At 41.5% G+C, this 284836-nt stretch overlaps 18 protein-coding genes across 38 annotated transcripts in view; 8 read left to right on the top strand and 10 right to left on the bottom strand.

Moving 5' to 3' along the window:
* col2a1b (collagen, type II, alpha 1b) overlaps positions 1 to 4941 on the top strand; it is a 34862-nt gene extending 29921 nt beyond the window's left edge. For both annotated transcript variants that reach the window (XM_028406184.1, XM_028406183.1), the window contains 11 exons: positions 983 to 1090; positions 1340 to 1393; positions 1637 to 1744; positions 2239 to 2292; positions 2415 to 2522; positions 2628 to 2681; positions 2761 to 2868; positions 3191 to 3479; positions 3717 to 3904; positions 3999 to 4241; positions 4739 to 4941. In XM_028406184.1, coding sequence (XP_028261985.1) covers positions 983 to 1090; positions 1340 to 1393; positions 1637 to 1744; positions 2239 to 2292; positions 2415 to 2522; positions 2628 to 2681; positions 2761 to 2868; positions 3191 to 3479; positions 3717 to 3904; positions 3999 to 4241; positions 4739 to 4885 — 1461 coding nt within the window. In that variant the 3' untranslated portion in view covers positions 4886 to 4941. The remainder of the gene's footprint in view (positions 1 to 982; positions 1091 to 1339; positions 1394 to 1636; positions 1745 to 2238; positions 2293 to 2414; positions 2523 to 2627; positions 2682 to 2760; positions 2869 to 3190; positions 3480 to 3716; positions 3905 to 3998; positions 4242 to 4738) is intronic.
* A 4356-nt stretch (positions 4942 to 9297) lies between these two features.
* Positions 9298 to 12100, bottom strand: LOC114436484 (leucine-rich repeat-containing protein 3-like). Its single transcript, XM_028406761.1, has 2 exons — positions 11990 to 12100; positions 9298 to 10228 (listed from the first exon to the last, which is right to left on the bottom strand). The coding sequence occupies exon 2, from the start codon at positions 10156 to 10158 to the stop codon at positions 9298 to 9300; it is 861 nt and encodes a 286-aa protein (XP_028262562.1). The 5' UTR covers positions 10159 to 10228; positions 11990 to 12100.
* Positions 12101 to 15865: 3765 nt separating this feature from the next.
* On the bottom strand, positions 15866 to 36053 carry myg1 (myg1 exonuclease). The gene is made up of 7 exons (XM_028406202.1): positions 35726 to 36053; positions 34930 to 35042; positions 30204 to 30363; positions 29235 to 29384; positions 26011 to 26133; positions 24908 to 25089; positions 15866 to 16464 (listed from the first exon to the last, which is right to left on the bottom strand). The coding sequence occupies exons 1-7, from the start codon at positions 36002 to 36004 to the stop codon at positions 16275 to 16277; spliced, it is 1197 nt and encodes a 398-aa protein (XP_028262003.1). The 5' UTR covers positions 36005 to 36053; the 3' UTR covers positions 15866 to 16274.
* Positions 36054 to 37359: 1306 nt separating this feature from the next.
* LOC114436254 (mitogen-activated protein kinase kinase kinase 12-like) lies at positions 37360 to 57841 on the top strand. 2 transcript variants are annotated; one of them, XM_028406435.1, is made up of 14 exons: positions 37360 to 37481; positions 46937 to 47477; positions 50024 to 50207; positions 50301 to 50492; positions 50577 to 50735; positions 52661 to 52819; positions 52976 to 53084; positions 55100 to 55209; positions 55347 to 55463; positions 55668 to 55805; positions 55903 to 56605; positions 56776 to 56843; positions 57108 to 57408; positions 57484 to 57841. In XM_028406435.1, exons 2-14 carry the CDS (start codon positions 46979 to 46981, stop codon positions 57568 to 57570), a joined length of 2826 nt encoding a protein of 941 aa, XP_028262236.1. In that variant the 5' UTR covers positions 37360 to 37481; positions 46937 to 46978; the 3' UTR covers positions 57571 to 57841. The 2 variants fall into 2 exon arrangements, with proteins under 2 accessions (XP_028262236.1, XP_028262235.1); XM_028406434.1 differs by lacking the exon at positions 37360 to 37481 and adding an exon at positions 45151 to 45376.
* A 1619-nt stretch (positions 57842 to 59460) lies between these two features.
* On the bottom strand, positions 59461 to 70957 carry LOC114435552 (poly(rC)-binding protein 2). Of its 8 annotated transcripts, XM_028405293.1 has the most exons (14): positions 70840 to 70957; positions 70615 to 70759; positions 69302 to 69431; positions 68501 to 68524; positions 68359 to 68391; positions 68114 to 68230; positions 67904 to 68035; positions 67668 to 67796; positions 67223 to 67297; positions 66499 to 66540; positions 65285 to 65384; positions 64774 to 64826; positions 64466 to 64635; positions 62958 to 63891 (listed from the first exon to the last, which is right to left on the bottom strand). In XM_028405293.1, the coding sequence occupies exons 3-14, from the start codon at positions 69368 to 69370 to the stop codon at positions 63441 to 63443; spliced, it is 1395 nt and encodes a 464-aa protein (XP_028261094.1). In that variant the 5' UTR covers positions 69371 to 69431; positions 70615 to 70759; positions 70840 to 70957; the 3' UTR covers positions 62958 to 63440. The 8 variants fall into 8 exon arrangements, with proteins under 8 accessions (XP_028261098.1, XP_028261099.1, XP_028261094.1 ...); XM_028405297.1 differs by lacking the exon at positions 62958 to 63891 and adding an exon at positions 59461 to 60771 and having other exon boundaries at positions 70615 to 70927; XM_028405298.1 differs by lacking the exon at positions 62958 to 63891 and adding an exon at positions 59461 to 60771 and having other exon boundaries at positions 65285 to 65357; positions 70615 to 70927.
* A 252-nt stretch (positions 70958 to 71209) lies between these two features.
* prr13 (proline rich 13) lies at positions 71210 to 73464 on the bottom strand. The gene is made up of 4 exons (XM_028406389.1): positions 73370 to 73464; positions 72534 to 72597; positions 71863 to 72335; positions 71210 to 71755 (listed from the first exon to the last, which is right to left on the bottom strand). The coding sequence occupies exons 2-4, from the start codon at positions 72547 to 72549 to the stop codon at positions 71714 to 71716; spliced, it is 531 nt and encodes a 176-aa protein (XP_028262190.1). The 5' UTR covers positions 72550 to 72597; positions 73370 to 73464; the 3' UTR covers positions 71210 to 71713.
* Positions 73465 to 75115: 1651 nt separating this feature from the next.
* Positions 75116 to 77702, top strand: LOC114436503 (cell division cycle-associated protein 7-like). 2 transcript variants are annotated; one of them, XM_028406792.1, is made up of 9 exons: positions 75116 to 75216; positions 75315 to 75416; positions 75581 to 75967; positions 76203 to 76298; positions 76373 to 76516; positions 76615 to 76758; positions 76878 to 77027; positions 77314 to 77450; positions 77624 to 77702. In XM_028406792.1, the coding sequence occupies exons 1-9, from the start codon at positions 75214 to 75216 to the stop codon at positions 77664 to 77666; spliced, it is 1206 nt and encodes a 401-aa protein (XP_028262593.1). In that variant the 5' UTR covers positions 75116 to 75213; the 3' UTR covers positions 77667 to 77702. The 2 variants fall into 2 exon arrangements, with proteins under 2 accessions (XP_028262593.1, XP_028262594.1); XM_028406793.1 differs by lacking the exon at positions 75315 to 75416 and having other exon boundaries at positions 75131 to 75216.
* Positions 77703 to 77795: 93 nt separating this feature from the next.
* sp1 (sp1 transcription factor) lies at positions 77796 to 85621 on the bottom strand. 2 transcript variants are annotated; one of them, XM_028404973.1, is made up of 6 exons: positions 85529 to 85621; positions 84802 to 84875; positions 82282 to 83683; positions 80184 to 80325; positions 79875 to 80065; positions 77796 to 79705 (listed from the first exon to the last, which is right to left on the bottom strand). In XM_028404973.1, exons 1-6 carry the CDS (start codon positions 85533 to 85535, stop codon positions 79401 to 79403), a joined length of 2121 nt encoding a protein of 706 aa, XP_028260774.1. In that variant the 5' UTR covers positions 85536 to 85621; the 3' UTR covers positions 77796 to 79400. The 2 variants fall into 2 exon arrangements, with proteins under 2 accessions (XP_028260774.1, XP_028260775.1); XM_028404974.1 differs by having other exon boundaries at positions 85456 to 85530.
* Positions 85622 to 87677: 2056 nt separating this feature from the next.
* Positions 87678 to 94048, top strand: tespa1 (thymocyte expressed, positive selection associated 1). The gene is made up of 12 exons (XM_028404975.1): positions 87678 to 87934; positions 88753 to 88934; positions 89020 to 89062; positions 89817 to 89857; positions 90210 to 90263; positions 91001 to 91040; positions 91183 to 91233; positions 91309 to 91404; positions 91512 to 91720; positions 91792 to 92900; positions 93168 to 93246; positions 93747 to 94048. The coding sequence occupies exons 2-12, from the start codon at positions 88796 to 88798 to the stop codon at positions 93836 to 93838; spliced, it is 1953 nt and encodes a 650-aa protein (XP_028260776.1). The 5' UTR covers positions 87678 to 87934; positions 88753 to 88795; the 3' UTR covers positions 93839 to 94048.
* Positions 94049 to 94093: 45 nt separating this feature from the next.
* Positions 94094 to 97924, bottom strand: tarbp2 (TAR (HIV) RNA binding protein 2). 2 transcript variants are annotated; one of them, XM_028404977.1, is made up of 7 exons: positions 97710 to 97924; positions 96940 to 97254; positions 96668 to 96737; positions 96460 to 96577; positions 95989 to 96116; positions 95645 to 95840; positions 94094 to 95395 (listed from the first exon to the last, which is right to left on the bottom strand). In XM_028404977.1, exons 1-7 carry the CDS (start codon positions 97760 to 97762, stop codon positions 95238 to 95240), a joined length of 1038 nt encoding a protein of 345 aa, XP_028260778.1. In that variant the 5' UTR covers positions 97763 to 97924; the 3' UTR covers positions 94094 to 95237. The 2 variants fall into 2 exon arrangements, with proteins under 2 accessions (XP_028260778.1, XP_028260779.1); XM_028404978.1 differs by having other exon boundaries at positions 94094 to 95392.
* Positions 97925 to 104773: 6849 nt separating this feature from the next.
* Positions 104774 to 108533, bottom strand: sp7 (Sp7 transcription factor). The gene is made up of 2 exons (XM_028404976.1): positions 108427 to 108533; positions 104774 to 107245 (listed from the first exon to the last, which is right to left on the bottom strand). The coding sequence occupies exons 1-2, from the start codon at positions 108460 to 108462 to the stop codon at positions 105893 to 105895; spliced, it is 1389 nt and encodes a 462-aa protein (XP_028260777.1). The 5' UTR covers positions 108463 to 108533; the 3' UTR covers positions 104774 to 105892.
* Positions 108534 to 131795: 23262 nt separating this feature from the next.
* Positions 131796 to 142216, top strand: igsf8 (immunoglobulin superfamily, member 8). Its single transcript, XM_028406533.1, has 8 exons — positions 131796 to 131934; positions 132072 to 132228; positions 134554 to 134934; positions 136239 to 136703; positions 138277 to 138455; positions 138539 to 138791; positions 138890 to 139336; positions 140172 to 142216. Exons 2-8 carry the CDS (start codon positions 132171 to 132173, stop codon positions 140297 to 140299), a joined length of 1911 nt encoding a protein of 636 aa, XP_028262334.1. The 5' UTR covers positions 131796 to 131934; positions 132072 to 132170; the 3' UTR covers positions 140300 to 142216.
* A 798-nt stretch (positions 142217 to 143014) lies between these two features.
* On the bottom strand, positions 143015 to 154150 carry soat2 (sterol O-acyltransferase 2). Of its 2 annotated transcripts, XM_028406534.1 has the most exons (17): positions 154008 to 154150; positions 153463 to 153545; positions 152307 to 152440; positions 152127 to 152185; positions 151887 to 152020; positions 151719 to 151772; positions 151405 to 151512; positions 150559 to 150841; positions 148877 to 148952; positions 148116 to 148200; positions 147438 to 147483; positions 147193 to 147325; positions 146758 to 146855; positions 145079 to 145177; positions 144778 to 144913; positions 144186 to 144331; positions 143015 to 143333 (listed from the first exon to the last, which is right to left on the bottom strand). In XM_028406534.1, exons 3-17 carry the CDS (start codon positions 152383 to 152385, stop codon positions 143280 to 143282), a joined length of 1590 nt encoding a protein of 529 aa, XP_028262335.1. In that variant the 5' UTR covers positions 152386 to 152440; positions 153463 to 153545; positions 154008 to 154150; the 3' UTR covers positions 143015 to 143279. The 2 variants fall into 2 exon arrangements, with proteins under 2 accessions (XP_028262335.1, XP_028262336.1); XM_028406535.1 differs by lacking the exon at positions 153463 to 153545.
* Positions 154151 to 157874: 3724 nt separating this feature from the next.
* kif5ab (kinesin family member 5A, b) lies at positions 157875 to 210911 on the bottom strand. 4 transcript variants are annotated; one of them, XM_028405914.1, is made up of 29 exons: positions 210714 to 210911; positions 194124 to 194211; positions 192604 to 192677; positions 192140 to 192244; positions 191800 to 191848; positions 190725 to 190780; positions 188728 to 188815; positions 188445 to 188569; positions 187086 to 187190; positions 185444 to 185592; positions 183621 to 183769; positions 180070 to 180281; positions 179037 to 179105; positions 177646 to 177852; positions 174751 to 174897; positions 173908 to 174096; positions 173349 to 173466; positions 171437 to 171501; positions 169574 to 169683; positions 168278 to 168379; positions 167666 to 167726; positions 167283 to 167354; positions 167087 to 167191; positions 165081 to 165294; positions 163484 to 163733; positions 163104 to 163168; positions 160668 to 160695; positions 160279 to 160391; positions 157875 to 159096 (listed from the first exon to the last, which is right to left on the bottom strand). In XM_028405914.1, exons 1-28 carry the CDS (start codon positions 210840 to 210842, stop codon positions 160292 to 160294), a joined length of 3231 nt encoding a protein of 1076 aa, XP_028261715.1. In that variant the 5' UTR covers positions 210843 to 210911; the 3' UTR covers positions 157875 to 159096; positions 160279 to 160291. The 4 variants fall into 4 exon arrangements, with proteins under 4 accessions (XP_028261715.1, XP_028261717.1, XP_028261719.1 ...); XM_028405916.1 differs by having other exon boundaries at positions 157875 to 159092; XM_028405918.1 differs by having other exon boundaries at positions 160279 to 160361.
* A 1297-nt stretch (positions 210912 to 212208) lies between these two features.
* dctn2 (dynactin 2 (p50)) lies at positions 212209 to 221944 on the top strand. Of its 2 annotated transcripts, XM_028406537.1 has the most exons (15): positions 212209 to 212433; positions 212752 to 212820; positions 214837 to 214842; positions 215524 to 215620; positions 215749 to 215810; positions 216034 to 216132; positions 216809 to 216969; positions 217415 to 217568; positions 217822 to 217887; positions 218094 to 218132; positions 218336 to 218413; positions 218855 to 218926; positions 219223 to 219325; positions 220251 to 220342; positions 221110 to 221944. In XM_028406537.1, the coding sequence occupies exons 1-15, from the start codon at positions 212398 to 212400 to the stop codon at positions 221194 to 221196; spliced, it is 1221 nt and encodes a 406-aa protein (XP_028262338.1). In that variant the 5' UTR covers positions 212209 to 212397; the 3' UTR covers positions 221197 to 221944. The 2 variants fall into 2 exon arrangements, with proteins under 2 accessions (XP_028262338.1, XP_028262339.1); XM_028406538.1 differs by lacking the exon at positions 214837 to 214842.
* A 5562-nt stretch (positions 221945 to 227506) lies between these two features.
* On the top strand, positions 227507 to 231664 carry ddit3 (DNA-damage-inducible transcript 3). The gene is made up of 4 exons (XM_028405947.1): positions 227507 to 227657; positions 229044 to 229105; positions 229546 to 229754; positions 229905 to 231664. Exons 3-4 carry the CDS (start codon positions 229599 to 229601, stop codon positions 230679 to 230681), a joined length of 933 nt encoding a protein of 310 aa, XP_028261748.1. The 5' UTR covers positions 227507 to 227657; positions 229044 to 229105; positions 229546 to 229598; the 3' UTR covers positions 230682 to 231664.
* Positions 231665 to 231757: 93 nt separating this feature from the next.
* Positions 231758 to 244872, bottom strand: mars1 (methionyl-tRNA synthetase 1). Of its 2 annotated transcripts, XM_028405945.1 has the most exons (22): positions 244657 to 244872; positions 243687 to 243777; positions 243303 to 243381; positions 243016 to 243147; positions 242533 to 242608; positions 241462 to 241646; positions 240855 to 240961; positions 240549 to 240665; positions 240086 to 240289; positions 238838 to 239039; positions 238064 to 238138; positions 237638 to 237808; positions 237441 to 237536; positions 236697 to 236814; positions 236330 to 236543; positions 234861 to 234992; positions 234528 to 234632; positions 234086 to 234281; positions 233531 to 233602; positions 233219 to 233245; positions 232793 to 232924; positions 231758 to 232359 (listed from the first exon to the last, which is right to left on the bottom strand). In XM_028405945.1, the coding sequence occupies exons 1-22, from the start codon at positions 244757 to 244759 to the stop codon at positions 232210 to 232212; spliced, it is 2784 nt and encodes a 927-aa protein (XP_028261746.1). In that variant the 5' UTR covers positions 244760 to 244872; the 3' UTR covers positions 231758 to 232209. The 2 variants fall into 2 exon arrangements, with proteins under 2 accessions (XP_028261746.1, XP_028261747.1); XM_028405946.1 differs by lacking the exon at positions 233219 to 233245.
* A 358-nt stretch (positions 244873 to 245230) lies between these two features.
* Positions 245231 to 281474, top strand: arhgap9 (Rho GTPase activating protein 9). Of its 3 annotated transcripts, XM_028405988.1 has the most exons (22): positions 245231 to 245433; positions 253653 to 253700; positions 256641 to 256954; positions 257330 to 257528; positions 257614 to 258005; positions 260988 to 261239; positions 261588 to 261677; positions 266158 to 266223; positions 268199 to 268339; positions 268522 to 268620; positions 269940 to 270001; positions 270090 to 270177; positions 270497 to 270592; positions 270828 to 270926; positions 271112 to 271217; positions 271604 to 271723; positions 272702 to 272800; positions 274493 to 274570; positions 274880 to 274933; positions 275628 to 275762; positions 278040 to 278145; positions 280370 to 281474. In XM_028405988.1, exons 3-22 carry the CDS (start codon positions 256733 to 256735, stop codon positions 280554 to 280556), a joined length of 2691 nt encoding a protein of 896 aa, XP_028261789.1. In that variant the 5' UTR covers positions 245231 to 245433; positions 253653 to 253700; positions 256641 to 256732; the 3' UTR covers positions 280557 to 281474. The 3 variants fall into 3 exon arrangements, with proteins under 3 accessions (XP_028261789.1, XP_028261790.1, XP_028261791.1); XM_028405989.1 differs by lacking the exon at positions 253653 to 253700; XM_028405990.1 differs by lacking the exon at positions 274880 to 274933.
* Positions 281475 to 284836: the final 3362 nt, after the last annotated feature.

Genomic DNA, 284836 nt, shown 5'->3' with positions numbered 1-284836 from the left:
AAAACCCACAGATCAGCTGTGGACTGTCAGTCTGCTGTGTCCTAATTGGATCACAGTCAAATCACATCTCACACATGAGCCAGCCAGCTTTCCTGCTTGTGATTTCATTTGATGTACAGTATGACATGTGACACGAGCCATCGCCTGCTCACACCCCTCCCCCCCACCCCACCCAGTATTTTTTGATTCAGGACACAACTCATGTCCCGTACTTACAACATCTCAGTGGGCACATCCTAATCATTAATTATTCATCAGTACACATGAGAGGAATGCCAAGAAATCAGCAGAGATGCCAAAAACCACCAAGGAACGTATCAAACAGAGAATCTGCTTTTAAGTAAGGTCGAACTGCAGATACACTCTCTGTCACGATCTGTGATTTACTTCTGTTATGTTCCCCAGCTTGTTATTCAAACACATTATAAAAGGTACTGAATGAAAATAAATCCTGTTCAACAGACACTTTTTAGGTCACTCATTGACATCTGGCCTAGTGAAAGAGAAATTACTACTGTAACCCTCACTACAAGGCCGGCAGGGATGTTTTAGCAGCCTGTTATATATAGGGGTATGTGATATGAGCACAGTGATCATTAAAATGATATTATAAGATCTGACTGACAAGATTATACATATTAATAAGTTATTTATTTACAAAAAAAATAAATATACATTTTTAATCTACAAAACAGCATCTGCTTCTTAGAGCTGTCACAGTGACGCGGCTTTCCTGACTGACTGACTGCAATGACAGGTAAATGTTTGGACAGTTGTTTTCCATGTGGAACAAACTGCTATAATAGATCCAGTGTCTATATCCTGTCTGGTCTCTTCGGTTACTGCTAGGAGGAAGAAAATCTGCTTATCTTCACATGAAGATTTACTGACCTGCATATAATTTCTGTTTTTTAACAGACCCTTACATGGTATTTATAATGTATTACATTTAAATTCTAATAATAATTTTTGCTTCTCTTAGGGTGAGCCCGGAAAGCAGGGAGCTCCTGGTGGAGGTGGAGACCGTGGACCCCCTGGACCTGTTGGACCACCTGGACTCACTGGACCCGCAGGAGAGCCTGGCAGAGAGGTCAGAGAATAGCTGACACCCACAGCATGTGTGTGTGTCTCAACTGTTTCATATGTGAAATGGCGGGGCAAGTCCATTAAAATGCACCGCTATTTGCATCATGTTTACATTTGCATTGAGTTTACACCGTGTTATTGATGCATTTTGTTGGAGCAGGGTTCATTATGCAGCTGATCTGTATTCAGCAGGACATGTGGCTCACTGGAGGTGTGCACTATTAATGCTTTCTGCTGTTCTGTCACCTGACAGGGAAACCCTGGATCCGATGGACCTCCTGGTAGAGACGGTGCCGCTGGAATCAAGGTGAGAAACATAAGTCACACTTGGTCAAATTCTGGATGTTGTAGGATGCTGTTTTCTATCAACAGACAGTTTGTGTTATAATATTGCAGTGAATGTATATTATTGATCCCTGATTATCTAACACCACCACCTGTGGTTCATGAAAAGTTAAAAAAAACACTACAGCATGTTATCTATTATAACAACAATAATAATAATGTATCTTACCTTCCCGGGGGTGACTGTGTGCTCTCTTTCCTGCAGGGTGATCGTGGTAACACCGGTCCTGCTGGTGCTCCTGGTGCTCCAGGCGCCCCTGGTGCTCCCGGTCCAGTTGGTCCCACCGGCAAACAGGGTGACAGAGGAGAGCCTGTGAGTATGGACTCCAACACAAGCAAACATGTCAGGATGTTTCTGTGTAGGAGTAAAGTTTGTTTGGCAATGTGAGAGTTATATAAGGTGGTGTTTTTGTCTGCTTTAAAATTAGCATTTTGTCTGATAACAAGTGCAGAAGAGGAGGTCTCAAGTGCTTCATCCCCGACTGACCTGTGGTCCAAGAGAAAAAATGAATTCTGTGTTTGCTTATCTCATTTACATAACATTATTCTAATAATGGTGGTCCAGGATTTTAGCATAATTTGTTCCTCAAATGCAGTTTAAAATACACCAAAGGACGTATTTGACCTTATGGGTTACCAGGATTGACAATAATAGCATTAAATAACTACACAGGGCAGGTATGATAACAACTCCTAATTGTAAAATAGGAACACAGGCTGCACACGTGGTATAGACATAGACATACAGGTGGTTTAGTAAGGACAGAATGCTGACCTACTGTAAAACGCCATGTTTTTGTATTTCAGGGTGCACAAGGACCTGCTGGACCTTCAGGACCTGCTGGAGCCAGAGGAATGCCTGTATGTGTCTTTATTTTTGTACATTTACAAACCTGCACCTGATGTGCAAAATGATATCCAGCCTGCACAAACAAACAAAGAAATGTAAATCAACACACTTCACCATGTTGTTGTTTTCTCAGGGACCCCAAGGACCCCGTGGTGACAAGGGTGAGGCTGGAGAATCTGGTGAGAGAGGACAGAAGGGACACAGAGGATTCACTGGTCTGCAGGGGCTTCCAGGACCTCCAGTAAGCATCTAGGCTGATTATATGTCTCCATCCAGTGAGATGAGCCGACATTCGTTTCACCTTGAGTGTTGATTTCTGATATTTATTGTGCTTTCTCTGATTTAGGGTCAAGCTGGAGACCAGGGTGCCACTGGACCTGCTGGACCTTCTGGACAACGAGTGAGTACATCAAAACTTAGAATTCAAAGAAAAAGAAAAATCAACATGCTGAGTTTAACATTGCTTCCTGTGTACATAGGGACCACCTGGACCTGTTGGCCCTGGTGGAAAAGACGGTGCAAATGGTCTGCCAGGACCTATTGGACCCCCAGGACCTCGTGGTCGCTCTGGAGAGACTGGTCCAGCTGTGAGTACTTGCAAAAACCTTGTTACATCGATGTTCCTTGAAAAGTTTGATATGTGTCAATGTGTCATTCCTGCTCTTCATTTTGTAAAGGTAGGAATGAACACATTTTAAAGCATGGAAAATAAACTGGAGACTAAGACAAGGAGACTGAAATGAGATGTGGACAGATTGCACATTGCCTGCACTCATGGGAGATTAGGAGAGACTTGTCTAGTCTGACAGAAGGAGGAAAAATAATCCACCATTTGTTAACAATAGGACTACAGGAGTGAGTGTAGTGCAGCAAGTGAACAATTTTGTAAATATTTTGTTTTTCTCTCAGGGTCCTCCTGGAAACACTGGACCCCCTGGTCCTCCCGGTCCCCCTGGCCCTGGCATTGATATGTCTGCCTTCGCTGGTCTGGGTCAGACTGAGAAGTCCCCCGATCCTCTCAGGTACATGAGGGCTGACCAGGCATCCGGAAACCTTCGTCAGCATGACGCAGAGGTCGACGCCACACTAAAATCTCTCAACAACCAGATTGAGAACATCCGCAGCCCTGAGGGATCCAAGAAGAACCCTGCTCGCACCTGCAGAGACCTGAAGCTCTGCCATCCTGACTGGAAGAGCGGTGAGTGACACCAAGAGGAATTGGTTAGATTGGGGTGAGGATGATAAAGCAGACAAGAGTTATGTTGGCAGCTCAAGTTTGGTAAAAGTCAAGATTTGTGTTAAATGCAGTTCATGAGTGTTTGGGTAGAGTGGATTCAGTTTTTGTGTTGGTAGACACAATCATACAATAATTCATGCAGTGCAGTGCAGTGTTTCATCCCTGAGGCTGACAGATGTGTTTTTCTTCCCTCTGTAGGAGAGTACTGGATTGACCCCAATCAGGGATGCACCGTTGATGCAATCAAGGTCTACTGCAACATGGAAACAGGCGAGTCCTGCGTCTCTCCCAAGCCTTCCAACATCCCTCGCAAGAACTGGTGGTCCAGCAAGAGCAAGGACCGCAAACATGTCTGGTTTGGAGAGACAATGAACGGAGGATTCCATGTAAGTCCTATTTCAGTTGTGTAATAAGGATTGCACTGCTAATGCATGATGCCATAGTCTGAATGTCTTTTCCTGACCTCCCCACCCACTGCAGTTCAGCTATGGTGATGACAGCCTGGCGCCCAACACTGCCGCCATTCAGATGACTTTCCTCAGACTGCTGTCCACCGAGGCCTCTCAGAACCTCACCTACCACTGTAAGAACAGCGTGGCCTACATGGAAGCCTCAACAGGCAACCTGAAGAAGGCCTTGCTGCTGCAGGGCTCCAACGACGTGGAGATCAGAGCCGAGGGCAACAGCCGCTTCACCTACAGCGTGATGGAAGACGGCTGCACGGTAAGATCAATAATCCAGCTGATGCACATACATCTCTACACTTAAAGGTAGGGTAGGAGATTTTGAAAACTCAGTGAGAGTCAGCCAGATTTTGAAAGCTAACACACGCCCCTTTTCTCTCGGCGCTCACCCCGAACCACGCCTCCCAACCAGTCTGTGACTTCGGCCATCATGCACGTACCTCTCTGGTGTGCGCAGAGCAGGAAGAGAGCAGCCAACTCTACGCGCAGGGGCGCCTCGCAGGATTGGCTGATGTTTTTAGTGTTTTATAGCTTCCACAGATGATTAATATTCTTCGTTTTAAAGCGAAACTGCCGAACTAATCGGTTGCTATCGTATTGTAAAGAGAAGTTACACTAATTTAACAAAGTAAATAAGTAAGATGACATTAAAAGTAGGCTCAGAACACTGACCGCCATAAGCACCGTCTGGTGTTCTCTCACCAAACCAGTCTCACTCTCTGCAGGTCATTTAACAGCTTTTTTATCCCCACACAGAAACACACGGGACACTGGGGCAAGACAGTGATCGAGTACAGATCGCAGAAGACGTCTCGTCTGCCTATCGTGGACATTGCCCCCATGGATATCGGCGGAGCAGACCAGGAGTTCGGAGTCGACGTCGGGCCAGTCTGCTTCTTGTAAAGAATAGAGGGGCGTGGAAAAAAAAAAAGAAGAGAAAGAAGAAGTGGAAAAAAAAAGAAATAAAATGAAAGAGGAGCACGCTTCAGATAGAGGAGAAAGAAAAATCAAGACACTTTTTTTAAAATGGGACTTTTTTTCTAAGTAAAAAGTGCTTTTTTCCAAGCCCGAACTCCGTAGGATATCTGCACTGAATGGCACCGGCAACTGTCATTTGTGATACATCCAGCATTGCTTCCACTCAGCTCAGCCCCCCCCCCCCCCCCCCCCCCCGCCTCTCCCTGCCCTCCCTGCTCTCAACTCCCCACATGGACACCCCCAAAAACAAAACAAAACAACCTAACCCCACTTATTCATGAACAGCAAAGAGGAAGTATGAGGACACCGGGGAACGAGAGGGAGAACAATGTGTTGGTGTTATTTATTTATTGTTTAGGTTTGGGTCCCAGGTGTGGTAGGATGTAATAAAGAAGAAAGAAAAGCCTGCTTACACATGTTAAAAAAAAAATCCACCAACTTCCTCTATTGCTTCCTCCCCCTACGAGTCCTGTACCAGATCCACTAAAGATTACATATCTCTCTGAAACCAAAAAACCTAAATCGTGCAGGAGTTCCTGTTTCTACCGCTACAGTGTGTATCAGAATTACTGTGTATTATAATAAAGTCAATGGTGCTATTGTTGTAAAACAGTTTTTTTTTGACAGTCAGATACTCACATGTAGTGATTTGTACATATGTATATATATGTATATGTGTGTATACATATATATACAGAGAACATTTCACCCTGGATTTCAGGGTGTCCCTGCTTCGCCCTTCTCCCGCTTCAGCCCCTCCACCCCAAAAAAAGCCCCAAACATGACCAATTTCGAACAAATTTATTATTTTTTTTTTAAATAACATTTGTTGTAATATTTGAAAAACTACCTCACACCAAAAACACACACACACATCAAACTTGAGCCCCCACAACAAAACTTTGTTTACATATCCCAGTGTTTTAGACAAATATAAATAACCAAATTATTTTTTGAGGTTTGGTTCTGAAAAGCCCAGTCTGCTGTCCCCCCCTTGCTGTGACCTTTGACCCCCGTCCCTCTTTACTTCCTCCCCTTCAGTCCCCTCACACAGTTCCCTCCCTCTGCGTTGGCGCGCGGAGCAAAAGAGTTCCGAGGTGTGTTTGACTTTGTTGCTGCAGTCACACGGCCAGCGCAGAGGGTCCATTTGTGTGAGGCTGTGTATATTTTTTCTTATTATTAATAATAATATTATTATTAATAATAATAGCATTATTATTATATTATTATTATTATTATTATGATCATGACTTGTTTTTTTTGTTACGTTTTAATTAATGTAAATTGGAAATAAAAGACAAAACCAAGTAACAGGCTGATTTTGTTGATTTTTATTTATGCTCCATTTTGTCCCACCCAAACCCCACCTCACCCCCCCCTACACCACACCCCCATGCTTCTCCGAAACGTCGAAACCTTTTTTTACATCCAGATGTATTTCTGGGGGAGAAGCAGCCCAGAATTCAAGTGGAGAGATGGATAGTATATGTGGGGCCATGTAATTTTTTTAAAAAAAATGTTTGAAGAAGGAGGAGGTGAAAGTTCACATCGTGTGTATGTAAAATAGATTTCCAATCACTTCCTTCACTTTGAATGCACGGTAGAGTAGAAACAGGAAACACTGCCGAGCGTGATCAGCTCATTCTGTCAATTGATAATGTCTTCCTGTACTTTTTGCCTCTATTCATCCTCTTGCCTTTTTCAACCTACAGTAGCAATAAAACGTAGAAGCATTTCTATGAACAAAGTAGAGCAACGCTTCTTTTATTTTTTTTACATATTTACTGATGTTTTGTCTTTCCTTTCCTTCATTATTTAATGTACTGGGTTCTGATCTTCTGAATATCTTTTGTTTGAACAAACAGGAAAGAAAACAAATCACTGGGACAAAAATACATCACCAATAAAAAAAAAAATAACCACAGGGAAAAAAAAAAACAATTCCACACAGAGGACAGTTTTTGTGTTGTCGTCATTGTTGTACTTTTACAGGCCAAAAGGGGGTTAAAGATTAGAGATGGTGGAAACTTAAGTCAGCAACATGAGATGAAGGATTGATGACAAACAGTTAACATTCAGAAGATATTACACCAACAGTGCTTCACATGTTTATCCACAGTCACAGAACAAGTGTCCGCCTTTCTTCTTCTTCTTTTTTTTTTAACTCATGGTTTGACTTTACATGACAATAACGACATATTTAAAGTTCAACTGACCCTATAGTTCTAGTGTATAACATGTGAACAACACAGAATCTTTCCTTGTTACGAAACACACACACACACACACACACACCACATGTAGCACGTTACAGTTACACACACACACAAATGGCCGAGCCTCTGCCTCAGCTTTTACCACTTTACCCCCTATTGTTCCATAAACTGGGGTCCGGTTTTATTCCTATTTCATCGTATATGATGAACACTTAGATGTTTGCACACATCACATGTCAAAGGTGAATAACACGCAGTCATGCTAGCAGAGCGTCCAGCTGAGTGCTAATGTGTTGAGCGGCTAAGTTTAGCCTGCTAACATGCTAACATTTAGTACTGAAATGATCAATGAAAATATATATATATATATATATTTTTACAGGCTAAAGCAATTGTGGGTATTTCTTCCAAAAGGGAATAGTATGACTATGCTAATGATGCTAGCATGGCTAATTAAAAAAAAAATCATTATGGCTGGACAAAAGAAGACATTTCCCTCTCACCTTTTGTAACTGGCTGCACTGTTACTTCAAAATCAAACATTTTCTTTTAATTCCAAAAATTAAAAATGCTAATTATGTCTACTAATCTGTAAAGGGGCAATCAGACAACAGATGATAATCTTAATAAATTTAATTTAAGAGGCCAACATTTACCCTAGAGACAAAAAAAAAAGTGTCATAATGGCAAAGCATGGAGACCAATACATTTTTAACTCAGTAGGTATAAACCTTAAAAATCAGATTCTATTTGGAATATTCTACCCACTGACTTACTCTTCAGATAGCAGTACCTCTTAATGTGGCCTGGTTGGTTGTGGTTTTCATGTGTTTTTTCCTGGAGTCTGAGGTCAAATGTGTCAAGGTACCGGCCATGTTGTTATAGTGACGAAGCCTGTATGGTGCAAGGTTGAGATGTAATTAATAGTTGTAACTTTCATACAAGGTTGCCTTTTGTGTCTATAAATATTGCACATTTCCAACCAAATCTAAAAAGAGCATTTGTCTTACATCATTTTTTTTCTTCTAAAATAAGGTTCGATGCAATCCACCAGCAGGGCAGGACATTGCCTTTGTATTGATTCATTTGTATTGATTAATTTTGAAAATGCCTGTCACCCCTATAGTAATTTGCAGGGGAAATGGAGGGAGAGGAGAAAACCACAGTTTTCCCACAGCTGATGTGGAAAGCTCTGTCCTAAACACTCGTTAACAGTGTTGTCAATTGAATTGAAGCTAATAGGAAACAATGACCACTATATTTAAACCCATCATAAAAACCCTCCCCTGAGAGAATGCTCCACGGTAAACATGATCACAATGTAGGCTCCAGTAAAATTCACAAAAACATCTGTAAATCCAATCTTAGCTGCACATTTACTGATTTTTTTTCTCCATTTAGTGGCTTGAAAAACGAAGCTTATGTAGACAATGGGTGGAAAAAAACCTTCAGGATAAACAGCTGAGCCACCACTTCTATATTTAGTTGAAATGTCTCTGTGCCGATCGATGACAGCTGTATGTAAACTGTCAGGATATTTCAGAGGCGTTTGCTGCATAACGGTTAACCTTCAGCACTAATGGCTCCAGGAGAGTGAAATTTAAATCAGTACTGGGCACTAAAATATGAGTCTGAAGTGATGGTTTATTGGAAAAAGCTTAAACTGCATGTGTGCGTGTGTGGGAGGGTGTAACAATCAATATGATCAAAGTAAAAAAAAAAAAAAAAGACTGTGCACACCTGTACATGCACACATGAAACAAGCAATTAGCAGAGGACCCACATTAGAATCTGCACACTGACCTCATAAACACACTCCAGCTGATTAGTGCCTTTGGAGTGTTCATTAAGGGTCAGGTGGTCAAAGACTGCTAATTAGAGCTTAATGAGAGATAAGACAGCACAATATGAGGCACGGCAGAAAAGGAGGAGAAAGGAGGGACTACAAAAGGAGATAAAAGGTTATTAGGTTCAAAGAATGTCCTTCTATTAGCATTTTTTTTTCTCCCAGTGCTGATGGTCTCGTGAGTAAACAAATGTTTTTCACTAAGAAACATGTAAAAGAAATATATTCAGAAGTATAAATGCATGTTGTAATCAGACAGCAGTAAAAGCAGGTGTTCAGAATCCAGTGCTCAGAGTGTCTGTCTCAGTGGGGGTCTTGCGTGGGCTGGGTAAACTCTTCAGGTACTCCAAATGCCTGCGTGCCTCGGCTTGGTTCTGCCTCACGTAGTACACCACGTACACGATGACCATAAAGAACCACACGAACATGGTGACCAGCATGGCCACGTCAGTGGTCTTCCTCTGCAGGCTGCAGAAATTCACCCCAGAATCCAAAAGTTTGACCAGCGGTTGGCCCGCGTGCTCGCCCTGTGACCCTGGGTCCTCCCACCTGCTCCCCTCGCCCACCCCCCTCACAGAGCTCTCACAGATGATCCCGTTCACCGTCTCGGGCTCCAGGTTCAGACTCTCCATCAGCTCCTGGAGGGCGCAGTCGCAGTGCCAGGGGTTGTGGTAGAGACGGGTCTTTGCACGAGTTGAGCCAAACTCCTCCCTGCTTGCCTGCCTCAGCTGGTTATGTGAGAGGTCCAGCAGGCGCAGCTCGGGCCCCAGATGTCGCAGGGCACCGGAGGCGAGCGAGTCGATCCGGTTGTGGGACAGGTACAGGTCCCGCAGGTGGATGAGGTTGCTGAAGGCACTCTCTGGGATGTTCCGGATGTAGTTGCGTTCCAGGTGGAGGGATACAGTTTCTGGTGGGATCCCTTCTGGGATCTCTCGCAGCCCGGCGTCTGAACACAGCACCGTGGCTGTGTCCCAGGCACAGTGGCAGCTGTCTGGGCACTCCGGGGACACCTGTCCCCACAGGGTGGAAAACAGGAGCAGCATGCACAGCCATGAATGAAGATCCACTCCTTTAGCAGCACTCCGTCTTTCTCCAGTGATGCTGGCACATCTCTCCTCACACCAGCCTGTGCACATCGCCTCACCATAGCCCCCTGACACACACCAGGTCCCGATCAGATGCACACATCAGTCGCACCAGGACAATCTGACAGATTGAGAGAAAAAAGGTCAATCTGAAACATGATTCGCTCTTTCTCTCTCTCTCACTCTCTCTCTTTTTAGTGAACACATGCAATCAAAATAAACGCTTGCATGGGGGATTATGATGTTTAGGAGGAGGAGGAGAATAAAGGTCAGTGGGTAAAGAGGTTCGTCCATTAAAAACACTTCTGTGTGGAGCGACAGTCAAACCAAGAGGACATTTCAGTGCCAGAAAAACTCCACATACACACTAAGTAATTTAGAGGCGGATGTGTTGCTTGTTAATACATTTAAGAGGAGGCATCAGCATATTTTATTGCACTAACTCCCTCATGAATCAGAGTCTCAGCAGCAGTAATGATAGTTTAAGTGATTTAATAAGCCTGAAAAACCCCCTCTTGTATTTCTGCATTTAAGGAGCATAAATCATTAGACATGATTATCTGTGCTCCTCCCTGCCCCTTCACTGTACTGCAGCTCCTGAAGTAAGAAAATACAACACCGGAGGAAGAGCATCATATTACACTCATCAATACATGTTCATCTCATTTATCCCTGTATTTATTTTCCCATGATGCCATCGCCCCCTCCCCCTTTAATCATATTTCAAGGGTGAGGCAGCAGAGCTTTGCGTTGTGAGGATGGAGGTTAAAAAAAAAGGGAGGATATAGGATCGATCGGCCAAGCATTGCCTGCTACACTATTAATGGCTGAAACATCAATCCTGCCCGAGTCCCACTGTATCAATAAGTGAGAGAGCTGTGGAGTAGGGGGGTTAGCATCTGCTCACTACTCCTGCAGTGAAGAGGTAAAAGTTTAAAAAAAAAACACAACAAAGACAACAATGGCCAAGACTCTGAGAAGCCACTGGAGAGTACATTACATGTGTTAAGCTATTTTAGTCTCTCATCTGCCATCTGACTGACTTTTTTTAAGCTGTGTGGGTCTGTAAATGGTGTCACTGCAGTTTGTTCAGACAATCCAATCAGGTGTGTGTTTTTGGAACAGTTCTGCTGAGACAAGATGTAAACCATGCTGTTGTTCCAAGACAGACATCACTCCACAATTTGATTAAAAGACTGTCCTCTTAAATGTCAAGCACTCTCTGCTTTCTGCAAGTCTTCATAATAGAATCAAAACTGGCATGTGTCTCTATTATCCTCCTCACACACACAGCGCACACTGAAGCCGCAGCCCAAAAGTGGCCTAGATTCAGTTGAAGGTGAGTGACCGGTGACGTCCATCCAGTGGCCTCCCCTGTGTGTGTGTGTGTGTGTGTGTGTGTCTAGGATTCAGCTTGGCACTCATTAACATACTGAATGTAGACATATGCAAATCCCCAATTAACAAAAATACTCATCAGGCTGCATGAATGCTTGAGATTCAGTGCAAAGAGGCTCCTAAAGCAAATAGAGCTGACAGTGTGGTCACATGCTTCAGATTATTATTAATTTTCCAATATCCCTCTCCATTTTTTTAAAGCAGATAAGGTTAATTATAAAATAAAACAGACATTTACTGCTCCTTTAATTTCCTGTACCTTGATTTTATACGATCAGCCAGTAATTAATGACTAATCTGTGTGAAACAGCTTTAACGGGACAATGTTGAGCAGCACGCTGTGTTTTCAACTTTTAATATTAATAATAATAAGGTAATACAAAGAAAAAAATGTCATATTAAAGTTTATGCAAATTAAATACATCTGCAATGCCTTTGCAACTTTACAGACTTATTATATTTGGAATACATTTTAAGAACTCACCTGTAAAACGGGTTCTTGCGGAGTTTGAGTACATACGGCGCGGCGCGACGAGGACGTTTGTTTAGACTCCGTTTGTAGTTTTTTATCGGCTTTTTCCTAAAGGCAGACTACACATCACCATCATCATCATCATCATCTTCAGCACCTCCGATAAATGTTTAGAAGAGGATTAACAGGCAGAGAGTCCGCGGTTTGTCCGCCTGCAGACGGCTGCATCACTGACCGTCTCACCGGCGGAGGGTAGTTATAGGAATAAAGATGTGGGGCAAAGTCTCTCTCTCTAACTGACAGAGGGAGAGGGAGGGAGAGAGAGAGAGAGAGAGAGAGGAGGTGTGTGCCATAATCACTTCTTCTACCTGCAAATCAATCTCATATTTCTGAGAAGACACTGCCATACTCACCTTATGGGATATTAACTTAATTACCTGCAGCTAATTAGATCAGTCATGTGATTGAATCCTGGTACACAGGTACAGAGAGATATTCCAGAGGACAGATGCAACATACAGCCTTTAACCATGAAAACCCACTGGGAGATTATTAATAATATGATGAACAGGAGACCTCATGGACGCCTGTTTGTGTTAAGGCGATGAAAGAATATAAGTGATTATTTAAGGCTTCCTCAAAACGCTAAAAATGGTTGTGAAAATAAATTTGTCACAATAAGGAGTTAGGAGACAATATTTTAAAATTTTAAAATGATGCCTTAGTGTCTCACAATAATGAGAATCTTTCTCAAGATAATAATCAGATCAAAATATTAACAAAAAAACCTTTGTCATAAATGAGATTTACCTTATTGTCACCAAAAATAAAGATGTGTAGCCAAAATTAACACGATTTCTCATCATCTTGAAATAATGAGAAAGCTTTCATAATACAACAACTTAATTTTGAACTTAAATGAGAAACCTTTTCAAAAATAATTTGGTGCAGGGTCTTCCTTCTTAATTGCTTCAGTCAGTTTGAAATATAAATTAATGAGGGTTTTCTTGTGGTGACTGAAATGCTCTTCTTCCGTCTGTCAAATGACAAGAAACTGGCTTCCATAAGTCATGGAGCTCACAGACAACATTACAGGGAATACTTGCCGCCTCTAATCAGACCGTACATCAGGCATAAATTGAGGATTGACTTGGACGGGCATGAATCCACAAACACAGGAGAAGCAGGGCAATAAAGGCAACCCCGAGACACAAAACAGCACATACAGTGTATGCAGGGAAATGTTATTCATGGGGGGTTTACTCTTAGCACAAGTGTCTCTGCTTCCTCTTTGATTTTAAACCACTGACTGCAAGAATATCTTCCCCATCTACAGTAAAGCCCTCGAGGGGTGAGGGTGTGGGGTTGGATGGTCTGACAGCTTATGATGGCTCCTTATAACCCCCTCTTCACCTCCCCCCATGCCTGTCCTGCTCCCATCAGTCTGCTAAAACCTATGACATTTCCACTCCTGACAAGTGTAACACTGAGTGCTGCAAATATAATGCTTTTTTCCCCCCTTCTTGTGTACAAATTTTTCTCTCGACAGGCGGTTGCTGTCCAGAGATAGAGCTGCTGATGAGTTTTTTTTTATTTGACTTCTCAGAGAGAAAACAAGGGACAAAAAGGTGTGTAATAAAAAAAGCTTATGATGGCAGAGATAATCCCCTCATACTCTCAAGACAAAAAGAAAGAAAAAAAGTCTTGCACATTGTGTATTTTGGTGAACTGAGAGAACAGCATGACGATGGGTGAGAAGTTCAATTTGCAGAAAGAGGAAACAGAAACGATGGAGCTGAGCTGTGTAGTGTAGTGTCTGTCTGCGATTTTCTCCAAGGAAACAAAGGATGTACTACATGTCGAGAAGCAGTTTTGCTGATGACAATTGTTGACAATGTGAACTCTACTGGAAAAAACCTGATGGCAGTGAAGTGAAGCAGTTTGGCATCATCTGTTTGGTTTGGCTGTAGTCCTCCGAGGGGAAAACTGAATGAGCCCTACACAAACAGGAGTGCTGGTGGTGGTGGAAAAGGTCTGACAGCCAGTGGCAGAAATATACTCCTATAAGACATGGCATGTTGATGATTTTGTCCATTATCCGTCTCAGGAAAAAAAAAAGTGAGAAGGGAAGACAAAACCCCTACAAAATCCATGTCCTGCCGGGTATGTCTGACGGAGCGAGAGAGAGAGAGAGAGAGAGACAGAGATAAAAAAGCAGTGGAGCATTTCTTAGAATGACTAGCCTGCCATTCTCTTGGGATTGAATCCACTAACAACAGGTCAGGCTGGGGGCAGGTGTTCTGCTGAGGCTCTCAGTAGCCACTTTTACACAGTGTGGCCCCGCTGGGACTCAACTAGGGCTGGAGTCACCTTAAAAATGCTTACGACCATACACCACAACACAAAAGGTTTGGTGTGTGTGTGTGTTGCTGCGTCGATAGAAACCACAGCACAGATGGAAAAAGAAAAAAAATGAGCCATGCTGACAAAACAAAGTATTAACAAATGTTGCTCTGTGGGTAAATTTGGGCGACAAGGAAGGAAAAACCAGAGCATAGGCAAAAAAATAAATAAGAACGCAAGAAAAGGGCTTTTGAGGACACCTTATTTCAGTCAGAACATCCTGTGATTTTCTTCTCATGCACAGCAATCAGGCAAGAAGCACTTGATCCTGAATAAGCCTGAAATTGTGCATGCAAGGGTAAAGTGGCGGCTGAAAGCTCAAATCAATACATATTAACCCACAAGTCCCTCCTTTCCTCCTTTCAAGTCCGACATTTCTCTCCAATTACGCCCTTGTGTCACGCACCTTTAACCCTTACAGTAAGCTAAAAAAGAAACAACACGTCTTCTAGCTCTCCTTTAAACAATACATCATTTGGCATGGATTATAATATGAGACTTGTGACTGTAAAAGGCTGTCACAAGTGTGCATAGATTAGATTGAGACCTTGGACAATCTCCAGCACAATAGAGGAGAGTAATAACACTAAAATGTGTGTGTGTGTGTGTGTGTGTTTGCACTCTAGACAAAGGTAGTGGGGGGGGAAGGAAGAAAATCCAAAACAAAAATAGAGAGTGCTCACTCAGCTGAATGAGAGGCAATAACTCAGCAGCTGAAACTTGAGACTAAATATAGATTAGATGATGCTTTATAGTAACGACTTTTTAGTGTAAATTCCCCGACTTTTGTGTTTCGTAATCACTCAAGAGCCAAAAAGCCCTTTCTGTTTCAGTAAAAGGAGTTTAAGAATTAACCGTCCGGACCGCTGAATTCAAATGAGGAGGGGGGACAAATATGAATCTGCACTTAACAATGCATGAATTATTATTTTTCTCCTTCATGCTGTGACATTTGCACAACACCAGTACTGATGGAAATAAAATGCGCAGCAATGAAATTAGGGGCAATATGTTATGTAGAGCAAGAGCAGCAGAAGGTCAGCGTCATGGAGAATGAGGAGTAACAGGTACAGAGCTGCAGGGGTGGAGAGAGAGAGAGAGAGAGAGAGATCTGGCGTAATAATGAGAAAATTCAAGGCACATCCCCGCCTGACTTTATTACAGGGAAATTGACTGTACGACTCGTCCCACTGCCGGTAACCTTGTCACGACATTGGCGGCCACAAGGAGCACCTCTTTGTGGTCTGTTTGGAAATTTAATTTCTCAGAATTAATCAGACCTCATTATTGACGCTTTGATCTTGGAGCCAGCGGAAGTAGCCTGTGCATCTCTTTGTAGTGCATCGGTTAATGTCAGCATGCTGGAAAATGAAAGGAGGAACCAGCGTCCAGGTGTCTATATAAATCAACCCTTGAAAGGTAAGGCCATGGTATTCACAGGCTTTGAAGCATGTTACATCAAAATCCAAAGAGATGGTGGCAGAATAGGAAAAACACTCAATTTATTGCAGGATTTAAAGCACAGGAGACCAGAATACAAACAGTCTTTCATTGCAAATGAAAACAGGTACACATCTAAAGGAACAGACAGGAGTCAACATTATATCTAGATGGTAAACCCGACCAGTATCAAAGAGAACTGACCAAAATGTGATGTGTTATTAATGGATACCATGTATAAATGTAACTTTACAAATATCCCACGGCTGTATAGCCTTTATAGAGGGCATGGTAACTTTTGAAATGGTCCACTGTCATTTAATTTTTTTTAACACCGTCCTTATTCTTAGACCAAAACAACATGGTGTAATGGCCAGCTAACATTTTAATCCTTGCTATTCACTCTAAATCGTGCCAGAGAACAGAACGTGCTGTTTGTGTCCCCTCTAACCGGTCAGCTGCTTCCGTTTGCGGGGCACTGGGCGGCGGCCTGCAAGGTTCTGCGGGCCATCTCCAGGACTCCTTCCTGGGTCTTGTTCCCACCAATAAATCCTCCAGCATGGACGAAGATGCAGCCCTTAATCCCACTGAGCTCCGACAGCTCTTCATCTCGAACGCCGCGCCACTCTTCTGGCAGGGACAGCCTGGGACAGACGAACAGAAGGGCAAGTTGGCTTACAGAAGGGCAGTATGTGGTCTGCTGCTCACTTCCTGTTGACACATTGCTGCTTTTTTCACAGTGTGCTTTGACACAAGCAGGAAAATCAGCACTTAAACTGAACTCTAACTGAAATGAAATATCAATAAACAGATAAAACTGCAAGAATAAGGCAATCAATGGAAAATGAATGATTAGGCATAGAGGCTCCAGCTTGTCAGAGAATATTTGCTTCAATTATACTGAACCACAAAACCAGCAATATGAATATGCCATAGCTTCTAGAAATTGTGAACAAAATATTAATAAGTATAACTAGTTTTGCAGCAACAAACAAAACATTTAAAAGTCTTCATTAATCTCTTCTTCTTCTTCTATAATTTTGTGTGTTTCATTCTCTTCTTTCTAGATTTCATGACCGCAGGGACATGAGATACAACGCTGCTATCAAAGACAAACCGCAGTAAACGTCGCATATAGCACCACTACAATCAGCGCCAGCAAATAGGCCAATACAAATCAGCTTTATTCTTCTCTAGCAATGTGGAAAATCACACACCGCCACAGTGGCTGGAGAGCTGAGCGGTGGCAGCGGAGTCAACAGGCAATCTAACAAAGTGGGGAAAAGATTGACTCGGCAAGGGTTTACGAGGTGACCTTGACAAAGTGTCTCAGGATGAAGCACGCAGAAGCTGAAAATTCATAAAAATGTAGAGCAGCTCATTTACCACCTGCCGCATGTGGCATACACGCCTGGCACATCGTTCAAAACACATTACCAGTTTTCTGGGTGTGTGCATGTGTGTTGCATTTTTTTGCCTTGAAGGGGTTATTATCTCTATTATCTCAGACCCCAATTACCCTCAAAGAATTGTTATATTTAGTGATGTTTCATTCTGAGATAAATCTGATTCAGCACTTCATTGCTCACCTCCTGCCCTTTGATTGACTCTGAAAGACTTCAGATGACTTGAACACTGCCTAAATCTGCTAAAAAAAAACTCTGCTTTCCTTTTAAATGGCTGTACTGTACCTCTGGCTCATCATTCTCTTTGTCACTTGCTTGATGAATTATGGAACTGCAGTCAAACTTGTCACAAAATACAGCTGCAGTTGTCAAACACAGCTGCGGTTTGAAGAGTGTTTTCTCTTGCTCCGAGTTATAAAGAATCTATTCAGAGCTCTGCATTGAACACCAACTGCCATAATATCAAAGTATTTACATGAACAGAGTTCCTGAAACTCCTGATTACTCTGACTGACATATGACATTGAACAAGCTTCTTCAGTATGAAGCCAGACTGAGCTGGTGAAGTCACTGCGGCTGCTTTCTGGATGACAAATCCTACAAGGTGGGACTAACTGTGACAACCAAGACTCACACCATGATCCTTTCCTTAACTACACAAGTAAACTGTAAATTTACAGTATTTTAAAAACAGTTTACAGTACTATTACTGTTCTTTTTTATAACATTGTTGTAATGTATGTTGCTGTATTTTAACACATAAAAACTGTGTTGCACTTTTAGCATGTTTTTACGGTATTACCATGTTTTAACTAGGCAGAGGACATAGATTTACAGTAGAAACTGTCAGTAGTGACATACTGTTGCTACTGTAGACTGTCTTCTCCTAACCAAACAGCAACTAAAAGCAGCGCAACACATTTGTGGTCATTTTGTTTTTCCACTGTATGCTCTGCTGGTTCATACCAACACAATATGTGTGCACGGTCGTCCATTCAGAAGCTTGTGTCCTCCTATCTGATCACCATATTTACATCACATGGACCACCTAACACTGCCCAGCTGACATCGAAGAAGACGCCCTGAGAGGTACACACACTTTTTCTATCTAAGCCATCACATCAGGGATACATAGAGGCTGAGCAGGTGGTTACTCTCAGAGGCGACCAGTGGACGCTCATGAACAAGTAATTGGGCTCACTTAACAGATAATCAATAGTTTGCATTAACTGTGAGCATTTGTTGAAAAATGTTAAGTAAAAGATGCTATTAGGCGGCCTTACGTCACCAGAAGTCGACATAATCTTATCTCTATTAGGTCTGTCACAGGACAACCTGGAGAGGAAAGCATGGCAAACATCTAATCCCTGTTAAAGAATCAACCGATCGATCGCTCCACAGCATGTCTGGAAAACGAGCTCCAAGGAAAGGTCAGCAGGGCTGATAATGAGGGAAGGAGTAGGAGGGGGATGACTGTTGTTGTTATGACAGAGAGGAAGCTCTCATTCTCAGGATGACCAGTCTAAGAATAAGACCACAATTAGCAAATTAACTTCTCATGGGAGAAGACCCTCCTCCCCGGTGCTGACACAGAGACAGAGAATTAATGCACCATTGGGGGGAGGGGGGGTTGTCACTTACTTTAGAGTACTGCAGACTGGAGATCCTTAAAATTTAAAAAAAACTGCATAATTTTGCTGGAAATGACATTCAACGATTTTCAAGAAACAAGACAGCATTATATCCTCCCTCAATCTATGATGACATTTTAGACTCAAAACTTCGATGCACAATATTATCAGAAAGATGTCGGCAGATAGTGAAATATCATCCTTAAACTGATAAGTTGACACTGATTAATACTGAAAAACGAACATTAGTGAGACTATAAAAGGGCCAACATGTCTGCTGTGCCCCAGCACAGCATGTCACAGGACAGGCATTCCTAACACACAGCTCAATGTCACTACAGGAAAACTTAATGTTTTCTGCAATTAGGTGGAAATAATATATGAATATATGTCAGCATCAACAACTGGCCATAAGGAGTTAAAATTTATCAGCATATTGGATATCTGCAAAAATTCATGCAACCTTCTTGACATCAATATCAAATCAAGGTTAAATTGATTAACAAGTGAAAAAGTTGTGAAGTTTTGCTGCTTTTGAGACAGTAGATGCAAAGCTCTCTCAAAATTAGACTAGAATCGTTAGAATAGGTTATCATAGCAGGGATTTAAAGGAATCACTGGTCTTTGAACTGTCTTATGTACCTCGAATGCATCCACGATGTCAACAACGTGGTATTTAATCATAACTAAATTACATGCTGAGTGAGTCAGAGCCAGACTTGGTGTCACCAGAGCTTTTGTAGTTAATCATGACCAAAGCAATTCCCCACAGTGAAACCTTGGGAAAATAACCAATTTATTCTAAATGTATTACTTAAATATTCACAGACAGGTACCGTTGAAAAGAATGTAGAGGCTGTAAACATGTAAATATCTATATCTTCCAGGATTGGAAACACTGCGGACATGATAACACCGAACTATAACCTCTTTTGTAATGCATAAAAACACATGTCTGACCTCTCTCTATTCTTCTTGCCATAATTGTGCTGTTTCTACTGAGGTGCAGCAGTTTATACTGCAGTGAAGAATGAGCCCACAGTGACAATAATATCAGCGAAGCAAAGAAACACAGAAAAGAAAAAACCTCACCTGGCGACAGGTGATAATAATGGCATTAATTACTATTTCTTTATCTTTATTAATAAAAAATGAACCAGGCAGAGAAGAAAAATAATCAGAAAACAATAATCTCTTGCAGACAAGATAACTGTGACAGGAGTCGGCTGAAATAGGGGTATAGGTTTCCGTTTTAGCTCATGCTGCTGTCAGCCTACAGCATTATACTATGCAGCACATCTCCAAGGAGAGAAGGACTGCTTGCACTCCTCTCTTCCTTCTCCTGGCTCACATTTACTTAGCAATGTGATGCTGATAAAAATAGACCTTTCCCCCCCAGGTGCAGTAGCAGGGACATAGGCGATAACAACACCCCTTTTCGCAGAGTCGGCACAAGCCCACTGGGAGGAAGCTGGCCACCAAGAGAAAGAGCCATCTGGAGCTATGTTTTTTTTTTTTTTGATCCACCTCACAAGCCATTGTTCTCCTGAAGCCCCTCACAGACCAGCATGTTTGCATTAAATTAAATCTTTGAAGTATTCAGTGAACACAAACAGGTGCCTGTCTTTTTAGTTGAAAGCGCTGCCGCTTGATGAGATTCTGCAGCCGAGCGGGAAAAAAAAGTCTGGATGAGGCGAGGGAGGGGCGGAAAGTGTGAAAGGTGAGACGATGAGATAGAGCAGAGGGAGACAAACAGAGAAGAAGAGAGATAAAGGGGGGGGGTAGATTAATGGAAAGAGAGTAAGACAGGAAAAGTGGTGAAATGCAAGAGCATGATTATATGACAGACAGAGAGAGAATGGGAATGGGAGAATGGGGAGAAAAGGGATCTCATGGAAAAAGGTGAAAATGGAAGGCATCTAACAGAGCACCCACTGGTCAGACCAGCGAGTGGATTAAAAGACTGTTCCACCCTCTTCCTGTGCCTGTGTGCACAATGTGCTCAAGAGGTCCCCATCTAACCTGAAGCAACCCACAGTGTATCCATAATGAGACCTGTCAAACGCAGAATAAAAGTACAAGGGTGCGTGATGTCAGCAGGAAAGGAGAAGGGAAGAGACATGGAGCTTAGAGACCATCAGCTGTGACAGTAATGTCTCAATTTAAGCATGAGACGTATCACGACGTATGTAACAGAAGCCGCATGTAAAACCCAACCACAGTGATCAGGTGAGAATGACAATCAGTTTTTACTTCTCATTTTGAGACGATAGATGCCTGAGATGCCTTCAAAATTAGACAGAAACTTAACCCTGTGAGCTGGTCTGTGTTCAAAGTGGTCTGAGGCACATTTCTCTTGGTTGCTCTCTTGAATCCGATCTAGGTTTGCTGAGCTTATTGTGTGAACCCCTAGTGGTGAGGTTACCTGTGGGCAAACACATGTGCTGACAGTGTTTCGGGGTAATTAATCTCACTGCCAGCAGCAAATTCTGTCAAATTCTTGTCAGCAGCAGCCTTACAGTGTTTTTATCCATTTCCTTCTCACAGTGTTTGTAATATTTAATCAAATCATAATCTCATCAGGCTGAAGCTGTTCTGGCACACAGAGGCACAAAAAGAGATTCAGTGACATTTCATAATAGATTATACCTGCATTCAAACAGGGGAATTTCTAGAAAACACCTTCAGTGCTGGGAGCGGAAATTATATAGAAAATGTCATACCTGCTCACAGGTGTAAGCTTACTTATCTTTTCTATTAAATTTTTCCTCAGGATGAAAACACCTCATGAGAATTCTCCACAGGGAGGTGGGATAAATAATAATTACTCTCCCATAAAAAAGGGATATTTGCTGCAGGGAAAAAAAATAATAAGAATGAAGATGTCAGAAAAATCTCATTTTAGTTCATCAAGGCAAACTTAAATGGACAAATAACAGAAAATCTACAGCAGTAATGTGGATGAGTAAGCAGAGTGAGAGCGCCACGTGACATCAACATGATGGAAATAGAGTGTATTTCAATACGATATGATTCATATTACTGAGAAACGGACACAGATGGAAAAACAAATGCAGCAATGAGCGTCACAGACATCATTAATTGATGCACAGTCGAAGCTAATTTATTTTTTCCTCCCTCCTCCCTACAGTATCATCTGCAGTCAAAGCTGCTTATTGAATGTGAGAATCTTGTCAACTGTGTCGAGTCTTATTTGATTTACATTTAAAAGCAAAAATTAACTGCAACTCAAAAATGTCAAAGCATTTTTTTGGGGCTTAGTAATGCTGTTTGTAGTTGCAGCCTCAAACTTCTTAACAACCTAAAAATACGATGAGCAGCATAATCTAGTTTTTAATTAAAACACACGGTCCACGTTTTTTTTCCACTCTGCCAGTCTTTGACAGCCGAGAGAGCATTAACCTGAGAACAAGATAAACTTTTCATTTTTGCTTTAAGGGAATTCATGTTAATTAATTATTCAGCTGATAAAAAAATGGCCACTGGTGAAGTCTGTAGAGCTTCACCTTGGATCTCTGCAGAGCCTGGAACCGTCAGCTCGTGCTTTGACAATAATATCTGCTACATTCTGGGATTCAGGGCAGCAGTCAAACAACACACAGAACTCCTGTGGGTATACAATGATGACATTATTAAAGCAGTATTGTGAGTCGGACCGCAAGAGGCTCTTCAGGTAAACAAATCCCCTCCGGAGGTAAAGAAGAAAGACGATAGGTGTTAATCATCTGACGTATTTACACAGAAGCCCTTTGTGTTGTCATTATGTACAGTGACAAGGCCCGAATACTAATATGGTTTAATGAGCAGGAATGAGGCACCTTCCATTTGAGTGTGAGGCTTGAAGGGTTCAAAAATAGCAGCAGCAGCACAAGGCACAGAAAGGTAAGACATTTATGCATACCGTGTTTTAAACGTCAATAACAACAGGCCAAAATATATATAAAATCTTAGACTAATAAAAAGGGTAGGGTAGGAGATTTTGAAAACTCAGTGAGAGTCAGCCAGATTTCGAAAGTAAACACGCCCCTTTCTCTCAGAGCTCACACCGAAGCCACGCCTCCCAATCACATGGACGCTTATTACCTGAAGATGTCTGTGACTTCGGCCATCATGCACGTACTTCTCTGGTGCACGCAGAGCAGGAAGAGAGTAACAACCAGCCAATACTTCGCGCAGGGTCCCCCCGGAGGATTGGCTGATGTTTTTAGCGCTTTATAGCTTCCACAGATGATTCATATTCTTTGTTTTAATGCGAAACAGCCGAACTAATTAGTCGCTATCGGACTGTAAAGATAAGTTACACTAATTTAACAAAAAGTGCATCAGAATGGAATCTCCTACCCTACCTTTAAAATATCAGCTTGTAGTTTTTGCTGTTTCAGTGTAAGACCACGCCGATCTAAGATGGTTAAAAAGGTGCATCAGCACCTGATCAGGCACATGAGACTTTACAGGAAACCTTTGCCAATTTTAATTTTGTTACTAAAATGTGAACTCTAACCTTATTTTGTTTCCACTCTTTAGCAAATGTGCACATGAACTCTGGACAGATGTGTAGTTGTTCTTATCACTTTACAGTTCTCTCAAGGAGTTTCATACATGCCGTCTACTGAATAATCAAACCATTCATCACATCCTGAGTCTGAATACAGTTAGAATCATCAACATCACCATCTGCACAAACAATGTTTGAGCTCTCTCTTCTCTTAGCTATGATTGTGTTATCTCCACAGATGTGCGAGATTTTAAAATGCCCCGAAAATACAATCTCTTGTGGCTAAAAATGTGAAAGACCCTAACAGTTTTGGGGTTCAGAGGCTTAAACTCGCATAAAGATGACAGATCGCTTTGCCACAGCCTTTCTTAAGACCTACTTTGGTCTTCCAGCACATGCTCGCTTGGTGTCCTTGTAGCGTTTGACTGTGTGGACACAACAAATTAATGAAACGTCCATGCAGAACGTCACGTACACCCTCTGATGACAAAATCTAAGGACCAGGCTGCAGATTGGTATTAAACAGTATAATCTAATCACTTATCATTTTGCATAGAGTTAATTAGTGGGTGCAAGGAAAGTGCTGATAATTGACATTTCTTCTTCTTTGGCAAAAAGAACATTTTTTTAAGGTAAGTACATTAGCACATCAAACCTTTAATTTGTTCAGTGCTGTTATTTAAAGGCTGTAGCCCCACTCATTTGTGAGTAGCCTAACTCATAGTCATATTATAAGAAGCATATGAGCAGACAAAAGTGTACTTTGTATATTTAATCAAAGTGACAGTTCAACAGAGCATGAAATCTCACTTTCATTAATATTCATAAAAATCCTGGAGTATGCAAGTTAGTGTCTGAAAATAAAAGCATGTCTAAATTGGCACAGCAGCACGTATTTTATGTCTGTCAGCTTGCTGTATTTGAAGCCCTGGGTATAATTAACATTAAAGAAGACAAAAAACAAAAAAAGCCACCGGAGTGAAAGGGGCGTGCATAGAAAGAAAGGCCTCAGGTGATTTTGTTGAAGTGTTGGGTGTGTTTACATCTTTTCATCTCCTTAGAGGGCAATGTGAGAACAACACTTCTGCAACTTCTGTAACTAAGGTACCATCTACATCCTGCAAACAAGTATTTCTATCCTTGCAGGAGTTACACCTGCTGGATAACACCCTCAGTGAGTACTTGTCAAATGGTCCGGTGAGCATGAAAGTCAAATCATACACCGTGGATTGTTTCCGTCACAAGAGCTCAACTCAATTCAGCACACGTGGAAATCTCTCAAGCTGTACCTGTCACTCTGTTTTCCACCAATATTTAAAAAAAAAAAAATACTCTCACTGAGTCTTGACTCAGTGAAACAACACCCGACTCCTAATTTCTGCCATGGTACCACCTACACCAGCTGCTCCCTCCATACATACAGAACACAGGCTGCAGCTCATCAAGCAGAAATGGCATTTAAAATACCTTTAAATGAATATAGCTGAGAAAAAAAGGATCATTTTGCATATTAAATTTCTGTAAGAAAAATTACCTGTTCTGGAAGGTGTTGAGCCCAGCAGGGACACACTGGACCCTCCACTGTCCATTCTGGTCTGGGTAAAGGACAAATTTAATGGGCGTCTCCACCTGGAGCTCATTTTCTAGGGCAAATAAATGTTCCTTCCAGGGACACCCACCCTGGGAGAACAACACCACCTCCCCACTGGGATCAATCTGGAAATGAGAAGAGAACCAGGCAAGTGTGCATTACTGATGTGTACATGAAAGCAAACACACACACACACACAGCAGACACAGAAGAGCAGAAACAAGCTAACTGTTCCTTTGTAACTCTGTAAAAAAAAATTATCAAACAGTTTAAGACAGAATTTTATTGTTCCATCAGGGGCTAAAACATCATGTTCACAGAATATTGATTAAGCCAATCAGCACCAGGTAAATCTCTCTGTAATTCACAGTACAGCTTAGTTCTAAATATGCAGTCTGTGGCAACATTCCCGACTTGGTGCCTGGAAGCAAATGTGTTTTACATTAATTAGCACTGACTTCTTTGCCAGTGCTTTGGAGATGAGGAACACTAGCAAAGGAGATGAAGAAAGTAATGCTGAGAGGAAGTTTGGTGGAGGCTCTGGTGGAAAATGTTTATGCATTTAAAGTAGAGATTACAGTCTAAAAAAAGAAAGCCACTCCTCTCAAGCCAGACACACACACAATTAGTGTGGCTGATTACAATTAGTATTTTGCCTCAGTATTTATTGTCTGAAAAACAGAATATTCTCTTGCAAATGTGGATATGTTTGTGTATTTGTGAACAAGAAACTGGGACTTTCCAGTCCGGTGCTCTTCTGCAATAGCAAGGTATAGGTGCCAGTCCAAAACACACTGTAGACTGATGCATAAAGTGGACTTATGATGCTTTCTTTCTTTTAGAACCAGGCTGGGTTAGTTTAGCTTCAATTCCACCTTACTTGGCGAGCCACCTGCAGTTCCTGTGTCACCATATCCTGTGAGGCACAAGTGCCATACATACACTGCTTGTGTAGTCACTCTCTCCCTTCAGATGAATTATAATCACTGCTGTATACAGATGCCAGAAAAGAGAGAAAAAAAATGTTTCACACTGCAGTCTTGTACCTGATGCCTTCCCTTAACAGCTTCCTCAACAACAACACGTGCTGGCAGCCAGGCAGATTTGTAGTATTCCAGACGGTCTAGGAACTCATCCCCAACCAGCTTCAGAGCCTTCCTGAAGCCATCCTAGACACAAAAACACACAAGCACATTGAGAAGAGGTTGACTGCTTCATATTCTCAAGGACAAAATACAAATCCTGTCAAATGAATAGACTTTAGATGTCACTGAAAAAGGAATAAGAACTTAAATAACCTGCCTGTGGTTCAGAATCGTTTTGATTATTCACAGCTTTCGTCACAACTAGACCATTCTGAATACCAACACTGTTTGATGTCAAACACTTTGAGACTGTGTGCCAGAAAATATAGAGGTGATAAAGTCTTTTCAAACCATCTTGTCCTCAGTGATCCTTACAGACGTGCTTCATCTAACTTCCTGTCACACTGCAAAAAACCCCAGGCCCAACTTCTCTCTCATCGTTTCACGGGCAGAAACCCCAAGAGAGCATAAGAGAGAGAAGCCCAACTCATACACACAGTTTGTCATGCCCGGGTCTAATCTGTATGCATCTGACTGAGGGGAGCTGCAGTAGCCCTGAGTTTTTACAGTCATGGAGGAGATGAAAATCCATTAGGTTTTTCAATTATTACAAAACAGCCACTGTCGAGAGTTCACCAGGTCACTCTACCATAAAGTAGTCTAGCAAACATTTTTCAATTCAAATCTTTCTCAGTTTCCTATCTCTTAGAGATGGCTTGCCTGCAGTGCCATTTAGTGGGGGAAATTGGAGGAAAGTACTGGGACGAGACTCCTAATCATGTGAGCTGGAGTGTGAAAAAAACAAATAGGCCAGAGAGTCCCTTGAGAGAGCCTCTACGATGGAAAAAAAAATGTTGGCATAGCCAACATCTATGCCGAGCTGGGGTGCAGGTATCTCATGAGAGTATGCAGAAAACAGCTGATGTCTCCATGCAGGCACCCTGTGCTAATCAAGACTGAGTCTCTGTTGTTCCTGACCTGAGGACACTGATTGCATCTGTAATGTTTACCACAACAGTTTTAACCTAGTTTGTAGTCCTGTTTCACGACAGGTTGTTCATTGTGTGTATTGTAAAGTCTCTTTTCAACACTAGAGCCCCGCTGTGATCAGCTTGTGGAAATCTAGGATTCAGGCACATTAAGTAGGAGCCACTGGCTGAAGAACAGTCTTGAAGCACAGTATGGAGGCACCATCCATCAGCATAGTGACAGTGGTTCACTTAAAATGCCAGTAGGAAGTAACAGTTGGAGAGAGGAACTGCAGATCTTTGCATATTTCATTTTTTTAGCCTAAAGAGGATTTTGCATTTGTTGTATTTCCTTAATTTAATTCATCTACATTATTTTATATTGGTATTCTCACATTTGCCCTCCTTAGTGTGTATAATCTGGTCTGAGACAGGCAAAAAGAAAAACAACAAGATGCTGCTTGTGTTTACATCCTGGGAATAGTTTGTTTGCCAGGACAGATTTTGGGCATCACTGATGACTATGGGGATCGTCTGTGTGTCTCTGTTACACAGTGTTTCCTGTGTTTATTTTTACCTCTGCAAATACAGCTTTTGACATACTTCATGAGTCATACTGTAGTAATCCAGGCATTGATAAAAACACATATTTATCCACAGACTGTGCTGGCGCACTTAAATGCAACCAATAATTTAGAGTTTAAAATGGCATAAAACCAACAGCTGTAAATTAGTTGCAATTTGTAAATATGAGTCAAGAGGGATCCACTTTGTCACATTGATTTTTATTCTGCTGCTTACTGTGTTCAGATGAGCGTGAATGCTGCGTGTGCTTGTTTCACCAGAAATACACCTCACGCCTCATTCTAATGTTGTTAGTTGCACCTTCAGATGCTGCTTAACTGCAAATTACCACTTCTGATTAAAATGGACACTTCACCCTAAAAACAAATGGTTTCAGTATCAAAGTGATCATTTCTGGTGAAATACATTGAGTTTTTCCAGCTGTATTTTGTGGCACGTTGAGCACCACAAGCTGAATCCCTTGAAATTTAATTACCGTATTTTCACGACTATAAGGCGCACCTAAAAGTCTAAAATTTTCTCAAAAGTCGGCCCTGCGCCTTATAATACGGTGCGCCTTGTGTATGGGTTGAGTACCAGACACGGGGACGTGGTACGTAAACTACGTACGCTGGCAGCAATTCACCAATCAGCTGAACAGTACGTCATACGTACACTACGTACACTAGCAGCGATGAACCAATCAGATGGATACTACATAACACACCGGTTCAGCTGATTGTTGAATTGCTGCCAGTGTACACTACGTACGCTGGCAGCAATTCACCAATCAGCTGAATGCTACGGTACTGGCGCAGCAACTTCCAGTGGATTACAGCTTCCGCGTTATGCAGTGACAACATTGCCAGCAAAAACATCCAGCCCAGCCACATCACCAACATGGATGAAGTCCACCTCACTTTCGAAATCCCCGTGAACCAAACTGTGGAGAGAATGGGGACCAGCACGGTATCAATACGGACTGTAGTGGTGGACTGGATGGTAATGGACAGAAACTTCCGCCTATGGAAGAGAAAGACTCTGCCTAAAGAAATGTTTCCAGCAGGAGTCTTTGTTAAGGAGAAATGAGGAGACGAGGAGTGGCTCAGGGAAGTTTATGTAAAGAGTAAAGAGTAAAGTAATATAAAGTTTCTCTGTCGCTGCCACCGTTGAGAGAGAGGCTGCACCGGCTCCTCGCTGATATCCAGCCGGTTTTTACTGAATTTACGTACTGGTATGTTTTAGCGTAACCTGCGCCTTGTAGTACGGTGCGCCTTGTGTATGCGCTGAGGACAGAAATAGACCGTGTAACTGACACTGCGCCTTATAATGCGGTGCGCCTTATGGTCGCGAAAATACGGTATACTGAACTCATCAAAACAAAGTTTTTAAAATATGAGACCGAGGGTCTTAAAGATTTTATATGTGTTATAATTTTAGGGTAGACTATCCCTTTAATCTCTATCTTAACACCATGTGTCAAGCTTTATGCCTTATTAAAGCCACAGATGTTCCTTTCTTTCATTCCTACAATATATAAAAAGTTACATTTCATTAAACGTCTTCTGAAAACACAGACACACACACACCACATAGTGTGTGCACACATAGTGTAAGTGTGTCCATGTTTACAGTACACTCACATGCACTCACCTCAGTGTCCTGACTCTTGCTGTTCCAGCATGGATTCAGGTGGCCGACACGTGCGCTCAGCGTGGTGGAGAGAGAGTAGCGGGCCTCCCCGTCATACTGTGAGATGCCATTGTCTACAGCATCCACCTCCTCCACAAAGTTCTCGTAGAGCTGCAAGCAATTCAAAGAGACACGTGACAGAAGCAGCAGAAGTTATGAACTTGTACAGACAGACAGCACTGGGATTACAGTATCCTAAATAACAGCCATTTAGTGACAGAGGATGCTGCATTACTGTGAGATGAAGTGCACTCACAGAACTCCAACATACAAGAAGCAGAAAAGGCAGTAGTGTAATACTGAAAAGTCAACTCCTCTCTACATCCAAAGGTCGACCACCAAAGTGTTGACATTTTACTCGTGGCTTACAAGTGGAACTAAGCTTTGGAGCAAAAATAAAGGCTTCAGTCTGTCTGAACTGGCCGGCGTGCAACATCCTAAAATAAATAATATCACAACCATGAATAAAAGGATTACCCGGGGCTTAAAACATACTGACACATAAAAAGCCAAATGACGATTTGTGTTAACAGCACTAATATTTATGGTGACCTCAGATCTGGCTGGCTTAATGCGCCTTGCCATCACAACACACTGGGGGTGCCAAAACCTCCTGCTGGCTGAACTGTCTAAAACGCATTAAATTTAACTTGGTTTGAATCCAGCAGAGAAACTTTGTCACATTCCTGTGTCGCCTTTTTATATCAAGTCTCCACTGCCAACTGTCTTATGAGGGCAAAATGCCAGAGACAGTAATCACTCTATACATACAGAGAGTAACTGCATGTATTCTTAAAACATATATGTTTGATCTAGTATTCTGTTTCCTGAGATTTGCTTAAGTCACTTATAAAAAAAACACCTCTTTACAATGTGATGTCGGTGGTAAATCACCTGGATGCCATAAATGTGTCATCTTTCTCCTCTCACCTTGTTGTAGAGCACCTCCAGCTGCCGGTCATCCTCCTTCAGCTGCGTCAGCTGGGCCAACAGACGTCGGCCAAAGTGCAGGTAGACGAGGCCGGCAGAGCTGAGCTTGGTCACCCATGGCTTTTCTGGACACAGACTGTTGAAAGTCTCTGAGAAGGTCCTGAACACAATGAAGACAATCCCTCTATCAGCATGACCTGCTTTATCATATACATAATCAGCCAATGTCATAAATGTTGTTGTCTTTATTAGTGTTGAGACTTTCCGTGTTTCAGAACAGACAACCCAAACACAGAGGATATTAGCCTGTAACTTTGACCTTTATGTTGGAAAGAGACAGCAGAGAGAGAAGTATTTAGTGAGTTGCAATCTGTGAAGTGACCACTAGTTGCCACTAAATCCTACACACTGGCTCTGTAAGTGTACTTGATGTGGGACATCAGGAATTATTATTAACACAAAGAAAGAGGCTGGTCTGATCCTTCACAAGAACTGCCATGTAATCAGTCCATGCCCCACCAAATCAAAGTGACACAACAAATCATTAAATATGTCTTAGCCATGCTGTTGTGTTACGTTTACCTCTGCAGATAAGAACCTCATTGCTTAGTCTAAACATTCAGTGCCCAGAGCTCAAAAGTACCACACAAGGACAAGAACAACACCTGTGGTTAAAACTGTCATAAACTATCCAACATTCCTAATGATGTAAAGACCTTCAAAAAGATAAAGGGTCTGATACAGTTTATATCAAATAAAAATGAGAGAAAGAATTAGGGATTCTACTATCTCAGGAGGATGGCATTCGATGTGGGAAACGCAACACTCCTCCCCTAGCTCTAGGAAATGGTGAGAATTTGGTTGAGAAAAAACTATAGCTGGAGACAGTGTAGACAACTCACATATATTCTGGATGTGTGTGAAAATACAAACATTCTGGGGAAAAATTCTGACAAATCCTAAAAAATATGTAAGGATATGATGCACCTCTTGATGTCAAACTTCAGCAGTTGGGTGAATTAACAGAGGGTAGAATAGATAGAGCTGGCTTTTATCTGTATATAATACTGTTTATTGCATGCGAAAGGTGGTCCAAACCTGATCCTCCAAGCCTGGATCAATGGATGAATATGGTGAAGGACACAAACTCTCAGAGGTCAGAGGAACAGCTCCTCCTCAGAAGATAGAGAAAATAGACTGTATTTACTTCACATAATATGGACGCACTTTCATTGTGACTGTCCCTGGACTTAAAGGCATGGTATTTATGGATTGATTTAGGACTGACCCCACTCTCTGTCTGTTGTAATGTTTGCTTATTTTTTTATTTGTTGTTGTTTTTTCAATATATGGCTAAATATAAAAATAAACCACCCAACAACAAAAGTATACAAATACAGAACATAGTATATCATCCCTTGAGCTGAAAAACACTATACAGTCTGTAGATCAGTATATCCATTAATCATTCTTTAAAGCCAAGACCTTGATGACCCTGCACGTATTTCTTTCAGTCACTGAGCCTTTCAATAAAGTGATGAGTGTTGGCGCATGCTAAACATTACTGGCTGTGCATCAGCTATCAATAGCAATGCAGCCATAAACATCCTGTGTGTCAGTTGTGTTTCTGAGTGCGAGCGCACATACAGTAGCTATTGGAGGTCTCTCCTCAGACACGTGCTGAGATGGGTGGGTTCCAGCACTGAGACACTGCTGGTCATTTAATTCAGGCTTAATTAGGTTGCTTGGGCTGCAGCACAGTGGAAAACAGGTCGTCAAATGAATGAGTGACATGCAAGGGAAGTGGGGGGTAATCGCAGCCATTAAAGGGCTAATTGGCCAAGCTGAGGCATTTCTATGCTGATAATCAGGAGATGGCAGTGAATGCAGGAGAGGAAATGCCTGAAAGAGAGAGTGGCTAAAAAGAGAAGTCATCAAACTTGTTTGTGTGAAATCAAAGATAGTTCCATTTTCCGGCATTCACCACGCCGAATCAAAGTGCGACTGTTAAAACAAAGATGTTTAGTCATAATAAGCATAAAATATGCTGCGATTCCCACACTGCACCAGCTGCGCCAATTAATGATGCTGATCACCATAAATCATTAGAGGGAATGGCCTTGATGCTATTTGCTGTGTGAGCAAATTTAAGCTTCAGCCAAGCCAAGTATGAAAAAAAAAACAAGCGACTGTATAAATGAGGGCACGTTTTGAATACTACAGGCCAGTAGTCTTCCATCATGCGGATCCCAGGGTCTCTCAGAATGACGGCAAATCATGGCTCCATTTTTTTTAAATAGTGAGACAAAAACGCAGATGTTACTGCAGCTATTTAAATTTAATGAATGAGCTCCAGTTAAACTGATCGACTCGAAGGATTTAAATTTGATTTTTACTCTGTATTTACTGGGTTTTTCATGCACTCAGAAAATCCTCTGAGAAAGGTTTTAGAAAACTAACAAGAAGGTATGCCCTGCTGGCATAGTTGGGGGGTGTTCTTGCTGTCTGTTATGTCAATAGATTAGTGAACTGTCCAAGGTGATTCAAAAACTGCAACTAAAGGGTCATTCAACAGAATGAGTCCAGTAAAACGTATCGACAGTTAAACACGGCTGCAGAAATGATGACAATAATGCAATCATAATCAGATCAATAAACACGTATCATATTTTTAGAAAAGAGCATCAAAGTCTCTGTTAGATACTAGGTCCACATCATAATGCATTTTAGATTGAACACAAGCCAACAGGAGGCCTGCTGTGTCCACAAATCATTTTTTTCCCGTCATAAATGTTACAATAAGCTGCATGAAAGTGATTTCATTTCCCTGGTGATGAGGAGCTGCAGAACGCAGACCACATTTGTCTGTTAAAAAAATGTTTACTTTCCTTTTATTTGCTAAGAAGGAGCAGTGAGAACATTTCGAAATGTGAGCGACCACATGTTCTAATCCCCGCCAGATCGTATCTTGGTGTACTTTTATTACCTTCAGTCAGTGTCTGGAGAGCATCCTGCCTTCACTTCTTGTAGGACAGTCATTTTCCACTCCACTAAGAAACTTTTTTCATATTAGACTTCAATTTGACAGGACACAATACGTTTTCTCTATTCTACCGTTTACAATAAACAAGCATAGAAAAATGACAATTTCCTTGGCTGTTTGTCTATAAAGAAACAATTATACATTTGAATATACTTGTTTGTTTTCTTAAAAAGATAAGGAAGATTTTTCATTAAATATTTAAAGGTACAATTTGTTATCCTCATGTCTGGTCTGCCGTTACCCACATGAAAGAAAGAAGAAGTGGTGCTGCAAAGGCAGATATTTTTCTTTTATACAGTCCATATTTCCAATTTTCTGTCAATCACGTTAACAGACAGGTAGTGTATGAATGAAACATGGGTTGAATCTCCTTGTAAGTGACCATGGAAGAGCAGAGTTAAAAGAAAAGCCCACAGAGGGAGTGTGCTTCTTCATACATTCTTTGCAATGAACCCTCCACATCAGTGGCATCAGCTAAGGGATACAGGCCTGGACCTCATCAGACAGAACGACTGATCCCATATTAAGGGAAAGGCACAACTGCTTACTTTAAAGCAGCAGCCAGCACCTTGTTACAAGTGTATACTAGAGTCTGCCTCACCTCATATCCATCTCCTTTAAAGTATAAGCAAAGAATTTGTTTAACTGCAATGCATTTCTGTCAACTACATCTGTACTCTGTCTGTGTGCTGCTGAATTTCCTTTTGATGAGGACTCTCACTGTTCTTTCCAGCTCCTTCTCCAGCCCACTTACATCCATCCATGCCTTTCACAACCATATTGCCCCCATCTGTGCGTGTGAGTGACAGTCGCATTCTCCTGCGACCTCTGACAGTGTGGTGGCAGCCTCTGTGCCTCGTGAACCAACAGCAGGGGGGCGTTCAATGGAAGGCGCACTAATTATCACTAACCGCCTGCCAGGAAGAGAGCCCTGGCATATCTTTATCACCGTGGTCATAAAAGCTATCTTTGATTATCATCAGGACATTAAGCTGACAGGACACCTGGAATGGGCTGATTACTCAACGTGATGAGACCTTGAGTGAACGCAATCATTCAGAAGAAACTTTACCCAGAAATGTAACATTAAACGTAGAGCCTGTTCATGATTCATGCAATCAGGGTGCTTTAAGGTTGTGAGAAGCCACAGGGAAATCTACTGTCTCATTCTTGAAGGCCAGATGATGAATACATCACTAAAGATAGCATCAAGAATAAAATGACACTGAGCCGATTCAAAGTACATGTTATGATAGTATTATAGGAAAAGCCCTGGTGTAATACATTCAATATCTAAATGACCTGAGCGAGGTATATTATGCTATTTTTTTCAACATTTGGTTAGTTTTAACCATCAATAAAAATACATACATTTCTATTAATACTGAATGACTCCAGTTAAAAAACAAATATTCCCAAATTACACCATTGAAAGTGAAACTTGAGGCGTCACAGTATGCAGGTGTTCTTGGAGATTCACACTGTGACGATTCCAGCTGAGAAGCTGTTTTGTTGTATCAGTTTAGCATTGATGGCAAAACACTGCACCATGAGTAAAATAAATCCATAGTAATGATTCCTTTTGGAAAATGACTCAAAGATTCCTTTTATATTGTTCAAAACCTTTGACACCATCAGTCTGTTGAAAGGAGACAGTTATTGCTCTCTTTGCAGCAGCTTTACCTCTGATGGTGGTCATAGCGATGCCTCTTGGGGTCAAACTCTCCACCTACGTCAACGACGATGTCGCATCCTGCCAGCTGTGCTGCGTCTCTCGTCCGAACGATCTCAGCATCCTGTGAAAAGAACAGACAAAAAGGTAATTTCATGTACCACAGAGATTCAAATGCAGGGTGTTTATGAAATGTAGTCTGTCATGGTGTCATCGAATCATTTGTCCAGTAGAGGGTGCTCCAACTCTGACTGTGCTAAAGAGTCAAAAAAGTCTCTTCATGGCTAACTAGTTTATGAACTTCATTGCCTGAAAGATGATTAAAATATGACCATAAAATTTGATGTTTTTTTATGTTAAGCTCTGGGTAAAAATAATATAAAGTGACCACTAACATACATTTATCAATATCTTTGAGATTTTGCCAGACAGTTAGTCTTTGAAATAAACTTAATCTGTTTCAACAGATTAGGATTTTAAATGGAGAATGAAAGAACATGTTAATGGGCTGTTAGCTGTCTGAGTAAATGTATCATCTTACTGTGATTACTATACGTAGAATTCATCTCATCTACTTATACTCGAGCACCCCCACTTGGTGGCTTACAGTATAACAGAAGAAAGAAATAAAACCAAATCTTTCCACAAAATTTGCGGTTACAAAGTGAAGAATAACTGAATTGTTTGGATTTGCTCTATAAAACAATCATGCTAACAAGACTATAAAGACTGTTAGCATGTAGCAGGGGTGATATAAATACACTCTGCAGTGTGCGGCCACCTGCTTCAGCGGTGTATCGTACTTACCTTGTACTCTGGTAACTGACGAAGGAAGAAGCAGGCTAGCACCTCGTCGCAGTGGAAGGTGCCGTTGTGAGTTCCGATCTTTTTAGCAGTCATGTTTTCAGTGCAGAATCTTTTGGGTTGACTTGACATGTATCGTAGTTTTGTGCGAGTTACGTCTACGAAGAGTAAACGGCAGTTAGACTGAGGGTGTAGCCGGTGTAATATACTTTTAAGTATGGTCGTAGTTACAGAGGATGTGATGTTTGTTAAGTTAAATGCTATCAGACGTAAATGCCACATTCAAATAGCACTCCACACGAGACGCGCCACTGACGGACGGATTTCACAGCCGGACCGGAAATGGAGCACCAGTTTTGAGGTCCGGGTAAGTCCAGTATAGGGTAAACCGCTACATTCTCTTGTTTTATTTATGCACTCGCTTTTGTACATTTATGAGTAAACAACCATGGTTGTGATAATAAGAAAACAGTTAACTGGAGTGAGCGGACGCGGTATAACGTTCCTTACTTTTGTCAGAAGGACGTGTACGCCTGCTTGGTATAGCTGCACACATATTTGTGACAGCAGAGGGCGCTGTAGACAAACCATGGCTCAATGGTGGCATACACCTCACTGCTTTTAGACCTAGACTTCAGGACTCATCTATTAATTATTGTTCATATAGAAATTCTCTAAATGTACTTATTGTGAACATAACATGTTTAATAAAAGAAGATCTTGCTGTGTAATCGTGACAGACATGTTGTGGTTTATCAGTACAGGTGGAGCTTCAGGAGATGACCCCACCACAAACTACCAGTATGGATCCCTCCAACAACAGTATGTAAGTGTGTGACAGGGACGTATTAAAGCTGTGACTGAGGTGACACTTCAATCAATACTGTCGTTCTCTCACCTTTCTGATATTCGTCTCTTTTCACTCCTACCATTATAAACTGTCTCTCAGTTTGGTGTTAAAGAACATGCTCAAAACTCATTAGTGGATACTTTCTGTAGCATTGAAGGATCTTAATGATTACCTCGGAATTATCTTTTATATTGTTGATATTGTTGATATTGCTTTTTTGATTCTGCATTACATGTGTTTTTTAAAGTGCAACAATGCAATTTGTCAGAATATGGCAGTGTGTCACGTCTGACCAGAGCCACCCGGTCGATCTGAGTCACCTGTATCAAACTTATTTAATTTTATTGTAGAGAACATACACAGTTCATTAAGCTGAGATTCTGTACAACAGTGAACCACACCAGTGTTTCTTATAGTCAAAAAAACATATTATCCTTTGCAGTAAGCAGTGTGCGTGTGTGCATTTTATAGGACAAGACAGCCTAGAGAATAAAAATAGAATATAAGTATAAACATGAAAAAGAAAACAGAATAAAGTTTGTATTTACTTCCACTAAATAAAATAGCCTACATGTACATGAGGTAGGAGAGAGAGGGTGGTTGATCTGTGTTATTTGGTGATATTTCTTTCCCTCTTACCTCCCTTCAATAAACTATAAGTGCAGGTGTGAGTTGTAGCCACGGAGGGTTGGCCAGACTCAGCTCTCACTCTCGCGATATTTTCCTTTAAGATTTATTGACAAGGTAATTAGCCAGATGGGACCTCTGTAGTAGCAGCAGCAGCAGCCAGGCTGAACAGAGGTGCATCGGTTTCAGGGTTTTCCCCTTGTGATTAAAAACAGCAACAACAGCAACAAAAACAACCGATCTACCAGCGGGAACCGATCAGCTGCTGCGAGCCTGAAAAAGGTAAAATATATATGTATTCATATCAGGATTGTGTTTCTATCGTTTTCCGCAGCGCACGGTTCATTCGCTGTTAGTGTCATCCCGTCCAGTGTCAGGGTGAAAATGCGCTTGGTTGATGTGTAACATGGTAGAGAGACACAGCGCTGTGTTTTGTTGCGCAGATATATTTCGTTGTCTGCATTTGCAGCATTTGATGGTGGAGTCATTCACGCCTGTCACATTTGAAGCAAAAACAAAGTGGTGCCAGTCTTCAACACCAGGTGGCGCTGCGCCCCTCAGACGTTAAACGAATAGCGTCAGTTCACAGAGCTCAAGTCTTTATTTCAGCGTAATGAAATCGATAAAGATTGATTCTGGGTGGAGGAGTCCATTTGCCCTGAGAGGACAGGGTGTAGGCTTTCCTCTTGTAAAAAAAAGGACCACAAGGAGGTGACGCTTGTAAACTATCCACTACATGAATTAACCCCTAAAATCTTTGGCTTATTAGCTCTGACACTGTGCTGTGGAAAGTTTTTGGATAGATAACTGTGTAGGTGTACAAAGTTTCTCAGACCTGAGACTTAAATCTTGGAGGATGTTTCAGTCATCGAATAAACAAAACACAGAGCGAATGTGTGTTCAACTGCTGAACAGAGTTAAAGGTTTATTTAGGTCAGAAATACATGCTGTGCAACTGAAGGCATGCTGCTGGCTATCCTCCCACAGTGACAGGCCTGTGCTTCTGACAGTGTAACTGGATCTACACATCAATGCCGGTCTGAGTCATGAATAGATGCACACTCCTCTGCACAGTGCTCTGTTTTTGCCAGGTGTGTTTTGGTAGAAAGCAGCTCATACCATAAGCTGCTTATAACAATGTCTGTGTAAGCAGAGCAGCTGAGAGCCATTTCATTCCTTTTTAATGGCTGATAGCCACACACACCTAAATAAACTATATGGGGAAAAGGTGCTCTGCAGATCTGGTTTTCTTACCTCCCACTATTTTATTTGCATTCATGTCAAACACACTTGCAGAGGCCGCCGAGTCCTTGTAGCTTTAATCAGCACCATGGACAGCTCTGAAACAACAGGCTGAACCCGTATAGAGACTCTTCAGACAGTTGTCAGCAGATGTTTCATATTTTTTCCTTTCAGTGTGTCATCGCCTACTTCAGTTTTATAGCAAATAATAATTGGCCTCTTTACTTCTTCTGAATTAATGAATCTTAACACAGATAATATGTGATCCGGTCAAGTATGTCATTAGCATAATTCTGTATAATTGGTATAACTGGTGTTCTTCCAGAATGCAAATTTGGGAAAAACAGTACAGCCCCACCTCCTGTTACGCTTGGATATATTAGGCAAATGTAAGGCCAATCTTTAACGAATCATGTGATCAGAGAAAAGAGTCAGAGACAACTCGGGTACAAGGTGTCATAGGTGACAAGGTGACAGAGATAAAAGTAATTTCTTAGATTGACATGTATTGGCTTTATATGGAGTGCAAACAAAAGAACAATGGCACCAGGTGATAATGAAGAAACAATGTTTAAAAAGGCTGTAGTTTGCATATTACGTTTATATGATCTATATGTGAAAAAACACATTGCTTGTTTTAATTGAATATGAATATGAAAATGTAGTGATGGAAATGAGATCTTCCTCATCTTCAGTCACATATAACAGCCTGTGGAGTGACTTCTATGAATGGCATGTTGAAGAGAAGATAGTGATTATCTAATAACATCCAAACTCCCGGTGATAATCTGGCCTCTGAACAGGCTTTCTCCCCATTTTAGGCTAATGTTATGCTTGTCACTAGTGGCTAGTGACAGATGTATGTAATGTAGCAGGTTACAGCTAGATTGCGAAGCTTGTTGGCTAATGATAGCCGTAGCAAAACACTATCTGAGAGGATATAATAGTTGGGCATCTACTTATCATTTTTCGACAGTGTGGATTCTATCCAAAAGCAAAGAATGTATCTCTACAGAAATGTGTATAACTCAGGTCGACCGGACAACTGGTGGTGTCAGAAGACTCGAACCTCAAACTCCTGACTAAAAGTCAGTTAGGCATAGGACACATGTTTCCGTTCCCGCAGTATCATAACCATGTGTCATATCTGATGGGTGTGTTATCAAACGCAGTGTTTTTTGTGGACATGTTGGTATAACTAACATTTAATGTCTATTGGATAAGGAGTGATATATGCAGTTTGATTGTGAAGAGAATCAAAAGTCGAAACCGCCTCAGAGGGCAGAAAATGATCTGATAATATGAAACAGAAAGCTCTGCTATAAGAGGGACTGTTCAGTTTTTGGATTTGCTGTAGGTGGTACAGCAGCTACTACCCAGAAATTCCCAAAAATGAAATGAGTCATGATCACAATCAAACAAGAAATAAACAAGCCTGAAGATCATCATCCAGCCTCTTACAGCTCTAACCAGCCAGTGCTGTGGTATCAGACAGCACAGCCGGGTCCCTATTGGCCTGCTCTAAAAGCATGAGATCCAGTTGTGGGTGGTGACCGAGAAAACGTCACATCGCCTGTGATTTTTGCTGCTGCTTCCAGCTCTGCACGCAGCATTTATGGGAAATGAAGCTGCCCTGGTTTTCCTTAAAAGGAAGAGCAGTGCAGCATTCAATCAAACAGTCAATTTATTTGCTGTAGGGGCAAGTGTACGATACACTGACAGCAGAAATAGTACAATGTTATCTTTTTTGTTTCCAAATAGCCTTTACACTATAATATAAAAAATTCATAACCATAAAATTGTCTTTTTATTAAAGCTAAATTAATTCCATATTACCATCAGACGGACTCTCATATTGACTATGGATTAAATTCCCATATTATTAGCAGCCACCCCTTGGAAACCATGTGAATAATTACAGATAGAAATTTTTAGGCTTCTTGAGAGTGTTGGCTGTGAGAATGAATTGTGTTTATCAACCTTGAGGCATTATACATCTCATTTCTTTCCACTTCCTGTAACTTCCTGCTTGTATTTTATCCGGCTCCTAGAAAGAAAACAATTCATTAACATGAAGTATTTATATCTAACGATGTACAAACTGACGCCCCCGCAGCCAAAAACACCCCAAAAACAGCATAAAAATCATCAACATAATTATTCACACTTCCCCTCGAACAGCTGGTGGGCTGCCACACTCAAGGGTATTTGGGAAGTGTAGTTAATCCAATGATAATCTTGAGCATGGTTTACACATATTATCTCTTTAATTGCTATGCGTGCTGTGCAATTATACCATCACCAATTACATGGCTATAGTTTACTAGCCTGTCTTTAGCATTTGGTTCGCCCTAATAGATGCCCTCATCAACGCATGCATGCAAAAGCCACCAAAACGTGCGCTAATGGATTTTTCCATTGACATAATGAATTAATGATCTGCTCAGAACTGCAGCAAGGTAAGATAGTGCTCATCTGTGCGATATAGCAGCAAAGTAAGTGGAGAGATGCTGCGATGAGAAGGGACCGAAGAGAATAGGGTGATGTAGCTGATGAAGGTGTGTGTCCCCGCATGTGTGTGTTCCATTAGAATGCAAAGTGTGTCCTGCAGTGTGAGTCACCCACGCTCCCCTTCTACCCCTCCCCTCTCCTCCACGTCCACCCACCTCGCACCACCGCCAGCATCTAACTGCAGTCACCGCCTGAAATTACGCCTCTGACTTCACACCGGCCAACTGAGGATTCTGTTTCTACGGCAACATGCTCCAGACTCCTCCTCCTCCTGCTCCTCATCTCCCACACCCTCCCTTCTCCTAGTTCTACTGCCCTCCCCTCCTTTTCCCAGCACCGATCATGTGACTTTTAGGAAGGCTTCTCCTACCTCCCCCTTTATTGTTATTAACCCTCTCCTGACTGGGGCCCCTGCCAGAGGCTCTTAACAGCAGGCTGCCTGGCTGCATCCTCGCTTCTCAAAGATTTCAAAGGGAAATCAATCTAATCTCCACACTAGATCAAAGTGATGCTTGATCTAAATTGTTGGATTAGCATATTTTAGCACACTATAGAATGAGTCAATACCTTTCCTCAGTTGTCTGGGACACTTCCTGTAAGAGAGTGGTCTGTTGTTTAAAGAGGACATAATGCTCTCTCAGTACATTTACCTTTACAATGAATCATGTGACTATTTCTGTGCAAAAAGTTTGTTTTTGTCAGTAAACTCAACACATAATGGTACTGTACATAAACAACAGATAGGTCACATGACAAAATTACAGATTAGATCCATCACAGATTGGTTGTTACTGTTTTGATTTACTGTCACATTCTTTGCATCTCCATCAAGACTAAAATGACAAAGTTAGTGACTAGAATGTGGACATAATAGAGCTTTTAGCAGTGCCACAGATTTAACTCAGAAGTTGGTAAATAAATCAGACCTTTGACGTCTTCGGTCTCCAGTGGGGTGCTGTAATGCAGGGAAGGTCAAATCATAAAAGGGCCTCAGACAGTTGTCCTTTTATAGAGTTTTGATACGGAAACCGGCACCATGGCATCCGGCAGTGATCTCACCTGCATATTGCCTCATTGGCACAACTGTCTCCTCAGCATCCCGCTGGGATGTGTTGTTGGTTGTGTATGTGTGGACACGTCTGAGCACGCGCGTGTGTGAATGGATGAACTTTATGAATGAAAACTCCTCTTCCTGAGCTACAGACAGGAGGTGAGATCATCTTATTGAAATTGAGAATCCTCCCACCCACCCCCACCCCCCACTGCACTTGTCCACCAATACCCGTTGGCGCCAATCTTAATGAATCCCCATCAGGCAATATGGATGAAGCGGCAACCTGACTGACTGATGACAGACCAGTCCAGTATCAGCTTCCTCAGAGGCAGAGAGGAAGGGATCACTCTCACTATATAAACACAGACACATGTAAATCTGAAAACATGTCTGCCATTCTGCTGTTTTTTTCAAGTCAAATTGATGGAGAAGCAGAGTGACAATTATCTTTGCTTCTTTTGTTCTCGCTCCTTTTTGGATTAGAGTTGAGTGGATTGGATGATTGGCGACCAATTCAGCTGTGTGTGAGTGAAAGTGACAATGAGCCACACAAGGGGCTCTCGATGAGGATCCATAAATAGGCGCTCCAAAGAGCCAGAAGCTGCCCTACCCCCATTTTCTATAGTCTGCGTCCAACGAAACACACACACAAACCTCTACACAAGCACCACCATGCCCCGCCAACTGGACAGTATGTGTCTGCTCGCCCACTACATACTGTACACTCACACATGCACACGCCTCTTGACATTCTTCACTGCAGGCTTCTGTTAATCCCCTTCTTCAGATTATGATACATGTTGCCAAACAATGCAGCATTTTGCATCAGCTATTTGGACGGATGCCACAGTGTTTTTATTTTTATTAAGCTGTTATTCCTTTGAAACTGGAAGTCAGGTTTTTAATTAATTTTATCCCCCTTATGCTGGATGTGTAATGTGACAGCTTGTTCAAAAATCTGTGGCTTTTTTTAAAGTAAAGTATAAGCACTAAAAAATATCTGTTGAAGGTTGGTACCTGATCAGCAGTGGTACCCCGCAGCGTTCCTTCTGTTGTGTTTCTGCTGGAGTAACCACAACAGAAGCAGAGGGTGTGTTGGTGGACATCAGAGGCAGCGGTGCTGATCCTCAGAGGCCTGAACGTCCCTGCAGAGGAGCCGTCCTGCAAGTACAGTACAGGCTCTGATAAATAAATCATGAAGAAAGTTTTTTTTAGGAAAAGCTAGAAACAGAAACGAGCGTGTGCTTCGCCTTCTTCTCTAGTCAGACTGCCTTAAGACAGAGTACAGAGATAAATTGTGGATGGGGATGGCATGAAACTCTGAAGCAAGAGTGATTAAAGGTTTTTTTGGGGGGGAGTATGAGGGGTTTTTCTTCTGCTTTATGTGATATTAAAGCCAACATAAAACATTTATAAACCACATTTTTGGCTAAAATATTCATTTAGGGACTGAAGGCGTGAAGATAATTAAAATACAAACATCAAAAGTGCTGTCAAAAAAACTGCAATTAAATATTAACACATTCAGTGAAAGATACCGTATTCCATGACAGCGCCCTTCTGTGATATTTATTAAAATATGGAGACAAACATTTAGTCATGTGCTTAAAAATAGGTCATTTTGCCATTATTCCAAAATGTTTTAATATAAATTGCTTTTTTTTCATTTTGGTGAAGACAGATGTGACTCAAAATATGAATAAATAAAAACAGAAGCTGTTCTTCCTAATTGTAATATCACTAGAGGTATGAAACTCTGCCAACACTGATCTTTTTTTCATTATGACTTCATAAAGTAAAAGGAGAAAGTGGGGGGGGGGGGCTTTCCCTGCTCATGTGCTTGTGCAGGTTTCTCAGTCTGTTGGTTTGTGCACTGCAGCTAGGGTTTCCCCCCCTCCCCGCTGTCTACAAGCAGCGCGATGAGGTCATCGTTATGGGGTTTAAGCCCAACACGAGCTTAATCTGGGAGATAAGGGCTGGATTTGGATTTAGCACTCGAAAAGGGTCATGTAGCTACAACCGTTTATATTCAAAAGCTCAGACATGGGATCCCCAGCTGTTTCACACCGTCTGTGTCAGCCAAAATAGCTTGACTCTGGTGGAAGATTGTCCTCTGTTTGCACTGCTTTCGTGATCTCCCTGCAGATTGGCCCTGACACCTGCTCATCATGGAGCCCTGACTTGGATGTTATTCAGCTTGACAAGGCCTTGAAACAGCATAGAAATCATCCAACAACCAACAATGCAGTCTCTTGCTGCAGGAACCAGGCCACCGGGGCCTCTATGTCACCTGATGCTAACTGTGTGTGGCTACATTGCACTGGCTATCTTCACATGTTCTTGTACTGACTACATGCCTGTAAACATGACGTACTGTAGGCTGTATAACTCTCTGAACAGGGCCTTGTTGGCTTGGAGGCAGTCAAGATGCTACATTGACTCACTGGATGATACTGTTTGGCCCTTAGACGTTACCATGAGCAACAAATTGTCTGTGAGTAAACAGAAAGCAGTTGAGGCTGTGACTGTTGCTACTGGAATCCTTCTCCTGATATTTGAGTCCATTCAGGTTAATTAGAGCCGCAGAGGGAAACAAATCACATCTGGGGAAAGTCCTATTTAGGCCCTTCACTCTTCCTGTCTCAGTGAAATGGGCCAATAAAGATTGAAGATGAAGATGATGATGATAATAATAAAACAAGCTGCCGTCCTTCCTTCATGTCCTCTCATGTCCTCTCTGTGGTGACAGACGGTGTTAGCAGATTATGTACCAACTCGGTATAGGGCGTTAATAGGGTTTGAAAGGATTTTCCAGTCAAATTACTGCATGCTTGGACAATGACATCATTTTGATCACCTCACATACCGGCTGACCCCCCTCCTCCTCCTCCTCTTCCTCCTCCCTTGCCTGAAGCACAGCCTCTCTCACATATACCTGCGGACGTCCCGTGTCTCACCGGACTCCACTCGTCACAGCGCATTCCTCCTCTGATAGGAGGACTTCCACGCTGCCTCCCCTCCCTCCCTCCATCCCTCCCTCCCCTCGGCCTCTCTCTCTCTCTCTCCTCAGCAGCCCTGTTTACTATATGGCCGTATAAAGTCTTGAGAGTGCGCACACTGCATCCTCAGAGGGGACTGCAAAAGGAGGAGGAGGAGGAGAAGTAGGAAAACAAGCGAATCAAGGGAGCGTAGCTGTGTTTACCGCTGAGTGGAATCCACGCAGGAGGAGACGCACGGACTCCGCTGCTGTGAATCGGACGCAAAGGAGGAGGAAGAGCGTCTATAACCAAATCTAAAGGAAGATTAATTTGCTTTAAGTGGAATAAGCGTTTGCAAACAGCCGCGATGGACTCACGCTGTCAGCACTGAGGTAGGAACACGCATGGCAGCATTTCGCGCAGGTAAACAAGAGAGGAAGACGAGGTGTTTGGTGTTTGCGCAAAATATAGCACACCCACCCTCCTGTGTTATTCTAATGTAAGCGGGCATCATGTAACTTCACTAATGCTCCACTGGCGCACCGGATCTGAACCACAGGAGGTGCGCGGCGATGCGATGGTGCGCCTCCGGTACATCCACAGCGGCGCGTTGGCCTGTAACAGAGCGTAACCTGCTCATGCGGCTCCCGCAGCTGATACCTCCAAACGAATAAAGTGAGAACCAGAGCAGGACCATTAGAAGACAGGGCCAGTCGGATGTGAATGATGCGTATGCCAGATGTGCACAAAATTATCATGAGAATGATTTTTTTTCCTCCAGACTTTATGGTTGTGTCTCGGTTAATGAAATCTCCAGACTGCCTGTCCTGTCTTGGTCTCTCTGCATGATTAATTTGAAAATTACAGATGCAGCTAGTGGGGTTGATGGCTCATACATCAGATGGCATATTAGTGGGAGTATAGCAGTCACACTTGGATTGGTATAATAAGATGCAGATACATTAGAACTTGGTCATTTTACTCAAATTGACCTTCAGTGTCAGATATGTGAAAATATGTGATGCACCCTGGGCTTGTCAAACCGAGATGCTCTCCATTTCTGTAATGTACTGGACAGGTATCTGAAACCTGTCATCTCTTGTTGCCAATCTGAGGCAGCAGAGGAGGAGTGGATCACTCCAGAAGGAAGAAATAATGCATTTTCATTCTCCACTGAGCGTGCAGGCGATGCTGTCCTTGGAGAGATGTGAAGCTTTGAAGAATTCTCTCATTATTCTGCAGCTATCATGCATTTTATATTTATATTTATATTTTAATGTTGCATGAGTGGGATGTAAATAACCATCTGTGACACGGTTCACTCTAGAGAGCACCAGTTGTGTTGTGTGTCACAGGCATGCCAAAAGCATACAATGTTACTGTATGTAGTATTCTTCAGCATTACTCTGATGCTGTGGAGGTTTTGTGGGGGTGGGGGGTGGGGTTATTTTATGGGTCGTGCACTTAATTAAAGCCGTGCACGTTCTCAGATTTACGGTCCAGACGGGACACTCTTTTGTCCTTTATCCACACATCCAATCACCCTTGTGTTGGACATCATCAGACATACATTATTGGTCAGTGTCCGTGCAGTGAGCATGATTATGGTGCATGATGATAAAAAAGTGCTGGAAAGTGCTGAAAAAAGTAATCTTCTTCCTTGATCTTGTTCATAAAATCAAAACACACAAACAGAAATAACAACAACTTAGCATACATGGGTTGAATGTGCATTTATGTGATAATCACAACTCAGGGTTTGGGTAAGATTTGGAGTTTCTGCCATTTATGCTAACTTGATTAGCAAAGGAACACATCTTTCTGCCTTTTACAGTGGCTAGCTTGTTGTGGTTAATGATGATCCTAAATGAATAACACTCACCAATGACCATAAACTAGCCACAAGCTAATTGTAAGTTTCATTTCTAATCATTTTATTTCCTCTCTTTAAGGTCTCATTGGTTTACCTGTCATTCGGATGATCGCAGGCCCTCATGGCGCTCGTTCATGAACCCCGTGCCCCTTCACCCTCTCTGTCCGGCTTCAACACACCCCTCTCTGACCCCCCATCCTTCCGCCGCCTCGATGCCGAAACCCCCTGCACCCCAGAAATGGACTTGACCCCAACCCAATGTGTCCTCCGAAACGTCCTCTCCATAGACACCGGAGGTGCAATAGAGCCTGGAGGAGGAGGAGGAGGAGGAGATGGACAGACTCCTGGACAGAACCAGACACCTGGCGAGGAACACCAGGAGCACTTCGCCAACAGTGTCCTGAAGCTCCACGAGCATGATGGGAGTCCTGGAAGGACAGAGGGAGAGGGGCAAGAGCTAGATAGCTCTGTGGTCAGGAGCCAGGCGGGTGACGCCAGGTTACAGTGCCAGTCTACCGGAGGGGGAGGAGGGTTTCTGGAAGGGTTGTTTGGGTGTCTGCGGCCTGTCTGGACTATGATTGGCAAGGCTTACTCCACAGAGCACAAACATGACCTGGATGGTATGTCCAAATATGTTTCACATATTTTCACAATCTACAGTCAATGGTTGCTTTCAATTTACTAAAAAAAAACAACTACAGGCCCCCCCATTTAATTTCAGTGTGAGGCTTTGATATGCTAATTAAATGATCTTATCCAGTGGTTTAATTACATTAAACAGTCGGTGGAAAAGATGACTCCCACAAAGGCCATGTTGTAAACAAACATAAACGAGCTGCAGCCAGAGAAGGAGACTCTATCAAGGCTGCAAAGGGTTATTTTCCCCCTGACACCCCCCCCCCCTTTCCCCAATTTTCAGCCTGCATGTGCCCACCTCCTGCTACCACCCCCGCCAGTGAAACTAGCTCCCTGTGACGCTGTGTTGTTTATGTCTGCAGCCACTACAATAGCGCAGGGCTCCCCTGAGACACCTCTGCCAAATCTGCTTCATGAATTATGCATGGATCATGCTCTGACCCTGCGCCTCTCATCTCTATTAACGCAAACCTGACACACACACACATATACACGCCCAAAGATGAATGTACGCACACATAAAACACATACACAAATAGACATTTTTAACATATAGTACTGAACACATGAAGTCAGATAAGATTTTTTTAACTTGATATCATAAATATCACACATGCACCATCAGGCATGAAGGTGGCAGGTTTACACCTCTCCTTGTCTTCAGATATTTTATCACTCATTTGACTTCCACATCTCCCCTCCTCCTCCTCCTCCTCCCTCCTCCTCCTCCCTCCATCACCCTTATTGCCTCCCTTCCTCTCCTTTTCATCCTGTGCTGTTATCACTCCCAGCCCATCTGCACCTCGCTGCTCGCCTCCTCTATGTCACCATTGCAGGGATACACACACACAGTTAAGAGCAAAGCGGATATTATAAAAGTGAAATAAATAGGCCCTTTTCAACTGAATGCCATATAACAAAGCTCTGTTCTTAAGCTTTGACTTGGTAGTGTCTGTATAGAAAAGGGAAATTGCTGGACCTTTATTGATTCTGACACTGTGTGTGTGTGTGTGTGGGGGGGGGGGGGTCCTAAATATCTTCTTTTTTGTTCAAATCAAACAAAGCAGACCTGAAGAAATTGTCAGATTTATGTCTTCATTGTGGGAAATTTGAGGGCCTCATTAGAGAGCGAAACCCTCAATCAAGCACAGCAGAGCATTAATCATTCATATCATCCTTATTAATATGATAAACGTGCCTGATGCGTTAGGAGCAGCAGCAGCAGAGCAGGCTGTAGATTTTCTCTGTATTAACAGTCTGTCTTCAGCCACAAGGACCCCTGCTGACCCACAGGGAATCCCTCCCATCTATTCTCTTTGCTTACGCACACACACACACACATACAGTATTCCCCCCTCCTCTTCCACCTCTCTATTCACCATACATTCACATTAGGCCCTCAAATATACTCCCCCCTTCCTCCCCCTCCCTGAGCATTTGGACCCCTGTTTTGCATCAACCCCACAATGGCACTAAGCAGGATTTAGAAGGCTGAGAGAGTATTACCCACAGGAGATTACAGCTCCCTGTCTGTCTGCCTGTACAACCCAGTCTTAGGTTAAGGTGAGGTTCAACTGCAGAACAAGATATCAAATGAGGTTTTTTTAGCAGGATTTACTGCAACAAATACAGCCTTTCATTGTAGTACAGCAACACCTGCGGCCGTGTTGCTCCTCTCCCAGCTACAAGCTTAAAATGCAGATATTTAGGTTTAACATAATGTGGCTACAAAACCAAAAAACAAAACAACGGCTTTTTCATTTATTAGACCTGAACACAATGTGACCTCCTGAAGGCAGCTAGGCCATGAGCTGCTGTCAGCCATCATCATGCTAGTGTTTAGCAGATATTATATTTACTATGAGGTCCGGTTTAGAAGGGAGAAGACAGTTTGCAGTTTACAGTTTGGAAAACCTACCACATTCAGTGATTGTTGGGGAAGCAGGTGAACAGCACAGCTGTTTGATGAGTTCACATCTGCATACCTTGATTGCAGCCATTAGCACCATGGAACCCTAAACTTCTATCAGAAATATCACAAAAAGGTCCGTTTGCATGCTAATGCCAATTAGCACTACACATTTGGAGACTGAGGCAAATGGAAATATAATTAGTTTTATTGGTATCAGGTCAAGTAATTTGGATTTATCACCCAGGGAGTCTGAATTATTGTGGCAAACGTCTCAGTAAGCAGTGAGATATGGATCTCTGAACACTAAAGGTCACCTTCAGGAGATAAATACCACATCACTTCAGGCATTAAATGATGCACTAGATAACAAGGGTTAGGGCTAGGTACACGTTGATCAACACTGCAGGACAATACCTCGACATGTGTAGTGATAACATGTGCCGTAGCTTTCTATGTAATAATGTCAGGCTGACAGAGGGGTGCTGTACTCACCTAGCAGTCACACATGTTTTTGCAGCGTAGTTTCATCATTTAGTTGTGCATTCTGTGCTGTGTATCCATACATGAAGTGTTACTGTGCAGATAAAGTCACCAAACCTCTCTCTTTTATCTCCGCAGAAGCGTGGGAAGTGCCATTCGAGGAAATATCAGACCTCCAGTGGGTGGGCAGCGGAGCCCAGGGCGCCGTCTTCCTCGGCAAACTGCACGGACAGGAAGTGGCCGTGAAGAAAGTGCGAAACATCAAAGAGACAGACATCAAGCACCTGCGAAAGCTCAAACACCCCAACATCATCACTTTCAAGTTAGTGGAGAAATTTTTTTGATCATAACATCAGAAGCAGAGTTTTCATTAGTTATGTGTAATGACACCTACATACTGTCCATACTGTCTCAGGGGCATCTGTACCCAGGCTCCATGTTATTGCATCATCATGGAGTACTGTGCCCAGGGACAGCTGTACGAGGTGCTGAGAGCGGGCAGGAAGATCGCTCCCTCTCTGCTCATGGACTGGGCCATGGGCATCGCAGGGGGCATGAATTACCTTCACCTACACAAGATCATCCACAGAGACCTCAAATCACCAAAGTGAGTCTTCTCATCCATGTTAAGAATCACTGTCTCTCTGATATAAAATAGGCTCTAACAGATAAATCCAACCTTTGATTCCAGCATTCTGATCACCTATGACGACGCGGTGAAGATCTCTGATTTCGGCACATCCAAAGAGCTCAGTGACAAGAGCACTAAGATGTCCTTTGCTGGGACTGTAGCCTGGATGGCTCCTGAGGTCATCCGCAACGAGCCCGTCTCAGAGAAGGTGGATATTTGGTAGGTGTCCCAGCTCTCCTTCTGCTCACATGATTTGTCTTATCTGTCACTGCATCAACAGAGAATCTCATTACCTGCAGTCTACTACAGTGCAGAATGAAGGATCTTGTTCCCAGAAAATCTATTCAGTATTATGTGTAATATCTCATTACATGAAATTCTATAGGGTCTGTGCCATATCTGATGGGTTGCCCTATGTTAAGCCCTCATCTCCCCTGCTGCATTCTCCCTCCCTCTCTCTCTCCCTCTCTACTGCATTACATCCCTCCATCAGTCTTCTTCTCCGTCCTGAAAGGAACGCTGGCTAATTTAATAATTGATTTGCCAGATGCTGCAGTGCTCAGGAGAGGCTGGAATAACCTTCCAAGCTTTCGGATGGTTTGGCTCAGAGCCAGCGGTGCATTAGCAGAATAGTGAAAACAGGATTAAAAAAGCTTTTGATGTAGAAAGGAAAGCACGGCGTGCTGTGTATGTGGACTGTACAGTTTTGTTTAAATTTATGTAAATCACTTGGTAGTAGCCCGAACCACAAAAAGAAAAAGACTGTGGCTGTTATCATTGTTGCATGTATTTAGTAGTTTATGTTGGCTGACATACGGTGGCAGCTGCTACAACTGCTGTTGATTTCTTTTGTAGGGACTGGACAAAAATAACTGGGATACATTTCTAAATACATCTAATTCATATAATAATAATCTAATTCATGACCCTAATTCACCACTTTTATACACATTTGAAATGAAACATTATGTCCTTGCTTTTTGATGGAATTTACCATACTTTGCCAGAAAAATGGTAGAAATAAAATGCAGAGCTGAAACATTGTGGCTAATTGCTAGCTCGTCACAGTACAAAGATGACTGTTCTTCTCACTGCTGTGTTTCTCACACAGATGACTGTAAACTCATAAGCCTCTGAATCATAAGTCATATTTTGCCTATTTTATTTTCAGCAGGTCACTGATTGTCACCATGGAAACGTGGCTCTCGGTTATAGCTAGCGGGTGTGTGTTTTTTTTTAGTTTTTGTTAGCGTAAACTGATTATTTATCACACCGCTTGTGATAAATAATCAGTAATAACCCGCTACAGTCCTGGAGACTGTTTTCAGTGGCTCTATAGTATAGATATTTGTATTATTAATATTTTACCACTGGGGGCTATTATTGTTTTTAAGAAAATAATTTATTATCACCAAAAAACTATGTAATTGTGCAAACAAATGCATTTCCAGATGACAAAGTAGAGTTTGATGTTCCATCTCAGCAAATAATGCAACAAAAATATGCTATAAACATTATTTCACATGGTCAATTTGTGTACAGTAAAGTGATCAAATTCTTTTTATTTTAGTAGTAGTGGAATATTTTAAGAATGTAGTTGCCCTTTAGTATTTTTAATTTAGCAGCTTTAAAATAAATTCCTTATTAGACTAGTAAATGGAAACCTGTATAGAAACACACTGTCTTTAATGTCTTAGACACGGTGTGGGGGAAGAAGACACATGAATCTTCTCTTCTCATGCATTAATATCATGAATCATAAACAGGGGACTCTAAAAATACACTCGTAAACACAGTATTACACACACACACACCCACTGCTACATGTGATGCTACTGGCGCCTTGGAGATGGTACATGGTCACCATGGCAACCCATGGGAGTCACCAGCAACAGACTTTCCTTCGTTACCTTCCCTCCCATGAGGGCTGCGCTTTACTTCTAAAGATAAAGCTCATCCATATAATATGTAGTGGAATACATTTATTTATTAGTTTACTATATCACAATTATGAGTAAAACAGTGAACATCAAAACGATGAGTTTAAAGACTCCCCACATGATAATATCCACGACGATTTTTCCATCACGTGAAACGGCTGCAGAACCTGTCTGACAGAAAATGTGCTCTACGTCTGTCTGCAGGTCGTTCGGCGTGGTGCTGTGGGAGATGCTGACAGGCGAGGTGCCCTACAAGGACGTGGACTCCTCTGCTATCATCTGGGGAGTGGGCAACAACAGCCTGCAGCTGCCTGTGCCTGACAGCTGTCCAGACAGCTTCAAACTGCTCATGAGACAATGCTGGTGAGCACACAAAGGAGAGGGGGCAAGATAAATGAGATTCTGTATGGAATATGATGAATTAAAGTGCCTTAAACAGAAAGGAGAAAAAAGGAGAGATTTTTTCTCCTCAGGATATCTTGAAGAAGGTGGAAGTAATAAAAGCTTGATTGTTTACAGGAACTGTAAGCCCAGGAATAGACCCTCGTTTCGACAGATCCTTCTGCATCTGGACATCGCCTCAGCAGATATTCTGTCCACCCCTCAAGAAACTTACTTTCAGTCTCAGGTAAGCATGTTTTTAATGCTTTTAAACTATCATTTGTGCTTTTTCCTGAGTCAATGTGCTGCAGTGAAGGAAATGTAACACAGAGAAGACCTATGGAAACAAAAAACAACTCGTCTGTTTTCTTTTACACGTGCATGTTTTTGCTAGTCACACTGTTTACTAGCCACAAAAGGCAAAAATCATCAGACTTTACAATAGTCCATGAATGCATCATGTGTATTAAGCTAGTGTAACTGAGCTAGATATTTCATTAAAAACACCTGATTTTTGCAAACAAAAATCTGCACTCATTACAAGCCATGATTGACAATCAGGAGTCACATGACAAAAATGTAGTGTCTGTCTGCTTTCTGTTGGTAATATTGATAACACATCTTTCCAATCAATTATCAAATAAATGAAAGGACATTTGATACATAATTTATTTATACTTTCATCATTTATAAATGAGAAAATGGAGATGAAATGAGTGTAGAACACACCACATTAAACCATTATATATTGTGTCATAGCAGGTAAATATAATGGACAATGATCATTCCTCTCTGTTGTCCAATAAATAAATTAAGCTTCTGTATGTGTGACTCTGAACAGAGAAGCTCCTGTCACCAGCATCCACCTTCCCTAATAGTCATTTTTCTGTCAAGCCGTGGTCGTTTGTTTCCAGTCTGCTGCAGAGCATGTGCAGCTGCACCGGGGGCCCCTGCAAGCCTCATGGGAGCCCGATAATAATACCTGTCCTTTCAGTCACAACAAATTATTGTTGGTTGCTTGCTCTTTGTTCCTTGTCACACGTGAGTGCTGATTTGTGGTCAAAGGTGGGAGGGGGGGAACCTTTTTGTTTCTACCTCCATCATATGGAAGAATGATGGAGGTGGAGTGTGTGTCTGTGTGTCCACTTCAGAGTAGGGAGGGGGGAGATGGATGGGTGAGACAAATGTGTCAGATGAAGGACATTCAAAAAAGTGTGTAACTGTGCGGAAGATATGTTCATATGTCTTATGAACCATAAATCCATTTATGACCGGAGCATGTAAAATCGGACGACCAGCTCTCACAGGCATACAGAATAAATAAGATTGCGTTTCCTCTTTGTAGTTTCTCCCTCTGCTTATGTCTCATGATGCAAATCATAACGCTCTTTCCCTCTCCTTGATCCTTTATCCTTTACTTCCCCCTCCTCCCCCGTTTGCCCCATAATGGATTTTTCTTGTGACGTTAGAAAGAAGTATTTGCTGCTGGAGTGTATTGATTGCTTTAATGGTAGTGAGCAGAGAGAGAGAGAGAGAAGAGAGGAGAAAGGACTGGAGAGGAGCAGAGGAGAGTCCATTAGCTTAATAAGAAGTGTGCACACACACACATATACACAAGAGTTATGCACACACTCATAAATCTGCCCTCTTCTGTCCTTTCATATGACAGGTATCAGATAACAGCTGTCATGCTCCACTGTGTACGAGAAAATGCACACACTGCGTTTTTCTGGGTGTATATGTGTGTGTGTGTTCCTGTCATATCAGCTCATGCTCTGTTTTGCTCCATGTCTCTGTGTGTATTGATTATCATCTGACAGCGTAATGGATTTGGTTTTAGCGATACAAAAAGAATCTTAGCCGCTTAACAAATGAAGAGCTCAGATCAAGGTGCAGTTTACAAACAGCGCTCGCTGATATCATTTGATGGTAATATTATCACTCAAACGAACGTGAGTCGTTCTTAATTATCACAGTTGTAAATAAGCAGAGAAAGCCTTAAACAGGGGTTTGATCTCCTCTGGATACAGAGAAACTGTCGTCTGCTGTGAGATTTCCAAACACAAAACAAAGGGTAGCAACAAAATCTAGACTTTTTCGTTAAAAACTGCGTCATAACCAGGTGTAAAATCAGGTATTATTGTGTAGTAGTTGTTGTTTAGGAGCACAATATTTGTACTAAAACGTTTTTATTAGTAAAAATGTGCAGTCACTGCTGCTTTGATTCTTTCTCTGATGGAAGTGTTTTATGTGTCCCTCCAGGCTGAGTGGAGAGACGAGGTGAGGCACCACTTTGAGAAGATCAAGTCTGAGGGGACGTGTCTTCACAGGCTGGATGAGGAGCTGATTAAACGACGCAGAGAGGAACTCAGGTTAGACAACTGATGGCAGACCCGTAAATTTATACAAAATCAGATCCATACAAAAAAAGGGGGCAACTGTGTATCTATACCCCTTCAGTTCTTTATTGTTTATGATAAATTGTCTTCTCTCTTTTATCTCCACACAGACATGCGCTGGATATCCGGGAACACTATGAGAGGAAACTGGAGAGAGCCAACAACCTTTACATGGAACTCAATGCTATCATGCTACAGCTGGAAATCAAAGAGAAAGAGCTGCTCAAGTATGAAAGTTGCTTGATAAAAAATCATGGCTTTGTTTAATAATATACTTTGTTCAAATAGCTTTTTATTCATTACCACTGGTTAAGTGGTGTATGAGCATGTAAAGTTCCCCTGAAATGTGAGGTGAAGTGCTCTCTTATGACATGTTCAGCCCCCATTGACATCCATTAAAATTGTATTGCTCTTGTTGCTTAATTCATCAGGAGGGAGCAGTCGCTGGACAAGAAGTACCCCGGCTGCTTCAAACACCACAGTTCCAGACAGTCAGCCTCCTCCAACTCCATGGAGAAACTTATGAAGAAACGCAACGTACCTCAGAAGCTGCCTACGCACAGCAAGAGGTGAGGGGGCCGCCATGTTTTTATGCAGCTGTCCTGTTCTAAGTGATATCATAAACAACCTCTCTCATGTAAAAAAATATGTCCCTGTCCATTCCAGGCCAGACTTATTAAAGTCTGAGGTCATCCTCCCTAAACTGGACTCCTCCATGACCCAGGTCACCATCCCCAACAAAGGCTCTACCTCGCCCAGCCGCTCACGCCGAGGAAAGCCCCGCTACAGAAAGGCCGGTAAAGGCAGCAGCGGGGACCTGGCCCAACTGAAAGCCACCCTGTCCGCGTCCTTAGCGATGGTCAACTCCAGTACGTCTGTTCCAAGCAGTAAGCATTTAGACCCCAGCGCAGCCCTCAGAGGCCTGCAGCATGACCTGCTGCTCAAAAAGATGTCCTCCTCCAGCCCCGACCTCATTTCAACCACGCTGGAGGCTGAGGGCCGGAGGAAGGGGCAGATGAAGCCGGGGCTGGACAGAGCAGGCAGCCAGAGTGCCTCAGCTGGGTTAGGAGAGAGAACTGGAGGGTCAGAGGAAGGGCCCGACATTGGTGTAGGTGCTGATGACCTGGCAGAAACACCTCCGCGCAGTGACACGCCCAGCGAAGATGCAGCGTCCATTCCGTTCTCCAGCAGCCCCGACTCGCCGTGTGGCAGAGGAGCGGCTGCAGGGAGGACGTCTGTACTCGGTAGCCCACGAGTCCCACACGACGGTGAAGACAAGGAGGACGGCACGGTGATCACACGCTCACCCAGAAGTCAGCGCCTCACACCTGCAGCTCTGCTCTACAGGGCAGCAGTCACACGCAGTCAGGTGAGCCCAAAAATTCATTTCAAATTCTGTGTGAGAACATCAGTCAGTGCAATGATCATTTCTGTGGTAGCTGCATCTAGTTCCTTAAGTTATGAGTAACAAAAATGCATTTGTTCATAAACATTATGATTTGACTTCTTATGAACTATTACATTTGATGTCCTTCACAGAGACGAGGAGTGTCATCAGAGGAAGAAGAAGGAGAGGTGGACAGTGAGGTGGAGCTGCCAAGGAGACGGTAAGAATTGCGTGTATATTGAATGATTCTCTCTGCAGATTTACAGATGTATTTTTCCAAAATAAGACACTATGATGGTACAAGTCAAAGTCACACTGCAGCAACATGCTGGGTTTCAGTGTGCCGCCTCTGTTTTCTTCCTCCCATTTCACACATTCTGATTTCAAGCCTTTTAGAAGTATAAAAATATTCTTATTTCACACATTTCTGCTGTGGTGCACTTCTTTTCTTCATGAATATATGTGATATTCCACTCCCACTCAGGCGGCCTGTGAGCATCACCAAATGCCAGTCCCTGTCCACCTTCAGCTCAGAGAACTTATCCGTCTCAGACGGCGAGGAGGGAAACACCACCGACCACTCCCACAGTGGCACTCCCGACGTGGTCAGCACCAACACCGACGAGCGCCTGGACGACAAGAGCGACGACCTGCTGTCTCAGGGCTCCGAGATTCCCGCCGACCCATCCGACCCGACCCAGCTGGGCTCTGATGGATTGTCTGAAAAAGAAGCAATTCTACAACAAGTCAAGACGCAGCTTGCGTCACATGACCACAATTATGAGGTAAGCAAAGGGATAAATATGTAGATATTGATATTGGAACAAGAATCTGTTCTGACCACTCTCCTTCCACACCAGGGCCTGTATGATGACTCGGACTGTGACAGCACAGAGCTGGACCATTCATGCAGTGCAGAGCCTGGTCAACCTCCGACCAACTGGTGAAAACCCGACGCCTCAACCCACTTAGACACCCGCAGATCTGGTCTCTCAATACCTCACACTCACAGACCTTAGAATATTCACAGCCATGATCAGAAACGTGATGGAAGGGGCACAAAACGAAGACCTGTGTCCTCTTAAAGAACCCGATATCTTACCTAAAGTAGGAATCACGCTTCCTGTTACATCACAGGATCGTCTGAACAAGTCAGGGCAACAGCCTCCTGTGTTCTCTCCATACCAACAGCTTGGCAAAAACACATCAAACAGCACCTCAGCAACAAAGGCCTCACTCAGAGAGGCCACTACCACGACTGTCTGTTAATGTTTCTCATGGTTTTGTGTTGATTTGTTTTTTTTTTTAATCATAAAAGTGTCATGTTCACATTGTGTCATATAAATACATAACAAATTCAGGGCTTCTAAAGTTTTAAATCACTGAGACGTCCACTGACGTCGCAGCTTGCACTGAATTCTCTGAATCATTGTGTCATTTCCTTGCAGATCATTATGCACTATTTTATTTATTAATATTTAACTGTGAAAAAAATAATGTTTACATCTCTTTTACTTTTATTTATTTATGCCGTATGATTCCATTCTTTGTGTGTTTTTTTAACATCAGTGTAAATATGTGATGTTGTAAAAATGAACAAAACATTTTTAAAATGTGAGATTGTATAATTTTAAGGTGCTGATGTTTCTAAGTTAGGTGGCACTATTCTTACTGGAACCTCAAGAAGCTTATGGTAGTAGAATGTATTGTAGCTGCTGTTCATGTCTGAGCATCGAAACACAGAAAAAACAGGAACGTGTGAACAAAGGGAGGAAAAAAAGCAATATGTCTGCTCACTCAGAGCAGACAGGCTTTTTTTCCACTTAAGTGTTGCAGTATTTACTGTATTAAAGAAAATGCAATACCACGTTGAAGATATGAGCAATTATGGGGGTGTAAATAGAAGCAGGAAATCACAGCATATTGGATGTTAATGAATATTTGATCTATTGAAACAAAGGCAAGGATGAGATTTCTAAGTAAACGCTCCAGTATCATGACTGAAGGCAAATGCATGACAGGGACACAAAAACACTACAAAAGATGTCAATATAACTGAAATATTCTCACATTTACGGCTCTAACTCACTCACCGAATGTGGCCAGTTTGCAGCCTACCAGCATTAGAGAAAGATGATTATTTATGGTGGATTGTATAATGCTGTTATATTACTGTAATGTTTCTGGATGATGTCATGGGTTTCATTTCATACCAAACCTTGAAGTCAGTGCTTCGATCCAGTTTAATTGCATTTATAAATAAATCTCTTAGTTTAATCCTTACATCCTAAAGTTCACAACTCACATTGTCCCTCACCAGCTAAAATGTAGGCCAGCTTGTGGTCATATCTTCTTCCTAATAACAAACATGTATGTATATGCGTCCCTTGAATAAGCCTTCTGAATGTCCACCTGCTTCGAGCTGACTGTACAACAGAACGTTACACCCTTTACCCCCATTATTCTGCGACCTGATCAGGTTGCCCTCTATAAGCTAGGAACGGCAGCTTTTTTTATTTATTTTTTAAAATCAGATGTTTTCTGTTTACATTTGTAGAAAAAAACTGTTTGTGTGTGCCCCTCAAGAACTAAAGCTAGAAATCCTCCAGCAGGATAATGAAAGTGTTGCCAAAAAAGCAAAAACTACTGCCCTCTGGTGTCTGGACTGTGGAGGTGATGAATTGAAACAACCCTGTATGAACCGAAATGCTTTTTATACTGCATTATTGTAACTGTACAATAAATATATTTAAGAAAACAGTTTAAAATAAAAAAAGAAATGTGTAAAATCTTAATTTGTGTTTTGTGTGTTTTAATGAAAATAAAAAACAAGAAGATTTGAAGTTTGAGCATTTCACATCTTTATTTCTGTATTTTTTTAACAATGTTGTGGCACCCAGGTCTACAGTCTCAAAAAACGTGCACAAAAGATTTTTTATTTTTTTAATCCTTTCCTGCAAATAAAAAATAAAATAAATTCTGACTTGAGCAAAGCAAAGAGCAGGAAACTAGTGTTAACTCACAACCCTTTCTTTGTCTAGTTCCAGAGCATCAATGATTTCAGTTCTCAGCCTCCATCACATTTCATCAGACAGATCGGTCAGTGTGTCCAGGAGTTAATCCCCCCCCCCCCCCCCAACCCCCTTTGGTAGTTAAAAAAAAATATTTCCTCCATTTAAAACAAATATTCCAACTTTTTTTAAAGTATATATCAGTCTTTACAAAAAAAGCGAGGACAGCCCTCTGCTTCTGATCCCTTGAGCCAAGCCCAAACCCCGAACCCCAAAAAAACCTCCCATCCCAGCAAAAAATATCAACACATGATCTCAGGAGTGAAGAGTGGGGGAGGAGGAAAAAAAACAGGAATGACATGTAGAGGAGATAAATGAGAAACATTGTAAATTATCTGGATAAATTCCTTTGTGAGTGTTAGAACATTTTTTCATCATAATCGAATATAATCAGTGACAGTGCATGTACAGCTACGTTTTTGCCAGTGACACCAAGTGTGATCAATGTTACAAGCACTTCATTAGAATAAGGTGACGAGTAAGGGGAGGATGCCGTGTTCAGTTAAAGGATGGACGTGGAGATGACAGACTGACTGGTAGAACTGGGAAAGGGGTGGGGGGGCGTATATAAACACAGAATAAAACAGTCACTCTATTCTTATTTTTGATACTTTTTATTTTTTTCCTTTTTTGTCTTTTCTGTTTTAAAGAAAAAAACCTGACTGTACAGAACTAAATCTATACGCCTATTCAAGAGTTTTTCAACTCTACTCCTCTGTGATGGCAAACAAAGAAAAGGTAAGAGAGCAAGAGATTCAATGGAGAAAAAAAAGCCTAATAACAAATCATTAAAACCTCCAACTCGACTCAAAAAGGGGGAATTAAAAACCTAATTATTTGCTTCTTTTGACTAAAAACCATAGAAACCAAAAAAGAAAATAAATAATTAACTCGGCGGATCAAATCGGTGGCGGGTGACATGATTTTGAGTGAGGAAGAGGCAGTAAAATATATAAACTCTTAAGTTGGATGGTTGCATTGACTGCTTAATGGTAGCCGATGATATAAAAGTGAGATTTAGTGCAGATGCAGTGTCTTTATCAGTTGGCTGCCAGTCCTGTGGCCTCAGACGAAAGCCTGGAGAAACAGACGAGAGAGAGAGAGAGAGAGAGAGAGAGAGAGAGAGAGAGAGAGAGAGAGAGAGAGAGAGAGAGAGACAGAGAGAGAGAGACAGAGAGAGAGAGACAGAGAGAGAGGGAGACACACCCGGAGATCAGGGAGGGAGGGAGAGAGAGAGAGAGAGAGAGAGAGAGAGAGAGTAAGGCATGCAATCAAATAGACAGGATAAACATCATATACTGTACATTACATCATTATTATAATTATTATATTAGATCATATGGAATTTTTTTTCACATCAAAACCTGGGTGTCGCGGGGATTTAAAAAAAAAAACAATTATACATTAAGTTTTGGTGCTCCAACTGCCAACCATTGATCAAAGTGATATTTAATGGAGCTGTATATGAAAACTAGCAAAGAGTTACATGAGAAGATTCATCCCATCTGAACTGTGTACAGTGCTTTGTTTTGGCATTTCTCCTATTTTTTTTTTTCTACCTACTTAAAAAGGTACCCAGAGCACTTGTGAACGACGAGAGTGTGTGTTGTGCAAACTGTGTCAAATCATCACACTATAGATACTGCTGTTCTGAAAACCAACCCAATGGGTACCACCAAGCAAGCAGCATCATAAAGACCAAGGAGCTCTCCAAACAGGTCAAGGACAAAGTTGTGGAGAAGTATAGATGAGAGTAAGGTCACCTCGCACAGAGCACAATTAAATCTCTTACTTCAAACAAAGGGGAAAAAAAGACATCACAACAAACCAGCCGAGAGCGGGCCACCCACAAAAACACACCGACCAGGCAAGAAGGCCATTAATCAGAGAGGCAACAAAGACACCAAAGATTGCCCTGAAGAAGCTAGAAAGCTCCACAGAAGAGGCCGGAGTGTCTGTTCAAAGGATGATATTAAGCTGTACAGTCCAAAGCTTTATGGAAAAGCAGACAGCACATTAGGAGTTTGCCAAAGAATTGCAAGAAGTTACTCTAGTCAGAGGAGTCTACTTTTTTGCCATCAAGGAAAACACTGTGTGGCACAAACCCAACACCTCATCTTGAGAACACATCCCTACAGTGAAGCATGGTGTTGGCAGCATCATGGGGTGGGGATGTTTTATATCAGTAAGGACTGGGACACTGGTCAGAACTGAATGATTTAATAGATGGTGCCAATGTCAGACAAATCCTTCAAGAAAAACCTGCTTTAGTCTTCCAGATATTTGAGATGGGACAGAGGTTCACCTTCCAGCAGGACAATGACCCTAAGACCCAACTGCAAGACACTAGCACAGCTTTGCATATAAACAGAAAAATAGTCTTTTTACTCCGACCCAAGTAACTCAATATCTGCCAAGTCCCAATCTGCTGCCTTTGTAAACTTCCTGTACACACACGTCTTTTTATAAACTGAATGGCTCTACAATGGATTAAGAAAAATAATGTCCAAGCATCAAAATGTGCCACAACATTGCATTTACACAGTCCGCTGGAAACTGGTAATAACATTATCATTCTGTTGACGGTGGCTCAACTACTGCTGCCCTAGTGCTCTCGCTCACAGCTGACATTAAATAAACCTCCTTACACTTTATTGTATAGATCTGCTTATTATTTTCTTGGTTAAATATTATGTCAAAATGAAACAACTGTAAACAATGTGCGCAAAAGCCTAATGAGATGCCTGTTAGTGTATTTTTGTCTGAGTAACAGTCTTACCATCATGTATAATGTAATATGCTCCAAATTCAACACATTTAAAATGATGGAACAGAGAATGAATTAGTTTAAACTTCTGCTGCTCTCCTGCAAGCGTAAGAAACCTAATTAACACTTTACATCTTGTCTGTTTTATCCACACAAAAAAAGTGTGAAAATGAATGGGTGCACTGATTATGCAAGATTACAAGGCAGACTATTTCTTGGCTTGGAAAAGTAACTTCCTGCAGTCTGCTGGTTGCCTGGCAACAGGGCAGGCAGAGTTTGTTATCTCTAATCAGAGTCAGGCTAGCTGTATCCCACAAGTTCCAATTTTTATGGTAAGCTAAGCTAAAGAGCTGCTGGCTGTAGCTTCACAATAAGACAGACATATGAAAGGGCGGTAAATTTTCTCATGTATCTGTTTTCCAAGAAGGTGAATACACCAAATACAGCATGTTAAGCAGATGGATGTTTTTGTATTTTTAACAAACCTAAAGGATGATGTGGTGGCTTTGATACCTGAGGGCAGATTTAATTTGATTTGAAATCACTTTTTTTTTTTTTTACATAAGCAGAAACGTCATCATGACACACTCCATTATGACAGCTAACAATAGTCACAAGAAATCTATTATCCCATAAATACAAGGTGACATCTTAAAGAGAGCCGCTACCTGAGCAGAGCTTACACAAAGAGAGAAATGCTTCAGTAAATCGGTGAAATAACTCCCTGTCCATGCCAAGTTCAAAGTCATTTAAAAATATAATGCACTTAACATGTCGTTTCTTTAAAGAGACAGGTGAAACCAAGCTACAGATATCTATTTTATAAATATGGCATCGACCATCTTTCTGGCTTTATAACAAGGGGCTGCTTTTCTGTAATAAGCGAGGCATGGCACAGCCAGGTACAAAAGCAAGTGCAGGTACAGACAACAAAGAGCATTGTCAGTACTTCAGCAGTAGATGACTTATGTTTCCTTCATTAGTAAGGGGAGAGCCTTCGCCTTTTAGACTTGGAGCCCAGCTCTGAAGCGATTTTGGGCTCAGTGGGGATTGGGTGTGTGGGGTTACTGGCCCCGCTGACAACATGGAGGGCCAGGAGAGGGAGGGGCTTGAGACTGAGGAGACTTGACACACAGGCAGGAGAGCTGGGGAGCAGGGAATCAGTGGAGGAGGAAGAGGAGGAGGAAGAGGAGGGAGGAGGCGGCCCTGGAGCCAACAAGGACAGAGGGATGGAGGCTGTGGGGGGCACCACACAGGAGGAAGAAGAAGAGGAGGAGGAGGAAGAAGAGAAGGAGGAGGTAGCAGCAGAGGAGGTGGTGGTAGTAGTAGTAGTAGCAGTAGTAGTAGTAGTAGAGGTGGAGGGAGGGCACAGGCTGGTCTGTTCAGGGTTCAAGGAGGAGGAGGAGGGAGGAGGTTTAGAGGACTCTACACTGTAGAAAGAGAGACAAGGAGAGAGGGACAACACAGTCGGGATGGATCACAGGGCAGGCTGGTGAGCAATGGTTGGGGGTGGAGTGTTAGGTGTGGGAGGAAGGGTGGTGTAGGGTGGGGTGTGGGGGAGGAAATTACTCAGGGATGGGACCAAAACACAGGACACTAAGCTTCTTTAGAAATGAATACATTAAATAAAATAATAGTGATGGATCAATGTGGAAGAAAAGAAAAGTGCAGACTAACAGAAAGCAAACACCACAGCCATGATTAGCACAAATTGAATAATGCAACTAATTTAAATCTGCCCAGAAATCTGAAGTACAATAGTTGATGCACCTGGTTGGTGAGTTATTTACATGATATTAGGCACATAAACTACTCTAGTGTCAAGGATCACTGTGGTCTTGTGACATTATAAGATTAGAAATAAGATGAAAAATATGTCATCATAAACTGCCTTAATGCAGACGAATACTTGAACAAATGCACAAAAAACACCCCGATCCTCTGTAGCACGTGGCTACAATCACCACCACTTTTAAACCATCGTACCGTTCTTGTTTTACTTACCTGGCATTGATGAGGTACTCCGCCAGACTGATGCTGGCAGGCGAACCGGTGATGGTAACCTGGCGGTCAGTCGATCCGTCCACTGGATTTGCAATCTTGATCTGGGCACCTGACATTTGCCTGATCTCGTTGATCTTGGCTCCCTGGCGGCCAATGATGCACCCAATCAGCTACAGTGAAGAAGAGCAGGGACATTAACCAACAGAAAGGCTTTTATATGCATTTTTACCTTCATAGCACCACTCAAATGTGCAAAACGCAACACTACTGTGTGACATAGCAAACCTAACAAATAATGCAAGACTTACATCATTTGGAATGGTCATCTCATGGGAACTGGTTTGAGCTGAAGCATCTATCCCTGACAAAGAAAACAAGTATAAAACACAACTATACTTCAAGAGAAGCTAGTAAAGACAGTATCCTGAAAACGCCAACAAGAACGTGACAGAAAGATGCTTAAACCACAGAAAGGAGATTGCATGCTTGTGGTTGTCAGTGCCTCTTTTGAGGTGTTTATGTGAAAACACTTGTCTTGTGATGCAGCTGGATTCCTGTGGGATTTGTGAGCTATGTGCCCATCACTAAACCACTAAGCAAATTAGCACCCTGTGAGGAACTACCAGCAGTTAATGGTGTGTTTTCTTGTCACAGTCTATGGTGCAGACCCTGAGAAACAATCTGATTAGTTGAAGACAGTATGTGATAAAAAAGAGGGCTCATCCAGTCGCATGACGTTTCCACGGACAACTTTAGGTTAGGATCTTTGACCAGTGCAAGCGTCGCATCTAAGCTACCAGGCCTTGTTGTGCTGCCTACCAGTGAATCCCTGGTTGCTTGGTGCGATGGGGAAGGGGCTCTGCTGCATAGCCAGCTGGTGAAGCTTGGTGAGCTGTGGAGAGATAGCAGCAGAGGAAGACTGTGAGAGTGAGAGAGGAGGCAGGGAGAGAAATGGAGGAAACGGAAAACACAGGAAGAGGGAAGAACAAAAAAAAACAAAATCACAGTCAGTACAGACAGTTACACAGAGACCCTGAAAAGAAGAGATGTCACACACTTCACTCGGTTCTGTGGTGTGTAGATCTATTATGCTTGCACAAAGCTCTACATAGATCGCTGGTGTCTGACATTCATTGTGTTTATGACTTGTCTATGTGGGGTACCCCATATGCTTTCCTCCACAGTGCAGGCTGCATCTCTCGGTAAAGTTTTCTTGCAGTCTTCAGAAGTCAGAATACACAGAGGAAGGGGGGGAGGACTCTGAATATGATTTCCTAACCAATACAAGACCTGAACATGAACTTAGTTAGTCTCAATATCACACTGTACTAGCAATACATATCACACAAGAACTAATTACATAATCACACTGCTTAGAGAATAATGAGCATACAGTGTATTTGCACTATATAAATGTTACCATGGAATTAGTATGTTTTTGTATCTGACTGATAATTCTCTGCCAGTGTAAGGTAGGGCTAATATAACATCCAGTGCGCCTTATGGAACTCATTAAAAAAGAGAAAAAAAGATTAATTGAATCAAGCGATGAGTGGCCAAAACACAGTAATAATGAAGAGGAGAGAACAGTGTTTATCTGGGACAGTCTAATGAATGAGAAATGTGAAACAAAGCAGCACAAAAGTGAGAAAAAAAATACTGAACAGAAAGTAGTGAGCAGCAGGATCGGATTATTATTCATGGAACAGTGGAGAGTCTGGACAAACACAAACAACAAATGTCGAGTTTACTTATCAACCGACTGCCAGTCAACCGACAAATACACAAACATGAACCGGCCTGCTCTCTAAAATGGTTAATGAAAAAACATAATTGCAGGTCAAAGGGAGGCAAAAAAAAATAAAAAAGAAAAATGGGCGAGTTCAGTTATACAGTTAGAGGCTGTAAAAAAAAAAAAAAAAAAAGTGGTGTGGGCGGCTGCACAATTTGGGAGAGGACAGTTATAATTATGGGAGGAAGTGGTAGGGGCGGAAGGGGTGGAGGGGCATGTAAAAATTGTCTACTGCACTTACATCCGGCTGTGGAATCGCATGCTGTCCTTGTACGGCATATGCCTGAAACAAATGAAAACAAAGCTTTCATAGCCTCACATATGATCTCTGCAGCTTAACTAAAACATCTCTCAAAGACTCATCTGAACTTGTATTGTCAATAAGTATGTCTTGTCCAAAGTCTCCACATTGCTGAAAAAAAGAGAGATCCTTCGAGACATCACAGAAGAATTAAAGAGACCAAAGGGAGAGGATTTTTTTTTTCCAAAGAATAAAAGGTATTTAGTAAGATAACAGAGCTTGTAACAACAGGCCAACAAGTACCAGACGGTGCTTTGGTTCAGAACAGCAGCAGCAGGAAATAGGCCACCTCACTTCTGAAACCTTACACTCCAAACAATGACAAGGCTCTGGGGAATCACACAAAGAGAGGCGACCCTGTAACAAATTGCCTGTAGCCTAAATCTACACGATCGAAGCGCTCAGGTTGCTCACATTATCTTCAATCATTTAGTCTAAGTCGTTCTTTTTGCAGCTGTTCTAACCTAAAATACATCTGCTACTCTCTTAAGGTTCTAAATGTCCAGTTATAAACACCAGTGTGAAAACTTGATTTTTATTATCTTGAGTTAAGCAATGCACATGTCATAACATTTGTATCTCATTAATTGAAAACCTAATGGCTAAATGGCAAAAAAGAAACATACACAACAAATCCTGTGACCCACTGACATGCCACACGTACCTGTCCGCCTGCAAAGATGACAGGTGATCCAGAAGGCTTGGGTCGGTAGGGGATAGTGACCCCCTTAGGGGGAGACTGTAGAGGAGACAAAGTAAGTATCAAAAAATGTCATATAAGCAAGTGGTCTATTGTTAGGTTCAGTGTTATTGATGCCTGCAAAACAAGCAACTATTGATAAGTTTGCGACATAAGGTCAACACAGGTGCTAACAAAAAAAACATTTATTTTTCCTTCCGAAAAAAACTTTGTCCAGCAGTCATGACGTGTACCTGTTTCTCTTTACAACACTTATAAAGAGGTACACAGTAGTGATGATAGCAGTCAACATCACTGGTGACCATGGAGCTCCTCCTTCATCTTGGAAGACTGAGTTTTAAACTCTCCTTCTTACTTAAGCCAAAAGACAGCATCTCACATCTTTAAGATACCATGTGAGTCCACGTACCTCAAGCATGACCACGCAGATCTGCTTTACACACTCAATTATTGACTGGGGAGTCCCAGCAATGGTGATGGCACGCTCTGTCGAGTTGGGGAGCATGTCTCCTGCCACTTGTACCTGAGCACCGGTTGACTAGAACACACAAATACAAAACATGGTGTTTATCACTACTAGCTTTAGTAATGCAGTTCACATTTTCTAGCTCCAGTAGTCTACAATCTGCCTCTCACTATGCGCACCTCTCGAATTTCCTTGATCTTGCAGCCACCTTTCCCAATGAGTGAGCCACACTGGCTGGCAGGAACCACGATCCGTAGGGTCACTGGGGGCTTGCTGGTAGCTGTGCTGTTTGACATTGAGCTGCTTATATCCTGCCAAACAAAAAATGACAATGATTAATCATGTTTGTAAATGGGTGGAGACATTACTAAGCACAAATTGGTAGCTACCTCTTCCAACTTTTCAATGATCATGGAGAAGGCTTTAAAGATGGCAGTAGTTGGACCTGCCAGAGTGATGATCCTCTCAGGACAGTTACCCTCTGAGATGTTGATGCGAGCACCGCTCTACAGAGAGAAGAGCAAGGAACTAGAAAGAAAGCCGTCTGAAGTCTCCTGACAATAAAACTAAAAACTTCACCTAACATACTGTTGTATGGTACCATAAATACAGCAAAGCAGTGAAAAGGCCTCACCTCTTCTCTCATCTTCTTCACAGATTCACCTTTCTATTAGTCACAACAACATTGGAAATATAATTATCATATAAAACTTTCAATTTTTTGAAAGTTTCATTAATAACAATGCCAATTTCAATTATATTAAACAGAAGCTTACCTTTCCAATGATGCTTCCGACTTCCTAAAACAGGAAAACAATAATGTCCCGTTATGACTCGACTTTTGATCAAAATAAGTCAACCTTGACTACAAATGGCATTGATGAACATGCTACATCGCGTATACCCCACATTCTAGCACTGACTAGTTTTTCTTCTGACTCCCTCACAGACTCAAGATGGTGCTGTTGACCACAGTGAGGCCAAGGATGCAGTCAAGCATGCAGTACTGATATGCTGCTAAGGTAGGGTCTCTGTATTTAGATACTAAAAGTTAGCAGAGTTTTTGGAGGGCCTTTTGTCCCTGTCGACGTATACCAGATTGGCAAGTCTGCGGTGTAAGCTGACGTGTATTTTTAGCAGCCGTTTCTCAACACATGGCATCTCAGCATTTGACATCACCATGACAACCGGATACTGTGGGACCCAAGATGTAAAAAGTGTAAGGCTACGCTACGGCCACACAAAAAAAACAGATGGATTGGTGAGGGACTTCAATGTTGGTAGTGAGATTTAGAAGGAGATTTAATATCAAGCTATTCTGCAACCTTTCAATGGAAATAATTAGGAGGCATTTTCACAGAATACGAGAATATAACTGATAAGACATGATGCAAATATGCTCTCTTAGGCTGGAGCACCTTGCGTAAAAACATAGTTCCACTTTGCTTTGAGACACAAGATCCCGTCATCAAGCAATATTCCTACTCATTCCATCAGTCCATGCCTTTCACACATCCCAGGGGGGCCTTCACATCCATACATGTAATGTCATACACTAATAGAATAGGTGACCTCACCTTGCCATGCATGAGCAGCCTAATGGTAAGGGTGACATTGAGCCCGCCTTCAATCACACCGGAGTCCATAACTGCAACTGCAACTGAGCCGTCAGTACAGAACTGGGGGTCTCTGGATGCCGAGATGGATCTAAGGGGTATAAACAAACATATTAAGCGATAATAACAGGAAAAAAAACACTGTGTATAAATGTGACCAGTGATAACATGTCTGAGCTTGTCTTTCTGCATACATACTTAAAATCACTACAAAGCTACGGGATGTGTCAACAATTCATTAAGTATCTAAAGGACTCTGGATCCAAATTACCCAGTTAGCTGTTTAATTACCAAACTAATCATGTCATAAACACACACTAGGTTATAACAACAACAGATACCACGTCCAGTTGGAAAGAAGGGTTGAGGACAAATGTGCACACACATGTTTATGGTTAATCATAATTTCCCATAAGGATAGATTCCCGTCATGGGCAAAGAAGAGCCTAATTAAACGTTAAAGCTGGGGGTGATGCTAACGTTGGTGCTTATGCAAACTGATGCGCACCACCACGAAGCCATCAAATATTTAGGGTCCTTCTTTTACTGTGCACGCTACGTGCAGTTTGTGGGATGCCTTTCTTTTCAAGCATCACCGAAAGACATTACAGCCCAACTTATGCGTTTCCAAACAAGTGAAATAACGTTACATCTCAATGTGAACTAATAAACATATGGCTTGCTAACGATGTCATCATCATTAGCTATGAATCAAGTTTATCAACAAAGCCTTTCATTATCAGGCACACGTGAAACATATACACGGGTATATTCTGTGTGAAAAGATATTTTAATGCTCACTTCAGCATTGCTGTTTGGTTTGTTATAAGCCTATTACATTAACTACTAAAGCTAGTTGTAAGTCTGTTAGCCATTTAGCATTCTGGTTGCTCAGCTAGCTTGGAAAAATGAATGGAGCATGCGTGCGCTACTTAGCAATGCTAGCTAGTTAGCTTAATTCGTCAACGTATTTAACAGCTGACCAAATATCGATACTATTTACGACAATGTGGTATAGGATTCATTCAGGGAAATCCAAGCGCTACACAGAGGAAAGTAGTTTTTCCAGTTTTTTAAAGGCGACATTAAAATTAAACTTCCCTGTGATTAGCTAAGCTAGCTAAAGCATTCTGTACGTAGACTGCGTGCTCATCCTCACGCGGCCTGTTAGCACGCCGAAAGAGCTAGCTGGCGCTGCTGGGCGCGATTTCTTTCTGCTACTTCAGATCATAACAACAAATACAAAAACACCAAACAACGACATAAAAACTTACCTGATTCGTGCGCTGGTAGGTGATCGGGGGGAGGGTTGGGGTTGTAAGGGTAGAAGGGGAGAGGTTCGGGAGGGTAGAAACCCGGGGGAGAGTTTAGAAAGGACTCGGGGAAGAGGGAAGAGTGATGTGAGATCGAGCTCCACTCCTTTTACACAAAGACAACAAAATTATCACCTCTGAACTTTCCCCTTTCACCCATCACAAACCCCCCACCCCGAATCTGACCCGAAGGATCCCGAAAACCAGGTCCCTGCAGCAGCAGCACATTTTAGGGTGTTATCATAACAACATGGCAGGTCGCAGGAAAGGATATCTTTAAAAAAAAAGAAGACGTAGTACGCACAATACAAACATTGTTACATTAGTTTAAACGTCACAGCAGGAAGTCTCTGCTGCTGTCAATAACTGACGGCCCACATGCCTTATTTCTAAACTTTGATTGGGCTTTTTTAATATATATTTTTGGAGGATTTTGCATTTCTAATTTAAATAAAATACATACGTAAAAATCCACTAGTGGACTCGTTATGTTTATTGTCATTTAAATGTATTCACCACATTACCAATGATGTTCTGAATATAGAGAAGGATCCACTGAACATATTAGTTTAAGTTTATTATTTTAGGAATTACATTATATTTGTGATGCAATGCAACACAGCCTTGTACAGTAGTGAAAATAAAACGTTATGTATGAACACTCAGTGTTACCTTACTTTCCACCTCAAAGTTAATCAAAGAATAAAACCTTTCTCAACCCTCTCTCATGTCTGCAGACCAGTATATGGTTGTTTTATACTTTTACTATTAAATATAGTAAAAAAAATAACAAAAAGAGTCCCTAACTGCATAACACTATAAACCAAAAGAACAAAAACAAACAGAATTTCCATAGAGGGATTAATAAAGTAAATCTTAATCTTAACACATTAAAGACATGGTGAAATGCAGATTGATATGAAGATGTTCACAGCAACAGCCTGTGCATACATTTCTAGTGTCATGTAAGATATGATTAATACGGTAACTGCACAAATTCTGAACAAGAATCTCTTCATAAAGCAGCGTATCTGTGAAAGCTTGTGGTAGTGAAAGGGTCTCAGTCTGAGTCGCTGCTGCTGCTGCTGCTACTGCTGGAGGACTGTGGAGGAAAAGACAAATTTAGTATGCATGTAAAACAAAACTAAAACACAGAATAATTATCTATCTATCTATCAAATGCGTCACACATCAGATACCCAGTCTTACCTTGCCATGTTTGTGGTACCCATGTTTGTGTGCTTTCTTCATCTTCTTGTTCTTCTTCATCTTTTTATGAGCCTTGTGTCCAACTAAGCCCATCCCCATTGCTGCTGCTCCTCCAGCTAATGCTCCAGCCATGGGATTTAACCCCCCATGATGATGGTGACCTTTGTGGTGGCCTTTATGGTGACCTCCTTTTGGCGAGTGTGGGTATGGACCTGGAGGGAAACCTGCAGGAGGCACTGGATATCCACCTGGAGCCATAGGGTAGGGCTGAGGTCCAGGAGCTCCATAAGGCATTGCTCCTGGAGGCACAGGAGGTCCCATAGGTGGGTTCACACCAACTGGGTACTGGCCAGGTGTGTATGCTGGATGAGGAGGTGGGGGGAAGCCTCCTGCTGGAGGGGCAGTGGGATATCCAGGGTTGTAACCAGGAGGGTAGGCAGGGTTAAGGGGGCCCACAGGAGGAGGAGGAGGTCCTGAGAGACAGAAATGACATGCCACCATATAAATAAGATAAATAACATAAGGTTATTTAGTTTGTTTAATAAGAGAGCAAGGTGTGACCTGTTCTACAGGAAAGATAACCTTTAATGACTCCTGCCTGATCTGCCACTATATATACCCCTCTAATATAGGGGAATGAGTGTTATGCTGGTTGATGTTTGATATCTCACCTTGATTTGGCCACATGGTTACTTTTATGAGCTCATCAAAAGAAGTCAGGTTTCATACACAAATCTTGGGAAAAGCAGATGGAATTAAATGACACAATATAAAACAAGTATGCATATTCAAATCCAGACTTTCAGACTTTTAAATCCACAATTTTCCCCAACTGCTAATACAACAAGCATTACAGTAAAATATCTGCTGCATATGTCACCAGATCCTGATGTTGTCATGTTGTTTTGAAAGGGCAGAAAACCTCTCAATTAAAAGGACACTCATTTATACGATGGTGCATACAGAGAAAAGCACCTGCTGCAGTCTTTATATGTTGACCAAAAAGGATGTTGATAAAGAGACAATAAAAAACACACACAGGCTGCCTGCTATACACTCAGCTCTGAGGTCAATGTGTTCCTGTTTTTACAGTCATTTGGTATGAGTGTGCAAAAAGGCATAGTGGCCATTATATGAAGAACTCCTGGCTGAAATCCAGTGTAATATTGTCGCTCCTCTTGCAATAAACAGTACAACGTTCACACAGGTAGAGCTGGTGCAGTACTGTAGCTGTAACTTTGTGGGCTTGTTTTATTTTTAAAAATGATTAAAGTACTACTGATATAATTAAAACACAATATTTTACTCACAGAATTATTTATAAAAAAAACATAAATATTCACGGAAAAGAGTAATTTCCTAACGACAGCCAGTTTTTTAGATTTAACTTTACCTCACAGGTATAAACAGTCACCGCATAAAAAAGGTCTCAATAGTCCGTGTTTCAGTCGTTTTAACCCGCACTCGCTACTTATTCTAACTGTAAGGATAAATGTGTATTTATTACCTTATAACTTCTGCTCGCCGTGAAGTTTGTCAGGAATTCGCAGCTACGTAATTCACTTCCGCATCTGCGGAAGCTGCAACATTGGCACGAGGACGCCACGCCCGCTGTTAAAGATTACGCACAATGCTTACGTAATGGCACAACGCCAACAGCCCTGAATGAAAAGTGGATCTACGAGTTTCTATGGAACAAATGACTTGTTGTAATGTTGTTTACTCCCAACCAACCATGTTCAGAGACACTGTCAACAAACACACTGCACACATTACAGCACGGATCAGCTGTTAACAGGCAGGTATTTTGTTGTAAGATTTAAAGAGGTTTGATGACTAATGATTTTAAAAAGGCACTAATGATGGCCGCCTTGTATTTTACATCTATGTTTCCAGTAACACCCTGACATTAAAACATCCTTCCATCCATCATTCGAACCCGCTTTGTCCTGTAGTGCAGGGTCACAGGGTGTGGGGGGGGGCTATCCCAGCTATCTACGGGTGAGAGGCTGGGTACACCCTGGACAGGTCATCAGTCCATCACAGGGCAACATACAGACAAACAACCATTCACACTCACACCTACGGGCAAATTATAGAGTGTTTGCCCATACAAATTCTGAGTGGGATCTAACTAAAAACTAGTTAGACTCGGGGGCACCGTGGAAGCTGCGGAGAAACCCACTTGGGGCCCATAATGGCAGCCCATCTTTTACAGATAATATCCTGCAGTTATATAAATATAACAGACAGCATACTTCAGATTACAAGAGTTCTTTCTTTTTAAGCTTGAAACACCCCTTCAACACATTAGCAGCAGATGCTGTGAAACAACACTGCAGATGGAGACATTAGTATCTTGTAGATGAAGCACAGATAGAGGTGACTGCATTCATTGAACATCAAATGTGCACAAAAGAGTTTATTATCTCATTTAAATCAAGGTGGTCACATGTATAAATGAGAAATCTGTTTTACTGGCAGAAAGAACTGGACTCTCAACTAACCCTTGACCTTATTATTAGGATAACATATATAAAATAGACTGTAGTTAAAACAAGTATAAGGAAGAGAATCTAGATTTCAAGGCAAACACATCATCCAACATTTTTAGCTGAGCAACTTTATCAGTATCTTTGAAACTGGACAGCTTAAAACAGCCAATCAGTGGTACAAATCATTGTCAATTGTCAATTTTTCTTTAACTCACAGTGTACAGTGTGCTGACTGCTATAGACTGGTTTCTGTTCAGTGGACAGAAAGTGAACAGTCTCACTACACTTCACCAGTTATTGCTCATGAGCCTCCTTTGCTGTGGTCATTTGGTGTCTCCAGCCATAAGTGAACATTCACAGCCTCCTGCTGTCGCTCAGTGTCCCCGCTCTGAGAGTTCTGTGCAGTTTGGCAGGAACCGTGAATCTAATTTTAGTCTTTGAGAGTGATGGTTTGGAGCTTTATCTTTCCATGGATGAGCAATTAAATTAAAAAGCTGGTGATTCTGATTAAATCTGTGTTATCACAGACGTTTGTACTGCAAAAACACACACTGATAATGAGATTTTCTCTCTCATCCACCCGAAAATATGCATTCTACTGCACACATTGCTGTAATATTTACAATAATAATACACTTTCTCATTGGATGTGTTTCAATTCACCCTTTCATGGTGGACTTTAATTGAACCCTGACCCCGGCTCAATGTGTGCATCAGTGCTGCTCTGAGAGCCAAAACAAGCGCACCCCATTTTCAATCACATTAATTGGACGTGTACCTGTGTCTGGGAGATGCAAACAAAGGAAACTTCAGAAGCTAACACCTCCTCACAAGTCCACAGTTAGTCAGCATTACAATGGTAAGTGAACTTACAATCATTTACATGTTAAGCTAAATATACATCACACAGAAATATTGTGATTTAAAAGCTAATTTAGTCGATAAATGTGTCTTCAGACGTTTGTAGGCCTCACAAAGGAGCTAGCTGATGTTTTCATGGAGGATTCTGAAGATGATGCAACATTTTATGGATTTTCTGAGACTGAAATCAAAGATGTGGTGTGTTTTATTTTATTACATTAAAATAATCAACTATACATAGTTGTATTTTGCCTTTTAGTTTGCTTGTTTTATGACAAAAAGTAGTGAGTTTGGATTTAAATAAATTCATTACGCTGCAAACAAATGTGGGAATTGACATTATTCCTTCTCATACCCACCAGAATTCAAAATCTGAAGATGAAGACCAGCCTGATATTTCCCCCATGGAGCAGGAAGTCACACCATCTGCTGCTGCTCCACCCCCCTTCAGACTGAGGGTGGCTCTGCGCTCTGCTCCCTCTGCCCTGCAGTCCTGTGATGATGACAACGATGATGATGATGATGGTGAGGAGGAAAAGGTTTCAGACAAGGGACAGACCCGAGCAACAAGCAGAGGGAGGAAGACTGCAAGGAAGATCAGTAAGGCAAAGAGGGCGAGACATGTTAGGTTTGAGGACGAGGAGACGGCAGCGGCTCCACCTGAGAGGCCTGGGTCTGACCCAGCAGAGGATGTGTCCGATAGTTTCCTGATCAAGAGGGAGCAGAACATAAAGGCCAACAAAGCTATGGTAAGTCAAACACAAGCGTGCATTTAAAACAGATGTCTGAGAGTATACAAAGATCACACTCAGATCTACAAAGATCTCAGACCTCAATATGCCTTTAGATTGGACTTGATTTTTGACTTATGATTTGAACATGGACAGCAAATTCCTTGGTTTACCAAATTCAGTACTTCCTAATCTGCTCCCCTGAGTGTTCATCTACGATGTCTGTAATTATTTTTTATCCCTGTTTGAACAGTTGGCTCAGCTGATGGCAGACCTGCAGAAAATGCCAGGAGTAGAAGGAATTCTGAAGAAACATGCAGGCAAACAGAAGGCAAAAGAGAAAAGTTCTGTGAGTATCTGATATTCATATTTCCTCGTGGACCAGTGCACAGAGTTGATTTTTTTTTTTTTATTCACCCAAAGCGTCCACCGCGCTCTGGTGGGGAAACCAGGAGAAACCCAGAGCGGGCATCCCGCAGGCAGACCCGGTCTATGGGTGGAATCGAAGAGCCTCCAGCTCCTGAAGAGGCAGAAGTGGAGCTCAGCTTGGAGGAGGAGCTGCTAGAGGTCAGTGCTGATGATTATTTGTTTCATTGTGACTCAGGAATCAAGGTTTCATGTAGTTATGTTTTTTAAACAACTGCTTTTTGCCCATGTGTAAATAGGTTCGACGAGCTCCACAGCGGCGTTACACCCCACGACTCAATCGAAGCAAACCTCATATTATCCGTCCAGTGGAGGACATCACAGAGGATGAGATCGAGCTGGTTGCAGACAATATGACTGAGAAAGTGTACAACAGTGCCACAGTGAGTTCACAGTAGAAACAAATCAGAGCCTCTTTAATTACTCTGACCCAGCACTCACAGTTCAATACAGATATAAAACCCTGTAGAAAGTTTAGCCAATATTTCTCTTGTACATTCAGGGCTCCACGTGTCACCAGTGCCGTCAGAAAACTGTTGATACAAAGACATGCTGCCGCAGTGAGGACTGTCGTGGAATTAGTGGTCAGTTCTGTGGACCATGCCTCAGGAACAGATATGGAGAGGATGCCAGAAAGGCACTGCTTGATCCGGTCAGACCAGCACTCTCTACACCTGTATAGACTCTCTATGTAAAGGGAGATCAGTTGGAGTAGAGGTGATCTCTCCAAACTCTGAAACTCACACCAAAACAATCCAGACAGATAAAAGACCACAGGAAAGAACATGAATGTTGGATTTGGGGTGATATGACCCTTTTTAAAAATGAGTACACCCAACTCATCTTTTGTTATTTTGAGCTTCAGTTTAAAGAATCTGGTCTAAATTGCTGTGATGCTTGACAGTTCAATGTTTAAAACAAATCATTTTTCTCCCCAGGAATGGAAGTGTCCTCCCTGTCGAGGCATTTGCAACTGCAGCTTCTGCCGTCAGCGTGAGGGCCGCTGCCCGACCGGTATCCTGTTCCCACTGGCTCAGTACCACGGCTTCTCTGACGTCCACTCCTACCTCATCAGGTGAGAAATGACACCATGTTCCTGTAGTGACAACAGGCATGTTACAATGGGAGATTATTGTATGCTTGGCCAACCTTAGTAGAAGTATAAAATAACTTTCTTTAGTAGGCTACAGGTTGTTGTTAAATCAGTTTAATTAGTGTCCAAAACTAACAGATTTCCTCTTTCCTCAGCCTCCGTAACAAACTGAAAGCCGAGGACGATGTAGAGCTGTGACTTCAACACTAGGGGGAACAATTGTTCAAACTGTTGCTTTTGTGTCTTTTTAAACTAATAAATTTGTTTCTAGCTGACTGTTCTGTGTGTATTCTGAAGGCACACGTTTTGCAAACAAATGACACAAGGTGTATTTGTAATTTTAATCCAGCTGTTGGCATTTGCAGTAGTTGTGTACACAATAGAAAATCCCTTATTTAAAATGTCGATAAGAGCACTTGTTGTCCAACAAAAGTAATCTTTAACATTACAAAAGTTATAATTTATCTCAGTTTCAAAGAAAACATTCCAAAGGAGATGGGATCTAATCAGAAAAAAAAAATTGTGAAACATTTTGCCACTAATTTATTAGGACAACAACAAGAAAAGAGTGTATCAAAGATTTGCCCTTAAGCTGGATCTTTTCCAGTTACAACTTCACCATATATATATATATTACAAGAGTAAAAATTAATAGAAAGTGTATGGACCAATTTTTCCAAAAATGAGTATGAATCCTTTGGTTTGAGCTTAAATATTCATGCGGTTTTGGACATGATTACAAAATACTCTGACCAGATATGTTTAAACAAAACAAAAAGTTTTTTTTCACAGGAAGAAAAAACTGCTGTGACTTCAAGGCAAAGTCTCACACAAGTACAGTTATACCACAGAGAAAAAAAAGTACTGGGAAGCTCTGGACTGTTTAGAATACATTATTCTATGAAAGAAATGCTCTGAAGTTTACACATTTAGTCAACATACATATATATATAAAAGTAACAAGATTAAGATTGATTGTGCATGAGAGGTTCAGACGACTGAAAGGCAATCTCTTGCAATTATATAAGATGATCCTGGCTGCGCTAACAATTTCATAGTCTTTACATTACCAAAAAAATATATATACATAAAAAAAATCTAAATGTTTTGCAATGACATGGATATCAAAGCATGATGGCTTGAATGTATGTACTTACATGAGAGGTTAAATAGTTATTCTCAGGATTTCAGTGCCCCGACACACCTATATATCCTCCCACTGATTAGTGCTTCTGGCATTGACCAGTTCTGACTCCAAGTGTTCAGGCAACACTCCACATCCAATCATTATACATCATTAATCCTGTGATACTAGGTACTTTCGATTTCATGGACAGCACCCAGGTTTCCCCCAACACTGTGACGACAGCAATCTGAAAATTATATCTGCTGTATCGGAATATTTAACTTTTCAAATTTTCAGTGGAAAGAGCTTTTTCGGCTCCTTTGGGCTGGTTACACGCCTGGTACAGCAGCCCAGTCTGGGACATGAAATGCCTGATGAGAACAGGGACAAAGCTCATAGCCTCGGAAACAAAGGGAGTGAGCGCCTAACATAGTGTCATCTCAGCACCGAAGAAGTTTGTAGAAAAAAATATTACTACAAATTCAACATGAAGTGCGCTGACCTGTCTGTTTTATTGGAATCCCACTAGTACATAAGATCTTTGAGTGGGTCAAATGTTAGTGTAATGTCATTTCCTTACCTGGGCAATTAGGGTTTCGTGATAATTTCTAACATTTTAAACCAACTTAGTAGGTGTCTAAATACAAGACGCAAACCATATTCCTGCCTCAAATGTCTGTTGTGCTCTATTAGTGACCGCCTCTCCTGTCTGAAGCCTTAAGAGTGGTTCTGCAGTAACGTGCCCTTTATTTGAAACCCCAAATGTCCAAATACGTAATACTCTCAGGCCATCTTCTTTCACATTTTTAGTAGCTGTTGCCATTAATTTGGTGAAGGTCCACCTGCATCATGTTGATACCACTGCTGGCTAACCGAGCTATGCTCTCCGCAGATAAGGTTTCCATGGTGACAATGGTGTGCTGGTCAGTGGCCGACACAGCTCCGGTGCCGGCCTCTGTTGCAGCTGCAGGGGAGGCAGCATCACTCGAGACAGAGCTGTTGGTGGCGACGGCTGCTGCTTTCTTGTTCAGATGGGTCTTGATGTGCTTTGACAGGTGGTCACTGCGCATGAAGCGTTTGGGACACTCTGGGCAAGCAAACCTTTTCTCACCTGAAAAATATGTAAAAACAAAAAAACCCAATATTAAATATTTGAGATACTTCCCCCTGACTGTGACAGACTGCTAACTACACCACACCATGTCATGCTGACATACGCAACTTGTCACAATTATTCAAGAAAATGTGTAAAATGAACAATTTGAAATCATAATTCTAACCTGTGTGTGTCCTCTTGTGGCGCTGAAGCTCATCTGAGCGGGTGAATCGTTTGCCACAGAAAGACCAGCCGCAGACAAACGGCCGCTCTCCTGTGTGCCAGCGAAGGTGGGCTCTGAGGTGGGACGTCTTGCCGTAGATCTTCCCGCAGCCAGCAATGTGACAGATGTGCTGCTTCTTTTTTGTTGGGTCACTGATTGATACAAAAAAAACACACATCAGCATTTGAGAGTAAGTAATTTTTCCACATCATACTGAGTAGGTTTTCTGTGAGGTCAAGAATGTTGTCATAAGAGCTTTCAGTTACGTACCGTCCCTCCCCATCCTTGCAGAAGGGGCAAGTACAGGCTTCTCTTCGATTACGTCGCCCTTGAGGTTGTGGACTTATGTCCTCATCATCCATAGCTGTGCTGTCATCCAAACTTTCCCCGCCCGTCTGCAGTGTCTGATCTCCTGTAGTGACAGCGGAAAACACATTCAAATCTATAGAACTGTACACAACAGAGTATGAGACAACAGATATTGCGGTTTCAACAAGTTTCATTTTTCAGGTTCAGAACACACCTCAGCCATTGCATCACATCGAGCTATCTTAACATTAAGAAATCCTTTCCAGTAGTTCTCCTCAACTTCAGGCTTTGAGGAATCAAACAGTTGTTCCTATTAAAGTAAAACTACCATAGTTCAGGGTTTTCAGAAAGGCAAGATAAATAAGTATAAAAAAGACTTCAAGTTAAAGCATCATCACTGCTGCTGTAGTCCCAACAAAACACTTTACACATGATTTTATAAAAGGAATAAAACTAATTCCTGCCAAGTGTTACTATTTGACAAAATGTACACTAGCTAAAATACTAAAAGTAACTGCTGGTGACAAAACTAAAAACAAAAACTGCTCCAAGAGATGGGAGGGGTTTAGTTACACCCCTGCTACAACACAGAATTAGTGGCCAACCCACAGCTACAGTGTAATGTGACCAGCATCTGAAGGGATGCAGTGTCACCAAGAAAAGAAAGAACATGAACACAAAAACATACAGAGCTGTTAGGAAGTTAGAGAAACACTGTGGCAGCTGAACTGGTTGAACCAGTAAACTACTCTTCATACACAGCGGAGCACAAAGAGATCACATCCAGAGATACAAGATACTTTGCATTTCAGAGAAACAGCACGAGGAAGCAAACAGAGAGTAAACCTAATTTTTTCAGCTACTTGATATTTGCTAACCCAACTGCCAGAAAGTCTACTGCTTTACAAACATGGAGTGCTGCAATGGTGATATTTAGTAACATTTAGGGCTGAACGATCTATCGTTTTAGACCGAAAATCGCGATCTCAGATGACGCGATTTTGAGATCGTCAAAGCCGCGATTTTTTTGCACTGCTCCTAACTGAATCAGGTTTTGTTTTGTCAAATGCTACCGCTGAAAACGAAAAGAAAACGGAGGAACTGGTCCCTAAAATGTACTCCACCTTTATGTTCGGTGCTGTTTCTGCCGGCAGCAGCGGCGCGTCTTCTAAGCCTGTGTCTGTGTGTGCGCGACGTGAGTCGCAGTGGAAGGGCCGCGTGTAAATGCTACGAGCACGTACGCGCCCACCTCTCTGAACATTACCAGCTCCTTATATTCAGGTTCGCTGCTGTTGTGCCGTCAGCAGCTCTTCTACACCTGTGTGTGTGTGTGTGTCGCATGTGTGTGTGCGTCGCGTGTGTGTGTGTCGCGTGTGTGTGTGTCGCGCGTGTGTGTGTACATCAGATGCAGACAGAGGCAGCAGCTAATGACGTCACCAAACAATAACGCAGGCATTTGATGAAGAGGCTCCATATGAGGACTCTAGTAAACGGTGGACAGAGGTGACAGCAGCAGCTCCGTTTGTCCTTAGATATGATTCCCATTAAAGTTTGATCATTTGTTCTAAATCACATTGAACTTTAAGAGTTACTTAAGTCTCAATACTGTATTTACTGTTTAACCTTAGGAGGCACACTTCAGTCTGTTTAAATGACTCTTGAATAATACTTTACAGAACTACATTAGTCTTCTTTTAACCTATTTGAAATAAAACTTTATTTTGTTCTGTAATTGTTATTTAAATTTTCATGTTTATTAAAACTAATACTGAGTGCACGTTATCAGAGTTTACTTTTAGATCTACTGATAGTTTTTGAGAAGTGACAGAGTAGCTACCTGAAGTCATTTACACAGAAACATGTTTGACATGATTTGAAAAAAATCGTGGATGAAATCGAAATCGCAATATTTGCCAGAAAAAAAAATCGCAATTCAATTTATTCTTAAAATCGTTCAGCCCTAGTAACATTTATTAAAAATAAGGCCACTGGATTTTGACTAATGGCTGAAATATTTTAAAAACATAACACTCAAATACTATGACGACTACTGACTGACCTGCTGTGCTGGCGATGCTGATAGGAACCCCCTGCAGCTGGTGCATCTGCAGCCCAGAGCCTCCGAGTGTGTTAAGATTTATGGTCTGGATGCCTGGGATTTGCACTGTGTTGACAGATACTCCTCCAGATGCAGCAGCTCCCTGAGTCTGGCCAAGCTGGGGTAGAGACTGCACTGGAGCCAGTGTGATTTGTGCTCCTGCTGGACTCTGGATCTGAAGGGTCTGCCAGCTCACCTGGCCATTGGGGCCTACAGTACGCAAGAGGATGGGTCCTGTGTTTGGCATAATTTGAAGATTTTGAAGGCCCTCCTGGCTGAGCGTTGGAGCTGCAAATACTTGACCACCAGCTGTCGCAACAGGACCGGCCTGAATAGTTTGAATTGGTGTTCCACTTTGGATAACTTGTTGAGGCTGGATAAGAATTTGCTGGGGCTGCTGGGCATCTCTGTTGTCTGGCTGTATTGGGACACCCAGTGATGCTGCATTGTGCTGATATGTGCCTGTCACTGTTCCGTTGCTGTTCTGTGTTTGGGTCATTCCATAAGAAGAGGAAGTCTGCGTGGTAACGGTGGACACACTTGTCATGTAACCTGCCCCACTATTTGAAGACACTGGCTGTTGCAATTGCTGTTGCTGTATGACTTGGTTACCTCCTGTATCTACACCACTTACATCACCCCCTGAACCACTAGCATTAACGGGTAGCAAAGTAATGTTTCCATTGAGAGCCACAGGCATATTTGCCAAAAACTGGGGCTGGTTTTGTAAAACACCATTTCCTAAGCTTATATTTTGTATTGGGATGGCTCCCTGAAGGAGGCTGGGCATGGTTATAATGTTTCCTGCACCCCCAGCTCTGTTGGTTGCAGCTATGAGCTGCTGGCCAGTAGGGGAGGACACTATCTGCAACTGTTGACCTGCTCCAGGAGGTACAGTAGACTCCTGCGGGGTGGGTGCAAAGTGCACCGTCTGGCCATCCACTGTCTGAAACTGGGGAATAACCTGGTACTGAATGTTGGGTACCACACCTGATATGGTGGTAAGTACCTGCTGGCCCTGCACTGATGGAGCCTGAGCTACTATGTATTGCTGTTGTGGCTGCTGCTGACCCTGAGTGCTTATAGCAGCTGCTGATGGTGACAGCACCTGTCTGCTTTTGCTGCCATCTCCTACTGTCATGACCCCTGAAGAATCTGTGGTGACAGTATTAGAGCCTGAAGATGCCTGAATGCTGAGGGGGATAACCTGCCAGCCATTGGCACTGGATGTGAAAACACCCTGGTTTATATCCAGCTGCTGGTTTTGTTGTTGCTGGTCGACAGGGGAATCGTTTTCTCCTGGGTTGTCAATCTGACTGCATGTGGCTGCCAACAAGGCAAGAGGAGATGGCTGCTGGGAGTCCTAGTAAAAAATAAGCAGAAGGGAAAGAGGAGGCAATTTTACAATATAAAAATATAGCTTACCATCTAACACAAACTGCAATGTCTGCAAACAATGGGAAAACACTTTTATACACAAACATCTTGCAAGAAATGTAGAGTTGTTTTTTAAGTTTTACCCAGACCCACCCACTGAGATCTGCAACCACATATAAACCATGTTTCCCCACCAAACAGAACTGATGAAGCTGCTTGGATGAGCAGCGAAACGTCTTCAAGAAAACTCTACAAGTCCAGACGCCTTGCTTCAATCTTCTCTACGTATGATGACCTGGATGACTGAGAATCTTCATCAACATCTTGCAAGAAACTTGCTAAATAAGCAGGATCGGGGTGTGAATGATGAACGAAAGCATTTATAGCAGCAGCTAGAACAAATGTGCACATTAGCAAGCTAACAAAGAAAACAGGGAATAAAGGAAAACAAGTGGATGAAACACTGCTTTAAAATAAAGTGGAGGATCCAGCAGACATTTTAAATGAACTGACTTGATAAAACATGTGTGTGTGATAAGAGTTTAGATTTTTAACTTACATAAAAGTGTGCAACTTGTTCAGTAAATGAAAATTATATATTCTGGGGCAAACCAGCTAAAACACTACATTTCTGTCATGCATGTCATGAACATCATGGGGAGTGGGCTTTAGAGAGCAGGTTGGGAAAGTATGGGAGGGACCACATTTTTCCAGAGCAACGGCGGGCTCAGCTTCCCCTCCCCCCAAACCCACCCATCTCCCTCCCACACTTTATTTTTGCCCTATAAACTGACACACTCCTCAAGCCACCCCCTCCAAGTCCAGCCAAATGGGCCGAGCGAAATGCACATGTAGTGCCGGGGGATGACGGGAACACCCCGTGTGGGCGAAATTTACCTGCCCATTCCCCACCCCAATGACATGTGCTCTGGGGAGAAAATCAACAACCCGCACAGGTTCCGACATACCGAATTTAAAGGAAAAAAATCAGACAAATAGGAAACACATAACAGGTTCAGAGTGTGTGAGCGTAGAGCAAAGTTAATGTTTTCCGTCTGACAAGCATCTGATTTGGCAATAGCGCAAAGTGTCCGTTTCACCTACTTGTGAATTTGTGTTTCGCTTTTGACTGAAGCTTCCACCGCTCTTCACAGCGGCCATTTCACCCTGCTGCTGATCTGCGGAAGAAGAGTTTATAAGATCACTTCTCTTGAAGTATTTAACTTTTTAAAAATAACAACAACTATTAACGTGTGCTAACGTTACACTTAAAAACATACAATATACATACAACCGACGCTACATAATAAATACGTTAAGAGGATTCCTATAGCTGTGCGGCAACTAAGACAAGAAATGCAAGGAAATCCATGCACCAAGTGCTCACAGGGCCAGCTAGCTTGTTAGCTAAGCTAATATGAAGTCACCACAACAAGTAAGGTTAAGGACAATCGCTAAGTATTCGCTACTGTGACGGGCATGACTCGCACTTCTTTGGCGAATACAACTTGTTAGCTAGCTCACGGAAATCGATTAGACTTTATATTACTTGGTAAGACGGTAGCTTCCCATGAAAACAGAAGTAAAGTTGTTGTTGACCAGTTAGCTAGCTTTCCTGAGTTGGCTGTGTTGTTAGCCAAGTACCAACAATTAGCGGTCAAGTTACTAAGTTGGTTACTTTTAAACTGCTTGAGACAGTAGCTAGATAACAATACAGCATCATTTTTTACAACAGCGAACGCATTTAAAACAATCTACCTTGACGTTACTTCTTACTGTTTAGTTAAAGCTTCGTTCACAACATGCCACTTAGTTTTAAAAGTTAACTTACTGCTCATAATTTGAAGACGGGAGGAGTTTCTCTGGTCTTTTTTTCGGGTTGACAACTTTTCACAACTTCATACAAACTTGATGCCCCCTCCCCCTTTGAAGAAAACAGACGGGTGCGTTCAATTTATGACCCTCTGCAGCAACATGGCGGAGCTCAAACAAGCAACAGAATTAGTATTTACATGTTTTCAGCTTAGGTTTTTATTTAGAGAAAGTTATGTTATGGTAAATGCAACATATTTTCCTGTAGTATAGATGTTTTGATCTCTGATCTAAAAAGTTTCTCCACAAACAAAGTATTTTTCACGTTTACTGATGCACTGACTCTCAGACCTTTTCAACATTATTTGCTCGACAAATTTAACGGTGAATGTCATCTCTGCCAGACGGCGTATTACTTAGTATAGAGAATCACCAAAAACATCGTTTTAATATATAAAATTTGGCCAATTAGTGTCTGTCGCTTTATGCCTATATTAAAACAAGTGCACCCATCTGAGATGCTCTTGCGAGGGATTGTTGCTTTTAACCAATAGAATCGTTCTTTTCTGCCAACGAATAACAACCAGCCAATGTAATTGGACTAAAGGCGGAGAATAGGGCGGAACTAAGCATTCTAGGTTGCCCTTCTGAGTATGATTGACGTTGGGTTATCTGTTTTCCGCTTATAAGGCGCCATTTGTAAACGTTTGTACTTAAATATCGCTATTTCCCAAACATTTATCCGAAATATGGGGTTATCTTTCAGCGCAGTACTGTTTCGTTGTATTCGCTCTCGCCTTAGACACGGAGGTGGGGAGGGAGAAAGGCGGACTGTGTGTTTTAAGTCTTGCCTCCGTGGCCACTGGCCACTCCCTGGTGGCGCCCTGTGGGTAGGGAAACAGCAAGGAGGCGGGAGGAGCTAGCCAGGGTGGAGGAGAAGAACCCCATCACAGCCGCTCACACTGGCTGTTCCACGCTGGGAGGAGGAAAATGGCTCGGCCCGTGGGAGGGCTTTTATCACTGGGATTTGTGAGGGGGCTGTCAGTGAGGCAGCACATGTACCCATGTAAACAGGACAGAGGGTGGAGTCCATCCTCAGGCCAGGCCTGCACCCACCCAACACTGTCTGAAGTCACTGATGCTCATAGTTAGTCATAGGCTGCACCACCTATTTATTCATGACACAACCTCCGCGTAGTAGCGTCTGCCTCTAAACAAACCACCACCAAGAAAATAGTTCCTATTTAAGAGAAGGTATATGCTGATATAGAAATACAAATGATGATCATTTGAAATTGTACTTATATATATAAGTACAATTTCATACTTATATATATAAGTACAATTTCAAATTGTACTTTCAAATTCAATTTGAAAGTACAATTTGTACAATTTGTTCTCTGTACAAATTGTACATATATATATATATAAGTACAATTTCAAATGATCATCATTTATATATATATATATAAGTACAATTTCAAATCATTTTTATAACTTTACTTTACATTTGCACATAAGCCACAAATAAGAAGAACTGATGAAACTTCTGTGGTTCGCTGTATCAACAGGTAGCACAATGCTAGTTCAGATTTCCTGCAACATGAAAGGTCAGAGTGCACTGACCTAACAGAATACATGTCATTATTTACACAGTTACATAGATTATAGAAAAGGATTGTTTTTTTAACTCCTACTTACCCGCATTTTTCTTTTCAGCAAGGCTTTACATTGTTGTTGTAAACTTATCTTTATGGCACAAAACCAGAGATTACATGGTATGATAGGTGATCAGACAGGAAGGTGAATTTTTATCACTTTTTATTGTGCTATTGCAAAATAAAAAAAACAAGTTTTCATCCTTTTTGACAGAAAAATCATAGCCTATATATAGGCCTAATCAATAGTGAAATAGAAGTCAGCAGCCCCAGTACTTCCTGTTAATGAATAGGATGTTTAAGTTTATTTGGAAAGGGGAACTGCCTATATTGTGGTATTTAACATTCACATTATGGCTGCGATGATCTGTGTGTTTGCCTATTGTCAGCCTTCACCTCTGACATTTCCACAAACCTGTTTGATTCGACTTTTTGTTTCTGCAGGATGTGTGTGTGTCGACTGCGTCCCACGCTGATAAAAAGCGTTTCAGATGAGATGCAAAGTCACTTCCTACAGAAAGCTCATCGTGCTCGTCAGTGATCCTGCGCACATTTACAGCCTTCACGCAGGCGTTTCACAGTCAATCTCCACCTGAGTGAGTGAGTGACGCGTCGGTGAGCTGAGCAGCTCTGAGCGCGCTGGACGCAGCGGGGCCGAGTGCTGAAGGCTGCAGATGAAGAGTCACATATGTGAACCCATGCGACAACAGGAAACCAGAGAAGGAGAGCAGAACGGAGCTGAACTGAAACCTGGCGCGTTCATGAGGGTAAGGCTGCTTTGTGTTTGTCGTTATTTATATTTTATTTGAACACATCTGCCTAATTCATCCAAAAATACAGCTTGAATGCACATTTAAAAGAAGAAGGTTGTGTTATCTAAACTCTGAGTTGGTTCTACAATTATTAAATGATGATTTTAATTTTGAAATTTTTGGAAGAATAAATTAGTCTTATTTGTTTCCTCTGTTGTGTGTAGACGGCCTGTTTTATTGCTCCAGCAGGATTTTCCAGACAAACTTCAGTGTTTGTCATTTTATTAGTTTAAAGCTTGTTCCTCGAGAAGCATCTGAGGCTTTTATGGTCATTGTTTGCCCTTTGATCCACTTAACTTCTGTATTTTTACTTAACTTTTTCACTCTACCATGCAGTATATGTTTATGACAGGCTGTTGACACTGTGTACTTGTATTATAACTCTTTCCTCTGCTATAGGCACTTTACCGTACTGCCTGTTTTATTGCACCAGCAGGGGTTTCCATCTCTGGATTACATGTTAATGTTTGTCATTTAGATTTTATTGACTTGGATGAACACAATATATTTTTTTTTGTCTTTCAACCGCCATGTAGTCTTATCAATACACATGTCAGAACATGACAGAACATGGCATGGGTGTGGAGATATAGCTGCTGATTCATGGTTGTTCTAACCTAGAGAAAGAATTAGTTTTCTTTTTACAACCATGAGGAAGCATTCTGTTAATAAACACTGAGAAGTTTGATGACAGATACAGGAAGAAAGAAATACCTGTATAACTGTATACCTGTATAAGCGAACCTCAGATTCTCTGACTTCGTTTTCTATAGCTTGACTCCATCATGCACCCCGGCTGTCTGTGAACTGAGGCAAATGGAGAGCCCGTCCTCCACAGTGAGGCGGCGAGCCTGGATCAACAGCAGCCGGCAGTGGCCCACGCTGGAGGAGCACGACGGGGAGCCTTGCAGCCTCCCATCGGCCTCCATAGCAGACGATGATGTTTTTTCTGAAGGTAAGACGTGTGAAGGGTGACATAGTCAGCGGCAGATAAAAAGGTTGTTTAGTAAGGCTTACTCACAAGAGTGTGATTTCCACAGGATGCATCTCAGGAAAGATTGAGACTTGGCTTAATGGTTGTGGGTAAGTAAACCTGCTTTGCTGCTTGTTTTTGTTGTCAGATGATTTTTGAAGGTTGTCAGTCAGTCACTGGAAACAAGCAGCAGTAACCAGACAGTGGAAACTCTCTGAAGTCAGGTGTTCCAGGAAGACATAGCAACAAGATATAGCCACAGTGCTGCTTTTCACCATAACAGCCACAGATGATGAATTTTTATTGTTCCATCGGAAAAAAATGAACTTTGTTGAGTCTTCAAAACAATAAAATGATCACTGTGAGCTGATTTTCTTCTCAGGAGACCTGCTAGCTGTGTAAATGTCAGAAAATTGATGCTCAGTCCAAAAACTGTTAAATATCTGTTTTCAAAATATTATATCATTTAAAATAAGGAAATAACAGTTCCTCCTTTTATGACGACGGTTAGAGCATTATTCAATGTCAGTCATCATAAAGACGAGCTGCACCGCTGGAAGCCGGTGACGGACAGTTTACTGTATGTTCATCTATACACATGGGCGGAAGTATTTTCACAAGTCAGTTTGTCGGTGACCAGATCAGTTTGGAGTTGTCGACTTCATCTGCTAATATTTCTACAAGAGGAAGTCGGCAGACTTTTCAGCAGGCTGTTAAAGGCTGATTGAATAGCAGATCTCACCAGCTGGTCCTGTAGTTTAGCTGCTATTGTTCCTCAGACTGAGTCTATCTATGCAAACACATTCACTTATTGAAATAGAAGAATGAAAATGACTTATGAAATATTGGGCTAATCCTACACAGGTCAGAACCCTGCTCAAAGGGGAGTGGCCAGCTGAGTTTTGGTGAGTATGACCTGACACACGCTTTGTCATGAATGAGAGATGTAGATGTGTCGTCTTTACTGTAGCATGTGATGAATGAAAATCAGCTCAGATGTTAAAAAAAAGTGGAGTTACTATGTAAATATTCAGGAAGCTAAAATTCACACTTGAGTTGTCACGACTATTAATGTTGCTTGTGTTCTCAGAATAAAGTAAAAAGTTCTGTACATGATAAGATAATACAGACAGTCATGATGAAGACAGTAAAACCAAAAAGAAGGTGAAGTGAGAGTGATGGGGGGGGGTGTAATATAAACAAATGACACTTCGTTAACTCAATGTGCATCAGTCATTGAGTTTGTCCTTCCTGCAGAGTCTGTGCTGCAAGCTAACAACATTTCTGATGACCTGACTCTGGGAGCTGATGGTAAGAGCACACACACACACGCACGCACGCACACACACACACACACACATAAAAGAAACCAAAAGAGCAGAGAAGGAAATATCTATTGTATTAAAACTGGGTTTGCGGGTTAGCACTGTGATTTTTATTTCCTGCTTACATTTGTATGCTGCAGACCAACCAAGTTTGTGCAATACAAGTGTCTCATCACTGAAACATCCATTGTTGTGCAGTCTTACTATACCTCTGCCAAGGAGGGGGTTTATTAGGAAGGGGGCAGTGTGGAGGCTAGAGAGCTTTTTGTCGTTGTTAATAACATCACAAATTCACGCACATACAGGTTGTACAAGTCTGTACAGCTGAGATAATAACTAGACCACTATTGAAACTCAGCAAGTTAATCTCTTACAGTTCAGTTTTTTCAGTTCAGTTTTGAAGGAACGGTGAGTCCTGCCAGGTTACTCTGGTCAAAGAGTTTACCTCAGGTGAACAGGCTGAGGCTCCTCCCACAGGAAGTAGTTCATCAGGTTGAGGAAGGTTAAGTTGAAAGGATACACGGTGCTTCTGTAACATCACACCCTGTATGTCACCCTCACAACATACAAATTCCTTTACCTACTGGTCACGCAGTAAATACTAGTGTTGTCATAATAGTGGAAATTCACACACACACACACACACACACACACACACACACACACAGGCACAGGTTTGCAAATAAACTGTGATTCAGTCTCAACTGATTTCTCCTGTTTCAGCTTTTGTGCTTAGTGGTGGAGAAATCACACCTGAGCGTGGGTAAGTAGTGACTTTAGTTAGAGCATGCTGTACAAATGAAATGAATGAAGATTCTATATAAACTGACAGGGCAACCAAATCTGTACCAAAGAAACTTAAAGATGGCCTCTTAATGTAATTGTTCTTCTTCTCCTGATCATAGCTTGGCACGGCACCCTTCCCTCCATCAACAGTATCGTGGTTTCAGCAGCAGGTCAGTGGTCAACTTAACTCAAAATGAACAGAATAGAATTTGTGTATCCCAACTTTTTTCATGTCTTGTCCATAGTACTCCTCGTCAGGGACTATGTCCGCTTTTACTGGACTTAGGCCAAAGCATGGCCTCCAGCTGCTTCTCCTCCTCCACCTGGAAAACTACATCCAGGTTAGACTTCAGCTTTCTGGGTCTGAGCCCAGGTTGCACCTTTCATCATTTAATATTTCTCATTTCTTGAGGTTGTTTTCTATTTTCGTGTTTTTCTGCTTTAATAGTGTATCTGAGGTCCTGCAGATGTGTTCAGAGGATGCAGAAGAGACTTTGTATGAGTTGGGCTTTGGCTGTGAAGAGCCACAAGTCGCTATACGCATCCCTCCTCGCTTCCTCACCTTTCCCTCTCAGGCTAAGGGCATCAACTTCCGACGCTTCCTGGAATCGCAGCTGCGGCGGATACGGGAGGAGGACCCCAGCATCTCCCTTGCTAGTAAGACTAACTCATTTTACTTATTTGGGATGTACTAAATTCAATCTATTTACATTTGGTTCTTTCCGCAGGTCGTTTCAGACAGGTGCAGGTGCTCACAGCAATGGCCAACGTTTTCTATTCCCTCTACTCCCACGTGTCCCGCACTCCTCTGCCGAAACTGGACACACCAGAGTTCAACTTTCCCTCAAATTCTGTGGAGGGGATCGAGCGGTTCAGGAGCAGCATTCGCAGTGAGCCGCGGTCCCCGGTGGAGAGGCTGAAGGACACAGTCAACAAGATGTGTCTGTACACAGGTTCTCCCCGTGGTTCAGACTCCACCTCCCCACAGGCCTCACCCAGGAAAAGATCCAGCCTCCCTGAAGTTGTGGATATTGTCCTGAAAGTCAAGACTGAGGCCACCATGACGTTGGATTTAGAGGAGTCTAATCCAATGAACTCAGATGTGGATGTTTCAGAGCTGAACACGGAAGATATTCTTCACGGGGGGAATAAAATCAGTCACGAGGAGAAACAGGACAATAAACACAAGGATGATGTTGATAGTGATGTCAAACAAACAGCTGGTGATGGTATGACTCCCAGTTCAAGAACATCAGTAGCTTCATCATTATCTGGAGAAACTGTGATAGAAGCAGAACATCAGCTACTTTCATGTCAATCAGTGATGGACTCATGTTTGACTCAAAGTGATACAAGGACAGCTGAGATACAGCCTGTTGCCAAGGTTACATACGATCTAATCAGCTCACAGATAGTGGAGAGTGTACACCAGGCACCTTTCTGCTGTCAAAACACACATAGTCTGGACAGTTTTCCTCCTGTGTCCTCGTCCTCTGCAGCAGAAGATAAACCACACATCCAAACCACCGTCTCTGAGCCTGATGAGGACAGATCCACGCAAGGAGATGATGAATCCAAATCACTTCATGTCCTGGACTCCAAATGCAGCCTTGCTCCATGCCGGATCACCGTGACCGGCTGGGAAGGGGACAGCGCATCTTTGTGTCCCACGAACACACCAGATTCTGGTCAGCATGCGTCACCCGTGCCATTCATCCAGACATGTGAGGAATCATTCAGTAAGGGAGAATGGCAGTACCTGAATCCTCTGACACATCGGAGCCTGGGACCCCTCTCCAGTAACCTTCAGCAGGTCAACTCCTTTGAGCTGGAGGAGGTACAGTAATTTGACAAGAGTACTACACTATCTAAGGTCATTACATTGATGAGTGCACCAGCTTTCAACATGTGAAGTTTGGAGAAAATCATAATTTAATTTTGTGGATTTTAATGAAGCTTAACCGGTTAATAACCGGTTCTTCTGTTGATTATAATATAATCAACTTCTTCTGTTGATTATAATATAATGTTTCTACAGCTACACGAGGAGTTAACAGGGAGACAGTATAATATATCCAGTACTTAACACTTTTTGCCTCTGTAGGTGCACAGTGCCGGAGAGGAAGACTTTGGACAGCCAGAAACAGAAACCTCACCATCCTCCAAAAAGCATCAGTACAAAGGTATGTTTATATTTTATTTGGTGTAGTTTGATAGTATTTGCATGTAGAACATGACATTAGACAGTAGAACATGACTTCCAAAATAACATTCAGTTACAGTCAGTTCTTTCTGACTACTTTCTACTTTCACATCAATAGCTGAAGTCAAACTGTGCAGAAAAGGGTGTTGTCAGTTAACAATATAACACCCACATGTACATATGCTGTGCAGGCACAGACTTTCTTGTTATTTGTCTTCTTTCCTGTTATAGGCAGTATTATTTGGGAGTCTTAAGGTCAAACGAGACTCATGAGGAAGAACTCAGACTGATTTACATGTGTTAGCTGCCAATAAATTCATCACCAGAGGAAGAGTTTCAGACACACACACTGTGCATACTCGCCACCGAGCAGGTGGATTGCATGCTTTTCTGTGTCTATCCAGGTCAAACTGCAGCTGCATATGTGCAGAAGAGAACGCAGGGTAACTCTTAACTTGTGTTTGCATCCATTCTGTGTAGGTGAAGTAGTCCGTGGTGACAGCATGCAGTCAGACAGCAGCGGCTACGCAGATGAAGAAGTCAGCCCTTTACCAGGAAGGCACAGTAGATGACTCCATGAACAATCAATGAATTACATGGTGTAAAGAAAAGTGTTTCTCATCTGTGATTTGGAAAGTTCATCCAAGCAAGGACTTTTAGCCAAGCACTGGCAAAAGCTTCAAAGGTTTTGTTACTGAAAGACTTTACATTGAAGATTTTTTTTCTGTCAACAGGACTGTAAGTAAAAGCATTAGGTTTGAAATAAATACAATAAAACGGCAGTCAAACTTACAAAAAATGTTTTATTGACAAATTTCATATGGAGCTCTTAGATAATTATTTATTTTTGAAACTGGGCAGCATTTTCTAGAAGTCCCACAAATGTAATGTCTGCATTTACATCAGTTGGTGTCAGCACATTTAAAAATGGTTAAAAAAACCAGCAGCTACCTTCCTTATTTCAATAATGAGAAAAACAATCTGCACGTTCTTTCTTTCAGAGAATTAAAGATGATGAGTGTAGATAAACAGAAACGTGGTCAGCCTGTGTGCAAAGAGACGTTTCCTTAAGTAGTGCAAACTCCACTGTCTTTAATACTTAATTCAAGTGAGTGCATTCAAGGCGTTTAATCAACCAATATGCAACTAGTTATGTAAGTTGTAGCAAAAACCTGAAAACAAAACACAACTTTGTCAGAATATAATAAGAAAAAAGGGGAAATAATGATAAAAGAGACGATACTAGACATAAAAAGCACAAAAACATTATGGAGGTAATATTGAAAATCCACATACAATATAAGCCCCGTTTGTCTGGTCTGTGATTGGGGAATATAAAATTAAAGTTGTAGCATATTTAATTACAACAACTAGCCATAAAACTCATAAATGCGTCTTTGTTCTAAATGAACTAAAAACGTGTGAATTAAAAACTTTTTTTTACACCTACCTTGAAATCATGTTCTTAAACAAAGATTACATTAAAACATCAGTCATACAGTTTAACGTTCTGGGGTCACAGCCACATTTTTCAAGACTCACGTCCAGAAAATGATTATCCTCCTTATGCAGAAATTATTATTCCAGCAGTATTTTTCGTTGTTTTCCAACAGTGTGGCTGATTTTTTTTTTTAATTTCCATCCATCTAACAAAGCACCAATAACTCATGGTTCCTAAACTCAATTTCTACAAAACCCATTGACCAGTTAAGATTTTGTCTTTGAGTTATTTGGGAGATTGAACTCTCTTTCTGGGCTTTCTAAATTTGAGATTTAGGGGATGATATGAAGACAAACAATGGCAACAGTCATACATGAATAGATTTTTTTTTTTTAAAAAGCAGTCCAGGAGTTAATTTTGGGGCTGGAAAAACATCTCCATGTTCAAATATGAGGTAATTCATGTTATTTAAACTCATCACAAAAGTAGCTCCATCTGAGTCTTGAGTCTGTGAGGAAGAGAATCGTCGATCATTTCCCTCCTGCCATGATTTTGAGGTACTGCAGTGCATTGTGGGCCGCGTTGGCTCGGGCAGCATCTGTGTCAGGAGCGAAGCCATGGCACACTGTGATTGGCTGCGTAGACAGCTCCACTAGACATTGACACAAGCCGCTCAGACTGCGCTCTTCTGGAAGATAAAGGAGCAAAAAATGAAATAACAAATTACGGTAATCATTTTTACTACTTACTGTCGGAAGTAAAGAGAAGGTTATAAATTTGAAATGCTTTGATATTTATTCACTAAATACATTATGTTCATATGAATACTGGATACTGGTCCATTCACCATGGCAGTGGACATTATTTTCCTGTTGACCCTAAGTGTTGCTTTAATCTGCTGCTCTTAAGAATCCATTTTTGCTGTTTGTGAACTCACCTAGATCGAGGTAACTGACATCGAAGCGCTGCTCTAGTGACAGGTCACTCAGCAGAGAGCAGAAGTTGGAGTCAGAAGGCATACCCAGAGGGTGGCTGCGGAGCTGGAGGATCTTCTCCCCAGCAGAGTTCCGTAGAGAGTCCCACGTGCAGCTGAAGCCTTTACTTTTACCTGACTCAGCTCTGCTACCCATGTGCTAAGCATACAGGGGGAAAGGTGTTTAACAATTACAGGAAAACGATTATGAAGTTGTGCACTTTTTCCTCCTGTGGTTCAAATTAATTTCCAGAGATGCCCTTAACATTTCCCTATTAGTGTAAAAGCTTGCTTATTTTTGTCCTCACCATGGTAAAAGTGTCCTCCTCTGCGTCAGCGTCATTACTTGTTCGCAGGTCCACTGGGACGTCGTGTATACGGGATAACATCTTAGCTGCTGCGTTTCTCTTTGCTAGCTTCTTAGATGTACCACTTCCTGCAGAGATACAGCCGATAACGAATTGATTTAGTGATTGTGAATGACTCAAGCTTAAAACTAACCAAAGATATCTGCCCTAATTTAGCTAGGCTGATATGACTAGGCCAGTAAATTACACACACACTTGCTGTATTAAGAGTGCAGGTCAGTGAGGGTCAGTGCTTCAGTTTCAATAGGCTGATAAATGAATGTTATTTTCTTTGTAGCTAAAGTCCTTTAATGTTTGGTCTACTTGATACTGTATTTATGAGGTCGTACATGTTTAATAAAAAGTGTCATCTGACCTGCACTGTCGGCAAAAACCTGCAAACACAAAGAAAACAAGCTAGATCTGGTGTACCGATTTCTACAAATCTCTCTACTCTGCACGTCATGGTGAACTCTTTGCGATGTGCTGGACCAGACTCCTGGGTGACTGTGTACTCTGGCAAACGCCATCCTTTCTGCACCACCAGTTCCTGGCAGGGAAATAGACAAGAAAAAATATGTAAATCTACAATTCTAACTATTAATAAAACTTTAACCTCAGGGACCTTGTATACATTTACCTGCAGGGCCCCTACAGGGTTACATTCAGACTGCTGAGAACTACCCGAGGTCTTCATCTCTGACTGGGTGCTTCACCCACAAGGAGAGAAGAGAAATTAATGAAACATTTATCTTTCATTTGCTCAGTGTTGAAATATTTTACACACCAGCCACACATTGAGCCAGTTCATGTATAGAGTATAGTAAATTATTGAACAACGCAATGAAGGCTTGATTTCAATGCATATTGTGTAACTGCAAAGCTGTAGATATAATTAAACAAGACACTGACCTGTCTCCATCTGCTGACACATCAACCCCAATAAACCCGTCTACTCCGACACTGACTCCGGTAGGACCTCCAAAGCCTCCTTTGAGCATCTTCAGCGCAGCCTCAGCTGCTTTGTGCTTAGCTGCCTTCTTGCTGGGCCCTTGGCCGGTGCAGCTGATCTCTCCGACGGAGACACGGAATGTGAAGTTGGGCTGGTGGGCCTGTCCCTCGGCCTTCAGCAGGTCATACACAGGGGTCTTGCCTATCCGCGTTCCATACTCCTGCAGCAGACTGATGGGCGTCTTTCCGGGATTCACAGCCAGCATTTGCTCAATACTTTAAAAAAAGGAATAAGATAAATACTAACATAGATAATAACTTAGATAAAACTCTACATAATGTGGGTTGTCAAGCAACTTTTTGACCTTTTTATAATGTGCACCCCACAATACTTTAAAAAACTTTGTCCTGTATTATGCAGAGAAAAGCAAGATTTTAAAAGGGATCAGAGGGCGCAATGATGTGCAAATCTGTCTAGACTGTTGCTTAAGAAATTAGTAGTTATTCTGTCATTCAATTTAGTGTTTAGATGGAAACTAACAGGACTTAAAGACAGTAAACAGGGCCGCTAAATGTAGCATCGCATACTGTAGCTAGCTGTAACTATAACTACATTTCCGTTTGCTAATCAAAAATAAAATATTGTAAAAGCTGCATTTTAGAAAAACTTATTAGTAACAGCTAGAGTGACTAGAAGAGTCAGCCCCGGTGCTGGGCTAGCTTAGCCTCACCTGGAACACCCGGAGTTTCTCTTCCAGCTGTCCGATGCTGTCTCGTCGTTCATTCCCTATTTCACGCAGACAGAGCCCGTCGGTTTCGGATGGCAACTCCCCCCACCACAACAGACACTTGCTTTCATTAGACGGTATTTATTATTTTCCCAGACAGATGATGAGGCGACAACATGTGAAGAGCAGATGCTGCCCCCCTCCTCCGCTCTGACAGCCTACAGCGGAACGATTCAGGCGCATAGATATGACGTAAAGAGTCCCAGCCGGAAGTGGATTCTTGATAGGTCCGAAGATATTTTGGTGATACTGCACTCATGAATGGAGCAAAGCAGCAGGCGATGTAGGTATATCAGTGCACAGACAACAAAAACACAGAACAGATACACTGAATAGTCACGAAATAATTAGTGATTAAAAATGAGCAAATGTCACAGTTTACAAGCCGACGTACACCTTGCTATGCTATGCTATACTGTATAGTCTACACCTAGCTAGTAGTCTTATATTTTAACTCTTTTCAATTCTTCTATAAGCAGCTGTAGAGCGCTGCAGTGGATTCAGTAGTCCACAAACAGGAAACAATCAAGCAAAACCTGTAAAAAAAAAATACTTCACTACATGCTGTTTCTACCCAGTTTTGGAGGCCAGATTTGGTTTTGTTCAGCGTATAATAAAAGTAATTGTCCAGCAGTTTATACATGTTTCTACGTGAAGTAGCTGAGCTGTAAGTCCAATTTGTTTTTATTTGATTACAGGCTATGAAACAATGAAAGAGCTTTTATTTTGCCTGTCAACTTTTATTGCAGTAATTTGGTTTGTCTAAATGGAACCAGAAGAGGGCGACAATTAGTCACCCAGCTGTGGAGCTTCTCTGTTGGGGCTTTGGGTCTTTGAGTTGACTAGCACCTGCCATCTCTACTAAAGACCCATGTGTGGAAATGTGTGGAAAGTTTGATGGACTGCTGAATAAGTCAGGCATGCTGCTTGGTCTCCATTTGAAAATTTAACAAAGCTTTCTCTCTAATAATGCGTTAAAAAGTGTTTTCTGTCATTAAGTAATGACAGAATTAAGTAATTAAGTAATTTATAAAAATGGCAATGGCATCAAGCAATATGTGGAGAGTGCAGAGTAGTGTGTAAAGTAAAAACAGTGTCTTGTCTACTTGGTGTGTTGGAGGAGACAGAAAGAATTTCATTATTTATAATTTAGGCAGGCAAATGCTATATTCAAAATACTATAGAGAATAATATTACAGACTGACACCTCTGTTAATTTACTCCAAGTTTCTTGTTTAATTTGGATCTCTTTGCCTGAATACTCAGAAGAATCGTGCAGACCCTTAAAGTCTTTTGAACCCACAACCTCCTTTCCAGCTAATGTAGCAGCACTTCCATAAAATATTTCAGTACATTTTCCACCTTTCCATGAATTTATTTTATTTTGTGTGGTTGGACAATTAATCCCATGATAGCTTGCTTGTAAACCTCCGCTGGCCACCGCTGAAAAAGAGCTCGGATTCTGATGGCTTCATCTGCTGGCATCGGTGCACCAGTGTGGATAAGTGCATTTTGCCAAACGCAACACAAAGTGAACCGGCCATGACAATGAGTAAAGCTGCCTCTCATTTGAACTCCCAAACCTACCACTGAAGCGGCGTGATTTATCTGTGACCAGAGCGCGCCCCTCCTACTCATTGCTCATAATGTGCCATGTTTGCCTGGCTTTCATTTTGTCGGCTGAAGACCCTAATTTATTGACCTATAACGTGATAATGGAAGTGTTTTTTATGAAGCTTGTGGTTAAATTACTGACTGAATAAAATCAGAAATGAATGCCGGTCTTAGCAGTTGAAATATACTTCATCCAGATTGTATGCACATATCCACAAACGCACTTTCCTCCCCCCCTCGTCTTGGCCTGGTGCATTAGTATGTGTGGTTCTTTGGTTGCCAAAATCATCAGTGATATCTTCAAGCACAGAGCCGTATGAATGCTCTTTTTCCCCTCCTTCCACAATATGATGTGTTTCCTTTTTTGTGTGTGTTTTGATCCCTCTCTTGCGGCCAAGCTGTGCTGTGGTGAGGCGCGGGTTCGAGTGGCGCTCCTGTGTTATTTTTGGCAGCAGCAGTGGTTGGTGGCTGTTGAGGGAGAGAGGAGACAGAAGGAGGGGGGATAGTATGAAGACCAAAACCGAGGCTGTTTAAGGGATTTCTGTCTGAAGGAATTGCTTTGTAATGATCATAGGCTCATTATGGATGTGTGTGTGTGTGTGTGTGTGTACCATGCACACACTAAGAAAAAAGCCTGGCATCCACATTTGCTCATTTAACACTTCACAAACACCTCATATACATGTTCCCGTTCAAAGACCACACACTCTGAGTTGGTAAATTGCTAAACCTGTGGAAGTCTTATACTTCCACAACCTGGCAGTTAAAAATAGCAGCACAATTACATATTTGGCCTGTTTGCTGTTGCATGGGAACTTTTTCTTGTTTGTCATCCACTTTGTTAGTGCTCTCTCCCTCTCGCTTTCTCTCTCTCTCTCCTCTGTGGGAGTCACACTGAGACGTGCTGCCTGCTCAGGCAACATGCAGTGTCAGACATTCACGCTCCTCCCTCCACGCTTCCGAAAACACCATTTGAAAAAGATTTTCTCCAACTCTCTTCTTGGCTGCACATCAAGAGAGTGTTATTACTCTGCTTTATTTATTTATATATTGTGGTAGTAATGTGTGTGAACGTATGCATGTACTGTACAATATGTGTGTGTGTGTGTGCAAGCGCGCCAGCGATATGTAATTGCGTATGTATGTGCGTTAACCCGCAAAGATATTTCAATTTCTTCTGAATATTAAATAAACATGCAGCAGCAGCTTCAGTGTAGCGCTGCCTGCCAGTGGGTTTTGGGTTGGATGGGTGGCGGTGCTGGTGGTGAAGGGGGAGAAAGGGTTTGTGGCCGTGGCTCTGGGGGGGTGAGGCAGCTCATGGTCAGGGCCCCCGCCGGACACACTGGCGCCTCGCGCTGGAGGACTTCTGAACCACCACACTCCTCCACCAAAACCCTGCCAACCCTGGCTCCCTTCTCCCGCTTCCAACCCAAATCACTCACTGCTCTTTCTGCATTTTGACTCTCTCTCTCTCTTTCTTTTTCTGTCTGTCTCTCTCTCTCTTCCTCCTCCCTCCTTCATCACTTACTGTTTTTTTTTTCCTTCTTCAGTTTCCTCATTCAGTTGATCCAGATCCAGATTCATTTGCTATCTGGCTACATTCTTCTTCTCACTTAACCACTGATCTCACTGACTGTGTTCTCCCTACCTTGTCTCCTGAGGGTTTTGTGTTTTTTACACCTCCGCTGTCTCTCTTAAATCCCGTCTCTTTGAATGTTCCAAGGAAGTATTTAGTGGCTTGAAGTTAAAAAAAAAAAGCAAAACAAGAACTGGTTTGGACTGTATGTCAGTCAGAATACCATTGAGATAGTAAGCATTTTCAAAAGGAAAGAACACTTTAATGGTACTCTAGATATTTGTAAGAGTATTAGGTTATAATAGGCCATCAATTTTCTAAGTGGTTTTCCAACCATCTCCAAGAGATATAGGGCCACTCGGACTACTTTCCACTGTGGTAAAAACGAAGTACACCATGCCAGCTTCACTGTATGCCTACATGTATCTCTCACTGCAGGCTCTCTTAAAAGACCTTAACTCTATGATCTTTATGTAAAATGAATCTTTAATATAATCTTTTAAGAAATACATCATTATTGAAAAACAGCCAAAGTGTATACTTCATTTAAGGCCTTGTGAGCAAATGTGGTTTTTCAAAGAATCCTAACTGCACCTACTGCTGTGTATAATTGAATTATGGATGTCAAACATGCTAAGCTGAGTAGATATGTCTTTACGTGTCACACATGCAATTTTCTTAACCTAATTTTCCCCTGGAAGCAATTTGTCATCCGGAGGCCATTAAATGGGAAGCATATTATCTTTTTAAAGGGGCACAGAGTCACCCACAATCCTCCCACAGTTCCTATAAACAAAATGGCCTCATTTAGTGGTACATTTGGTGCATTGGGTAGCAAGGGAGGACTCCCTTTAAACTTTAAAGGCCGTTTCTAAGACAAGGAAATGCCACAACGTCACACCAGGGGTGATTGATAAGTATGTGGCCCGAGGATGACGGAGTCTTATTTTATAACATTGTCCTCTATTACAGTTACTGATTGTCCTTGGAGAGTAGGCAGGAGTGTGATTGTGCTAAAAGTATGTCTGCCATAGGTTTTCTGAAGTTTTGCAGCTTGGTGTAGGAGGCCTCTGTCTGCCTTTTTTCACCCTTTTAAGTCTTTTATTTGTCTTAATTATCTGCATAAAAATTAGCACTGAAAATTACACATATAAAACAATAAGTAGATATAAATGTGCCAAATAGGGATTACAATTTTTTTGCATCCTTTTTGACTATATCAACTTTTATTTTCAAACTCTAATTGACATGTGGCTTATCTAATTTCATTTAATCTAAAGTCCCTAATTTATCAATCACCAATCATATCATTTGAGCAGGAAAGGGATGTATCTCTTCATCATTGTTGCCACACTGTGAGGGAATTTGCTGCCTATGTTCAGATAAAATCATGAGGGGCTATTTAACCAATGAGGCGCATCTTTTGCTCTTCTTTTCTTACATGGTGCTGCTTCCTCTTCTGACATGTAAATGATGAATGATGGATGAAAATGATAAGCACAGTAGAACTAAAGTGCAGGATTGCGCGACCTTTTTACCTCTTGCCTCCTCTTATCTGTTATGTTTCCTCTTTAACCATTGTTTTTATCTAGCCTGACCTCTCTCTCTTTATGGGTCGTGTTGTGGTTCGCTCAGGTCATTTTACCTTTCCCCCTTTGCTTAAAAAAAAAAGATTATCTTGTTTTTACTTAATTACCTGACTGCCCTGCCTCTGGGCATGCTGACATTCTTTACCCTTCCTCCTCCCCCTCCTGTTCACCGCCACAGAACCCCAGTCACACCTGCAGACACCTGTGCTTTTGTGTTGCCTCATGCCTCCAACCGACCCCCCCCCCCCATCCTCCAACCCCGCCCTTTACTCCTCACACTAGCATTGAGCATAAGAAGCCCTGCCTGTGGCTATGTTAAAGCAGAACCCATTGTTTTTACTTGACTACTCAGTTAGGACCAGATAATAGCTGCAAAAGAGGTTAATGAGGATTTTGTTCTGTACACCATGATGAGGGATTTTATTTTGAAGAGCTGGGATCAGAGTCTTAAGTGATTCGTTAAGTTTGTGTAACTCATCAAGTCTGAGAGCTTAAGTAAACACAGCATGACGGAACGTTTTGAAATGATTTCTTTTGTGTTATTTCAGTCGGAAATGGGACGTGTGATGGCTTAAACAGGTGGATCCTCTGGAAGGACCTTTTTAGTCCTATTAAAGTCTGCAGTAATTTGATTTTGTAAATGGGCACTAGTGGACAAACCATATGGAACAGATTGTCCAGCTCCATGTGTCACTCGCAGGGTACATTTTCTTTTTTATAACCTTATTTGAAGTGACAATTAATGTTTCCTGGCTTTCTAAATGAAAAGAAGTAAAAATAAAGTTAAAGCTACCACCACTGCAGAGGGAGTGTATTTTAAAAAAGGCAAAAAAAAATACCAGTAGCAGCAGAGGTTTTAAAAGCCACTGACCATCTTCTTTAAACCCCCACCACCCCCCACCCCTCCACCCTCACTTGCTGGCCTGACACACCCTACCCCATACCCCATCCCCTATGTTTGCCTTTTATGTTGTGGACTCGACCGTGCGCCCACTTCAGACCACCATAAACATGTCGGTCCCTGATGACAGAGTCGGCCCCGGGACGTTTTATATAAATTGACCTCAACTACAGCTCATTAGAAGCACAAAATTGGAACCATGCAGCTTGGGAAGTGTAAATGTTACATCAGGAGAGTCAGTAGCTTCGAGGTGGATCCAACAGCTGTTCAGGTCTCCTCACTCCTCTGATGGAAAATCCTTACTTTATTGTTGCGTTTTTTTTTGTTTTTGTTTTCATTTGACTGGTTATGTAAAGAAAAGAGTCACCAGGGTCAGAAACAACTTAAATACACCTTTAAACTCATGCTTTTCTTGACATCACCTCTTACCATGGTTATCACATATCTTACATTATACTCCAAGTGTAAGTCTTTGTGCGCCTCTGCTGCCGTACTTGACACATCTGTTCGAGGCCTCATTTGCTCTATCCTGAGGCTATCTCTGTCTTTTAATGCAAAATGAGAAGTCCACCCTCCTAAAGTATTTTTATTAGTGTGGGAATGACCTGACAGAGGAGTGGACACTTGTCCTCACTGTTATAGAAACACGTGAACAGCAGAGAGAAAAAACAGAGATTCAGTTCTACTTTGAGCACAGGATCTGTATCTCCACATCACCTCCTGCATCCTGCTTTAATTGAGGTCCTTTGTTTGACCGCCTCCCTCCATAAACAATACAACCACAGCTCCCCTGCCCTAATCTCCTCTTTCTTTTTTCTTTTTTTTTTTGACTGACTCTGCTGGAGCATCGCTCTCAGTAATTACCCCTCTGGAGCTGGAGAGTGGAGTAATTGTCTTGAGTGTAACTACAGTGGCTTCTCTGAAAGGGGGTCATTGTGTGGAGTTAAGACTTCAATTCAGTGAACGGCTTTGTTTGTGCTGCAAAAGATAATGAAAGTATTTGCTTGGCCGCAGCAAAGTGGAAATATAGTAAGATATGAGGAGAGAAGGGGGGATGAAGTGTGTGCTCAAAGACATTTCATTTATTTTGTATGGAATAACGCCAGCAAAGAAAATACTTCTCTCTCTCTTTTTTTTTAACTTATTTACTCTTAAAAGCACCAAAATTGTCACCATATTTCTTACAACATGTCTACCTTTACGAGGTTTTATGCTTCATAGTATTTACAGTATCTTTTACACTCATTTCACAACATGTCACCAAACACCGGTACATCACTTCTACCACAATGAGGAAATTTACATTTAACAAATTAAGCTCTTATGTTACTTAGGCAACAAACCTTCATTGTGGAAAGTTACATAAAAATATACACAAAAAGGTAGAAAAATAGCACACCTAACAAAATCTATATATTGCTGTCAATATATAGTTTGTACAACCAAGAAAGGACGCCACTATTAATCCTTGTTTTGCCAGGTGTGGAAGACTTCACAATTAAAAGATTATATAGAAACACATTTAAGATCTATAAATAAAATTTTAAAAAGCATAAACCCAAACTCCACCTTATAACTAATAAATAAGAAAAGAAAAAAAAAACATCTTAATTTAATGCATTTTATTTTCATTTTTTTGGCCAGCTTCAACCATTGTTTTTATTATTATTCTCAGTTATTATTTTTCCTGCAGGGTGCAAGATAATCTCCCATGTGTATAATTTAAGACATAAATTAGATTATTTATGTAAATATGAAATTAAATTAAGACATAGTAAAAGAAAGCAAAACAGCAAAACAAAAGTGAAATACAAAACATTGTACATTATAGTGTCTTTGGCAATAAAAAGCTGTAAGGAAGACTGTCTTATGACTAATGAAGAAGTATCAAAATACAGCTGTTAATCATATTTTTTTGTCTTAAGGCATGCAATGCTCCATCAACTCCGTCATCCTAACCATAAATCCTCCTTCTATAACTACTTTCCTTTTGCGGCTTCAGAGCTCTTTTCCTTCTGCTTTTGCAGATTAAATTTCCCAGTGGTTTGTCTCATTTGAAAGGCAGAAAATGTGTGTAGAATAAAAAAAAATGTGTGCATGTTTACTTGTATGTGTGTCTGGGCAGGCATACTGTGTGTGTGTTATATATGTGCTTGCATGTCTTCTCACAGATAATTCTCTATATCTGTGTGTCTGTGGGAATGTTACAAAATGAGATTAGGTAGCTTCAGGGGGTTCCAGCAGTTGTTGAGCGTGCCCTGAAGATGTGTGTGTGTGTGTGTGTGCATGGTCCAGACAAAATGAAGTGATTGCTACTTGCAACATGCATTCATCATATCAAGTCTTTTCAAAGAATGTCTGATATCCGTTGTCTCTCTTGAAACAAAATACTGTCTCTTCTCATGTGTTTCTCTCCATCATGTCACAAACAGAAGACTTAACCACGTCAGATCTCCAACAGTCCGCTGCTGTTCTCCACTCCATTAGGTGTGCCAGTCTTCTCATCTCCGTTAGTGATTTGGTCAGCAACAGGATTGGGGGGCACAGCGCTGGAGTTGAGCTCCGTGGTCTCTTCGCTCCGAGGATCGGTGTCTCCCTCCCCGGCTACAGCTTTGCCCTGCATTGCAGAATCTGTGTGGGTCTTCTGATGTTTGGAGAGGTGGTCGCTGCGTGTGAAACGCTTGTTGCACAGTAGACAGGTGAACTTCTTCTCCCGCGTGTGGGTGCGCACGTGCCTCTCCAGTTCATCTGAGCGGGTGAAACGCTTTCCACAGAACAGCCAGTTGCAAACAAAGGGCCGCTCGCCGGTGTGCCAGCGCAGGTGGGCTTTCAGGTGGGAGGCCTTTCCGTACACCTTCCCACAGCCGGGAATGTGGCAGCTGTGGACTGGTTTCTTCCTCAGGGACGCAGCTGAAGCTCCCAGCCTCTCTAGCTCCTGGCAGTTGGGGCAATCGCATGAAGACCTGGTGGGTGTAGCCCCTGCACTGTAACCCCCTGATCCCCTTGCAGGCTTGAGGCCCATGGGACTCTCAATTAGCCCTGCACTTGGCACAGGCTTGGGCTTATACATGTCCTGGGGCAGCATGTGCTGGGAAGGTTGCAGGAGATGTGAGGAAGAACCCAGCCCCACAGAGGGGTAGGGAGCTGGGTTGAGTGGTGTAAAGTCAGTGCTGTAGCTGGGCAGCTGGGGGCTAAGGGAGGCCTGTGGTGCAACAGGCTGCAGTGAGGCCTGGAGACCTCCATCTGTTTGGGGCTGTGTTGCCGACAGCCAGTTGGAGTTAGGGTGGACGTCCCACCAGGAGGATGTGGCATTAGCAGGAGCAGCAGTTATGCCAGGGTGGATGCCGGCCTTATACCAGGAGCCGTAGGGGTGTGTCATGTCCAGCGAGGTATAGACGCTGGTGAGACAGTCAGCCGTAGCGTGGGCCTTGGACACTAAAAGAGAAGGGTCCTGGGAGACGGAGGTCTGGAAGGAGTGGGAGAAAGGGTTATATTCTGTGGCGTAGCCTCCGGCTGAAGGAGGGGGGCTTCCAGTGGGAGTAAGCAGCCCGCCACCTCCTCCTCCTCCTCCAGCTGTGGTGAAGGAGCCAGTGTAGGAGTCCGCCAGGCCGCTTCCGTCCGTGTTCCGCCCGTTCTTAGCTGTCTGAAGGTCAGAGGTCATGGTGTAGGGCTTCTTTACTGGATTGGTGCTGCCGGTCTTACCAGGTGTAGCCGAATCCCTGACGGGGCTTGTATTGCCAAACTTGTTACAGGTAGCAGTTAACATAGCCAGAGGACTGGAGCCATAGCGTGCGTCTTCCTGTGTAGGAGGAGACAAGGGAGAAAATGAGACTGTCTGCAGGAAATGGCTGCTTGCTGCTGCTGCTTCTGTCAGTGTCAACTCTAATAAAAAACTTATGTCTGACTGCCACCGCTGGCTTTTCCGGCTCTCTCTCCATTTTCAAAGTGGTCAGGGCAATTTCAAGCAGCGAATGTTTATGCTTGTGAAAGTTCTGCTCAGCTCAGCAGTGGAGGAATTCCCTCGCTCTTTTGTTTCACTTAAACCTCTGACAAAAATCTTAATTTTACACTCATATTTTTGCAGTTTCCAAAGTACACAAACAAACACGGGTGTCTCTAAGCACCGCAGAAGTAACTATGTCTCATATAGAACACACAGAGACGCACAGAGATCCTGCCAAACACGTTTTCTTGACTCCACAGCGGTCGCCATGGCACTGAAGATGTTAGACGAGCTAATTGCACACTGTGTCCTGTTTACATTGTTACATATTTAGGTGTAGCAGCTGTGTCTGTCTATGATCATGTTAATAATAACATGTTATTTAGAGGTTTTTGTGATCTGGTTTATAAAAAAAAACATGTCCACTATCAGACTAGAAGACATGTTGCACTTTACATAAAAATAAGTTCATACAGGACGTCCCACGTGGCAGAGACTGTCCGTCTTTCTGCTGATACCACACACTGTACACATGGATTTAACTAGTGAAAAATCCCAGCGCTAATATTTTCATTACATTTCATATATTGTGCAGTGTTTATCACCTATATGTTTATACTATCTGCTGTGGTGACATTTGATGTTTTCAGTGTAGGGGTGTCATGTGGGTGAGTGAAGACATAAACTATGCTGCCTGTCTTCCCCCCATTCAGAGGTGAAAGGTAGGTTAATAAAGCCCTCCAGTCAGCCCCCTCTGAATCCTGATGTTTATGGCCTGTTTTCATGTTTCATTTATTGCACTCAACCCCACTGACAAATAAAACATAACTTTATGAATATCTATATCTAATTATCACAAGATCAACAGAGAAAGCTCTTCTTTCCCTTTGTTAATGCACATTATAGTTTCTATTTCCTTCTATCTAAAGGTTCAATAGCATGATTTTATTTTTATTTTTATTCTTTAAACTCTAGCTGGAAGAATGCTCACAACACATTTGTATAAAGAGAAAGAGAAAAAAAATGAGATTACTTACAATTACATTCCCTACCTCCAGAATAGATGCGGCCATCCCTGAGAAACAAAATCCTTAGGAAGCTGAGGGGAGTGAGGGGAGAAGCGCAGCTCGGAGTCCCGGGACAGTTTGGAAGAAGTTGGGCTCTAACGCGCGGGGAAGTGTTTTGAGGGACTTGGGGCCCGCCCCCTAATTACAGGCTCTGGGCTCTTTGAAGACTCGCTAAGCAGCAATAAAAACACAGAGATGGAGAAAAATGGACGAAGATTGGTGGCGAAGGAGAGAGAGAGAGAGAGAGAGGGGACATCCCACCTCCCCAGCACATGCACGAGAGGTGGGATGCATGAATGGGTTGCTCATCAATCACCATGCGGACATTATTTCAATTTCACTGGCGTTATTATTTTTTCCACTGGGATTTTATAGTCCCGTTGAGTCAGAAGGAAAAGATTTAACATCACTTCGGAGAGAATTATCAGGATTAAAGCGTTTTAAAGAGAGACTTAGAGAGGTGTGAATAAGACGTGAAAATCCGAGTTTTCAAAAAAAAAGAAAGAAAAGACTAACAACAATAGAAGATTCAGCCCGGCCTGCGCCACATTACTAAAGTAACGAAGCTGACCGAGTCTGTGGTTTCTATCCGAGATTTTATTATTCTGGTTTCAACCCTCTGTCTCTGTTTCCAATATTCTTAAATGCAGTTGACTTCCCTTTTCGACATTAACAGCGGAACTGCAGAGGAAAGCGAAGAAAAAGAAGGATTTAGTCATTAAATAAAATAAAGAAGAGATTATCACATCAAATCAAATGAATTCAAACGGCGCAGGGTGGAGAAACTCGTAACATTCAAGAAACAAAATGCGAATTATAATAGCTGTGTCCTCAGAGGACAATATACAAATATTTATTTGTGAAATTTTGTTTTTGTCCATCTAAAACACATAAATGACATCGATCCTCCTGTTTATAAGTTGACAGAGACTTATTTTTGATTAAAAACCTGCAAAGAATCAGAACTCCTCAAAATTTAATTATTACATTTAATTATAGTTTGACAAATACACTAACTTTTTTGATACTGTTTTTAAATGACTCAAGCTATGCTCAAGTGCATGCAAGCTAGATTATAAATGTAACACCTCAGTGAAATCTATATCTTTACAGACACCAAGCACAGCTTGCTTTTATTTTAAAAAGTAAAACAAAATTGTAAGATTTGTAGAGCTCTGTCTGAATATTGAGAAAAAAAAAGCTTTGTGTAAAAAAATTAAAGTTAGGACTCTAACATGAAGGGCCCTGTTCATTTTTTAAAATTTCACTCACTGGTCGCCGAAAAAACGTCAAAAACCCAACTTTCAGACTCGAATAAGACAGATTCTCAGCGCCTTTTTGTGGGCGTCTCATTTTCTGAAGGAGAGCTCAGAAGATTAAAATTGTTGTCAAAAATAAACATATAATTTCTGTCCTTATTTTCTCCTCAATTACAGGGCATGGTCAGAGCTGGGCTTGTCGTTCTGGAGAGTCTGGCCCTCACATGAACACAGCGGCTATATTTGGCAGTCTGCTCTCCAACTGACCTTCATCGCTTTATTTTCTTATTCCAGAAGGGGTGTGAGTAGAAGAACAAAGGCTGCAACATGCAGGAGTTTACACTGTCACACACTCCTAGAACCATACTCACAGTCATATAAACCCATAAACCTCACCTTGAACCGAGCGGTACAGGCAGAACATGACTACACCTGCTATCTATCTATCTATCTATCTATCTATCTATCTATCTATCTATCTATCTATCTATCTATCTATCTATCTATCTATCTATCTATCTATCTATCTATCTATCTATCTATCTATCTATCTATCTATCTATCTATCTATCTATCTATCTATCTATCTATCTATCTATCTATCTATCTATCTATCTATCTATCTATCTATCTATCTCCTGCCCTCTCTGATGTGTCATACGTGGCAACCTTTTCACACTTTCTGAGGCATTTCCTTCCCCTGTCATTTGACACATGGTGTGATCCTTTAAGTGAAATGTTCCTTTCCTTCTTAGAGTTCATTAATGCTTTATGTTTTACATTTAAGTGAAATGAGAGGGGAGGCACACAAAAAAAGCTGCAAAGTGGTCCTCCGATGGGGCGCTTTTCCTCATTTTTATAAGACTTGTCGTAATCTGAAACTTTGGCGTGTTCCCATTTACAGTTGTCTTCAAAAGGGAGTAAATGAGATCTATAATTAGAGAATGCGTTAAGCACTTAACAGCCTCTTCAAAAAGCTTTCTCTGCTCTTTTTTGCTATTTTCTGCCCTGTGTGGTTTAGGTTTTTTTTTGTGTACAGGCCCTGCGGGCTTGATGAACCTTGAGGCGCTGGGTGGGCATGGCTGCGTGTTCAGCTACGGCTTGATTATAAGTTTCATATGGATAGTAATTGTCCATGTGACAGCTATCAGATGTATTAGGTGGTTTTTGTAGCCCATTAGCACCAGGCAGTTTGAGTGCAACACATGATGTGTGATCACTGAGATTATTCAAATTATTTGTTGGACAGATCACCAGTCTATCCCAGGGTTAACATAGACATAGAGAGACAGACAAGCAGCCACTTCACACCCTGTGAACATGTCAACTTTAAGCTTTTGATTAATCTTTTTGTGTAATGCTGGCACAGTAAAGTTGACCTTTGACCCTTTGGATATGCAGTAAAATTTCATCACTTGTGTGTTACCCTGGCTAGCCGTACCGCTGACACAACAACAGAGGGTCAACCTAAAAAATTATGCCTCTGGGCCATGGCCAGATTAAAAACAAAATGTCTGCACTCATAGAAACAAAAAGCTGATCAGATATGAAACCAATGATGATAGATAGATAGATAGATAGATAGATAGATAGATAGATAGATAGATAGATAGATAGATAGATAGATAGATAGATAGATAGATAGATAGATAGATAGATAGATAGATAGATAGATAGATAGATCATACACCCAATAAATAAATGTATTATTTTATTGTTTCTAAAGAGCCCTTATTTGACTCACATATAACAGCAATAATCTATTACTATACGATTACATTTCATTGATTTGCCAACCGTTTGTTGGCTGCTCTAACATGATAAACATACATTTCTGAAGAACAGAAAGTACAATGTATTCCAAAACCTTGGCAATATTCTGTATTTTTCATGGTTACTGTCACTTGCCAGAATTTTTGTCCTTTTCTTTCAAAATATGTTTCCTTTCAGTAGAAAAACAGGAAGCAATAAGACTGTGTCCAGCCTTTCAACCATGTTCACCAGCGGTCAACTTTTTCCGTGCAGAAAACCCAGTTGAGCCATTTCACGTTGGCGAAGAGTCTCCTGGGTGCTCAGCTTCATAGAAAAAGAAACTCCTCCCAGTGATGAGTGGATGGAATTGATGGCACCGTGTGCACTGTGTTTGGTTGCATCCAGTATTTTTTGCATGGAGACATGGAGTCACAACATAGTTTACTGACAAACAACACTTGTGAGTTGGGTCCTAGTTGGTCTGCGGTTGTGCATTCATTTTAAATGGATGTACTCACATTATAGAAGGGGTATGAATAGTTAGAAGAAAAAAACCAGAAGCTGTTTTCTTAACCTAACCAAGTGCTTTTGATACAGACTGTAAGATGTGATCTAAAACATCTGCCACCACCCTCACATATTTGGCTAGCCTGCCTTAAAACAACCTGTTGATGTCCTACAGATGTCTAAATGGGTATGAGAAGACGTTGGGATCACTAAAGATAACGTCACTTCCAGGACCCTTTCAGTTTGCCACCTCTAATTTGTATTTTCACAGTTTCAGGAGCACCGTGACTTCTTTCTTTTAATGTATCAGTGGATGCTCTCATTCGTCCAGGTCATAGTCATTTCCAAGAGTTTAAATTGAGTCAACTGGACTCAAGGATTGTTTTTTGAAGACGTTTTGCCACTCCCCCAAGTGGCTTCTTCAGTTCTGCTACTTTTCTGGTTGGGAATCTGAGTTTTATGTGTTCAGGACCTCTGTGGGTGGATCTTGTAGGAGCTCACATGACTATGATCCCTCTAGTTGGTTAATGGTCAGTTAACAACCTGAAACTGTGTCTGGGCCATGTGCAGGACTAGTTGACGGCCCATTGTTAGAGTTTGAATGGGAGTGAAGTCTGCTAGGAAGGGATGAAAGGACAGAGTTGTGAACAGGTGAGAGCTGATGCCTCACTAGTTGACTAGTTTCTTTTAATGGCAAACATGTAACTCATAAAAGACGGTTCCTGGTTCGGATCTGACTGTGGCAGGCCTTTTGCATATTCTCCAAAGATCCAGGGTGTTTTTTCATCATGTTATTACCATATTATTTACATTTTTGTTTCTGAAAAAGTGTACTTAATAGCTGTTTAAACAATAAGACGCTATGCTAATACAGTTGGTCAGAAGCTGGATGACTACGAGGCAGTTTTGATCCAATGTTAGGCTGCAGAACAAAAAGTAATTGTGTGTGACTTTGTGTCAGATGTTGTAATATTCAGATTTTTCCCCCCTAGTTTAAACATACTCCTGCATTTTCAAACACACAATGCCTTCCTCTCAGTGAACCAGATTATGTTTAGAATATAGTAGAATAAATTCATTTTGGATTAAAAAAAAAAACAAAAACATTTTATGCTTGTCAAATAAGTAAAACATTGCTATATGTTATTTGGCTTGCAAGATTATAGTCGTCTTTCGAGCGCAGCATGCATCCAGTATTTCTTGTGTACACTTCAGAACTAGTAAGTTCATCCAGCAGGCATCTTTCTTGAAATAGCAGGGTCTGCCAGATAATTCGTCTTGGTGGTAACACACGAAAAGCTCAGCGGCAGTCGTACAAACATGCAAGAAACAAAGCAGTGGGGCTCTTCAGATGTTTAGCTCTGTGTCTCTGCACATTGACATCACATGCTAGTTTCTTAATGTGTCTCTTTTTTTGGTGGGGGGGTGACTAGCCTTCTGTTTTCTACATCGGTTTTTAAATTGGCCTCTTGGTATCATTAGGCACATTACAGCGACCAAGTAAAGTGTGTATAATGGTGGATCAATGGAATATCTCGCCATAATGCATTTCCCTTGACATTCCCCTCTGGGTTGCAACCCTCAGAAAATTAACAATGTTAATAATACTGCGACAGAGGGGGAAAATTGAAATGATTAGATGTGTTTTACTTTGCTGCTGATGGAAATGTGGTGAGAGGGAATCAGGGTCAGGGATAGACTTGCCTTGCAGCATGACTCCGTGCTATTTTTCCAGGCTGTGTGGTCAAAGATTCAGAGAGCTTGTCAACGGAAAATGGGAATGCAAGCAAAGTGGGGGAGAAGAGAGAAAGTGGGAGGAGGTGGGGGGTGAGACGTATAGACAGCGCGGCTGGGAGGAAGCGAGACAGGCTGGTGGGGTTATACAACGCTCCAGTGAATATCATGTTCATTTGCTGTTGATGCTGCCGCTGATTGTGGCATCAGAAGTGAGTCACGTGGCTTTCTGAGTCCGACATGAAAAGCAACAACATGCTTTTAATAAAAAAAAAAAAAAAATGACCTGCCTGGCTTGAGTGGTCTGTCTCAACTTTGGAGCATGTTGGTGGTTTTGAGTAATTCAACCACCAACAGGCTGCATTTCAACCAGTGGACAGAACATATTCAGTCACCAGACATGGTGGCAATCATATCTAAAGGACAAATCATTTCCCTTTAATTAAAACCTTTGTGAATACAAATGCTTATTTCTTTGAATATTGTTTCTAACATAACTCCAGCACGGTCTACACCATGACCACACATGTCAGGAATAATCCCACATGGCACATTAATAGTTTTCCTCCATGCAGAACTTTTTTTTTTGCAGAGTTATTATCCTGCTTTTGGAATCACGAATGTTGTGTAACATGCTGACTGCACTGTTTGTCATTCGGGATATTACATGCAAGTATCAGCTCTAAAAACACAGAAGTCCATCTACTTCCAAACAAATCCCCGTCCACCGCCTTCTTGTTGTATACAAGCCGACATCTGGCCTGTAATCTGCCCGTCTGTCTAGGAGACCTGTGGCCACCTAATGACCCCAACAGGCGTCATGCATGCAATTGCTCAGGATGGCGCAATGACAGTCTCTTTCAATATCTCTTTATACATACTTTGTAAAATTAAAGAGACTTTTAAGACACTACACTTCTCACTGGACATTGTCTGGTGACATGCCATAGTGATATTTAAATGTTTTCATTACATTTTCTTTACTGTTTGTTTCATTGACAACAACATTTTTGGTTATCTTGTGGCAGACTAACAGCTCTACTGAGATTCTAATCACCGATGTCCCCGTAACTCCTTTGACACAGTGGATTAAACTTCCCAGACGGAGAAGAGAAAGTTTTGCTGTAAAATTTGTATCTAGGCAAATGATGTCAACCCTCGTCACCAAGAAAACAGTGCGGACGTTTGCCTTTTAAAGCATTTGTTTAAACAATGAACCATAATCTTTGTCTAGATCCAATCAAACAGCAAAAAGACAAAATAACGATAGATTTATTTGCCATCATCCAAATGACCCTGTATGTCATATTGGGAAGCATTGGCAACCAACCTACTGCTATGTCAATGTTAAAAAATTGGACTTAAAGGACATATATATAGAATTTAGTGCCACCTACAGGTGGAAATACTCCTTCCATTACTGCCTACCTTAGCTTCACTGGTGCTCCACGTCTTTGTCTGTATTTGGAGTTTAGGTGGATTGTGACACTGCAAACATGGCGGCAGACAGAGCCTCCCACATGGAAGCCTTGTCCACAGCTTTTCTGTGTTTATGCCTTATATATACTCTCTATATGTAGATAATAATGGCTCAACAATCCATAGTTACAGGTTGTCAGCACTGTTCTCCATTTCTGCTAATGGATACAACTAAATTATAAACGTCCTCAATGCCCACAGAACAACGTTTGAGCGCTGCTTGAGTATTGACATGAATTGTAGGATCATGCTGAGAAGAAACAAAGCTTAACATGTCTACTCAGGGTCATGTGTCTTTAAAACTCACCTGGCATGGGTATGAATCTTACATTCATTCTTTTGTTCCTCCTTTGAATGGCCATTTGGAACAGCATTTGGAAATTGTAATGTGTTTTCAATTCATATCAACCGTCCAACAATGATCTGACAAGGCGTCCTCTGAAATTACTTCTGAAATGAAATTGTCTCTTCATTTAAGAACCAGTGTAGAAAGTTAAGACTAAAAAATCAGCACGACCCCCTGTAAAGATAATTCAGTGCGGTGAGCAAACCGAGATGCATGAGAAAACACCACCACATAAATACTCATTTAAGTTGATTAAGTCAAATGTGGTTAACTCTAGGGAGGCAGGAGTATGAGTGTGTGATCCCTCTGATCAATTATCTGCTTTTTGCCATCACATCTTAGTGCTTTGATTGATTTCTTTGAACACCGCCAGAAGTTATACTGACTCCACCATAGCAGCAGGCCACCTTTTTCTCCCCCCTTCCTCCTCCTTGCGGGTTTTTTTTACATATTTAGTCAGTGCCCCCAGACCCTGCCAGCTGCTGAGGTTTGGGTGGGAGCTCATTACTCCTTGGTGGAGCCCTGCCAAAAAGAAGGAAGGGATTTTTAAAGGGAGTAAAATTGAGGTTTTCTTTTTTGGGTTTCTTTATATTGTACGGGCAAATCCAGCTCCATGCGTCGTGTGATCTCTTCCATGTGTCGTGTGTGAGAGTGTGTGTGCCACCAGCAGCCGGTCCCCTCACCCTGGAAATAACTTCCGTTCTTCATTTAATGAACTCATCCTTGTATATTTATTGATTTTTTTTATTCTTCAGCTTACGATGACTGATTATCTCTATAATATGACATTTTCTCAACTTCTTTACTGACATTTGAAGATTGTCAGAACACTTAGTATTGTTACTATGATTGTCCCTGTCTGCATGCCTCATACTCCCTCATGAGCTCTGTGGTCTGCCACTCTCAAGACAAAGCCTCCGTCTCTCCCGCTTCTTTGCGCCTAACAGAGGATCGTTCAAAAGCTTTACATTTGATGTCTTAGTGCCATAACGATGTGGTTTGGAGGACTGGAACTATCGTTTATTTATGAGAGACACATTGCTCTGCAGGAGATGGATAATATCTTTAAGTGGGTCAAAAGAGGGCTTTTTTGTCTCTACGTTTGAGACGGGGTGACCAAGAGTATCAGATGTCGCAGTCTGTTGACTGATTGTGTGGAGCAGAAGTGAAGTGTTCTTGACTTATGTTTCCTCTTCTGGAGAAGGAGACTGCTAAAAGGGACTTCCTGCTGATACTTATCGACAATTGAAAGAGGATCAAGATAACTTAGAAAGAAGAGGGGTTGTGGATTAAATCAGGCTGTAAGACTGTCAAAACGAATGTTTGATGTGCTGATGCTTGAGGTCCAGGGTTTAATATGGAGCAAGCTGAAGGTGGAAAAAGGCTGCAAGTGGTCAGAAAAACGGTGAGAGCGGTGAGCAGGGTGTACGATGCAGAAATAGAATGACATTATAGGTAGGTAAAATAAGCAGGTCGTACCTAAAGGGGACTTACTTATAACCTAAAACCCCTAAAATCAAAACAAAAAGGCCAAGCCGCACCATATGTGTGGAAGAGGAAGCTCCTCTCTCCTTTAGACCACCCAATGCTTCACCCACACACTCTCCTGAAAAACACTGAGACTGTGCAGGGCTGTATAAACCAAACTTAACATATTTCAACTAAGTTTAATACTACTCACTTCGTCTATTCTTTTATGATTGCAGGAAACCGCACAAAGAAAACAGATGGATTAAGGTGCTAGGAGATTTTATTTCTTCCTAATCAGAAAGTCAGTGCAGTTTTTTTTTTCAGCGAAGAGATAAACAATTTCTCACTGGAGTCCACTGGAGTGCAAATTCTCCCAAAGCCCTATGGTGCTTTGACTGAAAATAAAGAAGAAACCTTCCTTCCCCCCACTTGCCTGAAGCCACAGCATGTGGTCTACTCTGTTGCTGCTCTAAAAATGGCAGGCGGGCGGCCTCGGGAGAAGCCCAGAACAGCCTCCACCGTAATGGCCGTGTGGGTGTGGCCCCTCGTAGATGGCTTTTGAGGGGGCCCCTCCCGGACGCCCGCACCCCTTGCCAGCGCCCAAGGGCTCCAGGCTGCCTGACCAGAGACACCGCGATGCGGCCCACGCTGAACCCAGGCCGAGTCGGGCTAGAGTGGGCTGGGCTAGGCCAGGACCAGGACAGGCTCCACAGCTGCTTCGTGACAGGTTCCTGCACTCCTGCCCTCTGCTGGGGTCAGAGGGGAACGGATGAAGAAATGCCCGAAAAAGAGACTCCATGAAGCAGAATTCAGAGAAAAAGCTCTCTGCGTATACTGTTTGTTGTTTGTAAGAAATAGAAGTTTCAAAAGACTTCTAGTGAAATGTAACAATATAAAAATCATAGTAAGCATGTCTTTTTACAATAACCTTCAATACATTATATTTAATTTTCATGATAATACTTTTTCACAAAATATAAGATTGAACATAGAATACATAGTAATTAATCACAAACGGTGTGCGTATAAAAAAACACAGACATGATTATGTAGTCAGTAGTAGGTGCCTCTCATACGCTGACGCCAACAAATGAGAGAATAAAACGAGCTGGTACGCTATGTGCTACCATTTCCACTGTTTTAATGTGGTGAAGTCAAGGCTTTAATCCTTAAAAGGGATGCATCTTTGGCCGGTCAAACAAACAGTACAATACCATATATGCATGCTGTTGAGGAGCAGCCTGTCATTGAAAGAAACAAACAGCAACAAACTTCTGAAGAACTTCGTCCATCTGAGCTCAGTTTTCACAGTTAAAGCTCTCTAATGCTGAAAAATGGAGTGTTGGGTGAAGCTTTGGCATGCAGGGATTTTTCAGTTCATGATCTTGTTGTTGATTTTTGGACCTCCCTGGCCCTGGTTGTCGATATATAACACAATGAGCACGTGTAACACATCACAGGGTTTAAGTTTTTGCATGTTAAAAAAGTGCACCATGTGACAGTGCTGCGGCCTGAACGCTGATAGTGAGTGATAGGGTGAAGCCAACCGGTCCCTCCTCTGGTTTGAATCAGTGGAAGGGGGCTTGCTCTCGGTAGGTTGGCTTTTATTGCTTCTCCCCTTTGGTTTTAAACAGATCTGCCTGTTTGTGGAAGTGTGGCTGGCGGTTGGCTCCTCAGCTGGCAAGGCAGCGGCGTTTAATTGCTCTTTGTTGTGGCGGGTTGGGGGAGAAGGAGGCCTTGCGGTTGCCGCTGCACAATGGTGCTATGGCCTGCCAGTACACACACACACACACACACACGTATATGCACTCACTGGGACACACATGGATGCACACGCACTTACAAACATATTTTTGCACATCTCAGCATGTGGAGAATATTGTTAAAATTCACTTTTCGCTGCTTAATATTCTGATTGTCTTGTCATTGAGATTTTCAGTGTATTAAAGCCAACTTATAATTATAGTAGGAAGCTGCTTAGTGGTGTAATAGTGTTGGTTTATAATGGATTAACTATGTGTTAGAGGAAATAAAGGAGGAATTACAGGGAGAATAAACAGAAGCAGCATGGTTTGTGTATTTGTGCTGTTCTATGAATGGGGAAGCATATAATTATCACATTTAGAGGGAAGAGCTGCTGAATAATGGGCGTAGTAGTGGGGGCAGTGTATCCTCTTTTATTGGCCACTCCCAGAGAGAGTGTGTGTGACAGAAACCTGAAAAAAAGATAATTACATGTTGGTCCATCCTGATACACCTTCCTCAGTTTAATACCGTTTTGCCTTGCTCTCTTATTCATGTCAGCCAAAAATGTATTTGCCTTGTTTACTTTTCCTGTAGCCCCTGCACGTGTGTTTACCCAAATCCAAAGTATTCTCTTTTTTTTTTCCTGCTCCTCCGTCACGGTGGCTTTTGTGCTCCACTGTGGTGAGTTTTGTGTATTTTTGTGTAATTTACTCCTACAATTGGAGGAATGATGTGCTCCTCTCCAACCCCTCCGCCCGCCTGTTCCCCTCCTCTTCCCTCCCAGAGAGGCTCTTTTCCATAGATGCACTTACTGTAAAGTGTTCTCTCTGCCTCCATCGCTGACCACATCAACTTGGCCAATCACTGATGACTCATTATACACACATAAACAGAACAAAGCGCAAACAGTCATCACACAGTCAGTCGCTTGCGTACGCTTACACATGCAGCACAGCAACAGAGTGTCTGTCAGTTTCCCCCAGATATGTATCTATCTGTCTCTATATATATATATATATATATATATATATATATATATATATATAGAGAGAGAGAGAGAGAGAGTCTATTTCATTCTGGGATGCACAATGAAGAAAACGCTGCTGTGATTTCTGGAAATGAAAATGGAAACTGGCACCAATTAGAGAAACCAAAAAAGTAACCTCAGTTCTATATGTCTGCCAAGTGGTGGTGGTGCTGGTGGGGGGGGGATTGAACTGGAGAGTATGGAGTTACATCCAGCCTCTTTAGGTTATCATCCAGATAACATCATTCTCATTCATTCTCTGCTGTTCATCCTCCTCTCCCTTTCTGGCTCTACAGAAGCACGACAGACGTCCTATCACTTGGGATTCGCTTTGTCTTACATCTCACAGTTTGTCTTTACAAGACAAACCCGATTCACAGTCTTTCATTAGGTAAATCAATGTTTACATCCACTGGCAGCACAACAGACAGTGGAGCAGTACCAAGGACATGTTTTGATTTAGCTAAACACTTACTAATTGCAGGCCTCATGGCTGCTGGTATTAATTGGTTCCTGCAGAATATAAGAAAGGAGAAGGTTAGTGCACAGATGGGGCGCTAAGTTTAATCCTGACTCTGGTGTAGAGACGCAGTAATGGGGTAATAGATCCTGCGGCCCTCTGGTGCTGATGTGGTGTTGAGAGAGAGAGAGAGAAAGAGAGAAGGGGAAAGGAAAGAGAGAGAGAGAGACCTGAGCTTCAGGATAACCACTAAATGCTGCCACATTCATCCACAGCAGTGACGCCACGGCGCGCGCACACACACACACACACACATTTGTCAGAGAAGTTCAGAAGCTCTGGCTACTGCCATCCTGTCAGGTTTTGGGACTTCCTGGTAATCAGTCTATTCTATCTATTTCTAGTAATATTCCTCCCATAAAATATGTCAGGTGTATGAATGTGTCAGAATTTGTTTTGCACGTGCACACACACATGCACAGGAAAAGACACGGGGATGTGCAAACATCCAGTTCACAGTAGTGCTGTTCTGGCAGATGCAAATATATGCACAGTCACAAACATCTCTCGCTGTGTTTCTTTTTTATGAATCCTCCCTCACAATGACTCACTTATTCAAATATTATAAAGATATTTTTGTATTAAAAAACACTTTTACTCTGGACAGCAGTTTATTTTTGAAGCAGTTCTCTGTGGCTGTTTGTGGACTTGACTTTTGCTTCCTTTATTGCTCTTTTTTTACTTCCCCCAGGGCTGTCACTCCTCCTCCGCTCCTCCTGTTCTATACCATCTACTGTTTCCTGTCTCTTTTCCTCTCTCTCGCTCTCTTCCCCCCTCCCATCCTTACCACCCCCTCTGTCTCGCCTCTTGCAGTCTTTCTGGCCTCTCCGTCTCCGTCTCCCTCTCAGTTGGACTCATGTGGGACTGATTGAGCTTGAGGATCCAGCCCTCATCAAAGGCGGCGTGTGGTTGAATGCGAGCAAGCCACTGAGGCTCCAATCTCGCACTGGTTAATGAGTCCCCCCCCTCCCATCGCCCTCTTCTTCCTCTTTCTCTTCTTCCCCACTCCACAGCCTCGGCATCCCTCCAGCAGCAAACTCACAGAACTACCTCCCTGTCCATCTCTTTTCCCCTCGTTTCCTTCCTTCCTTCCTTCCTCTTTCCCCCGGCCCCTCCACACATCAGTAGAATGTCCTCTGCCTGCTGCTGCGCTTTCAGCTCTTTCAGCTTCGTCCCATCCTCAGTCAGTCACCTCATTTCAGTCCACACAGTTTCTCCGTCTTTCCTCTTCTTCTTCGTTCTCTCCACTCTTTGTCAGCCACAGTCCCTCCTCAGGCTCAGCTCCAAACCGAGGCTGGCGTCTGTCTCTCTGTGTCTGACCCCCTCCTCCTCCTCCTCCTCCTCCTCTTCCTTTTCTAACCACCGCTACCATCACGGCATTGATGATCCTATACACATACATACGCTCTCTCTCTTCCTGCAGACCCTCACTTTAATCATTACAAGCACTCAAGCACACTTCGGCCACGCTTTGTGTGTGTGTGTGCATGTACACACACAGCTGGACACAGGTGGGCAGCTTTCAAGCTTCCACATTTATGCATGTATGTGCTTGTAAACACGTGCACACGTTGGCATAATTTAACTTAAAGTACACATGAATAATTTATTAACTTCTGCTTTTGGTTCTGATTTACTGTAGAAAAGCAAGAAAAATACCACAATAATTTACATGAGTGCTGCAAGTCAGATTCAAAGAAAACATTTTTGATCCTATTCCAGATGCTAAGTGCGTTCGTTCATTAAAATTCAACAATTACTTCACAGGAAACCAGAGAATACATATATATATATATATATATATATATATATATATATATATATATATGTGTATGTACTACTGTATGTATATATATATGTATATATATGAAGTTTGAAGTATTCTCTGTATCTCTCTCTCTCTCTCTATATATATATATATATATATATATATATATATATATATATATATATATATATATATATATATATATATATATATATATGAAGTTTATATTTATATATACTGTAGGCCACAAACTTATCAATCGCCACTTGTTAGGTCTAACTACAGTACATGCTCTTTGCTGCTTTTTGGTCGTCCAATTACAAAGCTTGTTTACCATATAGCGTCATGATTAATCAGAATGTGATGTGTTTATCACACTTGGCTGTGGTCAGATTATTGTTGCAAAGAAATAGCTTTGACTCATCGCTCTGTTGGCTGTTTTTTGTTTTTTTTTGGGCAGCAAAGCCACACCGTCCAGTCTGGTATGACTTTATAGTCCGCCATCTTTAGCAGAGCACGTTTAACAAACAGCAGCCAGGAGCTTCGATTCGTAATTGCTGCTCATCAAATTAATTGTGTTCAGATTTAAGAATCCACTGCTGTCATTAAAGGAAAATAAAAGAGAAGTCTTTTAGGGCTATAAAAGAGTCTTATGTGCCCCATACACAACTTATTAAGCTTGTTTTTATTCTGTCATGAACAAACATAAATATACACACAAACAAACACAGATACTGTCATGACTCATTGTGCCATGTGTATTTGTTTAGCCTTCAGCTTGTTGCCATCTTTCTTCTATAAAATGCTTCCAGTCACTGCCTATGTATCATCACCTTCGCACTCAGCCTCACACCATTTCTGGCCCATCCATACCCCGTCTTTGTTGTGTGTGGTTGTCTGGATGAGGCGGGAGGGGGGGGGGCAGCAGTCAGACCACTGCACATGTTTTCAATCCCCCCCCCCTCCCAGACCTCCCCACTCCTTCTTCGGCCTACTGCTTTTTCGTCCTTCCATCTCGGGCTCACCCCTCCTCTCCTCGCCTCTTTCTTCCTTCATGTCCACCAAATTGCCCATTAGTCCCTGTGTTTGTCTATCTGCAGGCAGGCCTGTCTGTGGTGTGGCAGCCAGCTAAAACTATCCTCCAGTCTGTGCCAAACACACCATGGGAGACCACTTCTAACATTTTATTCTACATGGCTGCCAGAAGAAGAGCCGGATCTCTTTCTACATACACACATGTATACTTATGTACATTGTTCGGATATAGAATATATGTCTGTAACCTATAGCTTATTGTAAAATCATCTGTTAGAAAAGCACTGCTGTGAATTTTACTGCACATGTAACGGTATGAATGAATTAACCCTAACCCTTTCACACAATATTATTATTTAAGGTGGACTGAACCTAGGAGGCACTCTGAATGTAGAGTTTTTTTCTTTATTACATAATATTTTATTGACATTTTAAAACTTTGTTTCAAAAGTTTCTAGATATTTATTATAATATTATAATACTACTACTCTTCAATATCTCTGTAAACCTATTCTAACTAGTTATAATAGAGAAAAGAACAGACTGGTGAATAGATACAGATTGTCTTATGTTTCTAAAGTAAATGACTTTAGCTGATTGCAGTAAGAAGCTTACATTTTATGGCCATGACTCTCCTCCTCTACCCCATTTTGGGTTTTTTTATATCCATCATGTAGCTGAACATTAAACTGTAAAAACACACTTTATGAGGGTACAACATGACATCTGGTTTTATCCTCACAGAGTTTCACATACATGTCCTGTATATGTTCTCAGACTTTTTCTTTTTTCATCTCATTTAAGAGACGTTTGAAAAACTGACGAGTTGTCCTTTCCAAGAAAAACTGACTGATCAGCTTCACACATTTCCCGTCCAAGACAAGTGACCAGAAGAAGTCAAACGATGCGGTCGAATGCTTAGCTAAACATTGTTGTTGCATTCTGTAATAAAGAGGAGGAAACCTAGAAAACCCAAAGGCCCTCTGAGGGAAAGTTATTAATATCCTGTCAGCAGTAGATTAACTGTATGCGTGCATGTCCTCGCTCTGTTCCTTTGTTTTGTCTAGCAGTGGTCATTCTACCACCGCTGCTCCCTGAATATGTGTCCTCTGTAGCTAAGAGACAGCATGGTGATAAAACTGCTGACAGCAATAGAGTAAAACAGAGGATGGAAGGATGATGTATAGTTCGTAGGTGGATGTGTTTGTGCTGTATCTATAGGTGAGAAAAATAAACAGAGGAAGCGTTGAAGCCATGCTGAGACATGGTGGTTGACTTGAGAAATGGTGAAAGGATGGAAATGTGGAGAAAGAAACAAACACAGAGAAAGAGACGGAAGCCAGTGAAAATAAATACTAAAAGCAAGAAGAATGAAGAAAAGGTGACGATCTATGCCTACAGTGTATATGAAGTAATGCCACACACAGCGAGAGGATTCTCCCCTGCAGTCACGGTGAGGTCCCTGCGATGACAGGGGTGTAGTGACTGCAGTATAAAGTAATTAGAGGCAGTCGCCACTAGGTCACAGTTTAGTCTGTAGTGGCCTTAAAGGAGACAGAGTGGGAGTGAGTGCACAAAGAAGAAGGTGAGAAGGAGTCGGGTAAGTTGAAAGAAGAGGAGTGCAGTACGAGCATAAGCTGCCTCTGCATGCATTTGGATGGACATACAACCAATCAGAGAAAAGACGCGTGTGATATTTTATAAAGCCCCTTCCCATGTTAGATATACAGTAACAACTGGTATGGGAGGGTTCCTACTGAATGGAACATCCAGTGGGTTTACATGACATGTCAGGTGGGGTCTGCTGGTGGTTATCATGCTAAGGTTGTACTCAATACATCAATAAGGACTACAAATTCTGTGGATGATACAGAGGTGGTTCTTGAGCAATCTTTTGAGGTGAACCTCTATCGTTTGGGTTCTATAGAAGCTTTCTTTAACACGTTTTATTTTTCAGGGTCAGTGACTTCTTTCCAGCAGCAGCAGCAGGCAGCATGTCTTCAATGAGAAGGATGAACTCTGCAAGTGTGTTTCCTCAGGAGCTGAAAGGAGATTGGATGTTAAACTACATTTGTCTTTTGCCAGGAAGCTAGACACCTCTAAATGAAAGTCAAGGTTTTATTTTTTGTAACTGCTGGGTTATAATAATGGGCAATAAAAAATCATTGCAACAGCAATAAGACAGTTAATAATAAAGAGTGAGGATTCTCAGTGTGATCAAAATCAATTCCTCAGCTACACTCAACACGCAGGATAAATAATGCGTCATCACTATGTGTATATTAACAATAAGTGTAATACACTGCAAGGTACTGCAAGGGTATGTGTGTGTGAGCAGCATTTTAATTTTAACAGGCAGTGGTGAAGTTAATGGGTCACAATGTGTCTGAAATTAAAGACAACGTAAGATAAAATATAAATTTATAGCGGTTATTCACTGCTGTCTGGAAGCATAGAACTAAAACTTGGCATTGATAACCTCTTAAAGTCGTTAAAGTTGAATTTGAACATCTCCAGAATACAAACTTTAACAGCAAAGACTGTGGGATTTTAGGACCGCCTGTCATAAGTAATACACTGACATATGCCCAGCACACAGAGCAGATCAATGCAGCTTTTGGAGCTTTATTTCCCTGGAAGTGGATCACACTACATCATGCTCTAACTGTCCAACGCGGTTGAAACTGCAATACATTGGAAGCCGTGAGACGGAGGAAGTTTACTCTGCATGAGTGCCATCCCTCAGTGCTGGTGTAGGCTCCTGCTGAAGTCTGCATATCCTGCCTGCCGCCTTGTTAACCCAGAATACCCTAATGACTTCCCCTCACTGCTGCCGAGCCACACTGTGAAGTCATCCATGTTTCCATGTAGCCTAAAGTGAGGAGAGGAAAGTAGGGGACAGGAGAGGACAGGACAGGACAGGACAGGACAGGAGATGACAAGAGAGGACATGAGAGGAGAGGACAGGACAGGATGTGAGAGGACAGGACAGGAGAGGAGAGGAGAGAATAGGACAGGAGAGGACAGGACAGGAAAGAACAGGACAAAAGAGAAGAGGACGGGAGAGGAGAGGACAGGACAGTAGGAGAGAAGAGAGGAGAGGACATGAGATGAGATGAGATGACAGGACAGGACAGGAGAGGAGAGTGTCATTGTCCACTAATGAACATCCCACACACACAGTAGGCTTCATATGAACATACTCTGCCTGTAATGTTTCTCCATTTCTCTGCTGTTGGCTTCAGCATGTCTCCTGACTCCACTACAGTTGTGGAAAAATAGTAAATGTGGTAATAGTAATAATAATTGATTAGAGTCATTTATTGTTTCTCCTTTGAGGGACATACAAAAAGGGGCAGAGAAGCCGGGAACCTGGCAGCGCTGCGTTTGCAGGCCACAAAAATGTTAGCTCTGTTTTATTGCAGTTTTACATCATTGTCAGCTTGTGAAAACAGCTGCTGTAAAACCTACACAATTGGATGATTCAGCTTTTAAAAAGCTAAGATCTAAAAAAATGTAGATGTCAGACATCAATATAAAAGAATATTATCTGCTTAATGACAACACTGACATGCAGCACTGTTTATTTATATTACTGTATTAACAATAGTCTTCTTTTTATCTTTAATATTGTGTAAGTATCACTCCTGTTACACCATCTATTGCTCACAACCCTCAGCGGGGCGGCCAAATGTCGCCATCTTGTGCTTAAAGGCCCCATATACACACTTTAAAGCAACAGATTTGTGCATTGATACACAGAAAGCACTTACATTTAACTATTAAAAGTCACACGTGTCTCACACTGATCCTTAACAAATGAGAGGAATAAGTAAATAAATAATAATGATAAAAACATGGTGCTCCCATTGCGTCCAATGTGGTGACCTTTTAAATATTTTTTTTTACTCCTTACTCCTCCTCCTTACTTACTTTCTCACTCCTTTTCTTTCTTTTGACCATATCCAGTGACCTATAGATGCAGACCAGCACAGCAGTGTAGTGTCAGATTGACAAGTTGTAGGTGGTTTTTTGTACCCATCATAGTCTAGTGGTTTATGGGAGGACTGGTGTGCTGCCGGTCATGAGTTCAAACCCTGCATGTTTGTTTACAATGGAAGTTTTAGAATGATGGAGAGGCTCACACAGGGATATGTAGTTAACGAATGCCAACAAAATGTGGCATTGTCAGTAAAGCTGAAGTGAATTAATGTGTTTCACACAAGCGGAAACCTTCGGGGCTCAAAGTTGAAGCCCATGCGGAAGTGTCAAAACTTGTAATTCACGCTACAACAGCTGGGGGCTGGCTCCAAAAGCGAGTAATTTCCCATAGACTCCCATGTTAAAATGGCCGACTTCACAGCAGAAATTAACATGTTTACGGCCTGGTACAAAAAACCACTCTGGTCTCAGAAGATCTCTTCTAGTGTCAATTGTAGGGGGGGTGAATTTTTTTACAACCCACTCTTTTCAATTGTATTCGGACTTAAAATTACGCATAATTATGGGCGTTGCCACTTGAGTGACAGACAGTTGCCGTATCACAGCGTGAGTTTCCTGCTCCCACGATCGCCCGCCCCCCTAAACCCCGCTCGTGCTCCCCCTCTTTGTCCATATTTGAGAGTTTTGGCGGACGTGACGCTGTCAACATGGCGGCGGTCATCACGTTCCGGAACCTCCCACCGAGCCTCAAAACGGCTCTTCAGAAACAAACGGGTGACGTCACGGAAGCTCTGTCCATAGTTTTTTACTGTCAATGGTTTCACATAGTTCTAAAACTGAACTTTGAAACATGCTTATATGATGTGTGCGGTGACTTTTGGTGCTTTTAAGGATGATTTGTTAAACATGCAATATGTACATATGTATAGTGGACAAGACCGACAAGCAGAGTGGTTAACAAACTATTTGTGGTATTGGAGCGCCCCCTACAGACATGTTAGTGCCATGTTTTATAGAGTCTCTGACATGTTCAACAATCATGTAGAGGACGGCAAACTTTTGCCATTTGTGGTCTTGGAGGGCCCTCTAGTGGTGTGAAGCTGCCATGCACTTATGTCATATTTAGTAGTGCACTGTTAATGCCCTGAGTAGTGTTGGGAGGTTCGACTCTTCTTACTGACTCAAATCAGTTACTCTCGAACCCTCACGTGAACGAATCTTATTGTGAGTCATTTCGTTCATTTCGTTCATTTTTACAGCCGGTGGCGCCGTGTCCCTCTGTAGTATAGTGCCGCGCATTGATATGGGACAAAGTATAATAAGTATAACTACCACAAGCAATTCAAAGCATGTGAAAACATAAGAGGGCAAATACACACCACGGTACAGTGACTTCTGTCCTGCATCCTCCCTGCCAGTGTTGTTTAACAGTGCCACAGTGACTAGGTAGCTGTCACGTGACAAATGAACGAGAGTGTACTGCTTCACACACACATGAGCTGTGAACGAGAACGAATCTGTGCAGCCTGTGGAGCTTGTCACGTGACAAATGAACGATGAACGAGAACGAGGAGGAGAACGAATCTACAGCTCTGATCCGTGCAGCCTGAGCAGCCTATCACGTGACAAATGAACGATGAACGAGAACGAGGAGGAGAACAAATCTACAGCTCTGATCCGTGCAGCCTGAGCAGCCTATCACGTGACAAATGAACGATGAGCGAGAACGAGGAGGAGAACGAATCTACAGCTCTGATCCGTGCAGCCTGAGCAGCCTTGGTTACATATGATTTCATGACTGGATAATGTACTATTATATTTATTATTTAATGGCAGAGTATAACACAAAACATGATGTCATTTTAGAAAGCATTTATTTACAAACACACTTTACATTATATACACAATAACACTACACATCAACAACAAGCAAAGACCATTAATTATAATTTCATGAATACATAGCGTTTGCCTGGTGTCACGTGACAAATTGAGGAGCGTCAGATATCAGACATTCATTTCCTTGTTTGTTTCTGAGTCCACAGCCCCGCAGCTGAGCTTCAGCTCTCGCGTGACAAATGAGCAATCCGGAACGATTCGTATGAACGATTCGTATGAACGATTCGTATGAACGATCTGTGAACGAGTCGCAAGTTCCTTTGCTGATCATTTGCTGCTGGCCAATTGGCACACAGCCTGAGTGGCTTGGCCGTCACGTGACAACAGAACGAAGATCCGGGGGCTACCGCGACTCAGGAACGAATCATATCTGTTTCCTGTCCTGCCAACTGAGCTTTATGCGGCTGCCTGCCATGTAGCGAAAGAACGAATCACTCACTGAGGGGACTCGTTACCCCGATTCATATAAAAGATTCGTTCATATCGAACGAATCGTTCACGAGCAACACATCACTAGCCCTGAGGAAACCTGTTAAAACACCTCAACCTCTCTGACCTAGTGAGGGCTCAGATGGTAGAGCACATGCTTTAATAAGCTAAGGTTGCTGGTTCAATCCCAGCTGTCTGACTAAGAGCAGCGAATGGTGCTTTCACAGCCACACTCACAGTTCCTTCAGGGACTACATATTCTAGATATCATTATAATTTCTTCCTGCCTGCCACTTCTTGATGCACTGCTCCTCCTTCAGTGTTACAGGATTACAATGTAAATGTTAGATTGATGGTGAGGTTCACACAGGTGTATGTAGTTGAAGCTAATGTAATGTGGCTCAACATGCTTCAAACATACTAAACTTGAAGTGTTTGTAGTGATGTCATACGTGCAGCTACAGACTCCATTAAAACGTTTAACAACTTCAAAAAACGCTGGTCTTTGAGATGGTGTCATTCACTACAAACGTTTAGTTTTGGCTAAAACTGTGTCCAAAGTGAAGGATTAAACAGCTACTTGGAGACTTTATCAGTGTGTCACATGACTAACTGGGGTGTGGGGAGAGCTGTTTTTCAGACCAGAAAATATTTTTGAAACTGCCCAACAACACACTTAACTTGCATTCAGAGGCAAAAGACTGACATGAAACTGTAGCCACGAGACTCCTGCTTCTCACCATGGACACATCAAACTGATCTGAGTTTTCTTTTGGTAGATTTAAACCTTAATTGATTGGAAAGTCTCACCTCTCTCATTGACTGCCATACAAAGTGCAGGCTCAGCTCCCCTATTCTTTTAACATGTGATATCTTCCTCTTAGGTGACATGCAATACATGTTCCTTTATTGAACCTAAAACTCTAACTGACAATATGAAAGTCAGTGCTAAAAAGCTTTGACTTTACCAGTGAGTTTTGAGGCAGTTTCTCTCAGACAAGAGAGAAGCCAACACTGTGTTGGCACTCATTAACCTCAACTACATTCACTTGTGTGAGCCTCACCATCATTCTGACATTTACATTGTAATCCTGTAACACTGTAGGAGGAGCAGAAAATATAATCATATCCAGAATGTGTAGTCCCTGAAGGAACTGTGAGTGTGGCTGTGAAAGCACCATTCGCTGCTCTTAGTCAGACAGCTGGGATCAAAACCAGCAACCTCAGCTTATTAAAGCATGTGCTCTACCATCTGAGCCCTCACCAGGTCAGAGAGGTTGAGGTGTTTTAACAGGTTTCCTCAGGGCATTAGCAGTGCACTACTAAATATGACGTAAGTGCATGCCAGCTTCGCACCACTAGAGGGCCCTCCAAGACCACAAATGGCAAAAGTGTGATGTCCTCTACAATGATTGTTGAACATGTCAGTGACAGTGAGTATAAAACATGGCACTAACATGTCTGTAGGGGGCGCTCCAATACCACAAATGGTTGATTAACCCCTCTGCTTTTAAGTCTTGTCCACTAAGTGCATGACACCTGAGCACCAATAGATGCATGTGCAAATTTGTAAAAGTCTTTTCCACTATACATATGTACATATTGCATGTTTAACAAATCAGCCTTAAAAGCACGTTTCCAGCTGTCATGTTACTATTATTTGCATGTGCAGCTTAAGATTCAACTATATGCTACATATGAGCACCAAAGGTCACCGCACACATCATATAAGCATGTTTCAAAGTTCAGTTTTCGAACTATGCAGCTGTGAGTGAAATACATTGCCGCATTGTGTTGGCACTCATTAACCTGAACTACATACACCTGTGTGAGCCTCTCCATCATTGTAAAACCTACTTTGTAAAGATTAATGGCACATGCAGGGTTTGACCTAACACCCAGCAGCACACCAGTCCTCTCACGAAACCACTAGACTATCATAAGTACAAAAAGAAGAAAACTCACTGGTAACACTGGTAAAACACAAGGCAGTGAATAGTGTAATACCATATGTCACCAGCAGGAGCAATAATGGAAACAATGTAGTTTAACACAAAGAATAAGATAAAATACCATTGGTCAGGAGGAAAAACTTAAAAGTTATATATTTTTATTATATATATATATATATATATATATATATATATATATTGTTATATTATCATATTACATGTTTTTTTAGAAATGCAACTCTAAATTTTTAATCTCTAAGTTTTTAAATGTAATTTTCTTCTTTACCTGCACTCTGTATCTCTGGCGCCCCCTTCTGTATGGTGTTTACTTTCTGTGTTGTGTTCGGGTCCAAAATGTCGCCGTCGCTTTCTGACCAACCAGCTGATGGTCGCACCCCTCCCTCACCTCCCTCCTTCCCTCCCTCAGAGTTTGCTTTGCATGCTCCTCCCTCTGTGTGACCAACCACTCCTCTACACACACACACCACCCCTCCACCTCCGTGATGCCAGACACCGGACGGCATGTTTCTCTGGGCGGTATAATCTAAAAGCTAACCGACATATTATGGAGCTGTGGATGTGTTGGCGGAGACGCGGCGCTGCGTGATGAAAGGTGAGTCAGTCCGTGTCTTTGCGTGTTTATATGTGTGTGTTTTAATTCGGCTCTCATGTTAGTTAATGGCGCTACAACTCTGCTGTCTGTGTTATTATCAACGCTCGGCTGCACATTCACATCATTGTGTTGCACAGGCGGGATGAATGAACTATGATCGGCCGTACACGAGCAGAGGAACACGGAGAGAGAAATCTGACACGACCTAATCCATCTGGACATCAGGGAGGAGGAAGATGAGGAGGACCATGATGGCTTCGATGAAAACGGCATTTTTCCTGTTTCTCCACTGGGGTGAGTGTATATGTGTGTGGTACCTGTTCCCTCCACACCCACACACACACACACACACACACACACATTAGTAATAACAACAACCGACGCACCATCTGTCACATGGAGATGCATTTGCATGATTGTTTCTTCATGTTATGATTTAGTCTGCCATCTTTGATGCAGTGTTTGTCTCGTGCGTGGGTTTGTCTCATCCTTGTGGGCTGCATTTTATTTCATTTACACAGACGGTCTCCATCATTTAAACACAGGATGTATGTGCAGGTGCTTTTTCTTCCTGCTATGACAGGAATTGATATTGATTACAATAAGCCACTGATTTGCATATTTTTCATATTTTTGTTTTTGAGGTTTGGTTGAATTTTGCATTCAAATGGACATTTTTCATGGTAAAAATGGAGACTTTTGAGACTTTCAGTGAAGAAGAATAAATTCTTCTGTTCTTAATAATTAATCATATCTAATAAAACCAACCAGGCGGCCTTCAGGTGGAGTGAGTTGTATCAGTCAGAGGTCCAGCATACCTCTCTTTGTGGGGTCTTGATTAGAACAACGTGAGCCCCCATAGTTGCACTGCTATCTAAATCCAGACAGTATTGAGCATTGTGATGAGCTGTGGTGTGTCCCCCGGCCCTATCAGTCCGAGCCCAATGTTAATTAGGACTTGATCCGCTTAAGCCTCCCACACTAGTCTCCCATGTCATTATCTATGGGCGTGCTGTGGCTCGGCTTGTGAGAAAGCTCCAGTTGTTTGAGGAAGAACACACACACACACACAGTAAGCGGCAAAAGGCGGGAGGGTCTCGTATTTCTAGTTGGTCAGGTAGTTATCAGTTTTAGTGAGTTGAAAGGTGTGTGCGTCCTTTTGTTCAGTGTCAGTTTGAAGGTGTGTGGTTGTTGTGTGTCATGTCAACGTCATCATTCTTCATCTGAATATAGAGACAATGAGATTATTCTTTAGCTTTTAGCATACCATATGGAGATGGGAATCATTTCTAACATTTCACCAGGGTTAAAGATATTAATCCTGCTAATAATATGCATTTATTGCGTCTATTATCGGCTTAAATTGTCACACACAATGTGTAATATGTTTATAAATCACCTCACTTTACATTTAAAGTGCTGTTGATCCAATAAATTAAGCATTTAAGCAGTTCAACTTGGGCTGAAGTATAGACAGCATAGGAAAATCAGAAGTTTAACATCTCTCTCTCTCTCTCTCTCTATATATATATATATATATATATATATATATATATATAGATAATGACTTTTGCTTCATGTTTTAAAAAGAGGAAACTGCATAGCTGAAACTTGTTGCCTTTTTAAAGGGCACAAATCAATTATCAACATGTACTAAATACTTTGAGGAAGTAACCTAAACATGTGGGAATAAGTCACGGCATGGCGGGTGCCGTGACTTATTCCCACATGTTTTTAGAATGTCTCTTTTAGTCTGTGTCTAAAAGAGACATTGTGTTTTGTCCAGGTTGATGTGAACCCAAAAGTGTCTCCGAGTGAATTTATGAAGACATTGAGGCACTAAGGCTGCTCTCACACTGAATATTTTTGCACATAACCAGAATTCTTCCATCGAACTGCAAAGCAACAGGGAGTTTCCCTCTTAGGCTCATGTACATTTTCTCGCTCAGTTTCTTTTGAAGAGATCATGTTTAGCTCGTTCCATTACTGCACAGTTTTTTGGTAGTTTTGTACCCAAAAAATGTGTTTGTATGTCTCCGGAGCGACTTCTTTTGTCTTTAAGTATAAACACACAGCTGCTCAAAATACAGAGAAATGTGAACTGCTTCATGGAGAACTACTAAACCAGCCAGTTGCCTACTTTTATTTAAAGTAGGTCATTGGCTTGTAAAACGGCTTGTTGTTGTCTCTCTGCTACCAAACGAGAACAAATTTGTTCCACAATTAGACTGGACAAGTGGCTTTATAAAGTCTCATTGGGTATTGTATAGACAAACAGCCAGTAAACATGACAATAAATGTTCAGTTTTACCATCCCTTTAAATACGATCCCCCTAACAAAAATAATAAGACAAGCAGCTCACTGAGAATATTGAATTTCATTCATTAAATCTGTTATTGTATTCAGAGGAAGCTGGCTCACAGCCACAGCCTGTGTGTGTTTCTTTCTCCACAGCTATTTAATGTATTGATTCTCTGTTAGTCAGGCATCAGCTCAGGATATTGATCCTTGAGTTCATGTACTAAACATGCTGCGAGGCAAAACTGTGTGACCCACAGAAATTGACATTGGTTTCCACACTTTCCCTTCTAACTCTTGCTGTATTTTACTTACTACAGTGGTCCAGCATGCCTTGTGCCGCGATGTAACTCTTCCCAATGGACCCCTCTACCGTGTTGCCGGGTTCCCCCTCTCTCTGCCCTGTGCCGTGTCAGGGTATGAAGGCCCACGTACGCAGGAGTTTGAGTGGTTCCTGTACAGGGACGACGCTGGTGGGAGACAGATGGGAGTGGTGTCCACAAGGGACAAGGGCTTCCCGTACGCCCCGTTCCAGGCCCGGGTGAGAAACGGGGAGGTAAGGGTGGAGAGGGACTCGGGGGACAAGGTCCGGCTGATGATTCAGAGGCTCCGGGCTGAAGATCAGGGGAAGTACGAGTGCTACACACCGAGCACGGACAGCACCTACCAGGGGAACTACAGCGGCACAGTGATAGTCAAAGGTAATAAGGTGTGTGGAAGCCCTAAGTAAAGGGTTCCATTAATGTGTTCTAGCTAATACTTACAACAGCAACAGAATAATAAGATATATTGGAATCTGGAACTCATGGAACTCATGTTGAATGTCAACCAAGACATCTTTAACACGGCAGAAAAACAAAGTTACATAAATTACAAGACAAAAAAACCCAAAAGAATAAGAAGATGTAAGGAGCTGCTGCAACAAGCTCCACAAAGATAGCTCCATCTTCACTCAGTAACAATAAATGACACAATATTGAAGAAGATTGTGTAGCTGCATTTTGCTAAACTGAAGGACCAAAAACAGCCAACATTACATATCATCTAGAAACATATCACCAAGCTTGTGTTCTATGTTTATTTATCATAAATGTAAAGGTAGCAGCCAGTACTGACAGTTGCTATATAGAACGTATGTTTTTGAAGAAGTGATGGTTACAGGTGATTACCTATCAAAATAAATAAAATACCTTTTCTGATGGTTTCTTTAGCATGTGGTCAGAGTATAAAAAGAAACCCTGCTGTAAATCAGTTTTGGAGACAAACCTCATTTAATTCTGTTGAATTAAAATGAAAAAATGTGTACTGTGTTAGTACCTACTGTCACTGTGCGAACTTTTACAGTGATACTCAGGCCTTGTTGCAGCTTGATGAGATAATCATAGTTTCACTGTGCCATATACAGCAGTGGAACACTAACAGGCTGCTACATTCACATTCTGTTACCATAGGAGAAGATTTTATCAGCAGGCCTGTGCTACATCACCCAGATGGAGGTCATGCTTCAATGACTAATTGTACTATGTGTTTAACTTGGTGCTCAGCTACATTCCTCATCCTCAGCTATTATTTATCCTCACCATCTGGACTCTGTACTCTGCTTTGGCCTTTTTGTTTCTCTCTATGAACCTGTTACGTTGAGATCCTACTGCTCGAGCTGTCAAAAATATTTTATACCACTCCATATGGTTACTTGTTGTTTGTTTTATTACCGTATTTGTAGGATGCTGGGTGTTAAGGTTGCAGCTGAGTATTGTCATAATAACCTACTAATCCTGTCCCTCCTTTGGCATAAGCTAGTGCCCAAAGCCAGCGGTGGTGAAAGGCTGGTCACTCTCTCAGCAGCCCCATTTCAGGATTTGCTTAAGTGTTCTAAACATAGAAACCAAACATCCTGCACACAGGCAATAGAAAATTCAATTTGGCATCTTTTTTTTCCTCCCATCTGGCTCCTGCAGCTCGCTGTAATATAATTGTCTGCTTGTATCTCTTTGTCCACCTGCAGTGATCCCCGACACACTGCAGGTCAGCTATTTACGCTCACTGACCGGTCAGCCCATGCCAGAGGGGGCCGAGTTAACGCTGACCTGCTCAGCCAGCATCCAATCAGAGCAGCTCACTCATCTGTCCATCACATTTGGGAAGCGTGATGTCGGAGATGGCTCGGGAGGCGGAGGAGCCGGAGGGGAGGTCAGCACCGTCAGAGAGATTATCTCCATCGACAAGCTCCTGGGGGTCGTCCCCGGGCGTTTCTACAAGAAGCGCTACGACGATGGCGAGATCACGCTGGAGAAGAGGAACGGAGAGGGCGGGCAGGGCGTGTACGTGATGAAGATGAGGGCGGTGCAGCCAGATGACACCGGCTCGTATTTCTGTGAGGCCTCACAGTGGATTCGGGACTCTGATCGATCATGGCAGAAGATCGCACAGAGGACGCTGGATATTGGCAACTTGACTGTCCAGCAACTAGGTCAGTGTAACTAAGAAAGTCTGCCAGTACTTGTGCTGACAAGGTCACAACCACTCATTGTTCAACAGCTGTTTTTCACTGTGCAAACACTGGAAAAGATTGTGACATCAGATAATTTTACCACACAGAGGAAATAAATCTGAGACAATAAAAGCAACACATCAGAGGGTTTGGCTTCAACATGTCAGTTGCAGCCTCTCGGTTGTTTCCCTCTCGTTGCCAGGGAAGTGCTGTCAGTTGGCCTAGGCTTGTAGAGCTGCAGAGTGCATTGGACTTGATCCAGAGTCGGGCTCAAGTACCGGGTGTTTGTGTTACTCTGAGCTTAAATGAATGTTTAGCTGGCTGGATGGGTGATCGGTTTACTGGATGCAGGGGTGGCTGATGAACTATCCAGACACACATTTGTATTCAACTACCATAGTTGCTGCATTAGTTAGCTGTTTGGATGCAGTGTGGCCAGACTAAGCAGACTTTATAAGACTGGTTTTGTTTTACAGCAAAAAATCTAATGTTTTAACAGACTAATTAAAGCATCACGTTCTCACATTTAATGAGAATTGAGTTTTGGGAAATGTTTCTCCTTATATTTCCCACTCATCCAAATATTTACAGTTCATTTTCTGTCACACTCCGTTCAGCTGTTGAACCACTTGACTGACAGCCTAAAAGCTCAGTCCTCTTGCTGATTATCCAGCTGGATTTAATAGGTCAATAGCAGGCTAGCTGGGCAGCTGGATAGCTGCCTGATGCCTTCCCACTTGGCTCAATTGAAATTCTGAAGCACTTGTGTAGCTCTAAAGGATTAAGTAATCTTTTTTCCCACCTTGGCCTCTGCTGGATTGCAAAGAGAATGATTCATTCTGTTTTAGTCCTTCCTCAAACGCTACTTTAACCAGCTCAGAAGCCAGCCATGTATTTCACAAGGTCCTGATGGAGCTCAAAAAGACTTATTCTAGTGCTTTGTGGGCCTTTAAATAATATTTTTGTTGCTTTCGAGAGGTATGAACAGATAAAAAAATGCTGCTAAGAAATGGAATAGAATTTTATTTAGGTCAAAATTTTATCTTTTTCGTAGGAAAACTATAGTTGAGGAATGCATTGTGTACTTTACTGACACTCACTGACAAGCTGTGTACTTTCTGGCCACAGTTGTCTGACTAATACAATGGTCTGACACGTCTCCCTTTGTCTACATAAATAATGCGTCTATTATCAGACAGCGTCTGTGTTTAGAGAAGGGCTTTGCTTAAATGTAGCTTTGCTTAAATGAGGCTTTGCGCACACAATTGATCAGTTGTATAGCTTATAATTATAGCAGGCTGTTTATAATATTTTACATTTATGTATGTTGCGCACGCTGCCATCTTTGGATGCTGTGATATTTCAGTTTATTTGTGTTTCAGCTCTAATGCTGAGTGCATGGAAGGCAGGACCATAAATAAGCCCCTCTGACTTCACCATAGACTTGCATGCCTGCCACATCCTGTGTAGTTTTTTGCTCTCACAGCCTAAGTGCCTGTTTGTGGTAAGACTTTGTGTTGAACTCTCAGCCTCTATCTCTTCCTCTCTGCAGCGGAGTCTCTGAGCGTATCTTCCTCGCCCAAAGGAGAGGTGACTCTGCAGGTTGGATCTTCTCTCATACTGACCTGTGAGGTGCTTGGGCTGCCATTAGAAGTAAACTCTGGCCTGCTGGTTCAGTGGATGAAGAGGGGGTCTGTGAGCAGCAATGTAGTTGGAGCAGGAGGAGTCGAGGTACATCTTGGTTGAAAGAAGTGTTAAAAATGACCATAATAAACAACATTTTAATTTGACACTCACTGTCTTTTAATGCAAAGGTGGAGGTGGCCCGGATGAGCCCAGATGGTACTGTGAGCTGGGGGGACGACCTCAGCAGAGCCAGTGGCGGGTCTATGGAGAAGGTGGCGAAGGGAAGGTACTCTTTGAAGCTCTTCTCGGCCCGGCCGGCTGACTCTGGGGTGTATCGGTGTGTGGTGAGTGTGTATGCTGGACGGGGGAACCCAAGCTTGTCGATGCCCGCAACATACACCCAAAGGTCGGAGGGAGTCACCGTCAACCTGAAGACCAAAGGTGAGGCTCATGTCCTCGGTGACATCAAGGGCTGGGGACTGCTGCTGTCATGAGTCCCTGGATGGTTGACATGATAAATGTTCTCCCTCCTTCTACAGATGTGCTGGTTACAGCTGTGGCTCAGCTCCCTCGTGGTCCTCTGTTGAAAAGAGGTAGCACCATCACCCTAATCTGCAATGCCACTGTGACAACCACAGGTCCAGCCCAGGCTCAGGTGCTGTGGCTGCGGTGGCCAATTCCGGAACCAGTTCTCAAGAAGCCGTCTGATGGCGCTGCGCCGGAACCTCCTGTTGTAGTCAAACCTGCTCTGATAGCTGCTCTGCAGTACGACGGCATTGCAAACATCTACGTCAACGGCAGTGAGATTAGCATCGACCGTCTGTCAGCTGTCAGCTACAGACTGAGGGTCCACATGGCCACGGTGGAGGACCAGGGCATGTACGCATGTCATGCTGAGGCCTGGGGGCAGGACCCGCACGGAGGCTGGTACAACACAGGGGCCAAAGCCGAGTCAAAGGCAGTAACTGTTTACCTGTATGCCAGGGGTGAGTGATTTGGATTTGGATTTGTTTTTGTTTTGGGGTGTCGGTCTGACTCAAGGTTGAAAAAAAGGGAATTTAGTAACATTAGGCATATATGGTTTGCCCTCAAGAATTCATACATTTGGCTGAGGACATGACTCTGGAAGCTGCTTGGCACGGCAGCATGGTGGATGATTGTGCACTCACAAGATGTAATTATGTTGATTAAGGATCGAAGTGTTGGATCGAACAGGGGTCAGCCTGGGAACCTGTGGTCCAAAGCTGCAGGATAGTCTGTATCAATTCTCAGCATTTAGTCTTGATCTTAAGTACCATCCTCCCTATCAGTGCTGAGTCCCTCTGCATTTACATCTATAATATGTGTGTTTGGTTTTACTTCTGTCCTTCAAGCTTACGTTTTTAGCCTCAGTATTTTAAATCTAATTGGAGCGAGTGTGGACATGAACGGAGGTTGTTGTGCAGCTACAGGCGTTCCTACTGGAGATTAAGCTTTCTTAATCTTTCTGTATCTGTGACTGAACATCTAAAGCTGGTGCAGGTGAACATCTCCAGCAGCTAGAACATCATCATATGAGGTCTGTATAGGTGGTTAGTTCTGATCTTTTACTTTGTGACAGTACCTACTGTACACCTGGATCTTACTTTGATAGTGAGTGGACTCTGTCCAACTGGGTTTTCTTACAGTAGTACGGTCCATTAATGTGGTGGCCATCGATGTGTGTGCAGTTGCAGGTTATACTCTGCTATCTGTTAAAAACAACAACTAGTATTCCTGATGTATTTTCTTACTTTATTTTCAATCAATATGATCTAAAACCCTTCCCTTTTACCCCCTCAGCTGCTGACCTCCTCCTCATCCCACTGGTCATCGGAGTCTCCTCTGCCTTGTTCGTCGGCATCGTCATCATCTCAACTGTAACCTGCTGCTTCATGAAGCGCCTGGCAAGGCAGCGAGCTCCGAAATAAATGTCCACCGATTGCCAGACATCCCGCTTAACTCTGAAGGCAGCGCAGACAGTCGGTGCACAGATTATAATGGACGAAGTGACCCTGAAGACATCATAATGAAGTGAGAGGGGGGGGGAAACAAGTTTTTGTGTTTTTGGGTTTAAGATTCAATGCCAAAAAACAAATAATCTGTTTTATATTCTCTTGTATTTTTATATCCAAACGTCTGTGGACACAACATATTGTTGTGATTGTTGCCTCATGTACCTGTAGACACATAGCATCTTGGGTTTTTGGCATTGTGGTCCTTCTGTCCCAGCTTGCTTACTGCATTTCAATGGAAACACACGTGGAAATACACAGACGAACAGTGCGAGGCTGCCCAAAGCTACTCCGCTCAGCACATGATTTATATGATGCTGGATAAGTAGGTCATACTACACTGACTAATGGTGCAAACAAAGAACATTCTGTGTGTTCAGGAGTTGTTGATGCTGTTCCCGTTGTTCCTTCCTCTCACTGCATGTTCTTCTGTTAATGTATAAATGTACGTGCACTGCCGCTGACGGTCACATGAATCCTGACAGGAGCTGTTCAGTCTCCAGAGCAGAGGGATATTCCACTGCCTGCAGCCCCAGCGCTGCTCCGCATGTAAACAAACAAAGTCTCTTGTCTGTGACTTTAATAAGGAAAGCCACCCGGCTCGGGACTTTCTGACTTCTCCTCACCTGTGATGCTTCATGCTGTGTAGTGACTTTTCTATACGGACATATAGATTTGTATAGCTGTGACAAAGATGTACACTGAGTAAATTGAAACATGTAAATACACTCGCTGTTTTATTTTCTTAAGCCCGTTCTGTAGCACCACTTCGGCGAGCACCCGTCTTTAGAATTCTGCTACAGTCTGCTCTGTTCTTGTGAAGCGCTCGGACACAAAAATGGGACCAAAGCCCCTCGCTATCCTTCTTTTTAACTTCACTTTCCTCCAGATGAAATGTCATTTCTTTTGCTTTTTTGGTCAAATGACTGAGATAGGAAAACTACTGTGAAAAATAATTTCCTTGTTTGTAAAGAGTCTCCCGAGGACTACAGTCATATGACTACAATCTCTCACTGTCGTCGCCATGGTAGTCATCATGTGGTTTCAGGCCATGCACAGTTCTGCTGCCAGGCCTGTAGCTCCTGTTGCTAACCCACAGAAATCTGTTGGACAGATTTACTGTGTGTGTGTGTGTGTGCACACTTAAAACGGGTGAAATCCATCCTCCTCTTCCTGTTGGAAGTAACACTTAAGAAAAATGTTTTGGTTGTGCAAACAGGCCCGCGTCCATCAGAAGAGGAGTGAAGCAGGATGTGTTGCAGTTCTCACAGTGATGAAGGTTTTATAAAAGAGCAGCGATTCATTTCTGTCCCTTTAAATCCCTGATTATCAATGTTCGGGAATAAAATTACAGCTCTACATGCTTCCTGAGCCACTTTATTATTTGTTGCTCCACCTACCACCACACAGTTACACTCTTTGCACACATGCACACCGCTGCAGCAGCAGCAGCAGCAGGACTGTGCTGTGCCTGGTGTTTCAGATGAAAGTATCTGCGTGTTCATCTCTAATCCCTGTTTATGGCTGCAGTGTGTCCTGCTGCCCTTCCCCCCACCCCGTGTATGTGTGTGTGTGAGCTCACATTTGATTCATTTCAATCTCTTTTTCCCCACTGAGAATTACTGCCAGATAAACACACAGCGTGCAAAGCATGAAAACTGCTGTCCAAGTTGTTTTGTTTGAAGATGTATTAAACCCTGTCATGAAGGTGTTTTTGTTTTGGATTGTTCACTCACGCTTTAACACCACTGTTCCTGAATGCATCTTACTGCCACTCAAATATATAACGGCAGGTAATTTTACTCATGGTGCTTTGGCAAACCTGCCAGTTGATAAAAACCAATAAACCACTCTGGATTTATAATGTTTTCTTTTGTTTGCCTTTTCTTATTTAAATTCAAATGCTGCTTTAACAAAAGTTTTGTTGTCAGCGGAGGAACCTGGAAATAATGTTCATGTCAGAGCCTGCTGGAGACATCTGAGGCATCGCAGGACATTCTGTGGGGAGGGAAATAATCCTGCCTGTCTGTCTGACAAAGTGCTCATGAGCTAGTTGAGCATATTTTCCATGTGCAGCACAAAAAACCAAGACATATCTTGTGGTTGCTGCAGTTTCCATGTTGAAACCAGCAAAGTAAAAGCAATTATTTCAGTTCAAGTGAATAGCATATAGTGCCTCTATCATAAAGACTTATGACAGAGGCAACATTAGGATGGTGGACAAAAACAATATGTGTGTGTGTGTGTGTGTGTGTGTGTGTGTGTGTGTGTGTGTGTAATCCTCTGCTTCTCTGAGCCTCTGTGGTATTATGGTATATCAGTTTCCAGAGCATTACATCACTAATGCAAACACTGTACCGACGCTAATCCTCTTCTTCCTGTATGACGCGGCACGCAGACAAACGGCGGCTTTGCGGTACACTGATAAGACGACAGAGTGCAGCCTGTGGCTGGCTGGTTAACATTAACCCTGCTAATTCAAAGTCAACCACAGGCAGCAGGAACATGCAACATACACACATTACAGGCCGGGCCTCACTGTCTGCTTTAAGTTGTTTTTACATTATTGTTTTTTAAAAAACATGCTACTTAATATTAAATGTGCACCTATTTTCAGAGTATGATGTTCTATTGGCACTAAAATATCAGTTTATTAATAAAAGAACTAAATAATGTATTACTAAATACTTAATACAAATCTGAAACAATTCAGCAACACAGGGATAATGTTACACACAAATAACAACCGAAAGATAAAAATGAAGGTCACATCTGTATCTTTTACACTTCCGCACTAACACATTAGGTATTTACACATCTTTCAAGTTATTGTCTTTCTCTGTCACAGATTCTCAGACCGCCATGTTTATCCAGCTCAGGAGGAAAAAGCAGTCTCTCATCTCTGGTAGCTGCAGGACCAGGAGCGAGGCAGCAGCTCCTGCAGGCTATTCTGTTGACAAAGAACAGAAGAATTAAATATTCACAGCATCATTCCTTCTAGTAACATCATCTGTAATCCTTTTATATATGTTAACATCATTTTAATATCATGTGATAATATCTCTCTACAGACAGGCGCTTCTATTTTGAGACAGCTGTTATCTGTGTTAAGCCATTGCGTGTGTAAACGATGCCACTGGCTGCGGAGGACGCCTTCGCTGGGGCTACATGGAGGAGTTCATAGTATGTTAAACACATCCATGCCCATCTGCCATGCAAATCCTGCACACAGCATAGGAGGGGAGGGGGGCTTTAAAGGGTTAAATACATGTCATGAGTCTGTCACACCGGCCTGTGTGTGTTAGATGTGTGTGTGTCTGAGAATATGTTTATGGAGTTTCTTTGAGTCAACACAAATACACAGTAGTCTGTGACTGTATGTGGGTAAAGAAACAGGGCTAGTGTGTGTGTCTCCAGCATTCATTTGCTCACTGACGTCTGTGTGACGTCCAAGATCAAGTTACATCATGTAATCTACTCATGTTGTGTGTATACAGTTTGTTTTTTATGTCAGCTGCTGGCCTACTTTTAATTTATTCATCCCGATCAAGAGTCACAGTGCTACCTGATGATGTCTTTATACTGCAAACACACAACTTGATGTTTCAGTTTTTTGTTGCTAGAAAATGTTGTTAATTCGTCTGAAGGGTTGTGTTGCACTACTGAGGTTAAAGGTGACTTATGGCACTGAACAAATTTTAAGAAAAATATAAAGAATGGTGCCAGATATTGCCTTTAAATAACCCGTAGCAACATTTTGTGAGGTCTAACATGATACATGTCCTGCGGGCGGAGTACTCACCCCTGTCCGCGGGCAGTGTATCTGAGCGTACCACTCCTGGCAGTACAGGCACACCTGGACGCCCTGACCGATGAAGAGACACGCCCACATTATGATGTTGAACACGGGGCTCTGTCGCTTGTCATTCATGGTGAAGTTGAATGCCACTAAAAAAGGATGGCATGGTTAGCGGCTGTTTTTTTTGTTTTGTTTCATGTGTTCAGTTAATGATGCCAGGAGGGAGAGATGGAGATAAACATTGACAAGATAAAATGTGAAAATCATTTTTCAGATGACTAATCTTTGACTCCCAGAGGAAAGGGACACATTGTACAGCAGTGCTTTCTTAAAAAATATAATGAGGGTCCTCTCAAAACAGTAACTGAATGTGTCATTGCAACCTTGAAGGCTTAAAGGCAGACCAGAATATAAAAGGGGACATTTACATATTTTTAATGAGCGACGGACAGGCACTTCAGACACGGGAAATTCTATTTTATTTCATTTTTTTCTCTCTCTCTCTCTTCGTTTGAAAGCTTTTCTGCAGCTAGGGTCAGAGCAGAGGTTCACAATGATTTCTGCTACCTGAATAATAATAAAACACATCCCTCACCTCCAAAGATCGCAAAGAGGCAGAACATTACAGGATAGAAGAAGCCAAAGCCCATGGCCAAGGCGTACTCATGCACGATGGCGGAGACGATGAAGACGGAGAGCATGGCAGCTGTTCGGAATTTCCTGTTCGACAGCTGCAGGGATCAGAGAGAGAGAGAGAGAGAGAGAGAGAGAGAGAGAGAAAACAGAGCGGGTTTGAGTAAAGGTTAAGGGGTCAGGCTGGTTACCGTACACTCCCATCATGTGACATGCTGCTTCAGAACGGCAGTAACATGTCAGTTAGTTGTTTATCTGCTCACCCAGAGGAAGTCTCTGTATCCATAGTAATACAGCCAGTCATGAACCACCACGTTCCAGGTGCGATAGTAGTTGGGGAAGGACGTAGAGTTCCACCAGTCCTAAAAAACAACAACAACAACCCATGATAATTAAAAATCAAAATCAAAATATGAATCAAGGATTGCATCAGTTTTAGAGGCCACGGCGAAATCATGCATGTTATGAATTGAACTGATATCAATGATTTGATTTTGAGTTGTTTTTTTAAGGCCATACTGGTGAGAGTTTGATGTTTCTGAAAGCATAATAAATCAATGATAGCCTTAAAACTCAGTCCAGTTCACAGCTGAAGGAGCTGCAGCTCTGTACAGTGGATCCAATTACTACAGCAGAAAGATAAGCCTGTTTTTATTTTAAGCCACGAGAAGCCCTTTGCTGCATTTTTCTTTGTATTTCAGAAGAAGAAAAAAAAACCCACAATTCATCCCTCAGCTGTAAAGGCTCACAGTCCAACCTCTATTCAACAACATGTAGGGTCAGGTTCACATAATTACACAGATAAAATGCTATCACAGAGATAAACCCAGAGCTGATTGCAAAAATTAAAAGTGTGTAACCATTATCAACACAAACAAAGAAATAAACAACAATGTAGAAGTTTCAGTGTAAATCAAATTATATGTAGTCAATCACTGCTGTCTGGGAGTTTAGAGATAAAAGATTCAATTTATACTAAACTATAACTTACACAACCTGAACTGACCAACATCTGGGTGGAATCTGCCCTGCTAACACAGCAAGTTGTCAAATACCTTAAATACAGATGTAGCAGTGGTCGTAGAAACTTAATTCTCAGGTTACACAAAAGCGTAATGAGCAGTAATAACCTTAAATCCAGAATTTTTAATCTCTATACACACACTATAGCGGAGATTGTCTGCCTTCTGTTTTGTTGCATGCATGTTTATACAGTAGTGTGGGCAAGAAAGCACAGACATCATCGAATTACTTTAAACAAAGATGTTTATCGTCATTTGAAGCTGTTATTCTCAAACACTGAGCAGCACAGACACTGTTGGCCTGGAAATCTGCTGACTGCACTGGAAATCCTAAAACTAGCCTCAGATTGACCTGTTTATTCTAACCTCTGGTTTCACATCCAGTGAACAGACGTGAAACTTTAATCCGTCTTCTCATCTTACTGTTTAAAAAACAAACAAAACTTAGGAATCATTGATTTTCTGAAGCCTGAGACATTCTGCTAGGATCCCCGGATAATTCTCATTTCACACACAAAGTTCACACAAACAGCATCACAGTCAATCTGTGGTAGTTTTTATACTATAAAACCCATTTCCTTGTACAATCCTGCCAGTTTTAATTTAACCTGAGACTTGCTGACTGTCACCTGAGAATAAAACATCTTCAAGTGGAAGTGGCAGACCATAAAGGAAAGCAAGTACTTTCAGACAGAGCCCTGTGTTCAAGAGAGAAATGGAACAATAGAATAATGATGGAAAAGTTAAACTGCTCGGGGACCGTCAGGCCACCGGCTGCAATTTCACCTGACATTAGTCAAAGTTTTTTTCCCCACTGGCAACAGTAAGCACTTTTCTTTCTTTCTTTCTTTTTCTTTTTCTTTAAAGGACATGTGTTCACAGGTGGTGTTGTGCCACAGACAGTCACCCATACTACACACCTTGTAGAACATCCTGTCAGCAAAACGCATCAGCTCCGCAAAGAGGTTGAGCCAGCAGTGCAGGAAGGCAAAGAAACACAGGAGCAGCAGCATTATCCCTGAAGACACACACACATAGAGGAGAACAGTATGAGTGTTCAGTGTTCATGTTCAGGGCATAGCTCTAAGCTTTTCTTTCACTTGACACTGATGCTGAGTAGTAAACATGTCAGTCTCTTATTGCCTGTATCTGATTGCATAATAGCATCCTTATCGCTGCCATAAAGAACACACAAGAGACTCCTTCACTCGATTCAACTGTAAGTAATACATTAACCTGTGCTGCATTACAGGAGAGGCAGCCTGCCCTTCTTCTACAACACAAACCACATACATATCTGTGTGTGTGTGTGTGTGTTGGGCACTTTTCAGTGCTGTTCACATGACACAGAGTACCTGGTAATATAGAATGAAAAACAGCCAGGATCATTGTTCGTTTACTGAACGGCTGGTTGTTGTTCTCAGGTCTGAAGACGGGCACACAGAGACGCACCAGGATGAAGTAGCCGTAAAACAGGCAGCCAAGAATCTACGAACAGAGCATAAACATACAGACACACTAAACACATGTGAACACAGCGGTGTGTACTGAGGTCAGTGCACCTGTACTTTGTGATTCTGAAAAGGTGATTAAATCTCACCATGCCAAGAGTCACACCAACATACTTCCATCGTATGTGGCTGTTTCTAGAAAAAAAAGACAAAATGCCAGAACTCAGACGTGTATGGTCATGTGCCATTATACAGTACAAAGGGTGACATCTAGGCGATGAATCATACAGCTCTCACTACATGCGCATACAGCTTAACACAGAAAGTTCTTTGAAATGTCTCTCTCTTGTAAATGAATGGAAGTTATGAGAGTCCACAAGTCCACAGCAGTGGTGGTGGCCATCCAGGAATGTGGATTTGAACAGGTGGAGCTCAGTGGTCAACATTTAGAAAATAAAATGTCCTTATTCTATACTTCTATACTTCTGTCATGTGTGTATTTTAAATATGTGTATGCCACCTACTATATGTCAGAGTAGTTTTAGAGATATCATATAATTCCCTGGAAATCTCATCCTGCATTTCATTTTTCTGTCTGTCTCTCCTATTTGCCTGTAGTTTGTTGTTGTTGTTTTTAATTATTGTAGGAATCCCACTTTGCCTCACTTCTCAGTGGAACTAACAAGCCAGCCTCCAGGATGTTTTTCAGGCTTCCTCATTACATGACCATTTTCTTGTTTTCTTGTTTTATATCAAGTAAAAGTTTCTTTTGTGGCAAAAAAAAAAGCTTTGCAACCACTTTGTACCATCACAGATCAGGTCCTTACCGAGGGTATGATTCTCTATAGATGAGTGTTGGACAGAAGAGGAAGTACAGATAGCTGGAAAATGTTGGGAATCTGGGGCTTTCTCCTGAAATTCAAAGGAAATTTACAGTCACATTCACAGGTCCGGCTTCTGATTCACAGTCACAGAGTCACTCTTCTGCTCTCTGTTTTCTTTGTTTCATTATGAGGGGATAACATCAGCCATCAATCTTTTCCATTTGTGCATTCTAAAGCCTGGCTGCACCCTAATGCAGGAACCTGCTACCAAATAAAAATGGATTTATCACAAAATCATTAAAAGGTATTTTACTAAAGTGTCTGTAATTTCCTCTCCTGAATTGTCTGCTGTGCTTCATTCTGGGTGACAATTTAAAACCTGTGAAACACCACTGCTAGATTTTAAACCACGGCAGACACTTATATTAAGCTATTTTATGTCAGGTGAGCTGTTTTAGTATTTCGTTTTCTCCCTGCAGTGAATGTATGTCATCATGTTTAATACAGTCACAAGTCTCCATGTTTCTTTACTGTATCTCCCACTAACGGGCTTCATCTCTCATGAGGCTGCACATGCTCAAAGGTTATTTATTGCATGTGGGTGTGTTCATTGTTAGTTTTAACTTCAGCATGAATCACTAGATAGCTAACTTGCTGAGTTGCTGTTCTAGTCATTTTTCTCATGTGTCTTGGACTGTCAGTGTGAGTAATGCTTCTGCCTGAGGAGTAAATACAGGTGACATCAACACAATGCAGTACAGTACCTTCCTTTGGGGCGTTCTTCATTATATGAGGAGCCGTCTCTCTCATGAATGAGTAGGTTTTCATCAGGAATCGAATCTGAAGAAATTGAATAGTTATTATGTGACTTCTGTACGTCTTTACTGTGTGAGCAGATGTGATGTCCAAGAGCTGGTTACACCCACATCTTTTGCACATGTTGGATCATTACTTATTAGCATTATGCTATAATTAATCAGCACTATAATGAGAGACAACATGACAACGCTGACAGCAGCACAGTTGGAGAGGTGGTTTATTACCTCAGCCTGTCATAAACATCACTCTGCATAAAACTGGTGTAGCGCTTACTCAATTCAACACACTCATTTCTGCATTCTGTATCTACATTACAAATAGACTGAGTGGATGGCAGTCAGATGAGGATCAGGACCAGGTTTCCCAAAAGCATCTAAGCTCTGGGATTATCTCACTCCATCGCACAGAGATAAAATGATGTCAGTATTAAGACGGCTTTTGGAGGCCGGGGCCAGCGCAGTAATACAGAGGATGTGGAGGTATTACAGTATGGGTATGTGATGTTCAAATGCAAAGTCAGATGTGCATGCACTTTCTTTTGGTGACTTTCCATTTGGGAGGTCTCCCCCTCTCTCTGTGGCCAGAAAGTCTTCCTTATCACAGCACTCCAGCTGAGGGAAATGAAATACGTTATAATTTGGATTAGCAAAGACTGTAATGTTATCTACAGCACAGGCTGCGGGTCATGAGGAGTGTGACTGCTTAGGCTTTATTCTGTTTTGTTTTTGTATGCACAGCTGCAATAATAACACAAGTTTGGATTCTACAGCAGGACAGTGGTGCTGCATACATAACCTAATAACCTCTAACTGAAGCTTGAATTACACGCCTCCACCAACCACTCACATTCACACGTCAGCCCAGCTTCATATGACTTAGAACACAGAGTGCAAAAACTATGTGGTGATGAATTCAATAGAAGCCACACTGACATTTACCTCCGACTGTCAGGATATAAAACGTAATCCATATATAATCCTGTTAAGTGCGCATACACCTACGATGCTAAATTACATCCAGTCGTGCGTTTACATGCTGTCACCTGCTTGAGGCTGTTGTCATGGCTACAGTGGATTTCCTCCTGCACAGCGAAATGTGTCCTAAAAATTAATGAAATGACTAAAACAAGGACTGTTGATCCTTCATTGGGACATTGTCATGGAGTGCCATCCATGCTGGAAGGAAGGCAGCAGCCATAGGAAAGTGGTTCTGGGTTCGAACTTGCTGGCCTGCTGGTGTGGAGTTTATATATTCTCATGCCTGCATGATCCAGATCCCTGGCTTCCTCCCCCATTCCAAAGCCTTCCATGTCAGGTTAACTGGGGGCTCTAAATTGGCCCTAGGCATGAGTGTGAGCATGAATTATTTGTGTCTATCCCTATATAGACTGGCGACCTATCCAAAAATAGGTCCAATCCATTGACAGCTAGAGGAGGCTCTAGCGTCCTCGTAACCATGTACAGGTCACATCAGGTGAAGAAAAAGGATGGATGGATGATTCTGGGGTGCGCTGTCCCTTTAAGATGATCTACGCAATTTCCCCATTGTGGGAATAATAAAGATATCTTAAAGGCACAGCATTGAACTATGACCATGTAATTCAACAAACGAACACACACAGACTTACTTGCTCCAGTATCACAATAAACCGGGAAGCAGGTGGCAGCTGGTGGTGTACAACCACATAGATGGGATACAGTCCCAGCACGCAGGTCTGTATGGCAGAGAGGACCAGTCCTGTTCCCAGAGACAGCCCCAGTTTGGAGGGGAAGCTGTGGTACATGGAGGCCCAGAACAGCAGGGTGTAGTAGGGAACGAGGAGGGTGTAGACAAACATAATACCCCAGGCCCAGGTGACTGTTCCCAGCTTCCCAAAGGCGAAGGAGAGCAGGTCAAACTCCAAGACCAACCTGAGATTACATGAAAAATTACAAATCAGATTAGGATTATGTTAAGATAAAGGGCTAAAAGAAGAATGTATACCTTTGTTGACTTTGTCAACAAAGGTATACATTTCAGCTGAGTCATTATTATGGTGCCGATCCATTGAATATTCTTTTAAATGACTTCTGCATGTCAAAGGTTTAATTTAATTCAACATAACTACATGCAGGCACGACATGATTATATTTTATTTCATTAATTTTTACCATATTGAAGTCAAAGTTAATTGAGGGTGAATGCCCGCTGGCACTTGTTCAAATGAGAATTTATTTGCAATTTGCAAACAACAACGGAATCACTGCTGAGCTGCCCAAGGCTGCAGCAGAAATACTCCGAGGTATTGATCACTCTATCTGTCTGCTGCCAGATGAGCGAAGGGAGGGGGAGACACAATGAGGAGAAACAGGAGATAAGAAGTGAGTGAGAAGTTCGGAAAGGCTTTTGGAGTAATTGAGTTAGGATAACATCTAATTCAGGGGTACAGAGTCTGAGACCTGTTCAGACACAAACACATACATGTCACACAGACCTGCCCTGGTCGATGTAGTCAACAGCCAGAGTGCTCATACAGAAGATGAGGAGGACGGCGACGAACATGTGGTAGATGGTTCTGATGTGGCTGATTTCAAACAGTTCACTGATGGAGGAGAAGATAAATAATAATAAATAATAACATAGTTATAAACTATAATAGAATTAAAGAAAGATATTACAAACATGAGGAATTTATGGGAATAGGAATTTATTACATTCCCTCTGGTTGATATCAATGGAATGATCAATGAGAATAATCCCTGACAACCCCATGGTGAGCTGACACTGTCAGTGCTGTTTCATACTCACTCCAACAGGGATGCTCGCTCCATGAACACTTTGTCATGATCCATTCTCTGAGACCTGATAGACACACACACACACACACACACTTTGTTTCACTGCAATAATCAATAAGATAAATATATCCACCAGGCCGAACAACATATGAGCTAATAAACTTTGCCTCCTTCTGACCTGGATGACTGTTTGTTTGTTGTTTTTCCATTAACTGTGGACTGAGTTAGAGGCTGAGCTGATTCAGTCAGAGCTCTGTCCAGAATTTCACCGAGCTGATCCTGGACTTGTTCCAGGACCTTCAATTTTACCTTCTACAGGAGAGCAAACATGAGAAAAAACATACCGGTACCCTGTGCATTTGTAATGTGAGGATGTACATCATGTTGTCTTAAATAACTGACACAAGTATGATGCTACCTGTGTATATTTTTGCCACTGCCTCTGATCTTCTTCCTGCATGTTAACATGGTTGCCCGCTGCAGAGAGAAATGAACAGATGCTGCATAAGTATACCTGCATGAAAATCACATGTTATATCTTCTAAATAAGACACAGCACACAAAGAAACTTGTTCTGTTTGTTTGTTTTGAACCATACTGCGGCTGGAGATGTCGTCTGTCTGACCGCCCTTGATGTTTCGACGCCATAGTCCAGTAGGTAGCTCCGCCGTTGCCATGGTTACCACTGGAATGGGCACCAGGGCCTAACAACTGGGACTCAGGTGGGTGATCCTGCATATCAGAGTTGCAGACGCCATCATTTGTAAAATTTCACATGATTATTTATTTATGGATGGCCACCCTGTGACCTCACAATAATTTGGATCAACACACAATACTCGTCGTGCTGTAGGCTAAAGTTAACCTGTGCTATTTCACTTAGAGCAGAGATGCACTAAAAAGACTCAATACATGACATCAGACATGGTGTTTCTCAATTTTCTACATCACAGATGATTAGGTCACATGTCCTAAAACAAAGGATTTAATAATCTAATTCTAATAAACTGATTGTCTCACAATAGGAACACCAGGTTTGTGAACGTCAGTGACCTATAGTGGCTTTCCACCTGCAGAATGATGTCTCCTGTCATTGCAGTTCAAGCTAATCAATGTAAACATATGATAAAGCTAGGGTTCACACTCCATAGATAAGATACACAGGAGACTGATGGAAAGGTTGTGTTAAATAGACTTCCAGTGAGGGGTGAAAGACAAGGGGTGACCTCATTTTATAATCCATGCTGTTTGATCACTCCTCAGGAGAAATGTCAATACAGCAGATAAGCTCTGTGCAGACATACAGATTATACATTGTGTGGATGAGAAAAGGGAGACAGAGAGAGAAAGAAGAAAAACATGTTTTTTTCCAAATCAGACTTATGCAACTATTCTGCAGAGAATTTAAGGCTGATTGTGCCCAGTCACGTCAAGAGCGGCACATCCTCTTAGATGCCCCCCTCAGTTGCACTGAAGTGCAAAGATAATTCTCGATTTTTAAGTATCGGGCCTCTGAGGTTGGAATTTGGCTCATTTCCATTTATGTGAAAGAGTCACAACATCCAAATTTGGGTGGGACAGGACACCTGTTTGGTTAACATCATTGATTTGACAGATGCAGGCACAGAGTCCCATTCTGCCATATATAGTGTTGATAGAGTTTCACCGCAAATTAAAGGGACATTTCTCAGTGTTTTAGTGGATTACATCAACATTGGCTCACGATGGATGTGAAGTAAACATCAAAGCACTACCTGAAGTTTCCAAGGAGTGGCTCTGATGGTGATGTTGTTGTTTTTTTGGCCCAGCTAATTGTTCTTTTTCTGTTTTGTGGAAACTGGAAGATAAAATATAGTTCATAGTAAACTGATTGAGAGATCCCTTTTGACTGAAAACAATGAAAATATCAACAGCTGATCAAAGACAAAGCAAGATCGAATCCCCATGTGCTGATCTGAAGTCACAGTCGGTTGATGCTTTCTGAAGTTAAACTGGCTGACCTTCAGTGTTTATTGTAAAGTAATCACCTCATAATTTTAATCTCATCATTACAGTTTTATAGCTTCCTGCTTACCACTTATCTGCCAAATTTTACAAACACACTGACAAATTTTAGGGCTGGCTACAGCAGTCATATTGAATTTGTGTTAATCTTCATTTTTATTATTATATTAAAAAAAATCACAACTCACAGCAGAAAGCACAGAACTTAAATCAGAACAGTGACACACATCAGACGTAGAAAGTATCAAGTAGACGTGACATCCTTCATGAATATTTATCATTGATTTGTACTCACAGTGTCTTTCAGCCTCGGGCTCTGTCGGCAGACCGCAGGATGTGAGGCGCAGATTCAGTCGATGGTTCCCACTGAGAGAGAGCACATCACTGAGGTATGTTTTAGTACGTCTGTGTCACAGTCCTTGTGATCTGTGTCGTGTCCTTTGCTCCGCTGCAGTTTTGCACTTTGCCCCTTTGGCTCCTGGCCCTGCAGCAGGCCAGATCCTCCACTGCCCATCCCACTTTATGTCTCATGAGGTCATGCAACAAGGCGCTGGACTAGTTTGTCCTGTATTCAAGGAGACAAGTTGTTACTTCAGCATATATTCATGACTTGTAGGGCGCTTTTTCATGGCTGAAGAGACAGTGTTGTACTACTACAAAGACAAACACAGGATTAACACAGGCATTAGGTGAAGGAGGATTCAATAGTAAAGTGTAAAAAAGCTCTTTTACAAGAATATACACATTTACATTGATGTCCTGTTTCAGAATATGTGGCTTAAAGAGCGGTTGTCTACTGACCATGAGGTTGGTGGTTTGATCCCCTGCCCTGGCTGCATGTTGATCCTTGTGGGAAGAACCCCAACTTGCTGCCAGTGGCTGCACCATCGGTGTGTGAATGTGTGTGTTTGTATGCATAAAAAGATAAATGTGAAGACCATTTATCATAAACACCATATAATTGTATTAGAATGATTGATTCATAATGTGTACACCACCTTAATGTTGCAGCTGGAGCTTATTAATAATAACCACAATTACTTCACATACTGCTGGGTAGCTTCATTTATTAGTTAATTTACATTTGATATTAATAATGTAAATTTGCAATCTACTGTTTGTCCTCACGCTGAAGTATGCTTATATAAACTGGATTGAAGATCACTACTGAATGTATTTGTTGGAGAGACAGACCAGGAGGAAGGACACAAAGGTGACACAAATCGGGAGACGTCATACGAGCACAGTGGATGAAAACACACAAGGACAGTGGGTGAAAAGACGAGAGAGAGAGAGGGAGCTGAATTTTAAAATAAACAGGAAGCAAGCCAAGCAAAACATGGAAAAAGGAAAGTACACTATGAGGACATATTACTACACTACAGATACACAAAGAAGAGTCATACACATGTACTGTATATGAGTCACTTTATGTTCCTTGCTTGTGTGAAAGGTAAAATACAAACTATTTGTCATCAGCAAACAAATGCACTAAAAATTCGGCTTGTTTGTGTCCTCATTTTCAAATGTAAATATTTAACTTGGATCGTAATTTGAGGTACAGTTTAAGGTTTAGATTTATGTTTATTTTAAGCAAAAAAAATCAGTTATTAGACATAGAGTGTTTATGGAGAATCTTTATATTAGTTTTTATTTAAACAATTTAATAAACATTACAGCCTGTACAGAGCATAGTTAATGTTATAAAATTTGTCCTGAGACCTGGCAGCTGTCCTGGTTACTGACTTTACACTCCAACAGGTGGAGCTTTATACGGCTTTTAAAGAAGAAGAAGAGTCATGACGTCGTAACTGTACACAGGATCATATTTATTGAAATGAGGTTTCATGAGATAACAGTACTGTTTCTCAGCAGCTACAGAAGAGAGCAGTCCATGCACTAAATCACACTTTAGAAACAAACCAGCCGACACACAGTTGTACAAATAAACACAGACATTTTGCCACTTTTTTTGTTTGTTTTTTTGTAATTGTATTTCTGCATAGGACACACACACATCGTTTATCTCAGCAGAATATTTTCAGATTAGTTACAATTACTGTGAGACAAACAGAATAATAAAGAAAAAAAACAAGTCTAAAATCACTCATTCGAACATTTCACAGCTCACGTCAGAAGAAGTTTTGTTTTACTGATTGACAAATAAGGCCATTCACATTGTATGCATTTAAGTCTAGCAACCTTTATAAACTTTTATAAAAAAAAGTCAAATTTTTACTCAAAGAGTCAGAATTAGATACTCAAAGGGCGACAAAGAGGTTCAAATAATAATGTGCTGCATATATTTAAGATAAGCCTCTGTTCTATGAGAAGAAAAGGACTGTGACAGCTAACACCTTTATGTTTAGGAGGTAAACAGGATTAAAGTTAAAGGTTAGGGGCGAGGTTCATAATTGTAATTAGATCATAGTTTTGAATCCAGGGTTTGCCCACACACACACACACAGAGTGCATGCACAATCAAAGGCATTGATTTTTTTTAAGGACCAGTGTGCAGGGTTTCGTGCCTTCTAGTGGTGAGGCTGAAAATGACACTTCTTGTTCAGGGTCTGCAGGAGAAACCAACACTTCAACATTAAAATGTTCACGTCCCTTTTTTTGTGTTTTGTTTGTCAGTTCTGCTGCTGCTACTGCTAGTTGCTCTTTATGTAGCTAGGAAGCTAAAAGGGCTACACAAACCTCACATACCTCGTAAGAAAAATGGATAAATCTGGTAAAGTAGTATTGATGTCTAATCTGTACAAAAATACAGCCATGAAGAAAAAGGACAGGGCATGAAGTAAATTTCTCACTTGGGACACTAAACGTCTTGCAGCCTAGCTTAGCAGTATATTATCAACCACCAACCACAAATTACAACCTAACAACCACCCAACACATGTCATTGAGGGACTCACCCACAAACATGTCAGGATATAACACTGTCCCCTAAATCCTTCACACCGGCCCTTTAAGATGAAGTTATACATGTTCAATATCAAGGTGGTGTAACTTATTACAGGTACCTCACAAACATAAAAAGTGTTTGTTGTCATTTCCTCTTCTCTCTAGTACACGTAAAAGAAGTCAATGGTCTTTTTTTACTTAGTGCAAAGGATTTTTCTAATGAGAAGCTGCCTCTGCTTTCCCCAGAATATACACATGTGCACACTCACACCGCTGACTCATCATCTCATCCCGACTGTCTGATCAGGAAGTCCACAGGAGAGAGTACGGCGGGTGGTGTGAAGCAACCAACCATCAGCGTGTCAGTGCACAGTAAGTTAATCAACTTATCTGCTCAGATAAGTCAGACAGCACCCAATAAATACAGGATTCATAATGCATGAATATTCTGGGGTCAAAGGTCACGCTTACTGGTTGGTGAGCTGCCTTATCTTTGTGTGTGTGTGTCTGTGTGTAAGAGAGCAGGATAAGACAGGACTGCATAACTTGCAGTAACCCTGTCTCCTACAGCACTTATATCTAAGATCCTCCACAGATGACTGACTACACTCAGGGCTTTGGTCTCACTCATTGTGGAACAGCAGCTGCATGTTTGCACACATTCTTATTTAACAGTGGAAGTTTTTTTTTAAATAAGTCAAAACATTCAACAATAAATTAGAATAAATAGCAAATAAATAACATTTAAATTAGGGTAAATAATCAATACTTTATATATCTCTTTAACTAAAACTAGCAGTATAAAAATAGTTGCTACACTTTTCTTTTTTTCCACTCTGACATGCTGTTGTATGACAATGACTGAATATTTCACACATGAACCCTGACAGATCTGATTTACAGATGAAAAGTCACCTCACAACAACACACCTTTAAAACAACCAGTTTCAACTAATGGGTCAAATAAGATTCAGATTAGTGAAAGTAAGTCATGTGTATCAAAAGTCAGACATGCTGTGGTTGTACTCATCTTCCTCATTTTACCTGTATGGTTCTTCCTTTGGTTTGTGAAATTTTGCCAACCGCAGAACACCTGGGTGCAGGTAAAGCAGGCCAGCTGATGTGTGTTATTTAACATCACCAGTGTCTTAAAATAACCCAGTCTGTCAGTCAGTGTTAGTGTAAAATAACACGAAAATTTGATAACATTCAACAGAGAAAAAAATCAAAAATGCTTATTTTAGACTTGGTCGAGGTCAGGGGAGGTATTTGGTTTACGATAAGTCTCAAACTGTTGGGAGAAAACATTATTGATCTGAAATATCCTCCAAGGATGGCAGAATATATAAAAAGCTCAAATATCATGTGTGTCTAATCTGTGGTTATGCTGAGTTCCAGCAGCTGCAGGTGTACGTGTGTGTATTTTAGTGTGTCGCAACATCAGCCACACAGTTACTATGACTACTAGTCTACTAATTAAGGAAGACTCATTTTAGAATTAGGCTGTTAAATTTAGGCGGAGAAATTCACTTGAATTAAAAAAAAAACCCAAAAACAATAAAAAATGTATCTTCTGATCGGCGTGTGTGTGTTTTTAAATCGTGATAATGTGCTGCAGCTGTTATTTAAGCACATTAGTGAGATTAGTGCTTATTTCACTTGAGCATTTTTCTTCATTACAATAAGTGCTGCAATTTATTCTGAGTCAAGCCCACACCTTTCTGCTGCTATAAAAGCTCACTCCAGCACTGAATGAGTAAACTAGTCCCTGACAAATTGTGGTAGGAAATGACTGAGCCTTTGTATTGTGTTGTATTTGAGACCTACACTTTGAAAAACAGTGTGCAGCCTTGTTGCTTTATGGTCTTTTTTATAGGATTTATTGACAATAAATGTTGTCACACTTTTTTTCTCACTTAACCTTCTCATGGTCTTGTGTATAATAATGTTGCCTCACTTTCTTTCAATATTTCCTTAAAAAAATGATAAGGATCAACATCAAAAATCAACATGCAGTCAAAAATATTAGTAATGTGAGCACAGATGTGTTCATATTTTTGTCATTAATGGTCACTATGGAATGCACTGGTTTTGTGTCCACAGCACACCCTAGTGGTAACCTACTGCACTTCACCATATCTTCTCCACCTCTCTCTCTCTCTCTCTCTCTCTCTCTCTCTCTTTTTTTTTTTGCCCCCTTTGTATCTTATCTCCGGGGTGGAGCAGAAGCAGAAGAAGCAGTATGGGTGTAGGCTGCCAGGTCAGGCATTTGAATTGCAGCGCTTGCCAAACTGCTACCCACACATCACAGTACAGAGAGGAGAAAGGGTTTGAAGAACAGCAAGCAGGGGTGCGCGGGAAGGGGGGGTAGACACAGGAGGTCTGTTTACAGCAGGTGAGGATGGGAGAGGAAGGAGGGGACAGTGATCAGGTGCATGCAGATTTTACAGAGGAGGCTTTAGACAAACAACATCTGCCTGGAGAGAAAGAGAGAGAAAGAGAGGGGCCGATATGTTAGAGAGGAACAGAGAAAGACTGTAAAAAAGAAGAAACATCAGCCAGTGAGTCATGCTAACATTGCCAGAAGGAACATATCATTGAATGTTTGGTGTCTTCTGCAGGAAGGGCCAAATTTAGACTTCACAGTATGTAAAATTCATCGTCTCCGTGCAGAAGTCATATTTACTCTGCAGAAAACTTTATGCTGGTTTATAGAGCATGAAAACTTTTATAACTCATGCTGCAGCAGCTTCAGTCTTGCAGGTTGGATGGGACATAACACACAGGAGAGGTAATGGAATTCTCTCTCTTTTTTTAATAATATTGTACAAATATTGTATATATTTAGAGGTAATTCATAAAAAGCACTGATCTCAGATAGATGCTGTTGTAAGGGTGTTTTTGTCCAAAGAACATGGAGGTATTCTTAGAGAGGAAGGTCCCAGGACCTACTGTATAGCAGCTGGCAGCAAACACACAGAGCTGAGACCAGATCACCTCTAAAGGCACGGCTGTGATTCATGAGAGCGCAACAAATCAATCTTAATCATACTTTGATCAACCACCACAGAGTTTTACTCCTAAAAAGTTACTCTTCTAGTTACCAAGCTAGCAGCAAAAAAGCATTTTTAGTCCATTATCAATCACAGTGCAATCTACATTTGTTCAGCCAATAATACTTATGGACCTGCACATGAGGCATCTACATCCACATGATGTGACCTCAGGCATTGGTTTCTATTTATTCAGGCACTGTTGATGTCTTTTGTGTGCATTAATTGTATTCTTGTCATCCTTCAAAATGAAGGCATGCCCTCAGCCTTAATTGCAGCATTAAGAATTGTAATTTTATCCCCTCTCTACCTTTCGTTAATTAACTCTGACTAATGCTTCACTCATGTATAACTGTTATGCTCACAGGTCCAACAGAACAGCAGCTATTTACACAAGATGGGGAGAAAGAGACGCTGCCGCTTTAAGGAAGCTTCGTGTTTCAAAGGTTTTCCACAGAGCAAAACACTATTATTTAAATGCATGCTTCATTTGTTAGCTGCTCAATTAGCTGGTAATAACCTTGGCTTAATGACTCATTCTTTGTCTGATACATGTAGCAAAATAATTCAGATGCTCATTAAGTAGTTTCATTTCTGCTTTCTTACCTGCTCAGGAGTATTAGCTGGTTGAGGCTTCCGGTTGCAGGCTGTAGAGTTTGGCTGGGTCCTGATTGTCACAGACATCAGTTCTGGACACAGAATTCACATTCAGACACATGCTAACCAACACAGCAGAATCACAGGCCGTTGCAGCGTCATCATGGGCAGCATCCACAGCAGCAGTAGTAGCAGTGACAGCAACAAGGGGGCAGCGATGGAGCAGAAAGACACAGCAGCGAGGTTAGTCCTTTTTTTTTGTGGGATCAGTGCATGTTATGCTGGATGTGGCAGATTTGACATTTTAATGATTCTTAATGAACAGTTACAACACAAAAGCCTGCAGTTAGACAGCAACAGATGGCAGCAGTAAAACACAAAGAGTGCACCGGTCTTACCTGTTGTCATTGATATCTGTGGTGTTTCCTGTGGACAGAGTGGAAGAGTGCATGAGGAGGCAGGCAGGTGCGCAGTGACAGGGTTGGTGGTGTGTACATCAGGAGGAAAAGTGGGTTTGTTTATACATGTCTTTGGAACAAGCAGCTGCATAATGAGTCTGACACATTATGAGCATTTTGTTCTGGCAACACCATCACCGAGGCAGCAGCAGAAGCGCTTGTTTTAGGTTTTGGCATTAAAAATACATGGATTCGGTGAGTCTAATGTTACTACAACACAGAATATGCTTCAGAATTATGCTTCAAACCATGGAAACTGTTGGCTGGATGACAGACTAGGTGTCACAAACTGCAGCATGGACCCACAATCTGAATGCACTGTCCACAGAATCATCCTAAAACCCAACAACATTAACATTAAATATTGATAAATATGTTTGGAAATTCATAATTTCATATAATCTAAATGGAATATATTATAAACAATGGTAGAAATTGCATGTAAACACAATGAATGTTGCTTATCAGGGACATTATGAGGATTGTCTCCCAACACATATACTACTGGTGCACCTACTAACAGTGTCGCATGCTTTTAAAAGCTCCCATCCAGACAGTGTTGTTGCATTGACAGTGCAGTGCTGTGCTACTCTAGTAGAGGCCTGCGTGCACTCACACGATTTATTTTTACAATATATTGATTCAGCTTTTTGTGTGACACAAAATATTGACAGGCAGACATAACAAGACAGCTTCAGCCCTCCGTTTATTCATTATGCATGGAAGCAGGTTCATTTAATTTGTGTGCAATTTGATGAGCTGGCTGCGATCATGGGTCCTTCGTACTCGACTGGATTATCAGTCTCTTCAATTTAATCCCTTAAGTAGGTAAAAAAAAATATCTAAACTGTCAAGGCAACTGTACACCTCGCAGACTCAGTGTGCAGAGCCATTTGGCTGCGCTTTACACTTTCCAATAAGGTCTTATTGAAATTCATGACAGGGAGTGCCAGAGTGAAAATTACTAGTGATGACCCAGATGGAATTTCTGGCACCAGAGGTTTGACTACAGAATACATTACGGTGTACAAACACTTCCAATCCAAGATGTCACATGTCTGTTTTAAGTATGGGTACATTATTGGTTTTCAGGATTTCTGACTACAGATCCCCATAGAGATCTATTAAGGACACGATTTTGTCAGGCAGGCAGGTCTAGGTTTAAAAAAATGAGGCCAAAGGACGAAGTACAAAAACTGCAGTTTGAGGGGCCACTTAAAGTGAGTCCATCTCCACTGACCCCCTCATTAGATGGTGAGCTGAACCATTCAGTGCTTCAAAATCACTGCTTTGAGAAGCTGCACGTTCGCCTAATAGCTGGCGTCACACAGAGAAAATTGAAAATTAGGTTGTAGCTTTCTGCCTGCCTTACTATGGCTGGAAGAGGCACCGTTTCTTTTATAAGATATTGATCTGGAAATTCATGAATTGTTCCAACTTTAGTGAAGAAGCAGGTGCAATGACTTTATGTATTTTATATGCTGCTGGGAGGAAGCCTGGTCTGCTGTGCTTGTTCTCTGTACCTGAAGCATATACACTTATCATGTGCACGTCAATACAGTAAACTATTAGTAAAGGATTATTAAAAGTGTGGCAACAAATACACACATACATATATTTTTTTAACACTAAAGGCTGTCCGATTAAACCCTTTCAGGTTTTTCTGTTTAAGATCCATGATTTCTAATAAAAAGGCAGGATGTTGATATATCGACTCTAACCCTGTTTCTGACTTTTATTGATATCCCTGATGAAGCAAAGAGGTGTGGTGTTGTTACACAACTCAACAACTGTCATCACTGGGTCAGAAGCTGAGGTGGGCATCCAGACAGTCTGTCTCTATCTGAGTAATGACACTGCAGGCCTAATCTATCTCCACCAGAGTGTGTCACTGATGGCTGCAGATACACACACACACCAACACACACATAAATATGAAAAGTGTCAAAAAAAAAACAAAAAAACACTTGACTCAAGCGTCGGTAGAGTCCAAAGATCAATTCGATGTGAATTATAAAACATGACTGTGAGCCTTCTTTTAACATACACCTGGACATTTGATGTGCAGACCTACATTAAATCCACCAGCTCACACACCAGTGGCTCAGAATGACAGTTAAATCTACAGACTGCAAGTCCATTACAGGAAGATGAAAGCAAGAAAAGAATAGGACTAAATGGTCATGATGATGGCAGCAGGGCAGTAAACCGGTTTAACACCCAGCACTCTGTGACAGTACATTAACGAACATTCAAACATAATGGTTGGTATGATGGTGTAATGGCAATCACTAAAAAAAAGAGGTCATAAACATAAATGAATTTACCCTCCTGCAATCTGTCTGGTTATTTTAACAGGCTCTGAAGTGGGCTCACCATTTTCTGAATCGAGCATCTCTGGAGTGCTGTTGTCTGCTTGGCTTGCCGGTTCAGCTGGAAACCTACAAATAGAAGAAGCAGATGGTGATGTCAGCGTTCTGATTAAAAATCCTGCAAACTGTAACTAAAAACTGAAAATAAATGAGCTCAAGCAGAAAATAATACAATGGAACAAATCACAGAAATGTTCTGGATTAGCTGGAAGCCACACAGGAGTAGGGACGAGGGGTGGAATCATTATGTGGTTGCAATCTGCAACCTTACCACTAGATGCCACTAAATTCCATTAATAGGTTCTTTAAGATTATTTTAACAGACTAATGTTAAAATTGTCTTTTCAACAGAGACTCCAGAAATAATGGTAAAGGCATCCTCACATTTTCTGAACGTCGTTGTCGTTGTTTTGGGAGTCGAGGTGCTTGGTTGGACTGTTCTGGTTGGAGTTGGTCTCAGGCAGCTCGGGTTCAGCGTCAGGAGTTGGAGGAGTAGCAGGAGCAGCTGCTGGCGGGTTGTTGCTATTGTGAAAAACAACGTTGGTGAAGGCAATGGGGTGATCGCTGAAGCCTCGGATGAAGAAGGGGTTGGTGGGAGAGCAGGGCGGGTAGTGGCCAGCACGCACAGGCTTAGCTGTAAACAACAGAGGACTGATGTCAGACATGTTTATTTTGCTTCACACAATTGCAAAATAGTAATGTTTTGAATCCTTCTGGAGTACTGGTAATATATATATATATATATATATATATATATGAATAGACAGCCCTGTATCACTGTTATTCTGGATTGCTTTGGCATCAAAATCATTATTCTGAAAACTCTTGCTTAAATCAATAACTCATTTTCTCATAGCAGCAGTGTTTTCATCAATTTTTTAGTCCAATTATCTTCAGATGAATCAAAGTGGATTATACCGTGGCTCTAATGTTTGTGTAAAATCTCAAGTACAACCAAATATTATATTTATTACATCTTTCCAGGAGGACAACACATCTGCATTCATTTTTTATATCTATATTGGTTCCATCCATAACCTGAGCATTTTACTTCCTAAATATAGAAAAAAGATTGGTACTGAAAACTGCCTTGGAAACGGGCGGCTGCCTGCTCATGTGCTGTATAAAAATATGGTGATTTGGTAAAAGGGAAGGACGAGGATGACGGATGAAAGAGGAGAGGGTGTAAAGCACACAATGGATGTTGCCTGAGAGGAAATCACAGCAGGGACATGAAAGGGACGGTGACACCATGCTGGAAGGTTCCTCTCACAGTGCATTACAAGGAGAAAATCAGACGTGAGGGACACGGCGCTCAGCGGTCAGCCAGATGAGACTATTTAGGTTATTTATTATGGACGGACATTTGTCTTGAATTTACATTGCCCTTACTTGACAACAATGGGAATTATATGACAGTGAGTTAGACATTCACCAGTAAGTAATGTACAGTTGTTGTCACTTACATCCCAGTGCTCTGCCACACACTATAGCGGTGATTGATAAGTTTGTGTCTTTCTGATTATGGAGAAAGTGTGATGTGGAGATGGGGACTTGTGTGAATGTGATTTGATTGCAGGATGAACTGCAAAACTTATCAGAAGCAAGAGAATTCACCCTTTTGCTCTGAGCCTCACTGCATAATTTTGAATATGCTAAGAAAAAAAAACTGGGCAATGGGCGGAGGAGGAGGAGGAGGAGGAGGAGGAGGATGATGCCTGAGGTACAAAGATGAGTGAGACAGGAGCTCCTCTGTGTGCCTGGCGGGAGGCCTCTACGTGTCTTTGCCTCTCTCCTCCTCTCTGTGCCCACATACTATATTTTTAAACAGACAATTTTCCAATTAAGCTGCTCTCCTTCCCACATTTTCCTTGAACATGTCACATAAAGTCTTCACATTAAGCAGCAGTCATCTCCAAGCAGCTGTTCTGCACTGCTAAACTCCTGACACCAAAGCTGTTTTCACGGTGCAGGCGTGTACCTATCTGAGCGGCATGGGGCCGACGGAAGGGATTGCGTCTCATCACGTCTTTGATCCTCTCCACTTCCTGCTGGTAGCGTTGGCGGTCCTTCATGGCTCCTTCTTTTGCCTCCTTCAGCGCACCCTCCAACGCCTTGACTCGCTCAGCTGTAGACCGAAGGCGTTTCTCCAGTTTTGGAAGCTCGCAGCGAAGATCTGCATTGTCACGCACCAGCTGTGACACACAAAAGAACAGATGTATGCACAGCTTATGTAAGGTGTCCCTGTAATACAGCTGTTTATTCAAAGAGGGAACAAAATATCCTTCAAAATTAGTTCAGTCTATCACATCCACTGTTTATTTTTTTCATCCTTTCTTGTGTGCAGTTTGAAAGATACACAACACTGGATGTGAGTGACCAAATAACCCCTCGGTTTGAACTGGAACATCTTTGTCAGTAACAATCAAATAGGTGCAGTGGTGTGGAAAGAAGGAACATCAAGTGCAACCTGAGGACTGTCTGAGAAAAAGACAGCTCATGCTGCCTTTTGTGTCGAAGAAATATGCTGAACTACCTCAAATTGAAGGCTCGCTCACCTGAAAACACGCAGTAAACAGAGACCTGGCCTTACAGCTTTAGGTGCACACACTACAGTGGCAATAAAATAGAAACAAACAAAAACAGTGACACCTTTGGAATAACAATAATCTTTGTGTATTAAAATGTGTACTGATACACATCTACATTAGGGATAGTCATCAGTTGTTTACAGACTATCCTCTGAAGTATTTTCTGGCAAGTGATATTACGATTAAAAAAAACACTTTAAAGGGCAAACTGGTTGTTTTGCATAATAGACTTGTTTATGTTTATACCCATGAGGCAAAAATCAATGTAATTTATTGACTTAAATCCCTGCATGTGGCATGTTTCCTGTAAGGGGGAAAGATAATGACTGGGTACCTTAAACACTAAGATTCTGCTGCTACGTGATCATGCAAACTAATCCATACCCTGCAGAGATGCTGAGCACGACACCTGAGGGTTTCACAAGAAGGCAAACTCTTCTAAGAAGCGAAGCAGCCCGAGCTTTCATGAATTCAGTATATCTTGGCTTGGAGGTTCTAGTTTATTATTTGGGGATGAGTCATTTTTGAAAAGAAAACAACAACAAAAAAATGAAGGGAAGGCTTCCAAAGAAGTGATGATATAAGAGAAATCATAAGTGTGGTGTGTGCAGATGGACAGACATCATCTCCCCTGCGCAATGTCCACTGCGTGTCTCTATGAGCCTTATCACTGTCACTGCTGGGAGTTTGCAGATTTATTACCATGACTTTGGTCCTCTATTCCTACAGAATCAGCAGGTGGTGGATGGGATTGGGACTCCCAGCAGCCACTTCAGGATTGGTTTTTCTGCACGACAAACTGCTGCAGTGCAGCTCTCGCCAATCTCCCAGCCAGTCTGTGCTGAACGTTTACCTCATCAACACTTTGGTCCACTGCTGTAATCCATTTAGAAATACTAAAGAAAGATGTACAGCGTGTTTTTATGTGTTTCTGTCACTTTGCCATGTTTGTGTGCGAGCAGACGACAGACTGTTTGCACCTGCATGAGGATGAATTCATCTGTGTTTATCAAATCTGAGTGACTGTTTTATGCTGCGTGGCTTCCCTTTCCCTGAAGACAGCGTGGTTTAACACCTCCTGCTGCTCTGTTTTCAAGGAGACTTTCATGTGTAGATGCCGTGTTAAGATGATTGATGGCGCTAGTGTAACTTTGGCCCATAGGAGAGCGATGACAAACGGCAGGCGCCGCTCTGTATTTTAATTTGACTTTTTGTCTTCTTTTTTTTTCGTATCCAGGCCAGACATGTCTGACTAACTGCTGGTCCACGGTACAACAATGAGAATCAAGCTGGAGGGAACTGGATCATTTATTTTAATGTTTATAGAAATGGAGGACGAATGAATTGTTTTCTAACTCCACTGCTGTAATTTATAGCTTCTGCTGCTTGTTGTTACCTGTTTGTGAACTTTTGTAAGCTGGTCCAGGTTGTTTTCAAGAAAGGAAATCTTTTGTTTCTGGGTGATGTATCCTCCTGTATCATCAGGCTCCATCTGTGCACTCTATAAACCGAAGAGAAAAAAAGAAAAAGCTGAGAACCAGAGCAACTGAAACTATTATGAGCACCGTGCAGTTTGATTATGTCTGGCTTACTTTTCTGACTCGAGTGGTGAGGTCTTGAACAAAAAGCTTACGGAGGTTGTGCAGGGTGTGGAGCTCCCGAGCCTTCAGTATACACAGAGGGAGAGGATTTAAAGCAGTTAAAAGAAGTGAGAAGAAGATCCAATCCAGAAAACTGGGTTAAAAAATCCAAAGGGATCTGAGCCCTGAGTTGTATCCGCAATAATGAACAGACACCACAAATTATCCTGCTTTATTATGCTGCTACATTCACCAATAAATCAATAAATCTGCCTGATTTCTATTGCTATATCTCTGAGTATTATCAGATGTCCATAGCAATGGTCTGTTATTGAGAAATAACATTTGATTTTCATAATTGGATTTAAAAGTGCTATACAAACAAGAAAACTTACAACAGTCTCTTCCAGCCCTTTGAGGTCCTGCTTTGACTGCTCGTGACGTTCATGGAGAAATCTACAGAAGACAGAAGATAAATGATAAAAAAAACACTTCAATCCGAACTTTACTTTACCCAAATGATTACTACATATTCCTGCCAGAATAATTCATGAATAGAGAACAAAGGGAGCATAGACCGGCTGCCCCACTGGTGGGCTGTTACCCATCTGCCATCTGATGCAATATGCTGCAAAGGTCAGCGCAGAAAGAGGCCTATTAGCAACCAGCTGCTACCTTATCCCAAAACTATATAATGGAGACGCAAAGAGAGTGGGATAGATAGAAAGAGAAACCATATGAGAGACAGGCAAAGAAAACTGTTAGCCTCCAGCTAATTTTAGTCTCAACCTGTATGACTGCATTATTCCACAGAGAGAGAGACCTGTACTGTAAATAGGATGACAGAGCTCCAGAGCGAGCAGAAAAAATAAATAGACAAAGAAGAAGATGGATGACAGAGAAAAAAAAAATGGAATGGATGTGAATCAAAAGAGGCAGCCCGCCCCGAGGCGTCCATATGGTGAAGGTTTTGGAAATCTGGCCAGGACAGTAAAGCAGCCACTCACGTCAGTTCTTCCAGCTGCCGGCTCTTGTGATGCTCCTGGGTTCTTAGACGTTCAAAGTCACTGTGCAGTTGCTCCAGCTCCAGCTGCTGTTTCTGGTTACAACTGAAAAAAGGTGAAAACTGAATCACTCAGGGATTCATTTATATTCAAAAGTATAGAAGTTCAGCTACTAGAAAAGTAAGAAAATGCCTTAAAACTCCCAAGAGTTTTTGTGGAATACAAATAAAATGGAAATCAGTTCCCTTCTGTTCAACTTAGGTATTCAAATCTAATGTCTGCTATTTAAAACACTCATCTAGGTGTTTATTAAAATCAAAGGTCACCAGAGGGTAATTAAACTTTATAAACTATTTGATTTTTATACTGTATGACAGTTTCTTTAGAGTATAGCCTGGCTGCCACCTTACTGTCACATGGGAAATAAATTGTCCATCCCAGGACATATGAGGCTCCAGCTCAGTGGGGTGCACAGGAAGGACATGAGGAAGGAGCACCATTCCCACATTTCTTTAAATTCACATAAGAGTCACATTTGTTTCTATCACTGTGTTTTTTTTTTCTTTTTTATATATATTTGTGATCCTTAGGAGAGCATTTAATGTATTCCCACATCTCCTATGCTGTTTAAAGGATCCAAAGGGCGCCCCTGCTCCTCTTTGACAAGCGTTCTACCTCGGTGACATCCATCCATCCATCTATTTTCAAGCTGCTTATCCAAATCAGGCTGTGCAAGCAGGATAAGCAGAGCAGCCCCAAATATCTTTTCAAACAGAAATTCTCTGCAGCTGCTCTCTGAGTGTTAACAGTCACTCCCAGGCCCCATGGGGAGGTCTGCCTGGTTGTCTCCTCCCTGATGGTCACGCTTGGCACAGCACATCATCTAAACAAGGCACCTAAAGGGATGGGGTTTCACTTAGGCCGAACCAGGCCAGCGGCTACTCCTCATACTGAGGATCGGCAGCAGCTATGAAGTCCTCCCACACTGCGGTTTCCTCATCATGTGAACCACCCACATGTATTCATCTCAGCTACACTTGCAGCTACAGCAAGGCTTTTTCAGCATTCAGCTACTGAGACCAAGTATCCCCAGCTTGAGCATTTCCAACCAACTTATAAGGGCTGAATTCAATTTAAGAGCCCACAGCTGTCTGAGTGTGCTGCCTCAAATGAATACAAGTAAATAAGATGTTTTGCTTCAATGGCTCTCCTTTAAAATACGTCTGTGCATAAAATAAAGTCTTAGTTTTAAAAGGCAGATTATCGGACAAAGAAGAAGAATCACAATGAGGCACTGACTCAGTTAAGTCATCGATGATCTTCTGCTTCTCATTGATCTCATCTCGAAGGCGGCCAAGCTGTTTGCTGTGCGCCTCACGGTGTGACTCCATCTGCTTCTCCAGAGCCCTCTGAGGTATGAGAGACACATAAAGTATATGCTGAGAGGGAGGAGAGGGAGCACTGTCAGGTGGGAACAAAAGGAAAACACAATGACTAAATAACAAGGAGAAAATTACACACACCAGTGCACATGTGGACACGAAAGGCCACTAAGGGACTGAACACACACACACACACACACACCAGACTGTCTCAAACACCGCCCCTGAGAATGAAGTGAGACTCAGCTAATAAAACTGGAGCGTGTCAAACAGAAACACACACACTGACATGTAAAACAATGGAAACAGCTGTGGTGAAGCGGCTGTATATTTTGTTTTATGACATTCAATTCTGTTTTATTACACAAATACAGTGTTTGTCTTGTGTTAAATTAAATGTCATTGCATCAAACTGCTATAAACTAAGTGCTATATGGAGAACCTTTGTATGGGACAGAGTATGTGAGGAGAAATGTTTTTTGTCACGTATGTTGCCAAGAAATAGCAAAACTGATCAAAGCTTGATGCTTTTAGTCATTGTCAGGCTTCCTTTTTTCAGACTTAATGCTAAGCTAAGGCATCAGCATCATAATTACTCTACAGACATGAAAGCAGCATTGATCTTCTTGTCAAAATAATCCCTAAATTCAAAAATCCATACAAGAGAAACATCTACAAATACATGCAGTGGCACTGTTTACACAGTTTCACATTTCTTTGAAGTGTGGTTGTATAGGATATTTATCCATAATTAATGCATTGCCAGCAGTATAATACTGGTGGTCAGCGCCTCCCAAGTTTGTAGCAGAAGGGAACACAGCCACTGAGGTTAGGTGATGAACTGCTGTGGACGGGGTCAACAGTAAAGCATCCTGTTGAATGTCAAGTCTGTGCTATGGTCAGAATATAACCACCCATTTTCCATACTGTCAGACAGCCTTAATAGGGAACAGAAGACTAAAAACAATGCCTTAAATAGTTTGTTTAGGATTTTGTGTGACTTCATTGTGTTGACACAAGTAAAATCTGTATTAAATAAACAAGACAAAGAAATGGACTTTGAAATACCGATGTTATTAGAGGTAAAATGTATCAGTGTTGTCTAGCTGCTTTGAGTAATATAACAGCTTCAGTTACATGCCTGACTTCAAGGTAGAGCATCAGAGAGTCTAGTGTTAAACTGACATTGATTTTTTTTCAGGCGGATCTTTGTTTTTTGACCCTGTCCTGTCTGCTTGTCCAAACTATGGGTTATGCTGTATGACCTCTGTTTACTGTAAATAACAGCAGCACGCATTTAAAATGTATCTTGGGCAATTAGATCACATTATAAATGTAAATAGCCACAAAGATACACTGTGAACCACATATCTGTTGAAGTTTAAGAGCTAATGTGTCCCCATGTAACAAGAAAAAACATCAGTACAGGACATGACGGTTGCTTTGGTGACAGTGAAGAGGTGCCTTTATATAGAGTGGAGCAGCACCTATGTGAGGGTATATTAGTTATTGTGATTGTTCTTCCCTGATGGCGGCTCTAACTGTGCATAGACCTTCTAGCAGATGTGATGTGGTCAGCTGGACACATGACAGACACAGGTGTGGACAGCAATGTGGCTCGGCTGTCCGCTTAGGTTTGGTTGACTGAATGTGTAAACAGGGTCATAGTGAAACATGACAAACGCACACAAACACCTCACAAACCTGCAGTAAGCGGTGTGTGGAGGCGGCATGACAAAAGGTCATTACGATACGATGTTCTTATGGTAGTCATGGTTACCTTTATGTCACAGGAATCCTGGACGGACGTGCGATTCTCCCCCCTGGTCACCTGTGACATGCTCTCTGAAACACACACAAAGACAAAGAGAGGATGACAATGAGGGAAACCAATACAAAGACAAGAGGAGGAAGAGGAAAGGAGAACAAAGGCAGACAAAAGAGAGAAACACACTGATGGTAATGAAGGCGACCTGACTTTAACAGCACAGCAGGAGCAGTACTTCATGTTGACAGTGGGGTCAGCTTGATCCAAGTCGTGCCTTGGGTGTGATAATATCTATTTGCAAAACCACATCTATTGTGTCACGCTGATCTGATATTGACTCCCTGCTGTTCCTGATGTCCGATGATGCTCTCAACCTCACACCAGGCCATGTGATCAGCCTGACCTGCAGCACTTTGCATTTAAATACTCCTGAAATGACTTACGGGCCAGCTGACTGTAGCCAGCATTGATTTCCCCACCCTTAAATCCAGCAGTTATTTAATGCACTAGAGGAATGACTTACATTGCCTTTGGCCTGATAGGTGAATTGTGTCAGTGCACTGGGAGTATCTGCAGTTAGCTGGACCATGCACAGATTTCAAATGTGCCATTAATCTATTTGTTGTGAAATGTTTAGGAGCATAAGCTGTTCATCAGCGTATACCCCTTGTTTTTCTTCCTCTTGACAGAATAGAAAGGCCTCTGGCTCTGACTAAAACTTTCCACTGAAGCCAACAATATTGTTTTAAACGGGAAGGCGCTTAACTGCCAGTTCCAGCCTGGTGGAAATAAAATGCACTGACAGATTTGTTGATGATTTGGTTTGACTGTGCCAACAGCATTGCATTGCACCTCATGCATGACTTGGAGAGTCAGCAGTTTATTAAACTTTACAAAGTGGTGTTAAAGTAATTATTGAATGTCACATAGTATCATACATTATCATTAATCATTTCTATCCCATCAGGACAATATCATCGTAACAGCAAGTGTCTAGTGGAAGAGATTGTTTTGTTAAACTTTAGTTGGATTTGTATTGAGAAATTACTTTAATTTTGCGGACTACGATTGACTGGATTTATTCCTGGAGGCTGATACTGTATTTGGCCTGACCTATCAGCCATAAATCCATAAAGTTTTTTTGTTTTGCTGCTCACACCATATTGAAATTTCCCTTCTTTGCCTTCGGAATAAGTAAGATGAAAAATCTATACTCATGGTTTAGTATTTTGCTCACGCAGACGAAATATCCCAGCCTGAACCTGGGGCTTTTTACTTTTATTACAAAAGTAGTACCTGTATATTTTATATGTACTGAAACAGGGTAACACCAAGATTGATCCATGAAATACTGGTTAGGTTAGAGTGTTAGATTTTTATCTCAGAGGTTACACTCACTTATTTAAACAGCTGTGGAGGAAAATATAGGCTGGAGAGAGGCTTTTTCAGTGTGTGGAGAGGTTTGTTTGAAAATATTATGTTAAATGTTACTGTTATGTAAGCTGTTACTGATGACCTGATCAGGCATCAGGTCTGAGGTGATATTACCCATTACATGTCCTTGTAAAAAAAAACCTTCACATTTGGTATATAATACATCTACAATTGGTTGCGATTAGGGAAAATATGAATATATTGCTCAGCATCATCTGACATTATGGAACCAATTCAGCTGCAAAAATCCATGGGAGAAGGTTCGAGGATGGTGGGGTGCTATTAGGCAGACTGTCACACAGGAGTCTGGGGTTGAGTTCCCCCACCACCACCAGCTGTTTGGTTTTCACCTGTTGGGTTTCGTGCAATCACGGATGGGTTTAGTTTAAAAAAAAAACTACTGGTCAAAGTTCAGTAATTACTGTTTGACTGGATACAGATGGAGGTTTTTTTTAATTGGGCTTCATATTCCCAACTATAATAAGTTTACCTTGAGCTTGGAGTTTGGCCAGCTCCTCGGTCAGAGAATCATAGCTGTCCTCCAGCTGTCTCTTCTTCAGCTCCACGTTCTGCATGTAGTCCGTCAGTGAGCGGATCTTTGCCTCATGCTGAAAGTCAAAACAGATGCAGAAAGTTTACTAATGAGCAGGGACTTCTTCACCAAGGGTAGACTGTACCTTTTATCCTGGTTGAATATTTATGATCTCATTAAGACATTTAGTTAAAAGACAGAATATTCTGCAATAAATCAGGACAGCCTGCACACTGAAAGTTTCTGAGCGATGGTTTGAGCACATGGCTCTTCATCAGAGTAATTGATGTTACACAAAGGATCTGTGATAGTAATTAGACTGATGGAAAGGAGTGTGCTCAAACGTCACTCAGTCATTTTGGCGATAATTAATATTTTGCTCTGGGAGGTTTCAGTGGCTATTCTCCTGACGTTCCTCTGGTGTAACAGAGTATTAAACATCCCTTCTACACCAGATGTTCCTCCACTGTTTATATCAGCCACATAACCAACAGCGACCTCTTCATTATATGTTGACCTGTGAGATGAGGAGGTGGCATGATGACAGCTCCCTGCCCGTCTCCTCCATCTTGCGGTGACACTCCATCTGAAGGTTGTCCAGGTGGCGGCAGCGCTTCACCATGGACTTCACTTCCGATTTTATTTTACTGATGTAGAGGCGAGCTACGGTGAACTCCTCCTCGATCACGCCAGTGATCTCCATGGGCTGGATGAGATGAACGAGGTGGAGAGGAGGAGAGACAGTTAAAAGAGCGGCAGAGTAGATGTTTGATTGAGATTGAGTGGGGACGATTTACAGACAGCTAGGGTGGAATCGAAGCATCTGGGAAACACTTTCTGGCATTTTGCATTCACAGCCAATAGGTTAGCATCATCATTTAGCAGATGCTCCAAAATGAACTGCAGAGGAAATAAAATGTCTGTCTCAACATTATGGATGTCTTGGGCTATTCTTGGGTAGTCATGAAGACTATGCAGAGACATTTTCCTATCATTTTCATCAAGATATAACTACATTTTTCAAGCTAAATTAAAGACTTATGTTTGTTAATTTATGCACACGGCATCTGGAATTTTGCTCTCTGTCAGTTTTCTATATTTCACCTTTTTTTCAGTACAAATGGAAGAGGCTTTGAAACCAGAAAGAATAGAGATTATACTGTACGTTTTTGTACCATGCTGGATGTTTATCCTTTGTCATGTCTTAGCTTTTGCATGTCAGGCATATATATACATATCTAGTCATGATGTGAGGATTTTGTTCCTTTTGATGCCAGGAAAAGATGAAGTATGTATTTATAGCACCACCAGTTTTGTCACAACAGTGTGTCTACAATCGTGCGTCTTCTTCATCACTCACCAGCTTGATATCCCTGTTTCCAACGATGGTGCTGAACTCACTCAGGTCCCTCATGAGTCCGTTGAGAATCTCAGCGATGCGCTTCCTCTGGTGAGTGCTTGCTTCCTGGATACGGGACAGCTCGGCTTCTAAAGCCATGAGGTGAGCCTGTGAGAGGAGAGAGGAAATTGGGAGGGCGGTGGGGGGAGTGAGAGAGAGAGAGTGGTTTTAAAAAGGGATTTACATTTATTTAACCCGAGAGCACACACAGCTGTGACCCCCGCTTTAACCTCTGACCTTCTTATCATCCGAGAAATCTAAGCAGCAAAACATAATAGCGTCTAAATTACAAATCAATAAGTTACAGAGATGGGGGTTGATGGTACAGCCGGTGGATGAAAGGATCCGGGAGATTGACGTTATCCTTCTTCATTTTGTACAACAGGCAGCTTCTAAACACGCTGTAGCGACCAATGGCTTGAACACAATGAAACAATTTTGGGCTCAATCGATACTCTACAGGTATGATTAAGATTAAGATTAAGAAACCTTTATTAGTCCCATAATGGGGAAATTGCATATGATGAAATAAAGGGAAAGAATTCAGACATATTATTGTTTCAGCTGAAATTCTAACATGTTAACCAGAAATGAGAAAGAGTTAATTCATAAAACTGCACAAGTTGACAACAATTTGAAAATGTTTTTGAGCCTTTGTGTCTCAAACTGACACTCATGTGCACTTGATCTCTTTTTTAATGGCACAGTTTATGTTACTGCCCCTGTGCCTTATAAGACCCCATTAAGTACCATTAACCACCTCCTTAAAGGTATTGTTCCCTTATCAACTATTCCATCTTCATCTCTTTCATTAACTTCAAGCCCTGGTATCATTTTCCGGGTCACTTCTCATGTCAAAACATTAACTTAACACAAGTGGCAGTAAATAATTACCTGAGACTGATTCTTACATCAATGAGTGAAAAAAGAGAAGAGGTCAATGTTAAGTTAAGTTGCTCTACGATTTATGAAAAGACTTGGAAGACTAGAGTGATGAATGGAGTTAATGGTAATGACAGAAAGGTGCTGAAAGCAGCAGATGAATGGCAGCAGAGACGGTGAGCGATGGCCGTGGCCTCCTGCAGAAGAAGAAAGGAGTTTCCTCTGAAAACAGAGAAGAAGACGGCTGAGGAGACAGCGGTACGATGATGAATGGGCCCCATTGCATCATTTTTCTAGGTCAATGCCCCATTTCTATGGAAAAATGTAAAAACCGCTGCACTGCATATTGGCATGGTCGGAGAATTAGCACTAAAACATCAGAGTGAAAAGTGGAAAAACTTCCTGAGAAGATGAAGCTTTCAATTCACTTGTATTCTGGTTTCTATTCAGAAAAGTTAGACCGCATCTCCAGGAACACATTGAAAAGGCCATGGAGGAGTTGTGCTAAATGATTGAGGAGCAGATGGAGGATTTAGCAGACAAAACTGCACAGTGCATATTTTCTGCTCATCTCATCCCTTTTTGGTCAGCTTCTGAGGGGGGGGGGGGGGGCACTCTAGCAGATTGTACAACAGAGCATGAAATATTTGGGAGTTTTTAATGAGATGAATAATGGTCCACTTGGTCCACTGAGTCACAATAGAAGGCATTCTGTGTCTGTTTTTCACTCTCCTATATTGAAATGCTGGACAAAGAGCCAATCACACGCGAACGCGTGTGAAGCCTGAAGATGTCACACAGGTGAAGGCGGAGGTTGCACTTCATCTGCCGACTATCACCGTTCTTCGACATGAATGGTAGCCTGACAGATTTAAATGGAAATTGGTTTTAGGGGCCGGAATGGACACCATGAGACCATTTCAGGCAGTAAATCATGTTATAAATAGGGTGGGTGCCGTTACCATGGCAATGAGCCACAAAATAAGGAAGTTTTTCTTTTTTCATTAACTGAACAATGAGGGTGACACTTTTCTGAGGATTTTACTATGCGTATCACAAATAATGATCCTGACTGTGCTACAAAATCACAAAAATGCTGCAGGGCTTGCTGGTCAAATGCATCCTAGACACAATCAGCTAAAATATAATTTGGTACCTTTACTTGTCAGTTCGTAGAAAACCCATATGAACACTGTCTCAACTAGAATAAATTCATCTAACAGTGACTCAACAACCTCCAAACCACCTTAATCCTGATGTTATTCTTTTCTTTGAAGCTGAAGTCCATCCACACAAAACCACTCAGAACAACAGACTGAATGAAATACAAACAAAACACTTAGATGTGAAATAACCACAACAACATACTGTGTCCACCATCACAGAACCTGAAAATGCTTTTTCATTATTTTTGTCAAGAGCTTTGAAAATCTGACAGCACTTCAGCAAGGCTCTGTGAAGCAGAATATCTTTAGGAAAAAAGAAAATATTCACCCTTGAAAGCACTGAGTGCTTTTTTGTGTAAACAAGCTATTCATAAAGAATCCCAGTGTGAACTTTTGGGATCATTTTGACCTTCATCAAGAAGACAGGTGTGTGGCTGCAGGTGTCAGAATCATTGAAAATCTGTGCAGAACAACCTCGATGGCTCGTCTCTGCTGCCACTGACTGAAAACCTTTCCTGATATTTGAATTTTTTTCTTTCACATATCTGTTCATGCTTGCTTTGTCTCTTATCTTCCCTTCCAGTCTGCTCTAATTTTACTTATTATCTCTGTAATTGCATTTTGCAGCAGTAATTCAATGTATTCTTTAAAGATATGAGGTTAAAAGCAGGACTGATGGATGCATTAAAGAACACTAAATTCTTCTGTACCTTTCTTTTTTTCGCTCTTCCACACTAAACCACAGTGAAACATCTACCGGCCCCTTGCATTTTACTCACAGTATTTATTTCCTTAAAGTCCGACTCACCATTTTCTTTGCCAGCTCTTCAGCCAGGAGCTTGTTCTGCATGCTCTTCTCCTCCACCTCCAGGCTCTTCTGGTCATAGTTGACCGCCAGCTCCTCCAGGGCTTGAAGGACCTCCTTCACCTCCGTCTTGGCAGATTCGTTCTCAGTTTGCAGCCTCCCAAGCTCTGACTGCACCTTCTCACTGTCACCCCTGGATGATGCTAGAAGCTGTGGGAAAGATGTAGTAAAAATAAAATGGAGAAGAGAAAAGGTCGAGTGTATAGTAGCAGCATCCTATTCATTACTCACAGGATAGAGCTGCAGGTTTTAATAACCCTTAAACTTGTAATTGAAACAGATGATTTTAAATATTCATCTCAGAATATCACTGTAAAAGCTGTTGTTTTGTCACCATGGTGTCTGCTGCAGCCCACTGTGGGTCATTCCACAGAATGGATGCTATTAAATGTAGATATTACTCCGCCCAGGGTGCCTGTGTGTTTACACAGCAAACTGCTTGGATGAATGGTTTGGAACTACCGGTACACAAACTATGTTTGGGTCGTTATGGTCTTGTCAGTTCGGCCCACAGCAGGATCATAATGGATATGGATGTGCATATTTAGCAAATGTGCAGCCTTGTGCTTGGCAAAGATGCTAAACAAAGCCTGGTTTAAACTGTGTAACATCCAGTATTCCCCTTTGATATACCTGCTGTAAATACATCCTAATTTTAATCTTATTGCTACTGTGCAAACATGTAACATGTTAAATTACCAAGATCAATACAGAACATCTGCTTGTTTGCTAAACATTTATGGTGGCCACCAGTTTGACCATCATGTGTTTTATCGTCTGTTGTGACAATGTCTCCGGTGGAAAACATGTATTTTATAAGACGACAGCACGCCTGATAATGGCCATTGAATGAGATGATAATGTAACACTTGAGTGACAACAGGCTTTCAGTGGCGCTAATAATTTTGCCTACTGGATGTGATGATAATAATCTGACAATAAGAAACATTTATGACAGCGAGTAGGTAGAGGAGGGTTCTATCAGCCATATATATGGCAGTGATAAGAGATGACACCAGGCCTTTCCTTTCTCAAAATTAAAGTAATAACTACGCATCCATGGCTCTAAATAACTTACCTGAGCAGCTGATGACATCTATTCCATTTATAACTGCTGGCAACATATAAACACTTCTGTGATTCAACCTGTAGTTTCTTCACCTTCTTTGTGGCGGCTGAGAACTGTGTCTTTCTCTCATTCCTCTCAAGGGCAAAACCTTTTCACAGCTAAATTCTTTTTCAAAGTGTGACTTTCATTCATCGCCTTATTTGCACACATTGCAGCCTGCTGTGAAGTGTTTAAACAAAGGGAATGTAAAAGGAAGATATTTTACCTCCTCCTGGTTGAGCATCTGCTCCTTCAGCTTCTCCACCATCTGGCTCTGGTGGTTGATCTCATCATCCTATAGTGGTAAAAGGTCGTGAGGAACAGACACAGTTTATGTACAGAATTAGGCATAACAGTACATTGCACCAGCTTCAATGTCCACTCTGAGCTTTGCACTTGACAGGAGAAAATGTAATGGTGATGTGGCCTAAAGTCGATGCAGATGAGTCTTGTATGCATAATGGAATACTTTTTCAGAGATTATGCTGAAAGTTTCAGGTCATGGCTGCCAGCCAGAAATGCAGATTTGAATTTGTCCACAGCTGCCCTATGCACCTGAAATGATCCCAGCAGACTCTACTCTAAAAGAACAAGGAGATCAGTGGTCACAATTTCTGATAGTGATGATGAAGATGATGACCACTCCCTGGATGTCCAAGACTACAACCTTATACAAGGAGGTGACTATAATCTTCACAACCACTGCACTAAATGTTAAAACATGTGCCAGATTTTCTTAAAGTCTTTTAAACTCAGGCCACAAACTTAACACTCACACCTGATATGCTGTAGTTTCAATAGAATTTGGATAAAAAGAACATTATATTAATACAGGTATATGAAGGTATTTTATAAACACATTTATTTAGCCTGTTGTATTTACTGTGAATACTACAGAAAATCAAATGTATGCAGCATTATATCAGCAGTTTTTCCTCACATATAAGTGCAGATAACTGTTAAACTAAACTCTTTGCACTCTGCATTCTCAATAGAATATTTGCTGATGAAAACAAACACTGTAGGATTGTGGAGCACAGTGTACGTGGATGGTGTCTCTAATGGATTATTTTTCTGTTTCTCAGACTCCCACATATTACTCATCACTACGTGTGTGAAACTGAATTCATTATATAAATGAATAATACATGCATAATGGCTTCTTTGTATTCATATGTGGTATATTACAGTAATCTCAGTCCTGGTAATCAGGTCCACATTCATGCACAAACAGTTCTCACGCTGCTTCCATTCATCACCTTATCATCCAGCTGTTTGTAAAGCTTGCGGATCTCCTCCTCATACTTCTGCCGCTCCTCCTCAGAAATGTGAACCACGATGGAGGAAGCGATGGAGCAAGGGGTGCATGGGCTGCATATATCAAGAGCTGCTTCTTCAGGTTCTGGAGGCACCAGGGTGGCATCCTCCAATCCATCGTTCATCTGCTCACACAGCACGGCGATCTCTTCACCTAAAAACAATTGGGACAAAATGTATTTTTGTAAATGTGTTGCTCTTATCTCTGACAATCCTGCCTTAAGGATTAATGCATAAAAAAGGGATTACCAGTTTTATCCTAAGCATATGTTCCCTTCCCCTACTCCAGAATGCATTTATATATCAGGTTTCACATATTTCCATGACATAAATGAGCATCAGTAACAGTATGTGTCCATGATAACATATAAGTCGTACACAGTAATAAAGGTTGAAGTGATAGCTGGTGTTTTTTTTTTACTTTCTAACTTTGATGCTTTCCTCAGACAGCATCAAGAGATTTTCTATTATCTCTGCAAAGAGGAAGCGAGGTTATTAAATATAGATACTGTGTGTATGAAAAAGTATAAAGATACTGTACCATTACACATGCCAAACGATGGATAAGGTTTCACATTTTGCACTGTGTGCATGTGTTAGTAATGAAATATCATGATTAAATGGGCTACATATAATCCTGGCCCGGGCCTGTTTGTAATACAAAACCAATTTACAGTATAGTTACAGTTAGACTAGAGAGAATTTAAATGGCTGATAATCAGGATAAAGTTCGATTTTTAGAAGCAAAATGTTACATAAAGTTATTACATTTTATCTTCTAATGTTAATGGGACACTTTAAAATGCTGGGTGCTACCTACTCAGAATTACTAGTCCCTCAGTATGCAACATATAGCTTCCCAACTCTGTGCAGCTGATATTTTTCTTTTTTAATTGATTGTTCCTGTTTGTAGAAATGACACAAAAGCCTCTCAATGCTGCCAAAGAAAGAGCATCAAGGTTAAAAAGCAAATAAAATAAAATGTCAAACCTTCATTCTTTTAACTCGTGTTCTTCGTCTAATGTAGGTAGCACTACAACAATGATGTAAGATTTAAGTAGCATATAATCTGTAATGAAATACATTTTAAATGTAATAATCCTTCCATTTGAAATCCATTTTTGTGTGACTTAAACACTGCTTTTACTGATATAATGTTGGCTGCTGTCACTAGTAAAAAGATTGATGTGGAAATTGAGTAGTTTGAACTTTAAGACGAGGTCACAGTAATCTATATCTGAGCAAATACACCCAGGTGACACCCTTCCCACATTAGGTCTTTCTGCTAATCAATAAAAGCAGCATGTAACAAAGACCATCATACACACTGTCTCTTCATTGCAGGAGATCCAGCCCATCTAGACTGTAAGGAAATGCAATGAAAGAAGATTTTCTGTAAGACACAGCTGTTCTGTCTTTGGGGCACCTTTGACTAAAGAGCTGGGAAACGTGGTACAAGACAAGGTCAACTGCATCCATCTCAGGGAGTTCCTGGCCTGTGGTGGGTGACGATACGGGTAGCAGTGAGAGGGTAATGGGGACAACGATGTTGTCAAAATGATCCATTAGGAAATTAAAAGCACTAAAGTGTGAGAGAGACGAACAGAGTCGACGGAAAGATTGTGTGTGGAGGAGAATGACGAACGGAATGGGAAGAAGCAATAAAAGAAATCATTTTCACTGATAGGTGTTCAATAAAACAGTGTTAAGGCCCTTTTAACATTCAGATCAGCCACAGAAGGAGAGATCTACAAGAAAACCATTGGACATGATTTATTACATGACTTGAATGTCCAGCGATCATTGCGATTGAGCACTGACATTTTAAGATAACAGAAGGGGACGGATGTGTGTGTGTGTGTGTGTGTGCGTCTGTAATTAAGGGTGTGCAGTGCTCGAAATGTGTGTGCAGGTGTGTGAGGAGAGAACCAGTGTTAGTCATGACTTCTCTGTCCATGTTTTGTCTCTGCTGCACATAAAGATTTAATAAAACATAAAGCCTGCGATGTTACTTTTGCCTCCGGTGCAGTGTGAGGGGAATCCAGTTACACAAAATGTAAAAGTATGAATAATGCGCAACAGGACCAGCCTTAAAGGGATTTTTAAGTGTTTTGGGCACAAGTCCAAAAAGTCTGTTTGGTTGCCCTCGTCCCATATCTCCACTGGCAGGTATTCAGATAATATCAAATGAGGTTAAATCTGAAGAATAGTGCCTGCAGGCTGGTGAAATGTTCATCCCTGTTAGTGAATGCTCCTCCATGCATGAGAGCAGCACTGTAGTGATTCGTCTGTGAAGAGACCAGTGAGCTCTGGACTGGAGTCTTATCTGTCTCCAGCAAAAACCCTTCATCTGCAAATCCCACATTATGTTTTGCAGAGATATAAGAGTGGACAAAAGGATTGAGGTTCTTGGCTCCTTTATTACAGTAATTACTGTTATTACAAATGTACAGCCACACATACAGGAGGTTCATTCAGGTTGTGCAAGACAGGAGCAATCTGAAGTTAGCATTCTAAAAACTGCTAATGAACCACAAGTGTAGCTGATCAAGTATTAACCAATTTTTAGAATCATCATGCTGCTGGACAGAATTATGGGGTTACTAGAGTTATAATTGATCTTGAAGGGGGTTATGAACATCCATCCATCCTTCATGAGGACAGGAACTGCACAAACTGAACACTTTTATGTTGTGTTTGATGATCGTTTGTTTTAAGACGATCTTTACCTAAACCCTTAACCCGTTTTTATGGCCTAACCTTAACTGGTTGTGTTTTTTATGCCATAAATATTGAGTGAAAACAAAACAGCTCTAGGTGTCTGGGGTACTGGAACCCTGGACTCATGAGTTAGTGCCAGGTGGCCTCCTAACACAGGCTTCATTGGTTGTTTTGGTCCCGTAATTGGGTAACACTGGGCAATACAATGATCTGTTATTGCCTAAAATAATGCTGTGTGTCAGGCAATCCACTATTAGCATAAATGTAAGCATGTGTCATAAAGGTCTGTGATGTCTGCCATCTACTTTGTTATAGCAGGGGTCATACATATTAAATCTAATTAGCACCTGTCATAAAAAGCTAACTAGCTGCTAGCAAAATAAATGGTTACATAAAAGCTGAGATATAGTGATGTATTATGGTGACTTGACAGCATTTTCATTCTCTCCTATATGTACTTGTTGGGCAGCATCAACAGACAGAGAGAGAGAGGCAAAGATCAAGGTCAGCTGACTTCATAATAAAGCATATTTCTGACATGATTGCAATAAATAATGTATTTTGTTCATGATAACAGTATTGTGAAAATCAGTGAAAGCCTGAGGATGGACCATCCCACCGACAGGCTGCCTTGGTTACTGCCACTGAAAATATAAACTTAATATGGTCCTGAGAGTGAGCACAAAACGTACTGATAATGATCAAAATGTCTGGAGCACAATTTTCACAGTTTCCTGTAAACAACACAGTTTTCAGTGTTTTTGTGTATTACCATTCCTCCAGCGGTTCAGCTCAGCCTCCAGTCTTTGAATAGCCTCCTTCATCGTCCTGTTCTTTTCCTTCTCCTTTTCATATTTCTTCTTCCACTGCTCTGCTGTGAGCTCCAGGTTCACAGATACAGTATTCCTAATGGTCTTGGCTCTAATTGGAGGGATGCAGTGAGAGACAGAAAGAGAGGGAAAGGAAGACAGGGAGGGGAGAAGCAGAATGCCGGTGTAGGAGGGTGAGAGGAGCAGAAATATGAAGGAGAACAAAACAAGAAAAGAGAACAGAAGAGGTGTCAAAAGGGTTTTTCAGCCCTGGCTGCTCAATAAAAATGTGCTTGCATCTCATTAATTGGTATGCAAATTGGGTTTCTGCCAGCTGTGTTTGATGGTGCATGTGGAGAGGAGGAGATACACAGAGGCAAAAAATTAGAAAAGGTAAAAATGTGTTGACTACTTGAAACTTTTTCACATCCAAAATGAAGATATCATACAATTCATACGAAGATGGAGTACGTATGCAGCTATAAATGATTCCCTTGTGATGACACTAATAAGTGGCATCAAAGAATTGAAAAATTCATGATGCTTCAGCCGGCACTCTCAGTGGCTATTACTTAATTTCACACTTGAGTGAGAAACCCGGCCGTCCTCATTCATTTATTCTCTGATATAAGTGAGACAAACAGCCCCATCTAAAGCTGCCTCATCACATCATAGAATTTAGATAACACCTTATGTGGGAATAGTGAAATCAGGTGGCAAAAGCAAATATTGAACAATGCTGTTATAGCCCTATATTTGTGTACTGCATCTATCCATCCTGCATAAAATCTCCACTTTTCAAAGTAAACTAAATCCTAAAATTAACTCTAAATTTAAATTAGATGACAACAACACAAATCATGATGTTTCCTTACCAAGTAGTTACAATGCAAAACCTCATGCAGCCATTAAATACATAAAAGAAAGCATCCCTCCCATTGATAACAACATGAGCCCTCCTGGGTAAAAGTCTGGGCCAACCACCTCATCCCTGCACCTCCCCATGTGGACTTTAGACCCATGTCAGTTCTATTGGCAAATTATGGAAACCAAACTGACCATCTGTCATTTTCTGGTAAAACTCTGACCTATTGTGACAATTTCGATGGTTAGGCCGAGGAAAGGATAGTTTGGGTCTCATTTTCTGCTCCTGAAAAACATTTTCATCTTTTTTCTCATTTTTCTCATCTCTCAAATGTTCTCATCTGTACCTGCAGCTTAGGGTTTGTTAAACAAGATTCTCCAGGTGTTACAACAACCTTCTCACAGCCCTGACTGTTGTTTTCCTGGTCAGTCAGGGCAGTTTAATGCTGTTGCATTCTGAAGAAAATTTTGAAATCTGTGTATTTCTGGACCTTTTATTGAACTATCCAAACAAAGTCACTGCTGACGGAGAGAGAGATTCAAATAACTGCTGTGAATTCTGTCACTCCCTTTCTCCAGTTATACATTATTTATTTGGACCAACACTATTGTGTCAGTCTCAATTTGTTGGTAGGGGAAAAGGGCACACGGAAAGCTTACGTTCTGTGACAGAATAGTCACAATATCACAATAGTGACAGAAAGCTGCCAAGAATATCAAATCTCTGATCAACCACAATAAAAGACTAAGCTGCAACCTATAACCTGCCTCTAAAGTGGGGGCGGTTTGTGCTATCAAGGTTGGAGGCAGCAATATGTGAACAGCATGTATGAGCATCCCGGCAGCTGCAGCCCACTGAGGCAGGGCTGTGTGTTGTGCTGCATGACTCTTAGCTACTTAGCATACAGCAAAAGTTTATTACCGCTGGCCAAACATCAAGGTGGATTTGGTCTCTGCATCGTTGTAGCTAGAGGGAGAGCAGCAAATAAACATGGTGGTGCGACAGTTCCCGCCCAGTGAGTCTTGTAGGATGCGAGTCATTTTGCTGTCACGGTACGGCACATGGGATTTCTACAGAGAGATACAAAGAGAAAAGAAGGAAGGAAAGGAATCAAAGATATCATGCAAGGCAGAAAAAAGACAGGGCGAAAGGATTAAAACGCTGAGAGATTCTGCCTTTCGTAAAAATATGTGGAAGCATCAGCAGAGAACAAAGTGAGAAGAGATTTCTCTTCCTCTGTTGTTTTACCTTTTTAACCTCTGAAATTCCTTCAAAACAGAATGTGTCCTCGCTTAGTGAATAAAGAATGAATGCTAGCTGATCTATGAAAGATTTGTGAGGCGTTTACAGTCTGAGAGCCTTTCCGTTAGATTTACAAGGACTTCCCCAAGCCTTCGGAGTTACATAACAAGAGAGGGTGAATGTTTTAATTATGATGGACCTCAGAAGGACTACAGAACAGGCCGCACTGGGTATTATGGATGAAGGTTGACAGAAAAGCTAAGCTGTCACTGCAGCATTCACCCAACACGGCTGGAAGACAAGGCAGGTCATTATAGGAGAGGATTCAGTGAATTGTTTATCTTACTGTAGTTTTGAATTTCCTTGCTTTTTAAATTACGAACATTGCAACTAAAATGTGTGGTAATCTCACAATTACAACAAGATTCAACACATTTTAATGAACTGAGAAGCAAAGATGATGACAAAACCATCCCTAGGCCTGCTAACACATGTGTTTATCAGCTCCAGCTCTAATCAGCAGCAGACACACTGAATTTCCTCTTTTTTCTTGTGCACCTCTGTGGCAACATCTGTGATCCATCTCTGTTTATTAGCTTTTTCTAAGAGCACACCCAAAAAATAGAAATGTTGCAGGGTAACCATGATGGGGGGGAAACTGTATTTATGAGGTAATTTTAGAGTAATGAAGGTTTTAGAGACTGCAAGCCAGCCAGATGTGTTTCTCAGATTAGATCACACTAGGACAGACTGTCTGCAGCGGTGATTTAAAATGGGATTTTTATCAGATTTCTACATCTTTCCAAATCGGATTCCATCTTTTGCATCACTTGCAGAAGCACAACAACTCAGAGTGATGGGAGTGCTGTACAAAACAACAACACTGTGGACAGATGCTGAAACAAACTGTGAGGGGAGACTTCAGTGCAGACAAAGCTGTGGGGAGTCTACTGATGGAAAGCCACATACTGACGCCAACATGTTACCACAGCAACGCATACACATAAGTCACTAATGTACTGGACACACAATCTGATTTAATCACTAGTAAATACAGTTATCCCCAGATATACTGGACAGATCCATGGTGTTTCTGCAGTCTGATTGACTGTTGGTGTCATTTGGCACTAAAGTCATTTCCTCAGTCGGCTCATTGAGGACATTCTAATCGAATATGCTGAGTTAATTTACGGCTGCCTGGACTTGGTTTAGGGAAACGTATTGTTTTGTCAACAAACATTAGGCGTCGACAAATTACGAGGACAACCCTGAGGCAGCTTCTGACAGATACAAAGGACCGCAGAACATTTCTCCACCATACCGTTCCCTCTGCCAAAGCTGAAATGACGTTCCCCAGGGCTGACAGGGACTTGTTGATGTTCTTGGCCTCATCCAGCACCGCTCCCTCTGCACCCGTCTTACTGACCTGACACAGATACGCACACAGATGGGAGGAATTAGTTCATAATGTGCAATATCAGGGGAAAGTGTTTTTATTATCCTGGTGATATTACAGATACTGTGGAGCTGATATGTAAGTGTGATTTCATAGGAGAGTTTACAGATAATAATAATCAGTCAGTACACATCTGGTTGATCAGTCACAAACAATTGCAGCAGGAAATACTGCGCAGTTCAACATATGAAAAGTCAGTTGATGTATAAACTTAACACAACACAGTCACCTTAAATTCCATGGAAACTGGCAAGAATACAGTGGTCAGAAATAACAAACCTGTAAAGTGAAACATTGTGCTGCGACAACACTGCGAGCCGATTAGCTCCTGAAGAGATTTCTCTTAGCGTTTTAACTTTAACAAGAAATCTGTGGCCATTTTGTGTCCTAATCGTCATGGGATACAATTATGTGCAGCATGATAATGAGGAGCTTAATTATAGAGGAGAGCAATTCGCCCTATCAAAGCCTTCTGTGGAACATGCACCAGCTTCCTGTTCATTTCAGTCCAGGGACTGTTTTGTAGAAGAGGCTGAGAAGTTACTGGAGCAGAACCATTCCGTCATCGACCCCCCCGGGGATGACCAAGACGACTTACAGATGCACCATCAGCATTTATTAGCTGAAAAACCACAGCCGTCAGCATCTATTCATGGGTGTCTACTACTACTATAGGCACACACGGGCCTATATTTTACATTAATACTATCAACATGGGACTATATCCAGGAGCCTTTGTGGCATATGACCTGTGCTCTGGAGATAAATTTTGAGACATATTTTTTACCTAAAAGGCCCTAAAAGATCCCAACGTTTTGACATTTTTCTCGGCTGGAACCTGTCTTACAGCTTATCTAAAATATGAGGGTTTATTATTTCTTCTTCAGTGGAACTAATTTGTTTCCTTAAAATGAGCACACACTAACCCTGGTATTACATCAGTGACAGACTAAACAAAACCCTTTAAAGCAAGAACCAGTCCTCACCCACTGAAGTGGAAGTCAACAGAAATCCAGCACAACGTGACATAAAGTGAGTGCTTAAAAATGCTCTAAGGGTGAATTCTGGTTTGAATACATTGTTTATCTGCTTCTTTGATGTCTGAAAATACAATTTCGGAGAAAATACATCTGGTCCCAAATCGTGTCAGCAGCAAATGTTTTGAGTTTACACAACAGCAAAAAGACATTTTAATGTCTTTAAGGCAGATCCTATTCCTCCCACCTTCTCACTACCAGCCAGGTCAACCAGGTACAGCTTCCCACTCAGCTTCTGCTCCGTCTCCACGTTTTCCTGCTTGATGTTTATCAGGAAGATGCTGTGACTGCGAGAGCTGTGCTCATTCATGTCTGAATGAGGAGAAGGAAGGAAAACCAAAATGACGATATTTCACCATAACTCACAGAGATCTTCACAGTCATGCATTTTCTTCTCTTGTGCAAAAAAAAAAAACCTGACATGACAGTGTGAGTGTCAGAACATCAAGAAGATCAACGGTGTGACTCACTGGTGACAGCAACGTGACGGTTGGCCTTCCCTTCATCTATCACATCCATCACTTCCTCGGGACTTGTGACAAAACGCTCAGTGCAGCCCTTTGTGACACACAAACACACTGTGCTGTGAAGGCAACATATAGTGTAACCACATATAGACAGAAATAAACCTGTGATCATAAAGGTTTAAAGTAGATTGACATGGTTGTAAATGAGTCTATTTCTATAAATATTACACCCCTCTGACCTATCTACTAAAAATACTGCTAGGCTACAATACATAGCCGGTTTGCTTAGTGCTTCACACTACAGCTATCTCAGCCCACAGGACATTTACCATTGATAATGCCCCTCATAGTGGCTTCATGAGTGCTGAAATACCTTCAGAAACAGCTATTAGTCCAGTTTCCTTGACTTAAACTGTTGGTGTTACGGCCCCAGGCCTTTAGTTTTTTTTTTTGTTTGGTTTTAGTTCCCCCCCCCTCTGTGGACCTGTTGCCCCTTACGTCGGTGTCATGACATAAAAATAATAATAATGTATTGGTCTTATATTGTGCTTTTCTGCTCCGTTGGGCAGGCACTCAAAGCGCTTTACATTGAGATGCATTATTCTTTCGCACCACATTCACACAGTGGCAGTGGTAAGCTACAGATGTAGCCTGACAGAGGTGTGGCTGCCACTGCCGATTCATTCATACGCATTCATACACACACCAGTGAGTGCACTGGAGGCAATGTGGGTAAAGTGTCCTTGCCCAAGGACCTTCCAGTTATTGGACAACCCTGCTCTACCACTGAGCCACTGCTGCCCCCAACAAGATAAGACGACAAGCGTCCACGGCGCCCACTGATTGGCTGGACATCACCTGTCACCGAAGATCACTGGACCAATCAGCGGGGGGGCCGGGACCTTTTAAGGTGTTGCTGTATGTTCAGCCTTTGTTTGGCCCGAGTGACTCTCGTTCTACACCGCTGGTTATTGTCGCTCTGTCTGTGTGGCTTGTGTGGCTTGTGTTCGTGTTGTAAGCAGTTGGATTTGTGTGTGGCTGGCGCTATGCTGAGGCTTCGTTTGTTTTGTGTTTTGCCTCTCGGTTTTGTTTAGCATAGCGCTAGCCAAGGCACTCGGTTTGTTTTCTGTTATCCCCACGCACCCTGTTGTTTTATTTTTCTTACCTGCCCGCTTTTTGGTTGTTAATTGTTCTACTTTACTCCATTACAAACCTTGCTTAACCAACTCCACCTGGTTTTATGTTCCTTTTCCCTAGCAGAGCTGGGACCGGTCATAACATGACCTGGATGAATGAGAGCATTCATAGACATGTTTTGTTGACACATTAACACCAATCTAGTGTTGATTTTAGTGTTTATCTCCTAACTGGGATTAATAAAGTCTAAACATTTGATTTGTTGATAGTCTTTCCAATCCTCATGAGAAATTTGCACATTTTGAGATTAGAGGGGATGAATGTGGAGAATCAGCACATATGAAATGCATATTTTGTGTGTGTAAGTCTCGGCTGCATATAGCTACTTTTTTCCAGTGACAACTATAAATCCCTCAAAAACCCTCATTAATGCATTGTTCAATGCACCTGCTGCTGCCTCCACCGTCTCCAAAGTGGCCCCCTTCATAGCTAGGCAGGTCCTGTGATGTACACTGAGCTGCTTCAGAGTTTTAATGAGCATTCTTGTGAGTAGATACTTGGCTCAAAACCTGATCATTTTAACAATTCTGATAAGTACTTGATGTTTTCTCGAGCTAATTTGACAATTTTTAATGAGGTTGCTTCTTTGAGTCACCATAGGTCTATTTGCACTAATTGTTCCATTTCAATTAGTGGAGACTCTGGGCTTGTCTCTGTGATTTTAAAGAGGCAGTGCTAAGCTAAGCTAACATGCTGCTGGCTTTTTTTTATTTCACAGACATAAGATTGATGCAGAGGGCGGTAAGCTAAAGTGTTATAACAAAATCATTACAACAGAGAAAAATAATAACTTGCTGACTCACCTTCACATAGGGAACTCTGTATTTGTCTTCGTGCACTGACAGGTTGGTTTTTGTCACTGCGATGTTGAAAGAGACAAACAGGAGGAGAGGTCATTGTTTTACCCAAAGCATACTCTGTGTGTGTGTGTGTGTATAATCAGACCTGACTAAGTTCCCTTCATCTGTGAGTCAGCCTCACTAATGCGGTGTGAAAAAAACATTGGAGGATCTAGCAATGAATGTTTTTAATGGAAATGGGCTATTTTTGCCAAAGTGTCTGAGAGGTTAAGTACAGCATGTGCCTCTGCTAATGTCAACTAACAAAATACTATTTTGTTGCTATAAGATGCTCATTGGCCAAAATTCTGCATTAGTCATTTCACATTTGAAAGTCCTATCGTTAATTGAATTTTATCGGACTGTGGATGCTGTTTTTTCGATTCATCTGGCTTGTTGTTGACTCCTTTCTTCTTTTTTTGTTCATAGCTTAAATGTTCCTCAGTCACAGTGAACCCCCCTGCATACAGATGGGAGCTTTCACCACTGTCTCTGGCTCCATTAAAGATGTAATCACAGGGATGCTGCACACAGCTTTCTCCCCGAGCCTCTCCATCATTTTACGGTGGTTGTATATATCCCAGTGATAAGACCATATGAGCATCAATGGTGTGGTGTCTATAATGCATAAAAAAACCCTCACAAAGCTTTACTGTCTGCAGGAGATAAGCAGAAATATGAAGAAAAGCCTTAAGGTTGTTTACAGTTTCCAATTTAACTACATTGATCAATTTAATCTTCAACTTTTTACTCTATCGCCATGACAACCAAGAAGGGGAAGGTGCAGTGTATAATGATAAGGAATAAAAGCACACAAGCGAGTTTTAGTAGGAAATGTAATTAAAAATATTCTATAGATGCAGGTTTAAGTTGCATTATGTTGTCAGTCTGTATGATTGTCAGCAAATCAGGTTCCCATATACACAATGTAACTATAGATGGAGTGTAGATCTTAAAATCCATTCTATACAATATGAGGAGCCAAGAGATACATTTAGTGGCAGCAGTGTGTTTTCACATTTTCACAGCATGAACATACCATCCAGCAGATCCCGTATTTTATCCAAGTAGATCTCAAAGTAGGAGACCTGTAGTAAAATGTGACATAATGAGAATACAGATAAATGAAAGGGACCCTATAGCTCATGGTCTCATAGTAGAGGACTCATCCTCTACTGTACGACTGTAGTTGAAAGGGGAAAATACTGAAGCATCATCATGGTTTATTGATGCTGATTCCACACAGCTCATCCATGTGAGGATTACATCAGAGGTTCAAGCTCAAGTCCCACTGAAAACATCGCTGTATGTTAGAGCAAGACTGTTAATGTACATCCCCTAACACACACACACAAACACAAATGATGAGCCACACCAACCTTTATGTGGAATTCTAGGTTTTCATCCATGGCAAATATATGTTCAAAAATGTCCTCTGCTATCCGAGGTATGATTCCCATCCCCTGGGGATTATGAAGGTTTCCCTACAGGAAGAATGAGACGAGACAAGACCATGTTACTGAAGTGCAGGATAAGTGCAGACCCTGGGATGAATTAAGTCGAGAGAATAGTAAAAGAAAAGAGAGCAGAGAGGCTTTTGACTTGAAAAGGAGCAGGGTTGTTTCCCTGAGAGAGTTGTAAGGAGGTTAGTTTCCACACAGGGGCTGGGAAGGAGAGACAGAGACTGATGGCCGTGATGAAGACAGAGGCACTGACAGGGCGGCCAGAGGAAGACACACTCTACTGAAAAATACAGGAGAAAGGCGTGCGTGTGTGTGTGTGTCTGGCTGCATGTGAGTGTGTGTCACAGATAGACCTTTTGAATTATTAAACAATGCTGTACCTCCATGGTGTGTGTCTTTCCTGAGGAGGTCTGCCCATAGGCAAAGATCGTTCCATTGTATCCACCCAGCACATCTAAAGCGAGGAAGAAGAGGCACGTTAGAAGAAGAAACATGGCAGTAAAAATAAAACAAAGAGTTGCATATTTTAGCTGGACAGGAAGTATCCAGAGAAAGACAAATGTCTTTGACCTTTGTTCCACAGACAGATCAAACTTAGCATCACAAAGCCTGTGTGTGCACTGAAGTGATATTTAAGCCTGGTTAGATGCTGAGCGACCTCTGTGGCTGCACACAATAAACAATGCCCACCTGCAGGGTTAACCCCACCAGGAAGCCTTCACTGAAAGCACCAAGCGGGTATGGATGTTTTATTCTCGTTTGGAAAACAACACCTCCTCACAGGTTAAGTTCATAAAGAACTGCGCTGCTGAATGTCATATTGATGACACAGTCCAATAAACGACCAGCACTAAAAGTCAAACGCAGATAAAGCAAACACAAGCTGAAACCAGGCACAACCCCCTTTTTTCCCTTTCTCTCGTTTCCTCTCACAGCTCGGCAACATGTCTGCCTCAGATCTCACACACTGGCCAGAGTGAGACAGGAACCCTGACACATAAAACAGAGGGAATAAAGAATAAGAGAGAAAAACACAAAAGTGCAAACAAAGAGTGAGACAGAATGAGAGGGAAGGCAGAAAGGGAGAGACAACATGAATGTGAGAGACAGAAAAAAGGGGCAAAGAGAGACAGCCTGAGAGTGAAAGTAAGAATAAGAGTTAGAGAGTAGCAAAGGACTCAAGAGAAAGACAAAGAAAAGGGCAAAGACAGAGACAACCTGAGAGAAAGGCAGAAAAAAGGGCAAAGAGAGACAGCCTGAGAGAAAGGTAGAAAAAAGGACTAAAGAAAGACCACAGTGTACACATGGATATGTGCTTCCTAACCCCTTTCCCTTTCTACACATTTGAAATCTCACATCCCCTGACTTTCAAATCGTAATCCTTCACATTTTTATTTCTCTTTTCCTCAGCCTACATGGGTATCTCACTCACTATGAGTATCCTTGCCCAGCAGATCAATCTGTTTCATGCTCCATCTAGAACTAGCTAAATGGACTTCCCTGCTCACTTTGAAGGTGGAGGGAAAAAAAAGAATGAGGCAGACAGATGTGAGGAGCTGCAGACGGTGGGAGGGGGGAAAAGGAAAGGGAGAAAAAAAAAGATTCAAGGCTTGATGGGATTGGTTTCGTTTGATCTTGGGCCACCTAGTCCCGTCATGCCGTGATAAGCGTAGCTGTGCATTTTGATGTTCATACCTGTAGGTCGTGTGACTACATGGTGTCATGTAAATTGGTTTTCTAGCTGCTAATGCATGCAGCAACATTTGAAGTGTAAACTGACAAAGCCCATACGCAGATCATGATTATGGAGGATATGGTAATTTCAACGTGTAAACGACTTTGTCTCCCACTGTGTTTGTGTCACTCATGTGTCTTTTGCTGTACCGTGCACACCACTCACCTTTCACAATGTGTTTGGCGCAGTTGTTGTAGACCTGCTCCTGTGTGGTGTTGGTGGGGAACACGTGGTCAAACACGTACGACCTCCCCTGTACAGGCCAAGACAGACACACAAAGTCAGAAATCATCATATCGCTGATAACACCTCATTCTCCCTCGTCATCGGAAAAAAAATCCACCAATGGAAGCTGTGTGTGTGTGTGGGTGGGTGAAGGAGAGACACACATCATGTTTATCACTAAAGCATTATGTAAACCCATATTGCCTCCATAAAAGAGCGCCACATCAATATTTCCTTTACGCACAGTGAACATGCTTTATGGAGGCTGTGTCCATCTGTGTGTGTTAGGGCTGAATAGCAGTGCATATATCACATTAAGAGGCCCATCTGTCTGAGTATGCATCCTTGTGTGTGTGTGCAGTTTGTGCTATTGAGGGGCCAGTGGGTGTTTTTGAATGTGTGTGCAGTGCATCATGGAGCTTTGGGAGAAAAGGCTCTTTGACCTCAAGAGAGGGAGAGAGAGAGAGAGAGAGAGAGAGAGATCACTTCTGAGGTGAAACCATTAGAGGCAGCGTTCAAGGACTTGAAGAGTGAAGTGATGGACTGGAGAGAAGAAGAAATGGAGTGGAGGAGTGGAAATATGGGAAGAGGGCAGGAGAAGGCAGATGACCTGAAAGAGTCTGCGTGCATGTGAAGAAGACATGAGAAACTGAATAGAGAGACTGTTCTTAAAGGCTGGAGGAGCCTTGAGAGGCTGCTTGAACTAATGTAGCAAAACCAAACAAAGATATGTTAGCTGACAGTAGACTAATTTATTAACCAGCTCGCACTATTCAGCTAACCAGACATTCAGTCAACCACTCAGTGCTGCATGTTTAATCACACATCAGAAGTGATTCAAGTGAAGAAAGCGGGTAAGAGCAGCATCGTCTTCTTCTTAATAAAACATGCCTTACTGCTAACAAGGCCATTCTTTACAACCCAGTCTACCTTCTTAAAATGTGTTACAGATATGTCGGCCCATGGCACACAGTGCAGGTATTTGTGATGCATTACCAACAAATGCAAAGGCTGACAAATTATATTAGGCCACATTTATGTTGCACAAATGCCACAGACACCATAGACGTGTAGGTGGGTCGTGTAGGGGGCTCAAAACTTCAGTTGGATTGAAAATGAAAATAGTAAGCAGAAAACAAATGTTTCAAAAGCAAGTAGAAGTAGAAAAGCCATTAGTGTAAAGGATATACATTCATAGTATTTTTGACAAAGTGGCTGATTGCACACTGGAAACAATGAATGGAATAGGAACATTCAAAAGGCGAGGAGCCGCCAGGGTTATGAAATCTGCTCCAACAGCAAAACACCGTATGTCAGCATCTCATGTTTTCTGAGCTAACCAGCATAGCTGTTGGTTCACTTTTTTATGAGACTGGCCTGGATTTTGCCTGCTATAAATATATATATATATATATATATTGTATGTATGCATGTGTGGGTGGTGCAGTAGTATGCATAGAAAAAATCACAGCAGCTGAGTAAGTGAATGAGCAGCTGCCTTTGTGCAGGATTTGCCAACAGTATGGTAAGCCTGTTCTGACGGAGGATTTTGGTGCTTTTCTACAGAGTATAACTGAAAGTAGGGCTGCATCTAAAGCTTTTATTCATCACCAGTTTTCCTACAGGGAAAACATTTTCTTTTCCTTTATTATTAAGATTAAAGAAATGCGAAATTATTGAAAATAAAACAAAAAGAGATTAAGGGCTGCCCTCACATCATACCTCATCTCACATGCGATTATTTCTGCCTGGTGTTAAAACACTCTCTTCTGCTCTTCTCATGCCATTTACTGTTACATAATCTACTATAAAGAAATTGACATTTTAGCCAGGACATGTGTTTGTGTCCTTTGCATGAACGGCAGCACAGCCTGGGTGAGATGGTCTAAAACCATGATTATGACTGCATCGGTAGTCTTGTAACCAATAATCCGCTGCACCTCCAAGCATTACACATGGAGCCCCGCTGCTCCTCAGACGTCTTTGTGACACAGTCAACAACAAGCTAAACACTAAATCCCAAAAGCACACACATTTACCATCAGCTTGAATAATAGGGGTTCTGCTCCAGGCTTTCAAGGATGGATGGATTTTATAGTTTTGCTCACAATTAATCATGTTCCTTTAAGCACATTTATTGTGTGTGGTTTTTAAAGTCACATTCTATTTTACTGCATTGCATTTATCTGTCAATTTGTGCAAAGAAAGAATTGCTCACCATGCTATACGTTTGTCACAGTAACGGATTTTATAATGAAATATTTAGATTGACTTGCAGAATGGAAGACAAAAAACAGTCTATTTTTATTTATTTCAACCAAACAGGACCTGTGCTGTTACTATGAAACACTCTGGAAAAAACGATTCTAATTTATGCTACTACTATGAACAGTAGCTGAAATTGCTTCTGTATTACTGCAGAGTAAAAGACAGTAAGAGAGTGGGAGAATTTACACAATGACCTCCCACTTATTGTTTTAGCTTTGCATAAAATAATTTATTTGTGACCGTGGAGACAAAAATCCCAACTTCTGAGTTGGATATTTTTTTTATTTCCTAGCTTAATAAGCCGATCCATTTAGCCCTTGTTTTCAGCGGCTGTAATTGCACCTGTGGGTACAAACAAGCTTTCCATCAGAGCTGATTAGGACCGACTCTGGTCTCAATGAGCCATTTGTAATGCAACATAGTAAACACGTGCAAACCATGCAAAGTAGCAGAGAGGGAGGGAGGGAGGGAGAGTGAGGAGTCATGATGTGGTCTTCATTGGCGTGAGTAAAATGAGTCAGTTATATAAGCCGAAAGAAAAACAGCCCTTTGTCAATCATGTGTTCTGCTGGCTCCAAGTGCTAATCTGCTCCTGTGCTACATAAATATAACAACAGCACACATGCACTGACATCCTGGAAGCCCTCTATCTGCATGTCCATTTCTCTGTCAGGCCTGTCTGTCCAGGCATGTTTGTTTATTTGTCCGTTTGTGTAATTTACCCAGATGTCTTCTCACTCATGTCTGTGGAGACTGAAGCAGGATGTTGGAATGGGTTTTTGAGTGTGCTCACGTGTGTGTAAATGATATATGCCTGTACATGCAGACAGTGTTTGGCCTCCAGCTTTGTGCGCCATGTCAAACACCCCACATGGCCTGTCCAGCATGCAATCTGCTGTGATCTGCCAGGAGACAAAGAGGCAGACGGTTGCATGCAGAAACAGAGAGACAGACCAAAACACCACCAGAGAGAAGGCGAGAGAGAGAGAGTGTGTTAAACACTGCAGGAACAGAGAGAGACCAAAACACCACCAGAAAGAAGGCGAGAGAGAGAGAGAGAGAGAGAGAGAGAGAGAGAGTTAAACACTGCAGGAACTGTGAGAGTTAATGGATTAAGACTAAACTGACTAAACTGAACAGTACTAGAACACAATAACCAGAACAAAGAGGAAACATAATAGAGACAAAGAGGGAAATATAATAAAGAATGTGACAGAGAAATGTGGAGGAGAACATACAACATAAATACAAGTGACTGAAGGCAAGATTAACAAAAGAAAAAAAGAAAAGAATGAAGCACTGCTATAGCAGCAGCTGAATTCAGATGAGGATCTGATGGCAGACAGTGTTGAAGACCATAGGGAATGCAGAGGCTTTTCACACAAACACACACACACATACGCACACATGTGCACACACATGCACACACATGCACACATGTCCATCTGCAATAGCTTGGAGGTACCTGAAAGTCTGCCAGACTAAAGAGAACAAATATTTCTTTCTTCTCTACAGAAGCTGCTTTCAGTGAAAAATCTCTGAAGCCCACTGTCTGAACAGCCCCAATCAGATGTTAGTGAGTAGCAGGTGAACACAGTGGAGCACTTAGCTGCTAAATGCCAGATATTCCTACCGGAGCTGTAGTGGAAGTACAACAAAACTAAAAGAGAACACACTGTCTATGATTAGTCTGTCCGTAATTATCACTGCATGTTTAAAAAAATCTAATGTTTTCTTAACCCTCCAACCAATGCTGTTGTGTTTCAGTTGTGTACAGCTGCAACACAAAAGCAAACATTTTATGCAGTTTCACGATTAACAACCGAGGACAGAAACAATATTGGAAAGACAATAAAGAAGAAGAGTGGTGTAGTCTGCAAACATTGATGTAACGTATAAACATTTAATGAGCTGACGCCACAGAGCTTCAGGGGGCAGACGTCCACCTCTCAATACTGACCTGTGACATATATGGATGTTTGGATCTTTTGGCATCACATTGTGGTGCAGCAGGGTCACTGTCAGCTTTTTAAAAAGACACACTGTGTTGGCACCGTCGTATCTGGTGTGTGTGGTTACTACGGTAACTAAGACCCAAAGCATCACCTTCACTAAACCTAAACATGTAGTTTTGTAAAGTTTTGAGCAAAACAAAAAGTATCTGTAGCTGCAGTTTAAGGGTAGGGTAGGAGATTGTGAAAACTCAGTGAGAGTCAGCCAGATTTCAAAGGTAAACACACACCCCTTTCTCTCGGCGCTCACCCTGAAGCCACGCCTCCCAATCACATGGATGTGCATTACCTGAAGACGAGCTGCGACCATTATGTATGTACCTCTCTGATGCGCGCAGAGCAGGAAGAGAGTGACAACCAGCCGTCCCGAAGGATTGGCTGATGTTTTTAGCATTTTATAGCTTCCACAGATGATTCATATTCTTCATATTAAAGCAAAACTGCCGAACTAATCGGTTGTAAAGAGAAGTTACACTAATTTAACAAAAACTGCATCAGAATGAAATCTCCTACCCCACCTTTAATATGTCAAAGTGTATTACAACACAGGAGGTGAGAGAAACAACACAGACTGAGTGAACCTAAACTTTGATGAAAACTCCACTGGGCTCCTTTAATGAGGTTAAGGAGAGATCTTGGTCAAGGCTACAACAAATCCATCATGTAACAAAGCCAACGATGGCAGCTGATGGGACACAGGCTAAAAACACAGCTCTTTCCCAAAGTCACGGGCTACATGGTGTTGTACCTACCATCCGCCGCGACCTCTTCCCTGAGAGGTTTTTCCCTTCTGTAATTACCTCACGCTACATCCCCTCTCTGACAGACAACACACACATTACTCACACTGCCACAGAAGGTCATTTGCCTGGAAACTGTTTTAAATGTCGGAGTCTCCGGGGCTCTAAACCTTGCAATGTCTGCAAGAAAAGACGCATACAGACACACACATGGTGGGTATTTGGTGACTGCCAGTTCAACACAATATACTCTCCAACACAGACACAAAAAAAGATCGCTGCAGGGAATGTTTGTTAGCATCCTTCCTCTCCGTCATGTCTCACGCTAAAGTGTCCCTCCCACCAGGAGATACATAGCTAAATATTCTAAAGACAGAGCTGATAAGGAAATTAGGCATGTGTTCCTCCTCCTCTGCCACACTGGTGGGCTGACAGTCAGGCAGACGGCTGCTCATTTATTTTTATTTTTTTGCACCATGACTCGTTTGCACTGGTTTGGTAGCTCAACCGAGGACAGAGGCAGAGAAGGACGGATCCTATTTTTCCCTTATCAGTGTGTGTGTCTTGTCACTCTCTGTATCAGTCTTCCCTACAAACTCATCACCTCTCTCACTCTCTCTCTCTCTTGCACACACACACAATTGTAAATACAAGCACAGTCAGACTGACAGCAAAGAGGAGTTCAGGCTGCCAATACGTCTGCACCATCAGTCAAGCTAATCAGGCTCCAAGCCTCAGATAACAGCATCATTAGCCATTCTTCTGAAAACAGAAAGCCCCTCACAAGTGCAAAAGCTCCAGTCAAATAATATTACCAAACATTACTGTACTTTCTAATTCACTCTGCTGACAAGCCTAAGCAGAGTCGACTGTGCCACAGTCCCTCGAGGGCAAAGCCGCTCACTGGCTCCGATTTACAGTCTGAAAGCTGAACGCTGAGATCCAGCAGTGGTGGTTTATAGTTGAGTTGTCTTTCAGCTATCTTGTACACATCACAGATATTTTGTAGCTCCGTTTTTTTTAATCACTTGCTTAGGGAACCAAGGTTTACCACCTAACATTGCACTGTTAATGCTCATCTAACGCTTTCATTTATTTTTCCTGCGTCGAGTTGTTTATAAAAGATCCACACACAGAAGTGGAGCAATTAGTTCTCCATCAAAGTGAAATACTCTGCATAATTTATCAGAGGGAAGAACAGAGTGAAGGAAAGATTGGGCTTTGTTCACTTCAGATTCAGTCCAGAAAACAGGAACATCAGCTTCCCTGTGGACAAAAGACATTTGGAGCCACATCAACATCAAGTTGTAGAAAGTCAGACAAAGTAAGTGACCTTATGAGATAAAAAATAAATAAATACATAATAAAAATGTCTCCTGAATTTAGCCAGCTAAAGCAAACCACCTAGCATCTGCCCCCCACCACCCTCCAGTCAAACCACTTTGTGCCACAAGATAGAAGAGTGAGTCAATCTTGTCTCCTCTCAGTCCAGCATTAGAGGAAGAAGATCATGCTGATGGACAAAATGTCAATAAATGAAGCAGCAGACAGTGGCTGGACCTCTAACAGCAGGTTTGATGGAGAGCCAACGGACCAGACTTTGTTTTAGCCTAGCATGAACCACTTTCATCCAGATGACAGAAAGACAGCCCAGTCTGTGCATTAAACTTATACTGTGTAGCTTATCTAGCAGATCGTGATGCAGGTTTGTTGTTTACACCTCATGGTCCAGATGAAACTAATTTTAGTGATGGTAACACACCACATGTTTACACTGTGGAGTGATGCCAGGAGTCACCGCTCAGGCTGCAACTGTTAAATAAAGCAGTCGCTTCTGTGAGCAATATGAAATTAGATGTTTTACAGTAGTTTGTCAGTATTAGTGGGCAAGATCATGTTCCCCTATTGTGTCTCAGAAAAAATAACAACTCTATGAAAGCCAATACATTGTGCTGATAAAAACCATGATTGTGAAATTATTTATATTCAACTGAGTTTTTTACCATTTGTGCCTAAATGAATATGAATGTAACAACTAATAACTCCAGCTGATGTTAATGATAGAGGACAGTTACATAGTTATAGATCTTTAAGCAAAGTATCGAATCATTTTTTATACTGGCAGCACTAAAAATGACAAATAATTCAACAGTTTTCTTTCCATTGTGTAGAAAGGTGCTAACACACACACACAGACTGTGGAGAGCCTAGAGCAACCTCTAACACCAAAGCACATGAAAAATTATACCCAGTTCAAGTAGACTGGAAAGGTGGATTCTGAAGAAGCACTGAGGAAATAAATAAAAGAGATTGGAAGAGAGGGAGGAAGGTAAACAGCAAGAAGGAGACAGAAGACACTTGTCAACGATGACAAAGATGTCTCATCATTTAAGTGACACTTTGACTCTTCCACAGCTTGCCTGCAATGCCACATTTGATCATGCCACCACTCTTGACACAACTGCCATTTATTAACATTATAGAATTACAGAAATAAAACAGGAATGAACCTTAGGGATAAAAGGAGTTTTCTAACATGAATTAGGATCAGTGGCCTCGGCCTGTGAGACAAAGAGCTTCAATCACAACTCCAGACAGTCTGAGTGCTCAGCTATTAGCTGTCCTCCCTCTCAAAGGGGAATATTTGATGTCAAAGGAAATATCTCAGGTCTCACAGCTGTTATCTCCCTTTCAGCTAACATCCACCTGCTCCGAGCTCAACCTGCCTTTAAGTAAATACAGTCAAAATTAATTCACACGGGGAGCAAGATTACTCCTGACAGCAGCTTTGTCTCTGTCTGCATTGCTTCGGAATATCAGTGGGAGAAAGGCAAACACATGTAGCGTTTAATACTGAAGAAATCTTCCTTTTCAGTCAGCCGGCATGCTTTTAGAAGGTATTGAGCTTAAGTGCTAATATAGCTCTGAATGTGTAAAGTAATTCAATCAACACTTAGTGAACAGGCAGAGAATCAATTTATCACATATTTATCTTGTTAAAATTGGGTCATACCATTTGAGAGGAAAGGATTATCCCACAGAAAACTGCCACCATCTCTTCTTGAGAGTGAAGCCTTTAAGGAAACCATTGATCCTTCTCTACCAGTAATTCAATTCATTTAAAAACCCATGAGCCAGCTGTATTGACTGAATTTAGGCGAGAAGTAATGCTCCAGTCCAGCCAAGTTATAATGCAATAAAAGCAGGCATCTCTTGTAACTCTGTGCCAAATATGAAATGAAGGGTTTTGCGTCCTGGTCCATAGTTCAAATTGAATCTGAGTGCAGAGCCACTGTGACAGATCCTCAGAAGCACAAGTGCCAAAGAAGGAAACATGCAGTAATCCACCAAACGTGCCAACGAGGCTAGATCGCACCATTAGTGTGAGTCCTGTTAATGACCTTATGTGGCAGAGAATGAATAATGAATTAGACCATGAAGGGGTCGTATGGAAGAAGCAACGCACTTCTATGAACTTGTGTACGCTGCCGGCAGTTATTAAGTCGAGCAGAGATGTGGGAATTGCCGGGTTAAGCAATCCAAGAACTAGAACTGTGAGATGATTCAAATTTGCTGTAAAAATCAACAAAATGGTTACAGGGATTTTTCTCTGAAATTCAGCCGCGGCTAATGACAGAGCCGTGCAGCGAGGTAATTTGGATAATAAAAGGCCTGCAGAAAAAAAATAGTATTAGGACTGTGCATAAAATGGAATTAATTAGAAAGGAGACAGAAGAGGTGGAGAAAAAGAGCAAAAAGAATTGGTGTGTTGTGATTATTGATGTACCTTCTGGGAACCAAAAACAGCATCATGCTGCTGCAGCCTGGAGTGAAGTGTTTTTTTAAAGTCTGAGCTTTTACCAATTCTTAGCCATGCAAAGATTAAAATAAGCCTGAAATGTATGTTTGCCAAGAAGTCCCTTTTATGTTTGAATAATTACTAAAATCGGGGGGTAAATGAGATTAACCTAGATCTCAAAAATTCACTATAAAGCTCCGCTGGGAAAAGGAGAAAAAGACAGTCATCTGTAGTTGATGTCAGTGTTCTCCAATGTCAGCGGAACGGAACTGTGAGTAATTGATAGAAACAGACGTCCTCGGGATGCTCCTTTCTTCTCCTTGGGATTTCCTTACTGCCCTATTACCAAGATAATCTAGCACCAACTGCTCGGGGTCCTGGTGATGTGCAAACACGTGTGAGAGCATGTGCGGATGGATGCAACATACTGAGGGCAGATACGAGGGGGGGCCTGAGCAGGGCCGTGGTTAATGAGTGGAGGATGGTCCATTAGCACACCCCGAAGCTAAAAGCCTGGTAGTCACAGCCCACTTCTGTTATAAAAGGGGAAGCAATGGAGAGGAAAAGTGTTGACGAACTGGCACAAGCTTATCTAACCCTGGCACGTGTGCACACTGAGTAAAAATAAAGATGAGCTGAAGGAACTGGCAGCTAATATCCTGTTGAGTGTGTCTGCTGACTAAATTAGTGTCAGTATGTTTATATTAAGGAAAGGAAGAGAGGGCGAGCTGGCAGTCTTTCTTGGTATAGGGTAGATATTTTAGGTACTTGGCTTTATAAAATAGGACAATACAGTAGTGGACAGACATTTTGCATTTATTTTTGTCTTTATTATTTATTGTAATTTTCATGTTTCATGCTGTTTTCTCCCTGTGCCTGCGTGGGTTTTCATTCCAAAGATGTGCTTGTCAGGTCATTGAGGACTCTTTATCTGCTGTAGGTGTGAATGGTTGAAGTGTGGGTTAGTGTGATTAGAACCACAGACAGCCTTTTTCTTTCAGCAGTCTGGCCTCCTCTTCCATCATTTAAAGGAGCTGCTGTCTGGACTTCAGACTCTGGTCTTTGTGCTTCAGCTGTTGTTGGAGGGTGGTGTTTTCCGTGGTCAGTTTGAAGTTCAGAGTCTTTCTGAGCACAGCTGACCGTTTCAGAAGCTGCACCTGGTCTTCCAGGTCTTGGAGCATTGATTGCATTTTCTTTAGGACGTCCTCTTTAGCCTGTTGCTTGTTTCTCAGTTGACCTTCCAGGGTGTTCTTCTCTCCTGTCAGCTCGGTAAGTGCTTCAGTTTTTTTTCCATGATGGCCTGTTGCATTTTATTTTCCATCTCTTTTTCTCTAATTCCAGACTCTTTGAGTGGATTCACTGTCTTCTTCAGTGTCTCTTTCTCAGCAGAGACTTGGATGAACTTTGCCTCAGACTTGGTTCACATCATTTAGTTTGACCTTCATGTCCAGAGATTGTTGGAGCAGGATGACCTCACGTTTCTGTTTTTCTAGTTTTCTCTCCAGCTCAGCGTTGGTTGTTGCTGACAGCTCTGACGTCACTCCTGCTCCCAGCATTTCTCCTTTTCCTCCATCTCCTCCTTCAGAGCGGCCAGTTCAGTATTTTGTGCAGTGCATCCTTACAGCTAAAGTGATCTTCATCAAATTATGGAGGACTGGAAAATGACTGTGGTGGATCACATACTTGAGGGATCAGTATCACTGTCTGTTGTAGAATCCATTAGGCACTGTTTCATAGATAACACTTTCTCTGCTTAGGCCTGTAGCTCCTTTAATACCAGTATTATAATGGCAAGCAACTGTAAAAAGTAATCATTAATGCTATCTGGCTTACCAAGAAACAACATCCTCCTAATATACTTCTCCTCCATTTTCTATTGACCTACCGTAATTGAGAGAAGTTATGGGTCAATAATGACAAAAAAGACACACAGCTTATCAAAAATTAGCGGATGCTGACAAATAATCGGTTGATATTTAACCACATTATCTGCCATTGATAGCAGTTTTTCAAGCTCACAAGATAAATATTTAACTTCACCTAAAGAAGCCAGCTGCTGCAGGCAGCATCTCCACATGTCCCTGCCTGGTATGCGGCAGCTCCGCTCCTCACAGGCTGGCAATACATGATGTTTGCAGAAGCCTCTTCTTTCTTGAGAAGAAGCTACTACTTCTGTTGTTTGACACAACTTTTGTTGGTGAATGGGAGCAACCTGCATGGATACATTGTTTATTTACACCTACTGTCCATGTTCTAATGATGTATAGCTGCTTCAAAATGAGCAAAGTTTCCATTTCAGCTACTAAAGTTACTTGATCTTTTAAAATGGCTTTGGCTCCTGATTGACAGCAGCTTACCCGTTCCTATGCCATTATAACCTGCTAGAAGCCTCTAACAAAATTAATGAGATGACAGATGAGACTCAGCTTCCTCTCACATCTCCAAAACTGCTGCTGCTGAGTCACGAGGAAACAAGCAGCAGACTCATTACACCATGAAATACAGCCAGACAGAAGAATTTACAGTGAAGCATCCTTTGAGGAAAAAAAAAAAGAGAAAAAGCCAGAGACGAGGTCTAATCCCACGACGCACAACCGTTCCGATGCTGGCGTCCAGCAGGCAAAATGACTGCAGATCTTGACCTTACACTGCAATCCCATTACACTGCGTAATTGGATAGTGTGTGTGCACTACTGTGATAGAATTAGTGCAGTAAAGTGTGCACAGAGTGGGGAGGGGGGGAGCAGGGGAGCCCTTAGACCTCTATTTGTGCTTCTATTTGGTTTGCAGACACTTAAAGCCATTAAAAAAAAACAACATCCTTGAAGAAAAACAGCTCCTGTGGAACTATAAATAACAAAAAGTAGGAGACAGGTAGGCGACTGTGTGCAGCAGCCGACATGCACTGTCAACAGTTTGTTTCAAGCAGCAGCAGCTGTTTCCACCTCCCTATTTTCTTTCTCGGCACCTAATCGAAACTGCCATATAGGCTCTGGGTGGAGGATGATGACCAAGAACCGCAGCTCATCAGAAATTAGAACCTAAGTGGCTGCTGATGATTAATTGGTTAATATTTAACCGCATTACATGCCAATTTTCTGCAGTAAGGATGCTGCAATTTATGAGATAATACCTGTGGAAAGAGGAAAGCCCAACTGACACATAAAGTGCAGAATATACTCTATCTCTGTGAACCCCTGTTAATCCCCTATTCTTCCACAAAAAAATTAAACAAGGTGTTTTTCACAGCAGCCAGCAGTGTTACTATATAAGACTTGTAAGTACACAGGGGAACAGCATACAGAAACAAGGTAATCCATAGAATTATAAATGGTGTGCAGAAAATGGAAAATCAATAGCTCTTTAATGTTCACAAGTTCACAAACACACATGGAAGGACCCACTTACTGCATTTCTTCTTGATCTATCAAGGTCAACAAAAACAAAAAAAAAAAAGAATTAAACCCTCCATGTGAGGATGACAAGAAGGTCAGCAAGGAGGGTAAGAGTTAATGAGCTTAATGAGTGTTTGAAACTGGGGTAAACATAAGCTTCAGGATAGAGGCTCATTAAAATGAACCTCTAATGGTGGAAAGAAACCAGCAGTTACTTAAGGAATGTTGAGTCCACCATCAGTGTTGTTGTTATCTTAAAATACCTAAAGATGGAGATGGATGTTAGTGACGCCATCCTCCCTTAGGTTAAAGTCAAGCCCAAGCATGCAGCTAAAAATAATCACAAGGGTTTTCAAGAACGGCAGCTAAACGAACCTTAAAAGTATTCATTTTGGACAAAAGGAATGAAAACGATGCTGTTCATCCTCTTGAGTACAAGTGGGGCTGTTAAAGCTCCCACAGCTTAAGAGAAGCGGGTACTACATGACAAAAAATAAAAGAATACACACAGCGTGAATAGCTCGGGGTTGAAATGACTCTTAACTTATATCTTATAAGCATATGCTGCCATTGGTATGATACATGTACACAATACATTTTTAATAAGCCAAGCCTGTTGAACCCTATGTGGCCCTATATAGCATGTGATGTCTATATGCCATTGCATCAGAGCAAGATGGAAATAATTCCACATCTTGCTGCCTCCAAGGCAGCAGTGATCATGTATTTATTCATAGAAGTGAAAGCGTGATTCATCGTGGCAGTCTCTTTCGCCTGCCAGAAGATTACGAGGGACAATCTGGCCCTTGTGACGCGGCATTATCCCAGACAGTGAAATACTAGAGACAGCTGTGTCACTCCACTGTGGAACAAACACAAAGGCCGTGCCTTGGAGCAATGCAGGCTGAGTAATTATTACTGTCACACAAAGCCACAGAGCCCTGCGGGGCCCCACAGGTGGCATAGCATGTCATGATTAAAAAAAAGGACATGTGAAACAAACTATTAATAATAAATATGTTCATTTTTTGGTGACACACACAGTGGATTGGCATCATTGTTAATGAGTGATTCAAGGAACAACTAGAAGCCTGACTGTTTCACTAAGGGATGTGTAGTCAAAGGTTGTTACTTTAATGGCTAATCTATAATACATGATTGCATGATTGTAATCACGTTTTGATTAGAGACTCTGCTCTGCATTAACCTCTGTCGACCTCTGTGTCTGCTGATATGACCAAATTAGCCCTTTTTCATATGAGCTTCACTACAAAGAAATTACACTGTCACACACTTCCTGTAGGTCCTATACTTCCAGGTCAGCTCACCTTTGATGGGTTGCAGAATATGTTGTGACACTTGATGTCTCAGCCTGCTAGCTTAGCTTAGCTATAAGCTAAGCTAGCTATAAGCTAAGCTAGCATGGACCTAGGGCACCAGTAAGAAATATCCATTCCGATCATAAAGGGATGGTGTCAGGGGTATTTGTGTGATCTGAGAGACATGACAGTGACCTATTTTCTTAAAACAATGTTGTCTTGCTTAACAATGCTGAAAGAAACATGAGACTGAAGGTCGATGTCACCTTATAGGGTGATATGTTTAAAATATTTGGCAGTGAAGCACTTTTCAGAGCCAGTCGAGACGATCATTTTTGATCACTTTTAGAACGTATGCTCTGCATGCAGAATTTGGAGCTCCGCAAACTTTAAGGTAGTACAAAATGCATCACTACCTGTGCACCACTGATGGACTGTCACCACAGACACTGCATAATTAACAGGCAACATGCTCACTGGTTGGTTGGGGCAGGAAATGAAAACCCCAGTGACATCCAGTCAAAGAAAAGCTGTGGTATTCACACACACTTATCACTTAAAATCAGCAATGTGTGAACATGAGTGTATCAATGATGTTTATACACATTCTATAGCTTGGCTGTTACAGCCACTGTTATTGCACAGCAAATACATTTTACATTGAGAAATCCATCCTCATCCTCCATCCATCCTTATCCTCATGGGGGATCTATAAGAATCTATGGGCGAGAGGCGGGGTAGGTTGCCAGTCCATCACAGGGCTAACACAGACAGACAAACAATCCTTCACACTCACACTCACACCTATGGGCAATTCAGAGTCATGATTAACCTAACAAGCACGTCTTTAGAACGTGGGAGGAAGCCGCCGTACCTGGAGAAAACCCACGCAGGCACAGACAGAACACGCTGAGAAATCCACATATCACAAAAAATTGTCTTTAAATTATTCAACTTGACAACCAAGTTGAACCGTTAGCTGTTGTTTGTTTTTTGTTTTTTTTGCAGTGCAGCGACTTCAACATTTCCAAATGTTTTGAGACCCCAGAGACTTTCCCCTCCACCCACTCAAAGCACACACCATCCTCTCCGATCTTAATCTCTTCAAGTCTCTCTTCCTGCCTGCCACCCAGGTGCCTCCAAACCATCACTCAACAGCTCAAATCATTGCCCCTGTCAGTTAACAAGCTCTGGAAGAAGCCTTCCTCCAGCAGACAAATGCGGAGCCATCAGCGCTGCCCGGATGCCAATTGTTTTTATCAACCGTCAAAATGTGAGTGCTTATATAGCTGTCACTACAGGGCCCTTGCATTATCACACTGGTATTTTAAAACCTGATCCAATGTGACGGCCGCAGCATTTTAGCTCTCAGGAGGTGAAACTTCCTCTAAGAGTATTCCAGACAAATAAAAGGAAAAATAACACGCTGAATGCATCTCCACATCTAAATGCCCTAATCACATCAATTTAATTGAGATTAAATTCATCAGAACAGGAAGAAATTAAAGGTTGGTTAGCACATTAAATGACTGGTAATAAAAGTGGACTGAAGGATTCTGTTTCCACATACAGTATAATTAGTTTTGAAGGCTCATGCTGCCATAGTGGCAGGGAACAGCAGCAGGTTCCTGCCATAGAGACAGAGCACAGTTCTCCAATCATCTGTAGGATAAAAAGACATGTTTGTTTCACATGTTATAGCCTAAATCATATATGCATTAAATGTAGAATTTCAGGAAATGATATTGTTATGAGGCCAAAAGAGGGTGCTCATGTGTCTCACCACAGATATGGGCTTAAAACATTGACATCTTGTGCAAGAATAATCATTTTGAGTTACTTTTTCATTTGCAAGACACTCAGGATACATTTAAATACAGTTGTCAAGATGGATGCTGGGAATTAATGATTTCAAGCTGTTGTAATGGCAATGTGTCATCCTCAAAAAGCATCAAAATAATGCGATAATGAGCATTCAGACATCCTGCTGCCACAACCAAGATGCAGGACAGTTATCACAAAGCTGTCTCGCATGTAAGTGTGTGTGTTTGTGTGTGAGTTAGCCAGTAGGGTGTGTGTCTGTGTGTGTGTGTAGTGTAGTGTAGTGATGTGCAATGTACATATTTCATTAAATCAATTTCTGTATACAGAAATATGTATTATAGCCTTACTCCAGATGTGCTTTACATCCATACAACACAAGCATTTGCATCTAGAGCACTCTAATCTTCCTCGTGCATGCCAGTAATTCTGCTAAATCTGATTGGTTGATGTATCACAAGCCCCAGGTGCATATCTGTCTCACAGATAAAACAGTACCTTTCTTTATTTTCCCCAAAGGCATCAACAGTGCTCTATACAGCTTCTGTTCAGTTTGCACTGAGACAAAGCCAAAAATCCATTTACTGAGCACAGAGCGTAATCATGGCTCTCATTAGATCTTTGCAGCACCTGATAATTCACCGGTGCATTTAAGGCTGGCTGCAAGATGCATCAAATATCAGATCAATCAATCCCTGCATAATTATGTGAGACAGAGAACACACACACCAAAATCTCAGCAGATCAATTCTCAAGGAAAGAGCAAATGATGAGCCCCTTGTAGGATGACAGAGGTGGGGTCCAGAAGCATTGTTCAGAGTTTTTTGTTGTTGAGTTTTGTGATATTAGGACTGAAACATTAAAAAAGAGGTTATACTAACAAATTATCATTTATCATCATTTTTATCTTGGCTTTATGAGATTCCAAATGGCTCTTTTTGGAAACCCCTGTTGCCCTTTCATAGCAGCAGCACACACCTAAATTATGCTTCATGCTAATGGACATATATCGATAGCAGCTATACTTAGTTTGATCCCTGTCAACAGCCTTTAGGATCACCAGCCTGCCAGGATCTGTGTGTGTGTGTGTGTGATGATAAGTGTAACCCCTAGCGTTCATCGACCGCATTGAAAAAGGTGACAAAATGAAAAAGGGAATCATTTGGAAAAACTTACCCCGAAGATGACAGTGTCTTCTCCTTGAAATATTGGGATGAACTTATCTCCGCGGGTAATTTCGGACTGGTTCAGTGGACGAAATCGACATAACACCTTAATATTGCATTCAGCGTTCGCATCAGCCATTGTGGAAGAAAAATAGTGGATGCGCTTCCAAAATAAAAATAAAGAAAGATCTTAAAAATAAAAAAACAATATTCCTTGTGCGCCCTTTCCTAAAGAGCCTTTACGCAGACCGAAACGCACAGACCTTTCTATGCCCACATGAAAAGAAACCCCGGCAGGCAAAGCATTTGGAAGAATGGAAAACTACGAGTTTGAGGATCCAAAATCATTGATGAAATATACAAAAAATAAAACACCAGTTTGAAGAGTGCTTATTGTTTAAAATAATCTCAAACTAAACTCAGGTGCAGCTGAGCGGTGGAGAGCAGATGGAGAGTTGTAAACGGGGAGTAGTCTGTAGTCCAAACTGGTCCGGGCGGTCTGGATAGGCTGCAGGCTTCTCGGAAGCATGCCTTGCATCTCTGTCATCCCTGCTCTCTCTCTCACACTGGGGGCGGGGCGTGCTAAAGTACAGCGGCTCAGATCCTCTCTCATCAGCACCAATGAGGACGGAGCAACAGAGAGAGGAGCACCAACTCTGCCTCATTTTTATCTGAATGCTCGATAAGAAAAGTTCACTTTTATTTTTTGACACTTTTACTGAAAGTATTTATGCATCTGGTGAAATATCTTCTGAAGCAAGTAATTTTTGAGGAGAGCATCTTTTTTTATGTCTGCACCAGAATGGTCACCATGGCAATGCTGTTTTGCATGGGTAGTCATGTGGGAACTGAAGGCTCCATAATTTTCCCTCAGAGGATATGGACCTTTGCTGATGCTGAGCCTTGCGACATAGATGAATTGGGATAATGTTTAAAACACAGTGCACAATGTTGCATAAACAATATATAGGCTATAGGCTATAGGCCTATATATAAAAAAACACAACACAACATTCGTAGGCTGTTATGCTGTTGCTAGATTAAACAAAAACATGACACTTACAGCACTACTCTTTTTCTTATTATTTCTTAAAAAACACTTTGGATATTTTATTTTTCCAACGGAGTGGCTCATCATCTTAATCAAAAATCTTTGGCCCATTGATTAAGTTGCTTGCTTGTACCTTTGGCGCCATCGTGAGACGTTTCTGTTAGTTCCGCTATCACAAAAAATTAACTAAATTAAAGGTGAAATAAATACAAAATTGATGTTAGAGATAATATAATTATGAGCGAAAGTGTTGTGTTGGAACGGGAAATAAAATAAAACAACAAGAAAAACCTAAATTCGTGATAAAATTGAGCTGGATAAAGTAGCGCATGCGTAATGACGCTCCCGATTTCAAGGGATGTTTGTTTTGTGTTCTGTGATAGGCCGTCAAACTGTCTTCCATTGACGCAGCGCACACAGCACCGCCCATCCGCCTTTCTTCATAGAAACCAAGCGCTCACGCTGTCAAACCTAACTAGTGACCACATCACCCTGGAAAGCTACGCCGGCTGAGAGACTGCTGGCTCATCCATCGTTAGCTTTTGTCCCCATCAGATTCGTTCCTTCGCTGCTTATCTCGTTTTAAGGACTGTAATAAGAATCTGTGTTGATTTGTCGTTCTCGTTTTTGCATCCCGTGGAAAATGGCTGATCCTAAATACGCAAATTTGCCCGGAATTGTAAGTGGCTAACGCTAGCGGACGGATATCCAGACTGCTGTATTGAAATGTTAGCTCCAGGCTGTGACAGCTAAGTTAGCTAAGAACACTAGCTGTTGACTCAGTTGTTTGCGTATTGTTTGCAAGTATGGTATAGCTACAGCTAATAATTACAGATCCGTAGTTGCTAGCTTTTCAGTTAATTGTGTTCTCTGTGGCAGGAAGCAGAGGTTTGTATATAGTCGTGCTGTTGAATGGGCCGGGGCGTTGGCCAGGCTAACGGCAATAAACAGGATATATAATCGTATTATATATTGCTTACATGATTTTTTTCAATAGGCTTTTAACGAGCCAGACGTGTACGAGACCGGTGACCTCCCAGAGGATGACCAGGCGCAGTTTGAGTCGGTAAGTTGACGTTTTAACTGTCGGGTTGCTCACTGTTGGCTAATGCGCTGCATATTAAGCTAACTAGCTAACAAGTGTTTACAATTAACTTAGTGTCAAAAATACCTATATCAGTCCTGCATAGCATAAGTAGAATTAGTGTCAGAATTTACTATAAATGCAAATATATGTTTGCATTTATAACTACTAACTGTGTATGTGAAATAATAATAACAAAACACACAAGATCACATTATTGTGTCTATCCTGTTATTGATCAGAATGTATGATTGAGTTTGATCTTACGCAGTATGTGATTTTGTCTTATCATTTTTACATCCTACAAGTACATCATAGGCAAAATTAATCTAAAACTAAAGGATCCTTTGGTGATAACTAGCAAACAAAACTCACTGTGAATATGTGTGTGTCAGTGCAATGGTCTTGTGACTTTGAGAAATGTCTCAGGAAATTTCAGTGAGTCCTTTCAGTACAATTTGGAAGCACACTGATGGAGGCTGGTTGTACTGGATTTGCTGGGCTGTTTACTGACCAGCAGAGTAAATCCTAATTGGCATTTTCCCTTCCATGTTTCCACTTTCATTCTTCCCCTTCCCTATCCCTTGTTTTGACCCTCCTCGGACCCTAGTTTGTACAAGTAAGACTGGCTCCATTGTTCTCTCAGTGAGATTAAAGCCGTTTTTATGCATGTTTTTTTAATCTCATAACTACCTTTTCCCTCTAACTCTATTGATTGGGATAAAATGACAAATAGGCGGGTGGTGTGACCCCTTTTTATGCTCTGTAATTCATCACTTCTTGATTGTTCTGAAGTGCAGAATGATGTTTTTCCCCTCTTTATTCAAACATTTTAAGGGCATAAGGATGTTAATGGGTCTGTAACAACATTGATTAACTCATCCACTGGGTCATGCAATAGACAAAGCATTGACGACTCAAGTGTGTATCTGTGAGTGTTAAACTTTGACAGGAGAAAGAAAAGTGTTTTTGTTTAAATTTTTTAAGTGGTTCCCATTTTTATCCTTCTGACATGGTCTAACAATTGCTCCCTGGCTAACCACACTATTCAAACTAACTGTGCTTTCTAAAAGCCTCTTTACACTGTGTGATAACATTACGCTAGATGGATTTAATATTGTAAAAACTTTAATGTAGGCAATACAATGTAATACTAATGTAGTCTAATCTACATTTTGAGGGTGTTCAATGAATCGTCAGTGAATTTCAGTGTTACATTGCAAGTAGAAGTAGAAATTTGCCAGCTGGTGAAAACCATCTGCATTTATTTAAATAATGTCATCGGAATGGTGGTCGCAAGTAAGACAATGTTGGTTTCCTATTCGCACAGCTAGATCGCAACATTTATGTTTATTTATTAATTTGAGGCCCATATAACAAAGTGATTAAGATATAACAATTGTAACCATTATGTTTAACGGATTATCAAAATGTATATTGTTTATTATCTCAGAAGGTTTTTACTCACACAGTGTACTGGGGCTTTAACCTGGGTATAGTTCATCAGCTGCTTCAGTTCACTTTAGCAGATTATTTCAGCTGCATGTTACTAAGGATAGGCTCATTCTAACAGTTTTTACAACAGAATGCATCTCCTGACTTAATCCACCTGTTGCACTTTACTCTGACTCACGAATAGTTGTTTTAAAATACCAAAATCTTCTTCAATAATAATAGTAAGTTAAGAAAAACAGAAAGTAACTTGGTGTTAATGGACCATCTTACCATCCTGAATCGGGGACGAAAGAAAGAACTGGAGACATCATAAGCTGTCTGAATAAAGTGTCTCCAGGGCTCTTAGCCGCAGCAGCAACTCTCTGAACACTGCTTTTCTTTCTTATCTGTCCCCGACCCTGGCCAACTGTTCCTGTTGTGTGCATGGCATGTGATAACCACATTAATCTGTGTTGTCTCTCTCTCTCTCTCTCTCCCCCCTACTTTTTTTTCTTCTCCCTCTGCTCTTCTGTTATTTTCTCTAACTCTCTTTGGAAACCCAAGGAGCTGGTAAGAGCCTGACTAACTCTCCTCCTCTTCCTCCTCCTCCTCCTCCTCCTCCAAACATCTGTGTAACTGTCTTGTGTTTGTTGTGTGTTACCTTTTATTTTTTTGTGTGTGAGTCCACTCATAACATCTGTGTCAGTGGTGTTTGAATTCTACATAATTCTATCATAATTGATCAAGTGTTGATCAAATGACCCCTGTTATTCCTAGAATAACTTCCCAGAATCACTAATCAAGAAACTGTCATTTAGAACAGAAAGTGTTAGTGACCTCTGGCTGTTTTCACTCACGTAACATTGTTTTACCATAGTAGAGCACATGGACATTGTGTTTAATATAAAAGCTAAACCTTTTTTTAAAGATGTTCTTCAGATTCTACAATTACTCCAGGGTGAAAATGATAAATTTATTTATTTGTCTCTTGCCTGCTAGTCTAAATTATTTATAAGTGATCTGGTTCTCCTACATTAGTTATAATTATTGGATTTAATTTATGTGGGTATCTGATGTTGATTATAATGCAATTATGCACTTCATGATCAAGCATACGTTTTCCACTCAGATCTTACCAACCTGTGGCTTTGAGACTTTTGGCTCACTGCACCAGTGTTTGCTCTCTTCACATTTTTTATATGCCATTTGTGATTTTCTTTAAGTTCATCTGACTTGGTGTTTTAATAACAGGAGGAGCTTTGCAGTGACAGCGTGGAGAGGATTGTGGTCAACCCCAATGCAGCCTATGACAAGTTCAAAGACAAGCATGTCAGCACTAAGGGACTTGGTCAGTTCGTAGTGGATACTTCTCCACATTCAACCCTTTTCATGACAGCTACTGTAACTAAAAACTGAAGCCTGATAGGCTAAGTATTATTAAACTCTTCTTACAATGCGTTCCTCTGTTTCTCACAGACTTCTCAGACAGAATCAGTAGAAGCAGGCGAGTGGGCTATGAGTCTGGAGAATTTGAAATTGTGAGTACATTCTGTTCAGCAGAAATCCATTACTTTTTCTTATTCTTCTAGAATGAGATCCATTTTTAGGGTAACACCTTTATTATTTATTTCACTCGCTACATGTGTTTTCTGGTAAAGCCAAAGAGCCTGAGATAGTGGTACTGTGAGATTGCTGTACTAGAACTTGCTTTGCTGTTGTGTAATATTCATACCCTCTTTCTGCTGGCTCGTCTTTTTTCAGCTTGGAGAGGGCTGCGGAGTAAAGGAGACGCCCCAGCAGAAGTATCAGCGCCTGGTGAACGAGATCCAGGAACTCACTCAGGAGGTGGACACCATCCAGGTAGACTGTGAGCAACACAAACACACACTGAGATACACAGACAAACAAACGAAACTTTGCCAGAAACAGTCAGCAAGGGACAGACTCTCCTTCATTATGGCAGCTTCCTGCATTTTATTCCACACTATCCTATAGCGAATTTATTTAGGTGAGGGCAAACTTTTGGCAAAAACAATATCAGTGGTGTAATATTTATACTCAGCTCACACAGTTACATAGACCCGCGAATCCAAAGTGCAGTCTGCAGAGAAGCTTTAAGTTCACACTAAAACGATTTTTGATTAAACAAATTGAACTGCTTTTCAGACCTCTCCACCAAGACACTAATTAAACTTAGATGCATACACACAGCAGCTTTCCTGCTCTATGAATTCTAATTCAAGCTTTGTCCCAGCAGTAGTAGTGATAATATTGTTTGAGCTTGCGCCGGCCATGCTCGCTGAATATGCAAGCATAAATTTAGTGTTAGAAGAGACCTTCTAGGAACAATTCACATTCTTCAATTCATGTGCAGTCATCCATCAGTGTAAGTGCAGCAAATAGGAGTCAAGTGGTGCATGCTAAGATAAGAAAGTCCACTTTTATGGGAAACAGATTAACTGTTGGCTATAGTAAATGTTAAAGGAAAATTCTGGCATTTTAAACTTACCTCATATCCGTGTCCTTCTGCTTTCAGGCTGCTACAAAGGAAAGCAGTGCAGAGGAGCGCCTCACTCCGGTTGTACTTGCCCAGCATGCAGCTCAGCTCAAACAGCAGCTGGTGTCTGCCCATCTCGACACACTGCTGGGACCACAGGCACATATCAACCTGGCTGATCCAGATGGAGCTCTGGCCAGGTGAGTTGAGACGGTGAGGACAAGCTTTAGGAATGTGGAACGTCACACTCTTAAACCTCATAAAAGTGATGGTCTGGTAGGAAGAAAAGGGGTAGACAGACGAAATGCTCAGGGAGAAGAGACGAAAAATAAACTTCACTGAGCTTGGACTTCAACCCAGAAATAAGGAAAGAGAGGCAGTATCTGTCCAACAGTTGATGGCTGATGGACAGAAAATAAAAACTGGACAAGGCAGAAAGAGATTAGAAACATGTCAGAGCCCAACTGAGCATGGGTCTGAGGGCAAATGAAAAAGGAAAGAAAAGAAGCTGCTAGAAGTGAGAGTGATGAAAACTCACCTTGACCTTGCAGTTTTGAAGACAGATGAAGCAAGGAAGAGTGAGGACCACAGATAACAGTATTGAACATATAATCCTTTGTGTTTTCCTTTCCTTTCTTACCACAGGCGTCTGCTCACTCAGCTGGAAGCAGTGAAGGGCAGCCGTGGCAGCGCTGCAGGAGACAGCAAGCCAACGGTATCAGCTAAGGGCCCAGATGGAGTGGTCCTCTATGAGCTGCACAGTAGACCAGAGCAAGAAAAATTCAACGAGTCTGCCAAGGTAAGGTAGAAACGGAGACGAAGACAGCAGAGTCAAGTGTCTGGGATGCACGCAAATGAGTAAATGTTTCATCCATACGATCTCATGGACATGCTTCGTTTTAACTCTCATGAGATGAATGCCAGAATATTTAATGGCAATAAATAGAACAAAAGGGAGCGTGGTGTGTGCGTGGGTGTTTGTGTACGTGTGTGTTATGGGAGGCTGTTGTCAGTGCCAGCCATGTGTTGCCTGTGTTGTTCTGTCCCCATAGATGGCGGAATTGGAGAAGCGTCTAGCTGAGCTGGAGATGGCTGTTGGCTCAGGATCAGACAAGCAGGTACACACAGACTCACACACACTGCTTACAAACACACATCCTCTCTAATGCTTTTTTTTTCTAAATCTGTATATCCGCTTCTCTTTCACTTTCACACCACTAAATTTCATGCTTCTGTTCCTGTGTGTAACCATCCACAAAAATCTTGGATGGGGGTGCATTCATTGTAAAATGCATTTCCTTTTTTGTGTGTGTTTACAATGTAGGGACCTCTCAGTGCTGGTGTACAAGGAGCCAGTTTGATGGTAGGAAGTTCACTTTTCTTTGCAACGCACTGTGTGGGTTTGTGTTTGTAACTCTGATGTGCAGCCAGAGAACTGGGTCAAACTTCAAAGATGACATCAGTCCCTCCAAGTTTGTGTATTGCTGCTGTGCTAGCAGTAGGAGCAGGAACACATAGTTATTGAAAGTGTCTTCTATATAAAGTGTGTGTGCCTCTTTGTATCAGGACACCATCGAGATCCTGCAGGCAAAAGTCAGCGCTCTGGACTCTGCTACTCTGGATCAAGTGGAGGCAAGACTGCAGGTACAGTTCCCAATACAGCTCTAGGATAGAGGGGTTTATTTGGATTCTTGTGGTTTTAGTATATAGTGAAATACACTAAAACCATAATATATGAATATATATGTGTGTGTATGTGTGTGTATATATATATATATATATATATATATATATATATATATATATATATATATATATATATATTGTTGATAGCTATTTAAGAACTAGGCCAGAAGTGTGTGTCATGAAGGAAAAGTTTACAGCACTGTTATGTGGAATGTGTTCTGACTTCAGCCGACTGTGGCGAGCTGCTGTATTTTTTCTTAACTTTTCAAATATGCAACCTTTCCATATGGTTGGGTTACCTGTGGTGCAGTATGTTGTGAAGTACTGCCAGTATTCTTTTTTACAGCTGTCTGATAAAGAATGCATGACTTTGTATTGTGTGTTTTCTCTGCCCTCCAGAGTGTCCTTGGGAAGATGAACGAGATTGCTAAACACAAGGCAGCCATTGAGGATGCAGAAACACAAAACAAGGTTGGTAATCATCGTATGTCAATACTTGCTTATATTTTGAAGCACTTGGAATTGAAGACTCACCTCAGCATATTTCATTTAATTTTTTTACTTTATGATTTTGTTAATAGACCACCAGAGGGCAGATTAGGTTTGTAACAATGACATTATAATGCTTAATATCATGGAATAGATTTTCTGAAAAAAATAAAGACTGTGGTCTGAAGAACATAAGGCTCAGTCAGAAAATGTCCACAATCAGCTGTGTGAATAGAGGACATCTGCTTAACAATTGCCCCTGTATGTATGTCTGTTAGGTGTCACAGCTGTATGACGTGGTGCAGAAGTGGGATGCTGTGTCCACCTCCATACCTCAGGTGGTGCAGCGGCTTGTTGCTGTCAAGGAGCTGCACGAACAAGGTAACATAGACTCGCATACAATATCTATGACCTGTTAAGATTCCTGGTGTTGAATTTCACAAAAACTTTAAATGACTACTGTATTACTGCACGTGAGTAATTGGTTCATATTACAAATATTGGAACGTTATTGCTCTAGGGGGTACATTTTACCCCAGTAAGGGCAATAACAATGAGAGCTTTGATAATTTATGTTCTTTTTATGTGTGGAAAAAGGAACCTTGAAATGACACCCATGAGAGTTCAAGGAGAGAATGTATGTAGGTTAGTGGGGGTGGGGTGTGGCATTAAAAATTTGAAATATGTAGGATGTTGCCACAGAACAAAAACAGGCTGTGGATCCGGATCAGGCAATGAAGCGATACTTCACAAATGTCTGAGTGAGACAAAAGATGAAAAACTAAGTGAAAATGGGATTCAAATGGATAATGGAATTAGCATAAACCATGTCGTTTTGCTATAACAGAGGGCAAAAAAAAAAGAAAAATCACTGAGGGAGATTTAAAATGGTCACAGAATTAGTAAAAAAAATTGCAATACTGTTAAACACCCCCTCCTCCTGGGGAGAAAGATGCAAGATATTTCACATCACATTATCATCTTGTTATTATTTAGCACATGAAAATGGAACCTTAGCATTAATAGATTGTATCGATAATTCAGCTCTGAGAGCTGAAAGAGGTCATTTATCATCCAGCTTCTGTTTGCAGCAATCCGTCACAGTCTGCAGCTCAATAGATTCTAGCTGCAACTTTTTTTTCCCCTCTCCTGATCTTTTTGTACTAATAAATAACTTGTTTGGTCATTCAACCCAGTGTTCATTGTGCTTTCAGGTTAGATTTGCATTCATCCCCTTGCCTCAGTTTATCAATTCTTTTCAGGAGCTCATACTTTGATCTTCCAACATTTTCGCTCTATTTCACAGCAATGCAGTTTGGCCAGCTGCTGACTCACCTGGATACCACTCAGCAGATGATCAACAACTCTCTGAAAGACAACAACACCCTGCTAACACAGGTAAGACGTTCACAGCCCTGCAGAACAGAATAGCACTGGGTGTGGGAACTGAATAATAACAGGTTTGGCCACTTAAATGTCCAACTCATGAGCTACTACTGACACCACAGAAACTCTTCACTGGTACATATACACTGTAAGATCTCACAGAACCTAGTCTGCATTTAAGTGACCAAAATCAATTAATTAAAGTAAGGTTTGAATGTAATCAAACACTTGGCAATAACTTCTTCATATGGTGGAATACATGTATATAAAAGATCATCTTCAAATAGACTTTAGAGTCCGGGAAATATTGTTTTTTGTGACCCAAAATAACAGAGTACACTTTCCTGTAACAAGAGTAGACACTGTATAAAGCCTCTTCAAGGCTCAGTCCACAATCAGCCGGTGCTGTCACAGTTCAAGGCTTATGGCTAGATCGAAGTGTGTCTTATCAAATAAAGTTTTTTTTTAAAACTTTAGGAAAGTCTCGGTTTTGCTTTTCCCAGACTCCTTTTATATTTTGGTGTAAAATATCCTCAAGGCTTGTCAATAGTTTTTTTTCAGTTATTATTATTATGGAGAGCCATGGACATCATCAATAGTCTTTTCACTTTTAACTTACTAAGAAATTGAATGTGAATGCATGTTGATGAAACTTATCCAGACAATTTGTGACAACAGTAGTATTAGTATTATGGATTACACTGAGGATTTCTAGTGATGACATGAATGTTCCTTTGTTGTTACAAGCTTTTTCTGATGTTTTGTTTCTTTCATGACAGGTCCAGCAAACAATGAAGGAAAATCTGGTGGCTATCGAGGAGAACTTTGCTGCACTAGATCAGCGGATGAAGAAGGTTTCTAAATAAACAGTGGCAGCGCTTGGACCGGTCCAGATGAGTGTAGAAAATGGACAATTAAGAGTTGGCTCGAGAGAACGGATGAGAGGGGGATTGGGGTTTAATACCTTTCTTTCTGGCCATCTCTCTCTCTATTGCTCTCCGTTTCTGTCTCTGCCTTTTTTCACAAAGTGGAACGTTAGAAAGTTGGAAAAGATGGAATCACTAAAATAAGGAGACCAAATGCTCTCGTCCACCCTTTTTTCTTTCCCTTCCTTTCTCTTGCATCAAACTGAAAACACATTTGTCCACTCTATACATGCCACTATCGCAGCCCCTCATACGCTTAATGAGTTTTAGACTGAATTGTTTTTATAATTATTATTATTAAAACATGAAACTCCCATTCCTTTTGGAGGTTCACACTACTATGGAATTTGTACTGTAAACATTGGTCAAATTAAGTGGATCACATTAATGTTGGGTGACACATGTTGTCAACACTGTAAAAAAAAAAAAAAGAAAGAAAAAATGTCCTGAAATGTTGTAGCAGGAGGAGGTGAGTTCGAGTGTCGGGGCCGCGTCACGAAAGGAAAGCTTGTAAATATGCCTGTATACCTTATTGTTTCTTGAAGCTCAGTCGCTTGTAACTATATTATTATGACTGGGAGCGGACACCACAGACAGACTTTTATCTGCTTTGTCATTGCCTACAAGTCAACTGTATTGTTCATCTATGGTCATGAGAAACTGATCAATAAAACAAAGTGCGACACACTTTCCTGCTTTTATTTCATGGCATGAGGGCGTTTTTAAGTCATTATTTAATAATTATTGACAGACCAAAAAAAACTAATAACATCATTAATTTTTGTTTTTGCTCACTTTCATATAAATAAAACAAGTTGATATTTAGTCAAAGTAGCTGGTAATGCAAAGTACGTACATTTAGTTGTCTACAATGTGTATTGCACCTTAAATTCTACTTTCCTCACCTGTCAATAGAAATCTTTATTTGCGGTCTTAGTTCTGACCACTGGGTGGCAGCACAGCCTCTAATAACAAAACATGTCAAACCCACATTAACAGCTAACAGGCTAAAAATCACTAAAAAGAACTCCATCACAGCAATGGAAATTAACTGTAACAGATAATATTAACCTTCACTAAACATTTTGTATAAACTCTTCTTTATGGCATAAAAAAACAAATGGTTTGGAAAATGTGACCTGAACCCTGGTTTTGGCCTTAATTGTTTGTCATCTAAAAACAGAATTAGAAACTTTTACCATTATTCTTAAGGATTTAAAGGCAAAAGGTTGCTCTAATTTATGATGGTGAGTATGAATGACAATGAGAAAATGTGCTAAAAACTATAACACAAAAAAACCTCTGCAGCTCTCTGGTGTGCCATCTAAATTAACATGAAGAACTCAATGAATTTGAGGTCAACCTCAAATCCATCTGGCATTAGTTGGTTTTTAAAAAGCATTAAAACAAAAAGCTAGGTCATGTTTGAAGCCAGGTGATGGTATTAGACACAAAGGCCGACTGATAACTGAAAGCAGGGCAAGGATCAGGTGATTGTGGTGAGTCATCCGGACCCAGCAGCTCCTGAGAGTTAAGTAACCGCCACGACAAGCCGCCATAAAAAGGGGGATTAATAGTTCAACCTATGAGAGAGGTTGATTATAACTCTGTTTAATCACCTTTGTTCCATTTTTCTTTTTTCAGCAGACATAACTAGGTGGACTTTCCCCCTACATGTGGTGTGGAGCTGAGAGGACCGGCCTGCTCAGATAGGACATATCAAGTGTAACTTAAAGGGAATTAGATCCAGAGTGCCAGCTTAGAAGGGAATGCCCCAGATGAGCACAGAGACATGCCGCGTACTGTACTGTATCATGTTATACCGCATTTGTCCTTCTATTTTGGGTGTAGTAGGTTGGGTCAGCTCAGTGCACCGTGACTTAAGACACACTTCCCACACAAATACTGATCATTTACTAAAAGGACAGCTAAGAACAATGTTCTTGTCCTGAGTCTTGGACTGATAATGCATAGTTTCTATTGGTTTTTTTTAGCTGAATGATTCAAAACATTCATCATATCATTCTTGACTATAAATGCAGCTACTTACATACAGCCTGTACTATCAGCCCCATCTGTCATTTACTCTGCTGGACAAAGTGAGTCCTCGGGCAGCTCGGAGCAGCTGAACACAGACGAGGCTGTATAGCACCAATTGCTCTAAAATCTCTGTTTCTGGTGCTGATATGGGAAAATCTATGAGGAGAGGAAGAAAGGGCTGGTGTAAGAACCTGGACTGTGTGTTTCACTGGCTGTAAACCCACCTGTTCAGACAGGCCTTTAAAGTTTAATGTACCTACAGTCTCTGTTTAGGCGTGTGTGTGTGTGTGTGCCCTGGTCTTTTATTTTTGTTTGTTTTTATCTTTGACACATATGTGAATGAAGAAATCAAAGCACTGATAGTGGTTTTAAATGAAAAAAATAACAAAATATAAAAGCTGTACTGTTCTTTCTCATCAAATTCATTTCTAGTAACAAAGCTGAAAATAAAGCAAAGGTAAGAAAAGCCTGGAAATAAAGATTTATCAAATAAAATGAGCACCAGAGAATAGAAAGCGAATCACACAAAGACCTCTGCAACCATTTGTCAAGTTTTCCTGAATGGGTCTGGACAGGTGAGGAGCCTGTGTTGAAGCAGAATAGAAGGACAGAAGAGGTGGGCGGAGGTTAGCAGCGTAAAATAGAGTGAGCAGCCTACAGTCGTGGGGCAGAATGAGGCTCATAGCGAATGAAAACGAGGGAAGACGGAGAAGATGGGGCGAAGATAGGTGAGGCTCAGTAGGTAAACAGGGTTTAACAGGCTAACAGGATTGTCTGCAAAGTCCTCCTAAAGCTCCAAACACAGAAATCTCAACAAGTAGACATGACGCTTAGCTGGTAGATCTGGACGAGATGTGACAGAGTGAGTCGAAATTAACTCGAAATAATTGGTTACTGGTGGGATTCATGAGAGAAGCTTCTGAGGAAATACATTGATTATTGGATTTCATAATTATTGCAGCATTGACCTCAGCTGATGAGAGATGAGCAACAGTCATTAATGTAGAGACCCAAAGCTGAAAGATAGTCTGTCACATCTTCATCTCACACTGACATGACTGCATCACACGGAAGACAAGATTTTATCTAAAAAAACCCCATTGTTGTCTGTTGACTGTGTCTTACACAGTTTTTTTAAAATAGTCAGGAGGTTTACCTCTCGGTCAGGTGAGGTGAGGGGGGTGGGGGTGGGGGGTGGTGGTCAGGAAAAAGAGTATGAGGAAGGGCATGCCAGGATACAAAATAGGATTTACTGTATCTCCAGTGTTGCTGTTAACAGCTGTATCAGAGAGTATCAGAGTGGGGAAGGATTCCGACAGCTGGTGTGTGTGTGTGTGTGTGTGTGTCGATAGAAACTGGGTGTGGAGCCTTGACCAAGGGCACAGGACGGAGGGGAACAGAACATGATGTGGTGACTGGAAATTCTCTAGACTCTTTCTGCCAGTCAAACAAAAGAAAACCATTTAAACATTTTTTTTACTCTTAGAGGGATAATAACTTCAAACATTCAAACATCACACCATCACATTTATTTTTTAGAGTCATATTGTGGTTATATTTCAAACGCAAGCTCTTGTTTTAAATCAGCGTGGCAGCACGGCAAAGATCAAACAATATTACAACCATTTTTAGAATTTAATTAAAATTTTCTCAGTTTTTTTAAGCACTGTGAAGTTTACTTGTTTCACTTGCTGTGTTATAACAGATAAACATACAGGTCATATTGTCATGTTGGATGATGTGTGTTTTATGCTTTGTTTTGATTGTTTGAAATGATAAATTTATAATTCAACATAGAGAAATAATATCAGTTGAAAAGACTCACATTCTGATATATGTTTATATCTAATAATACACACATTTTACAGATTACAGGGATTACAGAGAACATACGCATTACAACAACACCCTTCAAATACACCCATCAGTGTGTGGACTGTGGCTCATCCATATTATCAGACAGTTTGCAGCACTTGTTCACACTCCTGTAATAATAACAAGTATTACTAATAATAGAAGAGAATAACATCTATTAAAACTATATTATTTTGTTTTAATTTATTTTATTACTTTTGTTTGTTTAATGATAAAAAAAGCATCAATATTGTTATCAGACCATAAAGAGACCTAGATGTGTGCTTGTAAACAGTGTTTTGTAATGACTACAACACAGACAGACGACGGGACTGACAAAATAAACAGACGGCAGGGTGGATGGAGAGGAGAGGGAGAGGGGGGGGGGTGTAGAGAAAAGTATGCTGAACTACTCAGCAACAGCCACTCAAGTCGTGACGTGTTCGCGGTGCTTCCTGCAGCGCTTTAACCCGGGTCCTAGAGACAGTATTTGAGCTTTCTATTCGCTACTTGGCGCTGTTGCTATGGGGCTGTGCATGTTGAGGCGTGCACGTGGCGCCGTGCATGGGAAAACAGTTTGTGTGTGCTGAGTTTGGGATTAGGGCAGAAAGTGTCAGGAGTGTGTAATACGATGAAACCTCGTTTAATTCTGCTATTCTGTTGTTGTTGTTGTTGTTGTTGTCGCCATGGCTGTTGTTTACATTGTGAAGGATCACGTTCCAGCACTCTATATGATATCTATAGGACGTCACTGCGTCATCCATTGTGTGTCTGAGACGGTGACCTTGTTGAACTTTGTGCCTTTCTGTCCTCAAGGTACACAAATTTAATGTCTGCCATAAAGTTGTTTACAGGGTGATAGACTTGTATTCATTCTGTGGAGCCACACAGGTGTAATTATGTGTATGTTATAAATATTAATTATCCTTATATCTGCAAGTATGTTACATAAGTGTATACATATATATACATATATAAAATATATATATATACACAATATGTACTTCAGTTGTTTTTATAGTGTCAGGGACATTAATATGATGTATAAAAAGTAACATTTCAACCGGCAATTTGTTGTAAACATGGCGTGTCTGTGTTTCTCAGTGATGTTTTTCAATCGTTTAGCAATAAACCTTAACAACATAACATCATCATCATAAAAAAACGTCATAAAATCATAGTTTGAGGTCAGCCTTTATCATTAATTTCAATTTCGATCTTGGATTATGTTGAATTGCGTTAAAATAGCCGAATATTGTGTTGTTTTTATTAAAGATAACAGACACATATCAGAGTATGGATGAAGTTTAAAGTTTTTTTCTCCCTGACTAATGAAGAATTTCATCATCATCACCATCATCATCAACAACAGCTGAACATATAGCCGGACATCAGACGGCGGGACAGTCGGTGTCTGCTGGTGGAGGGATCACACCCAGCAGCAGCAGCGGCGGCGGCTCGCGCGCGCCAGACGCTCCACCGCGTGTGTTTTGATATCTGACGGAGCGGCAAGAGAGCGTGCGTTATGTGCGTGCGTGCGCGCGCACAGTCAAAGGTTGACACTTACGCTACAAAAGCATGACAAATAAGCGACACCTGTCATGTAAAAATATAAGTTCCTAAAGGGACAGGTTGTTTTTTTGTTGTTGTTTGTTTGTTTGTTTTAAATTCCCCTTGTGTTTTTGTTTGTTTTGTTTTTGTCGTGGGCGTAGAGCTGGTGTGTATTCCCGGTGTAAACTTTTAGACAACACCTGTTAAAAAAAAACAAAAAAAAAACACAAAGTCTGGTAAAAAAACAAGCGGATGGCAACACAATTAATAAACACGTCACGAACAAGTAAGCGCTAAATGGATTGGCTGATTTTTTTTAAACCACTATATATATAAAAAAAACAACTCGAAAGAAGAAAATCGATTCAGCTTTTGTGTTCCGGAAACAAACAATTCTTCGACATGAGATATCCATGCATATATGTATATTTTTAGATTTTGTTAGAGCCAACACTGTTTAATAAAACATGTTCTGATTCTGCTGGTGTTATCCCCAGCTAGAAACTGGTTGCCAAGCATTGCATCATTCCTTTCATGTGACTCCCATACGCCCCAAATTCGTCCTGGCCGTCTTATGACTGCATCACAATTGCTGCTCGTACAAACTATACAGGCTGGAGGAGCGCAACCAGTCAGGACGACGCTACGCCCCGCCTCTATGGTGATTCTACGCCACCCTATTGGATGTCGTCAAGGAAAAGATCTTAACTCAAGTCTCCTGATTGGACGCTAAAACGTCGCTTAATATCCTCCATGTTAGGTTGCGGTGAATCTACCTTCCCATGCATAGTTTGGTTGACCTCGCCCTCAATATAAACACCGCCGGGAGTTTCCGTAAAATCACATTCAGCCGTCAAGACTGAACAATGGTTATCATGAGCTATCACCAATTTTTACAAAAATATCTACATACGAATTCAAGACAGTCGAGAAGGCGAGCGAATAAAAGAAAAAGGGTAAGTGGACATTTTTACTGATAGTTGTTGAGAGTTCGTCGATGTTTTTTCAGTGACTGAGGGAGTGACTGACGGCTACTTTGGACTGGTCCCATGTTGTGCAAAGAGGAAGAATGTGCATGTTTATTGGCAGATATCCCGGTGCCATTTTTAGAATAACAGTTGTCTTAATCAATCATAATTTAACATTGACTTGTGTCAACTTCATGTGTTTTGTTTTTGACGAGTTATCGATCTAAAAAACGGACTTCTGAACTAGTAAGTTTGGATGTTTCGGATTGACAGTGGCCAGAAAAACACATTTTTGTAAATTTTGTGGTTGAAAATTAAAATAATTCGTGTCATTACATTTAAACACGTGTAACATATTCTATCCAGCAGACACTGTGTAGCGTCTGACAGGAATAGTCTGGGCTGTTGACTTTTGGCTGTTATTTTTGACAGCTGCACGCGCACACGTCTTTAAATCTTAATCTTAATTAAGTTTAATCACAGCATGAATAGCTCTTTTTTTATTTTATCCCTTCCTCCCAGCCCACTTTTTGTTTTTTTCCTTTTTTTCTTGTACGTTTCCTTTTGTTTCGCCCATTCCTCCTGCTGGACTTAACATTTCCATGACGTAATTGTCTTGGTTTACAGTGGACATGTAATCTGACTAAAACAGGGAAAATATACCCTTATATTAATATGAGAACAGTCATTTAACGGAGTAGTAATCCTTTTTTTTTTTTAAAAAAAAAAAAGCTAAAGTTTAATGCATGGCTCTCCCATCCCACTTTGACACTAGACATCAGGATAAACTGGGATTATTTTTTATTTTGGCCATAGTTACATCCGTGTAACGGTGTTTAATTTTCTATTTGCACATCAAAGGAGAAAAGACCAAATCCTTATTGATGTGTTGTATTTAAAAGCTTCAGTGTCATTGTGTTGTCTTTTGTGTGGAAACATTTTTAAGACAGCAGCGAGCAATTAATAAAAACAGATCTGACTGTCAGACCTGCTGAGATCGATCAGTTTCTTCATCATTTCACCACTTGTTTATCGATCCCCAGCGTGTTTTGAGGACCGTAAAAAGCAGGGGGCGCAGTAGAGAGCATTTTTTTGGGGTCTTTGTTTACTATAATTATCAGGCTGGATTATCGTTTTTTTTTAATTTCTCATGTTGATCATATCATCAGTTATTTTTGTTTTTTATTTTTATTTTATTTGGTCATAATTCTCCAAAGCAGACATGAATGGTTTTATTCCAGTCACCTTTTGTTTCCAGCTCTGTTTGAGCAAATCATCATTTTGGTTCTGAAGTCTCAGCAGATTTCAGCTGTCAGAAGAAACATTTTTAACGTCATTGTGAAACCTAACATACCAAATGTATTTTCTTTTCAGATTTGTTGGGACAAGCTATCTCCAACACATTGGCAGACTTGATTAACAGAGACTTTCTAAAGGTAAAATTGACCTTTTCATATTTGACACATTAAATGCTGCATGCTTGTGAATTTTTTAATTTTTATTATCAAGACAACTGAAACTAAGCTGCCAGTTTTTCATACATGTATTTTTTAAATTCTCTAACAATGTTTTAGTTGCAGTACTTTAATTTCCTCACTTAGTGTCACTGTTATTCCGGTTGATTACACAATATAATGTACTTTCATCTAGCTCACTTTATACTCAGTTATATAATTTAGGATTAAGCTTGAATGCCTTATTTACTGTTGTTATACAGATCATTCTTCATCATTGCATACAACATTACTTAACTGGTTGCTGAACATTAATGATTAAATAAAGGTGGAGTTATTGTGACGCCATCTAACGTGGAGCTGCTTTGCACTCTTTCTCCCTTTATCCCTCCTGGATTGGATGGCCACCCCTCCCTTCTCAGGTCCAGTGTGAACCGTGTGGCCGAGTATCTGTGCGTTGCGACTGATTGGCGAGATGACTGCCGAGTGGCTACACCTGCCCCCGCCGTACCCCCCTGGTGTGGGGCCATTGTATGGTGCAGAGTTGGAGGCGTGGTATGAGGACCTGCAGGATATTCTGGGCTCTGACACAGGAGGGGCAAAACTGGCACGTGCCCCCACATGCACCGAGGTCAGTAGTTTGAGGAACGAAATGGCTATCACACCCACGATGAGTGTGAGTGTGTGTGTTTACTTTACTAAGTAACATAAGGTTTACCTGCATTGCAATATTTGATGTGTTTCAAACGGTATTAATGTTTTGTGCCTTTTGTGCTTGTAGAAGGAGCCGGAGTTTCTGGATGTTCTGGAGAGTTGTTCTCTGACATGGTTGACTGACGGAAGCCAGTCATGGGGCGAGGGTGTCCAGAGGGCAACAGAGGAGATCCACAGCACCCAGCCTCTGCATCACACCTCATCATCATCCTCCTCTTCCTCCTCCTCCTGCATGAGTCCAGCTGTTGCAGAGGAGCGGCAGGTAGAGGCTGAGAGTGGGAGAAGTGGAGATAGCTCGACAGGAGGAGGCAGTGACCTGCTGCCTCCAGAGTTCTTTGAGTTGCTGAGTGAAGGAGGAGTGGGAATGGTGGATACGAGCGGAGCAGTGATCAGCGGTGGCTATTATTACCACCACCATCAACACCACCAGGCTAATAATGTCCACCCTGCATCTCCCTCAGCCAGTGAAGAGGAACTGCCCTGTGTCCCAGATTCTCCATCCTGCTCCTCTTCAGCTTCACAGTCACCATCTCAAAATTGCTCTTCTCCATCTTCACCTGTCTCTTCCCCTTCCGTCTACCCATCCTCCCGCCTGGGAAAACGTAAGAGGACCACCAGCGAGAGGGCCAACTGTGCCTTGTCCTCTTTCGCCTCCTCCACTCAGCGCTCGTCCTACTCGTCTACCAAAAAGAGTCGCAAAGAAAGGGAGCAGGAGAACGAGAGGAAGGTACAGGAGCTGACAGAGCAGAACGAGCGTTTGAAAGCAGAGATTGAAAGGCTGGGAGAGGAAGTGCAGAGGACGCGAAGAGCCCTGATAGAGAGACTAGTCAACACCAGGAAATGATAAAAGAGAGAGGAATAAATGACGACAGTTCCTACATAATTGGAATTGGCAGTGGTGGGAAAGGTGTAATGTGGTGGTCATGAAATGCCTTGTAGTCAGAAGAATGGAAACCAAAGATAACATTTTTATAAGTGAGGGGATTTTGGGAAAAGAGAGAGAGAGATAACAATGGCAAGAAGAAGGAACGTGATGAAAGTCAAGACAAGAAAGAGTACAGAGAGAACGTGCTGCAACAGCAATGCGGCAAATGAAAAGGCACAGCATGTAAAGAGGAACCGATAGCTCCAAGTGAAAATCATGCAGCGGTTTTGATGAATGTCATTTGTGAGGAATTCTTAATGAGTTCCATCAAATGGAATGGCAGAAATAACTGCATTTGAGGAAATGTCTGTAGGACGGGAAAGGAATTTAATTTAGAAAGCGCATTTCATTGTCATCCGTTCCCATCATTTTGCAATAAACTGTCAACTCTTACCTTAAGGGCTGCAATCTGGCTAGCAGAGATTATTTGCCCCAATTTGTGGAGAGTTTAGGAGCTCAGGAAAAGTTTGAAAGTGCCCGGTGCAGTGTGAGTATGAGAGAATTTTTTTTTCTTTTTTTTGAGGGGGGGGGGGGATTCATAACCTTTTCTTACTTTTATATAACCCCTGGCTTGTGTGTGTATGTGCATTTAGATAAAGTAGGACCCGGCTATTCTTTCTAAGCTGAACTTTTCTATTGTTATTATGGAAATTTGAGGTAAAATTATTAAGAGTCATTCTACCACAATTGACTATTTTTCTATAATACTGTAATTGTACTGTAATGGCTTGTACTGTAATATATGCCAACATATCCACTGTTATTTTCCCCATTGTAGTCACATATATTGTTAATCGTAGAATAATATGCATGGCTTTGAAATTCATGTATTATACCATACCGTTCTTTTTATCTTTCACTGTAAATCCAAGTTTGCAATAAAAAACAATGTGCAATTTTGAGTCATGTTTGTTTTGTGTATTTTAATGTAGAAAATAGTACAAACCAGAGGTAAATGAGGAAGGGGGGGAGGAGAAGGAGTACAGATATTTTAATTTCTTGATCAGCCATTTATTTTATAGATCCCCAAAAATTCTGAAAAGGGTATTTGTCGCAAAAAGGCAAAAACATTTTTTCCACAGGATGTAAAAACATCTTTAGATGTGAAACACACCTTCCAACGCTAATATAGTATGCTGGCTCTATCATGGGGAGAGTATAAAATCAGTTTCTTTTGGTGTAGGGATTTGGAAAAATCCCTTCATTCTGTAGCTGTATTCATTTGACTCTCTCTTTGTGTGTTTTCATTTCCCTGTCGGCCTATCCGGCGTTTCATTAGTCCTCAGTGCCAATACCACATTGTCTTAGATCCTGGCAAGGCTTTGCCTTAAGCTAATACCCTCATCTCTCTCTTAGTGTACATCTTGTTCCCATTCTCCACTATAACACCTCAAACCATCCTCGTCCTTTCTTCCTCTGACTAACCATCGTCATGTTTTTGTCTGTCTCACTTCTTCTTGCCCTTCTGTGGTGCAGGCTCAGGGCTCTTCCCCTCTGCAAGAGCCAGCTGTTTCTTCAGGTCCAGCAGTTTGGCTACCTCTGCTGTGATCACGGCCTTGTCCGCCTTCTGGGTTTTGAGTGCTCGGACTTTGTCCCCCTACAATAAAAAACATAACAACATTTTATACATTTGATGGAGAAAAATTTTTTAAAATTATGGTGTGCAATTGGCAAGACCAATCTTTGCACTTTGGTCTTTAGAAATATTGAAGATTTATACACCGAATTCTGAAATGGATGAATTAATAATACAAACTATATTTAATTTGAAAACAAAACAATTATTGCAGTCATTGTTTGCAAACATACATGTTACAAAAAATTTAATTTGGCAATAGTTTGCCGCACGCGTGATTTCGTGTTTACGAGAAACGACATTGGCTTGCTTTCCCAGTTATACAGGAAATAGGTAAATTACCGTTATTTTATTCCAAATAATAAACACGGCTATTCTAAACAGAGATTATTAATTCCATATCTTAAAATGTAAACTCCAAATTTGCATTTAAGCTCCCCGCCAGCGATCTAACCTGCTCAGCCACAGCCTGTGTGAGCTGTTTGGCTTTCTCCGGGTCCACTCCATTCACCGTCGCCACCTCAACGGGAGCCGCAGGAGCTGGCACCGCAGCAGGATGGCTGCTGGCAGCGCTTCCAAGTGTCGGCTGAAGGTGGAAACAGACGGATGAAGATGTTTGAATTTTGGGCATTTTGACGGTTATTATCTTTACAGATTACTTCATTTCAAACAATAACACTCATCACTCAAAATGCCAATTGGAATGTGTGAGTCATTACGGGTGAATAGACACGGAATCTCATGGTACAACATGGGGATGAGTAAAAGAGTCAAACTATAAAAAAATGTTAAATTGGCTGTTAGTGGAGGCGTGCGGTAATCAACACTGACACAGCATCGACGGTGTGGACCGACTGTACAAACAAATACCATTCAATACCTTCTTTTCACATGGCTCCTCTTCAGGCTAGGGCAAGAGGGTTTAGAGAGGGATTATTTTTATCTACATGACAGACACCTGATAAATAATTTAACACATTTACAATGTGTTGGCTTGTATTATTCTTCCTAAGGTGGACACGTCAATTATGTACAAGTTCTTATTCCTGACAACAGTTTGACAAACCCGTGAACGGCTTAGCATTGTCAATTCTTTCTTGTTTCATTATTCATAAGTGGTGAATCTATATTCCTACATGACCCATCTCATGAACTCATGCACAGACCATTAGGCGTCATAAACATCAAATACCTGCTGTCCGCCGAATCTCTTCTTCAAAGACTCGATCTGGTCCGCCTCCAGTTTCTGGAACAGCGGACTGACCTGGGACGGGGAGGAAGGAGAGGCAATAAAAAGTAATAATTAAAAATATATATGCAATTGTTGATTCAGCCCAAGGCCAGCGTAGCTGAAAGCTTCACCTGGAGGCTCCATGGTAATTTTTCAAACAAAGAGCATTATACAAACACATATATAACTTAAGAGTTCTACAATTCCTGATTACCATCGGAACAAAAATCGAAATTCTAACAAACAACGGTAGGACCACAGTAGGGGGGGTCATGACATTCTTCGTAATGTGGCTTTGGCAGACAGGTCACTACACACCTAAGGGGACAAGTGGCCTGAGAGAAACTTGCCGTTTGCTCGAAGGCTATGGCCTCCGAACACCGACCGGGCTATTATTTTAAAAACTACAATGTCCTCAAGAGTACTAAAATATTAACAGATTGTTGCCTCCTCGTTGTATCACCCAGTGTCTGCATACTGGATATGTGTTTTGCAACGTGTCCAGGTTGTACTCACAGTGCCAATGCGGTGGCCAGCAGTCAGGGCACAGACAAAGGTGCCGGAGCCTTGCAACATGGTATTGATACAAGATTGAGGGGCGTTAAGTTGATCCCTGATGGTTTGGCTGACTGATGGCATGTAAGGCAGAAGCATCACTGACAGCAGGCAGGCGACATTCACAGAAACTCCAGTCACTGTGCCAGCACGTTGCCTGAAGTGAACAAACAAAGCAGTTAGACACAATATGAATATAAAATGTTTCGGTTAAGAATTTAGATTGTAATTCTTGCTCCTCTACCAGGATGCAGATACAAATATTTCCTATTTACATTTGTATCTTTTGAGATTGAGAATAAACTAATCGGTTTCCATTCTCTGGATCTAAGAATTCTCTCTTTATGCTTTATAATACTACACAGAGGGAGAGATTTTGTTAAGCTGGTCAGGGCCACCTCACCTTTCTGTGTCTCCTCCCTTGATTTTCTTCCAGGGTTCGTTGACCTGAATGTACTGGTTACCATGACGAGAGATGTTCAGGATGTGTTTCAGGGCGTCACGGATTCTGGTGAAACATTTCACAATAGTTTATATGACAAGCACATAAAAATTGTGTTTGTCCAAATGCGAACCAGTAAATTACACATACTTTTCTTTAAATATTAGGGATCAGTAATTATAATCGCTGAATTAAAAGCAGTAATATTCCCTCTTAAAAATAATTTTAATTACACAAATACTAACTTCCCAACATTCTTCTGCCATTTCTGGGATGTGTTACGACTGGTCTTACTTGACTTTGTCCATGAGTTGGGTGTACTGCTGCAGCTCCCAGCCCACAAGAGCCAGGAGCTTCTTATCTTCCTGCTGTAGCTCCATGACAGGCACACAGCCCTCAAAGAACTTGGTGACAAACATGCCGGCTCTGGAGGAGAGAGAGAGGGAGAGAGATGGGGGGTTTGTATAACAAAAGAAAAAAAGCAAGAGGTCAGAGAAAAATGCTGGAGTAAGGCTGTAAGAGAGAGCAGAACCAGGGTCAGGCTAATTGTTTATAAATGATAGATTTTGTTGCTAACAGTAATACCGTGCTCTGCTAGCGTAAACTAACACAACAGTGTACAGCACGGAGCCACTTCGCAGGCCCTTGATCGCCTCTAAATTGTAGCTCTGTCAGGAACAAGTCATTTTTGATATGGGTACTGTGTGTACATGAGGAGGATGCTCGTAGTGAGAAAGTTTTTGTCATGTCTGATGCAACACTCTGTTCTATATTTTACCCATCTCTCAGGCTCTGAGGAAGGTCTGCTAGACCAAAAATGCTCTGACAAGAATTACAAGATTACAATAAACTGCGATTCTGATGTGTGAGCATGAACTTCAATTGACCTTAATTTGTTTTAGTCTTTTAATTAGTGAGACTGTCAATCCCTGAGGATGTTTCCTTTTGGGAAAAATCAATATTTCGACTGCTAAAATGAAAAAAAAATAGGGTGGGATTTTTTTTTAAGCCAATTTGACAAACCCAAGAGCTTTTAAATAAAACTTTTGGGTTTGTCAACGAATGCCCTGAATCATCTGTAAATCTAAAAAAAAAAAAACAGGTAAGATTGGCACATTGTCACTAGTGATGATGTGGACTCAGGGTTTGGATTCAGGCAAGGACAGAATTTCCTTTCTGTGGCATAGTGCTTTCTACCTCCCAACACCTTAGGCTGGCTGCAATCTACAAGATATTTTTGAGCCAATTAGGCATCAGCGTTGCTGCCCGAGACCAATTTTGAAGATCAAGGTACTTTGAAAAAAAGCTGCTGAGAAAAATCTTTGATGTGGGATTTAACCCTGATCTTTTAAAAATCATTTGAGGCGATGTAATTGGGGCTAAATTACGCCATCCCAAACAAATTCAGAAAACTGGGGTGAACCTCTTGTAATAGTTGCTGCTGTAACAGACTTTTTTTTTCCAATGAGTACAACAATCTGGAAACTTAAAAGTTGCTAATTGGACTGCATGACAGTTTTGCTGCATGTTTACTCTTTGAGTGAAACTTAATGTGAACACCTTGAGGTGGATTGCCCTATTTCTACTTTCACTGGTGACTGATATAAACTACAATAAAACTGATGATGTCACAAAATCAGGAAACAATAAGGTGTGTTAAACAGCCTAGAATGCTTATTAAGTCAAAATCTGAAGTTGAGATTAAATCTGTTAATCATATACAGACAGCTGGATTCTCTTTGACACATATGACTATTACTAACCTGTTGATGAAGTTGCCCAGGTTGTTGAGCAGCTCAGAGTTGTTCTTCATAGCCATGTCAGACCAAGAGAAAGCCGAATCCTGTCCCTCTGGACGCACGTACAGAAGGTAGAAGCGCCACACATCAGATGGGATGCCTGTGTCCTTTGCCATGTCTCCGAACACACCCACACCACGACTCTTGGAGAATTTGGTGTCCTCGTAATTCAGATATTCTGAGAGGGAAGTTATGGCACAGATTGTGGTCAAGTCAAATTATCATATTCCTTGTTGTATGTGCACTTTTGTGTTTTTAAAACTATTTCAAGTTGCAAAGCAGCCAAAAATCACACCGATAATAAATCAAACACAGAAATCACAATGCTTACCAGTAGCTACGAGGTGGTTGACAAGAGTGTAGTTGTCCTGAGCTCCCAGTAGGGAGCATGGGAACACCACACTGTGAAATGGCACATTGTCTTTGGCCATGAAGTTGTACAGCTCCACCTGGTGGCAGAGAGACAATACTACACAGTGAGGATGACATCATATTAGATCATCATGAGATCATCCTGTTCAAAGAGGACTTATCTGCTCTTCCCCAACCCCCAACCCTCTTTCCCTGTCTCTCTCTCTGCAAATACAGGACATCACACACTCATAACAGGAGCTCAATCCTGGGGTTTTAGGTGGAGAGAGATGAGATGAGTCAGAGAAAGCAAAGCAAAGGTCAGATCTAAAGCTAGACAACCAGCAACTGTTTCCAGTGTGACAATACTCACTTATCTGTGTGAGGGAGCATCACAAATTAAACATGCAGAAAACCACGTATAGATTGATCTTATTGGGACTTTAGTTATAGGCGTGAAGCAGAACGCCTGATTCATTTATAAACAAAGGGGTTACGTCTTTTTCTGTTTTACAGAGGTTTATATGGGGTTAGGAATTACACTTTGTTCTAATGGAGGGTGAAAAAGACCAGATGGGGCCATGAAAAAACAAAAAAAACAATCAGTCCCATTCTGTGCCAAAACCAGGACAAAAAAAAATCTGCACCAAGCCTTTGCATCAGAACTCTGAATGGTTCATAAATTCTGACAACATGTTGGGGTGAATGAGTTGACAGATGCTACCTGCTGGGGATTCTTCCACCACTTTTCCCATTTGTCGGTGTAGTTGGCGGTAATGGACAGATAACCAATAGGGGCATCGAACCACACGTAGAACACCTGCAGACGCAGAAAGAGAGTCCTGACTCACAATGGACTATTCTACTCTTCTACACATTATCTTCTCAAGTGGGATTATTAAGTTTGAATAAAAGGGAGACCTTCTTATCAAAGTCAGGATGAGGTACTGGTGTTCCCCACTGTAAGTCTCTAGTGATGCATCGAGGTTTGAGTCCATCTCTCAGCCAGGACCGAGTGATCTGTTTTGCATTTGCTGTCCAGTCTCCTGCGCCGGTTGACTTGTCCAGCCACTGCTCCAACTGGGACTCTAGCTGCATGACAGAAAGTAGAATGTGAATGCTGACAAAAACAGCCACCGTCTTAACTCTAAAGCACAGCTTTCTGAGGAGTGAAACCGTTTATATAATAACATTACCATAGGGATAACAGCTTTTCAAAAGCTGTCCTTAGGGAGAAACTTAAACTTACTAAACCGGATTATTTTTTCCCCTCCCTGCAACCAAAGTATACACAACTCTGTACATTCCAAAGTTGATGTACATTCCATTGCAAAGTGAAAAGTTTACCTTTGGCAGGTCCAGGAAAAGATGTTTGGAGGAGCGGATGACAGGAGTTTGCCTGCAGACCTTACACTGAGGGTCCTGGAGGGGACAAAAATGTATTTTAGCAGAATTTGCCATTTTGATCAATATCTATTCCTATGTGGGAGCATAAGAGAAACAAAGAATTCCAGTGCATCAAAAATGCCACAGTACATTAACTGCAAATAGCACATTATGGAGTCGGCCTTTATGATTACAGATTAAGTCTTTGTAGAATCACAGCTCTGCACTAATGAGGAGATACATGTCATAAAAGAGGCACAGACTTCTGCAGCAGCATCTTAAATAGACCAGAAATATACTGCAGCTCAAACAAGTGATGTAATCTGAATATATGTTGCAGCTGCTCTCTTAACGCCCATTTCCCATGTATCAGTAGATTTTCCCCCTATCATGCATATTTTTTACAAACAGGAATAATAATGTTAAAGAAGCATTTATTCTAGTCTTACAATTTGTAGTGCTTCTCCACAAGAAATAAAAAAAAACTTATTAACATTTAACATTGTGTAAAGCAGAAATCATTGATTGAGACCATTGAACTAAAAATCCATGAAAAAGGATTTAACAGCCTCTCATGTCACATTTTTACAGATATTTTAGAAGTATTATTAGTGCCAACAAGAATTTTCAAAAATGTAAAGTAACATTCGACATTCCAGTCTGTACCGCCATCATTCTCTTTATTGTCATCAAATGCTACAAGTCACAAGAAACGGCTCATGACACCTCACTCACCCTGAGCTCCACAGCATTGATGAGACGTCCACATTTGTCACACTGATCACCGCGAGCTTCTGCATAGTTGCAGTGTGGACAGCTGCCTTCCACAAAGCGGTCAGCCAAGAAACGCTGACAGTTTTCACAGCGAAGTTGCTCCACAGTGTCTTCAACCAGGAAATCATGTTTGTGGAGTTTCCAGAAAATATCCTGAGCAATCCTGAAATAAACAAAAACCAGCGTAAGGATAAAGGTGTGCAAATAATTTGTCATTGTTGTGTTATGTGGGAGAAATCGATCATTAAAACATGATCAGCTTAGAGAGAAGAAGGTCGAAGTGCTCAGTGCTGCTCATTTTGACAGTGAGGATAACATAACAGCTACTGCAGACCACTTTCTGGAGGTCTAAGATGCTGACTCCTACAAAGAAGGGATCCATTATGCTCTGTGACTGCTGAGACTAAGAGCGTTAACATGGAAGGATTTTAAAAACCATATGTGCTAGGTTTTCAACCATCGCATGTTAGTGAGAAAATGCTTACTGGGTCAATATAGTAAAATAGAAGACTGGGGGAAAAAAAAGAATTTGCATAGTGAAGCTGTGAGGTAAAATAGAATTAAAAAGCAAAGCTGACAGTAAATCTTTGGTAGTCAGCTGGCAAGAGACCTAACATCTAAAGCATTTCTCATGAATCAAGTCTAATCTGTGGGCTATTTTTATTTCTTAAAGAACAGGGTGCTGGTGCATGGTGTTTGATGCCTTTTATGTTGTACTCTATCAAAGGACAGGCCCCACAACAAGAGTTTTTTTTTTTATATTTGTAATCCTTTTCAATGTACAAGCACTAAGGATTTAGGTCAAATCTTCACTGCCTTACTTTTGTATTCCCTTGTCCATTTTAAATAGATAGAAATCATTATTTATAACACCTAAACAATTTCCACATCACACCATCTTACTTTCTATGCTTCAATAAAAATATATATTTTCATTTTTTCCAATGGACCACTGGGAATGAATGAGTAGTACTCCAACAATCAAGCTCTATAATCTCTGAGATTAACTACACTAGAATTTATGGTGGTGGGCTAGATGTCCATTACAGAAAGTACAACAAGATTATGCTAATCCTGCATTATGTAATGTGTATAGTAATCATATGGAAAAAATGTGTCTTTCATACCACATCACATTTTACATCCTACCGATGTTGGAATCTACCCGTCTAAAAAAGGGTAGATTCTATTTTTTACTTCCTCACTTACTCTGTCTGCTTCTCAGTGGTGGTTCTGCCAAAAAAGTCAAAGTCAATCTGGAACCATTTGTAGATGCTGGAGTGAACAGCATGGTACTTGTCACAGATCTGTTGCGGTGTCAGGCCCTCCTCCCTGGCCTTGTTCTCGGTAGCTGTGCCATACTCGTCTGTGCCACACACATACAACAGATTCCAGCCTCGCAGGCGGCCATACCTGAGAGGAGGAGGTTGATAGATGCAGTAGTTTAGACAAAAAGATGACTTTTCCATGCATGTAATAAGAATGCTCCCCTGGGTTCCACCTTTTAGAGGTCTACCAGGATTGGACTAAGTGATTCAGAGAATGGATATTCTTGAGTCTTGTGATTGCTTTCAGATAGTGAATGAAAATAGGTGTCTGCATTTTCTACAATTGGGATTGCTTTAGTATTTTTTAAAGCTTGTGTAAAAAGGTGGAGATCAGAACTTCCTACCTGGAGAAGACATCCGCACTGAGGACACAGCCGATGATGTTACCCAGGTGGGGGACATTGTTGACGTAAGGCAAGGCACTGGTCACCAGGATGTTTCGCTTGCCCTCCTGTGGCAAACTGATGGAACAGATAAACGGAACTGATATTGATTTGGCCTTTATACAACAAGTCTCTAGTTAGATATGAATAACACATCATCCCAAATTAAAATATGCAGGACGCATCCCCCGCACGCCAGCATATACACCAGTGTCAGTCATGCAACCTGTCCGATTTGCAAATTACAACTTTGTGAGTGTTACTTACATGGGGTGTTGCCTGTCAGCAGGCACAGTGCTGTCCAACCCCCTACTCCATGTGAGAGTAGCTGCTTCCATCTCCTCCACTGAAACAACACGCTCACCTTCTTCACCCTAAACAAACCACAATCATTAGTTCAAAATTAAACCAAATAAGGTTGGCATTTTCCACACACTGACAAGTGATCCACATGTTCTGCTTCCTCTCACTGGCATTAACTGCGGCTCCTAAATTTGATTGACACAGTAAAATCCTTATAATGCTTATACAAGAGGGAGAGTATAGAACACGAAGAAAAGTGATGTAACTTCTACATGTTCCATCTCCCATCACAGGTGTCAATTTATCATTCATTGAGCCATGCTGAGTCTCACTTTGTTACTACATCGGGTTTACAAGGGAACACTGCTTAGCTTAGGTGAGGTGAATTCAAACCATGCAACCAAGTTACTGCAGTGCATATATATAATTTGAAGAAGACACAAAAAAAGACATGGAACATCATCCTGAGGCATATGCACATGTGCAGTCAGACACTGAAGCTCCTTCAGGTCCACACTGTTCAGTAACAACTCTTTAAATCTCAGTGTAATCCTGATGATCTGGCAGATACCTCAGCAGGGCTGTTGTTGCATGGCTGTGCAGCTTTGCACTGACTGCTCTGAGGCGCTGGCTGCCTCTGCATGTAGCTCTTCATGCCCTGCAGGCCTTTTCCCTGCAGCACTTTCTGAGCAGCTGACTGGCAACTCTGCATGGCAGCCACCTGGTCAAACCAAGCCTTCACAGACTTATGTTCACCTGAAACACAGATAGGGAAATGGAAAAAATAAATAAGTAATTCAAATGTTTAGCAATGAGACAAATAAAGCAATGAAAATTATCAGCACAGGCTATGTGATTTGAATGTGGAAAAGTAGTATACAGCTTTCCAATGTAAAAACACCCTCTAAACAACTTCTGGTTTTGTCCAAACCGAAGCCTTCAGACAAAAAATATGGACACCATGAGAATCGCAAGAAGTTGCTCTACAACACAGTATCATTTTTATGTCTATGATGTCAAAGATGTGGAGATGGCGGTGAGTTAGAAAATATGGCTGCTCTGCTTCTCTGTTTTTGGTTTTACATTATGTCTTAATGGAAGAATGACCGGCACTCTCCCCGAACAGCTGGCTGTACCTGCCAAACGGTTTGGTGTTGTTTTAGGAGTCACACCGTCAAAAAGCTAACGAGTGATATAAAAATGATCCCAGTTAGATGGAAGGTGCAGGCCGGAGTGCAGTCTAGAGAGATCTTTTTAGGCATTTCCTCAGCCTCTCTCCACTCTGAGTGATGACATCATCCACTCTGGCTCCCAACATTCCATGCAACACACTAATGTTGAACTCATAGTAGACCTCAAAAACCACTTTGAGAGCCTGGCACGCAGAAACGATTTGCAATTAGAAAATTCTGAATACAAGTTTGATAGAGCAGCATCTTGTGAGCGTTTTAAGACTGAAATGGAGTCTGTAGCTTGAAATTTGTAGGAGGTTTTGGCAGATGACCCTCGTTGATGACCCTCATTGAAGGGCTCTCTCATAGACTTCAGTGTTAAATGGCTTTTGAATTTTTATTAATATTTTGAAAATGAAACATATTTGAACAAATCCGCAAGTAAATATATAAACAATATTTGTACTTACTTAGTGCTAGTGAAGAATCAGATAACACAGGATACAGGGCAGCCCACAAAACAACATCTGCAAGTGAAACGGCTTCCTGAAACACACCACATTATTATATTTTATTGATTATTTATTTATTTATTTTATATATTATAAATGTACCATGTATTATAAATCCTCAACAATCAAGAAGGATTCACCTGAGAGTTGTAACTTACTACATATTTAACAGTAGTGAGGAAGACTCTGCAGCTGTTTTGTGTGCTTACATCTCATTAAACAAGGACTATATCTACAGCTGTGATTGTTTACCATGTTTTTTTCTTTGTTTTATGCAAAGAACTGTGACCAGATGTGAAACAACAGATGGGGTCATGAGATACCGTATGAGTTTACTTACTTAAATGTACTGCAAAAAGGTCTCTTTTGACTAAATATGTCTGTATATTCTGTGACGAATTGACAAATACAACAGCCAAACAGAAGATGTGGATACTGTACCCCAGTTAAATATGGAACGGTCCCTTTGCTCAAGCTTTGGTCCAGGACGTTTAGGGGACCCTGGAGGACTGTGGACACCTCTGCTCCTTTTCCCTGTAGCACTGCCATGTAAAGAGCCTGCAACAGTGCAGGCTGGGTAAATAAGACAAAACAGAGGTTAATTAAAATTGATCAAATATCAAAAGATCAGCAGTAAAACAAAGAACTGTCACTAAGTTTTACTTAAATATGACACAGAGGACCAGATGACCACTAAAACGATTTCAGATTATTTGTGTAGAGCTCACCTGAAGTTCTGTGGCCTCCCATTCAAGCCACTGACTGCAAAGCTCGCTGGTTTCATTCCCTTTTACTTCAAATAAGTATCTGAGGAGATCAAACATGATAAAAACTAATGGAAATCCTGTCAGACAAAATACAAATATCTGCAACATGCTATAAACATGTAACAACTTACATTTTTATTGACAACAAATAAATGCATTCTTCATCAGGTCATTTTTAGTTTATGAAATAAACTAAGTCAGCTTTAGGTTTGAGATACTGATCTCTGAACCAATTACAGTGGGTTTACAGAGTCACAGCTTAAAAACCTATCAAACTGCTTGCTAAACTGACTCATTAGGATGTATAAATAGCCAGCCAAGAATGACCATGTATAGTACACTGACCGACAAATGGCATTGGAGCTGAAAAGGTGTTGTCCACTGGGCAGGAGCAGGGCTGGTCGAGCTGGACGGCTGAGGAAAGGCACCACTTTCTCTGCAAAAAAAACATAACAAGCATGTTTGATTAGATAATGCCAAGAAGACTGGATTTTGCGTTTTATCAAGTCTTTATGGAAGAAGACAATGTAGGCAGATCCCTGTCGTGACTCAAGAATTCAGTACATTGGTTTATACAGCAGACAGAGATGCTTTACTACTATAATAAATGAGGAAGAGACTTTGTTTACAAGAAAAGCCATGTCAGCTCAGCTTGACAACAGCTTAACCAACACTGTCAAGGGATATTTAAGCTGAATGATTAAGTTACTTCACTAACCCAATACATGAAGAGATCCAATTAGTTCTTGTACAATGTACAATGTACACGATGTGTGCATTTCAGAATACAGGTCATCTACCATCAGCCCCCTGGCCTGCCTGGCAGTGGGATGAATGCCAACTCAGGTGTTTACCTGAAGCTACTGGAAGGTTCAGGTGTACCTGACCTGAAGGTATTGCTTAAAACCTGTGTTCATTATCTCACTGGATGATGTTTAAATGTTTCAAAACAGTCCAGCAAACCAATCCAACTTGTATACTGTAGCTGTAACTATACATTGCTAAACAATGGCCAGGTGAAGCTGCAACAACAAACAATACAAAAACAAGACAAACAAAACAGTGATCTCCAGTAACTGTCTTTTCCAGCTGCTTCTCAGATCACCCAGACTGACAGGTGTCACTGAGCTAATGAGGGCTAGTTATCCAGCTAGCTAGCTAATAAACAGTCACAACCAATCTGTTAAAGCACATCTTAAGCACAACACTACATGAAATTATTAGCCGGTGCTGGTTTTATCACACGATGACTGATACTACTCATTAAATACGGTTAGGTTCATATAGTACAGTCAAGCTAACCATGCCTTTTTACCTTCGTGGTTGACATACTGAACGTCACACTGAACTCCTGTCACTTCTAGCGCAGCTAACACCTTCAGGCAGTGCGGATTGCCTTCACTGACGAACAGCTTCATCTAGCCGTTGGTAGCTTCTCCGCGATAAAGTGGACTTTTTTATACACTTTCAGACAAGCCAAGCAGCTGTAACTTTACCGGTGAGTAAGGTCCACGCTGATGCAAGCACTATTGGTGACATTAAAAATGGCGGAGATGTAGTTTTGTTGCGGTGTATGTGCGGCTAAAAAAAATATCAGCTCTCAGCTTAGAAGACTACATCTCCCATAAAACATTTCGAGCAGCGCATGTTTGGTATTCGTAAGGTTTGCTTATTCTGAGCACTGTTGCAGCACCGCCGGGCGGGATACGTCTCTCGTGTTGTGCAGTTTGTACCGGGCAACGTAGTAACTTTAAACGTGCGCACCTCAGCGCTGCGTTTTTAAGGAATCTGATTGGTTCCGTGAAAAATCATAATGGACGATTGTAGCCAATCTTCTACCACCAAACACATACAGCACCGGGCTATTTTTTTATCCGCTTAAAAGAGCGAGGTTTATCATCATGGGCTGCAGGGGCAACTTAGTGCCCATACGCGAGTGTTAATTTACAAAAGTGCACAGTTCTCTGTGCTTCTCCCATTAGCTAAATAATGTAAAGCTGTCACATATCTGCGACAAAAGCGCTGTAAACTTACCGAGTCGCAGCTTAAATATCTCCAAAACACAACTGAGCTGTCACCTCGTCGCTGCAAGGTGAGTAGCCTAATGATGTGTTGCCAACATGCACTTATTTTCTGCAAGAATAGTTGTTCCACAGTAGATGCATAGTCTATGTATATTATTAAACACTGTTACATTATTTAATCATTACTTTTCAACACATTTTGGCCATAGGAAAAATAATATTTTTGACTTTCATTCTCTAACAGCAGTATTTAAATTATATTTTTATAAAATGTGCATTTTAAAGCTAGTTTAAGGTTTAACTTGGTGGATTTAATCCCTTCTAGTGTAAAGTTTGTGTCTTTTAAAATGTCATAGGGTAAGAAAAATGTATGATGTTTTGCATGTGCATGCTATAGTGCTATATACATGTACATCATGTTGTGTTTTGTGCTGATTTTGATATTCTGAACGTGGGGTTTTCATAAAACATGGCAAAAACCAGTTATTTGTATCCCTGTACGCTTCATCATGACACTATCCAGGTGAAACTTGGATGAAGTGTTTACATGAAACAGTATCTAGGTTTCTGAAACTAGGATAAGTTTGCATGTGTCATGTGCATGTGCAAGAGTTTACTGGAAAAACCTGATCGTGCAAACACATTCATCGATTGTCAAACAAGTTGTAAGCCAGGACTACACACTATCTGCTCATCCTCCCACAAATCAGTCACACATATACTAAAGGTATACTAAAATAGCAAGACTAGTTTTTCCAAAACAAGTCATTTTCTTGACATCATCGCTTCTGTGGTGTCAAAACTCTGCTAGTGTACCGAAGAGAGGCCACAAAAGGCTAATGTACAAACATAGCAATACGCGCACGTTTCACCCATTTCCTGTGGAGATGCAGTTTCCATTTTCTAGAGTTTCCTGTTGAACACCTCCCTGTGCATGCACATCTTTTCCATTCCTTTTTTTTATTATTGACAGTCCCTTCACACACAGTGACACACACCACCACTACAATGGTGCAGACACAATGACCTCATTATTGGTCATCTCTGAAATGTCATGCTGCTAAGCAATGCTTACCCGAATGCTTTACATATATGACTTGTAATGTGCGGAAATATTTGCATGCTTCTGCTTCACATGCTTCACAGAAGGTGTATGGACGGGGTAACCACAGGCCGAGCTGGAAACGGTTTGACTGACGCATTGCATTTTTACTGTTTCATAATCGTTCTTAAGTCCTTGCAAAGCAGCAGATTTGCTCCCTTTTTTGCCAGCCGGTGACGACACAAGCCTGAAAGATTATTCTTCACTTGCAACTTTCCTGATTAAAAGTGCCCTTGTATGTGCAGTATTAGTAACAGGGTTACAAGCACACTGTAATTACTGGTGACTACTGTTGTTGGTGCAACGTCAGAGAGAGAGATTGGGAGGCTGAAGCGACAGATTATTCATCTGCTGTTTGGAGATCTTTGACTGAGTCAGTGTGAGACGCTTGGCTGCTTGCATGCATGCATGCATGCTGTCAATTCTGGAGCACAACCATACAATAGCAAAACATGAAGTACGGCAAAACCTCCTTGCACAATTACAACATAACTGTCTGTAAGAGGTCAGTTCAAGCAGTCCTTATATCTGCACTTTGACTGCTGCATATGTTTTTATGTGTTGTCTCTTGGTTTAAACATTTTGTGTAGTTTTTGTGGTTTTTTGTCAATGAAATCAGGCTAACCACAGAGCAATCATTTCTCATCACTCTTGAGCTACTCTGGTCTTACATAACATACTGTAAGGAGCAGGCAGGGTCAAACTCATTATCTTGTGATTAAGATATAAAATATTTGATAATTTATATCTGGTGCATTTAATTAAAACAAATGCAGGCTAGAATAAACCCTACTTATATTCAGGGTCACATGTTTGTGTGTAGGATCTGTGTTGATTCTCTGTTAATCCCAGTCACTTCTCATGACCCTGAGCTACTCATTGGTCTTACATGACATACTTTAAGGAGCAGGCAGAGGATCTGTCAAATAGCTGAATATGTATCACAATAACCTCAAGTCTGGATCTTCTTGTAGTATTTTGTATAGAACATAATGTCAAAAAAATACTTGCTTAGTAAAGTTTAACGTCTTCATGTACTGTAGTTTCAGCCTTATTCAGCTTTATTGTTTACAATACACACAGCACTGTCTACAGCACATGTAGCAGAGTGTGTGTCACAGATGAGCTATGAGTTAAAATGTAGCAGCAAATATAGAAATGAAGTGGATACACTGGCCTCAGGTCAACATCTGATATTAAAGCAACACTGTAGTTTTTCAGCCTCCAAACTTTATTTCCAAAATCTCTCTGGTGGTACATCAACTCACATTAGGTTGAATGACACCTTTGTCTCTGTCACCTGCGTTGGCACTAGGAAACATTATGGTTCAGGTGGGAACCCGTACCTAAAAGGGAAGGACTACCCTCAGACCCAAGATGTCATGGCCTAAGCAGTGAATTAACCGAAGAGTGTGAAATGAGTGAGGAGTCCGTACTTTAAATCCACTCGTGTCATTTATTCGGAATTTGTGGCAACAAAACTGAACACACAGTCAGAGAGCAGTGATGAAGCTGTCAGATTGACAGACCACTGAGCATGTGCACATCTTATTCGTACACAGAGCACAAACACAAATCATTCACTCAAACGATCTACAGAAAGTAAAATTGATGTCTGAGGAGATGAAGAAAAGATAAAGGGGGCGCTCGAATAATGATTAATATCGGAACAGCTTTCAGTCACTGGCGAGAGCTGAAATACGAGGAGGGATGCCCGGCTGATGTTGACCTGCCACTGTTACTGCTGGAGCAGTAAATAAAGTTGATTGCTAAAGTTGATAGCTAGCATGCTAGGTAGTTGACAATATGTCTGATGAAATGTTTGAGCACACAGCAGGTTTTCAGTTAACTGTGCTTGAATATAACTGACTGACAGCAGCTCATGGGTTGATGTTGATACTTCTCTCAGATTGAGCCAGGTGCCAGGTTATTTACTCACAAGTTAGCTATATGAAAGAAGCTTTATATGATTTGTACAGTTAATTGTGCTCATTTTAGCGCTTGAGTTTCAGCTATTAAATGTTTGATTTGGTGCTTTTCTTTATATCCCTTAATGTCCTTTGTTAATTCATAGAAAAAAACTTACTTGAATACCAAACCTGAAGATCCCATATACACCTCACTGTCTGCATAATGTACATTTACTGAACAAATAACCCCTTTAACCCTGAGACGGCTTCACAGATCACAGCTGTCTCACTGTGTGCTGGTTTCTCCCTCTCTATACTTCTATATCCTTGGGAAGTTTAGCTGCTCTTCCTTGTGCTTCCACAGTACCGTGCTCACTTCAGCTACACACAGCTGAAAATGGGTCTTCGACTTGCCTGATAGCTTTTGACAGCTCACTCTCATCCCCGGTGGATCAATGGAGCTCAGCACTCTTCATTAGAAACATCAATGTACTGCACATTCCCACCGGCTCAGCAACAACCCACAGGCCCACTCAGAGAAGATTTATTTATTTTTTATCACTGAAAGATCATTCTTGACTTTGTGGGGCATTTTATTTTTTCAGTAGGGATACAGTGAAAGTAAAAATCCTTGTTTGCCTCCTTGATGCCTTATATGTCTGAATATGTGTGTTGTTACCTTTCCTATGACATCACAAAGAGTAATTTTTACACATTCTCTATTTTTGCTCCAATAATCCGTGCCCAGATAAAAATTTATATATCATATATTGAACTTTAATGTAAACAATCCATGTTTCTAGAGCAGCAGTGTAGCTTTAGATTAGAGACAAAATGATGAACCATTCCTGATCCCACTTTGTTCTGTACTACTGGAGGGAGCTGGAGTGTATCAGTGCGGTCAGTAAGTACACCCTGGACAGGTCGTGAGCCTATCACAGGACTAACATAGGTTAGGTTGGACAGACAACCATGGACATGGGGCATTTTCACTGTTTTCTCACATTTAAATTATAAATAATTCTAAATTCCTGAGTTGACCTATAACTTAAAAAAGACAATGATATTAGAAAGTAGTGTCTCATAAATATCATAACACCTCAGTGTTATTATCGAAAGTAAAATCATAAGGTAAGATCAACATTTTATGCTGTTTCTCAGCTGCTTTTTGAAACAAGGAGCTTATTTCTTAAATAAGCTTATTGCGTTTGAAACTATACTAGCAGTGTGTTTTTTACCTTCCATTTTTCTGCAAAATTCATAAGCTAATTAAAACATGTAATGCTTGAATTAATTCTTTCAAGAGTTTTTAAAAAATGTCTGCGGGGCAATCCCGCACTACTTTGCCTAACACTGGTCTGCCTGGTTGTTGTTTATATTCAAATAGGGGGGAAATGAGAAGTTGAATATTAAGTGCACTCTCTGAAGAAGTTTTCTATGTGTCGATGCTGGCTGCAGGGTTCATTGTAAACACAAGTGTTGCGTCAGTAAACGCTTGAAATGATGGCATCACACATATGAAATGTTATGAGCAACAAAGAAAAAAAAAATAACATACTGGAGATGGTAGTTGGTCACAGAGGTTGTTGTCATGATGACAGTAGAGAGAATGAGCCAATGGCTGCTTTAATGTCATCATCTGCCTTTTGATTGGCTCTCTGACAATTACTCAGCAGCTAATCACCGCAGGAATCCAGCCCACCTTGTTTAGTTACGTACACACACGCACACACACATTCCACAACACCTAGCCGTCACACTGGGAAGCACAGTGTGTGTTTCAGTGTCTCTCTCTGGTGTAATCATCAATAATACATGGCTTTGGGAGGATGAAAGGCTGTTTTGGCTTGAGGCATGTGTCTCATATGGAGAGAGAGAGATGTAGTTATAACTGTACATCCATAGACTTAAGTGAATGCTGCTTTGTATGCCTGCCTTCAGTGGAACTGCTCATCAGGCCAACAGTGAGTGAGTTCAGTACCAGTAACCAGTTTATTCATGTCTAATCTTAATTAATATCCTGTTATATGACAGTCATACCATCGCACATCACGCAGCATAACAAATGGTATCCCAGCTCCACTGAGGAGGAAACCATTAATGTTAACATCCAAACCTATACTGTCAATAGCACAAGTCTGTTGTCATGGGTAGATGTACACTCTGCAGTGATAGGGCTGTGTTTCATTAGAAAATAAATTGTACTCATAACAATGTCTGTGAAATTCTGACTAAGCTGGACAGGATTTCTGGAAAGAGACATTAGTTTTTTTTCAGTTGTGTAAATATAGTTTTTGGCACCTAGAGCACTATGAGCTGAGTGTTGTCCACTTTCATTTATATTGGAGATATCTAAAAAGCAAATTCACCTGTGGATAAGTAGCACTGCAGGGCACAGAAAAATAGGACCTCCACACTACTCCTGTGCTTTCAACTTGTTTATTCCTTATTTCTAAAAGTAAGAAAATGCTAAAAGTCTTGAGTCCATGCTTTAAGTCTAATGTGGATTGACTTCTAAGGAAAAAATCGGAGGCACTTCTAGACTTATCCTAACTCATACTGCTCTTTTATGCATAATGTATGATGTGATGCAATACTTAATACCTCACAGGCCTTACCTGACTGAAAGTTCAAACATCCACTTTAGGATGGTTGTTTACATATGTATGATCATGCACCACAGCCCTCATCACGCCGCCGTGAAAAGAACCCAGTTATGAGCAGTTGTTTGGCTGACACAGTTAACACACCTGGCATGTTGACTTAAAGCGACTCCCTTTTACTTATTGTTGTGGTAATTATGAAACGTGCGCCTCTCGTGCTACAACTTTTACCCTCATGTTCCTTTGCTGCCTTTGGTCATAGGCATATGTAAATACAGTACAGCGTACGTGCATATGAGTGTGTTTGCCATGTGTACACGGATGTGTGGAGCACACGCAAGAACCCTTTGAAGTTCCTCATTCACTCTATACTCCTCTTCCCCATGTCTCATCTCTCTTTGAACATCATGTAGCCAAGATTATTAAAGCCCCCTTCTTTCCACTTCAAACATATGGAATGAATATGGATATGATACGACACCAAATTCTCCACCAGCAACCTTTCACTCCAGGCCTGCCATGTGGTTAAGTTTGATTGGCAAGGTTATCTTAAACAATCTCTGTGGGAGCTAAACCTGCTCTCCTTGGCTCATGTTTGAGCTTAAACCTAAGACGTTTTTACACCACACATTGACTCTTCTTGTCGTTGTCACATTATCGATTTTCTAGCATTACTGTACTCTTCTAAACTTTATCTAATCATTTATTTGCATTCATTGTCTCTGTCTTGCCTGCAGGATGTTTTTATAGATGTCATGATAATGTTATCTTCATATGGTTTGCATGCATGCCCTCTACCATACACGTCATTTTGTTTATACTTTACACCTGCTAGGTGTTTCTATACCTCCCATAGATCTCAAGAGTGTCCTTGAACATACCAACAAACAAAGCTGATGAAAAGCCCCACCAACATAGGAATATTATTTTTCTTATTATGCTGAAGTGGGAAAGTACCTCAGTGCATAAATCTCAGCTTAATTCATGTACACCCATCAGTGGGGTTTTGTCACATGTCAAGTGGGTGTCAGAAAACCAGAAACCACCCATTGTCTTTTTTAGTAAATAGAAGGAATATATCTATATTTTTGTGGGCACATATTGATTGTTAAACTTCCAGACAACAACCAGAGCTGAGACTCGAAGTTGAGGAGTTGATCTAGCAAATCTAAACGTAAAAGGTTCTAAATGACCAAAATAACCGAAAAACCTACTGCCTACCAGCCACCGATGTGGTTACAAGATTAAGATAATGACAGTACCAGATTCATGCTGTGTAGAGCATTGGTTCCAACCTGGGGTCCTTGCCCCCCATTAAGGGGTTGCGCACAGGGGGTGCGCACAATTTTGTGAGGTGACAGTGAAGTTTTATTTGTGCACATTGAACTTATAAAGTCCTAATAACACACCCAAGGATAATCAAAACTGTATAATCCAAATTAAAAGATATTTCTGGTCCACATTTAAATTCATTAAGCTATGTATTACCTTTTATTACCTTTTCTATTACCTACCCTCTGAATTTGTGTAAGACACCTTCAGGTCAGCTAGCGGGCTAGGCTAGGCTACACCTGGTTAGGAGCTGGGGTTGGGGCGCCTGGCATGACTTGAGCACAGACAAAGGGGGGCTTCAAGAAAACAAAGTTGGGAACCACTGCTGGAGAGCATTAACAGACGGTATAAAAGCAAAGCTCTTCCATTTAGATTTGCCTTAACTTACATTTAATTTACATTTTGGCCATGACATTTCCTAAAATTGTTTTATCTATGTATGTATGTATGTATGTATGTATGTATGTACGTATTTGATGTGGTATTTGGAAAATGGTTTACAAAAACATGCAAAACCACTACGGGATTTGATTAATTGGGCAGCAGTGGCTCAGTGGTATAGCAGGGTTGTTCAGTAACCAGAAGGTTGGTGGTTCAATCCCAACTCCTCCCTAGTCACTGTTGTGTGTCCTTGGGCAAGATGCTTTACCTGCATAGCCTCCAGTGTACTCACTGGTGTATGGCACTCTTTGCTGGGCTCCCTCAAGCAATTTCCCCATTGTGGGACTAATAAAGGTTTCAAATTTAATTTTTATTTAAATCAGGCTGCTGATACAGCCATTCATACTGAGGTCATATTGTCATATTACAATAGAATCTATCCAGACATTACAAGTCTTCAGACAGAACCTTCCATGATCTGGTTGGAATAAACATCCTCTGCTCTGCTGCTAACCTCCATGTTGTGTTGTGTGTGTCTCTGATGTCCAGCAGCCAGCTCTGCATTGGGATCAATAGCTCAATCAATCACCATGGGCTGCTGGTTGGTTTTGTTTGGTCAGCACACAGCAGCCCCTTACTATGTCCTTTTTTCCTCAAGTTAACATGATTTATTTGCTGAGTTGGAAGCAGCCAGCTGATGCTCTGTCTTCATCTCCGTCTCCCTGTCACTCCCTTTGTTTTCATTCCTCAAGCAAAATGCTGGCTAAATGAGGGAAGGTGGGGTCAGCAGGGGTTCAGTGAGTAGAGGCAGGATCATTTGGCTGCGTAGGATTAACTGTGTGTGTGTGCATACATGAATGAGGCAGAGATAGAGAGACTGTGTTTGGTTTTCTGTAGGACGGAGCTGCGAGCTTGGGTCCTACCTTTTACCATAAACCTGCTTTTTTGTGTGTTTAAAGGCTTTTTTGGGCTGATGGACCTGACTGTAGAGTGAGCTGGTGACCATGGTGAGTCTCACTTACCCTCCCTCTCTCTCTTGCACGCATGCATGCGCAAATGGTATACTTTATGTCTTCCACTCAGTCAGGCTTGCATGCACACAGTCTGGGCTTGAGAAAAAGCACTCAAGCAATTGCTGACAGACAAACCACTACTTTATTGTTTAATCTTATTGTGCTTTTTTTTTTACATTCTTCTTATTTCTTCCCTCTATGTTTTCTTTATTCTGTTCTGTTGATACCATGTCTGTGCCCTAAGTCCCTAGCTCAAACAACCAATGCATGTCAACAGCCGTGACAGGGTGCCTGTGTCTGTCTCTGACACCATATGGCTACTCTGTGTGTTAGAATCTGTGACGACACTGCCCACTCTGCTGCTGTGTGACCTGGAAATAGAAACACAGCCTGGCTTTTTTCCCCTTTGTAGAGGCACAAATTAGTTTTTCATCCTCACAAAAAATAATTTGCAATTCTATTTGCTTTTTACATTAATGGTGTGTTTTAGACTGTTTTGTACACAACATGACCGCACTCTTTGACCAGCATGTTGTGTCGACAAGTATAAAACAACAGGAAAAGGCACACAGGTGTGCAGCATTATCACTGAAGCTGAATGTTTGCGTATGTATCATTATGGACAGCCTGTATGATGGGGCATAGCTGTATATTTTAGGCTTTCTTAAAGGCAGGAGAGTGTGCTGTAATTGTTGTCTGCTTGTCTAAATAGTAAATTACACACTCCTAAAGCCATGCAACAGGGTTGTTAAACTAAAAACAACTATCAAGGCTTGGTTTTGTCATAATTAATGCCTCTACAGAGCTGCACTGTATTTATGTAGATTACTATGTGTTGACAGGGGACCTCATGTTGTATTTGAAGTGATTCTGCATGGAGCAAAACAGAATCCGTTGGCTGTTATTTGCTATGACTGAACTATCAAAGATGTCTACCATCAGGAAAACAAATGAAAAGATAGAAAGGATATGACCCAAACTGTGGTTGCACGTTGAGGTGTCTTTGCAGTTTCCTGTTTGCTTGCTAACTTCATAGTTTTGGCTCTGTCCTTCCTGGCTTAAACTACACCGTTTCCACTATAGCTGTATACTGTTTAAAAAACACTTTTGCACTTAAAATATATATTATTTCAAAATATATATTATATATTTTATTTCTATATCACGTATACATAATGCACACACTGAGACATACATACATATATTCAGACACATAAGCTGCCTCTTTTCCTCTCCACAATGATTCCATGCAACCAAAGCCCACTCAAATGTGGTTGACCAGTACCAGTATCAGACCACAGACAGCTTCTGGTACCAAAATCTTATTTCACAGAAAACATTTGCATATTCACATACACATGTCTGCATATAGAGATTAACACACTGTGATCACTCACTCAGCCAAGGTTAAATGCATGCTTCTGATTTTCATGTATTTGTAAGCATATTTTATACATAATAAAAAGACCTTAGACTGGATGCTGAGTCTCTAGTATAGCTACATATTATGATTCACTACATTTTGATGAAGGGCCTTAGAAATCACCCCCTCTTGCCTTCCTTGCAGTGAGCTTCCTGCCAGTGTCAGGCAGCCAGTCATCCAGGCAGGCAGTCCCTCTGCCCATATGCTGATGCGAAAGGGTTTTACTGTAATTCTCTGTAACCGTGGGGGTTACAGATTCATTCCTGTGCTTTAATAACAGTGGGATTATCAAGGTTCAGCCAGCTATCCCTGCCCTCTCTTCCATCAGCTCACAGCTCCATCCAGCTTCTTCTATTCCTCTACAGTTCAGGTTCTCTGTTTTTTTCTCATTTTCCCATCCAGCCCTCTCTGCTCTTTTTGCACTGTTTGGTATATAACCCAGGCATTAAGACTGTTTTTCTTTTGTCTTGTCCAACATTTCTGAGGGGATGTCTGACTGTGACTGTGAAGCAATAGTCCCTTTAATGTGTACGCTTCTGTGTGTGTGTGTGTTGCAGAAGTGAGGATGTGGGTGTGTGTTCTCTGTGAGACTGTATTTCTGTGTGTCTGGCAGAAAGTTAGATGCTCTCTTATGTAAGCGGGTCTTGGCTAAAGAAAGGGTTTAGCTTGGGGATGCTGGCTCAGGTGGAGACAGAGACAGATGCTATTTTGGGTGTACTGCACTTCTTACACCCTCCAAACACATGAGTTATTCACCCACATGGCACTCTTAGTTCTAACAGGATAAAAGGACAATAAAAAAAGAGGTGTGCCAAAAGCTGCAGCAGCATTTCATCCTCTGGCATATCTGTAAATGCTGCTAAAATTAGAAATAAGATTTCTTGTTTCATTTCTGAATAATGAAGCAGCAGTCTCTGCTGTCAGTGTCTTCTCTTCAGTGCTAATGTGTCTCCTTGGCAGAACATTTGACTAAACAGTCAAGCTCTGTCTCCAAGACTTCATAAGTTTTCATAGTTACAGTGCCAAAAGACAGTACAGGGATTATTTTATATGGTTTGGGTAAAAATAAATAAATGAAATAAAAGGTGTCAATTCAAGGCTAATAGTGATGTGATTTTGTTCAGAACCAGGCTTAATGTTTCCCACTGTTTCTAGTCTTTGTGCTCTGCTAAGCTAAGCTTCCATCCAGGCGTATGGTGAAGAGATGTACTATTTCTTTTGTGTTTTTGTTTATGTCAAAAATATAGAAAATATTGAGGTATAGAGTTGATGTTCTGCCCCTTTTTGCCATGAGACCCTCTATATTTTTTGGACAAAATGTGAATGGCGGTTAATGGCAAGAGACAGATACAGTTTTGATCCTGAATTATTATGACTATAAACATATAATATTTGCCAGTTTAAAAATGCATTTTATAGCCAAGTTCTGTCTATAAAACTGAGATTTTGTGATAGATTGATTTTCTCTAGATTAACAGTTAAATGATTCACTGTCTCTGTACCTGTTTCAGAGCATGGCGCTGGCCTGGTTCCTCTGTCACCTGCCCTGTACACATCATCAAACTTCCAGCACAGCTTGCTGAAGAGGACTGCATCAGGAGCCATGCTGTCTGGCACGTGGAGACGCTCTGTGGGGCATCAGCAGGCTGCTGCTGCACCAGTGGTGACTACCAGGGGGGTGACAGTTTGTGGGGTACCCAGTGGTACGGTGGTCCTTGAGGCCCAGTACGACTACAGCTACCGCGGTGCAGATGGACGGCAGGTTTGCATAAGGGAGGGTGAGCGGTTTGTTCTGCTGAAGAAGACCAACGTTGACTGGTGGCAGGTGAGAAAACAGCTTTGTACCTTTTTTTTCAAATGTGAAAATATACCTTTAGCAACAGGCACGTTATGTAGCCTGATGTTCTTCTATCCCACAAACATGCATTTTTATTCACAAGCTGCCATTAAAAAAGGCCCACAACATTGCTCTGAATGACATGTTCGTCATGACAGATCATACAGTCTTGTGGGAGGAGAAAAAAATAAACTTGGTATTTGAAAAGAGAAGTTGTGGCTGAATGTCACAGGAAATGTAGCGTTAGATGTTTCCGCACTGGCTCCAGCCCTCAGCTGTTTTAGTTGCCGCTTGGATGGACTGAGTGGATTTATGTGGGAGAAAATAGCAAAAGCATTTGGAAATGTGTTTGTTCTTTGGCAGGTGCGGAGGATTGGGGCAGCCAGTAAAACAAAGCCATTGTATGTTCCTGCCACATATGTGACGGAGGTACCTATTGCACCAATGCCCTCACCCCAGCGCCTCGTCATGTCTGCCTCGCTGAGCTCCAACTTCAGGATATTGCCACGGGTGTCACTGTCTCCCACTCCAACAGGGACAACCTATAATGAACAGCACCAAGGTAAAGTAAGAAAGACAGTCGGAGTAAAGGACTGAGAAAGCCGTGGTCTAGCTTTTCAAGTAGTATCGCTCTCTTCCTCCTGCAGTGAGTAAACCAATTTATCGCTCCATGGAAAACCTCAATTCCAACAGTGCCTTCCAGGGGCTGGATAACAACACTGGCACAGGTGGAGGCCGCTTCCCCACCCTGCCCCTCTCTGGATTCACCTTTACCTCCAACTCTCCCACCTCCCCGTCAGGCCACCTCATGGTCCCTGAGCCCCCAGCAGGCTCCACGCCTCAAACAGGGCCAGGAAACCCCAGAGTAGTGCCCATGATCACTCGTAGCCAGAGCTCCAGCAACCTGCCTGAAAACCTGATGGAGAACCCATATGATGAAGTCGGTGGCGGCTTCAGCAGTCGAGTCAACCACAAGATTCCCAAGAAGTCATGTAGCCAGTGGGACATGCTGGGAGCATCGGGCAAGAACCATCTGCAGGTAAGGAGACGTGAAACTCACAGAGCTGTTTCTCCAGACATCTGAGAATATCTTCAGTGATTTCCTTGCTGCACTGTAAGCAGTTCATATCCGTGCTGTACTTAAAGGCCCACTGTTTATAATATAGTGACATCCAGTGGTGAGGATGCTGCCAAGTTAACACATTTTAGCTTCCTTTTTGTTTTTTTTTTTGCAAAATGTGTGGCTGAACCTTTTCAGATCAGGGTGACACAGTTGAGAGCAGGCAGAAACCCAAAAGTGAGTACTCAGTCCTGATCATACTAATGACATTAAATAGCCAGTTAAAAGTAGCCAGCTAGAAAAAGTGTTTTATTCTTACTGAGGTATGTTTTTCCTGCAATGTATTGTCTGTATGAGACATACTCGAGAGAGTTTACCGTAACTTTGAATTAGTTCACACCAGCATGTAAAGTACGTAGTAAATTGTCAGGACAACGATACATAATTTAATGATAGATGACCTAGAACATATTATAAAGTTTAACAAGGTTATGTGTGTTTATATCTAAACACTGTGAAGGTAAATCCTGCAAAATAGGTCAAACAAATCCATCACATGCGGCTGACGTTGAAGGAAGTTTGGGATTAGATTCATTTTGACTTCCTCTCTGTTAGGTTCAAACCCCAAACATTTGTATTACACAACCTGCACAAAAGAGACACAGAGAATTAGATATCTTTTTACTTGCAAGGAGAGTGACCAGAGACTGCTCAGTTACAATCTCTCCCGCGCCACTCTGAAGCAGCTCTGGGTTCTCCAAGCCTTTTATTAGTTGGGAACGCCCTAATACATAGTTTACTAAGGGACAAAGGGTTCATGCATCACAAATCTTAGTTTCGTTTTACTATGTCCTTGAACAACCTCTGTGTGAATGTGTGTGTGTGTCATCTTCGGCCTTTGTTCTTTCTTCCAGTCTTGGTCTGTTGTAAAGTGGTTAAACATTCTACCATATAAGGTATAAACATTCTATGTGAAGGTACTAAAGTAAGCATACCTTAAACACTCATGTGATTTAGGTTAACTCAAATAGAAAACACTCATGTGATTTAGGTTAACTCAAATAGAAGCATAAATCAACAGGGTAAATGATACTACACACAGTAAGGTACTTAAATCATTATGCACACATAAAGAGTAAGATGTAACTCATATAAACTCATAAAGAATGAAGTAAAAGTAGGATAACTTATGTACATTGATTCCAACACTCTCACTGACAAAATCTCTAATCTCACAGATTTACAGGTCAAAACTCCCAAACTGCAGAGACCCAGCTGGTAGTTTTTTTAGTAACACTGTGACTAGAAAGGATAAACTTAAATAACGTAAATACAATAACAGGTTTAAAGGCTGACCTTGAAGTGTTCAGGTGATTTGTAGGAATCTGCACTGCTGTTTTAAACCTCAGATTTATGCTGACTTTTGATTTGACTTTATATAAAAAAATGTTCAGGTAAAGAACAGAATTACTATATTAACTACTTACTAAAAAAAACCCTTGGGTGTCTGAGTCCCATGAGATGATTGAGTTCAGCCATGGCAGCATAGGTTATATTTGATTTTCGTTGCTTCGGTGCTTGACCTTAATAATCCTCCTAGAGCAGCAATCAAGTTAGCATTGTTGTGACGCAAGAGCCTCCCTGTATTACATCAGTGAGGATTATACAAGGCGTCGTTGGTGAGAGGAATACTTAAAGTTATCTTTCAGTGGAGGGGAACTCCCACAACCAAACTGTCTGTCTGAATGAGGTCTTGTTTCTGCTGAAGCGTGCGTGCATAAGTGACATCCAACTTTGGTATAGATGTGATCTCAGCGGAACTGACAGTTCTCGTTTTTATTGTCTAGCCCTGTTTCTGTGTCCCTCTCACTCTTCGAAGACCCTCCACATTCAAGCCTTTAATACCAGTAAGCAGGATTATTGCAGTCACATTCAGGTCATCTCTGTTTCATCCAGAAAACATTCATAAATGTATACAGTACATATAAGTGTCTTTTTGTGGAGCCACACCGTTGATTAATTTTAATTACATTTATTCTCAATCCCCGCAGGGTGAAATTCTGTTTGAAATTAAAAAAACATGTTTACACACATGTTTCATTCTTCTATGAAGACTTTCCACAAGATTTTGGAACCAGGGTGCAGAGATTTGCACTGATGGTGGACATGGTTCAGTGGAGTTCCTCTACACTAACTGTTCTCATAAACCTCATTTTGTTCATGGGAACCAGCTGCAGACATAAATGATCAGATCGATTCATAACATGATTCACATTAAGACAATGGTGACAAGATTAAAAAAACAACCTCAGATTACCTCTAGTTCATTTATACTTATTTTATATCTGCTTGGTCAGGATTTTAACTAATGTTGCACTTAGCAAAGAGCAACCAACTATAAATTAGCACGGTCATACAGTAGCTCTGAAGAGGAGAGAAAGAGTGAAACCACTGAGATGTTGGCAAGAATCTTATGAGATGATCGCAAGAATGTTCTTAAAAATGGTGTATTGATTTGTAATTATATATTTTGACCTTGACAGGTTTGATAAGATTATATCTATGGGCTTATTTACAGGGATAAAAATGATAACAAATACACTGTACTGTGCAGCAAAACTTGTATTTCCACTGGCTTACATGTGTACAGTTGTGGTTAGTTATTCTAAATGTTGCTGAGAACCTGCATGCAAAGTTTAAAATTTGCCTTCAAAATTGGGTCACTATGTCAGTTTCCTGGTAAGATGAGCTGACCTGCTCCTTCTGTCATTAAAATGATTGAAAAACATCTGTATTCATCCATATAAAAAAAAATAGAAATACAGTATTTGCTCCTTTTCTGAGTAATGTTTGCTAAATCAGCGCTCAGCTGTTTCAGGAATCTAATTGCTTTATCTTCCAGATCAGCGCTCTTTTTCTCTGTATATATGCTCACGTTTTCTCTTTCCCATCTCTAACAAGGTCCCTACAGAGTCCTATCTGTCCCAGCTGTCCTGGCAGGACTCCCCTCTTTACACTGAAATGCAGCCAGAGAAGCGTCAGTCGCAGCTGGAGCCACCCAGTCCTGCTCTGGGTCAGCAGCCTCTCCAGATCATGGACATGTGGGAGCAGTACTCAGACTCCACCACAGGCAGATGCTTCTATGTGAACAGCGTTACAAAGGAGAGATCCTGGAAACCGCCCCGCCGGGCCCGCAGTCAAACCACCAGCAAGGTACAACATCTTCACTGAGATGACCCAAAAATGTAGACATTTTCAGAGCTGAAGAAAGCGTGTTAACTCAAAGGAGAGGACATAAATCAGGGTGTAAAATGAGAGAGGGACCAGCCAAAGAACCTCGTAAGACCTAAAGGACAGCAGCCTGGTTGGCACTTTTTGTCTTCAGTCTTCAGTGCTGACTCCATGGTCAAATGACACAGTCTCCACAGTGCATCCTGCTGACACCTTTTCTTTTCTCAGTGCGCAGCCAGGTCGTCATATGATGCCATACCTGTTGTAGTCATAATAATATACGTTACATTGTTTGACAAACAGTGTTTTTATCTCTGGTTTCTGTGGCAGGCCGGTCCAGTACAAACTCAGACGCTACCGAGGGACACCAGCCATCTGTCACTGCCACTTTCTGATGCTGGAAATGGAACTATGCAAAGGGTAAATATATTTTTCTTTCAAAGAGGGTGAAGATTTTACCTTCCTTTGTGCAATTTACCAGACAGATTAGCTTTGTTGGTACTACCTTATTATTTCCTTCACAGTCACCTGTCACTAATGTGAGCCCTCTCTTAACTAAACTTGATCTCAGAAAAGTACAGATCTACTAATTGAAGTGGAAATTAGTATAGAAGGTGTGGGAAAGTTTTAGGTAAACTTTTAAAGGAGGTTTTTGTTGTGATGTCATGTTATTGTAATGTCTAAGAATTGTTCCTTGACTCTGTAAAATATATGGAATTTTTATTTTCTATGATGCATCATACTGAATGTTCTACTATTACAAGGATAAGAAAACCCTTTTTAACAAAGCCATTAAAGTTAACTACAGTTGTCCCTGTACAGCTAATGAGTATAGTCAAAGCTAGCTGGCTAATTGCCCTGCATTGCTCTTGGCCAGTTAAAAGCTACCATTATTCATATAAATATGAATAATGGTAGCTTTTAACTACCATTATTCAAAATACTATCTAATGTAGATATGATAGGCAGCTCTAAACAATGTAACAGTACAAAGTAAATTTACTTTGTACTGTTACATCGTTTAGAGCTGCCTATCATATCTACATTAGATAGTATTTTGCTACAAAGTAAACAAGCTGGATGTAGGTAGCTGTCACTCAAAGTGGTCACACCTTTAATAGACACCTTAACACATTTAAATCATCATCATCAACCCTAGCTAAGTGGAATACAAAACATAAGATGTGTGGGAACTGACTCATTTTTGGAGCCAGGCTCAAGTGGTGATTTGGAAAGCTGCACTCATCACTTCATATAATTACTGGCACAGAGATGTTTTATTAATAGATCTTATGTAAGATTTTTAAGCATGAACTGATGTACTTTGGAGCACTAACCTTTGTGGGACAAACGCACTCTCCCTCCTCTCTCATATGAATGTATCTGTGACCCAGAGAGCACACGGCGCCCAGACCAACACTGTGCGCCAGATTAAACTGGGACAGAAATGCTGAGTACGGCCAAATTAAAAAGCAGATTACATCTTTCTCGCTGTCCCATTATTTTACTGACCAACTCACTTATTTATTAACGGCCTTCTGACACACACTTTCTCCCAAATTATGGTTTTATTTGGGTTCATCCTCGAAGGTTATAACAAGCTAATGCCTCTTGATCTGAGATGAGCAGAAGCCATTAGGGCCACATGGAGGTAAACGGGGGAGTGTTTTAAATCTGCAGCATTACAACATGCTGCTAAATTCAACTTCCTGTTGACCTTAAACGCACACTCGGGCTCTCTGATGCTGTCACTCTAAAATATCCCAGAGTGTCATTCATTTTCACACCTGAAAAGGTTTTTGAGAATTTATGCATCAGTGACTAAAATTGACCTGTTCATCGAATCGGTGACGACATCAGCGTGGTAAAGTGACGCATGCGGCATGATCCAGATTGTTAGAGATAAGCATTTTGCATCTCAAGGTTGCATTGCCTCAACATTGCATCAGTGTTTCAAATTTAATGTTGCTCATCAAAAAAATACCCACATGATCAAAGCTGTGATTCCCCCCATCAAGTCAGCTTGAGATGCGTTCTGTTGACCTATATGTGTCACATTTTATTCTGTAGTACATGTTTTATCAAACAGGAACTGAACCATTGATTTATAATGCATACTGCATGCCACATGGGTTTATGACCCAGGTGTTAACAACCAGGTGGCCTATATTAATATAGTCAGCGTGAAACACTCTCTGATCTAGATTGTTATTTTTATCAAGCATTCTGAGTGCAATTTTGAGGCATCAGTACATCACCTGCACCTGTATTTCCTTCCTGTATGTTTTTTTTTTAACTTTAACTTCTTCTGAATGTTTGACAGAAGAGCTGAAATTATCAGTCAAACTATTTTCTATCTCAGTTTGTTGTTGTTCGTTTGACAAAACTAAACACTACATTACACTCACACTGTATTATCATTGCTGTAGATTATTGCAGGTTTTTAGTTTAATGCACACTTGAGGTTTATAAGAAGAGCTCAAAAGTCTCTTCATTAACGTTATCCATCATGTTCCAAATGTGTCCATTAAATTGATTTAAAGCTGAATGTTATTTACTGCCCTTGATCAGTGGTGGGAAGTAACTAAGTATTTGTACTTAAGTAAAAATAATAGTGCATACTTTATACTTTTACTCCATTACATTGTGCAGCTATTATCTGTACTTTCTACACTTCATTTTCACTACATTTCTACAGTGTTTGTAGTTACTTGTTACATTTTATGAATACAGTGCTGGACTGATGTGAGGTCAGACTACATGGAGGTGGTGTCACGCTGCCAGCTGTGTTTCTATAATGAGCCTCAGTCATGCTGTCGGTGCTCTGGCTCAGTTAGCTAACTAGTTAGCTACTGTCTGCTAACACAGATCCATCCATTAATGTGTCACTAACATTAATTATTAATTTAATCTACAGCAGGAATACTTACACAGTAAAAATGCTGAATGCCTGTTTTTATTAGCAGCCTCTCTGTTCACTTGATGCCCACAGCCTGCCTCATGACACACAGACCTGTCCATAGCTGCTTCTGGCACTGAAAATTTAAATTAACTACATACTGTCAATTTAAATTTCAAGATGATTTCTTTGATCATTTTAACCTGTTCAGTTAGCCTTTGCAGTGGAAATCATATATATGTATTCAGTCCATGAGTACTTTTACTTTTCATTCTTTAAGTGCATTTAAAAGTAAGTACTTAAGACTTGTACTTTAAGTAGGATTGTTGATGTAGCACTTCTACTTTTACTTGATTATATATTTTGCTGGGTAATTGTACTTTTACTTAAGTACCAAGCTTCAGTACTTCCTCCACCATTTAAAGATGTCACTTTTCCAGTAATTATTGTTCTTTGTTATAATTTTTACAAAAACAAAATGCTATTAGCTCTGTGTTTTACTGTGTAGTTGACTCAAGCAGTGTCAGCTGACCTGAATCTTTTGGCTCTCTATTCGTTCTTTGATGCTGAGAGAAAATGTTGCCAAGTCCACAACGATAACACCTTTAATATCACGTGTTATTGCAGCATTTCGTGGTTAGAAACTAACAAATTAAGTGCAGTTGAATCTATCTGTAGTGGTGAAACCTGCTGAATGATGATGTGTGGGGTTTTCTCCCTTTGCAGCCACATTTCCTGCACAGTCTAAAACCATGCAACACTGCCACTCTGACCTCTTGTGAGTGTTTTGGTCTCATCCGTCATCTCCTCCAATAAAACTTTCTTCTGCAGGAGCAGCTACACACTGTGCAGTTAGATGACAAATGACTGCTTTTTTTGTTGCTTTTTTATAATGAGTGGCAACTGTGCTCAGGTGCATTATCACCAGTCACTAAGTGTATCATCGGTTGGAGGCGTGTTGGAGGTGTGGCTCACGCTTTATATACAGAACCTGGGTGTAGATTCTTCTTAAACAATTACTAATTGTTTTAAATTAGTTCAATAATTTATTACTGATATGAAATAATGTGAGTGCTGGTACAATTACCTCTATGTCTCATGTCACTGTGTTGTTTCTCACTGAAGACCTCACACCTCACTGTTGGACTATGGTCAATGTCGCAATGTTACCAGAAGCCTGGTATGATAATTCAGTTGAGCGCACACCTTCCTGGTGTGCTGCTGCTGTACATGCGACCAGCTGATAAAAGTCAGCTTCCCTCTAGAATGGGGAAGTAGCCTGGGGCTGAAGCAGGAGGGACATCTGAATGATTTGTTTTTTTAGACATTTTCACACTCAGAAGAAACAGTGTCATGACATGAAATGACACAAGGTTGTGGACTTTAACTCAAAGGAGACCCAGCTGTAAGGACCAGAATTTTGACAAACAATCAGAATGAGCACCTATGCTGTGAGTGTCTGTGATTGTGTTGTGTTTTTTTTTATTGATTATTTGGATTTTAGGAAGCGTCAGTCAGTCTGTCAGTATAAATTATTCATTCAATTTTAGCGTTTCATTTTGAGACTGATGATACTGATGTTACCACACTCTCAAAAACTAAAAGGTTGATGTGACGTGTTTTTATGGACGCATGTGATGTGTAACTGTGTTCAGCAGCTAACAGTCAGCATGTTTGAGTCAAATCAGTACTAAAGGTTTCAGTCTTACTGAGCAGTAACTGCCTCTCATTAGTGTTAGGTGTGTGTGTGAGAGAGAGAGAGAGTATTTTTAGTTGGCAGGATGTTACCATGGGCTTCATGTCTGATCTTAACGGATTTGTCAGCATCTTTTTTCACATGGGTCTCATCCCATTTTAGATCTGACTAATTTTTATTTTAAATAACGGCACAACAACTACACAGAGAATAAAATAGACCTGTGTGAAAAATCTTAATATAATGTGACTGTTCAACCTCTCTCTCTCTCTGTCTCTCTCTCTTTCTTTCTCTCTCCTTTCTAGCTGTCACCTGACTTCCTGTTTGGGAGCCACCAGAGGAATACTGACAGTGGCTGGCAGATGAAACAGGTAAAAACTCCTCCTTACGTCCTGCCCTCCATTATCACCAGAGGAAATCTAATGCATGTCTCCTTGACTTTCTCCTTGTAAAAAAAAAAAAAAAAAGTAAAAGAAAAGCGCCCTTTACCAGTTTTGCATATTCTCCCTCCACAGCAGGCTGCATTTGCTTAACAAAATGGCACATCACAGAACTTTGGTTGACTTTGTCTGCCATCTTGACTTTGGCATACGGCCTCCACCTCCTGCATGTGAATATGGGTAGATGTATAGAGATAACCTTCTATTCTTTTCATGCTCTTTTAGGTGCATGTAAAGGCAACCCTTAGTGTTTTGTTAGCGTTTAAAGGGCTTTTGATGAAGGGTATTTTCCTCATGAAAATCAATGAACCCAGTTGCGTTAAGATTTGCAAAAACTGCATCTGCACTGTATTACTGTAGAATACATGAAAGTAATGCCAGCTATGCTCTTTAGATTCTCAGAGATCAGCATTTATGCATATTAAGGTGGTGAAATAGCAACTCATGGTGTAAAAAGAAAAAAGGCTGTTACCCAAGCAGTTCATACTGCAACATGTTGCATCACAGTGGGGTGTGGGTGCACTTGTTTTAAAGCCCTTTTAAAGGCCTCCTCTTAGCAAAGGAGCAGATTTGGCTCTTAGTGCTAATCCTGCATGCATGGAGGGAAGGCAAACATTAGGACGGATATTTAGGCTGATTGTTGAAACTAGGTTACAGGGATTGGGAAAGGTACTTAATTATGGCTGTTACTGCATGAAAAGTTGTGTGACTAGGTGCATTCCCGTGCGGCGGCCTTGCATACTTCTTTACATACATGCATGGGACTATAGTTTTGTATTTTTTTGGCATTTGAGCCTCACAACCTGTGTGAAAGACAGAATTCTCTTCAGCAGATAGCTCCAAAATATGGCAACTTACAGCAAAACAATGTAGACGCAGGATGAGCCACAGGAAAAATATGAATATTTGATTCTGATGAACTCTCTCTTTAATTAGTCCAAAGAAGGATGTTTCAAGATCCATACAACTTATGGCAGAAGGTGTTATGAGTGCTGCTGTTCTATGGGTAGAACTAAGAGTAGATAACAAGTATGCTATTGATGTAAAAGGCCGTTATTTTAACAAAGAGGCAAACAAGTGTGTGAATGATTGTGTAAGCCTGTACTCGCTGGTCTGACTGTGGCCCTGTTAAGCTTAAGTAATTAATAATAATAATCATCACAGTAAGGTCAAGTCAAAAACATATTTATTAACAAATAATGTTTTGGTTGTATAAGCAAGCCCATTGCCTGATTTTATGTTAAAAACTAAAATATGATGCGTGAAATAAGTGTTAACTGATCAACACGTTTTGCACGCTTGTTTGAGTCATGATCACACCCAGCCTGGGAAAGAAAACCTGTGAAATAATGAAGACTGAACAAACGAGTTGTGGTGTAAATGCACCTTAGCCTACTTGGTTTTAGCACCAGTGTTTTCCGTTTTCCATTATTGGTCCAAAATTGAGCAGCATCCTTTTCCAGCATCAAACATTTCCTCAGCTGCTACTTCTCTTGTTCTATGTGCTCTGTTCTCTCATACGTGACTCTTGCCCCCTTAAAATAGACGAGGCCACATGCACCAAAGTCTGTTAGAGGTGTCTGTGATGGTTTCTGAAATGCATTTAAACTGCAAAATCAATTTATTGTTTTGCTTTATTGTTTCTAATTTTTAATTGTTTCTCTCTGCACTCATTGCACTGTTGAACTCTGGTTGCTTCAGGCAAGACAATCAGCACTAAAATATACAGTGAATATAGTGTAAAGAAAAGGCTTCTTCTATTGTTTAAGAAAACAAACATACCAGCTCTCACAGGCTTTACAAAATACTTCATTTTAACTGTGCACACAGTAAGCCACAGGTTGCCTTCTCCCCTTGTTTACCTGTTGCACCCTTGACAACCTTCCCCCAACTTCTGACCCTATAGAGCATGCAGCGTGCCGCCTCCTCCGACACCCTGAGCACGATAGCACTGAGTAACACAGATGCCCGTAACTCTGCCCCTCTGCATGATGTCAAGCAGCAGCTCAGCCACTCCCAGTCTATGATCCTGCCTGAGAACGGCAAGGTATTCAGTGCCACAGCAGGAGCACACACACACACACACACACACACACACACACACACACACACACACACAAGCTTATGAGAGGAGGAAATGCAGAACAAACTTTATATAACAGAAAACACTCACACTCATACACATACACATGCATACATGGAAGTTAATGTCCACCTCCTGTTTTGCAGCTGGTCCAGCAGTGCAGAGATTACTCCTGTAATGTGACCAACATCGTGGTGGAGCCTCCATCTCCTGTGAGCTCTCCAGACAGCGATGGCTGCACACCGGTGAGGAAACGCCACATGCAGGCGAAGGAAACGATTAATACATAACAATACATAATCACATTTTCAGTGTGCATGCACTTTGAAGCATTACTTCACATTTTCTAATGAAGACAGAATCAGAATTCCTTTATTTATCCCCGAGGGGGAAATTCTTTTTGTTACAGACAAGAAGTTAAGATTGCATAGAGTATAAAATATAATAACATTCAACCCCTGAGTTTTATCTACAGAAGCATATTTACCACAGTGTACACCTTTACATTGTAAAAAGCATGGTATACAAGAACTGTATTGTATGTACAATGTCTGTATGACCATTAAAGTACAGCGTTCTGTAGTTTAATTAAACAGGCTGACTTAAAAACAAAAAAAGTGAAGTGTAGCAGATGTTGTGTGATATCTGCTGCTGACACGTGTCAGCAAAAAATGTTGAACAACACATAAAAACAACTACATTTTGAGAACCCCCCACAGCGAGGGCGTGTGGTCAGTACCTTTTTTTTTTTTTTAGAATTATCTTTATTTAGGACTTAGTCAGTGCCATCAGGAACTTCTTTGAAAACATCATTTGTCTAATAGAGGTCCTTTTAGATTATGCTGACTGGTCATATGTCAGTGGTTTTGCCTCGCTCCATGTGATGTTTGTGAGTCTTGTGAGAATCCAGCTCCCTCACAAGGTAATACACTGCATAAAGTAAATGTGGTCTGTGCCATAGAAAACGCTGTGTTGTGTGAGGACAAGATAAAGTTAATATGCTAAATATGATGCATACATCTGTTTGAGGTGATGCATTCACAGTGCAGGTAAAATACTATGCAATGATATTGATATAATCATACTGTACAAGGAAAAAAATATTTTTTTCACCACCATTATTTTTGAAACTCCTTCAGTTTAAGTCATTCAGTACTGAAAATATCCCAACCTCTTCAGATAAGGACATCTGTGTATTGCCTCTCACCTCTCTGCTTCACTTTGTTCCCCACTGTCTTTGTATACTGTACTCAACACTTATAACTTCATAGTCAGTGATAATTCTCTTCTGCACCTTAAACGGGGCCATACCGCAGTGGGAGATTTTAGAGCAGCCCCCCCTCCTGCTATTTTTTGAATGATGCAACAGTCAGTGTTAAATGGGTTTGCTCAGGATGCAGTGTATTACACAGTGGAAAAGCCCTCTGTGGTGCTTTACTAAAATTTCAGCATGTCCTTACATACTCTTTTTTCTTCTGTCCCTGGTTGTTTAGACGGATAGTGTCAGTGTGACAGTCTAAACATCAATGAATGTATTTTAAACTCTTTGAATGTGTTCCTCTAGGAGCTGGAGAAAGCAGGCCTTCTAAACAAGACAAAGATTGCAGAAGGAGGCAGAAAATTGAGGTCAGGTCACATTTTTTTACTGTTTGTGCTTCATACAAATATATAAATGCATTGGGTAGTTTTGACCTATTTGTATGTTGGATTGCAGGAAAAACTGGAGTCCTTCCTGGGTGGTGTTGGTTGGGAACAGTTTGGTTTTCTTCAAGGATCCTAAATCACAGACACCTTCCAGTTGGGTAAGAGCCCAGGGACACTGTGGTGATGTTAGTACATTCAGTAGTAGTAGATAGCAGCTTTTCTGTATGGTGGCCATTATATTATCATTAGACACAGTCTTTTAAGGGCAGCTGTCTCTGCACATGGTGTCATCACAGAGACCTTTTGCAGGTGTTAAATGTTGGTCGAACTGTGAGGAGTGAGTCAAATAGGGCAAAAAGTAGTGTTCCACCTTGTTTTTTTTTTTTTTTGAAAAGCATATAAGAGATGAGTCAGCCTATGAAGTGCTGAAAATAATTTTTTTTCCAAAATCATGCTATTTGTGTGCATGTATAACAGAAACCAGGGAACAGTCGTCCTGAGAGCAGCGTGGACTTGAGAGGAGCACAGCTGCACTGGGCCAATGACCTGTCCAGCAAAAAGAACGTCTTCAAGGTAAAAATGACCGAAAGACAGGTACTTGCTTGATTAAAGGGTTAATTGTAGTTGTGGGCTGAGACTATACCTGAACAACATAATGTAAAATCTGTCTGTAAATTGTTAATTTATCACTGAGGGAAGTGATAGTGCAAAGCTTCCTTTTACCATGAGGACTCTTTAGTTAGTGAGGAAGAGGAACCAGAGTGTTTCAGAGCAAGATGACAGGTAGTGTGTGTGTGTGTGTCTTTAGCTGAGGACAGTGACGGGCAACGAGTTCCTGCTGCAGTCAGAGACGGACTCTCTGATCAAAGAGTGGTACAACACCATCCAAAATGTCATCGACAGGCTGGTAAGAGACACACACACACATGCACACAGATGTGTTTTCAGTTAACTTCTCTCATAGTGATTTCTCTTTGGACTAAAATACTCCGCTCACTGTATAAAGTCGTATCTACTCCATTCATATTAAACCATACAGAGTATATCTCTATTAAAAATTAGTGCTTAAAATGTTTCAACTTTTATATCCAGGACCGTGAAAACCCGTTAGACAATGTCCTCTTGTACTCTCTGAGAAGAGCTGGCAGCGTAGAGATGCTGGACCACAGCGGAGACGAGGATGAGAGGAGAACATCTCGTAAGTCATCACCACATGACGCCTCTCATCTCTCCTTCCTTCCATCAAACAACCATCTCAGAAAGGCGCCCCTGCCCTCCACTCACAGCCTCTCTTTCCATCATCATCATCACTGTTTTTTTTTTTAAACTTCCACACAGGCTTCTTGCATCCCTCCATCCTGTCTTCTATCCTCTCCTCCATTCAGCCCACTTATATTTTCACACAGCCGCCCTGGCAGATAATCCCTCCATCAGTGCTGTCTCACCTCCGCCGTCGCCCAGCGCTCCCGCTTTTCATTCTCACCACCATCCCATCTCATCTGCTGTCAAGCCCCTCAGCCGAACGACCCGCACTTACCTCCTCCTCCCTCCCCTCCCTGTCTTCCCCCTCCTCTCCATCCACAGTCCCTCGCTCGTCATCCAACCTAGAGAACACAGAGAGGAAACGAGTGAAGACTCGACTGAAGAAGCTGATCTTAAAGAGACCTCCTCTGCACGCACTGCAGGAGAAAGGACTCATTAAAGGTGAGTTTCTGTTTGAAGCTGTAGAACCATTTAATTGCATCTATACTTTATTCAGAAGCAAAGGAAGATGTTCTGTGTCCTGCTTTCTGAATAAAGTATTTACAGGACTTTTTTTTGTTAAGTTAAAGAAATTTTGCTGAACTGCATCAAAGTTATAATGGCAGGCAGGAAATCTCAGCATTTATCCTGCAGTGATGCCACATCATGTAGTGAATGTGTGGTGCAATCCTCCCCAGCTGTTGAGTAAGAACTTTTCAAACTGATAAAGTTTTGCACACTACAATGAAAGCAGGAACCTGGTTAAATGAGTCAGATTTCAACCGCACCGAACACAGATGAGACTTGAGACCCACTAAATCTTTATGTCTGCCATTTAAATAAACAGAGCTGGCATCTTGTAAACCTAAGACAAAGATCCCCATAGACCTCCATAATAAAACAATCATATTGAGCTTAACCATCTGTGTCTGACCTCAGCTACATGGTCAGATGTGGCATGAGTTATGTGCAAGTTAAGTCTGCCCTGATTGGTCAGATCAAATAAGGAATGCAGGTAGTTCCCACCCTTTTAGAACCAGCTGCAAAATTGGACTAAAAACACCTCAGAAACACTGAATAATTTTTATTTCATAAAGATGATTTGGTGAAGCGTTTGTAAAAATAGGAAGCAGTAACCTTACTATTCATTTAAATAGCACATTCAATACTCATCAATATTATATGACAGTGTAATCCTCTGTGAGGTAGTTAGGAGCTGCATGATTCCTTTCAACCCTATAGCTATACAGTACAGTGCATGGGCTGCATTGCATCATCAAGTGTGAGCTTACACGTCTGCTGGGAACATAGTCAAACGTGGAGGTTTTCTCCCACAGTGAACTGCAAACTTATCAGTAGATTAACTTAAGCTTGGAGCTCTTACATCATGTCTCACAGACTTAAAAAGTGTGTTTGTGTCCATCTGTCATCGCCCCTCAGATCAGGTGTTTGGCTGTCGTCTGGAGATGCTCTGTGAGAGGGAGAGAAGCACCGTCCCTCGCTTCGTCAGACTTTGTACCGAGGCTGTGGAGAGGAGAGGTACAGTCGGTGCACGCACACACACACACATTAGGCTCCTGCTAATGTTGATCCTCAACACGAGAAAACACCCCGAGCCCCGTCCTTTGGAGCCTCACTTTGACAGCAGCTCTGAGCTCTCACAGCTCTGTGACATAAATCATCAAAGAGATATTTGCTGAAAAACGTTTGTGATTGGCCGACAAAATATCACACTAAAATGTTCAGATTCAGAGAAGAAGCCATGACAGCTGCCAGCCAGAGAAAAGGCTAAATGAGAGAAAATGGAGTTGTTTAGAAACTGTTCAGAAACAATGCAGCCATCAATATTTAACACAGAGAAAGAAGTCGATGTTTGGGGGCTTTAAAAACCTGGTTTTGATGAATTAAATATGTTGAGGGAGTAGTAGGTTCAGATCAAGACCTTTACATTAAAGGCTATGGCTCATGGGGGCAGAGTGAGAGAAGACATGTTGATAAATCTTACACAGTATGTCCTGTATAATTACTGTACTGGATGTGAGCTACAATTATCTTTTACATGATTAATAATTGATTATTTCCGATCAGAAAAGAGTGAAATGCACATTTCAATGTCATAGAAACCCCTTTAGAGTCCAAAATGTACAGATACAAAACCAGGAAATAGCCACATCCAAGAAGCTGAAACCGGTGCGGTTTTGCCACAGACAGAAGTGTTTTTATTTCTTTAATCAACATTTTTATTGCATGATATATGTACAGGTTAAAATAATCAAAAAAGCATCTTAAAATTAAAAATGACAGTTTGAAGTTAAATTAAATTTTCAGTACAAACATCTTTCAGATGTAGCTTACCCACTACCAGTTATGGGCAACTAGTCAAGTCTGTGTCATGGGGCAGGCTGTGGGCATAAGGTGAAGGGAGAGGCTGGTAAATGGATGATAATAAATGGCAACAAAAAATAGACATTTCCCATGTCTACTATGTATTTTAACTCATAAATCTAGCTGACAACAAGCAAAGTTTTTCTACTTTAGTTTAATGTTAATCAGCCCGTCACTGATGATGGTAGTTAGCGCACAGTAGCTAACTAGCTAGCTAACTAATAAGCCAGAGCACCGGTCGATCGCTATTGCTGTATTGGGCACCCGTGTTCTACACAAAAGGTGATAGCTGGGGTTAGCTGCAATCTGCAACCTCACCAACAGATGGCACTATGTCATACACTCTGGTCCTTTAAGTAATTAAAATGCAGAAAAACTCAACCAGAAGAGCAGAAAAGGATTATCTAACTTCAGAACTGGATGCTAATAATTTTACATTCTTTTAAAAAACCCTGACTCGGGCGAGTGTTGATCAGTCTTTTCATGGTTTCTGTTCTGAACAGGAAAAATGTCAAATATCACCAAAGTCTTGTGTCCTTCCTCATTTCACTGCCTGGCCTGTTTTAAAGCCTCTTATATTAAAACCAGTGTTGCAAAAGCAGAAATTTCATGTCATAATAAAATTATGCTGCTTCATCACACAAGCCAGTATGAAATGTCAAGAGGAAGTTTAGAAGTATTTATAGATGGGGTCATGTGGTCATGCAAAATGTTTTTTCCACAGGCAGACTGAGCGTGGCTGCCATCACATGAAAACAGTCAAATTCCCTCAGACCACCTTAAAATCTGAATAATGAGAGGTGACAGTTCAATTATGAAACTTTTTCTCCCTCACCTGTGTTGCAGGACTGGAGACTGATGGCATCTACAGAGTTTCAGGAAACCTGGCTGTGATTCAGAAACTACGCTATATGGTGAACCATGGTGAGGATGAAGGCGACTATTACTGATCGTTGTTGTGGCAACTGATTAAATCAGAAAAGGGGGAAATGCCTGAGAGAAGTAGGAGCAGATGGAACTACATTTTTATTGTTCTTTTCCAGCCTCTAAGCTTTAACTTTAAACCTGATCTGAAGCTGTTTTGTTTGAGCATAGATAATGTAATTAAAATATCATATACCATTCACAGCGCAGTCACACTATACCTGTTTGAAATCATCACTCATGACTTCATCTTTGGTAAAGAAAGGACGATTAAGAAAAGCCATCTGAGTAACTGTTGGGTTTTTGCAGAGCGAGCGGTGACCACAGACGGTCGTTACATGTTCCCAACGGAGCTGGTGCAAGGTAGATTCAGGCCAACGATGGAAAACAGCCGCTTTCATTCACATCTTTTTTAGACTGCTTCTTTCTTTTTTTTTTACCTAATGTGACGAACACCTCAAAAAACAGCCACAGACTGGCATGCAGAGCTGAGCTGCAGCTGCAGACAAGCATCCGGCAGTTTTCTTCTTTTTTTTTTTTTACGTTGTGCTACTATTTGGTTAATGTATGTGTGTCCCTTAGGCTTTTTTGTGCTTTAAGTTTTCTGATGTAATAACATGCAGCAGGTTGTACAGCAAGTCCTCACACAGTCCATGGCTGCCACCATGTGGATGAAATGGAGTAGTGAAGCACTCTGATCCCACAGCACTGAATAATGTCTCTTATCATCAAATACTACAGACTCCACTCATGACACTCAACTCAAATTGAATTCTTCGGCTTTTATTTTCCAATTTGAGAAACATTAGTCAGTCCTGCTTCGAGCGTGCTTTGTCGTTTAAAGTGTGTGTGTGTGCTTCTGCTCATACTTTCTCAGACCATCTCTATCTCCCTCCAGCAGCTGCGCGCCTTCATGTTACGCCTCAGCGCTGAAGTGAATTCACACTCTGCTCGTGTTGAACAATGCCGTGGCTGCAACTCTAACTCTCGCTAATTCAAACTCATCATTTCACTCTCTCTGACCTCCTCTTTTCCCTCCTCTTCCTCCCTGTCTCAGAGGAGAAGCTGAATCTGGATGAGAGCGAGTGGGAGGACATCCATGTCATCACAGGAGCTTTGAAACTTTTTTTTCGTGAGCTTCCTGAGCCCCTGGTGCCCTACGGTTTTTTCACCGACATCGTGGAGACAGTCAGTAAGTGATGAGACTGTTTGCATTATTCGCTGAATGTAATTAACTCCACAACATGCAGCACTTTAGTGTCACCTCATACAAGTTAGTCCATCATAACTATAGTGACTACTGTGACTTCACACAGTACACACCAGCACATTAGGAAAACGTCCTCCTCCATGTTAGTATTTGTGCAACACAAGCAAATACTTGCAGGGCTTCCTTCAAATTATGTAGATTGACAGGCTAATTATGACCTAAAGGTTAAGGAATAATGCACCCAGCATGCTAAACAAACAAATACAACCTAATAACATTTCCACTGATGAGTAGCCAGCATGGGTCGACTTGGGCGGTGTGACTCTGCCGCCTCACAGCAAAACTGGGGCCTTTCTGTGTGGAGTTTGCACATTCTCCCCTTATTAGGTTGTTTGCAGACCCTAAAAGCCTCCTGCCCATTGACAGCTGGGATGGGCTCCAAAGCAGAAAGAGAAGGGGTAGATGATGGGAGTGTGTAAATTTAAATCACAAAGCATTATATGCCCGCTGTTTTTTAGGGCCCACTGGAAACATTTTGGGCGGCACGGTGGTGCAGTGGTTAGCACTGTCCCCTCACAGCAAGAAGGTTCCCGGCTGTGTGGGTTTTCTCCGGCTCCCTCCCAAATTCTAAAGACGTGCTTTTTAGGTCAATTGGTGACTCTGTAGGTGTGAGTGTGAATGGTTGTCTGTCTGTATGTTGCCCTGTGATGGACTGGTGACCTGTCCAGGGTGTACCCTGCCTCTCACCCATAGATAGCTGGGATAGGCCCCAGCCCCCCTGTGACCCTGCACTGCAGGACGAAGCAGGTTCAGATAATGAATGGATGGATCATGGAACATTTTATTGTTATTTTCTCCAATTGCAGGATGTTTGTGTTTGTGTTGCGTTGGGCATCACCGTGTTATGTACAACTTCAGCTGCACAGTGTAGTTTGATAGAAACTACTTCTTATTACAAGGTCTATGGAGTTTTATGAATAATAAAGTTGTGATTTCAGAAGATATTTTGGTGCTTCATGCATTACAAGATGGATAAATAGCATAAATAATAAATAATAAATGCATACCACAAGGAAGACATGAATGTTTGAAGTTGGACTGTGTTCAGCTCTTAGTCACTGTGCCAACAGCAACAACAGCATTTTTGAACATAAACATACGTATTTAAAAATGAGCAAAAATCTGCTTTAAAATTGAGATTAAACACTGTTTGCTTTCTTTTTTTTTCTTTTGTCTTTTTGTACTTTTACTAATTTCCTGGCGATGGTGCAATGATCTTATAATTACTCCTCCTCTGATGTCACATTATTCTCAACACTCACAACCCTGCTGTGGACTTAATGAGTCAAAACTGGGGTAGTCTTGGTTAGAGAATTCACTTGGGCGTTTTCACACTTTGTCAAAGTGTGGTTAAAAGTAAAATTTCTCAGATGTAGAATGCACTAAATCCACAGGACACCTTCAGAAAGCGATGCCACATTTATATATATACAAATATTATGAAAGATATACGGATACGATAAAAGAAAATTGCGAGAATCCCAAGGCGCGAGAAGAATAATTACACACTGACAAAAACTGGAGCTGTGATGAATTAAAGTCGAGTGATGGTTTTACAATCTTTGAGTATAAATCTTTACATTTTAGTTTGAATTTGGACGCCATAATTTAAAGGATAAGACCGGTGTTTTTTTTTTCTCATACATACAACGCCACAAAAAGACTTAAACCAACAATGTTTCCGTTCGTCTTTTTAATACTTTACAGGCCTGCCGACGCTTTCTGCGGCCTACTTTGAAAGCGTAAATCTTAACAAATAAGCCACAGTTATGTAGGGCTAAATATTTTCTCAAAACAAACGCGCACTTAAAGTAAAATAAGGTTTTAGTGTAGTATTTAGAGCAGTTTGTGCTGAACTCAAAAAAGGTCATCAGGCGCACACAACACAGTTTAAACACACAGATACATACAACTGTGTTCAATCTTCTGTGTCCATATTATCTTTTACTTACAGGCAGAAGATAATGTGACATTTTGAAATAAATTACACACAAAATTTGCATGTAAGACATAAAAACTTATGATAAATGTATGTATGTGTTTTTTTCCATCAGCACTTTACTGTTTATCAAACCACAGTGGTGATAATCGCACGCCTGCTCTATCAGATGAGATGACAGATATGTAAATTGGGTTTTAGAAGCTAATAGTGCATGACGATGAACGCAAATGATGACATATGTTGCCTATGTGTTGCAGAGATGTCAGACTACATGGACAAAGTGGATCGTTTGAAGTGTCTGGTGCTCAACATGCCTCCTCCAAACCACGACACGCTGCAGTTCATGTGCCGCCATCTCAGACGGTGAGAGGACGGAGAGGATTTGTCTTTTATTTGCTTTTTATTTGTCTCTGTTGGTTTCTGAGTTCATTATGCACCAAGGTTTTTGGCAGTAATGGAGTGAACCAGATGACCTGGTAGGAAAGGAACAATCTCTTCCTCATAACTTTTCTTTTTAACTCTGACCACAAGAGGGGGTAGTTCCCCTAGCTGGTCATAGGAATTCTTTGGCCGTGGTGGTCAAAGTGTGCCAGCGCTGCACCAGGATCACACTGTTGTTAAGTTTGGGTCCCTGTGAAGATGAAAAGGCTGGAGGAAGATGAATGGTGTACGAAGTTCTGGGAGCCAGTTCCTTTTACAGTACATAAAATGTGTGTTTTTTACCGCCTATGGTTTTTCCTTCCACTCCAGGGGTGAGCGTTCGTGTTCTGAGGCCGATGTTTGTGCCAGGGTGTGGTGGGCCCTATGAATTTGTCAACTCTGTGTCTTTCTCTTATTTTCTCTCCGCTGTCATTCCTTTCTCCCCTCATTCTGTTTCTCATTTATTATCTCCCAGCTCAATCACCCCCCTCGCCTCCTCTGTCCCTCGCTCACAACCTCCTCCTCCTCCTCCTAACTTCCTCTTCATCCTCTTCCTCCTCCTTTCTTTCTCCTTTTCCTCTTCCTCGCCTCCTCCTCCTCTTCTTCTCGTCTCTTTCTCTTTTTTTTCCTCCCTCCTCCTGTTCCTCCCCCTCCTGCTCTCCTCCTTGCCTCGAAGGTCCCATGGGAGCCTTGTGGTTCGTCTGCTGGAAGGCATACCAACACCACCGCCGCCACCACTGGAACCTCTCTCTTTTCTCTCTCTTCGGCCTCTTCCTCGCTCACTCGCTTCATTTTTTTTCTCTTCCCTCTCTTCTCTCTCCCTTTTTTCCTCCTCTCTGTTTAATGTGGAAGTTTTGAGCAATTGCTGGCTGCTTCTGTGGCTTGGTGGGAATGGCATTTTTAGAAGAATGCCTCATACTGTGGCTTTAACCCATTCCTGAGTCCCCCCCAATCACACACACACACATATACACTCAAACGCACCAACATAGGTGGATACAGCCAGTGGATTTAGAACATTTCTGAGCATGAATCTGCTTCGTCAAAACCAGATTCATGGATCTGACGCGGCACGAACAGACAAACAGGGTTTGTAGAATTATAAATATGTCACATCCTTACCACAAGTCATACAAGTCTATGAGACTGCAGCACTAATGTAAAGCTAATGTTACCATGCTCACAAGAACAAACATGACGCATCAGAAGCTGCACTACTGGTATAAAATGGTAACATTATCGTGAGGAGTCAGAAATCTTGTGAACTGACAAAAAGAAGCACTAATTAGCAACACATACACTGCTAATCTGGGCCATTAGTGAACAATGGATGACAGATTCCTGTGCTGCTGAAATACAAACAAGTCAATTTCCTCCTGATGAGTTTGGCTGAAAAAAATTTTAATGTCAGAATGTTCAGAGGATGTTCGGCCTGTGACAGATGGGCTGAACATTTCTGTTTCTAGAGTATGCAGCAACAGAATCACTAAGAATGTCAGATTAAATCCACCTCTTTCTCTTTAGAAGCAATAGAATAAGGACCCACTTCTATCTTGTTAAATGGACCCAGAAACAGGAAATGACTCCTGAGCGTCTTGTACGGTAACCGTGTGGGCGTCAGTACATTTTCATATTACAATCCAATATCTTAGTCTGGTTCTAACGACCACCAGAATGAAAGGCAGGCATGATTCTATATGATATCCTGTAGAGGCCAAAACAGTTATTGTAGTAGGCTGTACATGTACTGAGGTCTGTGGGGATTGACTCAGTTTTGTAGCAAGCTGGAGTGGTGAGGAACTGGAATGGCATTTTTAAGTTGAGGGTGCAGGTCAGGCAGGGTCTGCTGTTAGTGTCCTAAAAGGGGTGGAGCAGAGGTGACACCCATCGGACACAGAAACAAAAAGTTAGTCTTCGAAACAAAGTTCATCACATTCAGGCTTTCCCAATGGTGACATGACATTGTTTAGTAGATTTCATAACCCTTCATCCAGACATTTTACTCTACACCACAAATGTCAACTTGAGGAAATGTCAGGGATCAGCATCCACTAGTTACTGCGATATTTAAGTCGGTACCAGAGCGGTGGACCAACTGACACTTGGATACTCAGGACTAAAAATTAAAATGTGTTTTGAATTTCATTGACATTCGATCTTTCTGCAGTGTGTTGGAGCATTCAGATGCCAACAGAATGACCACACAAAACATCGGCATCGTGTTCGGGCCGACCCTTATGCGCCCAGAGAGGGACAACGGCAACATGGCAGTGAACATGGTCTACCAGAACCAGGCGGTGGAGCTCATCCTCACAGAGTTTGACCACATCTTCGGAACAAGAGGCTTCTCTTGATCTTTTCAGACAGGAGGATGGAGGGCAGGGAGGGTGTTCAGAGTGCTCCTTCACATCAGACAAAAGCACAAGTATTACGGCCTTCATCCTCTTTGCCTGTTGACTCATATGGTGTGAAATGGATTTCACATCAAACGATAATTACGGGGTTTTAAATAAAAGAGAGAAAGAACTGGGACAGAAAGTTGCTAATCATGACATCTGGCCTCCATATAAAGCCATGTTAAAACAATAATAGTAAAACAAGCCAGTTTTAGCTGCAGTACTTGTGCCTTTGACTGCAGATGTGGAGCTCTCTCCGGTGTGTCCTGGAACAGACGCCTCCTTGTCACTTCTCCTTCATGTTTCAGACTGAGTTTTTTATTAAAAAAAGCCATAAAAGAAGTGATAAATGTCCTGCAGCTATTCAATTATTGATCAAGGAGGGAGAGAGTGTCTTAACGTAGCACTGAAACTTAGCAGAACCATCTCACTGTGAAAACAACATGCACCAGCATCTCTTTTTAAATGATGACAGGACAGACCCCACCTGCAGTATATATATGTGTATGTTTGTGTGTGTGTGTGGGGTGGGGGATACGTCAAAGAAGGAAGCCATGTAAATGTTTAAATGAAGTGTGGGGTAGACGTGCCAACTGGGCAGCAAATGTTTCTCGTACTGTGTTGACCCCTCAGAGCTTCCCTGAGTGTACAAATCTATTTTTATTAGTGCAAATTCCTCATTCTAAGTTAAAAAAAATATTCAACTGTATATATGTGAAATACTGTCTTTGTCAACTAGTAGCACTTTGTATACGCTGTGATCTATATATACTGTATTAGCCAAACTCAAACTGATACATTTGCTTCTTTTTTTAAATGAACAGTGTGTTGTGGACCTGAAACTCTCCTCCAATAAAAAAAGAAGAAAGAAACTGATTTTTGTTTCATGATTTTGTTGAGGTTGTTTGTGTTGAACGGCGATGGCTCGCGTGAGAGATAGTGCAGGTGTGTGGAGGTATGTGGGCCTCGGAGACTCGGCGGGCGGAGGCATCCCCTGTGATTGGTGCAAAAAAAAAAATGCTGCTTTTAATAACAGAACAAAAGGGGAACTGGAAATGCATATGTTTTAAAAATGTGGATTTCCCCCCCTCCCAAAAAAAACCTCACCCCCCCACCCCCTTCACTCTCTCTCTCACTCTTGTGGCTTGGGTAATTTTATATTGACTGTGGGTTTGGCAAAAGACAAAAAAGAGCAGAAAAGAGGCACTGCTGGGGAGGGAGGGGTGAAGAGGAGGAGGTGGGGGGGGGGGTGTTGGGCGGGGATCCTGCAAAGTTTTATTAGATGTTTTTATTCATTTTTTTACGTTTGTATTGTTTCGTGTCATGTGGACGTGTCAGGAGGAGCTGACTGATGATTCCAATGACGCCTTTAAGTTCAATTGGCTTTTAAAGGTATTTCCACCTTAAACAGGCAAACCACTGTGGTTTATTTGATCCAAAGCCATCATACATGCAGATCTGATACCATCTTCAGGTCTTCAGGTCTTCATTCGCCCGAAAAATTTTGAAATTTGCTGACTTTTGAAATGCACATATAAAAATGGCTCTATAGCGCCCCCAACGCGTAGCCCCTCTGGCCGGTTTGACACAGGATTATGAAAATTGGCACACATATGTATCACCTCAAGACGCACAAAAAAGTCTCTTGGACCCCCCCTCCAAACCCAACAGGAAGTCCGCCATTTGAAGGTTTGTGGCCATTTTTGGCGATGTGTGACCCTGCTGCCAAACTTTTCACGCCTCGCATACTTCAACGGATTGAGCTGAAATTCGCCGTGTCCACTCAGGACACCATAGGGAATAGACGCATTCCAAAACTCTTACAAAAGTCTGACGGTGTGGCCGGGGCGTGGCCTCAAAGTTTGACCATTTCTGAGGACACAGAAAGTCTCTATAACTTCTTCGTTTTCTGTCCGATCTGTATGAAATGTCACATGTATGATCAGAGTCTGACCCTAAACACATCTATACAACAATATTGAGGCTTTGACAGAGCGCCACCTACTGGCTACACAAAATGTTGTGTTTTCATAGGTTTTTCTGCCTGCCCCCCTGGCCTGTTTTGAGCAGGGTCATGAAAATTGGTACACATGTGTATCACCCCAAGATGCACAAAAAAGTCTCTTGGACCCCCCCTCCAAACCCAACAGGAAGTCCGCAATTTTGAAATTTCTGTTAATTTTTGGCGATTTGTGACCCTCCTACAAAACTTTTCACGCCTCGCATACTTCATCCAAATGAGCTAAAACTCACTGTGTCCACTCAGGACACCATAGGGAATAGACGCATTCAAAGACTCTTACAAAAGTCTGACGGTGTGGCGGGGGCGTGGCCTCAAAGTTGACCATTCGCCATTACAAAGGAACTCACTGTATTTATTGCCCTAATGCGTAGCCCCGCTGGCCAGTTTGACACAGGATCATGAGAATTAGCACACATGTGTATCACCCCAAGACGCACAAAAAAGTCTCTTGGACCCCCCCTCCAAACCCAACAGGAAGTCCGCCATTTTGACTTTTGTGGCCATTCTTTGCCTATTTGTGACCCTGCTTCAAAACTTTTCACGCCTCGCATACTTCATGCAATTGAGCTGAAATTCACTGTGTCTACTCAGGACACCATAGGGAATAGACGCATTCCAAAACTCTTTCAAAAGTATTACCGTGTGGCGGGGGAGTGGCCTCAAAGTTGACCATTCGCCATTACAAAGGAACTCACTGTATTTATTGCCCTAATGCGTAGCCCCGCTGGCCAGTTTGACACAGGATCATGAGAATTAGCACACATGTGTATCACCCCAAGACGCACAAAAAAGTCTCTTGGACCCCCCCTCCAAACCCAACAGGAAGTCCGCCATTTTGACTTTTGTGGCCATTTTGTGCCTATTTGTGACCCTGCTTCAAAACTTTTCACGGCTCACATACTTCTTGCAATTGAGCTGAAATTCACTGTGTCCACTCAGGACACCATAGGGAATAGACGCATTCCAAAACTCTTTCAAAAGTATTACTGTGTGGCGGGGGAGTGGCCTCAAAGTTGACCATTCGCCATTACAAAGGAACTCGCTGTGTTTTTTGCAGTACTACCCATACACTTTATGCAATGTGGACAAAATCTTACACTACTGCTGTGGACCCGAGTCTGAACAGATATATATGCTAATAGGATGATACGGTCATAGCGCCACCTACTGGTAGCAGGAAAGTTTGGTTGTAAACATGTGTTTGTTGTATATCTGTGGAAATGAGAGGAGGACAGCATAGGACAGGAGAGTATAGGAGACGAGAGCATAGGAGAGAAGACTGCGATGACCCCGCGGATCGCGAGGTGCGCGAGGGCCCGCAATGCTGCTTGCAGCTTTAATTGTCTTTGTTCTTTGACTTAAAGCAAACTACGCCTCCGTATAATGACTTTAAGTGTGGATGAAACAGCAGTGCTCCAAAAGTTTGGAGGAAATTTGCCTTTAACAATGGATTTTTTGACAAACGAATTGGTGAAATGTAAAAATCCCAACTTTATTTCGAAACCATTCATGCATCTGTAGGTGGTTATTTTGTTTGTTGCATCACAAATGGTTCCTCTGTCTGTGCTGTATTTATTAATGCTGTTGAAAAATGTTTGATCTGTCACATGTTTTTCATCCAAACAGCTATCAAAATTAATCATCCAAATGTAAATGAATCCCTTTTTGGAAAGCATACTCGTATGTGTTTGACAGAGTTAACACTGGACTGGACCAGCCACAAAGTTCTAAGTTTTTTTCAGGGTCACATTTATTCTTTATTTGTTCTTTTATAACATATATATATATATATATATATATCATATTGGATGCTAAGCTTGTTAATATTTTAATATTCAATAACAGCTGAATCTGGCTGAATGGAATAGCTGAAACCGGTACCAGCTATTAATTACTTGTATTATATGCAAAAATAATATATATATATATATTTGCATATAATACAAGTTTATGTTCCAGAGTTCCCTGTTCTGGGTTCCTGTATAGCAACTTTTTTGACTGTAGATTAATATAAAAGACTATAATTCATATATTTTTATACATCTCAAATGTAAATCTGCAATAAGTGTGACAGGCAGCCGGCAAACCTCAGATAATCAACACTTTTTGGTGATGCATGCTGCAGATGCATCATGCATGGCACCCAAAGGAGTCTCACCTACTACGTCAGCCAGCAGTCATGGTTCAATACCTTTACGGTTAGCAGGCTGCAAAT

Source organism: Parambassis ranga, chromosome 5 (genome assembly GCF_900634625.1).
Source record: "Parambassis ranga chromosome 5, fParRan2.1, whole genome shotgun sequence".
NCBI classification, from domain to species: domain Eukaryota; kingdom Metazoa; phylum Chordata; class Actinopteri; family Ambassidae; genus Parambassis; species Parambassis ranga.
This window is presented reverse-complemented; position numbering and strand designations above follow the sequence as displayed.

What these genes read in the sequence shown, in the direction of transcription:
- LOC114436484 (XM_028406761.1), bottom strand. Translation starts at nt 10,158, where the DNA reads ATGTGCACAGGCTGGTGTGAGGAGAGATGTGCCAGCATCACTGGAGAA.
- myg1 (XM_028406202.1), bottom strand. Translation starts at nt 36,004, where the DNA reads ATGTGGCATTTACGTCTGATAGCATTTAACTTAACAAACATCACATCC. An exon ending in GTCAGTTACCAGAGTACAAG is followed by an intron (nt 35,043 to 35,725) that starts GTAAGTACGATA and finishes TTCTTTTCACAG; the next exon opens with GATGCTGAGATCGTTCGGAC. An exon ending in CTGTTAAGGGAAGGCATCAG is followed by an intron (nt 25,090 to 26,010) that starts GTACAAGACTGC and finishes TCTCATTTCCAG; the next exon opens with ATTGATCCCAGTGGGGAGGT.
- LOC114436254 (XM_028406435.1), top strand. Translation starts at nt 46,979, where the DNA reads ATGGCGCTCGTTCATGAACCCCGTGCCCCTTCACCCTCTCTGTCCGGC. An exon ending in CTGCCTACGCACAGCAAGAG is followed by an intron (nt 55,806 to 55,902) that starts GTGAGGGGGCCG and finishes TGTCCATTCCAG; the next exon opens with GCCAGACTTATTAAAGTCTG. An exon ending in CACATGACCACAATTATGAG is followed by an intron (nt 57,409 to 57,483) that starts GTAAGCAAAGGG and finishes CTTCCACACCAG; the next exon opens with GGCCTGTATGATGACTCGGA.
- LOC114435552 (XM_028405293.1), bottom strand. Translation starts at nt 69,370, where the DNA reads ATGGACTCCGGTGTGATTGAAGGCGGGCTCAATGTCACCCTTACCATT. An exon ending in AGATCAAGGAAATTCGAGAG is followed by an intron (nt 67,797 to 67,903) that starts GTGCGCATAGTG and finishes TGTGTGTTCTAG; the next exon opens with TCAACCGGTGCTCAGGTACA. An exon ending in AAGCAACCAGGGATTCACTG is followed by an intron (nt 64,827 to 65,284) that starts GTAGGCAGCACA and finishes TTTCTTTGTCAG; the next exon opens with GGATAGATGCTTCAGCTCAA.
- prr13 (XM_028406389.1), bottom strand. An exon ending in GGTACCACAAACATGGCAAG is followed by an intron (nt 71,756 to 71,862) that starts GTAAGACTGGGT and finishes TTTCCTCCACAG; the next exon opens with TCCTCCAGCAGTAGCAGCAG.
- LOC114436503 (XM_028406792.1), top strand. An exon ending in AGACTGAAATCAAAGATGTG is followed by an intron (nt 75,417 to 75,580) that starts GTGTGTTTTATT and finishes CATACCCACCAG; the next exon opens with AATTCAAAATCTGAAGATGA. An exon ending in GTCCACTCCTACCTCATCAG is followed by an intron (nt 77,451 to 77,623) that starts GTGAGAAATGAC and finishes CTCTTTCCTCAG; the next exon opens with CCTCCGTAACAAACTGAAAG.
- sp1 (XM_028404973.1), bottom strand. An exon ending in TGCAAGGATGGGGAGGGACG is followed by an intron (nt 80,066 to 80,183) that starts GTACGTAACTGA and finishes TGTATCAATCAG; the next exon opens with TGACCCAACAAAAAAGAAGC. An exon ending in CCACAAGAGGACACACACAG is followed by an intron (nt 79,706 to 79,874) that starts GTTAGAATTATG and finishes CATATTTTTCAG; the next exon opens with GTGAGAAAAGGTTTGCTTGC.
- tespa1 (XM_028404975.1), top strand. Translation starts at nt 88,796, where the DNA reads ATGGAGAGCCCGTCCTCCACAGTGAGGCGGCGAGCCTGGATCAACAGC. An exon ending in GAGTGGCCAGCTGAGTTTTG is followed by an intron (nt 89,858 to 90,209) that starts GTGAGTATGACC and finishes TCCTTCCTGCAG; the next exon opens with AGTCTGTGCTGCAAGCTAAC. An exon ending in TATCGTGGTTTCAGCAGCAG is followed by an intron (nt 91,234 to 91,308) that starts GTCAGTGGTCAA and finishes TCTTGTCCATAG; the next exon opens with TACTCCTCGTCAGGGACTAT.
- tarbp2 (XM_028404977.1), bottom strand. Translation starts at nt 97,762, where the DNA reads ATGAACGACGAGACAGCATCGGACAGCTGGAAGAGAAACTCCGGGTGT. An exon ending in AGAGAGATTTGTAGAAATCG is followed by an intron (nt 96,117 to 96,459) that starts GTACACCAGATC and finishes GTATCTCTGCAG; the next exon opens with GAAGTGGTACATCTAAGAAG. An exon ending in AGGAGGACACTTTTACCATG is followed by an intron (nt 95,841 to 95,988) that starts GTGAGGACAAAA and finishes CTGTATGCTTAG; the next exon opens with CACATGGGTAGCAGAGCTGA.
- sp7 (XM_028404976.1), bottom strand. Translation starts at nt 108,462, where the DNA reads ATGGCCGCATCTATTCTGGAGGTAGGGAATGTAATT. An exon ending in TGGAGGTAGGGAATGTAATT is followed by an intron (nt 107,246 to 108,426) that starts GTAAGTAATCTC and finishes CCTCCTACACAG; the next exon opens with GAAGACGCACGCTATGGCTC.
- igsf8 (XM_028406533.1), top strand. Translation starts at nt 132,171, where the DNA reads ATGAGGAGGACCATGATGGCTTCGATGAAAACGGCATTTTTCCTGTTT. An exon ending in CTTGACTGTCCAGCAACTAG is followed by an intron (nt 136,704 to 138,276) that starts GTCAGTGTAACT and finishes TCCTCTCTGCAG; the next exon opens with CGGAGTCTCTGAGCGTATCT. An exon ending in TTGGAGCAGGAGGAGTCGAG is followed by an intron (nt 138,456 to 138,538) that starts GTACATCTTGGT and finishes TTTAATGCAAAG; the next exon opens with GTGGAGGTGGCCCGGATGAG.
- soat2 (XM_028406534.1), bottom strand. Translation starts at nt 152,385, where the DNA reads ATGGCAACGGCGGAGCTACCTACTGGACTATGGCGTCGAAACATCAAG. An exon ending in TTATTGTGATACTGGAGCAA is followed by an intron (nt 148,953 to 150,558) that starts GTAAGTCTGTGT and finishes CAATTTCTTCAG; the next exon opens with ATTCGATTCCTGATGAAAAC. An exon ending in GATACAGAGACTTCCTCTGG is followed by an intron (nt 144,914 to 145,078) that starts GTGAGCAGATAA and finishes TGATCCCTGCAG; the next exon opens with CTGTCGAACAGGAAATTCCG.
- kif5ab (XM_028405914.1), bottom strand. Translation starts at nt 210,842, where the DNA reads ATGGCTGATGCGAACGCTGAATGCAATATTAAGGTGTTATGTCGATTT. An exon ending in ACCTAGAATTCCACATAAAG is followed by an intron (nt 191,849 to 192,139) that starts GTTGGTGTGGCT and finishes ATTTTACTACAG; the next exon opens with GTCTCCTACTTTGAGATCTA. An exon ending in GACAACGACGTTCAGAAAAT is followed by an intron (nt 163,169 to 163,483) that starts GTGAGGATGCCT and finishes TTCTATTTGTAG; the next exon opens with GTTTCCAGCTGAACCGGCAA.
- dctn2 (XM_028406537.1), top strand. Translation starts at nt 212,398, where the DNA reads ATGGCTGATCCTAAATACGCAAATTTGCCCGGAATT. An exon ending in AATTCAACGAGTCTGCCAAG is followed by an intron (nt 217,569 to 217,821) that starts GTAAGGTAGAAA and finishes CTGTCCCCATAG; the next exon opens with ATGGCGGAATTGGAGAAGCG. An exon ending in GCTCAGGATCAGACAAGCAG is followed by an intron (nt 217,888 to 218,093) that starts GTACACACAGAC and finishes TTTACAATGTAG; the next exon opens with GGACCTCTCAGTGCTGGTGT.
- ddit3 (XM_028405947.1), top strand. Translation starts at nt 229,599, where the DNA reads ATGACTGCCGAGTGGCTACACCTGCCCCCGCCGTACCCCCCTGGTGTG. An exon ending in GTGCCCCCACATGCACCGAG is followed by an intron (nt 229,755 to 229,904) that starts GTCAGTAGTTTG and finishes TTGTGCTTGTAG; the next exon opens with AAGGAGCCGGAGTTTCTGGA.
- mars1 (XM_028405945.1), bottom strand. Translation starts at nt 244,759, where the DNA reads ATGAAGCTGTTCGTCAGTGAAGGCAATCCGCACTGCCTGAAGGTGTTA. An exon ending in CAACTCATGGACAAAGTCAA is followed by an intron (nt 234,633 to 234,860) that starts GTAAGACCAGTC and finishes ATGTTTCACCAG; the next exon opens with AATCCGTGACGCCCTGAAAC. An exon ending in AGAGATTCGGCGGACAGCAG is followed by an intron (nt 233,246 to 233,530) that starts GTATTTGATGTT and finishes CTCTTGCCCTAG; the next exon opens with CCTGAAGAGGAGCCATGTGA.
- arhgap9 (XM_028405989.1), top strand. Translation starts at nt 256,733, where the DNA reads ATGCTGTCTGGCACGTGGAGACGCTCTGTGGGGCATCAGCAGGCTGCT. An exon ending in CTATAATGAACAGCACCAAG is followed by an intron (nt 257,529 to 257,613) that starts GTAAAGTAAGAA and finishes TTCCTCCTGCAG; the next exon opens with TGAGTAAACCAATTTATCGC. An exon ending in CGAGGCTGTGGAGAGGAGAG is followed by an intron (nt 272,801 to 274,492) that starts GTACAGTCGGTG and finishes CCTGTGTTGCAG; the next exon opens with GACTGGAGACTGATGGCATC.